The sequence below is a fragment of the Siphateles boraxobius genome, unplaced genomic scaffold, assembly GCF_051911475.1.
Source record: "Siphateles boraxobius isolate OS27281-9 unplaced genomic scaffold, OSU_SipBor_1 7, whole genome shotgun sequence".
NCBI lineage: Eukaryota > Metazoa > Chordata > Actinopteri > Cypriniformes > Leuciscidae > Siphateles > Siphateles boraxobius.
Window position 1 is genome coordinate 15094889 of NW_027509197.1, and position 288358 is coordinate 15383246.

At 39.0% G+C, this 288358-nt stretch overlaps 3 protein-coding genes across 3 annotated transcripts; 1 reads left to right on the plus strand and 2 right to left on the minus strand.

Annotated features, from left to right (window-relative positions):
- Positions 1-9100: 9100 nt before the first annotated feature.
- Positions 9101-28787, minus strand: ttf2 (transcription termination factor, RNA polymerase II). Its single transcript, XM_077216173.1, has 23 exons — positions 28511-28787; positions 28223-28334; positions 27955-28041; positions 27394-27463; positions 26315-27277; positions 26045-26165; positions 24058-24237; positions 23798-23955; positions 23275-23356; positions 20773-20871; positions 20403-20553; positions 19789-19894; positions 19475-19659; positions 17219-17372; positions 16792-16883; positions 16607-16686; positions 16119-16255; positions 15880-16050; positions 15729-15781; positions 14959-15112; positions 14736-14818; positions 11268-11342; positions 9101-9368 (listed from the first exon to the last, which is right to left on the minus strand). The coding sequence occupies exons 1-23, from the start codon at positions 28536-28538 to the stop codon at positions 9224-9226; spliced, it is 3486 nt and encodes a 1161-aa protein (XP_077072288.1). The 5' UTR covers positions 28539-28787; the 3' UTR covers positions 9101-9223.
- A 12994-nt stretch (positions 28788-41781) lies between these two features.
- On the minus strand, positions 41782-221310 carry igsf3 (immunoglobulin superfamily, member 3). Its single transcript, XM_077216175.1, has 9 exons — positions 220432-221310; positions 181364-181744; positions 117379-117798; positions 106181-106567; positions 94228-94635; positions 86706-87113; positions 53070-53480; positions 49240-49662; positions 41782-44834 (listed from the first exon to the last, which is right to left on the minus strand). The coding sequence occupies exons 1-9, from the start codon at positions 220520-220522 to the stop codon at positions 44584-44586; spliced, it is 3180 nt and encodes a 1059-aa protein (XP_077072290.1). The 5' UTR covers positions 220523-221310; the 3' UTR covers positions 41782-44583.
- Positions 221311-283799: 62489 nt separating this feature from the next.
- On the plus strand, positions 283800-284702 carry LOC143723571 (gamma-crystallin M2-like). Its single transcript, XM_077216188.1, has 3 exons — positions 283800-283879; positions 283985-284227; positions 284430-284702. Exons 1-3 carry the CDS (start codon positions 283874-283876, stop codon positions 284700-284702), a joined length of 522 nt encoding a protein of 173 aa, XP_077072303.1. The 5' UTR covers positions 283800-283873.
- Positions 284703-288358: the final 3656 nt, after the last annotated feature.

A 288358-nucleotide genomic window follows, 5' to 3' on the forward strand; every position in this document is an offset into this window, starting at 1 on the left:
GAAATCAAGGCTCCCCTGGCTTAACGTACAGTAGAACAGTATTGATGGGTGCTAATGTGTTTTGAAACGCACACACCAAACGCATGCAGCCTATCTGCTGTTATGATAGACATTAAGGGGAGGAGACCTATCTTTTAACTGTGATGAACCTTTAGGCTACTACTCCAAATGTGTCTGAGGGACAACATGGTACATCCAGAACATCCAGCGATTGAATCCACATTAATGAAGAATCTGCTCGCCCCTAGCAGTGCATTTGTAATTGCTTTTCTATTTCTTGTATTTCAGTACACTTTTAAAATGGACTTTCAATGCCCATGTAATACTTATAACAACCAGTGGTTCTGTATATTATATTTTTTGCTTCCATTTTTCGGACTTATAATAATACTGACATTACATTCTAAGTTGTTTACAATAATGTGGGCACTGTTTTGTAAAAAAAAAGGATCGAGCTCCAGTTACTCTCTGCTTGATGAACCTCTACGCCGCGTTCAGTCTCACTCCAGCTGTTGTAAATCCTGGGCTTGCCGTAGGGTTTTATGTAAAGATGTTTTTAGAAACATGTTTCTTTCTTTATTTTGGATCATAACGATTTTGATTGATGGAGACGCTTTGGTTTGCTGGAAACTAACAAATGAAAACATTACGGTGTCGTACGATCAAATTCCTTGTAAAAAGCCGGAAAAACTTAATGCTGAGGAGTTCAAGAGCCTTCAATATTGGCACTCTCTATCACAGGTAGGCTACATTAACCATGTGATTATACGAATGCTACATTAACTTTGTTCATTATAATTATGTTTTCCATAGAATAGAGGAAAATTATGTTTTATTTTATATAACAATATAACCTACGTCAGGGTCATGTTTTTAATATTTAACATTACGAACATGACGATTCTATCCACATAGAATAAATAAAAAAGAACAAAAAATAAATAAAGACGACTTTTTTGGAAGAATGTTTTGCCTATTTAAAATGTATTAGACTTCTAGTTTTCACATTTAACACCAGGGTTTATATAGGCTAGATATACCTTGGTAAAAATTAGCAAAACTGACTAAAAATTTGTTCTTGCTATTTCTCCTCTTGGTCTTTCATTTAAAATATTCACAAACATCTAACCTTTATTTAAAGTTACTTTACACAAAGTATAAATATGGAATAAATTTAAAAAAAAATCTCCAAAATATCTGTGCCAAAATTATTGGCACCCCGACAAATTCTAATGGGTAAAAATCTATTTTTATTATATCCCCATTCATGTGGTATGTTTTTAAGTTCACCTCCCCCCACACACTGAGGAAGATGGTTTGAGGTGCCAGACAAACTGTAAGGAAGGTAGATGCTAGTTTGGTCTTGGGGTCAGAAAGTCTCCAAAACTATGATCAGCTGTCACATATATAACCATGAACCTATATAACCGGTTGGGTAGTTTGCAATAAAAAAGCCTTCGGTGACATCAAACAGCATCTCATGATATACCTACAGTTTGCCAGGCATTACTGGAACTTTCAGTGGAAGTGGGTTTTATGGTCAGATGAGATCAAAATAAAGCTTTTCTGGAAAACCAGGGGGGTTTGGCATAGACAGAAACATGTAGAAAAGTACTTAATTCCCACTTGGATCCTTAATTCTTTGGGGCTACATTTCTTCCAAAGACCCTGGGCCGCGTAAGACATGGTATCCTAAACACCTGACTGACCCTGTCAGGAAGCTTAAACTGGGTCGTGGTTGGATCTTCCAGCACGATAATGATCCAAAGCAAAAATAAAAAACAGAGAATCTCAAAATAAATAACAGTTCCTTGACCACAGAATGAAGGTTTTGCCATGAACATAGCAGTCCCCTTATCCAAACCCATAAAAAAGCCTGTGGGATGAGCTGAAGAAATGAGTCCACAAGCTTGGACCTCTGAAGGATCTGGAAAAAGTGAAAAAAATGTGAAAGTGACACGTGATGGCCAAGTATGGTAACCCATACTTGGAATTTGACCTCTGCATTTAACCCATCCAAGTAAGTGCTCACACATTAGGAGCAGAGTAGTGAGTAGTGAACACACACTGCAAACGTGGATACACACACCCGGAGCAGCGGGCAGCCTTGAGTGGCGCCCGGGGAGCGATTGGGGGTTAGGTGCCTTGCTCAAGGACACCTCAGTCATATTCCTTTCGGTACTGGAATCGAACCAGCAACCTTTGGGTCACCAGTCCAACTCTGTTACCATTAGGCCATGACTGCTCCTTACAAAGATTCTGTACGGAGGAATGGTTTCAGATCTCTTGCTATATGTTCATCAATCTTATTACGCATTTTAGGAAAAGACCCAGAGCTGTTATCTTGGCAAAGAAAGGTTGCAGTTCCACAAATTATTAAATTGCCAATTGTAGTTGTGGAATACATATATCTATAATTTATATAATCTATAAATCTATAAATATCTATAAATTACTATAAGAATTTTGTTCTTTCAACTATTTGACTTAAAAACAAAGTTATATTTATGTGAATATTTAGTATGAAAGACAGGTGGTGGTGGATCCACAAATAAGGATTAGCTCATCTTAAATCTAGATTAAAGTTAATATCTGAGAAGTCTAATAATTCTGTTGCAACAAATTTTAAACCTTGTTTAAAATAAGCAGGTTTTTCAGGTTTTACATTTAAAACATAATTTTTATCCTGGATTTAATTTATATTTAAGATAGTTTCACTTTAATCCCATTGCTCAAACTCAGATTTAAATCGTAATTGGGGATTAATCTGAGGATATTTAAATAAAATAAAGTTCACCTACAATTAAAATATGTGGCTGATTGTATAAAGACAGAAACAGTGGGCGTGTCACCAGTTATCAGAGAGGTGTTTATTACGAATAAAAATGAAAAATGAGCCAGCAGATTGTCTCCGGCCGGGGAATGCCTCTGGCATGACCAGTGTTGTGAAAGTTACTTCCAAACTGTAATACATTATACATTACTTGTTACTGTAATTTAAAAGTAATTCATTACCTTACAATATAACTGTCTCAGAATTGTAATGCATTACATTACTCCTGTATTACTTTTGAGTTACTTTCACCAAAATAGCTATACAGTAGTAGAACTTAACATTTTAAGGCTGTAACGATATGCGATATGAAACCGAAATCGCGACACTCAGATCCACAAACCTGCAGAATCGCTACACACCCCTTCCAACTCCAAGAGTTATCCTTCCCGTCCAGATCCAATGCTACCACATCTTTAAATTACTATTAGTATTATTTGAATTTTGAAGTTAACATTATGAAATACGTAGACCTACACCACAAAACTAGTTGAGGATAAATTATTTAAAATTGGGGAATTCCAGCGTTTTGGACGTGATATTTGCAGTCAAAACTTGAAATATAAATTCTCAGAAAATGCATTTAATACCAATATATTGAAACGTCTGTTTATCCATAGGATACCCCCTTAAAAGAGTCCAGACATTAGAAAAATATCAGTCTACAAAAGCGTTTTATATTTAATTTGAGGGAAATACTCATGCATGACAAAAAAATAGTTTACTTTTAGGAGGCAAAATATTTTTTTTGAAATTCTGTGAATTACACTGCATGCACAAATCAAAAGTAATACTACCCACCGGATGAAGAATGGTTGGCTCTCCACAGAAAATAAAATATTCATTTTATTTTATTTTTCGTGTTCGCATTTATCTGGAAAAGCTAATGTAGGCTACATGACAGTTCTCCGTTACGCATGCGACCGCTATGAAGCGGCACTAAAATACTGTTTTAAATCTTGCAAACCTCAAACAGAAGACACAAATTTATTTAAAGTGAATTTCGATTTTTACTAATTGTATCTTAATTTTAATCAATGTTTCATCAACCAATTGCCTGGATTTAATAAATAAGAAGTAAATATTGCAGACAATCGATAATTACAACACGGAGGCGCCTGCGCGTGAACTGGATCACGTCTCATAAATTAACCCAAACTCAGGATAGGCTATAAGGTAGCCTAGCCTACTTCACAGACCTGAAAAATATATCTATATTGAAATGTCTACTTGTAAACAGAACAATTCAAAATGAAAGAAAACGGACTGCCTCTGCTTATCTGTATGAATGTGCATTTCTCTCTGGCGCATTCAGTACTGCGAAGATCGCGAGTCAGCAACGTCAACTTCATCTTTATTAATAAACAATTAAAATGTCTCCTTGCTATATTTGACATATTCATAATCATTGCTTTTGCCGGTTCTTTGTGACAGCTTTTAGTTGCTTTCCTTACATCATGTTACGTAACGCGTCACCACCGCATCAAAAATGATTGCGTGATGAAAACAAGAAAAATACTACCTAAACATGGCCTAAATGTTTAGAAAGAAAACACAGAACAATGGAGTAGCCTAATGGGCATACGTCCATCTCGCGAATGTACAGTCTTCTTCATGCCATCTTCACCCATTAGCCGCTTTTCCACTGGCCAGCGCGAGCACAGAGGCCGAAATCATGCCTCACGGCACTCCTGTAAAAAATAAATCGCTATAAAAAATATATCAGACGCTGCCATTTAGTCTTTATTTACAAACTTGTACACCACACGCGGCTATTGACTGACCACGAACAGGTAATTTAGCCTACTTGCATTTTTCATTCGTTAGTCTCGCGGTCTTGGTGTTTTTTGTTGTTGTTTTTTTACAATTAAAACTAAAAGTGTGTTGTAACGCAAGCGTAACTGAACATTTAATATAGTAAAATATTACTGAAAATTGATTAGTAATGCCTTACACTACTGCGTTACAGCAAAAAGTAATATGTTACTGTAATGCATTACTTTTGTAACGCGTTACTCCCAACACTGGGCATGACTAGTCTAAACACGACAATGAACTTGGCATAGGCAGGCGGCAGCCTATGATGTCACTACTGGTGTGACCGTGAGTATAAAAGGGCACATCCACTTCTTGGCCTCAAGAGAGGAAGCCTAACTACGTTCATATTCAGGCCAGCGTCCCAGGAGGCTAACAGAGAGCCTAACATTAAGAACTTCTGTTCAGAGATCCCTGAAGAGTGGAGACCTCAAACAAGAGGACTAACAACGCTTTAACCTAAGAGCAGTACCGAGAAAGCTCAGAAAGAGCTATAAACTCAGTCTAACTGAGTTTTAACAAATCGCATTCTACAACTGAATTAGCTCCTGGAAAATGCAGGTAGCCTAGTGATCTGCATTTACAAAAATTCTACGCAGTGTGTATGGAACCGAACAACTAGTTATTAATGATGTACGACGAGATTTATGGGAGATGACAGACAATACGTATATTTTAATGTGCGTCTCTCTACGTAGCAGTTTATAACGACAGCTGACATTTTAGAAGCTTATTTTCCTTATCGGCAAGAGCTACCTTTGTCAAAGAGACATACATCTGCGCTACATATATATATATATATATTTATATAGTCATATACTATATGACTCCACTATAAAGATCCTCCTACATGCAAATGAACTGGTCTTGCTGTCTCCAACAGAAGAGGGTCTACAGCAGACCAGACCAACTGATAAAACCTGGGCAGATATGACCAGATTTGTTTCAAAGTTAACATTCTGAAAGGCCTTCTAATCAGAGCTCAGTTCAGACATCTGAAATCGAGGATGGGCCTGAGGCCGCCATCCTTCTTGGGGAAGAGGAAGTAGCGGCTGTAAATGCGTGACTCGCTGTGGTCCATGGGGATTTTCTCCTCTGCTCCCTCTGCTAGCAGAGCTTGTACTTCGGCTTGGAGGACGTGAGCGTTGACGTTCAAGACCAAAGTGTAAGTCACAGCCCTGAAGCAGGGGGTCTGCGAGCGAATTGGAGCGAGTAACCCCATTTGATTATCTCTAAAACCAAATTGGAAATGGCTCCCAAGCCTGGCTCCAGGTGGCAAGGGCTTGGGGAGCCGCAGATGGCAGCCAGTCGCACTGTGGCGGGATAAATGTAATTGATAAATGTGGCTCCTCATTCCTGAGGAGGAATGCTCTTTTTGTAAAAGACATCAGGGCAGCTTGGGCAGCTTTGAGACTGCATTTCACTAGCGGCAAATTACATCAATTCCTGCCACAAAAAGAGGGAAGAGTCGACTAAACAGTGATGTGCCCATTTACTCAGAGAGAACGAAAGAGAAAGAAAGAAAGAGAAAGAAGAGAGAGTTTCTGGTGGTCAATAAAGAAGGAAATAGAATATTAACATGGTTGCTGTATAATTACAATGGCGGATCTATCATGGCAGAGAAAATGAATCGTAAATGGAGGTTTTAAATCACAAACTAGAATTCCAATCCCTGATTTGTTAATCTGAATTTAAAATTAAGTGGTGCAACAACTCGATTAAAAATAAAACCCAGATCTAAACTTTACTAATCCTAATTGGTGTAACCCACCCTCAGCCCACGTAACATAGATATACGAATAAGCACTTTCTTAAAATGTAAAATAATTATTCTTTAAATATTATATGCATATTTTATTACATTTCTTTATTGTTTTAGCTAAAAGAAATGAAAATTTATTAAATTGAAGCTTTTACAGTTCATCCTTTCAGTTACTTATAGTTCAACCTTGTTTCCATGTATCATGGTTTTATTGTGTCATTGCAGCCATAGAAAAAAACATATTGCAATATGTTGCAAAATGATATTGCAATTTTAGTTTGGAGGACAAATCGTGAGCTTAGAATTATATGGTTCTATCTCCACTTTTGGTCGAAATTGAGTTTTTGACATAATCTTATCCATTAGGTGTTTATTAATGCCTGTGTGGTGTTATTTTTGTAAAAAAATATATTTTGTTAGTAGTTATTAATAAAATAAAACTCACAAAACAGCAGGGATTTAAAAACTTTGATGCTCAATATCTCAGAACTACCCTAAACGGAGATAGAACGGTATATTTCTAAGCTCACGAAATCTAAGGTTTTGAGCCACAAAAAAATACATTTGCATAATTAAACTTGATTCAAAACCTTATTAAGATACAGACTTTTCTAACCCTGGTCTTTTCTATAATTATAAATTGTTCATTCTAAAACATGCTGATGTTTTTTCCCATAGATAATCGGCTTGTCATTTCTCTTTGGCTCACCAATAATTTGGATCCTGGTCTCCATGATTTTTCAGCTTTATAAAACACCTTACAAGTCTCTATTTGAAGATGTATATGAAGAGGAGACAATATCATCTTCAGAGGCGGAAATGCGAAACAGGGTAAAAAAAAGTGCTATGAAAAAATGTGAGAACATTTTTAATATGTGCGAAAATGGGAATAATTTTAATTGGACTGACTTGTCTAACGGACTGATTGACGTAATAACTGAAGAAGACCCTGCAGCACTGAACGCCACTCATTCTCCGCCAGACACACCAGAACCTTCCTCAGCCAAACAAGAACCCTAGAAACCATGTTTCTAGAACAACAGCCAGGAAATGCAAGCTTTCATGCAGTGCAGCTAACAAATAAAATTAACCAGTTTGCTTACTTAATAGCTTTGAGCCAAAATAAATGGCATGTATTAACCTACATACTCTCACTATGTGCTCATCTTCATTTTACTGTATGCAGTTGTTGATGAAGATGAAATATGCAATTACTCTGTCTTGTTTAACGTCCTTTTTGCTTAGTAGTACCTTTATGTAACCCAAGTAGTAATGCTGCATAAAAACGTATTGGAAAATTATATGCAAAAAATAATACCAATTACTATGATAATATGCATGTATACTTAACCATATAAAAGTAGTGATACAGATGTTTATATTAAGTAACTTAGAGTAGAGAGCATGTATGTATTAGATAAAAATGGCTTTTAAGAAAAATGTAATGCTGTAGATAAGGTATATTTTACAGACGAAAAAAAGGAGGACAAAGAGGAAACGGGCCAAGAAGAGAGCTTGCAGGCTGGGTCAGAAACACCTTAAAAGGGTCATGGAAGACTTGCCAGCTCTCCAGTTGATGACAGCAGAAGAGAGTCTGACTTCGGCAGTGAACTGTTTGAGTATAAAAGACTGATGAGGCAGATACTGATTGAGCGGTATCTCTCAACGCCAGAAACCCAGCTGATTATACCTTTAATTTAGACCTTGCTTTATATTGTAACTTTGCTATTAGTTTTTGGTTTCACTTTTATTTTTGGAATATTAATATTAATAAATAACTATTATACTAATCGCAAGCAATTGTCTACTAGTATTGTTGTTAATAAACTTTGAGCAACAACTGACCACAGAGAAGTCTTCTGAACAAGTTGTAAGTACTACTTGAATGCTTATGATTTAGGTCAGATTTGACTTACTATTCCTACCCTGAGGATAATAAATAATAAGGTTAAAGGTGTAAGGTTCAAAGCACACACCATAAAACACAGTGTTGTTTTACATCTTATAGTGTACTTTTTGCTGCTTGCAGTACATTTGCTGCCCCTGAGCTTCACTTCACTGTTTGAAGAATAAAAAATGATATTTGTTTACAAAGTAAACGTCTCCTGACACACCATCTCTCTGACAGTACAGAAAATTATGAAGACAGTTGCAGCCTTGTCACAAGCATTTCAATACCCAGGGAACCCTGCATAGGCTTTACAAATCAAACAACTTTGGTCAGGGACCGTTCCAATTCATGGTAACCTAAACATAAAAACATTACATGCCTACAAATGCGCACACACTAAGGATAACGGAACATAGATAAATTAGAGAATTTACTCTAGTAGTGACATCTAGTAATGCTTACTACTGTCTTAATGTTAAAACAACAAGCCAGTGCTGTAGCTTATACTTTTTTCCCACTGTTCCACAGCGATCCAGAAAATTAGACTTCCTGTCATTTAGAGAACATACACATACGTATATAGAATTATACACCTAAAATATAGATAAATAAAATTCACACACACAATTTATGGACATATAAAATAATATATAATAGAAACAAACAATTTAACACCAATAGGTGCCTTTAACCTTTTATGGGGAGTCACTATTTCTTAAATTAAACCTCATATTTCATATGCTTTAGACCTTTATATTAAAGCTGAGGAACAATTAAAAAAAGACAGACAATTACCTAGTGACATTCCTTAAATTTATTCAATTTAAACATGCAGCCTTTGAATATAAATTCTTTGCTTTCATTAACCAAAGTAGATAAAATGATGTTAGATTAATATTTCCTTTCTGAAATAAAACACACATCATACACCAAAGATGACCCTGAGATCTGCCAGAGACAGTTTAGTGAATGAGGATCCAGTTCCAGACAAGACTTTCTGAGCCAGCTCCTTCTTCTTCTCCTGTAGAGAAGAGATCTTGTCTTCCACTGTACCGTCACAGACAAACCTGTGGGTAGATGGAACCACATGGCACTATCCACTAACAGATAATATACGCTGTAAAGTACATTTTTAGAATTGTAGAATGACTGTAAATGCAAGACATAATATATTTTTTTTTAGTTAAGCCTCAGGGAGCACACTCATGGACCACCCACAAACTATTCACTGACCGATTATCGGAAAACTGGCAGTTCTGATCTGATTATCTGGCTTCTATGTAATATCTGCCTGTCAGGATGCAGCAGTCTGATTGGAAATGAATGCGTGTTCACAATGTGCCAGGTAGATACAATGAGTGACCTTCAAAGCAAGTCTCATTTTACAAGATTAGTGGAGTCAAATATTTGAAAAAGTGTTTCATTCAATCTAATAACTGCATAACTATGCATAACTTTTCAGTTAACTCAGTGATATAACCAGGCTCCTGACTTTTGGATGGAAATTAAATCTGTTAAAACTTTCCTTCATTTCTTATGTTTTCTGTACAGCCAAACAAAAGCAACACATTGGTCCATTTTTTTTTTTAAATGCTAGGCTATGCCTTATAAACCATTTTCTGCCCCTGACCTGTAGTGGATGGTGTTACATGTTGCTGAAAGATGAACTGTAAGTCAAAAAGTCGGGCTACATGTCACTGTTGTGCAGATTTCTATCAGCTGCTTGCATGACAGAAAACTACTAATTACAATATAACTAGGGTGACCAGATTTCTCGGAGTGGAGTACGGGACAGATACAGAACGCATGCGTATAGAGGGAATGCACGTGACGTCACCGTTGGCCGGAGTGACTGCAGTTACGCCCACAAGTGGCAAAAAGACTGAGCGGCAGCATTGGTTTTCAGTGTGAATGCTGCGGAAAAACACACAAAACGCGTCTAAAACGGGAAAGAGCTTTGAGACTGAATGTACAACTAGATTTGACAAGAAATATGAGGAATATTTTTACAGACTACCTAAAGCTACAGAACAGAGAAGCAAATAGATCGCTACAATTCATAGAAACAACTGGACTCCAGGCAGCGAAAGGTGGATTTGCAGTTATCCTTTTTGTGTCAATATGCTGAATTTAGTGATAAAATCATTATCTATATATTGTATTGTTATATATTGCAGTGACAACTCATCAATCAAATATTTACCACTGTATATTCTGTATAATTTGACATTTTTAAATAAACACTGACAAAAAACTATACAAGTTTTAAGTCTCTAGACGATATGATGATATATATAACATTGATAAGTGATCACCTGGATTTAGACCTGCCTATTTTGTATTTATATAAAGCATTCACAGGCAAATTTGCTGTATGTATTACCCTGGTGTCGAAATCAGGCACATATAAATGTAAGGAAACACTATTCCTGGCTGCATGTTAATATCCATGGATCACTGGATCTTTAGTAAGTTGTAAGGAACACTATATTGAGTCCAATCTTTAGTTTAAACTGATAATCGTTTGTTTTACTTGCGTTTTCGCAGTTTCCCCTATTAAATCCAGTCACGCAGCTGCTCTTCTGCCACTCAGTCCGGCTGAGGGGGCGTGTTCCGGCGGGAAAGTGACGTTAAAGCATTCCCTCTATTAATGCGTCTTACATGCGCTTCATTAGGCACACTAGCACACACACACAAGGTCTCTCCCTCTCTGTCATGCGCGCGCTACACGGTTTGAACGTAACATATATATTCACTTAGCCTTTCGGAAACGAAACCTATTATATATAAAAAAAAATATATATATTAACGATGAAATAAGGGACAAAACAAGATTTTTTCAGAATAAGTCGGGACACTAAAATTAGAGTGGAAATACGGGGCTGTCCCGGGAAAAACGGGACGTCTGGTCACCCTAAATATAACTGTATAATTTCAAATGAACAAAAGCTAAATCAACCCCTCACCTGTGAATTGTAACATCCCGGCATTGTCCCACCCTATAGATCCGATCACAGGCCTGGTCCTCTAGTGCTGGGTTCCTGTGAATGAAGGCCCAGTTTATTTACAAGTCCATCTAGTCTCTTCAGATTCATAAAGAAGTTATTCACCAGTGAGAAGAATGGCACTTTGAAAGCATCTAGGGTTGAGCTAGAGAGATATTTGGAGGAAACGCATAAAGATGCAAAAAGGCATGAGCCACCTATCAATCCACCAGAATACCAAATGGAGGTCTGTGCACCTAAGTGGAAAGAGATAGAGAAGGCTGTGAGAAAGACAAGGGCTTCATCATCTCCAGGGCCTAATTGAGTTCTGTACAGAGTGTACAAGAGTGCTTCAGGAGTTCTACGAATTCTGTGGAAATTGATAAAAGTGGCATAGGAAAAGCAGGTTGTACCTAGAGCATGGCGCCGAGCAGGTGGAGTCTTTATACCCAAAGAAAATGATGCTACAAGCATCAGTCAGTTTCGACCTATTTCACTATTAAACGTCAAAGGTAAGATTTTATCCAGCATTATTGCTCAGAGATTGTCAACCTACCTATTAAAGAATGGATTCATTGACACTTAAAAAAAAACATTCATTGACACTTAAAAAAACAGGCATTCCAGGGTTCTCAGGATGCTTAGAACACATCAATGTTATCTGGCAACGAATTCAATCAGCTAAAAAGGAGAGGAAGGAGCTCCATGTGACATTCCTGGATTTGGCTAATGCATATGGTTCAGTGCCACATGAGCTTCTTTGGGCAGCATTTGATTTTTTCAGGGTACAGATGTCGATATCAAATTTAGTGAAACCTTATTTTGGAGATTTGTAATTTAGTTTCTCAACTCCAGAATTCAGCACTACATGGCAATGCTTAGAGGTTGGAATAATGGCAGGATGCACCATTTCTCCACTGGCTTTTACCATGGCAATGGAAGTAATCATTAGTGCATCAAAATGGGTAGTGGGAGGAGAGCGCTTGGCTTCTGGGATGCGACTACCACCAATCAGAGCATACATGGATGACATGACAACCATTACTACAACAGTAGCCTGCACTAATCGGTTACTGGGTAAGTTAACCAATAACATTGAATGGACACGAATGCAATTTAAGCCCTCTAAATCAAGGAGCATCTCAATAATTAAAGGCAACGTAGTAGATAAATCATTCTTCACTAATGGTGAGGCAATACCAACAGTTTCTGAGAAGCCAGTGAAGAGTCTAGGGAGATGGTACGATGGGGATCTAAAGGACACAGTTCGAGTGGGAGCAGTTAGACGACAACCTGTGCACTACCAGGCAAACTAAAACTCTGGTGCTTTCAGTTTGGTCTACTGCCGAGGTTGCTGTGGCCACTGACTGTGTACGAGGTTTCTTTGATAACAGTGGATAAGCTGGAAGCGTTAATAAATTCATACATCAGGAAATGGTTGGGAGTTCCACGCTGCCTCAGCAGAGTGGGACTTTATAGTAAAGGAGTATTGCAGCTGCCAGTCTCTGCTTTAAACCGAGGAGATTAAGTGTGCCAAGGTCAGACTGGAAATGACCTTTAGTAGAGTCACGCAACAAATGTGTAAGGGAGGCAGCACCTGTGTTAAAAACTGGTAGAAAGTTGTCAGCAAAGAAATCTGTGGAAGAGGCAAAGGCTGCCTTTCAAATTGGTGATATCGTGGGACAGGTACAGCATGGAAGAGGGGGTTTTGGGCTCAGTTTAGCTCCTAAATGGCACAAGGCAGCCCCAGCTCAAAGGAGGAAGCTGGTAGTCAACAAGGTGCGAAAGCAGGAGGAATGGATGAGGTGTATAAAGGCCATTTCCCAGGCCAAGCAGGGAGAGTGGATGAGATGGGAGAGTGTGGAACAACGCAAGATGGGCTGGCAAGACCTTTGGTCAATGGAAGAGAGTAGGATCAGTTTCCTTATCAGGTCAACATATGATGTTCTCCCATCACTGCAGAACCTAAACCTCAGGGTAGGAGAGGATCTCTCTTGTCCTTTGTGTTCATCACCTGCCACATTAAGGTACATTTTGACAGGATGTAAGGTGGCTCTTAGCCAAGGTCGGTTTACTTGGCACCATGACCAAGTACTCCGATGTTTGGCTTTAGCATTGGAAGACAAGCGTAACATGACCAATAAGTTGCCACCTGTTCTAGCAAAACATTACACACAGAAGACAATATTCCTCCGCCCAGGCGAGCAACCACCAAGAAAAGGTATTAAAACCAATTCTCGCCCAGGACAACTGGAAGCTGCTAGGGACTGGAAAATGCTGGCTGATCTTGATCAAGGGATTATTTTTCCACCTGAGATTGCCACCACTAACCTCCAACCAGATATTGTTTTGTGGTCTGGATCAGCACGCATTGTTGAACTGATAGAGTTAACAGTGCCATGGGAGGATGCTGTAGATGAGGCATATGAGAGGAAGAAACTGCAATATGCTCAGCTCGCCACTGAAGCAGAACAGTGAGGATGGAGAGTCCGGGTTTATCCAGTGGAAGTGGGTTGTCGAGGATTTGTGGCACACTATACAACCCGGTTCCTCAGAGACGTCGGATTCAGTGGCCAAGAGTTGCATCGCACAGTAAAGAACTTATCTGAAGCAGCAGAAAGGAGCAGCAACTGGCTGAGGTTGAGACGGAAATATTTTGGCTGGCTGTGTATAGGCCGCTACCCTACGGTTTCAAAGAATTCTTGAAAAACTTGAAGAGTCTGTTGGTTTATTTGTATAGGTTTTATAGTATTTACAGTTATTACATTCCTGTGTATTTTGCGAGAATGAGGATTGGTGTTTGGACAGATATTGTGTTTTGCGGTAGTATGCCATACGGAACCGTTGCCACTGAACCTGCTTTAACGTCGGCAGTGGTGCTAGACAGCCTTAGTCAAACGGGTTGGCGCGTACGGTCGGGTTTGCGGAGAGATTGTGGTTAGGTCACATGTTAACTACGAGGGAGGAGCAACCTCAGCAGCAGGAAGGATGTAAAAGTCAGTAAGCAGGGCCGAGTTGAGTGGGGGACGGAGGGGGGTGACTCTGGGAGGCCAGAGTCACTGTCGAGCCCTCTTGAGGTGTCGTGGGCTAGTCGACGAAACACTGAGGACGGAAGGTGCCCACTTGAAGACCCTAGAGATGTCCCCTACTCCACTCAATCCAGACGGTTTGTCATAGGGGGAACGCACTGTGGTTGCAGCCGTTGTGTTTGCTGACGCGTGTTAACACTAGACAGAAGGAGATTCACATCACCATATGGAAAGAAGCGTAAATGGATGGAGAAGATTAGGTTACTGTAAAGCTACATCTTAGTTCGTGTTTATCTTGTTGGTGCTAATATTCAAGAATTCAAACAAGCAGTTGGAGGTATTCATGTGATCTATTTTTAATGTAAAAATTGACATCAAGCAGCATCGTTAAAAACTTTTGAGGACTTATGAGGCGGCTCACCAATGCATGTCGATGAGGAACAGATGATTCCCTCCAATCAGATTGATCCCCACACCTCCAGCACACAGAGACACCAGCATCACCTGCAATGAGCAGAAGGCTTGTTCATTTCAATGTACACAGCAACTGAGTATACCAGCAGTCATCAAATAAATGTATGTCTTATTAAACCCTCTCAGTATTAAACCCTCTCTTATTGATGCCTCTCAACGTGATCACATGCCTGTGGTCCTTTAGGGTTAGTGTTGAACTCCTCCACTAGGTCCATTCTGCGTTTGGGATTGACAGTGCCATCAATTACCGCAAACGTCAGACCCATTTTCTTCAAGTGAACAGCAACAATGCGCAGCATGCTGGTCCACTGAGACACAATCACACTGCCAATCCAAAATGAACAATCATCAAATGCCAAATGCAAGTAAAAGTCAAAAAGTCAAATTGTCTGACCCTCTAGATTGTAAAAATATTCAGTTCATTCTTTGATAAATTACCAAGACCTTTCCACTACTTCACTATTTTATAAATCATTTTTGGCAGATTTCAATTTGTATGTCAGATACCCATCATTTGAATAAATAAATGTCAATTTTATGTTTATTGTACAAAGGACTGTTATTATGCTGGCTTGCAGGTTTTACTATGCACAGCAGAATAAACTATATACACATTCATAAATTTTTAAGTGTCCAAATGTATATTTACTACATTATTTTAAGTCCCTAAATAAAAACCTAAGTGTTTCTCAAAGGAAGCCACCAAAATAAGAAAAAAAAATATAAGAAATACACAACGTGTCTTAATATTTTATGCAGTTTTATCAAGACATGGAGCCTAGTTTGAATTTGACACAATGATCTAGGTCACAAATATGCAAAGAAAAAAACAATAAATTAAATTGTCAAAAAAAAATTAAATATGTATAATAGATGGTAAGAAATATTTAGCCAGTTACCTACAGCACTGCCATCTAAACTGAAAGTGCAGTTGACATACCTTTTTTGATCTTTCTTTCTAATTTCTTTTAATTCTGTCAGAATGGCTGAAATCTGAAATTAAAAAATTAAAAATATTTTATAATAAAATATAATAGATGCTCATACTGCAGATTGCTGAGACACAGCAAGGTACGGCAAAGGATGTTCACCTTAGTGCTTTCACAAGTGTCCTGGAAGAGCTCAGAGGAGAATCGAGTGCCATTGAGAGAGACGGTGTCTTTAGGGTCAGAGTCTGAAGGCTCAGAGAGAGATAGAGCACACAGCTGCTCTTCTAGAGACAGAGCCACACCATCCCCCTGCAGCTCTGTCTGATCCAGAGTCTGGAAAAACACACATCAGTATGTGAACGAGAGTATTAAGTGTGTGTTAGACAGTGAGGGAACATCACCTTCTTGAGCAGAGACAGGTGGCAGCAGCACTGCCTGAGACGCAGCAGCAGTGACAGGATGTGGATGGTGCTGGAGGCCTGAGGCTGCTGAGAGGAAGACAGCGAGTCCTGCTGAGACATCCCAAACTCCCGTGCAACTGAGACACAGGCACAATCATTACAGGGAAACTATAATAATGGCAATACATCTACATAAAATATAGTTTCTATTGTCCATGTTACAAAAAAGGAAAAGAGAAGATAAATTAGACAAAGTGCCTAACTTTTTCCCCCATTGTATTAACTGTGTGCATACACGCCTCTCCATTATGTGTACAACCAAGCCATTAACAATTCAGCGAGTCAATGGTTAAACCTCATCGTATTCAAACTCCCAATTTTGGAAAATATAACTGAAGCTTAAGACTTCATTAAATTTGAACAACATAATAAACACTTGCTAATACTCAGTCCTTAGCTAAGAGCATGTTATGACAGAGACTGCTTGCCTTTCTCAAAAGGATTACTATTGTCTGCCCTTTTAGTGTTTCCTTCTTCATGTCTTTTGAGATAGTTTTGAAGTGTGGACCTGGGGTGGAAGACAAGCCAATGTCCATATGAGACATCGTGCACGCAAAACATCAAGAAATGTACTGAATATGCATAAAAACCGAGGTTCAGTGACACGGTATACCTGGATTGTGCAAACACAACATCATATACAGCCTGCTCATCTTCAGACAGCTTCAATCTGTGAACCTCGCAGGTCCGATCAGGCAGAGAAACCTAACAAACAAGAGCACAAACATTACAAGATTCCTTCAGGCAACCAATAAATCTGCATAATATTATTAAATCTGCATATATAATATGTTATCATTTGTGATAATGGATCACTTAAGATTTTATAGAAATTACACTCACAAAGAACAATTTCTAGTTGATTAAATAGTCTGAGCATAACTAAAACAAATATCACTACAGAAATTTTCAGGACATTTTAGGATTTTATTAATTTTCAGGTAAGGAAACCACAATTTAAAATGTCCCTAATAAAGCTTTTCAAAGCCTGAGGTTTATATTAATGTCAAGACTATGAAAACTAGACATTGTGTGTGTACCAGTGGTTTTCCAGTAGAGTCCAGCTGGTCTTTGGTCCTGCGAAGCAGCAGTGCTCTGGTGAGGATGTTCAGTCTCTCTCCTCCTCTCTTTGAGCCATTATCCACTTGAGACTTCCACAGCTTAAACTCATCAAAAGGAGAGCATCTCAGAAACCTGCACAGCATGTGCAAAAACAAAAAGAACATGAGAAATTAAATGTTTCAGTAAACAATGAACTCATTTAACATGCAAGTGATGACTTTCTTTTTCTGAAGGTAAGTGAGATCGGATTTCTCTCTGATCATACAAGAGATGGATAGTTATGAAGGTGTAACTGCTAAACTATATCCAGAAACATCTTACTAAATACAAAACACATGTTGATGTCAGGTTTAATTGAATGTTAAAAATGCTCATGCATATATTGTGTTTCATTGTCCAGCATGTTCTGACAGGCAGCAAAAATGTATAGGCATAAGTCCAAAATAAAATGTTTGCTATATATGATTCGTATCCATTTGTTTGTGTAGTCTGAGCAGAAAAAAACATGGCTTTTGGAATTCACCCCATATGTTGTTTGACATCTGATAAAAACTGATGATTTTTTGGAATGTGTTTGTTTTTTGGGAGACCGTTTTGTCCAAAGAGACTAAGCTATACATTTCATTGTGAGGGTCTTTCCCAGGCCCATGTCATCAACTTAAAGGGAAAGTTCGGCGTTTTACAAGTAAAGCCCTGTTTTAAGATAGTTTCTGATGAAATCGAACGGTTAAGATTAAAATTTGGACACATGCTGCTGTCCCGAGAATTTTAGGTTTTTGTGTTAGCACCCCCCCACCTATACAATGGTTTCATAGGTGCCTTGGAACAATCATTCATATAAACGCGTTAAATTTTAGTTTACAAAGACGTGAAACTCACCGAGTGGTCTTTGGTATTCACTGATATGCTCACGCAAAAATCGCTGCAAAAGATGCTTTCCAACAGGTGTTTTACCATTCGTTGTAAAACTGTGGACCTATTTTTCCAACGCCTCACAACCGGACATTCTTCCAAAAACTACGATAAAACCTGTTGTAAAGCATCTTTTGCAGCGATTTTTGCGTGAGCATATGTAGGATCATATTTAATCCTACCATCATTTTATAGCTTCATCTATTGATGCTAAAGCGTATTTATATTACCTTTATATATTTATTCATTTAAACTGCGTAATAATAATTGATGACTAAAATTGTACATGTGTGATTGATAAAGGGTATAATAATTACATAAATAATATCTAAATCATACAAATTTATTATTCTAAATAAGCATCACTAAAAACCAGACCATTTTGTCTTTAAAAATCATTTGCTATGTAGTGACCTTTAATTTGGAGTAGAAACAGGTGGAGTGACTTTATTGCATCAGACATGTGTCACTTTGCTCACAGCTTGCAACCTCTTACCTAGAACATAACCTGCCCCGGCCCAGGTTAGCCGTGGAGCGTAAGTTACTATGGCGATGAACACTGCTAAAAGCCAAACCACTTTCATGGTCCCTAAAACCCAGGGTTGACGCAAACTAAACTGAAACATAGCTGGCTAGCCACCTAAACCGGCTTCATGGTATAGGCCCCAGGCCAGGAGATAATTGTGTTTTTAGTTCACTCTTGTGTCCGGATAAGGTTAAGAGCTGGATGGCTCACAGTCTGGTTCTGACAGACAGAGATTATGAGTTAGGCACTTAGGCACATAAACTCATGCTCTGCCCAAAATCATTCACTAATTCTCCATTTACTACATAGTCAATGACTATCATTCAAATGCCTCATTTATTAATTCAATGTCAAATCCTCCATATGAGGAAAGATCAAAAATGTGAAAAATATGTGTATTCAGACACAGCTGTAAACACTGTTGAGCACGGTGTGTGGCCTTACATGCATGTTGTGTCCTGAACTATGGAAAAATCTACTTAAAATCAGATATGAAAGATCAGATTGAGGTGCACTATATTCCTCAGCACGAAAAATAGAGTAATGTATAGCTTTGTTTTTTGGGAGACAGTTTTATCCAAAGAGATTAACACATTTCCAAAGTTCTGATTTGATCAGATTTCAAAAAACATATGGGGTAAATATCAAAAGCATAGATTTCAAAATACATAGAATTCAGATATGCCAAACAAATGTTTTGTTGCCACCTTATGTCTACATATTTTTGATGCATGTCTGAACAAAGTCCTTGGATATGTCTTGAAATGTAGCAAGAAAGAGCCAAAACTGATCGTACTTGAGTAGTGAATACATATCCAGCAGATTGTTCTGAATAGGGGTTCCAGTGACAGCCCAGCGGGATCGGGCCCGCAGTTTACACACCGCCATGGACGTCTGGACCTTAGGGTTCTTAATGTTGTGAGCCTCATCGAGAATCACACGTGCCCAGGCAACACGTAAAAGAGGCGGCAGGTCTGAGGCCTACAATCAGAAGAAATAGCTACTTAAAGCAACTTTTGGTACTGGTAAAACAACAACTAACAAGTCCTGGCCCTCAAACATCTCAGCCAATCTAATGAATTATTCAAATGTTGTGGTCTCTATTCATACCACATGATCAGAGTCCCGAGAGGGTTTATCCGCATCCTCCTTCTGCACAGGGATCTCCTTAGAGACCAGACTGTACGTAGTGATCACCACATCATGCTCAGCAAGGCTGGTGGAGACACAGAATGTCAAAACAGGAAGAGAGATTAAGATGAAGAACGAGCAAAAGCAAAATGTGAGACTAAAAAAGACAACAGCAAATAGAACTTATGAGAGCGGATTGAGGCTGATTGCACAGTGACCAAAAAAGTATTTGGACACTTAAAAATGTATAAATGTTGTTTGAGACAAAAAGAAAATCAAATAACCAATACCAGTAACCCAGTGGGATTTATTTTTAAATAAATGTAGTAAAAACCGGAGGGGAGCAGACTTCAACAACTGTGCATTTTGTGGATCTATTGAGTAAATAATTGTCACATGGTTTGATATTTTGTATTTCATGTAATAGCAACTTACATGTTTGTGCAACTGAAGTGTCCAAGTCATTTCTGGCACTACTGAATGTGTATGCATGTGAGTTTTATCATGGAATATGTATGATTTGCTAAATGTTTCACAGATATATGTGTATATGATCCTTCTGCTGTTGGTGTGTATGTAAGTGCGTGGCCTACATGCTTGAACTCCTCTGTCGGTTGGGGCCATGGTACAAATACACACTGAGGCGACTACTCTTTACACGCTTGTCAATCTCGTTCTTCCAGTGATGCACCAGAGAAGCAGGGCAGATGATTAACGTCCCCTGAGAAGCCACTATAGTGGAATCTGAGGATGGCAATTATGATACATACAATTCTGCATCTGTTAGAGTACACAACCGCTTTGAGAATTGCAGGCATGGCAGAAAGCCCTAATCAAATTAAACACACACACACACACACACACACACACACACACACACACACACACACACACACACACACACACACACACACACACACACTAAACATCTAAGGGTTTGAGCTATTAATGATTGATGGATACCATTTTTAGAGATCCATTCCTCCAGTTTTTCATCCTTCTTCTTCTGAGACAGAATGAGGGAGATCATTGTGAGGGTCTTTCCCAGGCCCATGTCATCAGCTTAAAAAAATAAAACAATAATAATAATAACAGCAAAATTAACAAGTTTAATGAAACCTTTTCGCAGACTGTGTTGACATTTCCACAACTATTAACATCATAAATCTAGCTATGTTTTTTTTTTTAAATAATGTACACATTGGTAACACTATCATTTGTGTTATACATTACATTGGTGTTGAAATACAAAAAAGCTGAGGGAGTGACAGTAAATTCTCTCTTTTTTTCTGGCTGATATTATTCATATCTCTAAATTTATTTATTTTTTGCCACTTTGAGAAAGTTATTGAAACATTGTCATGGATATCTTGTGCTACTGGAGGAAATTGGAAAAGAAAAATCATATTTACTCCAACCTCTAAGAACCATGGAAATGTGAGAAGGGTCCATAGACTTAATTTCATGGTGAAAATATGCCTTTATGCCGACTGTAAACAGAACTGGCTGTAGTTTAATATTAGGCTTCAAGAGTTTTCCTGCACTATGATAGATTATTGCTCAGCTCTCCAGAATACTGGTTTGTTATTGGTCAATCGCATCACTCCATGGTCAAACACCACTAAAACTCAGGCAACCCTTTTGCTACATAGCTTCGGTTGTTATATTTCTTATATAAGCTGTTATTTTATTTTCACATAATTTTTTATGTTTTATGTTTAATTTTTTAACTAAAATCAATATTTAGTGACAATTTCTACTCATTTATTTGACATATAATATGTATATGATGCCTCTGGGCTTGATATATATATATATAAAAAAAACATCCTATCACTTTATATACAAATACACAATATATACACATATACAAATTTATCTCCCTCTGAAACCAGGAGATAATTGTGTTTTTAATGAACTCAGTGTGTTCAGATAAGGTTAAGAGCTGGATGGCTCACAGTTAAATCAGGGAAAAACAGAGATTGACTTATTTAGGTGTGTGGTCATCCTATCTTCACGATCAAGTAAGCAATCTGGGGGTTATGTTTGTATTGTAATATTCTTTATGTGGGGTCCTATCAGGCCTCTATTTCACGCTTGCAGTTAGTTATGAGTAATCATATGTCTGCTATTTTGGCCTCACTCGGGTGGCTGCTGGTGGAGCTCAGGATAAAATACAAGGTCCTGCTGTGTGTTTTTAAAGCAGTTCATGGAATGGCTCCTGCATTTGTTTCTGAGCTCACCACTCTTTGCCAAACATCTAGATCGCTGACATCAACAAACAAACTTATTATTTCACGGATGCATCTAAACCTTAAAGGGGATCATTTTTTCCATTGTGGTTCTGAGGCTCGCATCTGCCAATAGTTTTAAAGTTTTTGTAAAAATTCTCTTTTTTCTTTTTCTTTTAAGGAGTAGGGCAAGTGTGTGTGTGTGTGTGTTTTTAAAGGGATAGTTCACCCACAAATGAAAATTCTCTCTTCATTTACTCATCCTCATGCCATCCCTGACGTATGACTTTCTTTCTTCAGTCCATCTCGTGAACGCTCGTGTGACAGTACACTGGAAGCATTGATTTATAGTTCAAAAAGTTAAATTTTTTAATTTTCTTACACACACCTATCGATCGCCGGGAACAATCGCGCTCGACCTCGGACCGCAGCAAACGAGCCCAGTGTAAAAAGCATCACGAAAGCTGTCGCATTAACAGGTAGGCTATGCAAGACAGTGGTTGAATCTGCGAAATTATTCTTTTTTTTTTTATTAATGTCAGTAATGTTTTGCTCTTGCTCTTGGTCTTCTACTAGTGCTAACAACTTGTACAACATATCTACGTTCTTAGAATTAGCTGCTTGTCTAATCAAATTATTGTACTCTCGATCAGATCTAATACCAATAACTAAATGTTCTGTTGTTGGCACACTTTGTAGACAAAGTGGTATGAAAAACAACCCTGGTTAGAGTATTCTCCTGATAAAGTCTAAAATGTAATAACTTAATAATTTGTGTTAACAAGCAACCACCCCCTTAGTGCCCCCTTTTTTGGTTTAGGCCACTGCCCCTCAAAATGTCTGTGCACGGCCCTGTACATCGGGATAGCATGAGGGTGAGTAAATTATAAGAGAATTTTCATTTTTGGGTGAACTGTCCCTTTAACTGATACCATCGATGGTTCATCTTGTTGTTTTATTGTATTTTTTTTGTGTTTGTAGAATTTGGGTCTACATGTGCAGTTGTAAAATGCTTTATTCACTAATTTAATTTAATTTATTTATATTAATGTAATGTTAAAAAACTCTGACAGCGTGATGCAAGATCCTTTTGCATCACATTGGGATCCTGATCATCTTCTCAGGGCTTATTTTCCAATAATGACTGGCTGAATAAATAAAATAAAAATACACTAAAATACATGTTGAATTGAAACATCAATAATTATCATAATCAAAGAGCACTGAGTATTACCCAAAATTCCTCCGCAGGGTTTCTGTGTCTCTCTCCACAGCAGCCAGGCCAGAGCTCTCCTCTGATGGGGCAACAGCTCCACCTTGTGAAGATCAACAGGACAAAGTCATGGTTTAATCATGCTTTTATTTTAAAAAAATTGGATAGTACATACTTTACGAAGACACAAATACTCATAGTAACTGAGGTAATTAACCAAGTACAAGATCAAGATTTTGATTTGGTTTCCTCCAAAGCGAAAAACTTTACATTTTATAAGTGCATATCTGCTACAATTGAAAAAAGAAAAAGAATTGTGCCAATGTTTAAGAGTACAGTATTAATAGATTAAAAAAACACAAAACAATAAGTTTTATTTCATTAGGTCTTTAATATCTCTTTATGGAAATAGCTGTATAATTACATTTCTGTAAATTAGACTATGATGGTATTATGGTGCGTTAAGTCACCCTTTTTATACAGTTTAAAAATAAATAATGAATGGGATACAAAGAATACCGATTTATAGTCTGAACTGACTTGCCTTGATTCCTTTGGGATCCTGTACCTCCGTGTCTTCTGTAGGGCAGGACTCCAGTGAGTCGTGCAGATGGTCGATGACCTCAGTGGTGGCGTTGCGGACAGCCAGCAGTCTGTTCTCAGTCATCCTGCCACCATAGAAAGCCTGGCTCTGAGGATTTACTGAAGAGACAACCGGCCAAATCAGTACATCAATACACTTACTAATGAAATGGGCACAGAAAACACCAATTTACAAGAGAAGAATGAGATGAAACACTATACCTCCGTACATCTGGGTGTAGCCTTGGCTCAGGTTCAGGCCCAGCGAGACACCAGAGGATCCTTTCAGCATGGGAGCTGGAGCTGTTGGCAGGAGGATGGTGCCTCCAGGACGACTGAATGGATTGGACAGGCTGTGTGTGGGCTTATGTTCTGCCCCTGCTCTGTCTTTATCTTGAGACTCTACATTCAAATAATTAGATGAATTCATTTATATTTCAACAGTTTTTCCACGGTATGTGGGTATTAAGTTTATAAAGCTAAATTATTATTAATGCATATTAAACATCATTCCATTTTTGTCCACCAAATTATATTTTAAAACTTGAACTAACCTTTAGTTGTTATAAAAATAAAAAAATAAAAATAAATAAATAAAAGAGTCAAATTATCTGACCATTTAAGAGACCTTGACACATAGTCATGAGGGTCTAGGGGTCTTCTCTATGATATTTCCTGATTTCCCCCCTGTGTTACTTATAACACATGATTTTGCGAAGGCAAAAAAGTTTTTCAAATATTGACAAATGACGCCATAAATCAGTTTTGGTCAAATAGATCTTGTGTCTAAGAAATAAAAATAAAAGATAATGCCAAATCATTTTAATTTTTATGTAAATTTAATGTCATTCCTATATTGAGGCTTTTTCATGTATTATCATGTTCGGACAGTTGTATCACGCTCACATTTACACTTCCGTTTAAAGATTGAGGTCTGTACGATTTTTAAAATGTTTTTGAAAGAAGTCTCTCATGGTCACTAAGGCTACATTTATTTGATCTAAAACATAGTAAAAGCAGTAATTTTGTAAATATTATTATTATTTAAAATAACTGTTTTCTATTTTAATAGATTTTATGTAATGTATTCCTGTGAGGCAAAGCTGAATTTTCAGCATCATCACTCTAATCATTCTAATATGCTGATTTGGTTCTAAAAGCTACAATATGTAAGATTTTTGTAATAAAATATCCAAAAATCACTTGCACAGTGGGATATATTTCCTCCGGTTGTGTACTTTACAATAAAGTTACTGCTAGTCTCATACAGACAAACAAACACATCAACTTCCAACACACTCAAATGCAGTTTAGTTTGATAGTGCAGACCAAGTGAAACAGCGCTGTGTTACCTCACAAGTTTCATTCGTCTGATAAACTGACCTGTGTGAGAATTAATTCAGCACTTGCGGGGAGTTTGGTAGAGTGAAATGTCCTTATTGTTATGGTAAAAAAACATCAATGTATTCACTCATCCATAAACATTATTAGATCCATCAGCATGACGAAGTTCCATAATTCTGCTTATGTGTAATCAATATACACCTTTGTTATTGTAAGAGGTTAGCGACCCCTAGCAGCGAAAAAATTACATACTGTAGCTTTAAGAAACATTTATTATTATAATCAATGTTAAAAACAGTTGCAGCTTAATATTTTTGTGGAAACTGTAATATTTTTTTTTAGGTTTCTTGGTTGAATAGATTAAAGATTAAAAGGAACTTATTTTAAACAGAAAGGTTTTGTAACATTTAGGCCCGGTTTCACAGACAGGGTTAGGTTAGGGTTAGGATTAGGCCTTAGTTCAATTAGGGCATTTGAGTAATTTTTATAAACATGTCTTAGAAAAAAATATTACTGGTGTGCATCTTGAGATAAAACAATTGCACTGACATATTCTAAGATGTCTCAGTGCAAGTTTCTTTCAGTTAAAACAGCTCAAACATGCATTTTAGTCTGGGACTAGCTTACTGTAAGCCTTGTCTGTTTAACCGGGGAAAAATGTCTTTACTGTCACTTTTGATTATTTTGATAAATTCGTGCTGAACAAAAGTTTCTTTTTTTAAAAATATTATTCCTGATACCAAACTTTTGAACGGTAGTTCATTACACCCCTAAAAAATACCAAAATAAATTTAAATTTAAATTAAAAACATGCTCATTATAGCAGAGGCACATTCAATTCACATATGAATAGCATCAGTTTTACCAGACAGAGAAGCTGTGGTCAGGCTCAGAGACTCCAGGGCCTCTTCCAGCTCCTTCACCTGACTCTTCAAACGCTCTCCTTTATCTGGCAGAGCAGATACATTCACCACTGAAAGAGTGGCCTGAGAAAACATGAAGCACAAAGCATAATTTTTTTCCCTTTGTTGAAGCAACATAAGTTGAATCGATTTTTTATTATTTCACACTATTATTGTAACTATCACAGAACACTAACTGTATTTAAGAAAAAAAGCAACAAATAGTGAGTAACCTTCTTCTGCTTCAGCTGGACTGTGAGATGGTTGTGGAGGTCCTCAGACTGACCCTGGACTTTAGAGGCAGGCTGGAACCCAGGGTAAGAGGTGAGTGTTTTCTGAACAGGTGCAGCCGGAGTCGGAGCACTCTGCTGGGTGGGAGGCTGTACCGACACCAGCTGAACATCATCATCCTCATCACTCCACTCACCGAACCGCGCTATGCCCTTCTGGTCCTTCTCCTGACTCTGGTTTGGTACTGTCTTCTGAACATTGAGTGCTGAGGGCTCTTCAGAAACTGGCACATCCCGTAATGTGGATGGTGACTGGCTCTTGCTCTCCAGGCTTTGTATTTTATCTGTAACTGATTTTGAGTTAGAAGTGCTTTGCTTGTTTGAGCAGTCATCCTTTGTTTTATTCTCTACTGAAGGTTTCTTATCATGTCCAGATGAGCTTTTTGAAGGGCTTTGTGCAGAGCTGCCTGTTTTTTTTGTAGGCTTCTGCGGGACTTTGATGCCGGTCTCAGATTCACCCGGTCCTTGAACACTTTCCTTCACAGGGTTTGGACTCTCAGGGCACGTCTCGTCCTCAGCTGTGCTCCTCGGTCTCTCATCATCAGACACTCTCTTCTTTATCTTCATCCCAGCGGGAAGCTTCCTGTTCCTCCAGGACTCTGAACCTCCAGAGTCTTTCCCCTCTCTGTCCAAGACACTTTGACCAACCGGGCCATTCTTATTATTCCCTTCTATCTCTGTTGTCTTGAAACGGCCTTCTTTAGTTTTAGCACTGCCATGATCTTCACCGTTCACATGTTTATTTTCACCTTTAACCTCTCCTCTATCCTTTTCAGCATCTGGATCCCTCCTGTGTTCTGAAGATTTGTCTTGTTTTGTCTTGACTTTGAAAGGGTTCCTGACTGGAGTGAGGCTGGAGGATTGAAGATCTTTGTCAGACAAATCAGTCCGTCTCTCAGGGTCTTTCTGCAAGAAGGTTGTAAAACAACTGAATTGTGGCAAGAAATATATTCATAAACTCTTAAGACTGATTTACTTTTACAGTATATCGTGGACACAAAAATATGTTAAAAAAAATTCACCTCCCTCCACGGAACACACCCACACCACTTCTGTCCCTCAGTTTTTCCAAGCATACAGCGATAAAACAACCTGATTATGAAAGAAATAAAGTATTAATGGTATGGATTCATAATCCTTCCCTCTCTTCCTTTCACTGTTATATTACAAATATTGTTTGGAGATTTGAAAAACATGACCAAAACAAAAGAACGAGTCTCCATGTGTTCAGAGAAGAGTTGTCGTGGATTTATGACTAGACAAACCTATAACACTTGCATATGAATTAAGGAGATTGAGTCTCTTTTATCTCCAAGTAACCACATTCATGTAGTGGAACAGAACTCCTAGTATGAAACATTTATAGAATTATCAGAATTGTAGAAATAATACCAACTGAGTTTGCATATGATTTCAATAACTATTTTAATTTGTCATTGCTGTATCCTCTCAATTGACCAAACCAAGTTCTTCATTGTTCATATTTGTTTCTACTGGATCTGTCCCCCCCCCCCCCCCCAACACTTCATATTTTCAGTCTCACAGTAGGTATATAGTAGATAGGCATAAAGCATAACCCTTACTTGTATTTGTCCTGTTTTTCATTGTAAATGAGTGTTTGAAGTTCAACCATGGAGTCTTCATGCTGAAGGCAGTGAGATGGGGGGATCCTGAAGAACATACATGATATCATCAGAGCAGGGTAACACACTGACCCATACACATGAGAAATAAAACCACTTATTCCCATGTGAATGTGTCCATGGATAAAGGGGGGGGGGGGGGGGGGGGGGGGGAATAAAATGATGCTGACATTATTATAGGCTAATGCATATAAAGGTGTGTACACACTCTGTGGGCAGTGAAAAGTTGCAGGGCGTTGCATCACGCGCAGTGCAAACATAGAAACTTTTGCCTTTATTCGGTCCTTCCTTTACACCAGTCTTCAACAAACATGTACTGCCTGAATAACAAAAATAGAATTAGCATTTTTTTCAAAATACATTTTTTTTATTCGCATCCATGCATCCTTGTCTGTAGCTAAAGCTTGTGAACACATAACGTTACTGCTTGCTTACAGAGTAAAACTGTTCAACAAGAATCTTTACACTGATACACGGGCAAATTTACGTTACTCACCGTGTGTTTCACACAGAACTCTTTCCATCTTCTTATGACAGCGGCTTATTTCATTCACTCACCGGCTTCACTTGCACTAGTATGAACACAAACTGCCGCCGCTGTCGCGGTTTTGATGACGTAATCTGTAATGTAGCCAATACATGCATTACTGAAAAGACCAAAATAATGTAATTAAATTTGCACATCAGTAACAAAATTTGTAGTCGCTTTCGTATTTTTTGCAGAAGCTTTGTTTACTATGGTACATTTTGTAGGGCATATTGCCCTATCGACTAAACAAATAAATGCCAAATGTAATGTCTTCAGATATTCCAGCAGGTGGAGTCATGTGCACATGAATGGAAGTGTGATGGGTCGAGTTGGTGTTTTGAATATGATTATGTTTAGGATGAGCTATTGTCTGTCACTGTGCTGCTCACACATACTAGGTAGGCCTACTATAGTTCCCTACTAACAGCAGAAGAAAATCATAAATTTGATCTCCGTGAATATGCATTTGGATTTGATAACCTAATGATTTCCATATAAAGTCCTACGAATAGCCCTATAATCCATCCATGACACATACCTCATATTGAGATATACAGGTATGCCTCACATTTTAACATAGTCTGGGCTAATAAAGTACCATTAGTTCTGCGTCTTCACCAGAAACGTTTTGTTATGGGCAGTTTTCTCCTGTGAATTGAAATCACCTTCAGATACTGCTTCACAAGTTTTCACCACCCCAAAGAAATATCTTCAAATAATCTTCGTCCAGCTTTCTTCAGGACACCTTTACACATAGAGGTTCTTCTATTAACCTACACTTCTATACTTTTTATTCCTAATATTTTTTTTTTAAAAATTGCTCAAACTTCTTTTTATTTATTTCACTGTATGGAAAATCTTGAAAGAATTTGTTTTAATAATTGGAAAGTATTCCATACCAGCCACTATGAGCTTTTCATTTTCATTATTTTTCTTAAAATGTACAGCTTTATTGCTTGTGTAGCCTACTATATGCTAAATTAATGAATGCACCAAATTATTCCACTTCCATCTCTAGCTATTAAAAATGTAATAAATATAAAATAAAAATAAATAAAAATACACAAATGAAGAGGCTTTATTTGTGTTATGACAGACTATAAAACTTTTTAGGCAGTTCATTCTAGTTCATTAGAACATTAGTGCAGTTATCTTTGTGTCCTCCAAACAACATTTGTATTTTCCAAGCCAGCATTTTTCTTTATTATGTATAAACAATAAAGCTGAAGTCTCATTCTCAGGAGTGTGTAACCGCCTCAAAGGCACATGCTGACAATACAAATTTAAGCATCTGCTCAGCTTACACTTCGTCTGAAGTTTCTCCTATCCAGGCAGGTAGCTACCATCTCTGCCTGCTCTACGAAGAAAGAATTAATGAATTATTTGAAATGCCATCTGGAGCAGCAATATTTCTCATCGTCATGAAAAGGACAAAAGAGGACGAGTACTACTCATCTCAAGGATGAGTGAAAACCCATCAGTATGCAGTACTGCTAAAGCCAGAGAGAGAGAGAGAGAGAGAGAGAGTGGCATTTAGAATATTTTTAAGTGTGATTATATAAAATGTTTTGACTTTTTTCTGTGCTTTTATACCAGGTAGAAAACTGTCAGAGTACCACTGACAGCAACTAAATACTGACCTTAGTGACCGTATGTATCCATGGGTAACACAAACACAAACACAAACAGAGAACTCTCTCTGTGTACCGAAACTGGTGGTGATGACACAGTGACGAAATTGTTGTATTTAGGCAGACAGTCTGTTTGTGCTTCACTTTGGGAGTCATCTGCTCCTTGAAAGACCAGGAAAATGACAAGCTAGTTAGCTCACAGCTAGTGCTGGGCGACCATGAGTGCTAGCACAACAACAGCTGACTCCTTAAATCCAAACACATCCCCTAAAGTTTGAGCTGGTCACAGAGCGTTTGACTTAACTTAGCTGAGTGTAGCTATGTTATTCAGTGAATTATTGATTATGTGGGATTGCAGCTATACTGTAGCCCTACCCATAATGCTACGGGTGCTCAGAGAGAGTGAAACAAATTCAAGCTTCCATGTCTAACCGTGACAGTGAGAACCCCCTCACCACCACATCCACATAACATCACCTGCGGCCGCTCAGAGTGTGAGGTAACACGTTTATTAAGAATGTGATCTGCTCGTGAGTGGAGACAGCAGCGTCAGTGAGGGATAATCCTGTTAGGGAGAGTGGCAAGTGCTCTCAGCTTCTCTACGCTTAGCTTCTCACTCATTCCTTCCCCGAGGTGCTACAGCCCTGAAGGAGGACAGGGCTGAAGTGAATTGTTGGCTTTGACTCTGGGGAGCGTGTGAGAGACAGGAGAAAAAGAGTGTATAAATCAGAATATTAAAGCATTATATTTCCTTAAAACAGAAGCCACCCAAGCTCCAGGCATATTTCTCTATACGGTGTATTATTATGTTATCTAAACATTTCACACTTTTTACTGATTTTTACATGTTGTCCCACTTTGCTGCACTTTTCCTCATTTCCATATCTGATTTCACACCTCTCGGTTTTGCCGTTAAGTAGGCCTATTGCAATCGTCATTCTCTGTTATCACCTCATGAAAAGAAAATGTAATGATGTAAACTTGTTTTATGTGTGTTGGGTATTGCTGAATAACAAAAAAGATCTTTTGATATTGTTGCTGAACTTTCTACAAAGCATTTTGTATAATCATAGCCTTGCTTATGCCCTTGTGTTTGTTTTAACTCTTGTTAGTTAACTCTTTTTTAGCTAAACAGAATTAACTAGATTAATTTAACAAAATTGAAATAATTCTAATGATTTGCATCGACTGAAAATACTCGACAATATGACAAAAGACTACATTTTTAGAAAATATGAGTGATGTTCACATATGAAAAATGTATCTCCGAAGAGTCCATCTCTTTCTTATGCAACATAAGTCAATGGGATTTGATCTGTGTGGGAATTGTATCATCCACCAAATGAAAAAAAAAAAACTACAGTGTATAACTTAAAACAATATTACCACATCTCTCTTATGGAGACAAACAAAAGCGAAACTCCTAAGATATACACTGTTAAATGTTTCTGTTAATTTACACCCAAATTTCAACATGATTAACCTGTTATTTTTAATAACTGCGCCTTACTGTTAATTTTAGGAAATATATGTTAAATAACACCTCATTTTTGTTATTTAACACCTCATTGTTAAATAACACCTCATTTTTGTTATTTAACAGCAAAATCGAAAATTCAAGCAATGTCGGATATAAGGTTAGCCTACGATGGTCAACTTTCATGCTTATTATAAAAAAGTTATTATTTATAAGTGGCGAAGTTAGCAATTGCATTTCGTTTTTTTAGGTTGCTAAACAACGGCTGATTCAATCAGTAGCCTAGTCGACGGTGCAATCCAACAAAATATAGTACATGCATTTACTGAATGAATTAGACAAATTAAACACCTGCTTTCTCTACTGCAAATATTATCAAGAATAATCTTGCATAGCCTATTCCACAGACACAGAGAGAAATAAGAAAGTTCGCGGTGTTTTCTGTGCATGCGCAAATGTGTTTGTTATCGTGGGTATAATAGCCTTTTGTTACCCTATTAATACCCTACACCCGGATTTTACGCGAGACGGCCTATAGGCTACATTTATTAGTTGAGGAACTGCGCTCCCTGTGTCTGTCTGTCTGTGTGTGTGTGTTCTGAACACGGTGTAAATATCCGCTGCACGCCTGCACGCTGGCAGGCGGTACTTTATTATGTCTATTGGCGCCACTATTTGAAATGACAGGTTCATACAGTATTTTTTGAATTCTGGGAAGGAGCGTAGAAGAAGGCATTTGAACCTGCAACGAACACGAAGATCCATGTCGGAAGATCGCGGTGGCTGGTTACATCGAACAAAATCACAATAATCCGGTGAGATTAAAGAGTTTCTTGAAATTCATGCATAGTTTTAGCATCTATCAGTGATATTGATGTACTGTAACGTTATAGGCCTACTAAACGCCACGGACTTAGACCACATGAAGTAATTTAGCTAGCTGCTAATGAGCCACGGTGATTCAAGCTAGCAACATTTCAATAGTTTTCCCATTAATTTTAGAAACAATGCGCTTATTGTAATGTCCATTTATGTATACGATCTAAATCTATAACGTAAACAGTAGGACGCTAGGCCTATAGCATTCCCGTGGTCAAGTTGTGTGGCATTCTTGCCATGTGCACGTCTGGTTAAAGCAGATTAATCCTGAAAATCAAACGGTTAACATAAATCTATTTACTGATAGCTGTTTATTAGGGGTGGAACGGTTCATGTAACGTTATTCGTATTGAACAGCGAATCGTATGGGCGTCACGGTCCGGTGCATGAATTAACACGGAGAATACACGGTATAAAAATAAATAAAACTCGCGTGCAAATTAATGTAATGCGGAACCACTGTTAGCGGGTCCTTTAGGGACACCTAATCTGTTGCCCTGCTAGGTTTGTTTACTTTCCTCCGCAGCGCAAGCCTCCGTGACCGCGCGCGCGCCTTCCCAAATGGACGAGGCATTTATACTTCGCACTCGCCGGTGTACTATTCTTTGAAACGACAGTGTGCGACTCGGTGTAATTGTCCTCTAAACCATCAGGAATCAGCGGTGAGAAGTAAGGTACACTCGTGAATGTTTATTTTAGTACTTTAGTAACTTACTCTACTAACACTTTAGGATACCCAAACCACACTACTAAAGAATCGTGTAAAGCAGTAAACCAGATTATTCCTTGTGACATTAGAAAAAAAATGGATATGAGAACGTAACCTACAACTAAATTAACGTTATCTTACATATTTTCTAAACATTTTTGTTTAGTTTTGTGAACCTTTTTATAAAACATGGGCATTTATTTTTATTTAAAGGGCTTATGTCTGCTATTGTTGGCCCATTTTGTTAATGTAAGCAACTAATTTAGACGCAAGAACTGGATGTAAAAAATAATAAAATAAAAAAAATTGCCTTCTGCATTTTTGTTTTGCTTTTCCCTCCATTGTACCGAACTCCTACCGAACCGTGATGTCTGAACCGAGGTATGAACCGAACCATGACTTCTGTGTACCGTTCCAACCCAACTGTTTATGATACTAGATAACGTTAGTTGGTCTAAGACTGTATTTAGCTGCTCGTCTTTGATGGATTAAAGCTGTTTGGGCTACCAGACATGCTGGTGTGACTATTTATTTTATGTGCAGGTTTTAGGCTATCAATGAGGTAAATCCAGCAAAAACAGCTATAGGCCTACTGATCGGGCTAGTGCAGTATAGCTATGTGAAGTGAACAGCTATTCTCTTTTAATTGCATTTGTATAGTGCACCCTATTTTTTTTTTGTGTGTGTGTGCTGTTTTGATTATCATTGAGTTGTAAATCAATGTTTACATTTGTTTTCTTGTTTTTTTTTATTACAGATGCAGGGGGTACCATCCCTGATCACACTGCTGTTCAAGATGATATCCCAGGATTTACTCCTCTGACCATCTATCTCTCGCTCACTTTGCCTCTATCTCTATCTATTCCTCTATCTTTACCTATCTCTTTCACTATCTCTCTCTTTCTTTTTACCTACCCTGTATCTATCTCTGTTTTATCACTCTGCCTATCAATCTATCCCTATATCTTCCTCTATTTATACCTCTATCTCTCCCCCATTCCCTCTATCTCCCTCCATCTCTCTCTGTCTCTCCCTCTATATCTGTATCTATCTCACTTTATCTATCTATCCATCATTATCTCTCTCTGTATCTTTCTCTATCTCTCTATCTATATCCCCCCTCTCTCTTTATCTGTCTCTTCCTGTCTCTCCATCTATCTATCTATCTATCTATCTATCTATCTATCTATCTATCTATCTATCTATCTATCTATATATATATATATATATATATATATATATATATATATATATATATCTAACTCAGTGGTAGTCTTATGACATTAATATTGTGTTTAATTTGTTCTATGTCCTAGGGATATGCCACTGCAGCTGACCTTGAGAGTTCACTCTCTATACCTGCAACTCCTCATCTGATACTTCTTGGTAAGTTGGTTTTAGATAATACAGTTGGCTTTAGTGTTGTATGTAGTGAATTCAATGGTATCAAACTAAACTGTAATGAAAATTAAAACTAAAACAGAAATTTGACAGTTAAAACATTTCTGGGTTCAGTAGAAACGGGAAGCCGTTTCCAGCGCTGGATGCTCAGCCTTGAGGGCCAAATCATTTGCGAAGGGAAGGGATCACGTCCACCTTTGTGACAGGACTGGAATCCTTTTTTCACCCTGTTTTTACATCTTTGACTTACAGTATCAAGAGGAGGCAGCCTGCACGCTTCAATTCATCCAGAGGTAAGATATTGTCTGTTAACACCTGCATTTTTTTCTGGCCTAGCTGTGGCTCAAGCATGGTTTCAACAGGTCTGGTTGAAGGGATTTAGCAATTAACTTTGATTTAGAAAGTTTTAGTGCAACTAACAATATTCACAGAGGCAAGAAGATAGTGCATGTTGAGGATAGTTCATGTACATTTGTTGACTTTGTTGTTGCTGTTAGTCTGTGACTAGATTTTTAACCAGTGTGTAATTTTTCAGATGCTTTGTGGGTATAAACCCAGAAAAGGCGACACAGGCTGCAAAGAGGAAAAAAAGAAGAACTGTCAATTCACACGTCCCAGCCTCTTGCACAAGCTCATGGACTTTCAGTGGGATTTCATTTGAAAATGGTGAGTAAGATGTATACGTTACACATACCGATATGTTCAAACAGCAATGACTCAGGAAATTCATTCTAATGTTCATTCTTAACTCTTCAATTCTTTGCCATTCTTTTTTGTTCTTTCAATGAATTGTATTCATCACCCTTTCTATTATTTTATGTTATTCTGTCTGTTTTGTGCTCTGTTTCTAAAATTAGCTTTTTTTTGGTCAAGCCATGTGATATAATTTTGGATTAAAAATGTGAAATTATGGAACTCATCTCTCTCTCTCTTTCTCTCATATACAGACCCAAGACTTTGCAAAGGATCCTCGTGTGCTTTGGAAAATGGTTAGTGGTCTAAGCAGTGCAGTGTTTTTATTGTTTATGCTCTTTATTGATGAAGAGTTCCATTAAGTGTTAAGTATTGGTATGAATGTATTCATATGTTGAATTTTAGTGGTTTAGGTAACTAAGTGTTGATGTTCAGTATTTTGTTATAATGAACAATGTATTTGGGTTTAAGAATGTTTTTGAATATTTCTTTGATTGGTCTGATCCATGTGTGCCTACATTTGTAAGTATTTACATTTCAGTGTGTGTATTACAATAAAAAAAAGTTAATTTCAACACGGAACTATTCGTTTTTTTTCACTTAAGTGTTGTCTGATGGATTATGCCTATTCTTGTATTAACTCAAGCTAGAATATGTCTATAACAATCAGTGGTACACGTTATGCTAAAAATAATTATTAATATTTAATGGAAACAAAATAAACAGTGATTTAACAGGAAAATAATGGTAACACTGCTGCCAGTTGTTTCCTGTTTTTTCTGCGATTCACAGTAAATTCCTGTTGAAAAACATTACGGGGAGTGCACTGTAAAAAAACATTAACATGAATTAACTGTTAAAATAACAGGAAAATAATGGTAACCCTGCTGCCAGTAATTTCCAGTTATTTAACAGGGAAATAATTAACAGTGTACAGTGTAACATTTCATCAGTGTAATCGTACAAACAGTAGTTTTAATATTATCACATTATTTAATTCACAATCATTCAGAATTACTCAGCCCCAGAAGACCAAGTAAATGGAGCTCAGTTTATTAGCTTGCTGTTGTGACAACATTTAATGTAGAAATATTACTCCAGTTTGTGTAAAATTAACTAAACAACATTACAGAAGTGCTGATAAATATGTGCACTATGGTTGAACATCATTCGTCATGCGGAGTATGAAAAGTAACCCATCTGTTTCCAGGTATGCTAGCAACTACAAAGCCAACATCTTATCTCTTCATGCGTGTGTACATGAAGGATAAACATCTACATTTATGCATTTAGCAGACACTTTTATCCAGAGATTACAATATGTGGACAAAAGCAATAGTGTGAGAATACTAAGAAATAACACAATCTTCTTTTGATGTGCCATGGATTGATCAGTATCTAAAAATATTAGCATTTTTAGCCAGTAGACACACTCAGGTAAGCTATAGCAGGCGTAACTTACAAAATCTGTTGAATAAACAAATCCAGCCAAAGGTGGGTTTTAACTGGTTTAGCTGGTCTTCAGGGCTGGTGTTAAGCTGGTTTAACTGGTCTCCCAGCCTGACTAAGCTGGTGTTTAACTGGTTGGCCGGCTGGTTTCCCAGTTTGAAGAGTGGCATGAGTATAATGTGTGGGAAACCCACAATTAAAACAATCATCTGCAAATGATGCAAAACAACATATAACATAAACTGGAAAGTATTCCTTGAGTTCATTATTTACAGCAATATTCTGACATTAATTCAATCTCAAACTATTAATTAGCAGACAATTATTACTCTACCACCTGCGTGTTGAATCAACATGGTTTGAATGATATGCAACAAAGTTATGGTCTCAGTAGTTCATTTCTCCAACAACTTATTACAATTAGGTAGTTACATGAAAAAAAAAGCACGCCTGACCAGTTTAAAAGTATACATCTCTAAACGATCAATCAGCTAATCACAGAGGCTGGCTTAAGTCGCTTTTTATTTCAGCTGAGAGAGGCAAATTAAACTAACAAATGAAAGTGTTTTCAGTTTTTAGTCTTTAGTACATTTCTTCTGCTGCTCACTTTCCTCCTCTTTGACCTCCTCTGGAGAAAATCAAAGGGTTAGCGAGGGTAGCTGAAGTTGCATTTGCCTAATGACAGCAATTTTACTAAAGAAAGGCATTTATTTTTTGTGAACACCACTAATTGAGATGTATGAGCATTTAAATCAATTAAAATCCAGCATTTCAAGTGATTTTATTGAACTGTGTGAATAGAGGGTTCATGTGGATATACTTCATATGTTTATACTTGAAGCTCAGGTTAGTGAAGAACACTGTGGTGCACAGAAATCAATAGTATTAACCAGTCTAAATGACCTCGCTTTCCCTCTAATGAAACCCTTCATTTACATAACAACAATAACTAATAGGAGACTGGATTTAATGGGGATGCTAATAATGAAACCCTTCGGCACAATCTAAAACACATCAAGCAACAAAATGAGATGGTAGACATATTCCCTCTGTAAACAATAACACGTAAACTAAACACTTGCTCTGAGGCAAATGAATAAGACAGTAATACTCACCTGAAATGCTTTAGATTTCACATTGCGTGGAACTAGAGCTCATTAAAGCAGTGTTGAGGCCCCACAGAAAACCACACATTTTAAAGCTCATCTATTATGGATGGCTGTAGATTGTAGTGAAAGTCGGGTGTTCAACAACCAAGCAAAATCAGAGAACATAAATACAGCAGTTTCCGATGATATTTAGCAGTGATTATAGATGGTAACATGTGAGGCTTTATTTTATTTGAGATCGAATTTAAATGGTCAGGACATACTGCTATTAGCGCAAATTAAACAATGAACAAACATTTGGCTTAATTAAGATTGGTTTAATGTTTTTGAAAGAAGTCTCTTTTATTTGATCTGAATATGTGACCCTGGACCACAAAACCAGTCAGAAGGGTCATTTTTTTGAAATTGAAATGTATACATCATCTGAAAGCTGTAGAAATTACTGTATAGCTTTATTATGATAGGACAATATTTGACCGAGATACAACTATTTGAAAATCTGGAATCTGAGGGTGCAAAAAAATCGAAACAGAGAGAAAAATCACCTTTAAAGTTGTCCATTTATGTTCTGCATTCACTTACAAAAATATATATATTTTTTATATTTACTGTAGGAAATTTACAAAATATCTTCATGGAACATGATCTTTACTTAATATCCTAATGAAAGATGTTTCAAGGTCTCCACGGGTGTCTATTGCTTTATTAGACGAGGACACCTCTCCGGCTCAGCTGTGAGATATTAGAGACTTGTGCTTTGTTTTTCATCTGATAGGCCTGTCAGACAGCTCGACCTTGCTAAGAGGCTGGGATGCAGCTGAAGCAGACAAAATAACTTGCATTACGCTGCTGTAAACATGAACACACAATCTACACCTCTATTCTCCATCCCATCTTTTTCCCAAGGCAGCTGTCTGTATTCTTTTATCCATTTTTATTCACTCTTCTTTAATCCATCCATCTGATTTCTGCTGCGGTCTGTCAGAAACATGACCCCGGCTCTGGATGTTATTGAGCAGTGCCATCCCAATGCCCAGAACCGTGATTCATTGTAATCCTACAGAGGCGTGGTGTCTGCTCTCCTCTTGAATGCTTTTTTTGTTATATTACAAATGACACAAAGGCACACACCTGTGGCATAGGTTTGCTTTCATCAGAAAGTAATTCCCATTCCATTCAGCGCTTTCATAGGTCTTGTGACACAAAGCACAGGCAGTGGTGTCTGCAAATTGATTCGACACCGTTCAGACAGGTAATGTAATGAAGGATAGCGGGGAGACTGTATTTACAAATTCTCTGAGCAGTTTCTCCCGCAGGCCCAGAAATGAGAAACACAATCCCACATACACATCATGGCATGAGAGAAGTATTAATATTCATGAGCAGAATGGAGTTTTAGCTTGCGAGTCAGGATGAGTTATGATAGGTGTGATGTGATTTGGTCCTGGCCCCTGGTGGTCACGCCACGCTCGGTTTGCAGACAGGACAGCAACAGCGGACAGGACAATCTATCCCGTATGACAACCTCTCGCTATACCCACATCAGGCCATCATCACAAACACATTAATTACCGTTCATACACAGCACACCATTGCTTCACAAATAGAGCAAAATATATATTAAAAACACACACTGCAAACATTGCAAATTATAATAATGAGCCGAAGAGCACATGACTGCATGCCTGATTTAACTTAAAGACCCCGTGAAATTAAAATGAGAGGTTTGTGGCTTTCACTTCATTTGTATTTGCTTTGATGTCATGTAAATTCTAGTGTACTCGTATTACGTTTACGAAATATTACATTTAGCAGATATATTAAGGTTATGAACAATACAAGATATTTTGGTTGAACACAAATGAACAAATCTTTAAACAAGCACAAACGTTCTCCTTGTCATACTCAGATTCACAACTGTTCACTAAAAAAATATTTACATGATTTATCACAACATTTTTTCTAACTTGTCTAATTTATGTGGTTCATATAACATCATATTTTGAGTTTCTGTTGATTAAACCAATCTCCATTGTATCAACTAAATGTTTTAATTTCAATGAAATTTTAAGGTAAACCAACAATATTTTTTTACAGTGACTTATAACGATTTAAAATTTGTGCTGCCAGTTTGACATTTTTCTTTTGTAACATTATTTATTTTAAAAGACACAAAACAAAAGTGGTAGATATACCATTGAAAAGTTTGGGGTCAGTAAATATTTGTTTTAAAGAAATTGAACAAAAGTTACAGTAAAGACATTTATAATGTTACAAAAGATTTATATTTCAAATAAATTATGTTCTTTTGAACTTTCTATAAAAAACACATCACTGTTACTACAAAAATATTAAGTAGCACAACTGTTATCAACATTGATAATAATAAGTGTTTCTTGAGCAGCAAATCCACATATTAAAATGATTTCTGAAGGATCATGTGACACTGAATACTGGAGTAATGATGCTGAAAATTCAGCTTTGCCATAACAGGAATAAATTACAGTTGAAAAAAATAATAATCATCACCTCAAATCATCATATTCATCTACGCTGAATAGCTAAGCCGAAGCCCAACTCATGTAATTAGCTAAATAAATGTTCTTTCGGGAGTAACTCGCCTCATCCGCTAGAGTACCAAATCTTGCATCCCGCACCTTTAGGACTTATAGTCTTTCTCAAATATTTGTCCAATTCAAATGCTCTCTAGAATGAGAAAATCTCTCCCCTAAATAAAATCTGCAACTAACTAGCAAGTTACAACTTAATTATAGTTAACGACCATGACCTAACAAAAGCCATACATTAGCATTTGATATGCCCCATTCAAACTCGATTTCAATCGGTCTTTAAATTCAAAAGTGTTTTCTCATCATTTAAATGTGCTTCATTGGGGGTTTAAGAGACCTACTGAAGTAACAGAGTTTCTGACTAAATTGGCCAGTTATATTGTATATTCTTTCCTCTGCCAGTGAAAATGGCTACAAAAGAAGAGTCACCAAGCAGCACACAGACAAACAAGAATAGTTTTACAAAAGTGAAACATACCATTGTGTTTGGGTTAAATATCAGCAATGCCAGGATGCTAAATTTGAGGGCCTAGGAGCTAACTGCTATAATTTGCAATTACACATACAGAACAGAACATCACAAAACATTAGGTAAACAAAGCACAAAGGCTCGTCTTCATCCAGACATCATAATTCAGCCAGATGCTGAAACTGGCCACTGTCCATCATTAGACCAGGTTTGTGAGCAGCTGGAAGGGACAGCAACTCTCAATATGATTCCTCCACACTGCTCTGGAGGTTAACAAACACTGGCCTGTTATAATAACACACCAGCCTGCAGCCACCCAACTCATCCACCCCACAACCCAGATCATCTGACTCAAACAGACCTGATAAAACACTGGAAGATATGTCAGATCCCATTCTCACCTTTAAGATGGTGTCTTTAGAGTCAGGATTTTCCACTCTCTTCAAAGCCCTGGGGGTCAAGGAGAGAAGAGATTCACAAATGCATCTGTTATTTATTAAGAAAAGTACAGAAACCTTATTCTTTAGCTGAACGCAACTGTACTAAAAATTGTAATGGTAAATTTAAAAGCTTATTTTAAAGGGATAGTTCAACCTAAAATGCAAATTCTGTCATCATTTAGTCATGTTGTTCCAAACCTGTATGACTTTCGTTCTTCTGTGGAACAATGATGAAATGAAACAAAGATATTGAAATTTTTTTTAAAAATACAATCAAAGTTAAAGTAGGAATGTTCAGTCTTACAGGTTTGATATAATTTAGTAAACTACCCCTTTAACAGCTGCAACTTAACATTTGTATATTGGGCCCCATGTACAGTAATTGATACATTATATAAACACAATCTAAAATGCTGTGCACTGAACGTTTTATTGCAATTAACTGACAATAGCAAAGTGCCTTTTCATAATAGCAATTGCTACAATTGAATCAAATAAGTATCGATATAAAAAAAAACACAACAAAAATTAAATGGAGTACAACAAAAACACAGAAGCACAAAAAAACATGGCAACTTTTTTAAATATTCAGTGCACCATTTTGGTTATAAAAAAACCCCATAAAAATCACCACTTGAAAAAAGCAGCACTGGCTGAACTGAACACACATCAACACAATATTTTTTATCATTTGTTTTGTTTTTCTGCAGCTATACTGCCAGTACACAGCCATGACATGCAACCCTCGAAATGCATTTACAACATTATGATTCAGCTGGGCATGTTGAACTACAAAAACACTATTTAGAGTTCTGAATAATTCTGTACAGACGGAATGACAGCAGAACTGCAATATCACACTCAATGCCACATTACACATCTCCTGCTTGAGGAAGGCTGACATTATTGATCAAATAATTAACTGTTACCTTACATTTGAGGGTCGCTGTGTTAGAATGGCTAACATTCATTCAATTGAACAGTTGTGTTGAATCAGCGAGGCCTTCCACAAGGTGGAGATAGTGAGGATGCCATTGATCTGACATGATGTCACAACACACAGCTTTCAGACATTAATAAAATGTCCCCCTTACTCATCATGCACTGTACAGTTCAACAAAATTTAGTAGATAAAGAGAGCTAAACCACTGTATCATCTTTATGAAGATTCCCAGATTGGTTCAGAATCATGTCTCATAAGCTTCTAGACACGCTAATTAGCCATATTATACTGTAGTTGCCTAAAATGTTCACTGCTATTTCTGCCACATTCTTTATATGCAGATTTATGAAGTTCACATATTCTATCTAGGAGTTTTATGATTCAATAAATAAGACGACCACAAGCTTCAAGTGGATCTAAATTTCATTTACAGAAAAGCTGTGATGTTGACTATCGAGATCACATGAGGGCGGCAGTGACACTCTGAGCGACTGTGAGAACAGAGTGAAAGTTGCACTGTCAGAAGGTCACCAATGTTGTCTATAAGTGAGACCCATCCAGTTTGGTGTCAGAACGCATGTTGCTGTTACTAGACAACACATTATGTTTGGTAGTCCGTGTTTAAATTGAACAGGAAAGAAAATTTTACATAAAATTAATTCACGCTACAGCTAAGCTATTAATGCTTTCAGTATGGAGGTTGAATCCTCCTTGAATGAAACAGGACTAGTGTGGAATGCAGAGCAAATGCGATGATCAAGTATTGTTAAAGCATTTTCAGTGTTAAAATATGGCAGTGTTTTTGAAATGTTTATGGAGACCGACAATAATTTAGATGCTAAATTCCCTCTCAAGAGATATAATCACACTATTAGGTCTTCACAGGTTACAGGTTATGAGACGGCGCATTAAGATTTCACAATCTTTTCACTTTTTTTAGCGGTAACAAATCGGGCACCATATTTTAAACAAAAACCCATAAAGAGAAGAAAAACAACACTTGATGTGACGTAGAATATAGATAAAACAAAATGTCTAATGCCTTCATAACTCATATATTCAGAAGCCTGCCAATTTCTGCTTTCCTCCTGGATCATTACAGGGCACGTATGATGATAAAAAGGTCTTGGCACTGAGAATGTCCCTTGAGTAGGTAGTGTCCTGTCAGCCGTCTCCCTCAAGACACTGTTTTTACAAGAAATTCAAAAACTCTGGAGCCCTTCATGCCCCTTTTGTTTCCATTCAACCTTGCATTATGAAAATTGGAGGACACTGAGGCGAACGCTCACTAAATGTGGGGTCAGTTGTGTATACTGTATATACACAGTCAAACACATAGACACAAATACAAAAGGTTTTTTTCAGGAGATAAACTTATCTTCTTAACATTGGGAAGGTCAAGAATACCTAGAAATGAAATGTGAAATTTGAGGGCATGTGGAAACATCTGAGCTCCAGCGATGAGGAAACATGTCAGTGTCGAGACTGTCTTTTCCAACTGGATGACGTCAGATGGCTCTCATTACTTACGTCTAATCCTATTCGGAGTCTTTGATTTTGAATTTGTGGCTTTTGAAGTTGAACCTGTCTTTGGCAGTGAGGATGAGCAAGGGTTCATGTATATCCTCGAGTCGGTGGACAATGAGGGCTTTCTATGTCCTTTTAAACAAGCAGTTCTGTGGCACGTGTACACAAACAAAATCAATATACATCCTATTGTCAGCTTTCCAAGTTTTTTTTTCCGAGGAAATATTGTCCTTTTCTTCCTTCATCAATACACCATTGTCACTAGAAACGTTCATGGTTCAGCAATGACCTTCCAGTCTTTTGAAGCAAATATCAGCACAGACAAAATAACAAAAAATATGCAATGGTTTCCACCAGACTTCATTAGCGGGAATAAAAAAAGCAAACCAAAAATGAGGATGGCGTCAGTCAGGTAAAATACATCAAGGCTCACAGATACTGCCACCTCAAAGGAAAGATTCTCACAAAAGAGCATGTATGAAAAGTAAAATCATGTTTAAAAAAAAAAAAGATCAGGAAAAAGAAAGCAAAGCAAACGTCTAGGCATCACCACCAGTAGCCAACTTCAACTGAGGAAGGTCTTAGTCAGTCATAAGGACGGATTGACAGGCCAGGCTATAAGCCCAGATTACTTTCTGGTGGCCTCATCACAAACGAGGAGAGACGAAAAAGAGAGAGGGAGTCAGAGAGAGAGTGTAGATGAGCGAGTCTCAGAGCGAGACAGGGTCGTGTTTGCGTCACTGTTACTCCACAGAGCCAGGGTGAAGGCTGAGGGCTGGGGGGTCCAGACAGGTTGGGGAATAGCTGAGGTGGGGCTCTTTGATCCACAGGAGCGGCGCTCCGTTCTTGCCCTCCTGGTTTTTGCTGGAGCTGCGGCTCTTGTATCGCACCAACAGGACCGCGATGAGGAGGATGCCAAAGATAGGGAAGGGGTAGAAGAAAACAAAGTAGAAGAGGGAGTCGTTGGAACAAACAACTGACTGTAGGGTAGAGACTAGAGAGGAGGGAGACACATGACAGAGAGTTAGAATAATTTAACCTGTCAGTTAAATATTTATTAAAACAAAAAGAGAGCACTGTGAACACTGTGTCCAAACCAACAAGATAAAATAACAAGCGATAAATCCTGTCTTTCGTGTTAATGCAGCTCTGAATAGAACAAGCCTGTACTGTTACAATGCTGTGTACTATACATTGCATACTGCCAACTCTTTATTAAAAAAGTAAGGTGAAGCAGTAGGCATTGTGCTACAAAATGTCTTAAGTTCTATACTATACTGTTGTCCCATGACCTCATACTGTTACTTGTCAGAGGTATCAAGGGGCATTTTTTGAGATTACAATACTCTGTGCAGTTTGGAGGCTACATATCTGTTAGGGGTGGCACGGTACATGAAAAAACATCCGAACCGTTCGGTTCGCTTGTCTCGGTTTGGTGGGTGTGTGCGTTGCACGGTTCGACGCATGCGCAATGTAACCCCGTGCCCGTGACCTCAGATAGTGTGTTTACCTTTCGCGCGAAATAAGAGATGTGTGGGACAATGGTCATACATATGAGGCTTGTTCGACTTGAACCGGCGCTGCACAGACTGATCGATGAATAACATCAAAGTACCACGAGAGCAACGGCTCCGTATGCTTTTCAATTACTCTTGCGGTACTTTGATGTCATAAACCGATCGGTCTGTGCAGCGCCGGTTCAAGTCGAACAGGCCTACAGTAAAAGTGGAGTATGGAGTGCTGCAGGTCTCGTCATGTATAGAAATGTCAAGTGGGATATATAAGGAAGGCTAACCGGAGTTGTAGGATGCGCCAGCGTCGTATAAGTCCGGTGTGTGGGAACATTTTGGATTTCATGTTACCTATGATATTTAAATATATACAGTGACACCAAGTTTAAATAAGAACTCCAGTCATATGTACTGCACTTTAATTTCAAGTGAAAAAAAATGTATCCTCACTCTCAGGGAATAGAAGGATTGTTGATACTGTTTTTGTGTTGAGGTTGAACTTATGTTTCACTTTATGGTTATGCCTTTGCTATTGTTATAGCCTCATTATAGGCAATTATGTGTAACATATTTTGACTTATTTAAAAGATAGTGCTTTAAGAGTTTCTCTCTTTTTCTTTTAAAAGATAAACATTTTGTAAGACCTACACTGACGTTGACAGTTTGATAAATGCAAGTTAATTTTAATCTTTGTGTGCTAAAAATGCACATAAGTCCCTGTAGAGATAGCAATACACATTCTCCTTTTTTGCCAAATAAACAAAAGCATTTCATAAATGTTTTCTCTCTTGCTGTATCAAAATGTCACCTAGTTTTCCTCAGAGATGGTCTCAATAATGTGCTTAAAGTCAAGCCAAATTCAGTTTGTGCATGATTACATACATTTTTTTTAATACTGTATCCTGAATTGTGGATAATTAAGCTATAGCCTATATCATATGCTGAAGTACATTTCTGGAGTGTTAAAGATTAAAAGAAAAAAAACAACAAGAACCGTACAGAACCGAAAATCGTGACCCTAAAACCGTGATACGAACCGAACCGTGGGTTTTGTGAACCGTGCCACCCCTACTATCTATCTATCTATCTATCTATCTATCTATCTATCTATCTATCTATCTATCTATCTATCTTTCTTTCTTTCTTTCTTTCTTTCTTTCCAGGGCCTGAAGTTAACTTTTTTGACCACCAGCCAGTGTTACCAGCCAATTTTTTTGTTTTGCCTCATAAAGGTGAAAAATAGAAATCACACAAACATCGTTCTTTAACTTAACTTAAATACACATTTAAGTGCTGTCAAGTTATTAACGATGTCATTATAAGTAATAATAACTCGGGCCGCACACCGGATGCGACACGGCACCGCGTTGCGCAGAACCACGTCTTTAAAATTCGAACACATTATTTTCTATCAGTGTACACACACCAGCGGCGCCATTAGGCGTCTGTAAGCGGCGCCCACTAATGGCTCAGGACCTTGTTCAAAATCCTGCCGCGCCATTGAGCGCCGTTTACATAGTTTTACATTAAATGCACATTTATTTGTCTCAAATCGTCGTTAATGTATAGTGACTTCACCCTGTGCTGCAATATACATTTAGTTTTACATGCATTCACAGAAATCAGCTGCTTGAATGGAAATTGCTGATGTTATCAGACAGACACAAAAAAAACAAAAACTAATGAATCACTCAATTCTCATTGGCTACCTGCCAATGTGGCAGGTAGATTGACAGTTTTACCCGCCAATTGACCCTTCGCAAAGACCCGCCCCCCTTTAGTTACTGTCGCTATGTCCGACAAGCTACGCCGCTCTCACGCACACACCATGTTCTCACGCAGGGAAAAATACATCGCGGATCAGAGATGAGACTGACAGACAGGACAGACCAGGTTACTTTTCGGTCACTTTTGATATTAAACATATTAAACATCATCTCACCTTTCAAATTTGGTAATTTTTAAAAAGAAATTTAAACAATAAATACCGTTTTGTGGCTCTTTAATGTGTCGTGACAGATCGCTGTAGAGCCTCAGTTAAAGCTGCTCGTGAACCGATCATCTCTTCCTTCTAGTTCATTTATAGCACATCAAAACAAACATGAATGAACACAAGAAGGAATGTTGTTTTAACCGCGGAAAGGCGTCAGTATATTCAGTTTTTCAAGTTCAAATCGTCCCATGTTAATCTACTAACTCTCCTGACTGCTTTGTCGGACAAAATGGCGGATGCCGAAGTATGATTGGTCAGATCACCTGTCGATCAAGCTCCCTGCGAAGGGTCAATTGTAAAATTCACCGGCATTTGGCGCGTGGTCAGGTGTTAATTTCAGGCCCTCTATCTATCTACCTATCTATCTATCTATCTATCTATCTATCTATCTATCTATCTATCTATCTATCTATCTATCTATCTATCTATCTATCTATCTATCTATCTATCTATCTATCTATCTATCTATCTGTTGCAAATAGAGAGCCTAAGTCCCTCCCCTTCCGGTGGACCACCATAGGACCTTATTTCGAAAAAATGTTGTATGGTAGTCAATGGCGAGAGACAACAAATATTTTGATCTCGTTTGAATTGTGCCCTGAATTACACATATGATGTTTGTCAATTTAAAAGACACATTTTAAAGTCAAGAAAGTCACAGTTTGATGTAAAACTGTTGAGGTATAAGACTGTGAAAATACATAATTACAAAGACTACAAACCCAAAAGGCGCGCATGTGACGTCATACCTTTTCTCTCAATGAATGAAGCTAACTTTACTGAAGCTAACGTCTGTCGTTTTTTCTATAGTCTAACGTTATAATCGCAATGTACGCCGTCATGCCTGTGTGTTTTGTACCAGACTGCACACATACGAGCTTGATGACATACATAGTGTGAGACGAGAGATGTAGTTCATTGAGCGATTTTCACATACAACTAAATGTTACTCTTCTGTTTTATGACAAACTGCAACTTTCTTGACTTTCATAATTATCTTTTAAATTGACGAACATCATATGTGTAATTCAGGGCACAGTTCAGACGGAATAAAAAGATAAGTTGTCTCTCACCATTGACTACCATACACATTTTTTCCGAAATAAGGTTCCATGAGCCGGAAGCGAAGGGGAGGGACTTAGGCTCTCTAGTTGCATTGTGAAGCCCTATTTACACCTAGATTTAAGATGCGTTTTGGTTGATCAGATCAAAAGTAGATGAGGGTGACATTTCCATTTACACCTTGTGTTTTAATCCATTTATTTTATCCACGGTCATCCACTTCTGTCCTGATTTATTTGAGGGGAGAGTCTATGGGCAGGCAAATGTATGTTTATTTTTTTTATCTAATGGGGAAAATAAGCTCACGGAAAGTACATGAAACATACGGAGAGCAGCAGCTTTCGTTTCTGCTCTGATAGCCGGAGCCCGGAAGACCACGCAGAACGCTGTGAGTGCGTGTTAGAAATCAATGGTGAGAGAACATTGTGTTTGGTATGTTTTTTTTGTCTTCAAACCAAACTTGGGTCTTCAGCCGACAAAGTTTAAATCCCGTCTGGCTAGAGCAATTCCCATAATGTTTACACGTTAAGTCATTGGGCTGAGAGTAGACAGTCTTTTGTGGCTGTTTGAACGCATTGACCACAAACTGATCGCAATCCAATTAAATGAGTTTTGGACTACCTCTGGAAGTGGTCAAAAGTGGACAAGCTCAAAACCTTTTAGCCCCCGTTTACACCTGTATTTGTATTTAATTGTGACCCAACTGACCAAAACACATCTTAATACCAGGTCAAACCAGGGCCTGGTGGACAGTGTAAAAGCAAAAGAAAATATAAACAACCAGAAGTACTTTGTGTTGATGTGGTTAGTGCTTATAAAGTGCAAAACCTCACCCTGCTCCATAACATTAACAATGGTGACTCCCGAGTTGTTGGTGGTCAGGCGGTACCATGCATTGCGTGGGTTCAGCAACCACTCCTCCACGTGGCAGTAGTAATTGCCTGCATCTCTGGGCCGAGCTTTCTGGATGGTCAGACTGTACAGGTCAGAGCTGGTGCGTTCAAACTTCAGGCGAGAGTTTGGACCGGGTTCCTCTGTAGGGCTGCAGTTCCCATTACCGAACACTGCATCATGGCCGATGGAAAAGACACACTCTTGCTCATCCTCCTCTTCTTGTCCCAAACGGTACACGTACCAGGATACAGAGAAGCGGGAATCTTTCGAGGACTGAGACAGAATGCTGCAGCCCAGCCGGATTGATCCATCTTCAGGTACGGTGATATTAGATTCTGCCTCCTCCACCTGTAACTTCACCACTGCAATAAAAACCATTAAATGCATGACAACATTTCAGTTCCTCAGAGACTGGGGTAGCATCTGTTGCAAACTACTTGTTACATTTATTTAGAGCAGAATACAGAATCATTTCTGAAGGATCATGTAGCACTCAAGACGGGAGTAATGATGCTGAAAATCCAGCTTTGACATCACAGGAATAAATTACATTTTAAAATGTATTAAAATAAAATAAGTTACTCAAATTGTAATAATGTTTCACAATATCACTGTTTTTACTGTATTTTTGATACGATTTTGATACATTCAAATAGATGCTGCCTTGATAAGCAAAAGAAAAAGGTCTCACCGACCTAAAACTTTTGAACGGTAGTGTATAAATTGGGTTTTATGATGTTTTTATGGTGCTTTTTTGTCCTTTAAAGGGCCCATTCACACCAATAAAGGTATCTAAAAAGATAACTATCAAGAACTATATAAGCATCCACACCAGCAGACAATAACGTTCAGTTTATTCTAAGCGCACGCTGCAGTTCTGTCGTCTGCCGCTTTAAATGTTTGAGCTCTTAAAGCAGGATGGGTTCTGATTGGCTGTCAGTGTTTTTATCATTTATCAGCTGGAATGGATAATTCTAAAAGTGATTCCAACGATATAATTTCTCTGTGCCATTATTGTTACAGTTGTGGTGTGGACTATTCTTTTACATTTAAAACCATTTTTAGAACTATATCTTTACCACTGTAGTTATAGTCATTGGTGTGAATGGGCCTTAAGAGCGTGACAGTTCCTGGTTACCATTCACATGAATTTTTTTAAAGAAAGAAACATGAATTTGCCAAAACAAATGTTTTTTTTTGTGTTCAACAGATGAAAGAAAGTCATTTAGGTTTGAAATGACATGAGGGTGAGAAAATAATGAGAGAACCAACTCTAGAAAAGTTCTAAAAGTACATACACACCCTAAAATTAACTTTATTTTCTAGCAGGGCATAATGCATCCAGAAATGTGGAACTAGCTGTTCAATATGTCACTCTCAACTGAAGGTGAGAATCATCACATTATGCGCGAGAAGTCGTAAGATACTTCAGCGTCTGAGTTGAGTTCAGGCTGAAAATACCGCATTTTCCGGCAGAATTTAAGGGGCTCCTCTTATCTTTTGCTCATGTAAAAGCACTGCAATTTGACTTTGAAGATGGCAGATTAGGAGGTGGTGAACCTTTCATCAACTATCTATTTGTAAATACATTTATATGGATGCTATTTCAGGCAATCATGCAGCAGGGAAGTGATTTAACACTCGCACTCACATCCCCAGGGAAATAAGACTGGAATTTTCAAACACATATTTAGATATATTATAGAGATATATACTGTGAATATATGAGATGAGACAATAGAAAGAAATATAAAACACGATATTCATAAAAGACAGCTCGACTGAAGCAGTGCTGAGAAGAAGATTAGATGCTGTATGCTAAGGGAGACGCATTCATGCTGAAGAATGAAACTACTATGCAAAATAAGGGCTTCCATAATTATCAGCATATTCATGTGAATTTGAGATTTGCATTATTTATTTAGAATAATTTATTATATCTTGAAGTTATCTGACCAGTAAAAACCTACAGAAAGTGTGCCAAAACACTTTTCTTGACCTTGATGAGTTTCAGAGGAGCAGATGTCTTGGCCACCTGTGCTCCTAAAGCAACTTGCTTAACGGACCCGAGGACAAACTGCACAACAAAGCGCGTCTGTGTAACAGCGGTAAGCCAACGACCCATGTGTAAGGCAGTAATATTGAAGAGTGTGTTGTGTGGAGAGGAGATCTGTCTTCCCTGCTTCTCAAAGCTTTGATACAGTGCTGCCAAAGAGCCCAGGTGACCTCAGAGTAGTGCAAACCTTACAGACACAGTCCCCTGAACCATGCTAGTCCTGCATACAGAAGCTAGGTCATGATGTCACTGGAAAAAAGTGGACATTATCAGAAAAGAGGGGGGGGGGGGGGTGTAGATAAATAGCTGAGGCAGTTTGCATTAGGGGTCTTCATGTGCAGCTGCGCGGGGTGAATAGTGGAGCAGCAGCTGTGTGCCATTCAGATGGCCATCATAAGTAAAGCCTCTGGGCTCCGGCAGTCGTGATTGTGTCTGTTATGAGGTTCTGACTCCCCCTCGTGAGTGCTAAGGTCTGTGGCCCATGATGGGGGGGGGGGTTCCCTAAGGGGCTGATACCCTGTACGTTTGCATTCGAGGAGTCAAACGTACTAACCCTCAGTCTCTCTTTATGTCTACTTCTCATAAAATGCACACATGCTGATGAATGATTCAGCTCGGGAAGGCATGAGCTCAGGATGGCTGCGCTCCATGGCGGTCTCAGGGGGAGAATGTTTTCATGCTGCTCTTTCCGATCCTCTCATGCCAGATGGCCTGATAAGCCCATGGGACGGCAACACCTACAACTAAATCTCAAAGGCTCCTGAGTCTGCTGTAGGAATAAAGGCCAGCTCTGCTAGTTGGGTGACACTGTAAATACTGCCCGACACTTTCCATGAACAGGATACAAAAAAAAGATACAAAAAAACTAAATTCTTCAGAGAAATCTTTAGAAAATGTTGATCGTCAATCTCAGGAGAGCTGTTTGCTTTTGTTCATTTTAAGCAGTTATTGGAACCCTGTCACTAAATGGAAGTTTATTACCATTATTTGTGTAATTTTGTCATTTCCTTGCAAAAAACTAAGCTAAAAACTAAATGGAGGAATTTATAAATTAAATAAATGGAAAAAAAAGAAAGAAAACCACACCAAAATTGGAGAAACACTACCATTAAACATTTTTTTTAAAGAAGTCTCTTATGCTCAAGGTTACATTTATTTGATGATAATTACAGTATAAAAATGGTAATATTGCAAAATATTATTACAATTTTAAATATATTTTCAAATATATTTTATTCCTGTGATGGCAAAACCGAATTTTCAGCATCATTACACCAGTCTTCAGTGTCACATGATCCTTCAGAAATCATTTTAATATGATGATTTTCTGCTCAAGCCACATTTTTTAAATGATTATTATTAATGCTGAAAACAGTTGTGCTGCTTAATATGTTTGTGGATACAGTGATACATTTTCCAGATAAATTTCCCATAAATCGAAGGAAAACATTTATTTGATATTGTTTCTTTGGGGAACAGTGTTGAATAGATTAACTTGATTAATGCGTGCACACACACCAAAAAAAGTGGGTGATTTCCTAGGTGATGTCACGTTTTTAGTAATGGAAAATTAGGCAGTAAAAAGGTTGCAAACAAAACGTGGGACACAGAAAAATACATTTACATTTTTAGAAAGAAAATGTAATTATATTTTTTCACAGAAATTTTACATAGAAATATATACATCAATTTCATAAGCAACCACCTTCTTACCTGGCTGTCTCACCACCACATGTGTGAAGCCGGAGAAGTCTTGTGCCAGACGGTACCAGGCTCCATCAGGGTCCGTGAGCCACTCCTCCACAAGGCAGTAGTATGTTCCAGAGTCGCTGGTCTCGGAACGATGCAGTGTGAGGCCGTATAGCCGAGGAGAGAGTGTCTCTGACTGCACACGGCTGCGGAGACGTTCCTCCTCAGCGTACGCTCCGTACTCAAATGCTCCAGAGTGTTTGATCTTCAAAAGCAGCTCATCCGGCTCTCCGGCCTCAGCTTTCCGGGCGTACCACAGCACGGCATGCTGAGAATCCGGGCTGGTTTGAGACGTGACGGAGCAGTTGACACGCACCCGACTGTCCTCCAGAAAATGCAGACTCTGGTTAGACTTGTGTACCTTCAGTTTACTCACTAAAAGAGGAGAAATAAAAAAGGGGAAACGTTAGAACAGTGAATACTGAGATTTACGGCGTATTTAAAATGAATGCACATCAACAACAACAACAACAACAACAACAAAAAGACACTTCTGTCTGTTTTTCTTGTCTGATGGGAGTATCCTTGTTAAAAAGAAGTGTGTTTAATTTTGTTGAATATCCACTTGCATTTTTTTTCACAAGGGTAGGTGCATGGGAATCTATTGTTTCTATTCTGATGTGAATAGACCTTTTATCCGGATGGATATACGCATGTTGTTGCCGAGGGGATATCACTCGTGTTACATGTGGCAGAAATAAGATGTCAGAAACAAGAGAAAGGCTTACATAAGGGCATACATATTGGATTACTACAGGTGTGTCAGGTGTGACCGCCATCAGCTATTTCACAACATGAGTGGATTTATGAGCACCAGAAGAGCTCAGGAAGACACAATGAAGACGTGAGACACACTTTCACAACTGCAAATACTAGGCCTCACACACTTACAAATATGTGATATTAGATATGTGCAACAGAGAAGTGCTTAAAAGTAAAGAGAGCAGATGTCCTATGTGAATCCCTGCTATTTGGCATAGGAACATGCAAATGGCTCAGGCACACTTTCAAACACATTAAACATATGCCACTGAATCACTCCTTTCATTTTCCTCAACACACAGACGGCCCCTTTTATCAAGAAAATAATACATTTTTGGGACTTCATATGATTGTTTCTTTTACATTTATTAATACCACAAATTAATGAGCATCTGTGAAACTTCACATTCCATTTTTTTCATGTGTTAATGGCTCTTTGCTAAAAATCCAATTTTCCACTGACACTTTGGCTCCAGTAATCCCCATCACGCATTTCTCCACTTCCAGTAAAGTCCCTTGATTCATCCCTAAGCCTGGACCTTCTTCGGAATAACAGCGGCATGAACACACTCATGCTTCTAACCAGTAGGCCTAAACTCAATCCCTGCAGAAAAGCTCCTCAATTGTATAATGTCAAATCTCACCGATTTAGCCACCCCCACCCCTTTCAATTCCTAAGGTTTAAGACTTAAAAAAAACGAAACCGCAAACTAATAAGGAATTGCTCTTCAGTTTAGGCTTTTACATTTACTCATATGGGCTTTGTTCCATATTCTTGAAAAGCCAAGTATAAACACATACTCCAAAAATGCAGCGAAAACTACAAATAATCAATTATCATTATTGTATTTGACGTGACACATGTTGAGGAGTTTGCAGTATAATCGCTGTGTGCTGACATACTGTTGTCATCGCATCTGATACCAGACCAAGCTTCTTAAATTAAAATGTCACACAGCAAAATGAGTTGTGTTCACTCTTGCAGGGCTGTCATAGTTAATATCTCCCCATAGTTCAAGACTCCAACAATACTGACAAGAATGAAAGTGTCCTTCAGTTGTTTATGGTAGTCAGATTAGATCAGTTGCTTGCTTGGATGTAGAAAAATCACAGATTCAGTCACCTTTTAATAACGTAAAAAAATGTTTTACTCACCACATTCAAGAAAAACAGTTTCTTTTTCCTGACACGTACATTTAAGGCATGTGAATATACACTACTGTTCAAAAGTGTGGGATCAGTAAGATTTTTTTTAAATAAATACTTTTCAGTATGGATGCATTAAATTGATCAAAAGTGACAGTAGACATTTATAAAAGATTATACTTATAAAATATCTATTTCAAATAAATGCTAAACCTTTTGATATTTCTATTCAACAAGGAATTCTGAATCATATTATCCACAAAAATATATAGCAACACAACTGTTTTCAACATTGATAATAAGAAGACATGTTTCTTGAGCAGCAAATCAGCATAAAATAATGATTTCTGAAGGATCATGTGACACTGAAGACTAGAGTAATGATGCTGAAAATTCGGCTTCCTTTGACATTACAGGAATAAATTCCATTTTAAAACCTATATAGAGAAATGGATTACTATTATTATTACAATTTAAATTATAATAAAATTTCACAATATTACTGTTTTTGCTGAATTTTTTATTAAATAAATGCAGCTTTGGTTAGCATGTTTTTCAAAGGGACTCAAAAATATTCAAGAATTCAACTAACCCCACACTTTTATACACCAGTCTATTTTCATTGAACTGCAGTGTTTAGGGTACTTATAAAGAGTACGTTCAGAAACTGCATGGGGCTGGATTTAATTCATAAAAATGTCATCTTGTGTGGCATTACTGGTTGGTTGCACACTAAAGATGCTCTCAAAGAGCTGGCAGTCGTTCCATAGGGAATCTCAACAGAAGACTCCAGAGCGAGCAGTAAAATTGCAGGAGAATGACTCCTCAATCCTCTAAAGCAGAACCACCAATGGATGGGATTGCCACACAACACATTTCTTAGTTTTCTTTCTAATTTCTCCGGTTTCGACAGAAAACAAAGGCTGAAAAAGAGATGTCAGGGATTAAAGACCCCATGAAATCAAAATTAGAGCTATGTGGCTTTTTGTTCATGTAGGATAGATTTGAAGCTATGTGCTAGTGTACTCGTCAATGTTGATATTTCACTTTTAGCATATATATCCAATTCAAATTCATCTGTACAGAAGCCCTAGGTAGGAGGTCTTGCATTATTTCCTGTCCTTTTTCATGAACTCGGCGTTACATTTATTTACATTGTTATGTTGAGATCATAAAGCGACATCAAGCTCTTCAATACATTGCACGCAAGCTTCCGGTTTCCATAGGAAATAGGGGAGCACGGGGCACAACCTAACGCGGGGTTAAATGTAACGCGGACCTTTTACATAGTTAGTCAGGATCAAGCAGATTGTGTTTCCGCTCTTTTTCTCCTGCTGCCAGAAGACTCTCTCACGCGAATTTGTGGAAAGTTTTGATAAGATTTCGTGAAGATACTGGACAAAGAGTGTTTTGACACCATGCAAGTAAATTTTTTCATCATAGGTTTTTTTCGGTTTCTGAGTGTGGTGTGTACGTCACCAAATCTAACTTTATCTGACATTAATCACTGTCTTGTTGGCTAAAACATAGCACCATTTTGAAACATGTCAGCAACTCCTAGCAACTGTTAGCTAGGCTTAAAATATTTTTACACAGCGGGGTTAGTTGTAGCACAGTGTTACAACTAAGCCGCCAAGTGCACAATGATAATCAAATGAAAACGAGAGCCACACAACGTTTCAGGTTTGAGTATTTATTTATATATTTAACTTTGTTGGACTTTCACAAACAATGTTGGAATTTTTTTTTTTAGTTTACTATGCATTGATCATGCCTGATTGTTTGATTGTCATTGATTGTTTAGCCTGTTTTTAATGCAATAAACCATTAAAAAATTTATTTTAAGCTCGTTTTTATTATTATTACTGTTATTATTATTAATAATAATAATTTTACATGCAGCTGCCACACACAAATGTAATTAAATTGCAATTACAATATTTGATGATTTTATTGATTTATTTATTGCAAAACTGTGCAGCCCTTTCCTATATCTCTATCCATGATATTGATCCATAACAGAATGATGATTGGATGAGGGATGGATGTATGGATATCTATCTATACAGATGCACAAACAATATCAAACTATACAGATACAATAGTACAGAATGATGTGTGTTACAACTAACCCCTCTGTCTGTTACAATTAACCCCGCATATGGGGTAAGTTGTAACATTTAGACTTCTGTCACTTTCAGTGCAACTGTACGGAAATGGTAGGTCCTAGAAAAAAACTTTAAGTGTTCATTTGTAGCAGAGATGTGTATGTTGCTTGTGTAAAAAAAAGATGAATCTAACTTAATTATTTTTTTAATAATTAAGCCAAAACCAAAATGTGTTAGGTTGTGCCCCGCTCTCCCCTACGTCAGAAACGAAAATAGACTTATCAAGAGATTTTATAGGATCCTTAATGGCAGTTGTGTGGTGAGATTAATCTTTTACAAGTTCCCTTTCAAAGTGGATCTTCAAAGCTGTGTCTGATAATGATGGTATGGGGAATCCCCTCAGCATGACGGTGTCTAAAGCTTGTGTGTTAAACACAGCAATTCATTGGAAGACGATGCTCCATGATGTCACAAGAGGAGCGCCCATTAATATAATGATTCTGCTTCTCTGTTTGTGATCAGACCATTTTAATCCGGTAAATTCTGGGAATGTTTTCACTGATCCAGTAATCGAATTCATTCAAACAATCAGTCCAAAAAATCGTGAAAAATCATCACAATAGGCTACTAGTACAAATAACAAATAAAATGTCTAAAGCATGTTAATATACAAAAGCAATACAAAAGTAATATAGGAGTAGACCAAATTAGACGAGAAAAAGGTGAATCTCCTGTGCCAGTTTCCCTCTGGTGCCCCCCCTTCCCCGCCTCCCAGTGGTCTGTTCATGCCTCAATCAATGTCAAATTTGGCAGACACCGACCTCAGACATGGCCTCGAAACGGCACCAAGAGTCAGGGGCGGAAAAAGGAAAAAGAAGAGACAGGGGGATGATATTCGCACGTCGATTGCTGGTAAGACAATGTTTTAAATAAAAATGTTAGTTTTGTAGCGCGGGCGCCCTTGCGTCGTGTATGCATGTCCAGGGGGGGCGTCGCTAGTAGTGCAAATGATCCGGGGCAGGCTTTTTTTAGCCCTGCATGTTGAATCTTTTATTTTAACGGGGATCCGGGGGTTTCTCCCCCGGGAAATTTTGAAACTTGGGCTGTTTAAGATGCAGTTAGTTTGTTTGAGAAGAAAAGGAAGACCGCTTAGATACGTTTTTTCGTTGTTGTTCTATGCGGTTAATGCGGTGATTTTCAAGAGGTTCATAGGCCAAGGCCCAAGGGCGACATCTGTTGGTGAAACTGCAATTAGGAAAATAAACCCCACAATCTCAGTGTTTGTATATTTTCATATTCACAGAGTTGTCAAATTATTAGGGCTGGGAAAAGATTAATCGCATCCAAAATAAAAGTTTGTGTCTACATGATATATGTGTGTGTACTGTGTATAATTATTTTGTATAAATACACACATGCACATATGCACGTATATATTTAAAAAATATTTGCATGTATATACTGTATATATTTATATATAATTTATATTATATATACATTTAAATATTGGGGCACCACCAAGCATTTGTGCTTTGGGCATCCAAATGGCTAGCGCCGGCCCTGGGTCACGTAGAGTAAGCATGCGAGAGTCTTTTATATTGATGCTCAAACAACAAACCGTGTATGTGCGTTCTCGACCATTGATCGTACGCTGCATTTATGTACAGACATATTTCAGTATATTTGTGTTGTTTCCAGACACACTCAGGATAATGTTTGATCTGTCATGTGTACGTTGCAGTGTTTAGTAATTGTTGGTTTATGCAGTCAAGTCAAGGCGGAGTTTTTGGCGTCTTCATGTGGTCCTGTTCGGTATCGTAGCTCGTCTAAAATGTTGCTCTTTTACACATACTATACACTGTGAATTCTGTAAAGTATATTTTTTTCTGCACTGTTTTTTCATGGGTGCTTATTTGGTTATTTGGTGTCCTTCTCCAAGCTTCCTTGAAGCTTGCAGAAAATAAATTTTTGGTAAGAATAGGCCTTCAATCTGATTGTTTACTTTGCTGGATATAGTAAATGATGACAAAATGAACGCGATAATTTCACGATAAGTGTAACAAAACTGTGATTAATCCGATAAAAAATTTTAGTCGACTGACAGCACTAATTAGAACTGTAATAGTAACAATAATATGCTAATTCGTCTCTTCAGTTACGTCACACCAGTAGTAATGTTATATTCTTCTTCGCACCAATATCCAGATTCCAACTAGCAGCAGCACCCTTTTTATGTTATTACAAAAATGGCCAAACCGCTATCTATGACACATCTATGAAACGTGTCTAGACAAAGATGACAGGACACCGTAACGACTTGAAACTTTTTTCTTTTGAAATAGAACTAACCGATAACTATGATTACAACGATATTATCAACATTTTAATTTCAAAACCCAGCCAACACGATGAATTAAATTTTCAAGCAAAAGGAAATTTGAATGCGACCGATTTTTTTTCATTCATTGGCCAGAGGAGAACTGGCCCCCCAAGACCGATCCTGTTTTTCCTAAGGTTCTTATCTCCATTCTGTCACCTGATGGAGCGAGCCACCGCAGCCTCTGGCTTGCTTAGTTGGGGACACATTATTAATCTGCCTGTACTGATGCGGTTATATAAGAACTGAACTGAGCTGGATGACATCTTTTTTTTTTTTTTTGCAGAACTGCTTTATAGATGAAATAAACTAAGTTAATAATTGATGCTCTTTACAACGAAACTGACTTTAGATGAACAACAGCCGAAATGCATCGTTTTTCTGTTATCACTGTAAAGCTGCTTTGAAACAATCTGTATTGTAAGATGACTTGAATAATACTGTTGTTTGATGCAGGCACTGGGGCACAATTAAATACAATCGTACAATATTTCTCAGAATTACATTAGGTTATTTACCGAGGCTTTGAAATCTGAGAAAAGTTATGCAAGGCAGCTCGCATTTGAGCTGCAGTTTAGTCTCCTGGGCAACAGAAAAGCAATACAGCAAGCATGATTGGAAACATTTGCCTTCTCGGTTTCAAGCTCACTCCTGGTGATGCTTTTCTTTCAGCATAAGTGGACTGATGCTCTGTTTTCTCTCTTCCCCCATTCAATTTTCTAATAAAGAAAACGAGCAGAGAAGGGAGCCTTTGACAAGATCAAAATGAAGTCCATCGGTCTTTGTACTTTCTGTCCTACAGGAGCAGTTAAATCTTTCATTTTCTCCCAAGAGTTGCTGCAGATATGATTATCTCCCCACTCAAATTAGCCATAGTTATGAATAATCTTGCGTGGGTTTTCCATCATTCACTTGCTTTTAGGGTTACCCTTACTAGGTCTGAATCCTTCAGAGGGCCTTCTACATTTGTCCTATTGAATGAAAGCGCCCAATTAAATTCTGACAGGATCCTCTCCGACTCCATCAGGCGTGATTAAACAATTTAATTAAACAAGATATGTGTTCTAGACAAAAATGCAAGCCATTTCTTTTCTGTTGTAAATCGAATTAGGAAAATCAATAAATGTATGAAAATCAAGAGAGGGGGAAGAAAAGAAAGATGGGAGAGTAAGACTGCAACAATGAAGCAAATCAAGCAGCACATTTTAAAGAGCTCGGAGCTTGATTACAGGCCGTTTGTGACGCTCTCAGACGGAGAGCGAGGACATGCGGAGGGGGAGGTTGGCAGCAGAAAAAGCAAACAGAGAACATGTTTAGAGTGCATTTGTGATTTTCTAAGAAGACAGCGAGCTGCGCTCCCTCCTCCTGTGTGTGTCCAATTTGTTAGCCCCAGTTAATTACAAACACGCTGCGCTGCCGAGATAAAGATGCTTTTATTTGGTTTATTTATTGATGACACAATCTCCAAAGATAATGCAGCCTTCCTATCAAGAAAGACATATTTATTAATTACATTAAGAAAACATTTATTGTGGTGGCGTCCACTTTTGTAACGCACTGACTTTTTCTATCATGTAAAATAAAAATAAAAAAGTTGGTTGTACTATGACAACACTATAACTCTGAGCAATCAAAATGTCCATGCAGGTCCAAAAAAGCATTTATTGAAACTAAATCCTGTAGATTTTGATCCCAGTGAGATCTTGGGTAAAAGTCAGAATGTGCGTTCCATTGACAGCTCGTAGGAGCAGTCAGGCAGCACGAAAGTCACACTAAATGGCACTGCAAACTTTGTCGGAAGATGAAATTTATTGCAAAGGCAATTGTGGCGAACAGGACGGCCGAGGGACGTGAGAGAACGGCGCGAGGCTGGTGGTGCGATTGCTAATGAGCAGCACCTGTGAAGCACACCGGTCTCGCATCTCTCACGGAGGAGCGGAAGCATAAAGGAGGAGCGACGACGTTGATGATCGAGAAAGAAACAGACCTGTGTTTTAGTTGTGTTTTGTTTTTTATTTTAGCCAGCAGTCGTCCACGAGGGGCTGCTGTCAGTTCTTTGTTTATTTTCGGTAGCCAGCAGTCGTCCGCGAGGGGCTGCTGGCGGTATTTTGGTTTGTTTGTTTTATTTTAAATAAAGTATATTTTGATTGTTCGCCGGTTCCCGCCTCCTTCTTCCCTGAAGATTGCTACACTGGTGCCGAAACCCGGGAAGAGGGGGGAACGCGATGTCAGAGAGTCCTCGCCGCTGAGGGGAATCCGCGGTGCCATCGAGCATGGTGCGCGAGTCGCCGTCGCTCGCCGTGGGCCGGAGCCTGCTGTCATCCGCCGAACGAGGGGAGGAGCAGGGAGTGGGGGACTTGCGGCCATGGACGCTCGAGACGGTGCGCTGGAGTGAGTTGCCGGTGGAAAGATTGAGCTCGCTGCCGGCCGCCTGGGAGTTGGAGGGGCGGCTGGCGTCCGGGAGGGAGCGGGGGAGTCGCCGCCGCTCGCCGTGGGCCGGAGCCTGCTGCCGTTCACCAGGAAAAGGGGAGGAGCAGGGAGCGTCTGCCCTAGAGGCCAAGGAGCCGTCGCCGTTGTTTTAAATAAAGTTTATTTTGATTGTTCGCCGGTTCCCGCCTTCTTCTTCCCTGAACATTGCTACAGCAATAAATCAGGCCTACTCAGTCACAGTGAGGTAAAGAGGAATTAATGAGGACAAAATGGAAATGCTTACCAATTCTTATGCTGTGCAAAAAAAGCCTTCTTGAAAGAGCAGCTTAGATTTCAATCTGATCTAAGCACAGATTGTTCTGCGAATATGTCAAACGTAAAGCAGACTTTGCAAAAAGGCAGTTATTGAAGGATAGAGTAGGTAAAAACTCTATTAGACTGAACAGCAAACCACAGGTGTTATGCAAGTGCAGAAAATCACTTTTTAATGCTGCACAGTGGTGGTCTAAATAACTTACACAGGAATCATAATCAAGGGAAACAACAAATCACACAATTGAATGTTGATTACTGATGCACAGCGGACCAAATGCACACTGAGAATGCACACAAAGACGTAATGCACACTCTCCTTGATTTCTTGATTATTTAACAGTATGAAAAACACTAAAACTAACATTTATGTGACCTGTGAAGAGAAAAAGATCTATGCAACAAAGTCAGTCTAATTTCTTTATTAAAACAGCGATGTTTCAAGAGTTCTGTTGATGACACAAAATCATGAGCAGTCATTAGGGATGAACAGTTAATCGGTAGCTGCTAAGTTCAACCCCCACTGACAGATGAAGAGTTCTTACGACCGTCAATCACTTACAACATACTATTATCCCCGGTCATGCATATTTATGAGTTCCAAGCGCAAGTCTATTTGCCCGAGCAGGAGTGGAGACTCAGAAATGGTTGAGATGTACCTGTAACCATAAAAGTCTTTTTGGAGCACTCTCTTCTTTTAAAGGGAGGGAGAGGGGATCCATTTGCTGCCTGGCGGATGTAAAGTGGCTTTGAGTGGAGCAATGACAAGTGGAGGTGGATAATCATCAGAGATTAAAAGAGGAGACAGAGGAGTGCCTGAGAGGAAGAGAAGAACAGAGGAAAAAAGCACAACATACAAAAAAAATGAGGGGGGAGGGGGATCAGAGAATGAGTTAACGGCGCAGAAATATTAAGAGGTGATTGTTCAAATCGCAAAGAGGTGGAAGAGCTGCTCACTTTGAACAGAGATGAGGTGGATAACTGAACACAGAGTTGTGAGGGGGAAAGTGAAATTATGGATTGTGGAGTAGAGTGACTGCAAGTGAAAACGCATCAAAAAATAGATAGTGTTTCTTTTTTATGAAGCAGTAACTCAAGCACATTGAAGACCTGCTTAGAGTCACGTCCAAATTTGACTGCTCTTTCATTAACTGTTAATCCATGCAGCAGAGCCTGCAATGTGTCATATTAACGTTCTGATATGTGCTTAATACCAGGGAAACAGATTGTGTGTGTTTTTAAAGGGGTGGGACCGTGGGAGGTTGTCTTCCCTCATGAGAGCAGTTTAAGCAGATCTGCCTCGCACAGTGAAGAATGGGGCTTGAGCACTGCTGCCCTCCGTATGCTACACGCACATAATGGAAGCCTAATATCTATGCTAATGAGGCTGATACATCTCTGATTCCTTTGTGTTGCAGAAGGATTTCCAGCCGTCTTCTACAATGCAATTAGGGCTATATTGTAATTATGTGAATCTGTGCTCGGGCAGGGAGTCCACAGATGAGTCCTCAATGTTTCCTGGGCATATCCTCCCTCCATTAATCCTCCAACTTCTACTGAGAGGTGTACCCCCCTCCCTTAACATACTACATATGTATGGGTTCAGGTCTGTGACACAGCAAAAAACAGCCCACAAAGCCTAAGTTCAGGTCTACAAGAGAGGGCATATGGACATGTGTTTTTATGCACTGAGAGTGCATTCAACTAAATTAAATGTTTTCTTTTGGCTGGAGCGAGTGTCTGGCGAGTATTGAGGCTAAATAGCATCTGGTAAATGCTCCGGTCATGTTAGCCACAGGCCTTTCTGTCGTTTTACAGTCAGGGCCTCAGATGTACTGTATGATAATCAGCAAAAACAACTCATCCAAAAAGTAAAAAGGAATGGAAACCTTACAGACACTGAAGAGTGAAGAAGTCAAGTGACATTTTTGAAAAAGATGTGCGACATCCTCAGAGACTTAGATTAAAAATGCTATGAAGTGTTTATGGATATAGAAAGGGGAGAGTTGCTAAAGATGAGTTATTATTAGAGGCATATTTAAGAAGTGCTGGTGATGAATAAGGACATATTTTTGAGTGGTTCAAAAAAAGGTTTGAGCGAAAATAATTTTTTAAAATATGCAAAATGACAGTTGGAGCACCATCAGTTAAGATTTCTATACAAAGGCTGGAGAGATGCCTCGCCGTCTACTGCCTACATAGGCAGCGTTCTGAAATAGAGCCTAAAAAGTGACAAATTTGGAACACTCTACCTCAGTACAAACTTTATACTTCATACAAATAGCAAAAAAAAAAAAAAAAACAATTTCAACTTTTTTCTTTATTCGTCCACCATCTGGATGGATTTTTGTCATTGAAGTCACAGTGTATTGTGGGATCTTTGAAATTTATACCTGCAGTGCTGCTTTAGAATTATGCCAATTTGCCATATTAGCCAATGTAGGCACTTCACTAGGTTTTAAACCACAGTGCAGGTGTGTGTGTGTGTGTGTGTGTGTGTGTGTGTGTGTGTGTGTGTGTGTGTGTGTGTGTGTGTGTGTGTGTGTGTGTGTGTGTGTGTGTGTGTGTGTGTGTGTGTGTGTGTGTGTGTGTGTGTGTGTGTGTGTGTGTGTGTGTGTGTCTGAAGGGGCCCTGTGTGATTCTGGTGAGAGACAGTACCCTATATTTTGACCTTGAACATCATTTCAGAGCTAATTAATTACCAAACCCGTATGAAATGGTTTTGAATATGACTGTTTCAGAAACAAATGTGCTTCATCAATCTTCCACTGTGTCAGTGAATGTCATGGAGTAAGGTCTATTGCTTGGGCACTGGGATGGAAAATAAGGGAGCACACAAAGCTCTAGTGATTGAATTAGGAGCAAAGAGCTGGTGGACTCTGGCTCTGCTAGAAATATAAGGTGCTCTACATAAAGACTCCTGGAATACTGTCCGGAGAATACTGCAGATCAGTGCTTCTCGGGCCAAGTACCATCTTTGATCAAAGCAGAACATCCAAGTACTGCCAACTAACTCAATGAAACTGACATAACTCTAGAGGCAAGATTAAGGACTGTGAGCAGCATACTGCCATATTTTAATGAATATCAATATTCCTGTATATAAGGAAAAAATGGTACTGTATGACCCTAATCAGTCTCTTAACTGGCCCTTTTGCACAAATATTTGGACGGAACCAAGAGCAGCACCTAAATACACACAAACACGCATGTTTGGATTCCATTTTTTAAGGAGGCTTTCCATAGACAATGATTTTTATACTGTACAGAATGTACACTATATCCCCTAACCGTAACCTATCCCTAAACTTACTCATCACAGAATAATCTGTTATTACTATCCTTGGATGGACATTTTGTAGTCAATGAGATTTTTTACAGAAATTAATACTTTTATTCAGCAAATGATGCATTAAGTGGACCAAAAGTCATGTATAATGTTACAAACGATTTCTATTCCAAATAAATGCTGTTCTTTTTAACTTTTTACTCAAAGAATCCTGAAAAAAAAGCATCACGTTTTCAACACAAATATTAATCAGCACTGCTTTCAACATTGATAATAAATGTTTCTTGAGCAGCAATTAGCATATTAGAATGATTTCTGAAGGATCATGTGACACTGAAGTGAAGACTGGAGAAATGATGCAGAAAATTGAGCTTTGCAATCACAGGAATAAATTACATTTGAAAATATATTAAAATAGTTATTTTAAAGATAAGTTATTTTAAATTGAAATAATATTTCATAATATTACTGTTTTTACTGTTTTCAAATAAATGCAGCCTTGATGCATGAGCCTTTTTTTAAAAACAATAAAAAAATAGTATTGGCCACAAGCTTTTGAAACATATTGTAGTATATTTGTAAATAAAAAACATAAAAAACACCTACAACCTTTTGCATGTGTTAATATACATACTTTGTAGTTTAATTTAGATAATTAGTACTAAATGAAGAAATTTGATCTTAAAACCTCCCGTCTTGTTGTTTCTGAGGTCAGAAGCCACTTTTAAAGCTTCCCTTCAAGAAACTGAGCATCTAGATTCTACTTAAACAAAATCACCTTTTGCCTTCATTTACTTGCTGCTCTCCTTTTACCAATTTTTTATTTGAAATTTGAATACACTGATCAGGACGGCTACACAACATCCCACATTCCAGACGACTATGCATGCAGGCTAAGAAACTATATACCAGAATCAGAGAACCACCGCTGTGGGTCACACCATTTACAGTGACATTTGTCACAGAAAGTGTCGTCATGCAGCCAATGAGGCTCACAGATTTCTATGCTGGATCTCGGCAGTGGTTCTCCTCTCAGGTTTCTGGGAGATATGAAAACACCTGCTGTTCACACTTGCTCAGGTGCACTAGTTTGGTATGGTAGGGATGGTCAAGGAGGAGCAAAACAGACAGAGGGTGGAAAAGAGTGAGAGAGCGCGAAGCTACAGTGTGTCGTGAAAGAAGAAACAGAGAATGTGTGAGGGAAAGGAAAGAGAGAGGCTGATAAATCCTCTATGCCCTGGAGGGAGATTGTGGTGCATGTTGGAAGACTATGCTCCTAATGAAGATGGACAGCAGAGATCCATCCGTGGGACAAAGAGATAGAGGTTCTCCATGACAATTTAGATGCCATCAATTACAGGCATGGTGAGAGCCATCAGTGGGCAGGATGACTAGTGCCCACTGGGCACGACAGGTGTGGGAGAGCATTGATCCGTCAGTGCCAGGACCCATTAATGTAAAGACACTTGTAACTTTAACAGGGGCCGCTGGGACTGCACTGTATTAATGAGAAAGTTTCAACAGAACAGGGTACAAGAACGAATGAGAGAGAGAGAGAAGATTGAAACTAAAATGGATTGTTTGTTAATTATAACCCTATGATTTGTTTTCAAGCTAATAATACTTCACAGTGCTTCCTCGCATCTAAGACAAGAGGAAGCGGTTTAAAATCTGATGACTGAGCCATAAAGTCTTCTTACACATCACTGAAGGTATAAGGGCTTGACTGGAGGAAGCTTTGAGCTGACTACCACCTCAGGTCTGCTGACACATTCCTGTAAGACTGGATCCAGGAGTAATGGAGAGAAGCAAGTAACACATTGAGATATAGGCTAACAGAAAGTAATGTTCTGCAGATGAAGCACCACCTCGATCATCTAAAACAAAAGCAGGTTTGTCAATGACTACGTTTACATGCAGCCAATAACCTGTTCAAAACTAGGATATTAGCAATAACCCGGTCGTGCACGGCCATGTAAACACCGGCAAAAACCCGAATATGCTCATATCCCGGATTTTAAAAACCCGGATATGATACCTGGGGTACCCCTTTTCTAACCCGAATTTTTGGTCATGTAAACGCGTATCGGCATATACCCATAATGATTTATGTTCTGCGCATGTTCTGTTCGCAAGGAATCTTGGTCTTTTGAGTAGATGAACTTCTCGGCGCATACAAAAACCCGCATGCAGAATACCGGAAGTAAACATGGTGAGACGCAGCACAGCATACTTTTGGAGCGAGGTCAGTACCAGCACCAAAGCGCAAACAAAGGCGAACGCTATCTGCCCTGAACTATTCATTATCCGCGTGCTGCTGCTGCTGTCGTCTTTGGATACAGGAAGAAGAATCGGAAATGGTTCTTAAGATGGTTCGGAATCTTAAGGTTGTCCGTACGTCCAGACGCTAACTGTGCGTCGCCATTTACATCGAGATATTGCAATTCCATGTATACAGGAGAAACCCTCTCTGCTCACGCATGTAAACGGGTTATTCCTAATGTTTCAGAAACCCGAATAGTGACCTTAACCCGACCATAACCCGAAAATTGGCTGCATGTAAATGTAGTCAGTGTGTTCAAGTCAGAATGAGATGGAAGTTGCGTTTGTCTTTTCTTCCCCGCTGTGATGTATATCTGAGTGAAACGGCACAAGAAGAAATGTAGGGCATTACTTGATTTTGTCCATTGTGAATTGATTGGATGGTTAGAAGGGTTGTGGTTTGCTATCAATGTGATGTCAGAAAACACATTATCAGAGAAGAGTAGAGATGTCATTGCAAGAGGGAGGGGAAGGTATTTTGATTAGAGATTAGAGAATTGTCAATTTTGACTTTATGGTGACTTTAAAGACTGCTAGGGTAACTAAATGTGTACGTACGTTTGAATGCTTCATGATAAAACCCAGCTAAACATCATTAGTCATTTTCTTCAGTGTCACATTATCTTTCAGAAATCATTCTAATATGCTGATTTGCTGCTCAATGAACAGTTTGGAAGCACTTTATTTTACAGTCCTGTCCTTGATTATGTCCTTACTATAAATCTATAAATCTTACTATTAACCTGAACCTAATCTTAAACTTAACCGTAGGCCATATTAGTTACCTTAAAATACACAGCACTTACTTGTGCAAGTACACTGTAAGTGCATGTACTGTAAAATAAAGTGCATTTCTTATTACATTGAATGTTGAAAACAGTTGTGCTACCTAATATTTGTTATATTACTTTGTTTTCAGGATTTCTCAACGAGTAGAAAGTTCTAAAGAACAGCATTTATTTGAAATAGATATAATTTGATCAATTTAACTCTTTTAGTCAATTTAATGTCTGCTGAACAAAAGTATTCATTTTTACTTTATACTTACTAGTTGTAATGTTTGTTAGCACATTGCTACACTGACATGTGCTGATTAGTGCAAAAAAATACAAAACATGCACAAATATTTAATGAGATGGAGCTTTTTAATCAATATATTGCAGTACCGAATGAAAAACATGGATATTTGACTTCCGTGCAAAGCATTGCGGGATTCTCTTCTCACTCTGCAGGCGATGCTGCCTTAGAACACGGACAAAATACATCTTTGAAGGCGGAATAATAATGCTGTAACTGCATGATGCCTTAAAATGCTGTCTAGGTAGGCAGCTCAACGGGTTTGGATTTGAAACAGAGCTAATAGCATGCACACACCACCACAGCTCTGACTGTGGCAATCTGTCCGTTTTCTGTGATGAAAGCATTTGCAAACAGCATGTGCTTTTAATTCAGTTGTGCGTAGGTGAACTCTTTTGGTTCCGTATTCTATGTAGGACAACACAAAATCCTGTTTCGGTTTCATTTCACATCCCGTTTTCTGCTGAGAAACTAATGAAAAAAATGTTCATATTCCACATCTGACTGCTTCATTAATCTGGAGTGGCAATGGTCCCATTAGGACACATCCACTGGCATTACCACACACATATTAGATTGTGTCACAATGTTGAAAGGTTAGGCAGCGTCCCTCGAGAACGTCATAAATGAGAATGTGTTTTCTTATTGCATTTCACATTCACCATGAAAGCACAAACGCAATCATGGGAGGAAAAACAGCCCATCATATTCAGATTTAAATACCGAATCTAGTTTTAAAATGTAAAAAGATTTAGAAAGTTGAGCTCAAACAGGAGAAAATCACATTGCAGCCCCTGCTGAGATGCTGCACACTGAGTGTTTGTGTGTGGAGTCATTGTCGTCATTGTGGATTTCTGATGAAATCACAGCTAGAGGAGTTTCCCTCTATTGCACTTGAAGACAGGAATTCTAATTCAGGCAAAAGCGTGAGCACTAAGGGAAGATAAATTTCGATGCCACAAAGCTTTGGATCAACCTGCCGGTGCGGTTTCATTAAGTGGCAGAAGTGGAACAGAGGGACAGCTTAATGAACACAGAGCAACGCCTGAAACAACCTACACTCGGAAACTGCATACGTCCACCTTCATGCCGTTAGTGCTGGCATCATCCTGAGAAAATGAATCACATCAACTGCCTTCATAACCCACATCTAATGTACACGGATCTACAACAGGAATCCATGAGGAGAAATGTGGGGGTTTATGTGGATACATTAATATTTAAAGTATTTAAAATGAGTGTGCTATGCAGTTTTATCATTCTAGATAAAATGGAAGTTACTCTGGAGAGAAAGCATGAGAATTTTTTTTAATATATATACCTTGAAATGCAATGTAAGTCGCTTTGGATAAAAGCGTATCCCAAATTCATAAATGTAAATGTTTCATTATGAAACGGATATTGCAATACTGTTTTCTTCTTTATTATGGTATATATCCAAGTAAAGTGGCTTCCTCGCCATGAAGCATTTTTTTGATTTTAAAAAATATGCGCACGGATAAATCATATCATCATAATAAATACTATAATATTCCATTAAAAAAAAAGCCATAATAAACTATCTCAGAGAGAGAACAGCGATCAATGGCGGCTATCAGACCAGTGCCTGACAGCAGTGGCAAACACCTTTCCTCAGGCCATAGCCACACACACACACACACACACACACACACACACACACACACACACACACACACACACACACACACACACACACACACACAATATCGCCTACATGTTGTTGACATCTTCCTTGTCTATGGGAGAAACACAACTTAATACCTTCCTACATGAATTATTTAAATATTACTTCAAATCAAAGACTTTCAAAGTGTTAATTTTTTTAGTAAAATGAAATAAATCAGCATGATAAGCAATTATAGGATAACACATACCTGAGATCTTTAATTTTCGCACTGTTTAATGCGTGAAGGCAGCAAGAAAAGCAGTATCACTGGTCACTATGAATCATTGGAGTCTATGCGCCGGGAATATGCACTATCATTAGCATTCAGAGCCTGTTATATTAATCATACATCTCTTCCATACCTCAGCAAACAATCCCACTAGTTCTCTCTCTAACACCACAAATGAATAATACTGGAGAAAAACCTGAACTTACTCACCCTCATGTCATTCCAAACCCGTAAGACTTTTGTTCATCTTCGGAACATGAAGATTTCTTTTAAATGAAATCTGAGCTTTCTGTCCCTCCATTGACAGATCCACAACTGACACTTTGACGCTTCAAAAAGTTAATAAAGATTGAATGTATTGAACCGATTGAATGTAGGCTTTGATTCACATTTAAACATTGATCAGCGAACATAAACAGAAGCTCAACTGCACCTGCTTGACGTGTGAGAACACACGTCATTCGTTTTTGCTGAAGCTCAAACGTGCTGCGTAACATGAGAATGAACCTCATTGGCTCTCGCACATGTGGGGCCCTATTTTAACGATCTGAAACGCAAGTGTGACAGCGCAAAGCGCAAGTAACTTTGTGGGCGGATCCCGGCGCTGTTGCTATTTTCCCGCCGGGATAAATGCCTCTTGCGCCTGGCGCAAATCTAAAAGGGGTTGGTCTGAAGCAGAGATGTGGGACTCGAGTCACATGACTTTACTCGAGTCAGACTCGAGTCGCAAATTTAAGGACTTGAGACTTGCTTGACTAAATTAAGAAAATGACTCGACTTGACTTTGACTTGAGATCCAATGACTCGAGACTTGACTTGACTTGAACTGTAAGACTCGAGAATGACTTGATATACATTTATCATCGCAACATCAATTGACGAACAAAATGAAAGCGAACCATTGACGCCAGTCATCAGATTTTGATCCGCGCGATTGCGTGACACTGCATAAGCCCAGAAAAAACATACAAAGCGGTGAGCGCGCTAAATACAAAAACATCTCCCAGCATCGTTTCTTTTTGGATTTAAACACTAGAAATTGACTATATTCATACAAGAAGATTTGCTGTACGCATAATAACTGGCAAGGGATATCGGACACGACCATCACAACCTCGAACAGTCTAACTTCATTCACCACGTCTAAAAGTAAGCTATGGCTTGTTTAACCTGTTTGTTATAGTTAATTTGACTACCTTTAAATCGAGAATATTGGTCAAAACAGCATGCCTCTTTATACACTTATATTTTCAAATGTAGCTTAATGTTGTCAATATTCAAATGATAATTAATGATGTCATATGTTTTGTATAACATTTGCCACATTTCTTTTTAAATCATGCTTTAAAGCCAAATATGTCGTTCTTTCCAATGACAAAAAACAACATAGAAAACTGTTAATGTTTTGTCGTGTTTTATGTTTCTCTTAAAGCAGGGTTAGATGTTATCAGGGGGTTACATCTATTAGATAGATGCCAGCATCTATCTAATCAAAATGCCAGCAGAATTAATATAGAATTAATATCAAATTAATATCAAAATGCCAGCAGAATTAATATTGCAGCCAAAATTCAAAATGTGGTGGAAAAAATGCCCTAGTATGAATTATTTTCATAATTATAACATATGATATTAGAAAAATATTTCCAGAATATAAATGTGATAATGATTTTATAAAACATTTCAGTAAACAAAGAGTGAATATTGTCATGTGACATTTAGACATAGCCTAATATTCCAAATATTTTCTGTTTTTGCTCGATTTCTCCAATGACAATAGTTCCAAACAAGCCACAGAAAGAGTTATGCGTATTTGTGATTCAGTGATAGTTGCTTAGTTCCAGAACGAATCTGCCGTTTTGAACATAAGTTAAATGAATGCTTCTATGAGTCGTACATTAATACGGTAATTTGGCGCCTCCTATTGGCGGTTTTAACTTCATAATTAAAAATATATAACTTGTATTAAGGGGATGCCAGTTTGAAGAATGCCTTTGGTCGCATAGGAATTATACTTGAATTGTGAATTGTTTAATACCTTTTAATGGTCTTTGCAATGTTTGAGGCATATTTATTTTTTCATGCTTTAATGTTGGCCTAATTTCAGATACATTTAGATTTTTATTGTAGTAACCACTCAGCTATATGTGGAAATGCATATATTAAAAAAAATAAAGTTGCAAATAAAACCATAGTCCACAACTTCTGTAGTTTTAACTTATTTTAATATATAAATTCAGTGAAATCGTCAAACGTTTGTATGACTTGCCAGTGACTTGTGACCCAAGCTACGACTTGACTTGACTTGCTTGACTTAACCTCCGGAGACCCGAGAGTTTGCCTGGTGTGCATTTTATAATTTTTCTTGCTATTTGGTATAAGTAGGACCTAATAAGTATAATAACTAAAATTTGTTTTTGTACAGGAAGTAGTTTTTGCATAAAATGATGTCCTCATGCAAGGACAGTGGGTCTATCTTAACTTTATCCTCCTGAGACCTGAGTTTTGGTTTGGCGTACATTTTAGATTTATTCTACTTTTTGGGGTTTATTGCAAGCCGTTTTAACTTTTATTCATTTTCAGGATATGAATTCTTGATATTAACAATTCAATTTTCACTAGTTAAAATAATAGTTATTGATATCAGAAATTACATTTCCACTAGTAACAATGCTAATTCTTGATATCCACAATTAAATTTTCACTAGTTAAAATTATAATTCTTGATATCAGCAACTGAATTTCAACTAGTAAAAACTATAATAATATCTGTAATTGTATTTTCACTTGTGAAAAGTCTCCATAGGCTGCTATTCAAAAGCAATTGTTGATATCAAAAATTGATTTTTTACTGGTTGAAATTCCAATTTCACATATCAGAAATACAATTCTTATAGTAAAAACCTTTATTTTTGATATCAAGAATTCAATTGTCACTAGTTGAAATGTCTATTCCTGATATCAACAATTGAATTGGTACTAGTAACAATGTTCATTTATGATATCAATAATTCCATTTTCACTAGTGACAATGTTAATTTATGATATCATGAATGTAATTGTTACTAGTAAGAAAGCCATTTTAGATTTCTGAAATTATATTGATATCAGAAATACATTTTCAGATATCAAAAATTAACATTTTTACTAGTAGGATTTAATTGTTGATATCAAGAATAGACATTTCAACTAGTGACAATTGAATGATTGAAATCAAGAATTCTCATTTTTACTAGTAGCCTAACAATGTAATTATTGATATCAAAAATTATATTTCTACTAGTAAGAAATCAATTGTTGATATCAACAATTCAATTGTTGATATCAATAATTCAATTGTTGATATCAATAATTCAATTGTTGATATCAATAATTCAATTGTTGATATCAAGAATTCTATTGTTGATTTCAATAATTAAATTGCTGATATCAAAAATGTAATTGTTCATATCAACAATTGAATTGTTGATATCAACAATTCATATCCTGTGTGTGTGTGTGTGTGTGTGATCGCGATCGAGCAGAAGAGAGTGTGTGTGTGCCCGATCGTGAGTGAACCGAAGCCCCGTTGAGTGTGTGTGTGCGCGCTCGAGTGAGTGTGCCAGTGTGCGTCACGAAGCTCAATGCAACTACAATTTTTTTTTTTTTTTTTTTGCTAACATCTTATACAATTTCAACAAAGCTAAGTCTCATTGTCCTCATATGTGGACATCAACTTTAGCAGCATACTAAATCTTTATTGTTGCAAAAGTTTGTCAAATATGCATGCCATTTTAATCATACAACTCTTCTATGCATAACTTAACAAGAATCAACAATGAAATGTTTTTAGATTTTTTATCTTGTGGACGTTCGGTCTGGAGTGGCTGTGTGAAATGTGACCTGTGTTCTCCGCCATCTTTAAATTATTTATGTTACATTTTTTTCTCTTCTGACCCCACCAGATGGCAGTGTAAGTGTCCTCGTTTGTGAAAAACATGTTTCAGTTACACAGAATTAAGTATTATGCTGCACACAACCAAAAATGTGATGTCCTCATATGAGGTCGCAGGGTCTCAGGAGGATAAGGCAGTGACTTGACTTGACTTGCCTTTATAAAAAATTTACTTGGACTTGCTTGAGACTCGAAGGTTAAGACTTGAGACTTGCTTGTGACTTGCACATGTGTGACTTACTCCCACCTCTGGTCTGAAGTAGCTCAATTATTCATAGGTGTGGTTTGGGCGTAACGGGAAACAAACCAATAAGAGCTTTATATCACATTCCCTTTAAGAGCGTGATGAACGAGGTGCGCTTGTTCCATGGCGCAATACTATTATAACGGCGCATTTACCAGGCGCGCTTCAGAATCGTTCACAGCCGAGGAGATCGATGTTCTCGTCGGGGCCATAAAAGAAAGAGAAGTGACATTGGGGAATGGACAAACCCACCCAAATTAGCTTCGGTTAAACATGCATATAATACATTGGGTAAATGTGTAGCCTAAGCTTTATGCCTATTTTCCCCATCGTCATGGACACAACAATGATTTCCCTCGTGTTTTAATATTTTTCCTTATAATAATGTATCATTTGCAAAAAGTTAAATGCATCTGTGTAGATGAGAGAATCATCTACAGTGTACGCGCGTTGTTCACACTCTGTATTATGGCCAAGCATGCGCGCTTAAAATAGCATCTGAATGTTTGCGCAACGCGCCATTGACTTTAGACTAGGTTTTTTTTCTGGTCAGTGGCGCAATTGTTTTATTGAACAGCAAAATAGCATGAGGGAAAGTTTGCGCCGGAACACACCTCCTCTTTGCGCTGAACCGCCCCGGGGAGCGCAAGTGTATTTCTTAGTTAACCGACGTGTGTCTGTGGAGGGAGAAGTCCGCTTTGCGCGGGTGTAAAATAGGAATGATACATGCGTCAGTGTACAAAGTCATTTGCGCCGAGTGCAAGATAGGGCCCCTGATGTGTGAGTTGATAAATGTTTATATGTGAATAAAAGGCTAAATTCAATCTGTTTATCATATAAAGTGATCGAGTCTCTTCAGAAAATTTGACTAAACAGCTCAATTCATATGGATTAGTTTTACGATCTCTTTATGAACTTTCTGAATTGTCAAAGTGGTAGCTGTCAATGGAGGGACAGAAATCTCTCAGATTTCATCAAAAATATCCACATTTGTGTTTCGAAGATGAACAAAAGTCTTACAGGTTTGGAACGGCATGACGGAGTAGCCTAATGACATTGATTACGAATCACATTGATTACAGCCAAATTATTAAAATGTAAATAAATGTCTTATTCAGAATAGAACCAGAATATGGAATTTTTCAGAAAATAGCGTGCATGTAAACATGGTCACTGTCTACGGTGGTTGCAATAGACATATAGTGACAGAAAGTAGGAAAATAATGCATTTTCTTCAAAGATCTAAAGCAAAACAGCCACTTGGGGTCGACTTTTCCCTTGGACAGTAGTACACTTTTCATCAGTGTTAATGCCGTTTTCGTTTTGCTGGATTGAATATTCTGAATGTCTGGTGAAATGTGCATCGTGCCATTTTACAAACAATGTAAAGGAGTTGATTTAACGGTACCAAATCTGAAATATGATATGGTAGAGTTTAGGAGAAAGAGTCAAAAATACAAGGGGGTGAGGGGAAAAGCAAGAGACTGTGTGGTGTAGCTGTGGCACCAGTGTGTTCCCATGATGCTGTGAGGAACTCCAGATGTGGGTGCTGAGGTAAGAACACGAGCCGGCCTACATATTAAATATGAATTAAAAGGCTTTAAATCAGACACGACCTGTCCTATGAGACGAGATAAACATCTACCTGTTTACTGCCAGACGCAGACCGTCTCGAGTTCCCTGAGCAGATAGAGCAAGCATCCAACTTGTTTCAGGCCACGAGGAATGTGTAGTGTTTGTTTTCACCGTGTGAACGAAGCCATCCTTGCAAAAAATATTCAATTTATTGTATTTATACTGAGCCACTCTGTTCCTCATGTTCACGCGGTGAGAATGCGCTTTGCCTTATACATATTAAACAGGCACTTCTGGAGACATGATTGAATGTCTCTCAATAATGCATTCAGTCAGTTGCATGATGTTTTCACACATCATTACCCCACTCTAGTCACCATTTTTTTCAGTGAATTTTCTCCACGCAACCCGTTTCTCCAAATGTCAGCTCGCAACATTTAGCCAGAAGTATTTAACATTTAGAAAACTAGCACAAACAGATATGAAGATAAAGCAGAGAAAATTAATGTTCTACATTGTTCATGAAGCATATGGGCTGCATTGAAATACTTTAGGGAATTTTGGTGGCTTGACATGCTATACTCCATCTAAAATTATTTTAAACAGCATTGTTGCTCATTTTAATTTATTACATGGCATATTTGTACTTAAAAATGAACTCTGCATGACTATTTAAAATTAAGGTATTTTTAAATTAAGGTAAATTAAGAAATTTAAATTTTGAAGGTATTCTTTTAAAAGGTGATACATATTAAATGACAAGTTACAGGACCTAAAAATGTTAATCTGATATTGTGACTTTGATAAAAGAAGTTATATAAATAACACAACGCATATATGTTTTCATGCCTGGGAGGCATTTAAATAAGGTATTTAAAGAGATAAATATGAAAAATAAGCTCTTTAAAGGGATGGTTCAAGGTGAACATTCTGTCATCATTTACTAATGCCGTTCCAAACTTGTATGACTTTATTTTTTCTGTGAAACATAAAATAAGATTTTAAAGCATGTCATTGTACATACAATGAAAACAACACTGGACCCCAATGGCTTCCATTGTACGGACAAAAACAAAACAAAAACCAAAACACTGAGACATTTCTTAAAACATCATCTTTTTACTGTATACCACAGGTTTGGAGTTCATTTAAAATCTTTGGGTGAACTTTCTCTTTAAAGAGTATTTCATGTTTTTTTCTCCGACATAAAATTACACATTCATACTTTAAACATGAATTTTAAAACTAAAATTTTAAACCAAACTACAATGGTTGTTTTATTTGTCAAGCATATAAACTCACATCCTTATGGTAGTTGAAGTCCTGTTGTAGAAACTTTTGCTGAATGGATTTTTTTTTAAACACAATGACTTTAGAATTTATATTTAAGAACAAAATGTAAAAGTCTCAAGTAAATTTAACAGACCTTATTTTACTCATAATACTCTTAAAAATCTGTTAAAAGTTCACAAGAGAACACACAACTCAAAACTGCTAATTCTCTAAATTTTGGACTACAAACAGAGCAGATGTAAGTTAGTTTAGAGAGGAGCTCTCTCTCTCTCTCTCTCTATCTCTCTCTCTCTCTCTATCTCTCTCTCTCTCTCTCTCTCTCTCTCTCTCTCTCTCTCTCTCTCTCGCCCTTTTCAGTCTTTGTGTAAAACTTCTCTTCCGATCAAATGCTCCATTGCGTCCTAGATGAGAGAGACTGGAGAAGCTGTATTCAGAGACAGATGATGACAGACACACTCATTTCAGCGCTGTTCTGAAATGTCAATAACGAAGTAAACATCAACAGCAGGGCCATGTTTGATTATGTTTATGAAATGTTTTTTGGATACAACTCTATGATGTTAGAACGTCAAATATCCACCAGGACTGCGTTAACCAATCACACTTTTTTCGGTATAGCTGCGAAAATGCCTCTGCGTTGAAGTTCTTCATGAATCTGGAGGGTAGCTACAAAATTTCAAAAACTACACTTTTAAATTCAAATGGATTTAAAGAAAAATCTCTGTGGAAAGTCACGGGCCATTGCTCAAAGTCTCTGTTTTTGCTCTCTAATGGCCTACCATTCAGTGTAATAAACACAGTGAAGCATACATCAGGGAAACTAAACGAGTGCTCAGGATGATAAGTTGATTCCCAAATGCATGCTGATGGGTCGTGTGGCTTTCCCCTTGAGAGAGTAAGGTCACGGAGCCAGTGGAGCAAAGAGCTCTACCTCGCTCTGCATCTTAAACATATGTGCGTGATACTTGTGTAGACCAAACCGTTGGCACATAAGGACTGAAGAATCTTACTGGGAAAAAGTACTGCAACCGTAGAATGGGTTTACACAACAACAGTCCCTGATGTCACTAGTCACATGCCCCTGAGAAAACGCTGAGAACTGTATCTGTCCTGTGGGAGGGGCTACATTTTGCTAAAACATTGTAATAGATAGACTAGCAAACTAATATACATTTCCTGATTACCTAGGTACAGAACGTCCAATAATACAGTTTATACTGCACACTAGCTTTTAAAGTTATAAAACATAGTGTTCAGCATCGCATGCCCCCTATTATTATTAGTAATATTGATATACTATTATTATACTAGAATTAACTTTTATTTGTATTACATTTAAATAATATACATATATATCTTTAATCTATTTTCATTTTCAGTTTTAGTACTTTAACCTCAACTTATTTTTCAATTAGTTACCCAGACAGCAATTTAGTTTGTTTTTTAAGTTTAAGTTATGCATCTAATATTTATGTTTTATTATACTTTTAGTTTTAGTTAACAATAGCATCAAGAATTAAAATTATACTTAGTTTTGTAGTCAACTTACATTGAATTACTGACTATACTACTTAAAAACCAAAAGAAGGTCCTTCCCAATTCACATTTATGCTCTATTCTATGCAGTTTTGCAGTATACAAAGTGTGAAAAGTGCGTTCACACTGAAAATTATAAAAAGAAAAAGTGCACTTTAAATACCCGGGTGATGCAATACGTTAACCAAAAGAACGAAGTGGGGAATGTTGGACACTTCATGCACTCAACTGTTGCAGCTTCAGGCTCTGATGTTGAAAGACAAAATATCCATATAAAGTTCATACACTACACGGTTGAGTACATAGTGCATATGTACATAATGTATAATGCGTCATTTGAGACTAGAGACTAGATTGTTAAAAGCACTGCTTTGTGGGATCCAGTGTTCCTCTTAGTGATCAACTTATGATGAGTGTTAGTAGGATGAAAATAACCCAATGATAATAAATATAGAAAAAAATGCATCTTAAATGATTTTCCAAATGTAGTACAGTGTGTTTAGTATTGAAGTAAAACTCAATGAATTGCACAACGCGTTAACAGTCTACACAACCTTATGCATTCTGTTTTATTCTATCTGTTTTAATATTTCCTGTATGACCCTTGTTGGAACAAAACCTTAAGGCAATTTATCTCATCAATGTGTCAGACTGCCCAGCAGGAAGTCAAACATGGCAAACAAGCTCACAGGAATCTGGGCTCTCACCCTGCCTTTACATCCAAAACTCACACTTCACTTTAAAAGGACCTTCACATATATTATAAATTCAGCTTCAGATATCCTTTTACTGGAGCTCATAGGTAATGCCAACATAACTTTCAATAATACAGAAAATATTAATTGCTAAAAAAGGCTTGAATAATTCACCCAAAAATTTACATTTAGTCATTTACTCACCCTCATGTCGTTCCAAACATGTATGACTTCCTTTCCTCTGTGGAACATAAAAGGAGAAATTCTGAAGAACTCTACTGGCAAATCTTTAAAAGATTTAAAAAGGACAACTCATTCTTTTGAGTCAGACGTTTTTTTTATTTAATCACCCTGATTCTAGTCACTGACTAAATTATCCATATTTAGATGCTCAATAGAGGGCCAATATTCTCAGTAAAGAACGTAATAGTTCTTGTGAATCAAATAGGGGTGTGACGGTTATTATATAACAGTGAGACCGACGGTTATAGTTGAACACCGTCATTAGAACTCTATAACCGCCAAAACCGTGTTATTAAAATATTTTTTACAAACATTTTTAGAATGAGCGAAGGTGCGCGCGGCAAAAATGACGCGTTAGGTGCGCAAGACCGGCAAGACCTCATTTCGCTTTGCTGTGTGCAAGGCTTCTTTTGTAACAGCGCGCACGGCGCCGCATCCGAGGATGAACGACTTAAAGCCGAATCTGCCCGAGCATGTACGTCTCACCGCACCCGCACACAGCTTGCGCGTCTAAATTGCAGTTCATTGCAAAGTTTTTTTTGTTAAGATTTTGTTTACTGTGTGTGATTCATTTAATGGAAAGCACATTCACTTCTAGTCGTCTTGCTGTTAATTTTAAATAAACGTAGAGCAAGTAGCTAATCAGTGTCTGCTCCTTTATTCAAACTAAGTTGTCCTATTAATAACAGATGAAGGTCGCAACGCCCCAACCCATTCAATTATGTTACGAACCGTCACATTCGACTCACGTCATAATCGTCATCACCAATTCTGAAACCGGCACACCCCTAGTATCAAATAGTAGTTTTTGTCTATCACATAGATTAAAACATTACAAACATTGGCAACAGCAAGAATAGTAGGCTGCTGTCACTTTAAGAACTAATCCACAGACTATTGTTTATCACATATTTATAGTTTTTGTCTGTCACATGGATTCAGAAAACATTCAATACTTTTACAATGCTTTTCTGTTCTTAAAAAGCTTGAGAGTTTTTTTTCCAAGGAGACGTCCATGGCTTCTAATGGCATGGACAAGAACCAATTAAATTCTCCATTTATGTTCCATGGAAGAAATGAAGTCACACATGTTTGTTGTTTGATCCTCCCTAAAAGTTCCCCTGATAGACGTAAGTGATGCATCAGCAGCAATAAAAAAAATATATATTTCAGGAAGTTAAAGTATAATAAGGAGTAAATCGGCAATGATGCTGGTAATACTGTCAATGCTAATGGAACTCATAATGGTGATGTTAATAGAACCAATTTGAGGATATTTTGATGCATTCAATATATTCAAAATGCATGACATTTTATATTGCATTTGTTTTTCAGTCTGTATCATTTGAGCCATCTTACTTTCAAAAAGACATCACAAACACAAAAGCATAATCCTGTTTAGATAAGCTTTGTAACTAGGGAACCTCAGGCTGATATGAGCTAGTGTACCTACAAGCAAGTCTCCAGCGGGCTGCACTGATTTGAGTGTTGCCGGAGGGCAGGGAGCAGGCCTGCGGAGGAAAGCAGAGCATGTTTCTCCCCCAGGGTTGTCTTACAGCCATTAACTCCTGCCAAGTCCTCGCATTGATTGTACTAAGGGGCTCAAGCTCCACACCGGGTTAGACAACAGTTACAAACACAACTTGAAATGGAGAGATGGAAGGCAATGGTTTGAGGTCTCATGCATCCAAATATTAAAACAAACTTTATGGCACATAGGGTTAAGGATACAAATAATGTCAACAAAATATACATGTACACATACACCCACACTTACATGCAAAAAATAAATAGAAAAAAAAATGGTGTGGAATAAACACATCTGTTGCTGTACTGACTAGTCTGTAGAGACCACGGCTTGACAAAGGACAGACAGGATTATGTTTCCATGCCAGTGAGCTCTATGGAGATGATCTGGCTGAGAAATAATATAGAGGCAGGAATGAGGTACCTGTACACTACACCTCTTCATAATAAAAACCTGCTGGGCGCTCCAGCTAGCACAACATGTTTTTGTCATGTAAAATCATAATCAATTATTAGAATCTGTAAACAATCAAAAAAGGTATTCAAATCTTTTACATTTTTGTTTAATTTCTTTTTTGATCATTATGGTTTGTAGAGATAGTGCCATTAAAGTGCAATTACTTTGGTTGATAAGAATATACATACATAAAACACACAAACACACACACGCACACACGCACACGCACACACACACACACACACACACACACACACACACACACACACACACACACACACACACACACACACACACACACACACACACACACACACACACAAACCAAATATAAACTACTGTTCACAGGTTTGTGTTCAGTATGATTTTTTAGGATGCATTAAATTAACCAAAAGTGAGTTAAGTCATTCAAATGGTACAAAAGATTTCCATTTCAAATAAATGCTGTTCTTCTGTACTTTTATTCAAAAAAGATTCCTGAAAAAACAATTTCCACAATTCCCCTTTCAATGGTAGTGATGATGTAATGATGCTGTAAATTCAGCTTTGCTATCACAGGAACAAATTACAGTTTATTTTTGCTGTATTTCTGATCGAATAAAGGCAGCCTTGGGGAGCATGAGAGGCTTCTTTAAAAAAATGCACAAAAAAAATCGTACTGACCCCAAACTTTTGAATGGTAGTGTAAACAAATATTTAAATAAACAATACACTGAATACAATGCTAACAAATACCAATACCAGACTGAATTTGTGGGTAAAAAGATGGGGGGCAATATCATTTTTTTCGGACCAAATAGCCTCAGACAAAAAGGCATCGGACGAAACGGATTCAGAAGGAAGCACGAAAGTTTCGAAATGCCCAGTCTCAATGTGACGTCACATGCACACGGTTTTCTTACTGGTTAAATTGTGTAGAACATGTCCCACTGAGATTATTTTGTACTATTGTATTATTTGTTAGTTTTATTTGCACAGTTAGCTAAATAACACATTGCAACTAGCTAGCTCGTATGTTGGCAAACTTTCATGAAGTGAAAGAAATCTTTCAAGACTGTGTTCCTGCTTTGTGTACAGAGGTTACCAGGCAAACGGCTTTATTTCTCCTGACCAGTGTAACATTTAATTAAAACTAAGAATAAAATTTCAAGTACAGCTTCGGTCTCTTTCTCTCTCTGCTTATTTATTATTTTTGAATGCTTGAATAATTAGCCTACATAAAGAACATTGCCAAGGGATTACATGTATACATACAATGAATACCATCAATAGATAGATTGTACATAATTAACATACCGACAGACAGCTGTTTTTTCATGTTTAACTATAAAGCTGCTGCTTTAAAGTAATCTATTGTATAAAGTAGCCTACTATATAAATACGTGACGTGAATAGCCTGTAGTGCTGAATTGCAGAGCTGGTGTGAACACACACATCACTATGATCACTTGTTTTATTAACTGCTGTCATTTTTGTTGTGCGCACAAATTTGTAGAAACGCCGCTCTCAGCAGCGTGGATGGTCTTCAGGATGTTCACTAACAGTATATACTGGCAAAGGTATTTTCAACTTTATTTTACCCCTAAGCTAAGAAGAAAAAGAACTTCGCAGTGAATATACCGGGGCCTTGAGTCTGTTTCGTCCGATGCCTTTATGTCTGACGCCTTTTTGTCTGCGTCCGTTTCATCCGATGCCGTTTTGTCTGATGCCTTTTAGTCTGAGGCTATTTGGTCTGATGCCTAATTGTACGAGACCTGACATTGTTTTTCTCAGACCTGAAGTCTTTCAGTCGGCGGTGCAATGCCGTTTTGTCCAATGACTGAAGCCTTTTAGAGTGAGGCATGACGCCTTTTCTTCATATGAGTGAGGTCTGAGGATGTCATAAAATGTACACCGTATTTGTGTCATTAATTCTTATTTAAATTAGAAACCTCTTTATTTAGAATAAAATGTAAAAAAAAAAAAAAAAAAAAAAATAAAGGAATGTGTTCAATAACATATTGTATTAGCAATTTCTGTGCAATTTGTATCAAGGAAAAGTGAAATTTCACTGGTATTGGTATTAACCAGGGATGTTCAGAGACTTCCTTTTATACCTATATATATATATATAGTATAAAAGTATTATAAGTATAATAGTATATGGCCCTATCGGCCAAAAGTTTGGACACTACTATTTTTAATGTTTTTGAAAGAAGCCTTTTATGTTCATCAAGGCTGTATTTATTTGATCTAAAATACAGAAAAAAACAGTAATATTGTGAAATATTACTACAATTTGAAATAATTGTTTTCTATTATAATATACCTATAACCTTGATACTTTTTTCAGGATTCTTAGTAAAAAAAAATAAGAACAACATCTTAAAATATAAATATTTTGTACCAATATACACTACCGTTCAAAAGTTTGGGGTCAGTAATTTTTGTTCTTTTTTTTTTTAAAGAAATGCATTCTTTTATTCAGCAAGGATGTGCTAAATTGATTAAAATCATAATTTATATTTTAATTTAATGTTTTAACTATTTATTCATCAATGAATCCTTAAAAAAGTATCACAGGTTCAATAAAAAAATTTTTTTTCCAACATAAGCATAAATAAATAAGCATAGAATGATTTCTGAAGAATCATGTGACACTAAAGACTGGAGTTATGGCTGTTAAAAATCCAGCTTTGCATCAGAGAAATAAATTATATATATATTTTAAAGTATATTAAAATAGAAAACTATTGTTTTAAATTGTAATAATTTTGTCTGCATTTTTGATCAAATAAATGCAGGCTTGATGTGCATAAGAGACTTCTTTAAAAAAAAAAAAAACATTAAAATAGTAGTGTCCACATTTTTTACCAGTAGTACTGTACTATTATAGGTACTATTGCTGCATAATTATCTATGCTAGCATAATTATGTTTACTGTATAGTAAACGGTGTATCAATATACATAGACAAAATACAAGTGACTTGAACACTACTTACCATTAATGCTACTTTTGGTGCTGGTTTTGTGCAGTGCTTTGTAGTCAATTAACATCCATTGTTTCAACAACGTAGATTCAGATCGCTTCATAAATGTAAATTCGTCTGTCCATGTAATTTTCAAACAATTTATGAATGACCAGAAAATTACCACTCCACTTCACATTGTCCAATCAAATTTGAACTTGTTGTGGCAGACGACGATTGGTCGGTGTGTTATATATGACAAACAGGCTTCAATGAATTATGTAATATTTTAAAATATGTGAAATGTTGATTTTTAAATTGAATCGACTACCTTTTATTATTGAAAAAAAAAGTTTAAAAATTGCCGTCGAGCCATATAGGCCTACTCACTGAAAGAACCATATTTGGCTCGAGAGCATCGGTTCCCGAGCAGACTTTGGAATAATACCTATACGTTTACACCAGTGTATTTTCGCATAACCTTCGCTATGGTTGCGCCTGCCGTCCACACACACTACTCGGGAGTTTTCGACCCTCGAAAACGGAGACTGACCCCTTTAGTCAAGTCCGAAGCAAGACAGTCACACGCAAATGACGCAACCCATAGCAACGCGTTATGGCAACGACACCTCAGACTGACAGAAACGTAAAAAAAAACATGTGAATTTAGGCTACTTTAGTTTTGTGCATTGTCATGTTAATTATAATCAAATAATCAGAAATCAATGGAAAGTTCCACCATGATAGAAAAACAAACGTGTGTGTGAGATCAGTGAGGAGGTCTTCCTTTTGTGAGTGACATTGTTCTGTCCGGGGATTGAAGTCCAGAGGGACTAAATTTAATGAGCTCCAATTTTTGTTCTAATAACCCCCCTACCCCCACCGCATTCATACTCTTCCGTTCTAATCGCTTTCTCTGGTGTGGAGGATATTAACAACCTCTTCTTTGCGCACTCCAGGCCATTAGGAAGGCCTGCCTCAGCTGCACACACACGCCAGTCATCTCAATTACTCTTATGAGCACACAGAGGCCAATATCTCGGGAAACACACACATGCAGACATGACAAAAGAGGGTGGAAGACTAGTGAGGGTGGAAGTTGTGAAACTAGGCCAGACTACAACATGGTGCATTATCAGTGAAATCTTTATTTCTGTAGTGACAGTAAAGTGCGAGTTGTCATCTGTGCTTCTTTATAATGCTTATGCAAATTTTTAAGGCAGGGGAGTGACTCCAGCAGTCTGCCATGAACATACAAAGTTACAAACCCAACCCCTAAAGGGTGTCAGTGGAACTTATCTGTAATTTAGTGGCTTCGGAACAGTCATGGTCGTTTCTTGCCTTCCGTCAAACAGTCAGGTAGCCTAACATGCACCTTTCCTGCGACAGAAGCGTTTTTTAGACTCACCAGGCTGCAGTACACTGATGCCCAGCGGGTTGGAGGTGCGGTTGGCCACCGTGCTCCAGGTGCCATCGTAATTCCTCCGATAAAGTAAGGCAGCACATTGGTACGTCCCGGCCTCCTTGCGTCCGGCTCGGGTGATGCTGAGACGGAAGTTGGTGTTAGTGGGTGTACGATCCACAGTGGTACGCGTGCCAAGGCCCAGACGTTGGTCGCCCCACTGCAGAGTGCCATCCCGCGTGAAGGTCACCAAATCTCGGAACTCTCCATCGCCCTCTGCTGGCTGGAAGCGCCATGTGACCGCAGCAGGAACGTTGGGATAGTGCCGTGGCTTCACGATGCACTGTAGGTCAAACGAATCACCAAACGTCACGCTGGGCGTACGAGAGGACGCCGATACAAAGAAGAAAGATTCTGGAACAAGAACAACAAAAGAGAATTCATATAGCAATTACACATATTTACCACAATCCATTTATTTTTTCTAATAAGAACTAAGAGTCAGAACTATGCTTTTATGATATTCGTTTCCTTTTGTATTTGTTTTTGATTCTTTTGAAAGTGTGATACAATTCAAAACTGGTACTGCACTAATGCCAGGCTAAGTTATTTGTTATTTTATTTATCTATTTCAAAGATGCCCAAACCTGGGCCCATGGGCCAAAGTTGTTCAGTCACATGAAATACAAATCTACTTCGCACATTTCTATTTTATAAATCATAATTTATATGCGAATTAATTCAAACGTTTATTTAGTTTCTTAAATGTTCAAGATTCTTTTCTTTTTTTTATTTCATTTTATTACGTCAGATGGTGTTTAAAAAGTATACACCAAAAATGGACAATGTACATTACTCAACCTTAGAGTTAGCCGAAAGGCTAATTTTCCCATCGGCATTCACTTTGTTTGATGTTATTCAGCAGAAAACAAAAGGGAACAATACAACAAGACAGATAAAATGCGTATTAAGCTCAGATAAATAAAATTAAGTAGCACATATATAATACACTATAAATGATATAATATCTTGTGTTTTGTGTTCTTCAAGATCTTATAATAATAATAATAATTATTATTATTATCAGCATTATATATTTTTAATTACATTTACAGACCATTTTTAACTGAATTGCCAATATATAAATTAAACAAATTAATAAATTGATTAATTTACTATGATGTAGGATTTTGGACATAGCACCATTCCCAAACTCAATGCTTTCTTAAAAAAACAACAACAACAAAATAAATATTAGATAATAATAAAGATAAAAGTGTGTGCTTTGCTACAATGCTTGTATTTTTTAAATATATTCCACTGCAATATGATTGCCATTCTGTTTAAGCACTTATTCTCTCTCCTATTTTTGCGTGACAGTAAAAACTGAGGTCTGAACACGCTGCGCCCCAGACCCAAGCCTGTCACACAAGTAAACATGAAGAGAGAACTGCGGGGTGACTTAATTGTGAACTCACCGCTGATACTGATGAGTCTCTGAATCTGCTAATGGGCATAAAGACAACAAGACTATTTCCTGGCTATTCCCATAAATTTCCATTTGCAGGGGCATAATTATATTCTGCATGAGATTTCTGGAACTCGAATAGTTTTCCCTGTGGAAGGGTAAAGCATCATTTGGCCCCTTCTGAGTGTTTGCGCTTGATATGGATGACAGCAGCTGGAGGCCATACGGACTCGGAGACGGCCAGATCCATTCCTAGCCTACCCGGCAGTGCCCTAATGATGCCACGCTGCTGGGCTGTAACAGAGGGCAGGTTAACGCAAAACCTGCTTGGCACAAGCTTTGCCCAGATCTTAGCAGTACCACAGGGCTCTGGCAAAGTTACAGAAGTAAATTTCATTTGGTGAGCCTCTATGTCCTTCAATTACGCAAACTATTAAAGGAACGGGGCAGTAAAGTTAGATGTCTACATATCAGACTACTCTGCCTGCATGCTAATAAGCCTCAAAGACTTCCTGGGAGAAATCCCAAAGTTTAGACGTTCACTGGGCTGAGAAAGACTAGCAGGAGTTAGTTCTGTTTGGGAGGAAAGCTTGAGATCAGTAGAGTTAATCTACTCTGCGTTATTTTGATAAAATTTGGACAAGGTGACCTGTAGCACGCCAACTCAATCCTGCGGGCAGCAACCGAGGAAAGCAGCCAAAAGGAGATTACACAAACATCCCCTGTTTATTGAGCACATGCAAACTAATCCTGCAAAAAAAAAAAAAAAAAAAAAAAAAAACCTAGTAGACTGCTGGATTCCATTTTTTTAAATTTTTTTTTACATTTAATGAGCTCAGTTTTGCTCAGATACTGAAAGAAATGTCTCAAACGAGGATTATTGGTGGATTTATAACAGTGTTTTCCGCAAAGCCATTCAGCAGCTAAAACTACTGTGCTATAGCAAATGCAATCATATTTTCCCCGAGTTGTGAGACTTAAGTCAGAATTGAATGTGATTAGATAAAAAGATTGTGTACTATAAAATAATGCCAAGAAAACACATCTTTCCATCGTGTTGTCTTAGCTGCACTAAAAAACAAACATTAAGCAAGACTTGCGTGATCCAATTCAGGAAACGCACAAACTCAAACGCTTGAATCAATCTAAGGGGCGATACCACTTATATTCTTTCAGATCTGATGCCAAGTGTCATTAATGGCGTTATTGATCCTAACGCCCAAACTTCTATCAAATGGAGATTTTTTGTGATTTTTGGCAATACAATGGGTAATGATTGTTATATCAAACAATACAAAAATTCATTAACCTTTGATACATGTCACGTTTACCTAGATTGTTATTTAATGGACTGAAATAACTCCAGATGAAGCTAGTTTTCTCTGTCATTACCTCAGGTAAGCACCTACTTGTTTCAGCGTACCCCTTTGAGCATAAGGATAAATAGCTCCTATCCTAAACTAACATTTGCAAACATTTACACTATTATATTTAAAAAGAAAGTTCACCAATCTTTTTTTTCTCACCCTCATGTCGTTCCAAACCGGTATGACTTTATTTCTTCTGTGGAACGTAAAAGGAGAAAATCTGAAGAACATAAAGATGATATTTTGAGAGTGTTTATGTCCATACAATGGAAATAAATGGTCAACAACACTTTGGTTACATTCTTCAAAATATTATTTTATGTTCTGCAGAACAAAGAAAGTCATACATGTTTGGAACAACATGAGGCCGAGTCAAAGTCGACAGACATCCCTTTAAAACGTTGACAATTATTACTAAAATAGCACAAACAAAGTTTATTGGATGATCAGACGTGGAGAGAAGAGAGAGAAATGAACAGAGGATATTCTGAAAAATATAGGACAGGCTTGAGCATGTGTGACACACAGATCTCCAAAGAATGATAGGATGTTTACAAGGATTGATAAGACCGAGAAATAAAGAGGAGGAGGCATTTTAAAGGCATACGTTTCATGTTTTGATGGATTCCAGTGCTTTAGTCTCTTGTAAACACATGATCAGAAACGGCTTCCTATCCATCCTGTGTTTGACTGCAGACAGCAGGGAACCATGATCAATGCCATCTTCTCTAGAGTGCAGGGCTATTGGACACATGCTGAGAGTGATTCTTTATGGAAACACTAACACGACAGCTTTCACATACACAACCTTTCTCAAATGCCAACATTTTTCCCACTGTTACTTTGTGTGATCCACTGCACACAGTTTTAATAACCAATCTATGATCACAGGAACAATCACGACACCTGAAGAAGTGGGGAAAAGGCCAGGCAGACAGAGCTGTATTGTGTTTGATTATTCCAGACACACAGACATGCTCAGAAAAACATGTGGCGTACACCCACCCTAACGCACAGTGAGAATTGAGATTTCAAATCTAGTAGCTTGGCACAAGGAGAGGCTTCAGTCGGCCTCTGGATGCCTTTTCGTGTCAAGAATCGCCCCTCTACAACTGGCTGTTACTTTGGTCACTGCAGTATCTTCTCTTTACTGCTTATAACAGATATCTAATCCAAATTCTTCCTTTCTGTAAACAAGTATTATTATTACAATTGTATGGTTCACAATAACTTATAGGGTCCGGGTACATTTTTTAAAAGTTGTTTAAAGAAGTCTCTTATGCTCATCAAGGTTTGCATTTACAGTAAAAAATAGTAATATTCTGAGGAAATTATTACAATTCTAAATAACAGTTTTCTATTTTAATTCATTTTAAAATGTGTATTATTCCGATGACAGCAAAGCTGTATTTTCAGTCTTCAGTGACAGATTCCTTCAGAAATAATAATATGCTAATGAGGTTCTTCAGAAAAAATGATCAGTGTTGAAAACAGTTGCACTAATCAATATTGTTACTCATTTTTTCAGGATTCTTTGATGAATAGGAATTTCAAAAGAACAGTATGTATTTAAAATAGAAAACTTTTGTAAAATTCTAAATGTCTTAACTGTTACTTTAGATCAATTTAACTCATCATTCTTGAATAATAGTATTAATTTCTTAAATAAAAAAAAGAACTTATAAAAACAGTGCTTTGAAGACATGGAATTTGAACAGAGATTGCAACGGTCGTAATATGACACACACTCTTTTAAAATAACTCATTTAATACAGCTAAGAGGTCACGCCAACGCCATAACGAATTATTCTTCTATTGGTCACATGTATTCACGTGACATGAACTCGCAGGTCAGAGTTCACCTTTGGTTCACCGGTCTCTTACATTTGCAAGTGTACAAATGGAAATCAATGGAATTAAGATTGTAGTGTGATCGTCTCTTAACCCCAAACTGTTGAATGGTAGTGGACATGAAAATAGACATCTGCAGTTTATATTTTAGGAAGACAATAGAGGTAGACCACATTCTCAGACACAGCTATACATTCAGGGACTTAAAGCGGGCAGAGTTTGTTTGTTGGTTATTCAAATCACCAAAAGTTTGTAAACTAAAGAAAAAGTTTCTCACAAATATGTCACCCTGATCATCTAAAATAGTGTGTTCACGGACAGATGTAACATTAAGCCTAAAAATGAAAATTGATCCGTCATCCAATTAGCATGCTGGGAGCTCTAACTGCTTTCATAGCAATAATAAAAAAAGTAAATTGTGGCAGAATGCGTGTCTGGGCTCACCTCTGGGTGTCATGTGTAACCCAGCCAAACGATTCCACCACTATATGGTGGCATGCAGCCAGTCAGCACCCATACCACTGCCAGACACTAATGAGCATGTTAAGACACTCTCAGCAGAATAACTCCATAAACTGGGCCCTGCTTCACACCCCATCCTGATCCTTCATCCATACAGTCACCCAGAGTCAATGCTGGAAAACACAACACTGCTATTTTTACTCACAACCACCAACACACCTGTCAAAGGGCAAGTGCAAAGGACAAAAACACTGCCTAAGCAACACGGACTATTAAGAGTGACCATCACATGATCACGTGCAGATCATACTCGAACAAAGTGACTCCTGCTGCATCACACCTGGAGAAGTCTGTACTTTACTCTGTAAAGGCAAAGCAGCTGACATGAAGAGCATCACGCTGCTACTCTTTGAGCTTCAAATCAAAAGCAGAGCTGATGAAACACTTCAACAAAGCTGATCCAAACAGCAGAGGAAGTAAAAATTATCAATGTCAACAGGAGAGGAGGAGCATAGATATTAATAATTAAGAGGAATAAATAAAATAAAAAAAAGTCTTTGTAATCTCATCCAAGCTTCGATATGCAGGAAAAATTAAGACTAGATGCTGGATAACATTCCCAACCTTAAAGCTTCGACAAATGACTTTCCCTATCCTTTGTGATTACCACATACATGGAACCACATCAAAAAAATTAAAAAATCCAGCATTTTATATGAAAGCATATTTTTTGTATCTCAAAGTAAAAAAAAAGTATCACAATGATAAAGTCACACTTACCTTTTTTATTGTTTTTACTTTGAGTCGGAAACTTGCTTTGACTTACAAAGAGCAAATTATAAATTATAGATTTTTATTTAATATAGAAATTTCCCTGACTTAATATTTGATTAATGTCCTTTAATAAACTTTTCTAAACGTAATTAATAAAAAACATTTTAAAACTGAAATTATACAAACATTCTCTTTTACAACGTCTGTGAAAAAGTCAGAGATGTATATTATCTTTATGACACTAAATGGCAATGCAAAACTAAGAATTATCTGAAATTATTCGCAATGGTTTAGACTCTGTAGTTGTCTATAGAAATAGTCTCAGGATATATCTAGGGCAGGATGGAGGATGACTTAAAAGTAATTTTATATATATATATATATATATATATATATATATATATATATATATATATAAATAAAACAAAGAAACGCCATTAGAAATTGCTATGCTAAAAAAGAGCTACATTTTACTGCTTTCTAGAGAAAGACTGTCTATAAATGACTGACTTACAAACTAAGTTGGAATAGAAGAAAGTATTTGAAGTATAAAAAAGTTACACACTTCACCTTCAAAGCAGAAGACATACTGTATGTTATCAAGAACTGATCAAATATCTTTTCTAAAAAACCACTCATTGTCACGCAACACACGCTGTCACAAGATGTGTTTATTTAGAGCATCTGCCAGCTTGCTATTCAGTCATGTTTTTCTTTTCTGATATGTGCAAGCATGTGCGTGTGTATGTGTTCTCATTACACACACAGTTAAAGTGCAGACAGGGAAGTCACGGCTATTGATTGTGATGGAAAGCTGACAGACAGCGTGTCCCACTGCGCAACATGAACATGATGCTATGCAAGCACGATCATGACTGAGCGATTGACTTCATATAGAGGATCCAGCTTTACAGCGCACATGCCACTTCAACATTCACTTGACTCCACTGGAGTGAGTACATTTTCCTGTCACTGTGTGTGCTCAAGTGTGAGCTTGCATATGCTTGTGTGTATGAAGCAGAAAACAAGACTATTTATGATGTCATAAATATGACGTGTTGCTGACAGTCAAAATACACTGCGAGAGCACAAATATACTATATATGCAAATACAGTGTCAGAAATTTACTTTTATGAAAGATTTGTCCCCTGCCTGGTGTGTATTGTGGAAACTGTGATATATTTTTTTTCAGGGTTCTTTGGTGAATGAAAGTTTCAGCATTTATTTGAAATAGAAATCTTTTGCAACATTATATGGGCCAGATTTACTAACAGCTTACATCAGCGCAAACCCTCTTTTGGCCTTAAAAAAGAACGGTCAAGATTGACTAAAGACACGCAGTGAAAAATTAGCACTGAAAAGATGTGGACAGGGTTATTTTTGCGGCTGACCTTATTGCATATGCATTTGTAGGAGTTTCACTTTCGGACACAACATTTATGGGAGGAGAATATTTAAATGATTTATGCAAGGTAATTTACTAATGCGTAATTTAGGTTTGCTCTCATCTATATATCTATTTATATATATATATATATATATATATATATATATATATATATATTCTCTTCTTTCTTTCCCCTCAAACCGTGTATGTGGTCTTACCAACTGATTTTACTGTAGTGGTCTTGATGGCGGATTCGTCTCCAATCTGCTGCCAAACCCAGTCAGGTGCAGTTCCACTCTGGGACCACTCGGTGGCGCTGCATCTGTACTGGCCCTCATCTGTGGGGAAGGCATTATACAGGAATAGGGTGAATGTGTCGGGCCGAACCCGCTCCGCCCGAACCTCTCCAAAGCTGCTGCGCTCCCTAAAAGTGGGCCCAGGAGTGACTGTGCCCTCACGATCCACAGAAGCCACGTTCATGGCAGGACCCACGTCCTCCTTATCCGTCCACTGCCACATAACTGACAGGGGACCCAGAGTGTTGCTAACAACGCAGGTCAGCTGAATGGTCTCCCCCTCCATAATCTCTGAAGAGTTACTGGATAATGACACAGTGATGTTACTTCCTATGAGAGACAGACAAACAAGAGTGGAAATTAGACATTGTTCTTTGGAAACATGACACTAGCGCTAGTTTATCATGATAATTGTAGAGTAAATTTACATTATGTATCAGTAAATTACTCATGACAAGCTGAACAAGAAACTCCTCAAATTCTCATCAATTTAAAGTACTTTTAAAGTCCTCCTGCACTGCACTCAATAATTTTACTTCACAAATCAAAATGACATATTTAAACGCATTTTATGTATCGCTCTCTAGAACATCGGATAATGGTAATTCATTTGATAACCCTTTGGGTTGACTATGTTATCAAACAGCTTATATTGCTAATGTTACACAATCCATGTTCCCGTTCACCATCAGCCAGACAATTGCCTTCTAAAAATCAGCATCCTTAGAAATGCTACAAACATCATAAAACAAAATCAGTGGAGAAAGACATATACTTCATCATAACATCATATACATTATATTGCTATATGTACCCAAATTTTCCTGTCCCTTTTTAAAGGTTTCTTGTGCTCAGTGTTAAAATTCCCACAGAGCATGATAGGAAAAACCCACCCCCGCACGTTGATAGGATTGGTTGCATGTTTGTGACAGTAGGAAACGGGCGCTTTCAAACCGCATTTTTGAGACTCTCTTTGGTACACTGGAGTTGTATTTTAAGGAAAAAATACTTGGCAATGTCGTTGACTGATGTATTTAAAACTGGTTTGTCTTAAAGTATATTAAAACACCACATAGAGCACATATAAGCAACATTAAAACTTGATTTTCACCACAGGGAAAGTACACAATAACACAATTTTCTGTGTATACATTAGGCGAGCAACCCCTACTTGAATGAAGAAAGCAGGTTACCAATACATTTAATTAACACATCAAATTAGCAATTCATTTGTATCGTCCACTTAGTTTCTTTCGCCCAATTTCAGGCTCGTCATGCTAATGCTCATTCTAGAGGAATATGATGAGGTGATTACTAATGAGGCAACAGGTTCATTTTAACAGAAAGGTCAGCACTTCAGTTTCTCATCTTATACGGTCTCTATAGTTGCGAGAGTCAGTTGGAAAAACCACTGCAAATGGATGATGATAATACCTGAAGCAAAAACAAACACTTCCAGTTCTCCAACAGGTTCCTTTGAGTTCTACTGGACAGTATATTTTTTCATTTATTTTCTTCACATTCTTCATTAAAGAGTTGTAAGACATGAACTAGCCACCCAGATGAATCACACCACAACCAGACTAGATTCAAAGCAATAAAACATTTAAGAGTCAGAAAAAAGTACTGTAAACTGTTTTCCATTTATATTTTGAAATGTTAATTTTCTTTTTTTTTATGTTTAATATTTTGAAGTTGATTAAGAGTACAGTAAGAAGAAATTTGCAGTGGTTTATGGGAGTGTGCGAGTATTAAGCAGTGCATCTATTTAATTTAAAGAATTATTTTTGATTGAAGTTGAAAGTTGCTTCTACAGAACGTAACACCATTTGACAACCTTTGAGCTCATGTTAGGTATGAAAGGTTTATTCTGTATCTCTCTGTCGCACTCTACAGCAGGCAAGGCCTCAGACTAGCAGGACTTTTAGGGTAGTTTTCTCATCAAGAGGTCTAGAGCCTGAGAGATCTTGTAAGTATGAGTGTAGATCAAAGCCTTCATAGACATCTCCAGAGTTCTCGACAGGGATTTCACACCACCACATCCCTATAAAAGCAGTGTGTGATAAAATAAAAAATAGGATTTTAAAGAGAGAAAGTTTGCACCCTTCCCATGGGTCACCCGAGCCTCCCTTCAGAAAGAGGCTGTAACAGAACTTCTTGAGAAGAAAACCAGAGAAGAAAAAATGACCAGTCGGGCAAGGAACACAAGAGGCTTTGAATTTATGCATAACAAAAGCGAAACATCTGGGGATGAAACCTCTTCAATTGCTAATTTGCTCCTTTTCTCAGAGGACATGAAATAGAAGTTTACACAATGATCAGCTGGAGTACAGTATATGTACCATCGCCCAACCTAGTCTCTTAGTCTCATATATTGTCTGAAAGACCTACTTCGATAGTTGGTGTGGCCTTGGTCATATGAGAGAGAGAGAGAGAGAGAGAGAGAGAGAGAGAGAGAGAGAGAGAGAGAGAGAGAGAGAGAGAGAGAGAGAGAGAGAGAGAGAGAGAGAGAGAGAGTGTGTGTGGGTGAAGAAAGGGCTGAACACTCTGTTGTCTTGATTCCATGCTGTAGCTATCAATCTACTGCTCTAATAACCCTGCAAATATTGCACATAGTCTTCTGCAAGGGCAAAGCAAAAAAAGAAGAAAAAAAGAAAAGAGAAATAGAAAAAAGAAAGCTGTTATAATTTCAACCCTTCCAAGGGTCTGTTCCCTTTTTCTACAGGCCAATTCACACCAAAGACAATAACTATAGTGATAAATATATTAGCATCCACAACAACAGATGATAACTTTGTTTATTAAAAGCGCGAGATGCAGTTGTCATCTGTCACTTTAAATGCTCAAGGTCTTTAAAGTAGTGGATTTTGATCGTTTGTCAACGTTTTTGTTGTTCATTAGCTGAAAAAAAAAAACAGCTTGTGGTGTGGACACTGCTTTTTTAAAAACTTTTGTTATAGTCATCATCCTAGATGTGAACAGGCCTGATCGTCCAAAAATTACAATTGTGTCAATTTACCTTTATGTCGCTGCAAACCTGTATGATTTTGTTTTCTGTGAAAGATAAAAGAAGATTTTTTTTTGTCCATAAAAAAGTTTTTGTCCATATACGATGAAAGTCCATGAGGTCTAAAACAACAATATTGGACCCCACTGAATTTCATTGTATAGACAAAAAACACCAAGACATTTTTCTATTATGTTCCACAGGAAAAAATAAGTTGTACATGTTAGGAACAATGCTAAAGTTAATGAATGACAGAATTTAAATTTTTTTTTTGGGTGAACTTTTGATTTGAAGTCCCCCTATGGTGAAAATTAAGCTTTTAATATTGTTTATGTGTCTATGTGGTGTTTTTAATATGCTTTAATACAAACCATGTGCAAATTCATAAGTCAGCACCATTGCTGAGTATTTTCTCTTTAAAACTGCAGTAAAATCGTCGTTTGAAATTGCAGGTGTTTCTGACGTCACAAGCTACCTTGTAACAAATCACGTGAACATGTGATCGTAGACCTCTGAGCTGGTGTGAGTGAGTGGAGGTGGGGCTAATTTGCATATTTATAGACCCGCATATACTGAATGAGGCAAGGGTGTAGAGTTACATTCAAGCTATTTTAAGGCAAGGAAAAACTTTTAAATATGTAATTTCGGTGATCAAAGATGAGTAAAGGGATACAATTATTGACTACAGGGGGACTTTCAGAAAGAAATTGCCACTATCATATGAGAGGACCAATTATGGTTTCTTGATGTAGCCTTTAATAAGGTTCTTGTAGAAACTTGTAGGTCCTTTAAACCCTCTAAAAGCAGATCCCCTGGGGAGAAGGAAGGATTTCCCTCAACCTATAGAGTCTGATAGGACCGTTGCTGACAGGGGCTGATTTGGGTGGCCAAGGTCCAAGAAGAACAGATGTATTCCTACTAACCTTTGATTAACCTCCTCTCCCCCATCTAGCTCTCATCAACTCCCTGAGCCCAGTTGTGGTTTCTTCGCCTGGGCAGAGTCACATCCACCTAGGGGATCTATCAAGGCTGTGCTGATGGCGACGATATTCCCACCATAATTTCATGCTTGTTAGACTTGGCTTTTCGAGTAGCTCTCACTTGAAATGCAATGCTATTTCAAGGGCTTACAGGACCCCACAAAACGAGTTGTGAAAAAATGCAGTGCATTAAACAATTTTACACAGCCCTGTATTATCCACTCACGCGCACACCACCAGTGTCAGGGCTACTCTGAAAGTGCAGCTATAAACAACAGTAAAGCTAACAGGACAGGAAGGCATTTAATTGGGCATAATCTTATTCAATAAATAGCATGATCATCAGATTATAATTTTTTTTTAAAGGGTAACTAAACCCTAAAACAACTTTTTTTAGTTAATGATCTGTAAGACTGGGGCTTTATTAGTACTGTTCATTGATTCGAGTAAATGTTTTGACATTTGGGTATAAAGTGTTTTAATTCTACAATATGGTGTAACAACATCTGAGTGCTGCCCTCTTTGAGTTGAACAGTGGCTACTGCAGTTGAATTTTCATATTGGAAGTTGTTTCCCCGCGTGCCGTATAACGGCTCACTACTCACGCCCCTGGCATGAGCTCACCACGCCCTTCGCTAGAATCGTCGGGTCGGCTTCGGGAGTTAAGAACCCAGTTTGAGCTAGCGGCTCGAATTGATAAGAGATGCTAATACAATGGTAAATCAAAAATCCAATGTATGTACAATACCATTTATGATGTCCAGCAATCGATTTAAATAGTACATTGTGTTTAATTTGTCGTTTAATGAGATCTAATATATGTTGTTTGTGCAGAGAATTTTCACGTGAATAAATACATCGATCTGACTTCGATCTATAGTATGTACTATAATGGTCCAGTGGCAGAACTTTTGCCAAGTGTGTCAGATGTTCTGGGTTCTAATCCGCACTAAATAGTATAGGTTTTTATTTCCTCAGCGGCAACGAGCACTTTGATCACTTTTGAGTGCTAGATCGCCTCTTATTTAACAATGAACGAAATGAATGCTCTGCAAGAGCTAGAGTTAACTGGAGATGTTTTTATTTTATTTGTATTGGTACATCCGTGCCACGAGATGTTTCAAAAATGGTGGGGACACAATCGACCCTGGCAAAAAGTGGTGGGGACATGTCCCACCCGCAAATTACGCCTATGTGTCAATCAATCCGCCACTGTGGGTCTTAGGTGCATGCCCCCCGCTCAGCCCCGCTCTCGGTTCGTCCCCACTTTTCCAGCATTTTTCAAATATTGCCAGTGGGTGGAGTTAGGCTCTGACCAGGGGTTGAGTTACACTTTAACAATCGGAGTAGCATTTACACTACTGTTCACATTTTTGGGGTCAAAAAGTCTCTTATGCTCACAAATGTTGCATTTTGTGTTTGGAATATTGTGAAATATTATTACAATTTAAAATAGCAATTTTCCATTTGATTATTCCTGTGATGGCAAAGCTGAATGTTATATACATACATATTAGTGCTGCACGATTAATCATATTGCAATCGCAATCGCGATATCAAGCCAAAGCGATTATATGACGCAAAATACTGCAATTTTATATGAAATAGCCTAAACAAATTAGGGCTATTAACACAATTAACGCAGCATCTGTTAATTTTTGACATCATTTGGCCAGTGTTACATGATCACGCTCTTATTCATGCAAATTCTTTTAAACCATTCATGCACGACAAGACAAAAAAGAGTGCGCTGCCTGTGAATGTCTTGACTGTGACTTACAGAAAGATGCGCGTCAGTATCATGCGTGTGCACAAGACAGCACGCCGGAATACAGTTCACTTTCACGCTTGAACGAACAATAACACACACAACTATGCCAAAATGTCTTTTTGTCGAGTATCTTCATAACTTAAGAGCAGTCTTATGATGAACTTAAAGAGTTGTGACTTGTGACTCCTGAGAGAATGAGGCGCGTGTGAGATCCACAGTAGCCACTAAATATCTCTGTCGTTAAAGTTAATCAAAGAACAAAGGGAACAGAGAAAACACTCACTGCTCTTGACTAAAGAACTTTTGTAACTTTAATAAGGATTAGTCTATATATAATTTAAAATGTATGCAGCACAGACTGTTTGATAACTTCATTCAATTTCTGTATATGTCCTACCTGTTAGACAGGAAGTTATATTTTAAGCCTAATAAATGTTTTAAAAAAATGGATAGCTTTAAATTGTAATGACGGAATCACTGTTAAGTTGGATGGCTATAATTCATGTTCAAAATTGTGGGGGGTGGGGCATTTTTATCCAGACATCAATGGCTTATTGATCATTATAGGTGTTATCAATCATTTAGTTGTTGTTAGTTTGATTTGAGAAACACACATTTCAGCATTATCACTAATCTGTGCATTTTCCTTGAGAACCAAGAAAATCATAAATTAAATTATTATCATATCCTAAATTATTATATCGCAAATCACAATATTGACCTCAATAAACGCAATATGACATTTTCCCCAAATCGTGCACCCCTAATACATACATTACACATATACATACATACTCTCCTGTCCCATTGTTGAGAAAAGTGCAGTCAATAAATGGGAAAACAAAGTAACTTGCATTACTTATTTGTAGCTGAGATATTTTGTTGTAAATTTTACAAGTTACTTGAAAAAGAAATCTGATTACATAAATCAAGTTATTTGTGTGTGTGTGTGTGTGTGTGTGTATATATATATATATATATATATATATATATATATACACACACACACACACACATATATAAACACACACACACACACACACACGTAAATAGGTAATCTAGATTTTTACCCATTACTCCAATATTACTAGCCATGTAAACCTCTATAAAAACATTACGTCAGATTATTTGATGTAGATTAACAAGCTCAAGTACTGTAAAAAGTTAAAAACTGTAAGTTTAAAAAACTCAAAATCTAAATCCCATGCCAATATGTTTTTCATGTTTTGTTAGGCTTTTATAATGAGCTGAATTTTGAAAGTTATCAGGATTTTTGATTTGTTGATCAAGTAAACGCACACACGTGACAAAAATGTCTCTGGTTACGTATGTAACCCTAGTTCCCTAAAGCGAACGAGACGCTGCGTGACAACGCTTTGGAAACGCCCCTGCGTGAGTGCGTCATGAAGCACGTATGAAATCAGTCCAATGGCGAGACGGAACGTCATAGGCGGGTGACGTCATCGACCAGGAAACTATATAAGCACCCCAAAACACAAGTGCGTCAGCTTCTGATAAGACTGAAGCAAGTGCTCACGGGCATGGTGGGAGTATGGCATAGACACGCAGCGTCTCGTTCCCTTCAAGGAACTAGGGTTACATACGTAACCAGAGATGTTCCCTATCGGGGAACTCGAGCTGCGGAACAGCGCTTTCGGAACGCTAATACCAACGTCGCCATACGAGCAAGTGTCCGTCGTGTGAAGTCAGAGCGCACATTCGGACGAAAGCACCTGCGCCCCTGGAGTGGAGCTGAAGTCGAGATGATAAAACTTCACGAATGTGTGCGGTGAGGACCAGCCTGCTGCATCACAAACATTGATATTGATGCTGGATTGATACTCCTGACCGGATAGCCTTAGAGGCAGCCATACTCCTGGTTGAATGAGCCCGGACAGCCAAAGGAGAAGGCTGACCGGCAGACTCATAGGCAGATACTGGACAGCCCTTCTTAGGGGGTCCAAAGCAAACGAATAGCTGTTCACTCTTTCTCCACAGGGCAGCTCTGTGGACGTACACATCTAGGGCCCTAACAGGGCAGAGCAGATTTAGTTTCTCTTGGTCCGACGTCAGAAATGGAGGAGGACAGAAAGCCTGCAGTACAATAGGCCTGACCACATTGGTTGGTACCTTGGGAACATATCCCGGCCTAGGGAGGAGGAAAGTTTCCCCTGGGACCATAGAAGGATCTGGCGAGCCAGCTTGTAGAACGGGCGCGAACGCAGACCCCCCTGATGGTTTATATAAGAGACCACCGATGTGTTGTCTGACCGGACAAGAACATGGTGACCTCTCAGGTCTGGGAGGAAGTGTTTCAGTGCCTGAAACACCGCCATCATTTCTAGACAATTTATGTGCCAATGATGATGATGGTCCTGCCACAGACCCTGGGCCGAGCGACCACTCATGATTGCCCCCCAGCCTGTGAGAGAGGCGTCCATCGTTAGTGTTACACGACGACACGGAGCCCCCAACACAGGACCTAGGGATAGGAACCAAGGTTCTTTCCACATAGCCAGAGCACGGAGACACCGTCGCGTGACCCTGATCTTGCGGAGCGGGTTTCCCCTCGGGGAGAACCCCTTGGTCCTGAGCCACCACTGCAGTGGTCTCATGTACAGCAGGCCGCAAGGTATAACGTTGGACGCTGCTGCCATCAGACCCAGAATCCTCTGATATTCTTTTACAGTGAGTGACTGGCCTAGCTTTGCCTGTTTGACGGCTAAGAGAATCGAAGCTATACAAGCAGGAGACAAGTGCCTGCATCGTCGTCGAATCCCAAACTACGCCCAGAAAAGTGGTCCTCTGTACTGGAGAAAGCACTCTCTTCTTGGCATTGAGCCTCAACCCCAACTTTTTGATATGGGCGAGAACGACATCTCGATGCCGAATCGCCTGATGCTCCGATTGAGCCAGAATCCACCAATCGTCGATATAGTTTAAAATGCGGATGCCCTGGAGTCGCAGCGGAGCCAGAGCTGCATCCATACATTTTGTGAAAGTTCGAGGAGACAGTGCTAGGCCGAACGGAAGAACCCGATACTGGTACGCTTCGCCCCCGAAAGCGAACCTCAGGAACTTCCTGTGTTGTGGAAGGATGGAAATGTGGAAGTACGCGTCCTTTAGATCTATTGTGACAAACCAGTCCTCGGATCTGATCTGTGACACGATCTGCTTGAGAGTAAGCATTTTGAATTTTAGCTTCCCTACTGAGCGATTTAACAGGCGCAGATCTAAAATTGGACGCAACCCCCCATCCTTCTTTGGAACGATGAAATATCGTCTGTAATAACCCAACTCTCTGCTGTGAGGAAGAACTCGTTCTATAGCCTCCTTCAGCAGGAGAGTTTTCACTTCCTGTTCCATAACCAGAGCCTGCTCGGGGCCCACCACTGTGGGCAGAACCCCTCTGAAGCGAGGCGGGCGTGATCTGAACTGAATCGCGTACCCCTTCTCGATAGTCTGCAGGACCCAATGAGATACATTTGGAAGGCTTTTCCACTCTGCCAAAAATTCTACTAAGGGTACCAGTCTCTCGAGACTGGCCTCTGGAATATTTTGAGTGGCAGACACAGTGCCCTGTAACGGCGCACCGGCAGGGAACAACTGGTCTGACCACTCTAAACCGCTCCTCAGAGCGGGCGAGCGTCCCTCGGGAAAGCGCTCGCTGGGACAGTCTACGCCCTGGCACGCAGGCGGGGTTGGCAGAACGGGCCCCTGAGGGCACCGAGAGAGAACAGGCGCTGTGTACTGCAGCGAACACCTTTCTCTCTTGGTAGGGACCACCCCCAGTACCCTGACGTTTCTGGCGTCAGGGCTTCTTCTTCGACAAAGCCTTCCTGGCGACAATAACCGTCCTCAGATCGGCCTTGCCCCTGGAAGACCTCGTCTGAGCGCGCCGCGCCTCGGCCCAGTCTTGCTGGGGAGGAGCATGAGACGCGACACTCCTTTTCTGTTGCGCCCGGTGTGAGGAGCTACTCGACAGCCGGGGCTGCTCCCGCCAAGCAGCCCCAGAGACATGAACACGGAGGGGAGAAATTTCTGGAGCACCGTCGCCTGCTTTTTCTCTTCCTGAAATCTCTCGATGACCGAATTCACTGAGTCACCGAAGAGGCCAGCAGTTGAAAGCGGGGCGTCCAGGAGAAAAGATTTTTCCTTTTCCTTCATGTTGGATAAATTCAACCATAAGTGTCTCTCCGTTGCCACCATGGCTGCCATAGAACGGCCCACTGATTTGGCCGTCTCCTTAGTTGCACGGAGAGAATGATCTGCTGCCTGACGTAATTCTCGAATTACGTCAGCACTAATTTCGTCCCCCTCACTCATATCTTTTAAAAGGTCTGCTTGATATGCTTGTAATATCGACATAGTATGCATGCTGCCGCTTGACATGCCGCCGAGTAAGCTTTGCCCACCAAAGCCGAGGTATTTCTTAATGGCTTTGTGGGCAATGCCGGTGTCTTAAATGACGATGCCGTATCTGGAGATAGATGGCTCGCTAGCGTTTCTTCAGCCTTAGGCATCGCCCCATAATTCTTAGCCCCAGAAATATTTGAATAAAAAGATGTTTGCTGGCTAAATATTCTGGAAGACACTGGTCTTTTCCATGACCTCGACACCTCGGTGTGGAGGTCAGGAAAGAATGGAAGACACCGGCGTGGAGGTGCAGCAAGAGACGGCAGAAATCTTTCATCTAGTTTACTTTTTGAACGAGATTCCTGTCTATCAGCTGGCCACTCGATGCTTAATTTTTCTACAGCACGAGTGAGCACCTCCATAAGCTCCTCACTAGCAGGAGACTGAAGTGACGAGTCCCCAGTCACTGCTGTATCAATACTTTCAACATCCAGATCCTCAGAACTGGATAATTGAAGTGATGGTGCCTCAGCCTGGGGGGAAGAAACCGCAGCGCGTGCTTCCACACCCGGATCGGAGGCACTGAATCTACCAGGTAAAGGCTGAGATAAGGCAGAGCCCGTCTCAATCCCCGCTGATAGATCCATTTGCGATCCCCACGATTGAAGCCTCCGAACCGCGGGCAGCGCCCACCGAACCACTTTCCTCGAAGAGGGCTCGGCGGGAGCGGAGCGTTTTCATTGACATACGCTCGCAATGCTCGCAACCAGCTCCCTCGAGAGCTGACTGGGCATGCTGCACTCCCATACAAACAACACACAGATCGTGAGTGTCCCCACCCGTGATATAACGTGGGCAGGGATGAACACACTTTCTGAACTGCTGTTCGCTCGCCATATTATATATATATATATATATATATATATCGTCTCTTTATAGTTTTATTATATCTGAAAAACTCCTGCCTAGCAATTTCTAAGGACAGACAAAAACACTTTGAGACAGAGACTGATATATTCACGCACAGAGCGCTTGCTGAAGACTCAGAAGCTGACGCGCTTGTGTTTTGGGGTGCTTATATAGTTTCCTGGTCGATGAAGTCACCCGCCTATGACGTTCCATCTCGCCATTGGACTGATTTCATACGTGCTTCATGAAGCACTCACGCAGGGGCGTTCCCAAAGCGTTGTCACGCAGCTCGAGTTCCCTGATAGGGAACTGATGTAGCATTCAGTCACACACACTCCTTTACAGTAAAAGCTTTGCTATTTTGAAAACACCACTGTTATTTTTTCCTCTCTTCTGCTGTTTTTCAGTTCTTGTGCCAGGTGCTCTCTCATAGTACTTCCAACAGTGGGAGTCTGTGCACTAAGTAAATAGGGCACAGACTCCCACTGTTGGAAGTACTATGAGAGAGCACCTGGCACAAGAACTAAAAAACAGCAGACAAAATATTGGGTGATACTGGGTGATACAGTACAGTATAGTTTAGAAAGCATCAGCAAGAATAAGTAGAACTTTAATGGCAGTTTGCCTACACGATATTTTTTCCAAATCAATTTCTGAACTCTCTACTTCTTTTAAACTGCTAGCTTATACGCTAAACTAGATCAGAATAATCCACTTAAGGTGATGAACATCAGAAGTGAAGTGGGGCAGAAATTGACTATTCAATTAATAAGTGAGCTGTTGAGAGGTATCAGCCTACTACTCTAGGGGCCAGTCAGAAACAGAGGGCCGATAAAGAACTGTGATACTCACTCAGAGGTGTTACAGTGATCTGAACGTTACGGGACCGCTTGCTGCGGTCGATGAAATCTCCAGTGGGGGTCTTTTCCCGCTCCGTCACTCTGCAGATGTATTTCCCAGAATCCTCCGGCAGTAGCCGCTGCAACTTGAGCAGGTGGACGGAGGAGCTCTCTTTGCGCACGGTCAGGAGGCCGGACGCTTCTCGCTCCACATAGTTGGGTCCCAGTACGGGCACGGCGCTGGGCCCGATCACGGCTACGGGTGAGCTGCTGAAGACCCACGACACCGAGAAGAAGCGCTCTGGAACATTCTGAGCGTCAATGGTGCAGCGGAGCTCCAGCGGCTCACCAGCCGTGTAGGCCCGGCGCTCGGTGTTCACCTGGATACTAAAGTCCCGATCTGCGAGAGAAAGAGAAAGAAAAGATGATTTAGCCATGGCAAAACAGTCCACATTAGACTAACTTCAAACCGACACACACATCAAACGCAAACGAATCCTCATTTATAGGACTCATTTTCTTATGATATGCAGTTTGCGCGGCTCATCAGTAAAGCACTTTCTTCACTTCATTTGGCTTCTTCGGAGGTGATTGCCCCTGGGCTCTAATTACTACAACAAACTTCCTGAGAAACACTAACTACATAGACACAGAGACAGGACTCAGGAAATGTACAAGGGGGGATGATGATGTGCGTTTTTACATGCAGTCATTATTTGCGTTTCATGCTGTGCACTGCTCTCCAAAATAACAGCACAGTAAACAGGCCTGTGCTAAAAGAGGAATTCACAGATCACAGGGAAACAAAGGCTATTGGCTGTTTTTCCTTTTCTCCTGTGGTACTCAAGCAGCGTGATGCTCCATTAGGACATTACTGCCCGCCTGAGTGGAGCCGGTCTGCGTATTAGGACTAAATCAGCACGCTTCAGACAGATTAATTAGCAGTGGAGATGAAGAGCTGCACATGGAAACGAATGGAAAATCAACAGGATACATTAGGCAAATGCATATACCCCTCTATACTAAATCAGTCTGTTGTAGAAGGGAGGTCATCCAAATCTAAATTATGTCTGTGTTTGATTTTTTTTTCATGGCCATATCAGTCTTTAATAGTAAGCATCAATGGCTAATCAGCACATTCCATATCAATAAATATTCTAAACTCCTACTTTTTACATCTATTATCAGTCCTAGTACATTTTGGATTAAAAGGGTGGCGATTCAATGGGCATAAATTAGCGTTGGGTGATACACTGAATATTCACATTAAATTGTGAATGAAACAACATTTGCAAGGATTTTAATGTAAAGTTAAATTATTAAATAACAACTTAAAAGCTACATGACATTTCTCACTAGCAATGAAATATAACATCTGAAAAATGTTTTGAGGTGTGGTAACTAATGTGGCCCGTTGAATTATTAGAAAAATAATGCATACCCGAGGTGTAAGGGCATTACTATTTCTCTAATAATTCAAAGGCCTGTAATCAATTATTCATTACTTCAGGTTTGTTTCAAAGAATGTATATATATAACTCTCAGATTTAACAATTTGTTTGTGTCATGACTCAAAAAATACTCTACCATTTATGGCCAGTATAAATTTAAATATTAATATGATTAATTTTATTCAGCAATGCATTAATATTATCAAAAGTAACAGTAAAGACATTTAAATGTTTGCAAATTTATATTTCAAATAAATACTATTCTTTTAAACTTTCTAAAATAAGTATTAGTTTAAAAAAAAAAGCTGCACAATCATTTTTAACATTGATGATAATATGTATTCAACACCAAATCAGAATGTAAGAATGCTTTGCCATACAGGAAAAAAATATATTTTAAAATATATTAAAGTAGAAAAAACTGATTTTACTGTATTTTTTAATCAAATAAATGCACTAAATGCACTATTTTTTTAAATTAAAAAATCTCACTTCAATTCAGCATGTAATTGTACAAATAATCCCATAGTTTGCAGTGATATTGCAAATAGCTTGAGACAGCAAGAGTACACTAGTTACACTCCATTATTTCTCCTCCGTGTGACCTGAAAGAGATGATTGACAGACGGGAGTACAACAGTGCTTTGTACTAAAGTCACACAAAGAAACTATGTTCCCAGAACCCAAGACTTCAGGGGTTGGCAACTTATTATAATCTAATTATGAAGACGTTCTACCTCCTTTTACAGCTTTGTTATAGTCAAGTACAGTACAATAAGATGACTGTGGGCAAATGTGGCATTCATAAAGAGAGGGATACTCTCAAAGTCACATGAATAAAGAATTTAGTATGGGAAGGAAATGTCAGGATTGAGGGTTCACAGCATGAATGACGCCATTAGATTTAAATTTAGTATGCACAATAGATTTGTATGACAGCTAACTGGGGAGAGAGAGAGAGAGAGAGAGAGAGAGAGAGAGAGAGAGAGAGAGAGAGAGAGAGAGAGAGAGAGAGAGAGAGAGAGAGAGAGAGAGAGAGAGAGAGAGAGAGAGAGAGAGAGAGTTTTGCGACGAAGAATTGTGTTGCGACGGAGCGGTAATAACTATACGTGCTGCTGTATGGGATTCACTGCCACAAGCTCCGTCACAAAACAAGTCCATCGATCTGCTGTAGTATGTGCTTCAATGAGCCGTCTGATGTCCTATTAATGCTTACCGCACAACTTCTGTTTTTTCCCCCAACAGTTCACCAGAGCAATAAACACATTAACAGACAGAAGAGGAAAAACACACAAACGTTTACTCATGTTATGAACATGACATATGGTGTGCATTGAGCTAATGTCAACATAAATATGTAAAATAGAGTAATCACACATGACCGAGCGCATAATCGCGTGGCTCTCTTCACCAGCATTGAGGTCCCCAGCTGGAAAATCCAGTTTAATGTGTTTTTTTTTGGAACATGGTTATTGGCTTCTAGCTGGACCAAGTTGGTTATTGGCTGGTTGATCAGTCACTGTGCTCCAAAAACCAGCTTGAGCATCATGACCAGTTGGTAACTGGTTTGTTGTTGGTCTAAGCTGGTATACAAGCTAATGACCAGCTAGAAAGCACAGCTACTAGCTGTAACCAGACTTTTCCAGCCAATCCAGCCCAGTCAATTCAGTCAACTAAAAATGAAAATACATAAACTGGCTCAAATCCCACAAAAAAAGACCCACCCAATCACTCCTGCACAGACAAGTGCACTTTCAATTGTGCCTAACAGGACAGAACACAGTGAGCATCTTGTCTAGCTAGAAGGGGACTTGGACACAGCCAGCTAGAAAAGGGGATTACAGACAAATCTGTCTTTTCTCGTCTGAGTGTTGCTCTTGAAATGCTCTCTGGAATTTCTAATGGGAATCTCAGTCAGGTGAAGCCTGGCTTGCATATTGAAGGATCAGGTCGTAATGACTTCACCTTGAAAATCCATTAAAAATTTCTTTAAAAACAACATTCTAATATAGTTTCCAGGGTTTTTAATGAACCATTCCTGTATGAAATTGCCAGCATCTTTTAAAGAAAATGTGAGCTGTAACAAACTCACAAAATCATTATGTGTCTTTAGTTAGTGTTGTTTGTTAGAAACTGGGACACTTGACCGGAAGGTGCTTAAGTTACAGTAAAACAGATGACTATCTCTAAAGGCTTTCAAAAACCATTTACTGTAAATGGCTCCACATTCTGAAACTTTGAAAAAGACACTTAGCAATAAACATGATAAATGAGTTTATTATACGCAACTGATTCAGTTCACTGTTTCAAATCCACTCTAAGCTCTGTTAAAAGTCTTTTCTGATGTCCACTCAGAGTCAAGGATTCTTGCACCAAAACATTGGATATTTAGTGTTTCATGACCATTTTGCATTTTGGTCCTTTAAAGCTTAATCATTACAATTGGCTAGACTACAGATGTAGGTAACATTGTTAAGGTGGAGTCACATTTACCATTGCTTGGTGAAATTTCACGGACAAAATATAGTCGTTTCAAAAGAAATCCATTTGAATGGAAGAAGGGTGGAAATGTAGAAGCAGATTTTGTTCAAGTTGGTCATGCAAATTCACTGTTGACAAACAGAAAGCCGGTTGATTTTAAAGTGACTTCTGTAGTAGTGGTGCTTCATTTAGTACATTGCTACACTATTTACAATTGATCTTTTTTGCCCAAATTGCAGCAAAATGTGTCCATAACTTTAATAATTGGATCGGCCAAAGTGTTGAATATTGAATAAGCAATAATTAATTAATCTGGTGGTTGAATGTTAAAAAGCCCATGATTGTGACAACATAACCAGGACGGTTTCTGAATAACCTTTAGAGCTTAGTTTCAGTAAATGGTCTGAGCAGACCAGGAAGAGAGCTATACATTGTATTTCAGACTTTTATTCCAAAAGAGCTAGGAACACTCCGTTTTCCACAATAACCTTAAAGGGAGAGTTTAGCCTAAAAATATGACATTTTGAGATTTTGTTTTTTTGGTCCAATTGAAGTAAGTGGTTGGGTTTTGTAACCAAAATTCTTAAAAATATCTTATTTTATGTTCCTCAAAAAGTCATAAGGGTTTGGAGCAACATGACAGTGAGTAAAATATTTACTTTAAGATTTTAGATTAAAAGGATTTAAAAAATGTTTTTGGTGATATACCCAAACTCCACTTGCAGTCAAGGTATTTAGTGTTACATAACCATTTAACAAGAATAACTGATCAGGTGAGCTGAAGGGAAGTGGATGAGTCTCCAATCTGTCTCTATGAGGAGCTTGTCTGGTCTGCATTCATCGCACCCTGATCCTACACACAAATCACATGCATTAGACTCTGTCCCCATCTGCAGCCTGGCTCTGTGGAGGTGCCCTTGGGAGACAGCCATCCAACATCCACATCCTAAAATCACAACCTGTCTTCTCCTCGTCCAATCCCCCCACCCCTGGGACTCTTGACCAAAAACAGGGCTGAATTAACATGCCACTCGCAGCTCCCGTCCCGCAGCGTGTTTGATGAGGAGGTGCGCTGTCACCTCCCATTCTCATCAAACCGCCGGGCCAGCGTGCTTTGAGATTGAGTTACTGCCCTGTGTTCAGTCAGTCAGAGAGAGACAGCGCTCATATCTGCTGTACATGCTGTCTTTTGCTCAGGATGGAGCTACGGCTCTGTAATAAATCGGAAAGTAATGGACTAAAGCCAGAGATGAGGGGGGCATTTTTCAGCTCCAGCCTCTGTCCCATGAAATATAGCTATTCTGGAGAAGGGGAGAGAGAAAAAGTTCAGATCTATGACACCCCTTACATTGTGTTAAAGAATATCTCACATAATATGACAGCTGTGAGACACACAGTGCAGAATTTAGTCATTATTGATTGAAAATCAAACATGGTGCTATTAGACGTGCCACAAGAGGTTTGACCAGTGATATCAAACATCATCGGTTCTAATGGGCAAAAGCCTGGCACAGTGTCTAAAGGTGCCAAATTTGATTTGACAACAACTGAAAGGGATAGGTAAAGGTGCAGTATGCGGTCTCAAAATCGTTGTTGAACACTGCTAATATTCTAAATCAACCCAAACAAACACATCCCTCCCTTCCATGCTCCACCCCCAAAATGCACGGGGGTCTGCAAAATCATTGCAGAAGCAAAGCAAAAACATTCGTGAAAAATAAAGCTAATATGGTGAACAAATGACATAGAAGCACAAAAAAATAACATACAGCAGAGTACAAGCAAGAGTACATACATGTACAAGAGTACATACAAGCAAGAGTTCGTTAGAAGCCAGCCACACACCGCCTCTAGACATGACAATCAAAACCAACGTTACTCACGTATGGAGCAAAAACAATGCAACCTCAGCGTCTGTTTTCAGGCCTTCCTGCTAAGGTCACTCCAGCACTGGAAAGCTTTTCTAATATTAACACGGGTCCTAGAGCTCTTTTTTTCAACTAGAAAATAGCTCTTTCAACTAGCTCTTTTTTTATCATAGCCATTTTTTTCTAGTGATATTCCTCTGAGCTTTCTCTTTTGTAATGTCTCTCAGCCATATCTCTTTCTAAAGTCTTTCTTCAAATCTCTCTCCTCTCCCATCATGACTGGACACGCCCCCTAATGCTGATTGGCTACAAGTTTGTGGTGGCGTTTTACAAAAATTCATACATTTCATCCAGAAATGAAAGTTCTGTCATCATTTAATCATTTAATCACCCTTATGACATTTCTTTCTTCTGTGGAACACAATATATATAGATATATATTTTGATTGAATATGTTTTAATATTAAATAGTTCATCCAAAAATTTAAATTCTGTCATCATTTACTCTCCCTCATGTTGTTCCAAACCTGTATGACTTTGTTTTGTGGAACATAAAAAACATTTTTAAAGAATGTTGGCAACTATATATATATATATATATATATATATATATATATACATAGACATATATGAAACAATATAGCAAAAATGGCTGTTTTCATGTAAGTGCCATATATTTCCCCTATATGCACATAAATGTTAAATATATGTAGCCTAAGACGCATATGTATATATGCATAATAATAATATATATATATATATATATATATATATTGTCCAACAATTCCAATTATCTGATATAGCATGTCCTTTACTTGCTTTTATATTGGTATTAGTTCAGTGTTTGTAATGCTAATACTAAAGGTTTTGTGGGAAAAAAGTAGAAAACTTGTCTAAGTCTGTGAAATAAACGGTTAAAAGGGATTTGATGATCACTAGTCTAGTGATTGTACGTTATTCTGTGTTGTCATCATTCAGTTTGGATTTGATTTTTAATGTAGGCTACTTTAAAAAAAAATTACAAAGCAGGTGATATTGCCATAGCGACAGCAAAAAGCTAGTGGATAGTGATGGGAAGTCCGGCTCTTTTCAAAGAATCGACTTTTAGAGCGGCTCGTTCGCGAACGACACAACACTAGTGGACTGCCGAGGCGCTTTCACCCCAAAATGGCGGAAGCGTAGCGCTGCTGCTGGGCGCGTTTGTTGCAATGGAGTGTTCTATTGAGTTTCGCTTCTTGTTCTTCTTTACTCTTTGATAAGGGTGAGTAAATGACGACAGATTTAAATTTTTTTCCAATTAAAAATATTGGTCATTAAGCAGATGTCAGCCATTGGTGGTTACTCAACTGACGGGTTGGTTTCATATGAGTCAATGCGACTGGCTCATTACCAGATACTAAGAGACCACTGAGACTGCACTACGCAGTGCTTTATTGGCGCTTTTCCACTACACAGTACCAGCTCAACTCGACTCGCCTTTGTTTGGTTTTTCACTATGTAAAAGTTGTACCTGTACCTGCTTTCGGGTACTTTTTTTCGTATCACCTCCGGTGAGGTTCTGAGCAAGCTGAGGCGATACTAAAATGTGACTTGAAAACACTGCAGACTGCTGATTGGTCAGAGAGAATCGTCACTATTCACTGTGTCATCATTGCACGCGCCAGATGGAGCTGTTTTTTTCAGCAGTGTTTAACATTTATGTGCATATACGGGAAATATATGGCACTTACATGAAAACAGCCATTTTTGCTATATTGTTTCATATATGTCTATGTGTTTTATATGAATTTTGCATATATTCTCATATGGGCAGCAGACATACATGGGCACTGACATTAGGCTATATATGTGATTTACTTATATTGACATACATTACATTTCTGTATGGGTGATTACCCATTGAATCCCTGGATCATGCTAAAAACATGATGGACAGTGGCAATGTTCCCTCTAAGCTGCGCGCGGGCAGCTTCTTTGGGCATCATTTGATTTTTTCAGGGTACCGATGTCGATAACAAATTTAGTGAAAGCCTTTTTTGGAGAATTCCCATTTAGTTTCTCAACTCCAGAATTCAGCACTACATGGCAATGCTTAGAGGTTGGAATAATGGCAGGATGCACCATTTCTCCACTGGCTTTTACCATGGCAATGGAAGTAATCATTAGGGCATCAAAATGGGTAGTAGGAGAGTGCTTGGCTTCTGGGATGCGACTACCACCAATCAGAGCATACATGGATGACATGACAACCATGACTACAACGGTAGCCTGCACTAATCGGTTATTGGGGAAGTTAACAGATAATATTGAATGGGCACGAATGCAATTGAAGCCCTCTAAATCAAGGAGCATCTCAATAATTAAAGGCAAGGTAGTAGATAAAACATTCTTCATTAATGGTGAGGCAAATCAGGCAATACCAACAGTTTCTCAGAAGCCAGTGAAGAATCTAGGGAGATGGTACGATGGGGATCTAAAGGACACAGTTCGAGTGGGAGAAGTTAGACGACAAGCAGTGGAAGGGTTGAAGAGCATAAACAGCTGTGCTCTACCAGGCAAGCTAAAACTCTGGTGCTTTCAGTTTGGTCTACTGCCAAGGTTGCTGTGGCCAGTGACTGTGTACGAGGTTTCTTTGACAACAGTGGATAAGCTGGAAGCGTTTATAAGTTCATACATCAGGAAATGGTTGGGAGTTCCACGCTGCCTCAGCAGTAGATGCGGTAGATGAGGCATATGAGAGGAAGAAACTGCGGTGTGCTCATCTGGCCACTGCAGCAAAACAGCGAGGATGGAGAGTCCAGGTTTATCCAGTGGAAGTGGGTTGTCGAGGTTTTGTGGCACACTCTACAACCCGGTTCCTCAGAAACGTCGGATTCAGTGGCCAGGAGTTGCGTCGCACAGTAAAAAACGTATCTGAAGCAGCAGAAAGGAGCAGCAACTGGTTGTGGTTGAGACGGAAAGATACTAGCTGGCTGTGTACAGGCCGCCATGCTACGGTTTCTTGAAAACGTGAAGAGTCTGTTGGTTTATTTGTATAGGTTGTATAGTATTTACAGTCATTACGTTCCTGTGTATATTGCGTGAATGACGGGTGGTTGGGCAGATATTGTGTTTTGCGGTAGGTGGTATGCCATACGGAACCGTTGCCACTGAAACTGCATATTAACGCACCAGTGGGGCTCGACAGCCTTAGTCAAACGGGTTGGCGCGTATGGTTGGGTTGCGGAGAGATTGTGAGATTGTGGTTAGGTCTCAGCAGCAACTGTTGGTTTATTTGTATAGGTTGTATAGTATTTACAGTCATTACGTTCCTGTGTATATTGCGTGAATGACGGGTGGTTGGGCAGATATTGGGTTTTGCGGTAGGTGGAATGCCATACGGAACCGTTGCCACTGAAACTGCATACTTATGCACCAGTGGGGCTCGACAGCCTTAGTCAAAACGGGTTGGCGCGTATGGTTGGGTTGCGGAGAGATTGTGAGATTGTGGTTAGGTCTCAGCAGCAAGAGGGAAGTAGAGGTCAGTAAGCTGGGCTGAGTTGAGTGGGGGACTGAGGGGGGTGACTCTGGGACGCCAGAGTCACTGTCGAGCCCTCTTGAGGTGTCGTGGGCTAGTCGACGTAACACTGAGGACGGAAGGTGCCCACTTGAAGACCCTAGAGATGTTCCCTACTCCGCTCAATCCAGAGGGTTGTTAAGGGGGGACCGCACTGTGGTTGCAGCCGTTGTGTGTGCTGACGCGCAATACACTGCAGCTATTAACACCAGACAGAAGGAGATTCACGTCACCAGATGGAAAGAAGCGTAAATGGATGGAGAAGCATAGGTTACTGTAAAGCTACATCTTAGTTGGTGATTATCTTGGCGAAAGCCAAGTACAAATCAGCATGAAGTTTTAACACCTACTCTCGTGTAATGGAAATCATTTTTGCTGCCCTCAGCCTCCCCTGAAACAACGTTTGTCTTCTTGCTGTGAGAAAAAGCCACATCCAGAAGATCAAAAACAGCATACACTTGATTTCCTCCATTGTCCTGTGAGTGTGTGGGTAGCGGGTGTGTGTCGCGTAGAAGATTACATCACGGCAGTTTCCTATGGCATCGCTATGACGACCAGGTACTTTTGTGGAGGTACTATCTGTAATGGAAAACGGAGCAAAAAGCGAGCCAAGTCAAGTAGAGCTGGTCCCATTTACAGGTAATGGAAAAGCGCCATAAGATAACCCTCAAGACACTCACAATATCAATGAGTGGAGTGGACATGTGAGAGCCAATGCCTGCTCTGTCCTCTATGACAGGGAGTTCAATGTTAAGAGGATCAGCAACCATGGGTCAGGGACTCTGGTAATGTGCTTAATTTTAGATAGTGATCAGCTCACAGGGCATATTGAAGCATTTCTGCAGGGAAGCAGAGTCATGCATACCCTGTTTTACAGAGCATGACATGCTTTGTTTAGTGGGGGTGAATTATAATATAGACATCTGTGGAGGAAATTTTTTGAAGAAATTATCACCTTAGTTAGAGCAGACATTATATTTACTTTAAAACACTGTATCATTTTTTATTTATTATAATCTAAAACAAGTATGTGAAGGATAGTACAGTTTGTTGAATATGGAGCACTGTCTTAAAGGGATTACTCCAAACCTGTAAGACTTTGTTTTGTGGAACATAAAAAACATTTTTGAAGAATGTTGGCAACCAACCCGTTTTAGTGACCATAGACTTCCATTGTTTAGACAAAAAACACAGAAACATTTCTCAGAATATACTCTGTGTGAAAGAAAGAAAATCATTCAGGTTTGGAACAACATAATGGTGAGTAAATGATGTCAAAATATATTATCCATTCTTAGATCATTGTTAATGGTCAAAAGTTGTTTGTCCACTGGAAATGTTTTGGAAAGATATGTTTCTATGTTTCATCAGCTGAACAAATAACACCCAGATACACAATACATATCCTTCAAGAATCACAAATGGAAGACATGTTTTTTTTGTAAATTGTTCATTAACCATTCTTATGTTAGTTTACATAAGATTGAATTTATGCAAAGTATATGCAAATTATTTTACATTTCATGAATAAGGCCAATTGAAAGCATCATACAGTACATTCCATCCCTCAAAGACTCATTTTTGTTCATATCACATTAAATATGTCTACTTTGACTAATTTCCAAAGTCTTTTTAAAAAAAAATCTTTTCAGCTATGTTCCCTCAGCAACTGAATGTGGCTAAAATCTGTGCTTTTCCACCTCTGAGAAGAAAACAATGCTTTCCTTTACCAACACCTCTTCTATTCTGTGTTATAAATTAATCAATCTCAGTGTAAAACTAGCAATTAGGCTCTGAAAGAGCAATTTCTCACTGAAAGATGCCGTGTTGGACCCCCCAAACAATTCACACTCACCTGTGGGCTGAACTTTGACAGACGTCTTCTCTGACTCCGTCCGGGTCATGGCGTACCAGGAGCGATCCGGGTCCTGGATCCATTCAGAGGCCTCGCAGTAGAACTCTCCCTGGTCTGTGGGCTGCAGTTTGTAGATGGTGAGACGGTAGGATGTGGCGCTGGTCTTGTCTAGCCGCAGGTCTCCTGAAGATAGACGTTGGCGGTACTGTCCCCCAGGCCGTAGAACGAAGTCCCGTGACAGAGTGACCAGATCACGTGGACCAGAATTGGGGTCATCAGCAGGACGTAGGTACCAGCCCACAGACACGTGAGTATGCTGGGATGTCTGACGTGTGACCTCACAGCTCAGCTGTAGAGTGTCCCCCTCCACTTTCGAGAGAGTTTGAGCAGTGGCCGTCACTGTCAAAGAGTCTGGGATCACTGTGGACGAAACCAAGGGATGAGGTTAGTTTGAGAGTAGAGTTCATGAACAACAAAACACACCCTTAAAGCCATTCAGTCCGTGTCCTATTAACATTTAAACAGGATTCTCTCCTGCAGGGTAGTGCAATCTCAACCCTTTTATTAACTTGTAGCCTCCAGAAAAAACAAGCCTCTTTTTGTCCTCAACAACCCCTTACTCTTTTTCTTCCTCGGTCAGCCTCAGACAGAATAAAAAAAACAAAAAAAAAACACAGAGAATGAATAGAGCACAAAATGAAATATGTACATGCTTTCTCAGGTCAGAATGTACTCTGCACATATATTGTACTCTACGATATATATTACAATTCTGGCTGAAACCCGATAAGCCAATAATTATGTTTATGTTATAACCGACAACCAATTAATGACCAATATCAAAAATATATACTGTTTTGTCAAAAAAATAAAATAATAATGTAATAATAATAATGAATTTATATGAAAAATGAATATTTAAGATTACATTTAAGTTTTTTTTTTAATTATTAGTGTTTTTCAATATTAACTTTAGGTAATAATTAGATTACAAAGGGAATCTAAATACAACAATATGGCAAATGAGCATGCACAAAATAGTTTTATTTGCATTATTACAATTATAAAAACTATTTAGAATAGTTTGTTTTACAATACAGCTACAGGTATAATAGTAGATAGTTACAGTCAATATGCTTACAGTAACTTAAATCAGTTTTAAGGCACATGCATTTAAATGTAAATTCATCACCTGCCAGAACAATAGGATTTGTAAGAGCACAAATTAAGTATGCGCTCGTGTACCTTCCTAAAGTATGTTTCTGGTCTTACCCTTATGGGTTTAGCCTACACACTTTCTCTCTTTCTCTTGTGTACAGTGCCATAGGCTCACATATGTAAACAACTTGCTGCAGATGCACATGTCATGAACACGTTTGCATGAAGCTGGGGAAGCATGAAAGAACAGACCCGTGGTCTCGGATAAACCAATATACAAACTTAGATTTCGTTTTCATGGACAGCTCGAACCCACGCTTGCACACTCCAGCTCAGCAGCAGGGCATTCCAGCACATTTCTGACACCGCGGTTCCATCCTGTAGCGCCGAGCAGACACAACATGATACTCTGCATCCCATTACCGCTAGATGTCTTTGTGTGGTGCTAGCATTGATTAGCACCAGTCAGATCTTCAGCCCGGGAACGGCGGCTCACAGGCTGTGAAAAAAACAGCTCTGACATCACTGTGCGAGAAATGGATTTTCGTGACAAACCAAAATCCTGGAAATAAATCTGTGTGACATCTTGCAAATCGCAGCCGTAATATTTGTCTGAATGAGGTGCTGACAGCTGTCAGTGACTCCAATACATCAAGTTTCTTTTTCCAAAAATAAAAAAATAAATGAAAACCATTACAAAATCCTGATATAGCAGGCTTTTAGCAAAATAAAAATGAACTTTTGAGTTAATTAAGCATGACTATTTGTAGACAACTAGACCTTTTTCTAAACTGTAGCAGAGATAAAAAAAAATATTTAAATGACTTTCCAATAATAATTGTGGCCATAATAGGTATAACACAAAAAAGTGCTTTTGAAATTTCAGTTGAAGTATATTATGGATGGATCTTAAATCGCTGGGCCAGTTCCGGGCTGATCATAGGCCAAGAGGAGATGCATGGAAATGTAATATTGCTGGCAATGAGTGATGAGGTGCATCTGGTCCTTCCTGCACCTTGTCACCCATTCCGTGAATCAAGCATTGCATGTCTCCAGCACTGAAGCGGGTCCAATGTCAATGCATCCAGCCACTACTTGGAGTAGCACGTAATGAAATGTTCCTGGTGCACCTTGCCACCTTGGTAAAAGGTTTTTTTGAAGAGCCTGAGGTAAACTTAAGTGCATGTACCTGGCTTATGACAGCTAGACAACATTTCAGTTGAAGAATATCTAATTAACAACAAACTATTCAAGGGATGAATTGACATAAGCTTCTACCTGAGATTGAAACACATTCCTATAGTTTAACTCACTAGGGAAGGGAATGCATTAATTGCTCAAACACAATATGTAAGTTGCTTTGGTGAAAAGTTGGGATGCACTGATTATAAAATTGTGGCTGATACTAATTTGACAACAGTTATTTTCATATTATAGCCTGGCAATATCTGATAAATGGTTAAAATTATATAATATTATGCTGAAAAAAATAAAATACATTAAAATGAACCAGTCAGGCCCCTTGTCACTCCTACTGTCTCGTCATTGTGAGTGTGTGCCGTGGTCCTGAATTCGCTCGGGCCATACGCTCTTCTGTCCAGGCGAGTCGTTTTGTGTGCGGAGTGTGGTGTACAGATCCAGGCACTTCGGGCTAGTTTGGTTTCGGTTCGGTATAGGGGTCCGGAAATTCATGCTCTGTGTGATTGTCTTCTGTTGTGAGTGCACGGGATGAGCATATACCCATTCTCAGTGCAGTCTGTCCGCCTGTGTTTTTTTCAGTGTAGCGCACAGTTTGTATTTCGGACACGTGCTTTCATGTTATGTTATGTGTGGACATGCAGTCGGTGAGAGCTCTCATTGGCGGCCTTGTTTGTGTCATGGCCCATGCTTCAGATCTTAAAGTGACAGCAGCCTAATAAACCTGCTTCTGTGATGTCTGTTATTAATGTAAATCAAAGAACAAATGACTGACTGCTCTTGACGGAATAACTTTTGTAGCTTTAATAAGGATTAATCTACATTTAATTTATAATTTATAAAGTGAAGACTGTGAAGTGTTTGATAACTTTATTCAGTTTCTGTATATTTCCTACACTGTAAAGAAATGCTGTAAAAAAAATCTGCCAAATTCTGATAGTAACATACTGCTTTCCATTAGAACAGTAATGTACTGTAGAAAACGATGGATTCAGGCCAATATCTGTTAGATAAAACATTTACAATATACTGTCTTTATGTTGTTTATATATCAATGTGGAGATTAAATGTGAAATTATGACAATATAAAAATATGTTGAAAACATTAATGTTATGTGCGATTAATTACAGAAAAATGTGTTTAATTAGTTGATTTAAAAAAAATCATTTTTTCAATAAAAATTATATTAATTAAAAATAAAAATTAGATATATCTATATCAATATATCTATGAGTATGAATAATATACCTAATATAACATATACTAAATATCCTTACAATATTGGTTAATGGCCATTATTATATTAGTTGCCTTTAATCAGTATTGTAAGGATGTACTGTATTAGTGTATGCCTAAACAAAAAATTCCTGTTAAATGCATAAATGCAAGTCCTAATATGATAACAAATTTGATTATGCTTTCAGCTAAAGTAGCAATAAGAGTCCTCTCCGCTCCACTTAACACATTATATTACAAATTCTTCCTGAAAATCAGCAAAGAAGTCTGCAGATTTAGTCTGGGAGTCGGGGACTAAGAACTGTAGAATGTGCACCTGGGCTCAGCTGAGCCACTTGACATTACAATCTTAAATAGAGGACTTCAAACTCACTCTAAAAATTAGGTTTTTTTTCCAGAGAGCTGCATGAAAGCCTTTCTGAATCAATCAGCCTGTCTCTTTCTTTGCAACTGGCCCTGAATAAATAAAAACCCATTAAGATGTAAGCTTCGAGCGAACAGACTCATACATGCGCTGCTTCGGCATTACTGCACATGTGAAAATGAATCCACTAGATTTCAGCAAGTTGGTTTACCTGCATGCACATTAGGAGCTTCTGCACATAAGAACTCAATTATTCAACTTCATGTTTGCTCACACATTATCACTGCTGAGCTAGAGCGCACAAGCCACACAAAAGGTACGCAACACTAATGAAACAACAGCGAGCGGGTGGGGAGAGAAAACGGAGACTGCGTGAGAGAGAGATGATTGACAGAGGAGGAACAGCAGACGGCAGCCATGCAAATGAAACGAGGGGAAAGAAATGAAAGGAACAGAGGAAAGATGGCACTGTTTAACAGCAGGTTACTTCGGCAGTGCTTTGAAGAATCACAGATGTTAGACACAAAGACAGAAAGTGAGAATAAAAGAGCAAAACAGTCAAATGAGGCTGAGAGGGAGGGCTGAGAGACTGAGGTGGTGGCACTCAGCTGGGTTTTTTAATAGGAAAGCTAACGGTGTCTCTCACACCCTGACGAACAAGCCTCAGGGACCTACGACTTTACCAATCACAACGGTGGGGAGACACAAGGAAAGGACGGGGCGGGGATAAAAATAGAGGGACTTTTACCATTCGGGCATCTCTGATTATTCTTGCACTCTTCAGTTGTGTGTCTAGAAAAGTAGATAATGGTGTAGGAGTGAGATAGAAAGAACCCGCTAACACGGATTCCTTTGTGGAGGAGTGTGAGTGTGTGTTCCTATGTAGGCGAAGACCTGAGGGACAATCTTCACTACAGTAGTACCACGTACGCCCACACACTCATCGCTGACTCCATATAATCATCATGCTTTATGATGCAACTTGCAAGTAATGGGAAAACTCAATAAGGGTCCTTCATCTTAGCATAAACGCATCCTAAACAAACAATAAACCCACAGTCTCCAGAAGAAACATGATCGACACTTAAATATTAGATATCATATTCTACAGAAACGAGTTTGTTACCATAACAACTACTCAATAAGGTCCCATGGAAACAGCTAGCTGTTTCCATGCCAACATTACATCCTCAAGTTGTAAAAGCATAAAGATATTGATGGCATCAAACTACAAGCTCTCCAAGTTAAGTCACCAAATCAAGCCTTAATCTCATGATATTAGCATTCAGTTCACCAGCGGACCAGGGCTGAGAGAGAAAGAGATAGAGGGATCTCATCTCAGTCATCGACGATTGTCTAACACTACCATCATTTGACCGAGCTCAGTCATATCCCTGCTCCTGGATTTCCTCCTGGGAAAATGACTAAAAATACAGGCATACGAGTCATTTTATTAAGTACCAGAATATACAATTTCTTTCAGATAGTTCAGCTAGGTAAATATTTTACAAATGAAAGGTACTTTGCTCCAGCTTGATGGAAGAAAACCAAAAGAAAGATAAGTCATAAATCAGGCATCAGTGCAAAAACAGCTAACACATTACATAACACTTGAGTTAAAAATAAAAGACTTGAAACATTATACATTATAAATACCACTGGATGAGTCGCGCTCAAAGCTGTAAAACAGTCGATATATGGACTCCTGCAATTCTAATGTGCAAAGTTGCACAGATGCTTGGCGATATAATATAAAATATACAGTACCTATCAAAAGTTTGGGGTTAGTACGATTATTTTTCTTTGAAAGAAAAAAAAATACTTAAATTTGGCAAGGATGCATTAAATTGATCAAAGGTGACAACACTTTTACAAAAGGTCAAATAAATGATGTTGTTTTGAACTTCCTATTCATCAAAGAATCTTGAAAATAAGGTATAATGGTTTCCACAAAAATATTCGGTTTTCAATATTGATAACAATAATAAGAAATCTTTTTTAGAGCACCAAATCATCATATTAGAATGATTTCTGAAGGATCAGGTGACACTGAAGACTGGAGAAATGAAGTAGTAATGAAGTAATGATGCTAAAAATTCAGCTTTGCCATCACAGAAATAAATTATATTTTAAAATATTTCACAATATTCCTGTTTTTACAGTATTTTTAAACAAATAAATGCAGTATTGGTGAGCTTCTTTTTCTAAAAATCATACGACCCAAAACTTTTGAAAGGTACTATAATTAATCATAAGAATCTAAAAATGTTTGGTAGCTGATGCATTCAGTTCAGTTCATAAAGAACAACATGTGCTGCTCCAGATGATGGGCTACTTCAGCATTACTGATGAGGTTGTGGGGGAATCAGGACTAAAAAAAAAAATATTTAAACAAAAAATTCAGGAAATACTGTTCCATGGTGTTCTGTTTGGAGTCAGATTTTTTAAATCCCACTATGGAAATAATAAAATGACGATTTAACAAATAACAATTGACATTTCTACTGTCACGTTACAGCACTGAACCCTGATGTCAGGCATCTATGAATCTATTTTCAGATTCTTTAACCCCAATCTGGACTGGTTGAGGGCAAACATCCAGGCGTGATGCCAGGGGCACAATCTCAGAGATGAGATGCAGCCTGCAGGGCAAGAAGATGATTCTAGATAAGGCTTGCTCTTGGTTTGAGATTTCTGTTCAGGCCATTCTTATCCCACTGCTCTTCACCATCTATTCACTTAAAAACGATCAAAGGAGAAAAATTCACTACAGTGTGCAGCTGAACCTTGTTAAATTTTATGTCAATTCCCTGACCTGAGCAAATGGTATAACTCGGGTGCTCCAAAGACTCCCTCTTGAGCCAGCTGCCCATTTAGCAACTTTTGAAGAAGAACAATTCATTTGTGTTCTTTGGTTAGGGGTAAAAAGAAGCTTTAAATACCCTTTTCAGCAGTATACCGTTAGCAAACCTCCTAACCCACGCTATTGCTCTTAGATGAATATGCAAGTTTGTGCTGCACTCTTTCCTCTCAATAAAAAAATAACTGCAACAACAAAAATGACAGCAGTGAGACAATAGCAGTTAAGAAAGCATCAGATCACAGCGATGTGGATATGTTTGCATGAGCTCTGCAATACGGTTCTTGAGTCATGCCACGTTAATTTATATAGCAATATACAATATGGTCTGCAGGTTTACAGCATGAAACATGAAAAAAAAAGTGTGAGTGAAGCTTTCAATTAGAATTACAACTTTAGTAGACTACAACTATAAAGCAGCTCTCAATGTTCATGTTTTTACTCGCGTCTTTTAGGGACAGAACAGAAGAAATCAACCAAAGAAGATTACCACATTAAAGAAGGTGGACCCCCAGAGCCACACCCACCTATGACATAATCAGAAATGACCAATGGTAGTTTGAAGGAGTTTACCAAGCAGAGCAAACATTTCCAGAAAGTTCAAGCTCCTGAAATAAACTCCAAACAAACTTAGTTTTAGCCTGATTTTGTTTGAAATTATGTCACACTAGTTCGTCTTTGATTTTGCTTGAAGTATCAGGTCCTTTACACAGTGTCCTGGCCAGACGCGATGCGATAAGATTCCAGCGACAAATAATTTGTCTGTCCACACAAGACGTGACGCGACTAAGAGATGAGTCGAAATCAATCAAAACCCACAGCCAATCAGGACAGCGTGTGGGCGGAGTCTCTCGCCAGCACAGCACCAGAGAGTCACATTCGCAAGAAAATGGATAAGTAGGCTACATAATCAAATTCACAAATTACACCATTAAAACATTATTAAAAATACATAGACTACTGAGTTACTAAAACAATCTTTGTACACTTGTTTGTTCACAGATTGAACGTTCTAGTTTCCATTTGTTTAATTTCAAGACCTGAGGTGAATTATCCATTGTTGCTTTTACAGCTACAAAGTTGGGAGCACTAAAATGATGTTCAAAAGTCACATTGCATGCTTTTAACATTAAATAAAGCACATAAACAGTACCTGAGATTATCATTGCCACACTTTGTGTTTGTTGTTCCAGCCACGACGTCACAGAAAAATAGAAACCGTTTCTAAAATAGAATAGCCGTGTGTCGCCGTCGTGGGTGGTTAGGACAAAAAATCTGATTAACATGGAAAAGATACCTTTTACCACTTTGCAGAGTCGCGTCGCGTGTATAGGACACGGTGTTACCCTCACAGCTTAAACATGCAACAGGGTTGCAAAAATTACTTTTTACATGCTCACTTTTTACCATTTCACATATTTCCTCACCAAAATAAAATCAGACCACCATGCAAACACACAAGCACCATTTGGCATCTATTTGTGGAATTTGCATTTGCATGGTTTGTCGGTTGAACTGGAGATGCAAAAGAGATAACTGGTAACTTTTGGAAAGATTATGAGCAGAAAGGTCAGTTAGTGAGGAGAAGGCTTTTTACCTAGGAAAAGTGTCCGCGTGCATAGAGCTAATAAAACCCATAATTCCCTGAGAAACCTGGCTTTACTATGTGTGAATGAGCTGGCAGTGATGAGGGAGCTCTTAGATGAGGTGCTAACCCACAAAACCCTTCCAGCGCTTGACAAGCAAGCAACCTGCCTGGGTATCAGAGGTTAACATGATGGACAACTTGCATCCTCTTATCGGCAACTGTGAATTCAATTGGTCGTGCATATGAACAAAGACAAATGCTAAAGAGTATGTGCTGATCCCTCCTAGTACTCCAGCAAATGCACCACTCTCTGCTAACCTCATCTCCATTATAATATCAAACAACCGCTCTGCCAAGTGAAGCCAGGCAATTAACATAATCTAGCAGTTAATGCAAATGCAAACAAGTTAAGGATTCATTTAACAATTAGAGAAGTGGAGGAAGGTTAAGCGGGGAACACCTTGCACTTCTCAATAACACAGCAGCATCCTCAAAACATGAGATAAAGGAGAACGACACTTAATAGCAAAGAGAAGCTAATGAAATTGAGTCTATAACATACAAGAGGGAAGTTCTGTAGTTACAGTCGGGTTCCTGAGGTAAAAATCCCATTATTTTCTCCATATGGGGAAACAACTTTTGAAAGATAACTTACAAACCATTAAAGACAGACCTACTGTGAGCTGCGAGGTTGTGAATTGATGGAATATGCTTTTGTTGAAGCCATCAGTGCACATTATTTCAACTTATTTTTTTAATAACCATGTTTAACACAATTTCTGGTGGAAAAACTACATCAGGATTTTGAAGAGAAATCTCCACCAATCAAAGAATTACAAGCAAATCGTGACGAAAAGCAAACCGCCCGCCCACTCCTATGCAGCACTGCGAATAACACTATCAAACTACTTCAATATTTGTATGCATGATATGCATTTTTTTTCGACAAACTTAAAATATATATTTCTAAATATATTTTTTCCATCATCTTTTAATTTATGTCATTCACAGTGCTTCATGGGATTGCAGTTATTTCCTTCATTAAAGCCATTAAGTACACGGTCTTATACTTTTGTCTGATTTTCAAATAGTTTTTTTGCTTCAAATCAAAGTTTGTCATGTTGATTTTCACCTTATAGCTGGTTAATTTGGTTCATGGCTTACACTTAAATGAAAATTTGTCTGTATGGTAAAATGAGTAGGAAATCATCTAGGAGTCCCAAAATCCAGAAATGAGTTATTCAAAAAACAACTTTGATGCAACTGAAATTGAGGTATTGGTTAAATGCCTAAAAAACATCTGTGGTTAACAAAAGCCTAAGATATTTTCACATCTTGTTCTGCAACATAAAAATACATCAGTAATAATCAGTTTTTTTTAAAGCTTTTGTGTGTTTTGAAAAGAGAGGTTGATGACAAATGACTACCGATGAGACTACCGAGGTTGTCAGGGATATTAAATGCAATCACTCCCAATCAGGACAACTCGATTGTATTTAGGATGTAAAATTAATAAAAGTGTTCAATTTTGAAGATCATCTAGATGTAAAAACATGTCAGAATCATGAACTTTTGCTGGTCACAGAGCTTATTTTCTAAATCTAAAATCCAATGGAAAAATCCTATAGGCTTTTTGTCAATGGAACCAGGGTGATACTAACTTCCAGGTTGGTCTAAAAAAATATACCGCCCCTCCAGCACTCTGTACACACTGTAGTTTGAAAACAATGCATCTTGGTCAATAAATCTTATAGGGGTTCAAGATATGATACATGTGTCACGGTACGATATACTGTATTGTTACTACTATATATATATAGTATGTTGTAAATAAAAAATTAAGTGCATTAAATAAACTTTCATAAAACTGAAATAGTCTGTATGCTTAATATTCAATAATATAATTGATCTGCCTGCATTGACACCATTGTATGAGAACTGAACTGATCGATGACATCACTGTTTTCTACAGAGCTCCTGTATAAACTAAATTAATAACTAATGATTTTTACAACCTAAATGAATCAAGTACTGAACAAACTTAATTTGGACAATGAGCAGCTGTAAAAGCTTTAACAAACATTGTTGCATTAATTTCCTGTTATCACTGTAAAGCTGCTTTAAAACCATCTCTGTTTTGCAAAGAGCGCAATGTAAATAAAGGTGACTTGACTATGCTCTACTATGCTGCAAAAATGTTTTTGGTATTTGATATTTTGATGATAACTCATCTGCAAGTTGCGATCACAGCGCGCGCATCCATAGTGTTCATCATATGCCTTAAGCAGGGGTTTTCAGCCACACTATACGGCCGCAAATACTTACAAATGAAATGCCCCACTGACTCCGTTATCTCCTTTGCACAAGCTGAGGTAGACGGAAGCTTGTTGGTGTTATTATCCAGGGTAGGTTGCCTTGAATCAACAGATTTCTGCGGAGGTTGCAGTGCCATCAGCGTGGTGTCTTAAGTAATAACGCAAGTTGGTTGTTTCCTGAATATTTTTGTGTAGCCTGGCAAAGCTTACAAACGACATTTGTTTCATCTTGTTCATTACTCCCTGACTTATTTTAAAAACAAAGTGCACCCCCACGTTGGCTCTGCAAGCTAGAGGCGCTATTAAAGGGCACCTATTATGCCCCTTTTTACAAGATGTAATATTGGTCTCGGGTGTCCCCAGAATGTATTTGTGAAGTTTCAGCACATTTTTGGGGCCTGTTTTAAAAAGAGCTGTTTTGGTGTGTACCACCTTAAATGTAAATGAGTTGCATATCCCCGCTCTGCCTTTGGATGAAGGCGCAACTTGCATACCTATGGCAATAAACAGTCGGTAGAAGCAGAATGGCTGAGAATGACAGACGAGACCCGCTGTTTTGTATGGCATTCAGCCGTACATGTTTGAACCGGAATCAGACCCAGATGATGAAGAGACTCCGGCAAAAGAAACACAAATGAGAATGGACCAAGACTTCTCGGAATGGTTATTTGGTGTGTACTTATAGAGTTGTAATCGCGCCCCCTTTGCAATTATGGATGTGCAACGCACACACAGACACACACAAACTGTGATAACGTTGGCGCAATTTTTTGAAACTACAAACACAAATACTGTGATAACGTTTGCTACGTACAAACTAAATTGCATATATGTGATGTTTCTGTCTGCACGCCAATATCCCTCTTTCTACAGCTTCGTGTCGATGTGCTGGCCTTTGTAGAAACATAGCAATTTTGATGTCTTGTCTTTACAGAAAACATGCAGTTTTTAATACAATATCTTTAAAAAATATATTTATAAACGTGTGGTTACACACTATACAAACAAGGTTTGAATTATATACACAGACATCCTACGACGACAACAACTTTAGACGCATTTGTTGTTGAATTGGCTGACATCGACTGAAATGACTATTTGCTCAAAAATCATAAAATACACTTACTTCTACTGGAGGTGACGTTGGATCGCGAACAGTAGGCAACAATCCACACTTGAGGATTAACTTTGAAGCAAGACCTACTTTGAATTGACCCTCGTTCACAAAACAGTCTGTCAGAAAATGATTTGCGCAAACAAACGTATTTTTGAAGTTTAAGTGGCGCCTTTCCTTCGTAAATAAAATCCATCCACTGCGTTTTCAGTGGCTCTGATGTCGGAAGTAAGTGAAAACTACTATGTACATTGTTACATCCCACAACAGAACACTTATGTTTCTGAACACCGGCTGTCGTTGAAACAATGGAGGATGGTGAACAGATCACCGAGGGCAGGGTCTATGCCAAAACCACAGTGTCAATCAAACCACGTCTGTGGGGCTTGCTCAATTCTACGTCACATTGAGCCGAATCTTAGAACAGCTCGTTCTGAGACAGTGCTTATGATTTATTGAGATCGTAAAAAAAACACTGGGTGGATTTTTATCATTCTAGGGTGGTTTTTCTCACATACTGTCAACACACATTTATGTTCAAACACCATGTAAAAGTGAATTTTGCATAATAGGTGCCCTTTAAATTTTCCGCCATACTCGCTCCCAATTACTTTTGAGACATTGGCCGAGTGAATGTACGACGGGCAACATAAGACAGCGAGTCAGCGATCTACAGGAACTGAGGAGGTCGTCTGACACTGGGTATGCTAAAAATCCGCTTAACACATGATTTTTTTTTAAGTATCGATAACTAGAGGTTGGAATATCGATACACTATCGTGAAAAAAAATATCGCTATTTTTGCACAGCCACAGTATCTTACAAGGCATGACAAACAAACAACTGCATGTTCACAATGACCCAGCCTGGACTGGTTTATAAGGGTTTTGGACACTTGTCAGCTGGTCTGGCTACCTGTGAGACCAGTTAAATACCTGTGAGACCAGTCTGAAGTGATGTGTGTGTAGGCCGCAGCCGCAGCACACTAGGGTTTGCAGCTTGTGTCAACAAAACGCCTCTCCACCCTCCAGTTTTTCACCTGCCCTGACTTATTCAATCCCATTATCTACAAAATGTCCTTCTTTTTTTCTTCATTCTGCCCTCTTTCAAAAGGTGAGCAGTCCTCCCTCTGGCCAGCGTTTTAAGTGCAATCACACAGCCGCTGAGAGCAAAATAATTGGCAATGCGTGACTGAAAGAGAGAGAGGTGAGTCGATAGACAGGGACAGAAGAGATTTAAAGAGGTCGTCAGAACAACAACTTTACACCCCACACTCGGTGGGAGAGCTGCAATTGCCTGTCACATCAAAAGCACGGTGGAAAGAGAGAGAGGAAGAAAATGGTACATCTATTCACTCCCAGTCTCTCGTTCCCTGTTACAGACGTAAAGCCACCACATCAGACTGTCTGTCAGCACAGTACACAGACTTTTATTTATATAGCCTCTTCCAATACAACATTGTCTTCTCGTCCCTTCCCTTCTGCCCAACAATTCTGCTCTCTCTCGTTAGCCATTTGAACACTCACTTTGTGTTTAATGCACAGTTCAATTAAAATGCTTTAGGATGTCAAGTACTGAGATGTGACTGACATCACACAAACAGAAAGAGCATTATGTTTTGTTACACGTTGATAAGTGCATCTTATTGCACAACCACATGCATACAGCTAAATGAAAAGAGGGTTGGATTGGAAGATGAAGGTCAGGAAGTTGTGATAAATGTAATGCAATGGGATGTCATGTTCATTACTAGGGATGTGAAAGAGTACTCGGAAATTACAGCAACGATCGATCATAAAAATAATGATTGCCATGCCCGTGACTATTTCTTTTTTCTGAATGGTTATTGCGGCATTTTGAGCGGTACCTGAGGTCTGATTGGTTATCGTAAGGACATGCCGTCCAGACCAAGCGAAATCATTTTTTTAGAGATCAGAGATTTGAAAGTCCGCAATGGAATCACTTTGACCATGAAAATACAGTAAAGTGCAAGATGTGCAGAGCCAATCTGCCATATAAATAATATTATAATGAGAACACTTTTGTAATCTAATGTGTAAATGTTTCAGCATTGTTGAAGAGCGCATCCACAATGGGAGTTGTGCGAGCATGTTCAAGTTCACGTGCACATTTGCCTTCTTTTGTGCAGATGTAAATTGCAGTATTTGTATTGCCTAAATTGGATTAATCTCATATAGGATGTGTTGGTGGAGTTCATTAACCCGCTAGCAGCAAAGCGCTTCAGTTTAGAGATGTTCATTCACTCTTCAGCATCAGCTCAAACGGCAATGCGCAACATTATTGACTATGATTGGGTTATTTAAGACAGTCATGTTCCTTTTAGATCCTTCTTTTTCAAACACATTGATGAATAATTATCCAGCAGGGTTATTTTTCTCGTCATGGTTTAGAAAACGCGCAGGCTGTCTGGAAGCACTTGATAAAGTAGATGAAAATAAAGTTATGTGCAAGATGTGCAGCGCCAATTTAACATTATAATGAGAACACTATAGAATGTTGTGAATTCTTTGTTTTAGAAGCCCATGTTTCTGCGCGTTGTTACTGGAAGAGCGTACCCACAACAGGAGTTACAGATTTTTGGTAAGCACATAACAAGTTCACTTGCATTTGTGTCCTTTTGTCCAGAAACAAGTTGTAATATTACGTTTATGTTGTGTATCTAGAATATCTGATTAATATATTAATTTAGGATGTTTCATATGCTTCAGTTTACTGGTGTTCATTCACTCTTTAGCTTCACCAATTCACCTATCAGCTTTTCCTTTTACAAGTTTATTTTTCAAAAACAGCAATGTATTATTAATAATCTAGTTTATGTAATATTAATTTTTCTAATCATATTTTTAAAGGCTTATCAGTAATCAAAATGAAACAAAAAGGAAAAAGCCCATCCCAATTCATTACCCCCCGCCGAAAAGCGCACTGTTTGAATTACAGCAGAGGCTAACTGGACCATGCTAACCAGCAAAACCTTGACCCCTCGGTTTCCACAACAGAGAACAGCTTCAGGATGAATCAGATAATGATCAAACCAGCACCAGTCATTAACGAACACACAAACACACACACAAAAGAGAAGATTGTGATCGAGAGCACATAGCACCACACAATCTTCAAATTAAAGCCGTGGAGAATCGGTCTTGATAGGGAAAGGAGACCCACATGAATCAGATTCAAGAGCTCTCAATTCACTCCAAACCACTGGAGTCATTAGTCACTATCCCGTGATCTATGCGCAATCACACAAGGCTTTCCGGAAGCCTGTTCTGAGTACTGAGTGCTGGGAACATCTGAAAGTGCTTCCATGCTGTCATTAAACCTTCCCTGCCCAGGGGAAGACATCAGTATGCCAGACTCAAATGAGATCTGCTCTCAAAACCAGCCGTCGGTTTCCCCCCCACTCCTTCTGAAAGGTTCAAAACACCATCTTAAAGAGCTAAACATTCAGCTGTATTCCCTAGAGAGGAAAGCCACGGTTCCTGTCTTCAACTCGGACATTAGGGAGCATTCTGTTTGGGTTCTGCCGAGAGCAGTGTGACAGCACACCCTCAGTGGAAACACAGACAAAAAGATTGATACACACCAGCTCAAGTACCACGGCAGAAACGCAAACCGACTCGAGACGAAACTTACTGCTTATTCAGGAGTTCAAACACTCAATCATGAACATTTCAAGAATACCTAATGAATCTTCACAGAGCTGTGAGGAGGGCAGATTAACTAGCTTTACATTTTTAGGCTCTATCAGCTTGATCGCTGTCTCTTTTCCTGAGATACTCCACATACTCCACTGTGTTTAGACAGTAAATGTCATTTCCGTTGGCTTGCTGAAGAAATAAATCTCTAGGTTGAGTTGCCCTCTTCAATCGTACTGTTTGCACTGCCTAAATTAAGTCTCACTCTCTAAAGCCCGATTTGCGTATTACCTGGTGACCTCTAGTCATTTGTAATAATTGCAGAGGTTGTCTGTGACCTTAATCCCGCGCGATTCGGCCATGTCTGTAATTTGTAAAGTAAAAATTCCCCCGCAAATGACCTACCATATTTCGCCGAAAACCGAGGTCATGTGATAATATTAGTCCGGTGCGAATCAACATCTCTGTGATTTGGTGGGGTCGTATATAATTTTTTTCAAGGTTTTTGTTTCCTGTGCGCTTTTTTATCCATCTTTCGCGAAGAATGGAGGCTTGAGTGTTTTGATAGTATTGTGGGTGCTGGGTCATATAGCTATATACACCATACAACTATACACTTTGCAGAAAGAAAAAGCTGAAAACCATCAGAAGAGCAAAAACAAAAATAATGATTAGATGGATGACATGTATAGCAGCATGCGGTAAGGAACATTCTTCGGTTTACAGTATGATATATCATACAGCTAGACCTATAACGAGAAGACATTTCCAAGCACTAGCCTAGACATCATATCCGGGAGATAATTCAGTAAATTTGAGTAAAATCACAGGCTTCGCTTATCACGTGCGAATGCGCCACACGAAATTCAGATGTGGTGGGGTAATTTCTAAATCACACGAGGTTCCCAGATAATACTAATCCAGTGTGAGTAGGGCTTAAGTCTGTAAAGATGAAGAATATGATTCGGAGAGGTATATCTGGGTGTTGGTTTGTGTTACTCTATAACTGAAATGTGTTTTTGTTTTTTTATTGATTGATGGCCATATGTAGAGAGGGAGGCCAAAATAAAGTTGATGTATACATTATAAAAAACTTTATATTATTTAATTTTCTTGTGATCACTCCTTGGAAAGCAATAAATAAATAAATAAAAAAAATAAAAATCAACAAATAATAATAACTTAATTATTATTATCATCATCATTTCACAATATTTTCTGAAGTGAAATGAATACTTATTTTAGACAAAAACAGATAATTAATATAACATAATATATAATATCAGAATATAATATAATATTAAATAAAGAATTTAATTTTTTTGTGAATTATTATATTATTTCACAAAAATATTTATCAATTAATATGAGACAATTTCTGATTATTAATAATAATATCCTAATATAATATATAAAAAAAATTTTGGGGTGGAATGTTATATATTTATTAATTCTTCACTCCTTTGTGTCAATGAATTAATAAGCTTGTCCTGTGCCGATAATATCAAAATGATCTTCCTGGCTAAAGTCTTGTCATGGTTAGTAACCTTTTTTTGTTCACAACTGAACGGTATGTGAACAGGCAGTAACCAACCGTATCATGCTGCTGTGTGAACAGGGTCTGAAACTAACACCCGCTAAGCGCTAAATGTGGGTAGATTTTCTGTTTGGCGAGTAAATGTCAAAAGGCTATCGCCACAGTGGCGGGTGAATGGTCCAGACATCCCAAGTCTCCGGAAGTTCCGTGAGTCTCCCGCATATTGATAGCGGCACCCTGATGCCCGTAAATTGATCTCCCGGAATCTAGAGCAAGCGAGAAAGATCTCGCACATACTGTGCTCCAAACCGTGTAGCGCGCGCACGGCAGAGAGTGAGAGAGCGAGAGACCTTGCGTGTTTGTGCGCGTGTGCCTCAAGAAGCGTGTGTGAACCTTCTTCAGACCTAAAATGGACCTACACTAAATATATTTTTTAACTTAATTAAATTAAGATGACAAAAGAAACGCTTTTTTTCATCAAACTACGTTTTTTTGTCAAATAAAAACAGCAGGCCTACCTCAATCCACAGCTTGTCTAGTTTTTACTTAAAAAAAGTAACATGTCTACATGATGTGGGGTTAGTCTGGGTCTCCGATGGCACAGATGTCCCGGGAATACAGAGATAACGTCTCGCTAGAGTGACCAACTTCGGAAAGCGCCTTTCATTTGTTTGTGGATGTTTGCTTCGCAAGTGATATTGCATTGTACTTGCACTAGGCCTACTGCTTTATTTTAATTCGCTGTAGCATATTTTGCAAGTAACTTCGTCGCCCTTTCTGTCGAAATGGTCCCACACAGTAGCTACTTCTTTTCGCTTGCTTCATTTTGCTTGCTCAGTGAAATATGTCTTTAGGCGCGTGTGGTTGCGCGTGTCGACGCACCCAGTTATTTAACAAATATAGGCTATACTGGTTTTTTTAAACCATGCAGCAAACAAACAAAAATGCTAAATATAAATATATATATATATATATATATATATATATATATATATATATATATTTATTTATTTATTTATTTTTATTTATTTTTTTACTTTTAAACCGTTTAACTGATAGTATTAATCGGTAAAAATGTACATTCCGTAGAGTATCTGATTGTTTTACAAAACCTTCAAATGTTCTGTTATGAGCACTAGTTCCATGCTCACATCTTCCATGTCTTACTATTTGTTGCTCTGTTTTGACTTCTATGTACTCTTATTCATTCAACATAATACCTTATCTCAATTAATTGTACTGAAATAAATGGCCGGTAAAAAAAATATGCTTGGCTGGTGGACTTTTTCATTTACCAGTCCACATGGCAGGAGAGCCAAAAAGTTAATTTCGGACCCTGTGTGTGAAAAAAGGCTCATAATAAACCCTTCCAACACCAGTATTTTATGTTTGACGATCAAGGCCAGAGACAAATGTGGGTTAAATGAAAGATTGGGGGAGCATTGCATCAAAAGGCCTAAAGTAACAAACAGAGAGTAAACAAAAGGATGGAGACAACATAAAAGGAAAGTCAAAACTACAAGCTCATTGTTTGCATGGGCAGGGCTTTTATTTGAGCTTTGTTTACAGCCAGTGTTTGTTGAGCCTGACACAGTCTTTGATCCTGACTTCTTGCACTCAGAGATGACAGTAACCACCAGCACACTGCGCTTGTGTATACCTGATGACGAGGACAAGAAAGCAAGTGACAAGGAACGACATAACAGGGGCTGACATGCAAAAAACAAACACCAAAGAACGAACAATGTTACGATACGCCTGAGCGAACATACTTCACCCATGTCTGAAATAGAAGAATTAAGGCTTTCTCTGCTGTTTTTGAAATGTATGTGGGAACTCTATTGGGGGTTTTTCGCCACTCCAAATCTAATTAGAGACTATCAGAGCCGCAGCCATTGTAAAGGCTGCTAAGGTAATTAGCTCCTCTAATTGCATTCTGAAATATTGAATATAGGGATATGAGAATGAACACTGCTAGTTTCTCCTCCAGGAACATGCAGTGTCTCTCCTCGTCTCTGATTTGCTCTCATTCTCTCTCTCTGATAAAGGTCAAACAATATGAACTCAATGAGGGTGGAGTAATTGGTTTGGCGAGTGGAAACACAGAGTAAATAAGGCTATTTTTTCTATCCTGCCCCCAAGAAACAAACAGCTTTTTCATAAATGTGTGTTGGGGCAAACTAAGTAAACAATGTATACAAGGCACACGAAAAGGTCAATCACAAAACACGTACACACGCAATACAAGTGGAAAAGTAATATGTTTGATGTCTGGTAGAGATGGATCGAGGGCCATTCTAGATGAATATTACTGAGGTTAATTGAAAAGTGCAATTACCGCTGCTGGAGTGAATTCTCAGATTGCAACGTGCATGAAAATTAAAATAGTGGAAAGTAATCTCACATTAATATTCAGTGCCCAGGATGTCAAAATGCTTAGCAGCAGGTGCCTGGTACAAAAGCATAATTATTTAAAATGACACTTTTTGTAATTAACAGTTTTGTTTTGATGTCTTTTCAAAGAAAATCCAAGTATATGAGCTGGGTTCTACCATATGAATGGATTAAATACAAAACACATACATTACCGTTCAAAAGTTTGGTGTTTCGTTTTTTTTACCCCAAAGAAATGAACACTTTCCCTCAGCAAGGACAACATTATACTGATCAAAAGTGACAGTAAAAGGTTTTACATTGTTCTGTTGTTTGGAACTTCCAATTCAAAGAAAATCTATCAGTTTCCAGAAAAATACTAAGCATCACAACTGCTTTCAAAATTGATAATAATAAGTGTTTCTTGAGCAACCAATCAGCATATTATAATGATTTCTGAAGGATCATGTGACAAGGATCATGAAGACTGGAGTAATGATGCTGAAAATTCAGCTTTACCATCACAGGAATAAATTATAAAATATGGGGGGGCACATAGAACGCATAGAAACACGCATAGAAACGCATTGAAATAGAACAACCTAGCAAGTACAACCACATAAAAACATGTTCAAAATCACTCGGAACACCAAAGCAATGCTCTGGCAACAGCCCAGAATCCTCTAACATCATCACAGCAGTGAATTTTACGTGAGCCAATTTCTTGCCAAGAAAAAGTCAGAATCTGGTAATTATTGTTATCTTCTTTCGAATAACTATGAAGCCTTAGATCTCAAAGAATCAATATACATGGCATATTGAACACACAAACCACTGCATTCACACACACACACACACATCCCCACTAATGCTTTTGCACACACAATCTCAAATGACAGGAATAGAAAGGCTATGGCCATTGAAAGGATGGTGAATCAGAAATGGAGGGTGGATAATAGAGGAAAGAAAAAGGCCAAAGAGAGAAGAACGGTGGAGGCGGAGAAGGGAAAGAATAGATGATGCATGGTGTGTTCATGTGTGTGGTAGGGGTGGAGGTCATGGGAGGCATGCAGGAGGAAGTGTAAATCATAGAGGAAATGTATTTCAGTATACACAGTGTCACAGTCATAAGCTGCTCAGCTGTGCGCTGCTAAAATATGCCTTTCAGACAGCGCCTTTACTGAATTCAAAAATAATACACACAGATATTTCTCCTTTCACCAGAAACTTTTCAAACCTAAAAACAGAATTGTTTTGAAAAAAAAAATATGCACAAATACAACAGTAACACTATGCAGTTTTTCAACCTTCATAATATATTTCGAAGACCCTTGTGATGGTACATCGACTTACAATAGGTTAAATGACACGTCTGCCATAGCCTGACGTGGTCTGTATCACTTTTACTGGCACTAACTTCGGGTTTCGGGTAGTAACCGGAGCACAAAAAGAACTACAAAATTCGACTGCTTTACGGCATACATAGTTTTTCTTTGTTTGTGATGTCTTTCATAAAATCATGCATCATACTCTACCTCAGGGGTTCCCAAACTTTTCCATTCCAGGACCCACCTAGACAAGAATAATCTATCTCAAGACCCACCAAAATGATTTTTAAAAAGGATGAATGTGGGGTGGGGTGGAAGGCGTTAGATCTCTTCAGAGCAGTTTTCTCCTTGTCATAGTATGAAAGACATACAAGTTTAATTGCAATACAAACTTATGGTACATTATCAAAATAATGTAGAATTAAAATAGCAGCCTAATTGCTGTTGAAATAAAGTGAAGAATACCGAGTAGTTCTTGTCTGCTGCCTCAACTAATTTACCCAGACACGAAGAAATTAAAGATTAAGTAATTTTAATCTTAACCAAAGTTTTGATATAACAACAAATAATTTTATTTTCTAAATTATTTTATTTGACAGTAGGCCCATGACCTAGAATTTCAATACTAATATTTCTGCTACAAGTGTTGTTAAACTCATCGCGTTGTTCAGCGCAGAAAACACTTTCGTCCCCGTGTGTGTACATGTGAAATACGTTTTACATAAAAATTTTCCTTGTGTTGGTAGGTAGCAAAATGCATGCGAGGGAATGCAAACAACGCACTCTTACGAAGACCATATCTGAAAGACAACAGCACTGTGTTGAACAGACGACAGATTAAGGGCCTGTTCACATATCGCGTATTCAAATGTAGGCGCGCGGTATGCGCGCTCATAATGGAAGCTCGCGGTGCGACGCGCTCGTTTTTTTCCAAGCGCGTCCGCGCCGCATCGAGATAAAAACATCTCAACTTTTCAGAATGCCGAAAGCGTTTTCCTTGCTGTAACGGAGAGCGCAGCTGATGGTTGCGCTTAGCAACGACAGACGCCTCCGGAGCGCAACCGCCCTAGCGCTTTGGAAAAAGGAGAACGCCGCGCGTAAATTTCGCTGCAGCCAATAGTGACTGCGCGACCCACCTCTTCCCAATCTGCGACCACACAAATGGGTCTCGACCCACAGTTTGAAAACCCCTGCTCTACCTTGTCTGTGGCCATTGTTGACTCCAAAGCCGGTGCTGGATAAACAGCGAGCGTGAGCGTGAGCGTGCGCGTGCGACAGTAGGCTGCGGTAGGCTAAATTATTTACGACAGCGGTAATGGACAATTCCGCTTCCAACCTGTAGGGCGACCGCAGAGGAAAAGTTCCTTGGTGTTGCTTTAAAATGCATGTATGCAATTTAAGTTGGTCTAAAGTGTTAAAAAATTTAAATCATGTTAGACCAAATTAAATAAAATCTGTGTGTAAACAAACACTACCATTCAAAAGTTGTAAAAAAATTAATACTTCTATTCAGCAGGAAAGTTTAATTGATTCAAATTTTCAATGGAGACAGTAAAGACATTAATAATGTTGCAAAAAATTATATTTTATATTAATACTGTTCTTTTGAAATTCTATTAATCAAATAATCTTGTATCATGGTTTACAACAAAATATTAAGCACTTAATGAAAGCACTTAATAGAGGCACTTAACTGTTTGTAAAATTGGTTTCTTGAGCAGCAAATCAGCATATTAGAATGATTTCTGAAGAATCATGTGACAGCTGCGCTTACAAGGTCCCTAATAGTCCAATTGTAATCGGACTACTAGCACAGTCAGAGATAAAAAAGTCACATGTAACCACGTCAATCAGAATGAATTGGTGAAATCCGATTAAAATTTCATTCGGATTGTAAGGGGTGGTTTAAACCTTTTGTAATCCGATCGAGAGGACATGTAAACAGCTGTTTGGATTGAAAACCAAAACTGGAAAGTACTGCGCATGTGCAATGACGTAGAAATGACATAATAACGTATGATGCAAAGAACAAATTGTTGTTGTTGTTGAATGAAGTGTCAGAAATGACCTTCGAGTCATTCTAAAATTCTCCTTCTGTGAAGTGGAGCAGGACAACATCCCACCAGTCCTTGTTTTGGACTCTCATCCACAGACGATTTATTTTAGGAGCGGCATTGTCGTTTTTACTGTTTGATTAATATAAGCAGCATGGCATGTCATAAAAATATATTCCGATTTGAAGCTTGTGACATAAACACATCAACCCGATCACTTTGTTTAGCGATCATGTAAACACTACATTTGGATTTATCAATTCAACATTCAACAAAAGCTGTCCATGTAAACATAGCTACTGAGGAGTAATAGGCCTAGTAGTGTCCTTGCAAACTGAAATATAGTCTGTGTTTTCCACATAAGCAGAAGCACTATGTAGCACAACGCAAATCTATGAGATCAAGAGGTCTAAAGACAAAACTAAAACTGACAACAGTATTTGACTACCAAGTCTCAGCCTTCTGTTCAATGAGCATCTGATGCATTCTGCACACAAAAATGCTAAAAGCTGTATCAAACTGCCATTTCCTAATCTGATGAGCTACCATTACACAAATAACATGAGTAAAAGCACACAGTTTTTATTAGTCCACCTGGGAACAATGTTTTACCAAGTTAATACAACCACTTTACTTACTAATTAACCACTATACAAGGATTAATACATTTTCAACTAAACGAGCTGCGATTGGTTGCTTTACATGTCAGATATATGGCGACCTCCTTTCTAAGTGTACATTTCTTGACCAGAATAAGCTGCAATGTGGACCAGACCTTTTGCCATCTGGCTACACAAGACTATCGACTACCCAACAGCTGAAGTTCAGGTTTACTCAGACTGCTGCTCTCAACTGATTACTCAATTTTGAAAGTTCAAACAGCTTTTCATAGGCAAACTGAAAGCTGATTCAGTCACAAATCAAACACTGAATCTAAATGCTGAACTTTCCTTTTATATGTCCATACTGATTCCTGTCTTCTTTCAGGACAGTCTTGACAAAAGCAGAATAGGGTTTGCAAACTCACAGTAACACTCACAGTTAATCTCTCAAGACTATGCTGAATAGCATGCAAATAAGGAATCCAATGCTTTGATCGTGTCACGCCGAGAGCTGTGTCTGAGTGTTTTTCAAAACTTTGTGTATAAAAGTTTCAGAGAGACTTGTTGCGCATTTAATCCATTTCCTTCCAGAGGGACTGTGGGAATACCTTCACAAGCAGGTAAAAACTCTTGAGAAGTTCCAGATTTGCACCTTTAGTCAGGGGTTTATCAAAAGTGATAGACAAGCAGGAACTGTCTCTCGGTGGACAGGTAACGGGTGTTTTTAACTTCGTTTCTCCATCACTCTTGTTTTTGTTGAATTCTGTGCTGTCGGTTTTCTATAGGATATCTAAAGAAATGTATTTTTAACTGTCCCTTGCGCCTTCATGAACAAATCCAAAAATGTTACTGTGATGTTTGTTTGAGTCAAGTCATACTGTGATTTCAAGATTCTATTGAGGATATGAGATACAAAGAAAATAATTGCGCAAAAACATGCATGTCTCCTATAGAAAGGTACTTAATAGAGTGTTACATAAACAAAACATGAGCAAAGGATCTACAAATGAGTAATGAAATGAGAGGAGTATAGAGATAACAAGAGAGAGACAGAATGCTCTCATGTTGTTTGCAGTGGTGAGCTGGCTCGGCTTTTAACCCATGGAGTTGGGATGAGAGCGGTCGTCACAGCAGGGAATCCATCCATAATATAACACTCCGCGGCTGGACTTATGAGTAGGACAGGCTTGCAGAGAATCGGCACCAACAGAATCATGAAGAAAGCTCGACAGATTTCAGCACAATCTGAATGCATGTTCTTAAAGGTGCATTGTGTAATATTTAGGAGGATCTGTTGAAAGAAATGCAATATCATATACATAAATATGTTTTCACTTTAGTGGTTTATAAAGACCTTACATAATGAACCGGTATGTTTTTAATACCTTAGAACAAGCCATTTCTATCTACAAACACCGCGATTGCAATGGTCCTGTTACATTGAAATAGCCATTTTGCGACACCATGTTTTAACAGTAGCCCTATATGGACAAACGTGTTTCGTCGCTATGTTGTTCTTCGTGCAAAGAAGCTAGCTAAAGTCAGCGAATAAAACACTGACATGATGAACAAGTAACAATAATAATACGCAATAACATATCGTTTTACTGAATAATTAAGTAACCTAATTCCTTCATTTATCTTTGTCAAGAAATCTTGTTGCTTAACTGGCTATTCTCTGCTGTCTCACATATATCGACGACATATATTCCTGTCGGCCACCGTAACTTCTGTTGGTTGCAATTTGCAACCTCACCGCTAGCTGCTGCTAAAAATTATGGAGTGCACCTTTTCTACACATCTTTCGTCCCTTTAATGTACATTAAAAAAGCCATAGTACATAATTTCCGTACCACTAGCAGAACAAAAAAACTAGAGCTGCACAATTCTGGATAAATTGAAAAATCGAGATTTTTTTGTTTATTTGTTTGTTTCAAACACAGATCACACATTCTAGAAAAAAAAACAACAACATGTAATTTACTAGAGGTTCTGACAAAATGTTAATTGTTGTGGTCTATTTAATGTTTAATTAATCTAAATGAATTGTTTAAAAAACTCAGTTTGAATGAATGATTCAATGACTCACTCAGAAATACTTCCCTTGTTTTATTACTGTATGAATCAGCATTTTTGTGCGAATCTCTTGAATAAATGATTCAATGACAAATACATTTTGTAACAGCCACCTGTTGGTGTAACGATGTAATCACTACAATTGTTATTTAGAGAGCCATGTTATTACTTTAAAAAAGGGTGATTTACTCTATTTTGATTTCTTCCGTAAACATCAGTGTTTGTATCTGAATATCAGTGTTTATATAAACTTTTATCCTAGTACTTCTGTGATAATATGAATATTTGTAACAGAGAAATAACGATACTGCGTGGCTGAAAAGACTGTGAAGCTGACTCTATATTTGACAACTGCTCTTTTTTGGTCAGTGGATGCAGCATCAACGCAGATTTGAGTGTTCCTGTGTGATTCCAGGCAAAGGTTTAATAAACACAGGCGAAACAGCTGAAGTTCAGGTTCAATCCGACTGCTGCTCAATAGGGCGCCACTGTTTACTCAATTTTAAAGTTCACACAGCTTTTCATGGGCAAATGGAAAGCTGATTCAGTCATAAATCAAACACTAAAAGTAAATGCTGAACTTTCCTTTTGTATGTCCACGGACTGATTCCTGTGTTCTTTCAGGACTGTCTTGACAAAAGCAGATAAGTCTGCAAACTCACAGTAGCACTCACAGTTAATCTCTCAAGACTATGCTGAGTAAATGCAACGTGCAAATAGGGAATCCAATCTTTTGATCGCGTCACTCAGTGACATTGTCATTTGGAATACGATTCTGTGGGTGTTTGAATCGAGATCACAATCTTTTAACGATTAATCGTGCAGCTAATCAAGCAAAAACAGGTTCTTGAACGGAGTCTGGAAACATTGAGAATTACTGTACTTCTGTACAGTAATGTATACTGTATAAGTAGAGATATCAAAAAGAGTGCTCATATATATTGATGCTTTACTAATCACACTGGACCTGTTCCTGAAAGTATTTGTCACAGTTTTAGAGAGGCCTGAGGTAATTCCCTTCATCTGACAAAGCATATCTAGATTGAAGATGGAATATTTGACACAGGTTCCACAGCACATTAATTTGCCAGGGTCTTAATTGTGCTGGCGCTTGCCGCTGCAGTGGGGATCGATAGTCGTGTAGTTAAGGGCAGGCAGGCTTCGCAGGCTCCATCTATAATTCATAGCAGCCTATATAATGACAGACTATTAGCCATCCCTCTAAAGAGAGCATCTCCAGTGCTGTCAGAGCGGCTGTCAATCCTCGTTCACATCTACAGTCCTATTGGCCCCTGTACTTTATTATTTTCCTTTTAACATGAAGCACTACAAGCAGCTCTTTTAAACAATGCATGCAATCTAAAGAGTACAAGAGTATAAGAAGCCACACTGTAGCATCTTCACAATGTGTGTGTGGGTGTGCTTGTGCATTTCCCACAGCGCAAAACCAACAGCTCCTTAAATCTCACTTTGCTGTTCACACTTCATTAGATCCAGTCCTGTAAAAAGGTCACTGTGGTTCTGTTAGCATCTGCGCCATTCACACCGTCGCAATTCTTTCTTGCACATACATCTACATGCAAAGACCCAGAAACACTCACTCTAAAATTACACCATGTCCAATCGCCTTTAATCTCAACAGCATGGGGTCTGCTCGTCTTTCTGAGAGGGAGAGAAAAGGAGATAGCAAAGTACCTTCCTCTTTGGACAGAGGAAGTTATGCATATTTGAGAAATAGTGTGGAGAAAAACAGCCTATTCGCCAACACAGTCTCATAAAGTATGCCTGGATGTGACATCTTTACATTTTCTAAAAAATAAATAAATAAATAAAAATTGAGCAGTGATTGCCTGTGCAACAATCGCCACCATGATGATAGTGTGCTATGAGTGATTTTCAGTGGGTTGCTATTTGGTTGTTAGGTTTTTCTGGGTTGTTGCTAGGATGGCTTCTGTTTCGTTTTTTTTCTTTTCGTTTTTGTTCTGGCAATTACAGCCACTCTCAAGACTCATATTCCAAGAATCTTGGGACCAAAATATGATATTATAATTCTAGCCGATACCAATAAAGTCATAATTATTTCGGTTTATTGCTAATTACGGGTAAATGGCTCATATTAAAATTCTGTACAACTTGGTGGAAAAACAATTACATTACAAATTAGTATACATTAAATAAACTAAAATTCTAAATAATTTACATTGTAAGTCAATTATAAATAAAAAAGTTAAAAGCACTAAAATCAATTGTTTTAAATGCTACAAATGAATTTAAGCATCACAACATTATGGGCAACACAAAAAATGGATCAGCATTTAGAAAGGCATTAAGATTTGCTAAAGATTACATTTAACAGTATTATTAAATTATCAATGTTTTTAAAGATTAAGTAAGCGTTAGATGGTGTTGCAAAGGCAATCTAAATGTAAAAAAAAAAACAGGCAGAAGTAAGAATGCAGAGTTAAATCAACAATATCAGCAGATACTGATAAAAAATTGTGTGAATAGAAAATATCTAATATTCCATTACATTCAAACAAGGAGGAAACCTTATTTATTTTGGTTAAACAAAAATGTAGTTCCTTAAATCAATAATAACAATAATCAAGTTACTCACTTTAGCAATCACCTCTCATACAAACACTATATAAACAGATACTGATGGATTATATTGTTTCAGCCTGTGTGAAAGATGTGGGAACTCAATTGAGGAAAAAAAAAAAGATATTTGTCATATAGCTTCAATCTGATAAACAGAGACATGACACAGGTTAAAAGGCTTTCCACCGCCAAGAGACTCATAATGACAGGGAACTCGACAAGACTGTGCCCTGCTGTCGGCAGAAGCCCCAATTGTGAGGCACTTATAGTGCTGCACTCTGTGGGGCAGAGATGTGGAGACGGTCCTTCAAGCAGCCATTGCATCCACCTGTAACCCCCATCGGACGTACAGCTCATAGACAGAGTAATCTGCCCTCTGTCTGCAACTCTCTCAGCTGTCTATTCATTGCAGTCGACAATCAGGAGGAAGCGCACCTGGGAATTCAGCTGGCACAATGGGCCGTTGCTCAATGTCAGGGCCACAGAATATTTTTTTGCTGTGCTTGTTTATGGGGCTCCACAATTTGACCCAAAATTTTAAACAAACAAGAACAAACACACAACAATTGTATTGTTATTATTGTTGTTATTATGATTAATAAATAAAATTAAACAATAAGTAATATTCCTATGTAATTTCACAGTAAAATATAATAAGAATAATAATAAGAATAAGAATAATAATGTTAAATATAAAATTACAATACTAATATTATAATACTGATATTAATACAAAATAATACTAAAATGACTGTCTTAATTTCTTATTTCAAAAGTTAAACCATCAAGCTTTTATTTGAAACAATCCAGTCCATAAACACTGAAAACACTGAATTATAGGGTGCTTGCATTTAAAAGAACACCGTCTCTGAAGCACACTGCATATATTTACAAAATTAAAATCACAGCCTTTGCAATTTGATAATCACACAAAGCTATATTGCCATTTCGGGTTTTATTCCGATTAATCGTGCAGCACTGGAAGCATAAAAGAGGTTCTAGTTTGTAATGTTGATGTTTGAGCATAAAAGAAGATCTGCAAGGTTACGAAGCACAAAGTCCACTCCAAAGAGAGATATTTTATCTAACAGAATCCACTTTTCAAGAAGTACAACTAACGGCTCGTTTGGACTACAACGCTTATGAACGTCTTATGAAGTCATGATGTTTCTAATTTAAATAATCCCCGCCCACAGAATAACCCAAAAAGTTAACCTGCGCTAGATAAGATTAAAAGTGTTACACACGCTAATCTGTGCCAATCATTCATGCTAAATATTTCATGCTCATTTCCCCTATTATTAGATTACCTTTTACATCTAACGTTTACTTAAAGTCAGGGCTGTACAGTGCGACATATGCCACACCTGCTAAGGGAAAACCAGACTGTGCTATGAATAAATTCTCCACAGTAGCAAGGGTGCGATACAGTTTTGCATGTGTATGAGACAGTGTGTGAGGTGAGAGTTTGTTGTGTGCTTGTTTGTGTGTGATCTATGGCTGCACAATCAACCTTAATTCTTCAAGGCTCAATTCTTGTGCCACTCCTGTTTAACTTGGATATGCTCCAACTGAGCCAAATAATGAAAAATAACCAAATTGCTTCCCACATCTATGAAGATGAGACCAAGATCTAATTCGCCCTATTGCCTAACGACTACAGCCCCGTTGACTCCATGTGCCAATGCACTGATGTAGTTAACAGTTGGATGTGCCAAAGATTTCTTCAGTTAAAGACAAAACTAAAGTCATTGCATTTGGAAAGAAAGATCTCAAGGTGAATGCATACCTTGATGCTAGGTGTCAAAAAAATAAATAAATCAAGTCAGCAATCTAGGTGTGATTTTGGCGGTGGTGTACGTCCGACTAAATGTACTTTATCCTATGTATCTTTTTTTAGACTTTTAATTCTTTTTATAACTTTTATTTAATAATTTTTACTCTCTGCTTTTATTGTTATTTTAATTCTTTTTCAGTATTAAGCATTTTGAATTACCATTGTGTATGGAATATGCTATATAAATAAACTAATTTTAGTTTTAAAGGTGACATATTATGCCCCTTTTCACAAGATGTAATATAAATCTTTGGTGTCCACAGAATGTGTCTGTGAAATTTCAGCTCAAAATACCACCCAGATCATTTATTATAGCTTGTCAAAGTTGCCCCTTTTCAGGTGTCAGCAAAATCAAGCCTTTTTGTGTGTGTCCCTTTAAATGCAAATGAGCTGCAAATGAACGCCTCCGTTCAGAAGACAGTCGATACTTTTACACGAGCTTCAGATACCCAGCAATAACAAACGCGAATTACACTCATCAAAAATCTCAGAAGTAACCACCAATAGCGGAGTGCAGCCTCACAGAGACTCAGGAAGAGGTTGCAACTTTTAAACAGCACCTGGACGTTTCTGAATGGTTAGTGGATACATGTATGTAGTTGTTGTGGAGTTACATTGATTCATCTCATCGACTTGCATACTGTCATGTTTAACTTGTTACACAAGTTGACACAGTTCCCTGAGGTCTTGATAAGACAGCTGTGACATTTTTTTTGGGTGAAAACATTGTGTGTTCATCTATGCAGCCAACGACAGAACAGTTTGCATGCTTTGCTCGAAGTTGTGCCATTGCGTTAGAACAGGTTACACTGTTGTTGCATGCGAAAACCAAATGCTGACGCGTGGGTGGAAACGTGCAGATTAAGGGGCGGTAATATTATAATAAGATCCCCTTCCTACGTTAGAAGGGGAGTGAAATCTGGTCGGCTTATTTTTTGACATCCTTGCAGAGAAAGGCTTACCAAAACAAAGTTACTGGGTTGACACATTTCATATTTTCTGGGTTGGTAGATGCACCGGGGACCCGATTATAGCACTTAAACACGGAAAAATCTGGTTTTCATGATATGTCCCCTTTAAGTGTTTTCATTTTATTTAAATAATAATATTTAATATTAAAAATATGAAAATAATTATTGAATCATCACATAACGATCCGCCAAAATGTAAAAATTGGTGCATCCCTAGACATCATAGTCATCTTGAGTCTTGTGAAACTTGGTTAGTTTATTATTCTTTCAGGGCTCATCAACCTGAAATTGCTATATTGGCAGGAAGTCGGGCTCCCTCCTTCTCTAGGGCATCGTTACCCTTTCACTCTGCATCTACCTCATTCTTCTCTCTCCTGTCATAATATCAGTCTTCAAGCTGAACTATCTTCCAATCCTCATCATTACTTTTTCCATCTTCGTTCTTTAACATCCAATTATTCCTATTCCTTCTCTATCGCTCTCGGTTGTGAGGCGCACAAGTGCAGAAGCAAACTCTTTCCAGTAGTGAAGTCATTGAAAGTAACAGGATGCGCTCTTACCCATAGTGCATCCATCGATGTCAGCACTTACCTTAAATCAGTCTAAGTAATCAATAGCCACAAAGTCTAGCTCTCAAGTTCTGTAAAAAAAATTGTGCCAGCCAGTTGCATGCATATCACTTTAAAGGTTCTGGCCTTCCCTTCTGAGAAAGAAACCTTGGTCTGTGTAGAGTTATGTCTATAGTGGCTGTGCGAAGGCTAAGGAAATGCTTTTCTTGAGTAGCTATAAAGCAGTGGTTGCGAAACTAAACATCAGGCCATGATCTATCTATCATGAAGCTGTGCTGACACATCAGTGATGAGATGCGTGCAATGTCTTTCAACAAGAGCAATACTTGCATCACTAAAGTCAAACACATTATTTTATAAATCGACATTGAGAGTGGGATAACCTCCATTCCCACAAATCCATCAAGCAGTCAGTCAGAGGCTCCAAAAGTATGTCTCGCTCCAGCGTTACAGGCGATTTATAGCTATATTTCAGCTATGTCTCCCTTTCTTTGGTGGTCATCCATCAGGAATGACATAAAGCACCCTCCAGGCACAATGGAAGACCTTCTGGGGAAACCATTATGAATTACAAAACCTAATGAGTTGCCTGTCGGTAGTAGTCTACGGCAAAACCTATTCCAAAAGTTTCTACTTCTAACATACCCATTTTATTTATTTATCTATTTTAATTAAGTTGATAGAGATGCATTAAACAAATATTTTCCGGTTCAGAACAAAAAAAAAATGATGCCTGTCTGAACAAGACCAGTTTTGAGCTCCAACTTCAGTTAAGATCCTGTCTCAGAAGGTAGCTGCCTATAGGCTGTAGGCAGACAGCAAAGCAGCTCACTAGAGTTCAGGACAGAGCTAGACCATCTGTAGAAGGAGAGCGGTTTAGTCCAACAATGACCCCAGAGCTGCCAACATCAGGATTTATTGGAAATAAGACAGAGCATGACTTCTAAAGCCTTGTTTATACTTTACCACGTCCGCAAAATCCCGAAGGTCCGCTCGGCAAAAATGACGTCATTGCGATGTGGGCGGTCGTGCGCGTTGGGTGCGCAAGACCCCATTTCACCTGGCGGTGTGCACAACACTTTTTGTAACATCGTGCGCGGCGCCGCATCCGAAGATGAACGACTTTGAGCCGAATCTGGCCGAACTGGTACGTCTGTACCAGCATGTGTATGATCCTTCTATACACAGAGACATTTGCATTGATGGGCGACCATAAAAGCCTCTCATTTTGTGAATAGGAACACATTTGCATTAAGCACCCAGTTTGCACTTGTCTAAAGTAACTGCTTACATTTACAAAATAAGCCTACAATAGCAGAAGTAAGCCCTGCTGATGAAATTAAGGTTTAAACACTCTTCAATAAGGCTTCAGTTGTTTAACTAGTTTACATGCAGTGAAAGTACAAAAAACCTACTGCATTTATTACTCTTTTTATATGAATCAGAAATTAATAAACTACTAATAAACAAATAAACGGCAAACTACTTCTTCACTGCTGATTCCTGGTGGTTTAGAGGAGAATTACTCCGAGTCGCCCCCTGTCGTTTCACAGAATATCAAAACGGCGAGCGCGTCAAGTATAAACGCCTCGTCCGTTTGGAGAGGTGCGCGCGCAGTCAGCAAAGATTCGCGCTCGTGCGGACGCGTCGAGTATAAACAAGGCTTAATAAACACCAGAAGATGCATTTTAAGACACCTACACCCATGATAGTTGTGCATGCATTCACAGTCTGCAGAACTCCTAAGAATGGCATTTTCTTAAACCTTATCTGTCGGTGGAAGAGTGATGCCCATTTTGCACTTTAAAAAGAACACAGCATCTGCAAAGTCACGACACTCTAACTTCCATTACATTTATCTACACATCCATCAGACCAGCCTGAAGATTTAGAGCCCACTCTCTCTTTTCTTACTTCCAATCTATGCACAGACTCCTGCTTTCAAAATGACCAATTAGCCGTTACCCAACTTCCCAGTTTGTGATTGTTTCTGGTTTTATGTGTATGTATGTACACGCATCTGCAATTCACCACGGTGATGCAAAAACTGAGATGCATGCACCACCGTGGATATTCATGCTCATTATACCTGTGTGCAGATGGAGACAGGCTTCAGACACCAGGCTGAGACGGGCCTGCGTGTCCCCAGAGACAGAGCTGCCCTGCAGGGGTCCAGACAGCCTGTGCATCAAACACGGCAGCACACAGCCATCTGTCCCCAGTTGCTGCACAACTGCAAATGGCTGCGTCCCGTCTTGGAGACGCCGCACATCTTAATGCTGATCTGTGTACTGAGGCATTACAGGAAGACAAATAGACTACATAGTGTGCCGCAGATGACAGATTCACTACTGATACTCAAGAACTAGTTTGGTTTAACCCATTATAGATCAGTGTTTGCGGTGTAAACGAGTTTAACTAAACTCACTAGAATGAAGCGCCTCTCATTAAAAGTTTGGGAAGATGGTTGGTGTATGTTGTGTTTCCAAATGCACATTACAAGCAGTGGTGAAATGGCCAACATTAGTAAGGACCCAAACTCACAGGACACAGCATGACAAAAGCAAATAGAACTCAGTATAATTATTGATGCTGTCTACACTGGATCCAACGAGACAACAAATTTCCGAAAGTGAACAGATGCCAAGTTCTGACTTACTCAAAAGTGCTCGCACTACTTCTGACAAGAAGAACAAATGGATTTGCAACGGTTGCTTTGTCGTGTCAGTGTAGACAGCCTAAAGCATGTAGGCATGTTCAAACCATATCACAATTTCTGTTTCAATTCGATTAAACCTGCAGACCTACAGTGAGTAAAATTCAAATATTCTCACTGTGTATGCGCATGACGATTCTGATTGTATACACACATAGCATTGAATTCAGAATTACCATGGATGTGTAACTAAAGCCAAAGGTAAAACAATAAAACATCACGCTACCTACACATGAAGCTTCACATTGTGACTTAAGCATCAACTTGACACTCAATTGAACCATCTTGAAATAAACGTACATGGTATACATTTGTCAAGCATATGACATCTATTACCACCCTAGTCACAAAAATGATACTCAGAGTGACGGTATGAGTCAGTCACACACGCTGCAAACAAAAACCCACACATTCTCACAGATGAGATGCATCTGTGGAGTGAATCAAAGACAACAGAATACATTAAATCACCTTTTCCCTACTCTGACTAATCAGCGGATGAAACTGCAGTAAAGCTGATGTAGAAAACATGACCTCAGAGAAACTCTGATACCATCTTTTATGCAAAAGGCATCCTTTGAAGAAAGATGAACGATTAATAACTCCCCTTAAATTATCAGCATGCAGCGTGGTGATGACTTCTACAAAGTCAAAAAAATGGCATAGATGGACTGGAATACTAAATAAAAATACAATCAAACATTTATCTCAGATAGGATTCTGGTTCCTTAACGGTTCTATTAACAATTATTTTAGTACTTTTGAGGAAGAAAGATAAAAAAGTACAAATCCACTGTAAAATAATGAAATTATTTTGATAATACATTAGATCTTTATTAATTTGACTAAAATGGTCATGCTGTATGTTTGATTCATTTATAAGAACTGACTCATAAGGAATCATTCATTTGGGAATTGAACCACACTGGTCATGCTTTATGTGATTCACTAAAAAGAATCGGCGCATAAGATTCATTCATTGTCGGCTGTAGGTAGCAGTAGGTACAGAAGTTACTAGAGTAACATCCCTGCGTGGCTGCGTCTGATGGAAGTATTGACGAGCTGAGCTACCCTGTGTGGTGCAAGGTGAAAGGTGTCTGGAAAGTGAGTTAGCTCAATCCTCCGCAACCCGTTTTTATCCAGAATACTTTTCTCAGCTTATGTCATGCTAATTATACTGAAATCCCATGGACACACCATCACTGACATAAACACTGTTGGTAGAGGGTGTCCATAGCGACTCTCTGTCTGTTAATGTTTTCATATTCATACCTGTTGCTTTCTGAATGTGGATGTCCCAACTCTTGTGCTCAGCATGGATTGCACACTGATACACTTAAAAAAAGGGGGAACAGAAAAATGCTATGGGGAATTCAGAAACATCTCAATATCTTTACCTGCACAGTGAAGTATAATCTGAACATGTAAATCATTGTACTAGAACAAATATTTACATTTGTAAAACTATTTGTACTATAAAAAGTATAAGTATCTTCTTGTATTGTAGCAATGCAGAACAAAACTGTGAAATTCTTCTAACAAATCTTTCAATTTAACCGGAGAATGCATAGTAAGATGTCAATAATCTTGCATTACTTTCAAAGACATGGTTCTGAAAATATCAAGACCAGTTGTTCTCAACAAGTGGACCAGTGCCCACTAGGAGGCCTCAGCAAACTCCCAAGGGGACATAAAAATCTAGATATTACTTATTTTAATTCATACCCAGGGTTGCCTCATTTTAAAACGGTGATTTCTAGACCTGGAAAAAGTGCAAATGAACAAATACTTTTTAAAAATGGCAATGGAGTTTTAATGAATATACATTCTTCTGGTTATGCCAAATCTAAAGTATTTTATCGGGTATTTATCGGTAAATTGTTAGCAAAAATATAGGCTATATTTTTAAATCCTTATCCAGTAAATCACAGTGGCTGGAAGAGTCATGCAAATTCATTGGTTAAAAAAGAGTGGGAAGAACATTCAGCTCTTGGAATCATTAATTATTCCTTTTAATTATTTTGAATTTAATTGACAGAAACTAGGAGTACATAGATTTTTTTTAAGATTGAACACTAAATTAGGGTTGGGGGGCCTTTAAATGCTGTGAGAACAATGGGGGGTCTTGAAGTCAAAAAAGGTTGCAAACCACTGATTTAGATATAAGTTTGCAGTCAAGCAGCAGTGGCTGGTATCAACATCCTTCTGGAGTGATCTGATCACATGTGGTCAGTACTGTGGTAAATGTAGCTGTCAACGGGATTTGAAATGCTTTAAGATCCAATCAGAAACACGCCTGAACACATTAAATTTGTAGTGCAAATGCTAATCAGTCCTGATGAGTCCCAGCAAAAAGTTAAGTTTAAACCCGAAAAATTGAGGTAATCAATTACCTTTTTTTAAGTTAAGAAATTCATACTTTAAGTAAGCAGAACTAGCAGATTTTTTTTTGTATTGAACATGTTAATTAATTCTATAAATAAAAATTGTATAAAAAAACTTGAAGTATTTGAGTAATCAAACATTTAACTTAAAAGGATCATGTAATCTCAACTTAAATATTTTTAGTAGTTGAAACATAACTATCTTATTCAGCAAACGCTACCATGCTAATTGGTAACACAATGTTTAGATTAGCATAGCAATTGCTGAATGAGTAAGACAATATAGAACATTTAACGTATAATAAAATAAAATAAAGTGTATCCCCTCAATCGGATCACAAGTGGTAACGGGACTCAATCGAAACAGGTGTAAATATATCTCCCTTAACCACTCGTGATCGGATAATCGAGGCTGATGTTAAAGGCAAGGGTAAAAAGGGCTATACTCATTCTGTAGTGAAAAAAGAGCTGTCACACTCATCAACTGACAGCCACACCCTGATATGCCCATCCTTGACCCCAGGGGGCACAGCTGCTCGTTTTTAATACTACAATGGATAACAACAAAAGAAAGGAGATAAAATGTCCCATTAGAAACGGTCTCATCAATCCTAGCCTTGGGCACACATCCTGTATTTGTGTACATACACGTGTGTCTATATGGGTGCAGTGAGCAACCTGACACAGCAGTGCGGTCAGCATGCCGGCTTTGTTGCCGCCACACAAAGAGGGAAACAAATCTGAGGGGGTGTTTGGAGGCTTTCCCCCAGCCTCAGCTTGTGAACAACTGTGTGTCTTCTGTTTTTACAAATCCTCTCATGGAAAAATGATGCTTATAGACCTGAAACAGGACAACTGGTCCGCCTCAACGGAAGATTGCTGATGCCAGAGAGACAACTGGAGCTGTAACACAGTTAACCAGAGTGCTGAGTCAGTGAGGGAAGTCGGGGGTTTTTGAACAACAGCCACGCGGCGCCTGACACAGTGAAGAGCGCTGGCAGAAATTTGGACTTCATTAGCGCTTGTCCAGCACCTCAAACTAAATATTAAAATCTGTTTATGAAGCGGATAATGTGACAGAGTCATATTACCATATAGCTACACTCTCGAGGCAAAACAGGAGAGAGGATGGGAAGGACAGAAATGGGGAGAGAAAGAGAAAGAGAAAGTAGGTTACAGTATGTTGTTGTGGGTGGCAGTTGATGAAGCACTGAACTTGACCAAGTTGGCTGAAATTAAAATAGGTATATGTATAGGGGCTTTCCTAGTTATAGGAACTCAATTGTAGGAAGGAGCCAACTAAAGTTTCCAATGGCAGTTTTGGGCAGGACTATCAAATTGTTGACCAATGTCAGACAAAAAAATAAAGACACGTTTGGAAACAATGATTATTTTAGCATCACACACGTCACAATTAAATAAAGCTATCACTAATCAAAGAAGAAGAAAAAAAGAAGACAGAGTAGATTTATTTCCCTAATAAGGCTAAGATTAAGAATGACAGTTCATTCAATTATATTTCATGGCCATAGCTAGAAAATGAGCTTTGTTGACATGTGATGACTGCTAGAGTCTTACACTCTGCTAAAATGTGTCAAGGCTAAACTAAGCTAGCAATAAACTTTTCAGAAATCAAAAGAAGAAAATGTAAAGAAGAAAATGTAAAGAACAATTCACCAGGAGGAGTTTTTTCAGCAGGGGGAACAAACCGTACAAACAAACAACAGTCACAGGAGGTTCTCCAATTAAAAACCTTGGTATGTGATAATTTCATCATAAATAACCATTCCAAACATCATCGAAATGTAGATAAACATGGAGCGGTCTGTCAGGAGAGTCTGCATGTCTGGACCCAGTTTGCTCTCAGAGCTGGGATTAGTGCTGCATTACCAGCTCTTTATCATCGGGATAATCAGCCCATCATTAAGGGGGAAATCTAATGGGATGTTAGGGGTACAAGAGCCCTGTAATCCGATTACAGCAATGAGCTCATTAGCCATACCTCTATTCCCCAAAACATCAAGCAAAGTTCTGCAATTTGATTTCCAGAACAGGGAAACAATAAGGACCGCAACAAATCAATAGGCAAGTGGTAATCTGTAAATCTCATCAAACGAATCAAGAATTTTTAGTGCTGTAATTGAAAGTATGAAAATAATTACTGATAATACATCTGTGACATCTAGTCACCGTTTCAATACCATAATGTGTGTTGTTGAGGCTACCAAGGCCCTTTCAGAAGTGAATCAGACAATTGATATTCCCACTTGAAGCAAGGCCCAGACACACCAAAGAAAGGCGTAGATAAAGAAACGGCGAGAACGGGGAGTAAGGAGGATAACGCACAAGAACAACTTGACAAAAGCAGGAAGGGAAGCTAGATAGAAAGGCAGAAAGATGAGAGGGCACAAAACATTGATGTAGAACAATGGGACAATGGATCCAAGAGGAAGAAAAAAAGAGATGTAAACCGCAGAGGACATACAGTAAGTGATTACTTCTCTCTTTGCTCTCAATATTTTTCAATAACTTCCAACCTCTTCCAGGAATCGGTCTCTCTTCACGAGCTCTAACTCCGCTGTCCTGGTGGAGTTTATCAGCGAATCGGGCTGATCGCACAGTCATACGATTGCTTGGATCAGCAGAAACGCACAATAGGCCAAACTATTTTTTATTTATTTTGTTAATTCCATGTGTTAATGTGGTTTTCCATCCACCAAATTTAATTTGCTTAAAAATAGTGGTAAATCTGCCATTGTTGCCATGTTAGACAATTACCTATAGCTGATAGTTGTCTAGGCATATTAAATCGGGATATGAGAAAGTAACAGAAAAAAAAAAAAACTTCACCTATAAAACTAAATCAGACCATCTTTTTAGAACAACAATTACACAGAGTAGAAAAAACTGACAGGGAATTTCATATAAATAAATGTAATGGATTTTTTTTTATAGTTTTTTGGCATGGAGCAGGATTTTGCTCCTATTTTCACACCCCCTCCACAGTCAGAATTAGCATTCCTGCCTCAAAAAAAACTAAACATGATTAATAAATAAAATTAATTCATGATTAGCTTATTCAAGGCTTCATTATGGCATGGTGACATGGATTATACAGAAAAAAGGGTATAAAATGCAAAGATTTTGTCCCATGTGCTCCAGGGTTTTTGGCACCCACTACCTCCCCTATCAGCGTACCCCTTCACAGTCCTTCTGTCACTTGCTCTCCATCCTCCTCAGCTCCTCTTTTTCTATCCCATCTCTCAGTTGCACCCTCAGCAGCTCCCTCCCCTGCTCATGTCTCTCCTAACTTTTCCATTTGTCTTTTCAAAAGCACCGCCTACCACAGATGGGCAACCCTGGTGACCAATTAAACAACTCCTCAGGATGGCCACAGTCACAGGCTTTACCATCTGATCGGTCTGTTGAGGTGCGTTTATCATGCGCAAGTGCACGAAATGTTAGATTGTGAGAATAAACGAGTTTATGATTTATTACATGTGCCATGATGTGTGACTAACAGTTAGTTTTGCCAAAGTGTGTCAGCATTATGTGTGGGTGAGGAATTGCTCTCGTAAACCATGCGTGGGGAGAACCGAGGCTTCGCCGAAGGATTAAGGCGACAAAGGCTACAAAGGCTGCATGGCACTAATGCGGCGGCTGGTTGTAAACCACAATGGAATTGTGTGATATCCTTCATGGCGAGCCAATAAAAAAATCCCTCTGATTAAACAACCACAAATACTATAGAGAGACTGAGCCAGTCTGGACATTAGAGGTACAAAAGAGTCATCAGGAGAGGTCAAATCCATTTATTTGGAAGACTGAGCAACCACTGTGGACTCACGGTGAGAAATCAGCCATACGAAGAGCCACGCTAATATAATAACTGGCTGCGTAGCATGAACAGAAACAGAAGGAAGCCATCCAAACAGGGCAAGCCTTGGACTGTGAGGGCAAAATAAACAGGACATCACACAATTAAAGGAACAGTCATTACAAACCTGTATGAGTTTTCTTCTGCGGAACATAAAATATGAGGTTTAATAGAATGTCCAAATTGTCATTCTCCCAACCCAGGCTCATTGCAAAAATGTGCCTGTAGTGACACTTGTGCAAAATGATATTACACTGCTTCGTGCACGTTTCTTGAAACTTTCTAAGTGAAATGTCCAGTGAGTGGCTCTACAGTAAAAGTAAGTTCAGTTTTAACATTTTATTAACTTGGTTGCTGTACAGTTGAAAAATCAAATGTCTGGTGAGTGGAGCTAAAAGTTTAATGCTTTATCGTGTACGAAAATAGAGATACCACCTACACTAAACCCTATCCTAAGCCTAATGGAGAGTGTTAACAAAAGCAAATGTGAAATAAAAGCATTTGCTGAACCAACCACTCCATATTGGCTTGCTTCTATAAGTCTTTGAGGGTATTTATAGTGATTCTTGTTTCCCAAGACTCGTACCCAGGTGCTCTATATTGCAAGTGAAATGCTGTACCAGGTAAGCTACCAAACAAGTTTACTACATCAGAAATACAGATGTAGAGCTACATATAGAGCTGGTTATGTGATGCAAATATCAAAATGTATTAGTTCTAAAATCATGCACTATGGTAAAAGTGTTTTGAGCTCATTACATAGTATTTTACAAGGAACCGAATGAAAATAAGTATTTATTAATCTTCCCGTGTAATAATTTGTGTGAAAAAGAAGAAAAGTTGGTATTTTACAGCCAAAATAGTTGAAAGTAGTAGTATGCGCACATCCAGAAAACTTTAGGCAGGTGTGCGATGAAATCAAGCACTTCACTAGAGAGTAAACAAAAATTGGCACACTACCACTGCTGCTTCAAAATAATTTATTTATTGAACAACATTTTGACCCGAAGGTCTTCGTCAAACATGCCTGACGAAGACCTTCGGGTCAAAACGTTTTTCAAAAAAATTAATTATTTGGAAGCAGCAGTGGCAGTGTGCCGATTTTTGTTTACTCTTTACTGCCACTATAGTTCATTTCAATTGGAAACTGCAGTGATAGATATGTTTTTGGAGTTCTGCAAAAATGTAGGTTGAGGGACTTTTTTTCTTTGTCTTTTGCATGTAGTAAAATTAAATGGTGATGAACTGGTGTCAAGTAAAACATTATATACATATTATATACAAAATATATGGAGAAATCTGTAAAGAGAGCAGATTGGGGTTTCTGCTAATTATCTTCTTTTGTGTTCCACAGATTTCAAAAGACATAAGGGTGAGTAAACAGTGACAGAACTTTCATATGTGGGTGACCTATTACTTTAATGCCCGGACAGACTGCAGGATCATGGGTGGTACTGAGGGCAGCAGCAGAGTATCTGAACGGCAGGGTCTGCGAGTAAGAGGATGCCCACGGGTCTGGCTGAGAGGCAAGAAAACGAGAGGGGTGTAATAGAGGCACACATACAGGTGGGCAGCAGATGCAACCAACGAACACCCGTTACATCTCAACCATGAGAAGGGTGGGATGTACAGATGGGGTGAATGAATTTTCCTACAGAATAGCAGGCTGGGTGGAGGAGTCTCTGAGCGGGCACAGGTGGCAGCATATGTGCACTGTCCTGGTCTATTGAATATGGCTGACATAAACTTGAGGGGATTAGCATCCACAACCTCCTTTATATGCCTAGCAGAGGGGAGCAGGAGAGACATGTACATTATTGAAGGTCCCACAACTTCTGACATTGACTAGATTCAACAAAAACTGTCCTGTCATGTTTTTAAATTAATTAAATCTTTAAATGTAGAATACTACGGATGTCACATTTAATCGGCTGGCTGTAGAAAATAAAGTCAAAGATTGACTGATTTTGGCTAATGGGTCAAGGTTTTGCAAGGTTAGCATGGCTTGGTTAGCATAGCATGGCATGGTCTCAAAGACCATTTTCTACATCATTCAAGCTATTTATAAATCGCAAAAATTTCGTAATGTAGATGTCGGTCCAGTGCCCAATTTTTTGAAGGACTCAAAAAAGCAGAAAATGGACTTATATTTGTCCCTGTCTGCTGTCAGGCCACTAATATTCATGTTGAAAAGCTGAAATTGGAAAGCAGTCCTGGCAGGAGTTTAGGGTAAATCATGAGCGTGACATTGCTTTAATGGGTTGGATTTTAAAGACAACAGATTGTCAACTTTGCCCTGTGTTGGCACTGCAACGCGACCTGTAATATACGGAAGGAAAAAAAATACTTAAGCCTGAGTGGCTGAATAAGCTTAATGGGTAGGCATTTGGTTAATTAATTCGTTAAATTCCCTCTCTAATTTTAATTAGATTCTTTCCAGCTGAATGTATATTGTGCCTTTTAGAATTTCTGGTCTTGGGTTGAGTGGTTTAAAACGTGCTTCAGATTAGAACTGAAATAAGATAAAAATCTCTAGACAGGTTTTAAGGATATGAATATAGTTGGTTTGGATCTGGACATGGTTGATTTGGATTTCAAATGCACACTCACCCAGCTCTTTACCTCAAGAAAATGAGAGATGCTGGAGATTTTTAGTAAGTGTGCATAAATGCTTGGTATGATGCAAGCAGAGAGGACACATCTGCATTGAGTAAATGATGCACTTATCTTCAGGGCATTGAAGAACTGGCTGGCTGGACTGCTGATAAAGAGGGGTATTAAGGGTGTGTTGTCCCGGTTATAAAGTTAAATACAGGCTGACTGCTAAAAATGGGAATCAGTAATAGCATATTATATCGACATCTGGGTCACAATCCAGCAATATTGAATATTGCAAATTTTATTTTTAGTGTGCATTCAAATCTGGTGATATATTGTTTTTACTTGTTTCTCTTTCATCTGCATTGGATATGCATGCATACATGCATACATACATACACATAGACAGATGCTTTATTAGGTACACCCGTTCAAATGCTTATGAATGCAAATAATTGAGACAGAAATTGTTCAAATTAAGAATCAGAATTGGGAAGAAAGGTGATTTAACACCTGTCTGACTGACGCGGCATGCTTGTTAGTGCCAAATGAGGTACTGAGTATTTCAGAAACTGCTGATACTCAGATTTTCACACACAACCATCTCTAGGGTTTACAGAGAATGGTCTGAAAAAGAGAAAATATCCAGTGTAAAGCAGTTCTGTGGGTGAAAATGCCTTGTCGCCAGAGGTCAGTAGAGAATGACCAGACTGGTTTGTGCTGATAGAAAGGCAACAGTAACTCAAATAACCACTAAGGCACTTCTAAAGGCAAAAGGGGTCCAACACAGTACTAGCAAGGTACCTAATACTACCTAATAAAGTGGACGGTGAGTGTACAGGCTATATATATATATATATATATATATATATAGATATATATATATAGATATATATATATATATAGATAGGATATGAATATAGTTGGTTTGGACGTGGACATGGTTGATTTGGATTTCAAATGTCTATATATATATATATATATATATATATATATATATATAGATTATATATAGATTATATTTATATAGATAAAAATCTCTAGACAGGTTTTAAGGATATGAATATAGTTGGTTTGGACGTGGACATGGTTGATTTGGATTTCAAATGTCTATATATATATATATATAAATAAAAACTCCTTGCGGAGTTATTCATCATAACTGAAAGGGGACAAAGAAACCACTGTGGCCTTTTAACTCAAATTTAAACTAATTATGTAAGACATTTTAAGTAAATCAAAAATTTCAATTCCAAATAATGAGAAAAGTGATTAACATTTTAATGAGCTGGGTGAAATGGTAATATCTTTTACTAACTCAAGGGAAGGTTGATTATTGATTCAGGGCTACATTGCTGTTATCCATGCACCAGTGCACCTCGACAGCCTCCTTTTTATGGCTTATGCAATTATGCATAGGTGTGCATTTGAACGCACACACACAAAGCAAAGGTGAGAGTGCGATTGTGTACAAGACAATACACGGGGATTGCTTGCAACAATAGGATGTGAATTTATAGAGACATTACCATTTCAATGTCGCAAATAACCTGACGAGCAAAATGTCTGCGACAGCAAGGTCACCCCAACGGAAGACGTAGCGCTCATTCAAAGGACATGATCATGGCATGACAGGCTTTAATTGGCTGCTGCAGACACTAGGAGTCAGAAATGCCCAGAATGATTTATCCGATTTATAGGTATCTTATTCATCCGTTCTTCAGCTTCATTTATTGCTTCATAACTCTGCACTGACCTGAAGGAGCAGCAGTCAGATAGGTGAACCGTCTGGGAATAATTATAAGCTTTGGTGAGCATCATAAAAGCATGTGCGGTGATGAGCAGATCGGGAAAAGACGTACTGATGGGCTGTATGCAAATAAGTTCACAGTGAGAAGAGAAGGGCACCTTGAGCGTCACGTTTGCCTATGCGTACAGGAAGAAATATACAAATATATTTATTTGCCTTCAACCAAGGGCGTTACATTTTTCACATGGAGATCTACAGTCCTGCAGAGTTAAATTCCAACCCTTGATTAGCTGGTTGAGTATCGTTTGATTAGACTTGGAAGTAAACTCTGCGGGAACGCAGATCACGTGCGAGGCGTTGTCAATAGGATGCCTGAATGCGGTGTATGGTAAAGGAGCTACTGAAGTCATTTACAAACCATATTCATAATCTTTTTTTTTTTTTTTTTCAAAGGATTTGTTGCATTCATTAGACACTGCTGAGGAAAGAATGCCTGGGGTTTAGTGATTTAAGCAAAGCAAATCAAACCGAAAGCGACGCAGCAGAGGAATGCTTTGGCCCATTTTTCCAATGTAAAGACAACCCGGTTGACACCATCGTAATATAAACCCATTAACCCTTTCACACGTAAGTTTAAAATATTCTAACTGACCCCCCAGCGTGAGTTTTTCAAGGCGACCGTTATTTAGAACTTGTCACTTTAATGTTTCCATGGTGACGCGTCATTGCTTGTCACGTGACACAGCGCAACCACAACACAGCGCTGAATGAATGATGATCTGCTTTTATGTAATTTTTCCTTTTTTATTAAAAATCTACACAAATGTATTAGCTATAGCATGAAACACTGATATTCCGATTATCAAATATGTGCAAGTGGATGTGTTTTGTTGTTTAAACACCTTTATAACGATCGCGTTAATTTAGCTGTATGCCTGATGGGCGGCGCCATGTTAGTTTGTTTCACAGTTCAGAGAAACGGATCTGTTGGATTGACAACACGTCAATTCCTCCACTTCTCACGAAATACATGAAAGTAAGTGGCCAGTGAACTGGGAGATGAATAGGGTAAAATGTAAAGCTACTTACACAATGTGTATCTGATATGAACAAAAGTGTCATCTTATTATAATGGAAAGGATTATTATTGCCGCTTCCATAGACATCAGTGTGTATTTTACAAACTCAAAATCAGTGTTTTGCTAGTACTTATGTATATTTAAATGTCTGAAACCTAAAAGAAACATTATGTGGTTGAAAACACTCAATAGTTGTGATATATGACAGCACTGAGTGCGTGCGTCTCTGGGTCAGCGCCAGCCAACGCGCGAAAGCACGTTTGAATTTAGCAGTTGATCACGTGATGCACTGACCGTTCTAATCACACCGATGTGATCGTACGCTCCAGGGACCAGCCAAGACTGATCACACCGGTGTGATCGTACATGCGAAAGGGTTAAGCCATTCTTTTTAGCAGAGAGCTTGTTATTGTTCATGTTCAGGCCTACTTTGGTTCCAAGTGCATTGATTCCATCAGTAAGAGAGAAGATAGCAGAAGGTTGATTCACGGCATTCTTGCTCTTTCTCCATCATGCTGTTAAACTTTCTTCTCTCCTTATGCATTTTTTTCTTAATAGGTCTCTCAGCCACTTACCGTTCAGTCCACTTCAATCTACTGATAGCCTTCTGGCAGCTCCTGGTTGGTAACGGTGGAGATTGTTCAGAGCAAATTACAGCTTTAATATCTTTCAATTACTGCTAAAGCCAATCTGTCCGTGCCGGAGGAGGCATCTCAGTACACTTTATACCATTATGTCATTACTTCACGAGCCCCTCCGATGGCCGAAGGGACTGTCAGTGAAATTGAAAGAAAGAAATCTCTCCAACAGAGCAAACAGTGCAAAATTGTACGTGCCAAATGAAAGAATGTGAAAAAAGTAGCAGAGACGCAACTGAAAAGTGTTAAGGACTACTCAACACCTATGTACACGACCATATTTTCAGCACGACAGAATTTTAAATCCAAACGACTGATCTCTGGGATCTATTTCTTGGAACATCACATTTAAAATGGTTCTACTACCTGAAATATTTCACTTTAATAAATGTCCTGAGAAATTACACCTTTCTCTGTGACAACCTAAGCCTCTGTAACAAGGAACAAGTTGAGGGAGCTGTTTTTTTAAACAAATACGAAGTTTCTCTCTGCCTGTCAAGTTGTGATAGGGGATGTAATTCAATGGCTCAGTGTGGCAGTTGTTAGCAAAACATCTGGATCACCTTAAATGGAACAATACACCCAAAAATGATATTAAATGCTTATTTACTCACCCTCGTGTCATTACAAACCCTGTCATGTCATTAGTTTTCTCTGTTGAACACTATACTTTACATACAGTACAATGGTAGTTCAGAGTGGCCACTAGTTGTCAAGCATCAAAAATATGATTGTTTTTATTTTTTATAAAAAGACACTAATAAAAGTGAGAGCTAAACAAGTCCTTTGAAGTCAGGACGGTTTGAAGAATTATAATAATTAAATTACATTCATATAGAAATATTTTCTTCCATCCAATATACAATTTGAGATTTGACATCCTGACATTTGGTAAGAATTTTATAAATGGAGAACCAATTACCAAGTAACCGTAAAGCTTCAGAAGAGTCACTTGAATATGAAATTAAATATGAATTTCGTTGTATACAAAAGATTTTTTGTGTGTGTTTGACAGTAAAACAGCATACAGGTTTGGAACGCTTGAGTAAATAATATACCAGCTTTAGTATTTATGGCTGAACTAATCCTTTTCACTAAACTACATCCAGATGCTTCTGATAAAATTCAACCGAAAAACACTAAATGTTCATACGACATCTGCAGGCACCAAAGGGAAGACATGTACTTGGTTTAGACACTGACCAGCTCTCTGACAGTCTGATAACTGGCTGATAACAGCCAGAAAATAACCTCTAACACTCCTCCACTCTCCCAGTCTGCCTGTCTCATTCCTTCTCAGCAGCCTCCCTTTTCAGTTCTCCTCTGTTGTCATCTAGAAGGTCTCTTTCTTGTACTCTTCTCCTCTGGTCTCCATAACTTCTTTCTCCTGTCTGGCTGGTTTTAGGGCCTTTTCATGACTCTGAGAGAGCCTGTACAAGCAGTCTTTTAATATAAAGACTGTCTTTTCTAAGAAAAGGGGTGCAATTCAAGTTCTCCGACTTCAGTCTGGCCACAAGTTCTGAACTCACAGCATAGGCTTGGAAATATCAGAGCAAACAAGATGTGGCACACACATAGATAAAAAAGAAAGGAATAGAGACAGAGTAAGAAAAATGTTCTCACTGTGACACTCCTCACCCCTCTCCTCACACACACACACACACACACACACACACACAAAAAAGACCAAACGTCTACCTAACTATGGCAGGCAAGACAATTTAGTACTTCACAACCACTCAAATCAATTTCCCTCATAGAAGTAAATGTACTGAAGTCACAGAATAATGGGAAAGGACATTTTAGTTGGCTAAAAAGAGCTTTAAAGAAAGATAACATATAAAGGAGAAACTGATTGCTTTCTTCTACGCTGATTCCTTAAAAGAGATGAGAGGAACAGCTATCTCCAGCCTTAGCTCTCCCGCTGATCTCAGCAGAACTACATTTAAAACTCGCTTCCATGACGCTACATTACCCCCGCTACAGGACTCCAAGTGAACTCTTCACCTCTTTTCCTTAGCACAATCATTCCAGTACCATGTCCTCTTTGTGAGGAGGAATACAGCTGACTCTGTCCTATGGTTTCATTCTTAAACCACATCATGTTTGAATGATTCATTCTGTTTGGCTAACCAACATTCCGAGGCTTGGATTTCCAGAAATTGCACAAAAATTAAGTACACTACCATTTAAAGGTTTGCGGTCAATATGATTTATCATCATCATCATCATCATCATCATCATCATCATCATCATCATTATTATTATAAGTATCAATTATTATAAGAAATTAATATTTGTATTAAGGAAGGATGCCTTAAACTAATCAAATGTGACAATAAAGACTGTTACATTGTTTAAAAAAGATCTAATTTCAAAATAAATGCTGTTTTTGATCAAATTAAAGCAGCCTTGGTGAGCATAAAAAACACTTTCTGAGATACATATACACACACACACACACACACACACATATATATATATATGGTCCAGTCCACATACATAAATATATACATATGTGTGGGTCCCAAAAACCCGGTGTAGTGACGGGGACACTATACTATCAAAAAGTATATGGCGCCATGGGGTGGTGATGGCGCAATGGATAAGACACATGCCTTTGGTGTGAGAGACCCGGGTTCGAATCCACTGTGAGACACCAATGTGTCCCTGAGCAAGACACTTAACCCCTAGTTGCTCCAGAGGCGTGCGACCTCTGAAATATAGCAATTGTAAGTCACTTTGGATAAAAGCGTCAGCTAAATGAATAAATGTAAATGTCCCAACTGTCTGTCTGTGGTCATTAAAAAATCCCAGGATGTCCTTTGAAAAAGAGTAGGGGTGTAACCCCCGCATCCTGGCTCAGATGATCAAAAAATACTGGTTCAGAAAACTTGGATAAAACTGACAAACAATTTATATAAACATGGAAAGAACAACAAATGTAACAGCTGGGAAATTTGAAAGGGGCAAACATCTGGCCATAAATACAGTAATTACTTTTTTTCCACTAAAACCAATCATAAGAGATCCTTTACATGGACACTGTTGCCCAACATATAAAATGTGGGGGGAAAAACACAATCCCACAAAAATAAAAAACACTTTGGAAACACTCAAAGAAAAAAAAAAGAAAAAAAAAAAGAAAAAACTAGTAGTCTTCTCTGTAGTCAGGAAAAAGCACTGTACAAAATACTTATTTGAGGCAACATGCCTTTCTTATTCAAATTAGAATCGGGCTCGAAGTAACGTGACAACTACGCCTCCAGACAATATTATTCATTGTGAGAATCATGCAGGATGTTGCTGGAGTAAACATAGACCTCACTGTATCAAACATTGCTCACACAATGTACCAAATTCTCATAAAAACTAATTTCCTTCCTAGCAGGTTCATAACTCGATCCCTCAACATAAAAAAAAAAACATTTAAAGTCATATTTTCTGAGAATACAGAACGTCTCTAGAAGCTTCTTCTAAAAATTTGAAAACCAGTCACAACAAATGTTGTGCATCCGTAGCGACAATGATGCCATTTTGGTGGCTCTGAAATTACACACATCAGCTTTACACCACAGCAGGTCCAGATATTTGAACTTCATTAAACTGAAGAAGTTCTCAAGACTATGTGATACTTCACTCTGAGATTTAGGCTGCTGTCCAGAGTTCTTTGAAAGCCAGACCAGGCCGCGCTGCTCTTCACACTCTAATGAGGTATCGAGCCAAACACCAGCCTGCAACCTCTGACACACGCTAACACACTTCTCAGCGCAGAAGCTCAGCTCCTAAATTACTAACGCCCCTCTGGACTCCCCTTGCTGTCGGAATAGGCTCGCTGACAGCTTTGAAGAAGGGCAAGCGGAGTAGCCCTTTATGAATCAGGTGCTGCTGCCCAACTTCATGTGTTTTGCCATGATTAAGAGAGGGGAGGTCTCTCATCGGCGGCTCATGCACATGCTGATAGTCTTGTTCAGCGTTTAATATCACTGTCGGCCTAATGTGAAGTAGCAAGCATGTGATTATAGGGGGTGGAGGGCTCCCAGCGACATGCTGTAAAGTGCAGGCTGTCGTTTTTCTGTGTTTCTTGCGAGGGATGGCGCGTAGGTTGTAAAGCTCGGCTCCAGATCTTCTCCCACTCTGCTGGATCAATGCTGGGAGAATCTGGGAAAGTGATGTTCCAAAACCTCTCAAATGCTAGTATTGAACATGCTGACGACACGTATTGCTACCAGCATTGGGGAACGTTACCTGTAACATTAGATTATTACTCCCAATAAAACAAATATTGTTACAGTTTAAGGAAATTAATGTTTCTTCACACTATCCAACACAGCAACACAGAAACAACCAATGGCATTATTTTGGCACGTTTATCAAACTAATTGAAGACGGTGGGAGCTGGGGGAGCTACTGGTTTGAAAACAATCATATTGAAATTCAGTTTGGTAACGCTATTGCCTTTTTTCACAACTGTATACTAAAATTAGTTGAGACATTTTCAAATAAGAAAATGCCACATTGTGAGGCAGTATTAACTCTTTCCCCAGCATTGAACGAGATTTTTTGTTATTTATGACAACGCTTCACTGCCATTGACGAGTTTCTGGCAATCCATGTTGTCCCTGTTATACGGTAGAGAGCGATATTACGCATCTTCTGAAAGAGTACAGAATCTCTGGATCCAAAAATAAACAAGGAAGCAGCAAAAACAAGCGATAGAAGATTGCTTACACACAATCGCACATGTAACGTGATCATCAAACAGTAAACAGTATAAACTGCCTAATGTTACTGAACAAAATGTTGACCCGGGAAGAGGCAACTTCGACTCGATCTACTCCATCTATGTTTTTATCATCATTCTGAATCTAATCTTGGTGAAGTCCCTGTTCAGATAATATCAGATAATATAAAAATGTCATGGTCCCCATTTTGTTGTATGAATATTATTCATACAACAAAATGGGGACCATGAAATTTTTGTGAGAATGATTGAAAATGTTGGTGCTGACTGGCAACTTTTTTTTTCTTTCAAAAGGCAGGGAAAGTTAAAAAATAATTATTCACAATTACAGGATATACAGCTGTAAGTAGGAGATATAGTTACAATTGAGAGACATCAAATTAAATTATGAAAAATACAGTAAAGTTGCAACAGTTAGCGTAAATTAAAAGTTGCAAAACGTTAAATAAAGTTGCAACTGTGAGGTATAAAGTTGCCATCAGGATAAAAATGACGAGAAATAAAGTAGCAATTGTCAGAAATTAAATCTATTTTTTTTTTATTCTGATGTGGAAACTGGCTTTAGTTGAAATAACTTCACACTTTACATAAACAAAAAAGTAAAAAATTATACAATACCATTGAAAAGTTTTTAAAAAAGAAGTCTCTTCTGCTCACAAAGGCTGCATTTATTTAACCAAAAATACAGTAAAAAACGTAATATTGTAAAATATTATTACAATTTAAAGTAACAGTTTTCTAATTTAATATGAAATGTCAAAGCTGAATTTTCAGCATCATTACATTACAGTTTTCGGTGTCACATCCTTCAGAAATAATTATAATATGCTGATGCACAATGCATTGATGATGTCACTTTCTCCAGGACCATCACCATACGAGCCAACCAGAAGCCGTAGATGACTGTGGAGGTGCGCACGCTGCTGAAGACCCGAGACTCCGCCTTCAGAGCAGGTGACAAAGCTGCCCTAAGAACAGCGAAGGCCAAACTGTCCCGGGCCATCAGAGAGGCTAAGCGTGCACACGCCCAGAGAATCCACAGCCACTTCAAAGATAGCGGTGACACGCGGCGCATGTGGCAGGGCATCCAGGCCATCACAAATTAGAGGCCAACACCCATTGCCTGTGACAATGATGCCTCTCCTCCAGATGCACTGAACGACTTCTACGCTCGGTTTGAAGCACAGAACGACGTGATGGCAAGGAAGTCCACTCCTCCTCCCAACGACCAGGTGCTGTGTCTCAGCATAGCTGATGTGAGGAAAACTCTACGCAGAGTAATCCCACGGAAGGCCGCTGGACCAGATAACATACCTGGCAGTGTGCTCAGAGGATGTGCAGACCAGCTGGCAGATGTTCTTACAGACATCTTCAACATCTCTCTGAGCAGCGCCGTTGTTCCAGCGTGCTTCAAGGCCACCATCATTGTCCCCATGCCAAAGAAGTCCTCAGTGTCCTGCCTCAATGACTACCGTCCCGTCACACTCACATCCATTATCATGAAGTGCTTCGAGAGGCTCGTCATGAAGCACATCAAGACCCAGTTACCCCACTCACTAGACCCACTACAGTTCGCGTATCGTCCAAACCGCTCAACGGGGACGACGCCATCGCCACCACCCTCCATCTGGCCCTCACCCACCTGGACAAAAAGGACTCATATGTTCGAATGCTATTCATAGATTTCAGCTCAGCATTCAACACAATCATACCCCAGCACCTGATTGAAAAGCTGGACCTGCTGGGCCTGGACACCTCCCTCTGTAACTGGATTCTGGACTTTCTGACTGGGAGACCTCAGTCAGTCCGGATGGGGAACAGCATTTCCACCACCACCACACTGAGCACTGGGGCCCCCCAGGGCTGTGTGCTCAGTCCACTGCTGTTCACTCTGCTGATTCACGACTGTGCAGCTATGCACAGTTCGAGCCACATCATCAAGTTCGCCGACGACACGACCGTGGTGGGTTCCATCACCAAGAACGACGAGTCAGCATACAGAGAGGAGGTGCAGCGGCTAACGGCCTGGTGCAGAGTCAACAACCTGTCTCTGAATGTTGACAAAACAAAAGAGATGGTTGTTGACTTTAGGAGAGCACTAGGCGAACACACTCCGCTGAACATCGACGGCTCATCTGTGGAGATCGTTAAGAGCACCAAATTCCTTGGTGTTCACCTGGCGGAGAACCTCACCTGGTCCCTTAACACCAAGTCCATTACCAAAAATGCCCAGCAGCGCCTATACTTCCTTCGAAGGATGAGGAAAGCACATCTTCCATCCCCCATCCTCACTTTGTTCTATAGAGGGACTATTGAGAGCATCCTGAACAGCTGTATCACTGCCTGGTTTGGGTCTTGCACCGGTTCGGACCACAAAGCCCTACATAGGATAGTGAGAACAGCTGAGAAGATCATTGGGGTCTCTCTTCCCTCTATCAAAGACATTTATGTAAAACATTGTATTCGCAAAGCAATCAGCATTGCGGATGACCCCACCCACCCCTCACATAAACTTTTTATCCTCCTGCCGTCTGGAAAGAGGTACCGAAGCATTCGGGCACACACAACCGGACTGCGTAACAGCTTCTTTCCCCAAGCCAGTAGACTCCTAAATACTCAAAAACTGGTATGACACATACACGTGTTCCGAGTTGCACTCTACAAAACTGTAAGCTGTCTGCTACCTCAGTAGCTGCTATGTGCATAGAACACTATCCCATAGTATGTTGTTTACATTTGTAATATTTGTTTGCACTACTCTGTATTGGCCGGCACTGCATTGTCTCAGTGTCACTTCTGTAGTGTCAACTGTTTAAAAATGTTTTGTACTGTCCCATACTCTGCACACATCACTTTATATAGGAATTTTTATTTTATATATATATATTTTTTTTTTTAACTAGTCCTATGTGTTCTTATGTAGCACCATGGTTTCAGGATTGTTTGATGAATAGACATTTCAGAAGAACATGATTTATTTGAAATAGAAATCTTTTATCATTTACAAGTCTTTACTGTCACTTTTGATCAATTTAATGAGTAACTGCAGAACAAAGTATTTATTTCTTTAAAAAAAAAATCTGACTGACCCCAAACTTTTGAATTGTAGATTACGTTTAATATAAAATAAAAATCAACTATTTTTGGTATCATGGTGTACATTTAAAGAGTAACATTACTCGTAGCGTCACAAAAGTATTCAGAATATATAATGTTCAATGTTTGTAATGCGCTACAGTACCACAAAACACCCATTGAAACAAACTATTGACACGGCAGCAGTAACTCTTTTGGGAAAAACTCTATACAAACTGTTCTCAAGGTCAGCAAAACACTGATTACAGTGAAAGCGCCAGTGTTTACAGCGATGGGAATGAGGGTCCAAAACACTGCCAAATTGGACATACAGATAAAGACAGAAAAGTGAAGAAAGATCGTCTTGTTCTTGTGAGATTCAGTGTGACACCCCACATGAAGACTGCCACTAATGACAATGTTCACAGATTATTTTCAACACTTTCAACACTGCAGGCACAAACCTGCGGGGTAAAGTGAGTGTGGTTTATAGGTATATCATGTTGCAGCATGTCCAGGTGTGCTGAGGGTACAGATGTACTCGGGTTTACATTTTCATTCTGCTGCAATCACCCTTTTCATGAAGATGACACACTTCTGACGGTATGAAACTGACTGCAGCTCGCATCCTGATTTCAGCCTGACTCACCACTGAGTCTATTCTCTCTGGCTTTCTCTTCTCAAATTCCAGGTTGTTTGAGGTAGTCTGGTGCCAGGGGCCTGAATCACGTCAGGTTATAGAGGAGAAGACCTTCTTTGTCCCTGCAATTGCTCACGTAGCACTTTTGAACAACAACAGCACATGAAAGAGTATAAAACTGACCCTTCTCTAAGTCCTGACCTTAAAATGTTACTGAGCAATTCTACCTTAGCAACTGTGTCCCATATATTCAGACCAGATTTTGCTCCTTTTCTTATGTAAGTCTAAGGAGCCAGGGCCATCCCAAGCAGGTGGCGGCTCCCAGTACGAATTAGCAAGTTAGTTAATTTATTTAAGAATTAATTCAGGTCACAGTACTAAAGGTGATGGTAACTAAAAAGGTCTAATTGCTAAAAAGCTGCAAATTCTTTCAAATGAGATTTCTTTCAGCATTTACCATAAAACTTCAAATAATAGACCGGGCTTTTATTTTCCCAAATCGTCGAACTGCACCGGCTTGTATTTGAGACAGGCGTCTATATGAGACAGGCCTTTATAATTTAGTGTTGAGATGTTGTTCATTGAGGTGTTGTTCCTAGAGTCTCTAATCTCTAAAAATCTCCAAATGCTCCACGTGAAACTGCAGTCTTCCGACCTTTACTATCGTGACAATTGATCTTGATTAATATGCGCGAGGGAGAGAGAGCAATACAGCGCTCGTGCTTGAAGACGTGAGAGTGTGCGCTTGGGCCGGGGCGCTCTCTCTCTGCTAGTTTGCGCCCTGTCAAGCGCAGCAGTTATTCTATTCTACACCACTCACCGATCAAAAAAGGCGATTGACAAGACACAAATTTGCTTTGGCGGACGATCTGACGGGTTTTAGAAGATTAAATACAATCCGAAAAAATAGACCCGGCCTTTTTTAGGCTACCCAAACCTGTCGCCACACCAGGCGTGTAAAAGAGACATCCGTCTATTTGGGACTCGGCTATTATTTGAAGTTTTATGGTACCTTCTGGTTGGAAGTCTTAATGGTTTTTAAATCACGTTACTGTGCTACTGTATAAATTTTTTTAACTTTTTTATAGAAAAATGCAGATAAAAATGTTTTACAAGTAATCCGTTTAACCCCCCATAAGATAATACAGAATACATCTGACTTATAAACATTCTCTACACATTCTCATAAATTGAAGTGTGTCAAATGTTTCCCTATTAAATTTCAGACACTAGTATAAATCCAGACATAGTTTTGACAAACTTCAGGACTGGGCCCGTCTTGAAGGCCAGCTGATCTGGGCTTTAGAGGAGAGCAGATAAGGAGGGATATGTTGGCATGCACATCCAGTGGAAACTTCAGAGGAATGTATAACACCCTACATGCATATCAGCTCAGCTATCTAGCAAATGAGCCTCAGATACAGTCCAGCAACAGCTGTCTGAAGCAGGAGTCTGCCTGTTTCAAAACACGTGGGGATGAAACAGCTGAAAATATCCACAGAAGTTAGTAAAAACCTCTCGAGGACATTCTAGAATAGGAAAAAAACCATTTCAATAAGATAATAATGTCTTTATCCATATCTTAAAATTGGCATGAAATGGAAGTTGTGATCATCTTTTATTACCTATAGTGACGTACAGCCGAGTGAAACGGCTTCTCGAACAAGAAAAAATCTAGGGCGGGACTTGATTTTGTTCATTGGGAATTGGATGGTTGTGTTTTGCTATTGCTGTGATGTCATGTGAGTGTCAGGTAGATCCCGCCCTCGTGCCAGTAAACACGTCATCAGGAAAGAGAAGAGATGCTGCTGCAATAGGGAGGTGAAGTTATTTTGATTAAAGATTCAGAGAAGAGCTCATGAATTAAAAATATTTAATGATGTGCATGGATCAAATTTTTATAATGATACTGCTATATTCCATAAAAAAAACAAGAACTGTCCATTTTGATTTCGTGGTGACTTTAAAAAAAATGTATTAGGTGTAGGGAGTATGTAAGGCTATTAAGCTATACTATAATGATGTTTTACATTGTATCACTGTGCATTTCTCTAATTTATAATGATATTTAAATGATAATATATTATGCACCCCTGTGGAGTCCAATACAAATTTCCCTTAAGGCACAATAAAGCATATTTCAATTCAGTTATAATTGGTTTAAGTGAGAACAACAGATTACAGTGTGAACTCCTGATTAAGCTACATAATGTAAAGCTACGTGTGTGTGTGTGTGTGTGTGTGTGTGTGTGTGTGTGTGTGTGTGTGTGTGTGTGTGTGTGTGTGTGTGTGTGTGTGTGTGTGTGTGTGTGTGTGTGTGTGTGTGTGTGTGTGTGTGTGTGTGTGTGTGTGAGCTCAATGACACTGAATGTCACAGTGAACCCTGATCCTGCAAAGCAGAACTAAGCACCCCCACATGATGATGAAAACACACGCGCACACACACACACACATACACACGAGATCTATAGGAGCCTAAGATCAAAGACCGCACCACAAAAGAGACAAGAATTAAAGGTTAAAATTAAAAGTTCAGGTCAGTACATCCACACACACAAACAAACCTTTGGTGTTTGGTCAATATGGCTGCGTTTATCCTCCAAAGCCATGTTAACACTTGACCCACCGCACTCCTGTATACAGTTATTCAGAATGAACTCAGACACGATCATTCTTCACCCACTATTCTCTTTTGAAAATACTGGAGATGTTCACTCATGCCATCCATTACTCTGTTAAAATATGTGCACACAACTAGTCTTAAGTGTATTGTAAAACTGGAAAAGAGTGACTTATAGTGCTTTCACACATTTAATTGGTTTACACTAATTTATTTTCATTTTAAAAAAATATAATTACTCGCTGCAAAATATGTGCTTGACATCTCAGAGACTCAAAAATACTTTGTTTGGACATGCAGAGATATTAAAATCCATTACAGTGAATATTAATTACAGAAAATTGTGAAATGTGTATCGAATAAGACAAGAGTGTTTATACTGGATATGCATGGCCCACCAAAAAAAAAAAAAATAGATTTTACTAAACTGTTAGAGGAACAGAATTTCAGCCTGAAAGCTCAAATAAGAAATACATAAATAAATTGAACCCAAAACAAAAACAACACAGTGCCACACACCCAGTAGTGATTGTCTCGCTCATGTTTGAACAGAGTTGCATCACTGGAGACCGGGCTGAAAAAAAGCACCAAGCTAGAGAAGAGAAGCAACCATTTGAAATGTACAACTACAAAACTCAAAATGTTCTTCAGAAGGAAACTGTTAAATAAATCATTGCAGCTGAGTGAAGTAGATTAAAAGAGGATGTTATGCACGTTTGCTTGAACCATTTTTCTTTGGCAGGAGTGAGGGGAGCTTTCATTTCTGCCCACTGATGTCAGAAGCAGCAAGAAGCCAAGGGAACGCGCATAGATAGCCGTTTATTCAGGAGAAATGAACTATCATCTTATTTCATCATTCCATCGTGCAAAGAGACCAGATTGGCACAATAAACACCAGAGATACAGGGACACAGCTTTAAAAAGACAGAGTACAAACGGAGGAGAGGTAATAAGACTGCTCATTTCACAGAGATGCAGTTGACAACAGAAGTGTGAATCTCAGAAAAACATGCTTGAGTTGCATTTCACCCCAGAACCAATTGGGGGGGGGGGGGGGGGGGGGGGGGGGGATTCTGGAAAAGGCCTATTTTCATTTCATTAAAACATTTTGTTTGCAATGTTATTTTTGATAAATAACCACAATTATCAACCAAGTTTAAATTAATTTAACTTAGTACAAGAAATAATATTTTGTCTAAATACTTATACAAATAGTATTACATAGTATTTTATTTCCTGTATTAAAGTAATAATTGGTTGGTTGGGTGGGTGAGAGAGAGAGAGAGAGAGAGAGAGAGAGAGAGAGAGAGAGAGAGAGAGAGAGAGAGAGAGAGAGAGAGAGAGAGAGAGAGAGAGAGAGAGAAAATCCCCATTACTCTTATACAAAGACATTTATTTATTTATTTATTTACATATATATATATATATATATATATATATATATATATATATATATATATATAAATAAGTAATTATTTTTTTTGCATTATACCTACTAATAACAATTGGGTGGGTACGCTTCATTTCAAAAAATATAGTTTCTTAATTTTTTTTAACTGCCTGCGAAGCGTAGCATAATTATTTTGTTATTTTGATTTTGGGGTGAAATATGATCTGAAACATTCTTGACCGGTTCACTGATTTACCCAGAATTGTCTGTGGCTATGTATGAGTTTCACTGTGATTAGATAACGAATCAAAGGGAAAAAATAAACATAACTGAGAAAGAGTTGAGAAAAGAGAGAGCCGAGTGATTTTCGATGACAGCACGAGTACAGATGCAAGGCGGTGAGGAATTGAAAAGCATGCGAGGGGAGGTGGTGGGGTAGTCCTGTTATGCGAGCAAGGCATGGGTTAAGAGGTTAGAGACACACAGGCTCCAGTGAGTATTTGTGCTTCCTCCCTTCACCTCATGTACACTGCCTAAAAATACAACGTACAATGAGCACAGCCATTTATCCTGTCAGCAGCTGGGAGCAGCCCAGTCATGGCCTACATTCAGCTCGCACATTCCTAACCCAGTTATGAAGCATACTGATCATTCATTAATCTATGAAAACACGCATACTAATTATTACACAGGGCAAGGATGTATATATGGCATCACATTTGCCCTTGCCAGCTTCCACAGCTTCAATCAAACATGCTTCAGCTGTTAGCTTAGCTCAAACGCACACACAAACAACATCACTAGGCTACAGACTGTGTAAACCTACACACACTAACACTTGTGTATGGCTGACAATTTTGATTAGTTGAGTTATTCCTGTCAATGACTAGAAAATCCCTGAAGGTCAAACATATGCTGCGTCGTTTCAGTGGGTTTGTCCTAAATGCTGGTGAGCTTGCTAACAGTATTTTTAGGCACTCCTGATCTAAGGCTTTTCTAAGCAGTGGGTGTCAAAATTATTTTGCCTTAGATGCCTCAGTTTGGCTAAAACAAATAAAAGGACAATCACATGTATCCTTTGGCAATTCCAGTCGCACTACATTGAAAGTAGCACACAAATATTGGGTGAAATAGTCACTATTAAAAGTCCAATATTTAAGTGTTGTAAATTGTGTTGTTAGCTTAGCAGCATGCTAATATTAAACTTATCTGTTATTATTAATCAAGTCTCTCTTTTCATGTAGGTAGCTTCCTGTGTGGACAGCAGCTCGCTATGTTTTGAAGCAGAGCCGATGTTATCTGTTTTTACCAGGGCATGTGAACTTAGCCACAGGTTTTATTCTGACCTTAGCTTTTCTTTCAAGCATAATCCTGTCTGATAGAAACACAAAGGGTTGAAGGAGGTTTTAGAGCAGATCCTGGTGCACTGTGGGAATTTAAGGATGTGAGGAAAGATCAGGTTGAAGAGCAGATGCAAAGGTCACTGCTGCCAGACATATAAACACTGTTTTTGTCTCTAAAAACATGCTAATAGTTTCATTTCACACTGTTTTAAGAGAACGGATTAGATATAGATCAACACCTGCTTTTCATTTTCATATGAAACCCTGCAGTATTAGTGGTAGTAACTGACACAGAACAGTACAAATGCTTTACTATTAACATTAGAATATCTCTGCGATTTGAATTATGCCATCTATTTTAATGGACACTCAATTTAGTATACAGGTTTATGTTGTTTTTTTTTTTTTTTTGGTTTCTTTGGGATTTTTGTTTTTGTGTTTTGTCTGTTTGTTTTTAACCAATCACCTGGTTCATGCAATATTCTTAAGAATTACATTTTTCTTGACTGCTATTTTCTTCTTATTTTTAACTAAAGAATAAAGATAACAAAAAAGTTTGTATCCCCAAAAACATTCTTATTTTTTTTAAAGAGTATTTTAAAAACAAAAATTAAAGATCTACTATGTAACTTTTTTTTGGTTCAAAATTCAAATTTCAAGAGTCAATACATCATCAATCCTTATTCCTAAATGCGTTTTTGTTCTACCCTGATTCAACATGGTAAGCCTAATACAAGTACTTCGATTTTTGACCTGACGGGATGGTTTTTGCCTGTGCGTGTCTCATCATATCCGTAAATAGAGAAAAGTTGCTCCGCCTACTTTAAAGTATCTTCTTCCAAAACATATTTTTATCTTGTTCGTATTTATCTTCACAGTCGTTTTTTAACAGCTAGAGGGCCAAAACGTGCACCTTTAAAAAATAATTAGAACACTGAGCTGTAAATGTCATGTGACTGTACATCCTCAACCCTTTGTTTAGCATAGGTTTGATGTAACCAGTGACAATGACAGACAACCCTGGTTATTTTTCAACCCACAACAATGGTTATTGTGATGATGGGAATAGGACTCTAGTTAGAAAAGGAGCACTTCCATGAGGAGGTCAGTTAGCACATAGAGGCAACAGAAAGGATGATGGTGTGTTAAAAGAAGCACAGAGATCTCGGAATGGGGTATAGAGCAAGGACATGCCTGTCCTTAAACAGGTGGCTCTCAGTGTGATGCTCTCCAGCCCACACCAAACACGACTCATGACTCACTGATCCCATAATAAAACTGTTCCTGCTGGTCCACATGTCCATTTGTGCAGCCTCTCAAGACATGCGGTGCATGTGAGCCTATGCAGCAACGCCTGGCATTGACAACTCAGCCCACACAGTTAGTCACAATCAACAGCCGAACTGTTAACAATGAGAATTTTGTAATAAGTTATGGTCACTCACAAGCCCATGTGACTACGCTAACAAATGGATGAGACATCAGCGGTATGTGTGTGAGCATAGCTGGAAGGATAAAGTTTAATTACAATTATAATTAAGAGGACTATTGATACTGATATCATGGTGGCAGGTGGCAAGGCAGCATTACAAGCCTATGCCCTACTTAATAATAGGGTGGGCTGGCACACAGATGGACTGGCATTCTGTCAGGTAGCTTCTCTATTACACCACCAGAACAGTGACTGATTTGTGCAGCATAAATCCACTCAGGCATTAAAAGTCCACCAATTAGCGCAGATCCATTAACATGAGCAATGACGAGTTGGAGAGGATTCAGGCTGACGACTCAAAAAAAAAAAAAGCTGCATTTCAAATGTCACTTTAAAAAAAGATCCCAAACGTGACTTTCCAAGCATATCCAAGACTGCATTGCCAGAATTGCCTGGAGATAAACTCTAAAATACGTTTCAAAGATCCAATTATAAGTAGTACTATTCAGATGAGATTTGTTTAATAAACAATGTTTTAGTCATAGTTTTTAATTAGGACGCACCAATATTAAAATTCTGGCTGACATCGATAAGCTGATAATGTTTATCTAAATCTTGTCTAAATTGTCACAATTCTGTCTAAATAAGTTCAAAATAAAAACTAAAATGAATCATTTGTAAATGCTACAAATGAATGTTGCATCACAACAGTACAAAGTGCCATGCGAAAAATTAATATTTCTTTTGAGATTTGCTAAAGATTTAACAGCGTTATTAAATCGTGTTTTTAAACATTAAAGGTATAGCGGAGGATTTTCTTTTTCTGGGTGGGTAGCCTATACTGTTGGTCCACCTAAGTGTCAATCATTCTGGTGCTATGTTTACGTAAGGCCGTCGTAAGTGCTCGTTCCTTCTGCGCATGCGCACTTTCAGGTGTATTATGTGTGATGAGTTACGGTTTCAGCCATTCCTTTGAAAATGGCCGAGGGTCGAAAGAGAAAAAATGTATACGAAGTGTATGATAAGAAGAGAAAAGCCGCAGAATATAGAAACAAGACCAGAGTGATTTTGGGTGAATATTTCACACGCTGGCATGCGCTAAAAGCGCAGGTTGGGCTTCCCACTGATGCCGCAGTCGCGAAGATTCTACTAGACACAATTATTCTAAAATCACAGCTAGTAAAAGTTAAATGTAAGCTATGATTAGCGATGCTAGCCCTGGCACAAGTCATGCACCGCGTAGACACGTTATACATCTCAATTTGTCTAAGGTAGCCTTGTGACCAAATGGTAAATGGTATCACGCTGAAATATTCTAAAACCGTGTGTGTTTATTTTCGATAATTACAATGTGTTCACCATAGTATTTATTACATAAATGCAACAAGCTACTTCTCCATTGCATATCATGTCTTGAGTCCTCGGTCACTCAACACATTTAATAGGCGTTTCCTCTCGGGAGAAAATAGTGTTGCGCATGTGCATTTTTAAAAAAATTGGAGAGGGCGGGTCTTCTCTAAAATTCGGAGAGATCCTCCGCTATACCTTTAACATCAAGTAAGCTAAAAACTCATCTAAATGTAAAAATATGGGATGTGAGCAATAAAATACACAATCAATCAATCATTTAAAAAAAAAATCTTAGTCAATAACCGATATTGTACCCATAACAGTGTATCATTTCATGTACAAATTCAGATGGGACTAAAACCTGGTCACCGATTGATTTAATTCTCTTTTTAATCTTTTATGGATTTAATTCTCTTTTTAAACTGGATGGGGTGTTTGAATTATCAACCATTTTACGCAGAAAGTGAGTAAAAAAAGGTTCTAAACCTAATGACAATACCGTGACTATATCCATTTCGCTGAGCTGACTGACAGCTTTAGTTATGGTTTATAATGAAAGGTCAAAATAAATGAGAAGTGGTGTGGAGAAAAAATTATATAACAATATCTCACAAATCCCAGACATTGCTATACGGATGGAATTTGATTTCTCAGAGGACCCCGGAGTTATCTTAAAAACAGTAGGTAATTTCCTCTGTAATTTGTAACAAGGTTGTTAAAGAAAAATCACAGATGTGTTTGATTCAGACGAGACTAAAATCACAAAGTACATCTGTGAAACACGCATTTACCTAATCTCCTGCGGGAAAACCTGTCCTGTCTGAGTAAGGCTCATGACTGCAAAAACAGTGCTGTTGGAAGCTTACTATATTAAAAAAATGAGTGTTAAGTAAGAGTTTGGAGGAGGCTCACCGGTGAGGTTGGTACGGGCGCTGTAGGAGCCCAGGTAGCGGCTGTCTGTGTTTGGGGTGTAGCACTCGTACGTGCCCTGGTCGGCGGTCTGCAGCTTGGTGATGTGCAGCACGACAGAGTCTCCGCTCAGCCTCTCGATGTAGATCTCCTTGCTGTTGACACGCTGGGCGTACAAGGCGTAGGCGTAGCTGTGCTGGGACGTGCTCACGATACGGATCTCTCGATCGGGAGCGGTGTAAAGGTACATGGACCACTCAAAGTCTTGCTCCACTCCTTCCTTGTAGCCGGTCACATTACACCAGATGGTGATGTGAGATCCTTCCGTTCGAATCAAGGGCCCTTGCTGAACTGTGACCTGCCGCTGGGCTGAGCAAGAGCCCACTGTAAGACAGACAGGAGGAGGGGTCAGTAGTGGTCAAATATGACTATATTCAATATAAACATCTTCTCAATATTTTTATATTTGATCTGAAATGTCTTAAAGGTGTTTCTACCATCAGGTAAACCATAATTTTAACCAAACAGCTGTTTATGAAGATAGATTCAGAATGTTTAAAGAAAGAACTAAACCAGTCAAAATCTATTTCAGAATAATTTTGTTACAATCTCGATAAGAAGTCCCACTTTTGAGTGCTTGTTGTGTGTGTGTGTGTGTGTGTGTGTGTGTGTGTGTGTGTGTGTGTGTGTGTGTGTGTGTGTGTGTGTGTGTGTGTGTGTGTGTGTGTGTGTGTGTGTGTGTGTGTGTGTGTGTGTGTGTGTGTCCGTCCATCGGCTCTTCAAGAAATCAAGTGGCCTTCAGCCAAGAGACCTATTACACACAGCCACTCAAAAGAATTACACTGAACTACAGATCCTTCAAGAAACACACACTGTATGTCTGCTGCAATTACGACACAAATAAAGGGCAAAGCACGAGCATCTCAATGACTTTATATAAACAGAAAACACAAGCGATCAAAGCAATACTAAGCAAAAGATGTGCCCAAACAGACCTGAGATTGTTCCATTGACAGCCCTGACCTGTGTTTAATGCAGAAGATAGGCCTACCGAATAACACTTCTGCTAAAAATTTACTGTTTAGTAGGTTTGTGTGGATAGGGAAACATAAAAAATATGTTGTCAAGTTGGACAGACTTTGAAACGCAAGATATTTTCTCCTTGTGAGCAGATAAAGAAATAAGTAAACTTAATACTGAAACTAAAGATTATCATCTTATTTATGACAAAATAACGATCCTCCTTTGGAAACAAGCAATACACAGGACCAAAGACAAATTACATAAAAAGAAAGTTCATGAAAAACAGCATTTTGGTGCAGATGAGTGAACGGTAGCGAGACGTGAATAGCAAATGGGGAATACATTCTAGAAAAGGTAATCTGGCAATTTTAATGCAATTTAATAGGTTTCATGTGTGAAAGTGGCAATTATTCGTCTTTGTGTGCATCTAAAGTTGTTATTTTCCTGCTAAATTATGTTTAAATATAATATTAAATATTTGGAGAATGTACTTGGAATATATTTTGCACATTTACTCCTGATGATTTTTTGCAGTTCAATGACAATAACTATGTCTATAATTATTATTAACCATATTAATTATTATTAATTAACACCAGACAGTTTAAACTTTTATTTTTGTAATGCTTTAGCACTATTAGGGAATCATTAAGGAACTATTTTCTTGATCAATTTTAATCTACATTGTAGAAAAAGTTACCTACTGTATGTAAATATTCTTTCAGAAAACAGTAACAATACTACAATACAAACATGTTAATTGGTAACTGTAAATTGCACTACTACATTTATGATATTAATTGGTTAACCAAGTTACCTAAACTTTGGATAATATGTAATTTTACAGTACATTTTTATTTTATTTAAATAATTGTGTTTCTTCTTTGAGTCTTCATTCTATTTAGTTAATGATCATTTTATTATGTTAGTGTTGTGTGTGTTACCCTGATGGGTTTTTTTCCACGGGACACAAAAGTGGCATTACTTCCTTTGCTTTTCAGAAGTTTTACAGCATCTGCATCTCTGAGAAAATGACAACACCTCTCTGAGAATAATGAATATTCTGTAGAGTGAAAGATGGCGACTGATATGTTAACGTCATCAAAGTTTGACAAAAACATAGGATAAAGGAAGACAAGTGTGAACAGTTGGAGGGAACAGTGAGAAAGTCATTCCTCGGATGTCATTGTCCAATCTGTAACAGAAAAAAAGACACAGCCCATCTGCTAGCTATCCCGTCTGGTATGGGTCTGTGACAATGAGTGAGCATGTGTGGGTGAACGCTACCCATGCCTCAAAAGAGATGTCAGTGATTTAATTACTTCAAAATATGCAAATGCATCTGCATCTCTAGGCCATCCCGTAGTGAAGTGACCTCAAAGTGGCTTTTAGCACTTTCTTTATCTGTTTCCTTCCCTCCCGTAAGCCTTGTACGCCCACACACACCTTTGCTTTACTAATACACTCCACAAAAAAAAAAAAACGCCAATGAAACTGCATCCTAGTGCTCTGTCAGTACGAACAGGTCTATAGAATAGCTCCAGACAGGAGTGTTAGCTTGACTGTGTGTTGCAATATTGCACAACCATGCACATGGGAAATTACACTTCCCAAGGTGATCTGATGTTTGTCATGCCCTGCGTTTCTCTCACTCCATGACATCTGACTCTTTGTGAGTACAATGTTATGCTCTGCCAACCTGGCTCCCCGTGAACACCTTCATGTGCAATAGATTTTTCTCTATTCCGTCTGAGATATAGCTCAACTATAGAGTCAAACTATAGTCTCACAGAGACATGTATGAGTTCTGGACCACAGTGTGGCATATTGCAAGTCAAGAACCACCTACATATATGGGTAGGAGACATCTGATGACATGTAAAGCAACTAATTATAACTTATGTACAAATGGGGGAGACAAGAAAACCCCTCCAATATTTAAATTAGCAACATTATGTATATTATGTACATGTTATGTTATGTGTGTACATGTTATGCATGTATGTACATGTTAAGTTATGTATGTATTTATGTAGCATGTACACGTTATGTATGCATGTACATGTTATGTATGCATATGTACTTATGTTATGTATACACTAGCGTTATAAGCTCATCCTTGGTAAAACTAAAATTAAAGATAAAACAGGGTACATTCGATTATCATGAAAACACATCCCAGAGAATGGTCGACTCGGTACCCATGTGTTATTTACCCCCTAGGTTCATTTTTGGCCGGAATTGTCCTTTAAATGGATAAAAGTAATAGTAAATATATTTAATTTGTTACAAAAGATTTAGATTTCAAATAAATGCTGTTATTTTGAATTTTCTACTAAAAAATCATGGTTTTCACAAAAAACATTAAGCAGCACAACTGTTTTCAACATCCATAATAATCAGAAATATTTCTTGACAGCAAATCAGAATGAATTCTGAAGGATCATGTGACATGGAAGACAGGAGTAATGATGCCGAAAATTCCGCTCTGCATCACAAGAATAAATTACATATTAAAATATATTCAAATAAAAAAATTTTTGATGCAAAATTTCAAAAGATCACTGTTTTTACTCTATTTGTATACTGTATATCAAAATTAAAATATCTTAGAAGACTTTTAATATACAGCAGAAATGTATATTATCCTGGTACTTTTGTTTACATTGTTGGACTTGCAATTCAGCCTTCATAAACTACATAGCAACCAATAAACCACTGGCAAGATTACACTTTCTTTGCGTATATAGTGAAGAATGAGATATTCAGTGAATTCAGTCTGTATTCTGTAACTTTAGGTCTGATCCCAGGGCCAAACTGACTCTCTTTCCCATCTCTGTCTTGTTTACATTCACACAGATCATTAAAGATTCACCCTTTTTGGCACTCCATATCTTTGTCACTCTCACTTTTAGTATTCTCGTTTCAACCATCTGCCTTATTGAGGATGTGGCCGCTGGTCTGCCTGCTAAAGTTTCGCTTCGCTGTGCCAAAGTCCTTAGAGCTACTGCTCATGCTACTCAATAAGTCTGAGACTCAAAGACTGGCTAGGAGACAGTTCCCCTGAAACAAGACTTTACCTGTCAGCACAGTGCATTGCACGAGTTCTGGTTGTTACACAGTTCACCATGCACTCAGAGCTTGTGTTTGCTTGTACATCTATCAGAGTGATTTGGGGAGTCTCAAACTCCACACAGAATCATTTATGTACACTAATAAACAATGCAGTCACATCGTTTAAAGAAAAAAAACTTTAAATGCCTGTTCACACCAAGAACGATAACTAGCCTATATTAGCATCCACACCAACGCAAAATATCGTTCTGTTTGTTATAAACGAACGCTGCAGTCCTCTCGTCTGCCACTTTAGGTACTCGAGTTTGAAGCATGATGGATTCAGATTGACTGTCAATGTTTTTATCGTGTTTCAGCTGGAACAAATTTGTTCTGAAAGTGATTCCAATTATATGGACTGTAAGTAGACTGCGCTATTCTTTTATACATTTAGAATGATTTTTAGATCTATATCTTTATAGTTATCGTCCTTGGTGTGAACAGACCTTTACATTATGTCGTAACGAAATGTAACCATGTAAAACAGGGTTTAGATTTGTTAGAGCACCAGGGTCCACTCCTGGAGTGACAGGCCAGCATTTTAATCCTGTCATTCAACGGATGGAAGCGACAGCCTGCTAGACCATGAACCATCAGTCTGATTTCTGCAGAATGAAGATTTCACATGACATATTAAAACCAGAGACATTTAGGAGATATTTAACCGGAACATTCACATCAGGCTCATTCGCCTTTGTGAGCTCAACTGATGAAAGCAGGGTTTTCATGTGGGTTAAAGAAGACTTTCCCAGAATAACCAGCTCTGGCCTGCCATCAGCTCTGCAGCATTAAATATGGATCACACATAAAATGCTTCTAACAACACGTGCTCTCCTCTCTCCTGTGGAGGAAGAGAGGGGCATAAATGAGTTCTGTAACCGTTTCAAATACAGTACATTTTAATACCAGTTTACAGAACTTTATTGCAGTACATAACAGAACAGTTCCTTCTCTGAATGCCAAGAAAAGCATTTCATAAAAGTTTAATTTCACAATCTAGCTTCTGCTCTTATGATTTTGAGCAACCTTTTACTTTTGACAGCAATAAACCTCATAAAGAGTTTAAACTCATCCAGCGTTACTACAACCCTGCTAATTAGATATGCATTACTCATATACAGGCAATTATTATCCTTTTTTTTTTTTTTTAAAGATTGGATCGGTTTCTTAACCATTTTTTTTTTAGTAGCAAACTTCTTTTTTGGTAAAATAATTAGTCCTAACTATATATTTTTAAAAAATGATTAAAAGCAATATTACTTTTCAGTCAAATATAAAAGACGAGAAATGGAGATATTTAACTTTCAAAAAAAGACCAAAAAACACAATAAAAGCAACTTAAAACCAGACCATACATTGAACTGGACCAAGCAATTCACTTAAAATATTGTACACAAAAAAATGTATCAGTCACAAATAAGATAAAGTAAACGTAACCTTTGCTATGTTTCACCCGTTTCAATTGAAACGGGCCTCGCAACAGAAGGGGCATTTGCTTGCGCTCGAAAAAGTTAACTAAAATTTAACTTTCATTAACTAAACTGAATGTCAAATCATTTAGATCCAGTATTTTTGACAAATGAAAACACTGAAAAAGAATCAGTTCTCGGTTCCCAATCATTACCTTTAGTGGTCGACCGATATGGGTTTTTTGATGGCCGATGCCGATATCTTAGAGAGCAGGGTGGCCGATGGCCACCTATATATATATATATATATATATATACATACATACACACACACACACACACTTTATATTTATATAAATCAATATTTAATAAATTTGATAAATTTAATACATATTTAAAAATCATTAAAATAAACATGCTTAGGCCCTATACTTTAGATGGCAACTTCTTGAATCTGCAATCCTATTACAGAATTTTTCACAAATAGGGCCTAAAGTAATTGTTTAAAAATATATGAATATGTGAATAAAAAGGAAGTAAAAACTGTAACAGGGCACTCAGTAATCTGGTAATTAATCAGTAATCACTGATAATCATATTTTTTCAAATAAAGACTTTTCTTTTACTTTGACTTTTGAGAAGGTAACGCTAATTTTACATACAGCACACAGTGAAAACGACATGAATATGACACAGTGGGCCACTAGATATAGCACAGCATATTTTAAAATGAAGGATTTAAAGTGTTTCGATCGCGTCTCCTGTAAAGCTGATCTTCTGTTCACATTTACTCACTTCGCACGGACCGTCACTCGCAGGAACACGTTTATGCAGGCTACAAACGCACACGTCAAAAGATATCACAGCTGGATTCGATTAAATCTGCAAGGTTTGTGAAATTAAATGTTAATAAGATATTCAGAGATTTGTTTAAATTATGTAAATTCGCATTTGCTGAATGTTGAAGGTAAATGAGAAAGTATTTTAGGCTGATTGTTTGCCTTTTTGGTTACAAATAATATAAAAGCAAACGTATTACTTTTTCGCATTCCATTTACTTTCTTTGACCAGTTCTGTAGCCACCGGTTCTGTCTAACAAAGTATTAGATCTGACTGACAGAGATTGTAAACTAATGAAGACAGACATTGTGAGTGAGCGCTGTGTGATCAGGCGCTGCCGTTCTCTTCTCAGGTGCTGGTGTTCTCAGCGCCGCCCATCAAAATAAAAGTCCGCAGCGCCGTCAAAATAAAAGTCCCGCTTCCAACACATCGGCCAATCAGAAAAACTTATCGGCCGATGCCGATATTTTAAAAAAGCCAAATATCGGCCGTTATATCCGCCGTGGCGATATATCGGTCGACCACTAATTACCTTACAAATGTAAAAAGTCCCAAGGGAACAAATGAAGAGAACACAAAAACATACAACAACTTCAAAACCACAACAACAATTAAAGAAAAAAAGACAACGTGCGTAGATATTAGACAAAGAATAAGAGAGTAAAACAGATCGTCCTGGATCAAATGTGGTCAAAACTGCAAAGATCAAAAGAAAATATGCCTGAAAACTAAGTCTACAGTCAGCGTCTATGGTCAGCATAAAAGTCTCTGATAAATACTGGTACATGAGAGACAACCACTTTCCCAAGCCTGCTGTTTGTCTTGCTTTAATTGCCTCTCACACATCGAGACCTAAAGCACTTTAATGGTGCCGCTGTGTATACGGACAGAAGACATGATGCCGCGCCTCCCGGCCCAAGAGAGTAACTCAATATCCCTCAAAAGACATTATCATATACACACAGCTCTGGTGTTTTAACAGGACTCACAAATGGTACAAACTGGCCGAAACCATTACCACCATCACCACACCTCACAAACTCCAAACCCAGCGGAGCAATTACAAAAATGTCTTCTGCTCATTTGATGCAGGCCGGAGTGCAAGCACTACTTCACAAGGAGAGCAAAAAGGCTTGGTGGGAAACGGTAGCCAATTAGAGGAGGCTGCAGCGAGTCAAATGGCCAGAAGAGGGGATCATATTGAGAAGGAATACAAGTCCGTGGCACTTGGCAACCCAAAATCCAATTTCTTTTGTCTATGTGTGACATAGATCTCATTTTTCTGAGCAGTGTGAACACAATTTTTTTTTTATATTTTCAATCCGATTTGGGCAGCTTTGATAAATGGTCCTTGATCTGATTATGTGTCCAGTCCATGGCAATTTGACCTGAGCATGTCCCATCAAATGGGAATTGAATAGTTTCTTTAACCCCTTTTTTTCTTTTATGTACATATAAACGAAATGTGGGTCGTTTCATGGTGGCTGCTGTTCAAGTCTGTTGTAAGTGTGATGTGAACAATTTCAAAGCAACGGGATCACATTTGAGCAAAAGCAAAAATTAAATATGATTGAATTGAGCTTACAAGGGCGCAAAACAAATGGAAATTGTCATATACTTCAATTTTCCCACTGTCATTTCAAACTTTAAAAAAATAAAATTGTAAGCCCGTTTTGTGATTGTAGTCACTTAACTTCAAAATACAGTAATGCTTTAAGCTGCTGGCTTTCTGTCTGATGTCTTAGAGCTGAATCAGAAAGCAAAAGGAGCAATTTGATATGATTAAGATTTAACAGAGTTTGGCTGTTTAAAGAAACACAGATTTAAGAAGCCTGTCTTAGCAAGAGATAAGAATATACCAGGGACTAATGAGGTTTCAGAGGAAAGGTGCAAGATTAGTGTCAGTGACCATGCTTCTATTTACTGTGCCAAAGTACATACACAGAAAAATGCAAGCCAGCAGACATATTGGCTATTGAGATATTAGCTATTATCCACATGTCATACCTTTCTTGACACAGGTGAGACCTCATGTTCAACTTCACATCATTAAACAAATAACAGGACAGGGAGGAAGGGAAGGGAAGGGAAGGGAGGGAAGGAAGGAAGGAAGGAAGGAAGGAAGGAAGGAAGGAAGGAAGGAAGGAAGGAAGGAAGGAAGGAAGGAAGGAAGGAAGGAAGGAAGGAAGGAAGGAAGGAAGGAAGGAAGGAAGGAAGGAAGGAAGGAAGGAAGGAAGGAAGGAAGGAAGGAAGGAAGGAAGGAAGGAAGGAAGGAAGGAAGGAAGGAAGGAAGGAAGGAAGGAAGGAAGGAAGGGAAGGAAGGGAAGGAAGGGAGGAAGGAAGGAAGGAAGGAAGGAAGGAATTGCTCAATTAAAATTCTACAATATTTTGAATTATTTAGAAGTTAGATAAAATGATTATTAGGAACGGTCCACATTTGTAAAATAAATGAAATAAAAAAATCAAAGAAAATGCTGCTTTTTAAAGTTTTTTTTATTATTATCACAAAGAAAAAAAAAACAATCCCAGTATATGGAATGTCTCCATTTAGACTAGCTAAGTAAACGTGTCTGTGAAGTAAACGTGTGTGTGTGTGTGTGTGTGTGTGTGTGTGTGTGTGTGTGTGTGTGTGTGTGTGTGTGTGTGTGTGTGTGTGTGTGTGTGTGTGTGTGTGTGTGTGTGTGTGTGTGTGTGTGTGTGTGTGTGTGTGTGTGTGTGTGTGTTTGTGTGTGTGTTGGAAGAGAACGCATATGCGCTGCCTCTTCCAGGCCAGGACAGGGACTCTAGTCAGCACCTCAGCTGTGCTGCATTAAAAACAACACAGGTCTTTTAGTATAGGCAGACGGGGGGGCACACTGCTTCCTGTGTGTGTGCGAGTGAGCAGCTGGCAGCACAGCTGTACTTGTGTGTGTGGCGATGAATGAGTGTTGAAAATTATTAACAAAATTTAAGAATGTTTTTTTTTTTTTTTTTTTTTACAGTTCAATGGCAGACAGATAGGAAAAAAATGGTATGTGGGCTAGACCCCCATTGGGAGGACAGGAAATGAGGAGTATGACAGCATGCTCGGAGTTTGATTCGATCAATACAAAAGCATTCTGTGAACAAGACAAGACCACAGCAGTCCTGATATCTGCTCTGTAGGGATGTAAGAAGAGGTGAATCCGGGTCACGTTGCTCTGTTGAGTGGCTCTGTTCCAAAATGATTCAAAGGCATCACAGGAGTTTTCCAACAGTGAAAGCGGTTTCATAGTAGGTAACATAATTATGAGATGCCTTCATAGATACTTTCTTTTGGACAGAAGCATGTTTGTATTCTATGTAGAGAAAAAAAGAAACAATACCAGAATGCATGCTGATGCTCAAGATGGCAGATAATGAGAAATGTTGATTATTATACCTAAAAGTGTCCATAATGCACTATAGATACAGTATACTGTTCAATGGTTTGGGCCCAGTAATAATTTTTGTTTTTAATTCATACTTGTATTCAATAAGGATGCATTAAATTGATCAGAAGTGATACATTGTAAATAATAATAATAATGATGATTACTTTTATATTGTAATAATATTTCACAATATTACAGTTTTTACTCTGTTTACAGTACTATCAAAAAAGCCTGAAATCTGACAGACCCCAACATTTTTAACAGTTAGGGTTAAAAGAAATTATGCAGGAGGTCAGATTATGCAGGAAGTGAGTCTGTATTCAAGGAAGTAATCTATGGACTGTGTGTGTGTGTGTGTGTGTGTGTGTGTGTGTGTGTGTGTGTGTGTGTGTGTGTGTGTGTGTGTGTGTGTGTGTGTGTGTGTGTGTGTGTGTGTGTGCACATTATGTGAAAGAGGGTCAAATGCAGATGTACTGTCTGAAGAAATACATGTAGCATGTAATATATTCTGAGAGGGAGACGGGCTGCATGGTTTCTACGATAGAGAACAGAACAGGACAGCAGGAAATAAAGAGAGGTACACAGAGCATCATGATAAACCAAAGGAGGCAAAATAGCTGTGCATTAGGAGACTGTAGGACCACAGAGTAGTCGAGAAAAACATCGCCAGCAGACTGTGGATGTAATTTGTGCAACCGCTGGTCGCAGCACTGGGTCGGGGCAAATTGCATTCTAGCAAAAAAATAAAGTTCAAGTGAGACATTAGGATAAACGGCATGTCTTTAGGCACAATTCACTTTGTCAATAAAAATATCATAGTATAACATTTTTAAGTTAATGCATGCTGGACTTTTTCTTTCAGTCTACCATTCACTTCCATCACACTGGCAGTCAATGGACTTGCGCCTCCGAGCAGGAGGGTACATGACCGAAAAGGCCATTTAGATGAAAAATGAACGGCCTCATACACCGAGCTGCACCCAGCCAGATGAAAAAACTATATAAAATGGAACACATTTATTTCTGGTTGTGTGGAGCCATATTTACAATATATGCAAAGCTACTCCATCTTTATTCCCCACCCCTCTAGCACTTCCATTGTGGTGTTTTGTCAGGCCCTCAATCTCTGCATACTTTTTTATTCCTTGAGCTCATGAATCCATCTTGAATTATTTCTGTTTTTTTACTCCATTTTTTGCAAAAGCGCAGTTTAATGGGATTTGCATTCTGAGTGTGACATAATTTCAGAAACATCACTGCTCAAGGCCCTTAAGATGAGACAAAATCTTCCCATAAACTCAAACAGCCCTGTTGATATTATTTAAATGAATTAAATGCAATAAGCATGACTTTAAAAAGGAGGCCCAAAGGAATGCAAACGGTTTTAGACCTCATTTGAATCAAGTCCTGGTGCATTGTGGGATGGCTTTCACAATTTAATACATTTCTGGAGAGCTGTCTGCCAAGGCAAGTAAGAGTCTCTTTCTCCAGAAGGGCATTTAAGAACCACTGCAGGACAGAAAACATGGCGTTGTCTGACCAATGCTAAAAGGAATGACCACAGTGACAAAGCATTGCAGGCACTGTAGATGGTCCATAATTGAGCCTTCGAGACCAGAGGAAAATATATGACTGAGTGAGACGGTGAGAAGTCTCAGTATAGTATTTCAGTAACAATGAGCACTATAAAGGGATAGTTCATTTAAAGGGATAGTTCACCCAAAAATAATATTCTGTCATCATTACTCATCCTCATGTCATTCCAAACATGCTTTCTTCCCTGAAACACAAAAGTATTTTAGCAAAATGTACAAGCTGTTATATTCATACTATGAATTTGGATAAGGGATTAGGTGCTGTCAAACTCCAAAAAGTAACATCAAATACATCATAAATGTAGTCCATCCATACTACTTAATACTTACAGTACAGTATGCACAACAAGTTGTTTAAATACAATGGCTGTGTGAGGAACAGACATGTTTTGTTTTGTTTTGTTTTGTTTTTAAAGAAAGAAATGAATACTTCGTTCAGCCAAGATGCATTAAATTAATTAAAAGTTACAAAAAAAATTTAACTGATTCATTGCTTACTAAAATTTTAAAAACTCAGTTGGTGCAACCAACTACATTAATATGGTCCAAGCCCATCATCCAACATGCAGAAAACAAGCAAAACAATGATCCTGCAGATCCTCATGACTGTTTGTGCCAAGGTCAGTAAGTGTTTTAAAATACAAAAAGTACATTTCTCAGAACTAGTGTGTTAGATTTTTAAGAGACTTTTTATTTTATTTTTTTAATGGTGGACACTCTCACAAATGGCCCACAAACTCATTTAATGTTCAAATGAAGAAGAAGAAACTCATTTTGGTTTCAAAAGACAAGAGGTTGAGTACAGACTTAGGCTATCATTTTGACATAAATTTTCCCTTAAAGTACATAATGCCCATATACTCCTTCAAAGAGTATTCTGTTAGTGCTTGCAGAGTTCTGCTTCAGTCAGTAAGACGATTGCGGCAAATTGAGGTCCACACATGACTGCTCATAAAAGTGTCATCACTTAGTGCTAAACATATGTTCAGTGGAGCTGATGCAACCTAAAACGAAGTCAACCACCATATTTTATCATTTCAGACAGAGCAACATCACTTGTATTCTTCTCCCAGAATCAGGTTCTCTTGTTTTTCCTCCTCACTAACCCTCCCCCTCCTTGTTCGTTGTTCTGCCCGTGACCACATGTGAGAATCCCTGCTGCTTGTGTCTGTCTCAGAGATCTTTGAACCCTTTCAGCTAGGTTTAACAGGCTCAGAGAGACTTCAAAGTGAAACGACGGCTCACGTAGACAGAAAATGAGGTCCTAAATCCCTCATCAGAGGCTTTCTACCTACGTTCTGACCACAGCTGCCCGTCCTAACAAGGCATTAACCCACATCTAATATCTAGTTTCACCTGCTCTGATTCTGCTGCCAATATAAATCTATTCAACCCACCGAGCCGACAAACTGTTTGTTTCTATCTAGCTTGTGATTGCTGGACACTGAATGCCAGTGTCCCATTGAGAGTGGGAACCAGGACAAACGTTCGCATGGGATGTGTGTGTGAGGATTATGCACACGGCAAAGATAAGGGGAATAAAGAACTAAGCCAGTGAGAAGCACGCCACGTCTCCTCCACAGAGGCACAATCTCACTGCTTCATTATAAAGTGACACCATGTTCTTAAACCGGCTGTGGATAATCCCACTTCTCGTGCACCTTGGAGTGTCTGGGACTCACTTTAACTCAGGCGAGTTACCAAGAAAGCCCCGTTTCTGTGTAAACCATTCTCCCTCAGGTGCACAAAGAAGTTACTTCAAACTCTCTCATAAAACAAAAAAACAAGGTCCCAAATTTGGAGATCCACAGAGCAAACATTGTTTACCATCTTTCAATTGCATTTTATCCACACATAAGAGAAAAGAGCAAATGCGCAAACATGCTCAAACAAAGTGGTGCGTTGTGCTTGAATAAACACCTGTGCCGCCAGATACGGCTGGCCGAGAGGGATAACAAGCACAGGGCAGAAAATCCACTGGACGTGCTCCACTTAAATCAAACAGAGGCGAGGACAGACACACACAGGCACCCTCCAGGAGACAGGGAAGTCTAATTACCATAAAATCACACTCGCTCTGCTACAATAAAGTCATAATAACACCTGAGCGCTTTATCTTTCAACCCAGCAGACCTAGATACTGTAAATGTCATAGAAGGTGATAAACCATGCAAAGGCCCCTTCACAAGACTCTCATTGCAAGTGGCTTTGACCTCAACATGACAAGCATTGCAAATAGCAACATGGAAGAGATATTTTACGAGGTTGCCTTTGTAGCACCACACACTGTAAAATATCAATAAGTTATGACAACATATGTTTTAAGATTGCTTTAACTCATCAAAATAAGTTAAAGCTGCAACTTTTTGGGGTTAAAAATTATACGAAATAAATTTGAGCAAGTACATAACCAGCCAGTGTTCAAAACTATCTGCTTGCCTTAGCTCGATTCAAAACGGTAAACTCGTAATAATGTTTTTAATTCCAGTGGAAATTCAAGCATGTCTTTCCGTCATAACGTCACATCTGAACACATAAAGAAGGTGTCTCGGCTATTAGGCTATTTTGCGTGTGAGGATGTTGGAGGTGGAGATTTACAGCCTTTTCTCACAGCACTTGATATAAAAATAAACTTATCAATTTGATGGCAGATCCAGAAAGGTTCAAACGACAATCACCAGTGACAACTGGAGATTGACCCGTTGTAAAATGCAAAAGACTTCGGACTTCGGAGTGGCTACAGAAAAAAAGAGACTGCAACAGGACCCATGCGAAAACAAGAATAATATCGGAAGGTGCATGTAGTCACTCAATGCTGATGTTGTTAACATTAACAATTTGACAACAAAGTATAATTTGCACGGTTTGACGTGATATGCAATCTTTAGATTTAATCAGCGTGATTTACTGCAATGCTTTTTTCCCCTTGGTTGGTCAGAACAAAAGTGGATGTTACTTATTCAGATGACATTTTCCAGTGAAAATTCTTATGTTGGTCATGCTTCCAAAAAGTAGAATCTGTGATTCTGAATGACAGTATCTACAACGGAGCGGTGACTGAAAGCCGCACATTCTCCTCAAAACAGTGGATTCATCCGCGCTGTGCCGTGCCGAGGCACAACCCACGCAAAGTTGATAATTCCGCGATTAACTGCAATTGCAGATTTCGAACAGAGATGGCGACAAAGAGGAAAAACTACAGACTGCAGCTTTAAGCAATTTTCTACTTTTTTGTAAGTTAAACCATAATCCACTCAAATTTTTAAGTCAATTTAATGCAATTTAAGTTATTAATTATTATAAGTTTTTAATTAATTTAAATTAATTAAACATCCACAGCCTTCTCGGAGAAATTCCACTCCTATAAATCAACGCAGTTAAGTTACTAAAGTGCCTCAATGGAAACAAATTAGCAGACATTAACTAATTATAATAATGTGACACTGAAGACTGGAGAAATTATGCTGAAAATTCAGCTTTATCATCACATGAATACATTGAGATATTTTAAAATTCATAAAGATTTTTTTTTATGTCATATTTCACAGTATTACCATCAAATAGCCTAAATGTAACCTTGGAGAGCATAAGAAACTTTCAAAAACATAAAAAAAAATCAGAACCCAAACCTTTGAACAGTAGTGTATTTGACATTCAAAATTAAATGTTAAAGGGATAGTTCAGCCTAAAATGAAAACATTTTCTCAAAACATGGATGACTCTCTTTCTTCTGCGTAACACAAAAGAAGAAATTTTGAAGAATGTTTCAAATGTTTTTCTCTATACAAACAGCACTAGACGGCACTGATTTTCAATGGATAGACAAAAACAGAAAGAGTTTTTTCATAACATGTTCTGCAGAAGAAAGTAGCCTATTTATTTGGAACAACATGAGGGTGTACTAGCAATAAATCTGAAAGTACACAGTTCGTGGCATGCATACTGCATTGTATACAGCGACATCTCATGTAATAATACATCATGTATACTGTAATCATTGGTTGCACATGAAAAGGTCAGCAGCAAACAGGGTAAAAGCTTGTAAATTGGTTGACTACTGCCTTCAGACTGATGTGTGTGACAGAGAATACAGCTCTTAAATCAAACGTGTCATAAATGAGCGTGCCTGGCGACTCCCCATTTATGTGAATAAAGAGGAATAAACCAGCCATGGGAGTGCAGGTAATGTTGAGAAAATGAGGAGGAGAAGGGGCATCCAGTCAGCAGTGCTGTGCTGGGCTCTCTCAGCTGCTGACCTCCTGTTAAAGAGGCTCACATACTACCAAATTAATTTATTTCCACTCAATTTCCCAAAAGGCAATTTCCTCCAAGCCTCAGCTGCCGGGGACCCAGATGAATGAAAAACCAAGCGGATGGAAATCTTCAGGTGCCTTTCATACAGCTTCTGGATTCATCATAGGGCTGCACAATTAATCGCAATGAAACCGCATGAGATTTGGCAAAGGCTGCGATTATTTTTTGCGCAGCTTGTCAGTGCAGTGCGGCTGATCAGTAATAAATGCTGTTCCATCTTAACACCAGAGGGCGCTCTCACGCAGACACTCCAAATATGCCCCGCCGCAGAAGTATGATAACACACATCATTCCAGCGCTGAATCCGAAATCGCCCCCTATATCCTCAAATGGGGCGTTATTTGAGGGGACAGCCATTTGTAGTGGCGTCCGAAACCATAGTGTATGTTATTGAGTGCACTTATTCAATCCCACATTGCACTGAAATAACGAGTGTACAACCGATGTACACTCAACGGCTGTCCGAATTCACGCACTCGTTTTCATTCACTCCTTTAAGTGAACCGTATTAGTGGACTAACGTAGGGAATAGTGAATTTTGGATTCAGCCCAGGAAATCCCTATGGGCATCATACTATTACTGTAGCTGAATAAACAGAAGATTGAAATGCTTTTATTGATTAAAGCTGACCAATAAACACACCACTACCTTATTCTGTGTAAGAAGCCACATTATCTCACAGAAGAATGCTCAACTGTGAGTTTGGAGTAAAAGCATGTTATTAAATGTTGTCTTTTGTTGGACAAGAGGTTCATAAATGCTTATGTTTTGAAAGATGTTTGACGCGTATTGATTTTTCAAATGCACGATATAAGTGACTCAAACTCACAGTGCTTTCAGATGGAGCAGCGTTTACAGAGCCGTACATCAATGACAAGCTGCGCATAAAAAATTAATTGCAGCCTTTGCGATTTCATATTCACGATAAGCCAAATTGGTTTAATTTCATGTAAATTGCGATTAATTGTGCAGCCCTAATTCATCATCAATGAGAACATGAACCAACACACCACCATTACCCTAAAAAAAGGACAGATTGCACAGAACAGGCATTATATATATATATATATATATATATATATATATATATATATATATATATATATATATATATATACACCTGTATATATAATTAAAACACCTTGTAAAACTATTTGTTCAATAACTAAATAGTCAGTAGTGAGCTTGACTAGTATATCAAGATATTTTGTAAAACAATTAATAAATAAAAAACATTTTTAAAAATTGAAGCATTGTGGCTTTAATGTTGACAGCATGCCATGTTTTAGCTATTTTACAATTTGCATGTTAAAAAATTAAAACATTAAATTTTTAGGCTATACGATTTTTTCTAAACAATAAATAGTTGCATGTGAATTTAGACAGTATAATGTACAGTGAAATATAAATGTTAATTTTGCAAAAGATTAGTAGTGCTATTAAATTGTCAGTGTTTTTAAAGAATAAAGCTGCAGTCCATAGTTTTTTCCTCTTTGTCGCCATCTCTGTTCGAAATCTGCAATTGCAGTTATTCGCGTAATTATCAACTTTGCGTGGGTTGTGCCTCGGCACGGCACAGCGCGGATTAGGGATGGGACGGTATGAAAATCTCATATCACGATTATAGTGACCGAAATTATCATGATTATCAATATTATCACGGTTTTGTTAAAACAAGATGAAAGTGTTAAAAAAGAACTGATGCTCACACTGAAAACATTTCAACAAGTTTTATATTTGAGAATCAACAAACAACAAAATAAAACGAGCAGCTCTATGCACTTTTTAAAGTAAGATTCTATTCTGTGGCATTTCCTTCCTTATAATGACCGTCGTCAATAGCAACGCATTATAACTCCGCGCACATCCATGTATCACAACGGACGCGCGCTCCCATTTCATTCAGATACAACTTGTCATCTTGCGTCTCCGTTTTTGATTGTATTGGTAATGAAATCAGAGTTGATTTATTGTTTACAGAATTTGATAATATTGTTGTGATCATCTTGTCTGGACGAGTTTTGTACACTGTACAAAATGGATTTAACAGGTAAGAATAGAGACATTCATCTCTATTCAATAGCCTATGTCCCCGTAATTATGTGGTAAAAAAATCGGTGTTATAAGTGTACAATGAATATACATTATTATCTCTTAATAGTCTTGTTTGAACTTGTTCGTTCGTCTTTGGCTAAAAACCACTTGCTGCAAACTTTTCTTCGCGGATGCTTCAAGTTTATGTCAAGTGAGTGAGATTAAATATTTCAACTCAAAACAACATTTTGTGCCCAATTATTTCCCAGACGTAGTTTTAGTATTGAGATCAAAGTTAACTTGCCTTGCGTTCGCTACAACAGTGTGTGAAGGTCACACAGGACGGCTCGGCAGATTTGAAGTGTTTACCACTATCACAGCGACTTTTTTTGTGCATGTTCTGCAGACAGGGTAACCATTCTCGATTAAGTTTCCCTCAGGATTTTTGTAAATGCCAAAATACGACCACACCTCAGATTTGGTCCTCTTAAAAGGCTGAAAAATCTCCCGAACACGGTCACTGCCTTCCGCCATTCCTTCTCGAAAAACAAACAAACAAAAAAAACAACATTGCGCGCTGCGTCAGACTGTTGCTGGCTGGACAGGATTTATAGTGAGTTATTAAAAAAATCGCGATGATCAAATACGGTTTTAATGATAATTTAATTTTAAACGATATTACTAACCGTCAGTACATTTTATCATGGTTTATAGTGAAACCGGTAATCGTCCCATCCCTAGCGCGGATGAATCCAATGTTTTGAGGAGAATGTGCGGCTTTCAGTCACCGCTCCGTTGTAGATACTGTCATTCAGAATCACAGATTCTACTTTTGGGAAGCATGACTAACATAAGAATTTTCACTGGAAAATGTCATCTGAATAAGTAACATCCACTTTTGTTCTGACCAACCAAGGGGAAAGAAGCATTGCAGTATATTGTGCTGAATCTAAAGATTGCATATCATATCGAGTCAAACCGTGCAAATTATACTTTGTTGTCAAATTGTTAATGTTAACAACATCAGCATTGAGTGACTACATGCACCTTCCGATATTATTCTTGTTTTCGCATGGGCCCTGTTGCAGTCTCTTTTTTTCTGTAGCCACTCCGAAGTCTTTTGCATTTTACAACGGGTCAATCTCCAGTTGTCACTGGTGATTGTCGTTTGAACCTTTTTGGACCCGCCATCAAATTGATAAGTTTAATTATATCAAGTGCTGTGAGAAAAGGCTATAAATCTTCACCTCCAAAATCTTCACACGCAAAATAGCCACTTAAATTAAATAAAAATGTAAAAACATGCAAAAAATGAGCAAGCCAGACCAATTATCAAATATGGACTGATTCGTGTAAACAATCAGTCCATTATGTAAACAAATAGTCACAACAAAATTTAACATTAAAAAGGAAAAGATGTGTTTTATCATGTCACGCTGGTGTTGGGTTAACTATACAGGTTTTATTCCGTCGACTAGTCTATTTTGAAAATATGTTGTTTTGCTCATTCCCACTATGTGCATATGTAAGTGCTTGGCACTAGTGAAGACAGCATCCCGCATTAGGCGCTGAAGTCTACATTAGCATGTGCCTTTTAAAAAGCTGATGCATTAACCAATGTGAAGCAAAAAAGCACTTATAAAGCCAACACAGGCAACCCAGTCATTAGGATTGAGCATTCTGCCCCTTCCTCCTTAATGGATGTATCACACAAACAGAAGAGTAAAGGCTATTCTGTGGCCCGTCCCTGTAATTGGCAACAATTTAGCCCTCAACAGACACTCCATCTTTCGTTTCAAAAGGAAGCCTGCTGCTGCACACAATAGGTGAGAGAGCTGGCCTCTGTTTAACACAGATTAATTTCTTTCAAAAGATGAGCATGCTGTGAATTTATAGTTACCCATTCAGAGTATTTTCAAAACTGAAGCAAAAACATAGACCCTGAAGATATGACTGTACATGGATTTTGCAGCTGGTTTATTGAAGCTCTTTTTCCTTTGTTGGACTGGGGTGGTTCTCTTCTGGACTCTGGGTCAGGGTCTTATACGAATCGAAGTGCTTGTGTTAAGCTGCCTCGTACACAAACTCTATAAACTGAACAACATCCTCGGGACACATAAACAGGAGTTGTTGGCTACTACGGTCCACTACACGCTGCATGTGTACAAAAACAGGACACCTGATGCTCAACATGAGTCCGACTCAAAATGACAAGGGTCCTAAATATAATTAAAAGGTCTCGGCCTGATACAAAACATATGTGTGACTTCAATGGAACGTGCAAGTTCTTTCACACAGATGCAAACTGTTACATTTAATGGATACTTAAAACACATAAGAAGCTGGAGTCGGGGCAAAGGTCAAAACAAACACATCTGCAATCCTGTATATCAGTCAAATCCTAATTTATGTTACACTGACTGCATAGAAAAATGTCCTGAGAGAGCAAACTGTATATTAGGGCTGCACAAATAGCCTAATAAAAATAAAAAAAGATTTTAATTAAATAAATATATGTGCTGCATGTTTTTGAGTGAAGCACGGCACTCTGTTATTACATAAGTGTTTGCAAGGGCTCTGTTTGCAGTAAATGCTGCTCCACACAAATTACATCTCTGATATATTGATATAGGATAGTAAAAAAAAAAATTGATCAAATTGTGCAGCCATCCAAACTAGGCCTGTCACTATAACAAATTTTGCTGGACGATAAATTGTCCAAGAATTTATTGCGATTTTAATCTAAAATAATGATAATGGCTTAATAATGCAGGTACACCTTTTTTTAAAAATCAATAAACTTTTATTTCTAAAGACTATTTAACACTGAAAACGGAAAACATTTTAAATATCCGCAATAAATGAACAAAACAACCAAAAACAATAAAAAGCAATGGACTCTCATTCTCTGTTAACAAAAAATGCACTTACCAATGTGTGACTTACGTTCACACTGAGAATCATGCATCATGCACTGTGTGAGCATGCGTCTCATATGAGTAGGCCTATGTGCGCTAGTTTGTGTGTGCTGGCGTCTCATATGAGTATGTGCGCGGAGAATTTGTGTGTGTGTGCGCATGACTCATATGAGTATGTGCGCGAATCTCGTGTGTGTAGAGTTTGAGTGTATGTGCGTGAGCGACTTTAGGTGTGTCTTTGTGCATTTCATATGTATTTGTTTGAGCATTCAGCATTATACATGTATGTTTGACTACTTAGTATATGTGTATGCAAGTGTTTCATATGTGCGTGAATGAAGTATGATTTAAGCCCTAGATGGCGCCTCATATGAGGGAGAGAGAGCGCGCGCGAGAGAGAGGGACGATCGAGAGGAAGTGCTGCGCGAATGCGCTACGCCGCTCTGCAATTAAATACAATCAAAAACAATAATAATAAAAAAAATAAACATTCGAAAATCAATGTGTGGCGGTCAGCGTTGATATTGTGGCGGGCCGCCACAAATAAATGAACGTATGGGAAACCCTGCCATGTGACTGACAAGCGCTGCGGCACACAAAAGACCATGCAACTGACAAGAGGGTTCGACACCGAGAGTTGTCATCCAGTCTCTTTGGGAGAGAGAGAGAGCGAGCGAGAGAGAGAGACGGGGGAAAACAAACAAGCATGCAAATGGAAATTATCGCGGCCGGAAAAATTATCGAGCTAATTTTTTTTATCGTGATTTATTTTTATTTTTTTTTAATTTTATACTGTTTAATTTATTCTATTACTGACTGTTTACTTGTCTTTTTTTGTTGTTGAAAATGTAGTGCAAAGATTCAAACAAAGCCTCCCTGTTCTGTGTGTAGACTATATCAACAAAAATACCCAGGTCATCAAAAAACAAAAACAAATTAGCTTTATGCCGGTATTTATGGCAGTTTTCTCCATGGTATCAAAAATCTATATTTTTCAACGTATCGTATAGAAGTTGAAATTGCAGTATCGTGACAACACTAATGCGAACACAGCCAATCAGAGATCTTTCTTCCCTCCCCGACAGGAATATACAGGCAACAGAACCATCTGCTGCTCTGCTGGGCACTGTTTTCTCCATCAATAATCCATGTAGCCATCTAACACTTAGCTCCTCACAGTGTAACACAAAGGTGAGACAGAAAGGTTGACGTCTACACATCTGGATACACACATTTTAAGTATGCATTGAGTACAAAAACAACAAAGATACTCCAAGACACTCGAATTGTGTTAACAAAAGTTAAAAAGCCTTTTCTTTGTTTTTTTTCTTTATCTTTGTTGTTTTTGAGCTGAATTATCCTGCACAACCAAAGATCACCGAGATTTTCCTTTGTTGAAAACATTCATTGTTTTGAATGCATTGAGTACATTTGTTACAACGACTTTAGTGAGGATGACACAGATAGATGCACATGTGTAACACTACATTTACATTACATTGACGTACATGCATTTGGCAGACACTTTTATCCAAAGCGGTACACATTTACATTCTTATCAGTTCTTGTTTTCCTTGGGAATCGAACTCATGAACTTGGCGTTGCAAGCACCAACCCGCTACTGTTTGAGCTAGAGGAAAGCTATATGCTACTAATACTACATGCTGGTTACGCGCACCAATATGTCGTTTCCACATCTTTGTCTGTAATGGTACTTACTAAAATACTTTAACAATTAGTAATGGATATTTAAATAAATGCTAGCTGCTTGGCCTCACTCTTAGTCTAACCCATAATATGCAAACCCCCTCACATCTAGCCTGTTTTCAAACAGAGACACAGGGATTATAATTCTAATTAATAATAATTATTATAATCCAATTTTTAAATCATTATTATTAGTATTATTATTATTATTATAAAATTGGATCTTAATTCATATAAATATAAAGCTGGCCGCTTGTACATTTTAGAACGGAGGTCCTATCATATTTGGTTTGTGGTAACAAAATCTTTTTTTTTTATTAGCCTAGACATTCAAACATACAGACCAAGAGCTAGCATATACAATCTAAGTTATTAAACACTAAACAAGAAGGTAATATGAGAAGAAAGAAAATCTTCCCACAGACTAATACAATTCTCCAAAAAATCTTCTGATGTATCTATCTCATATCAAAATTGAGTCATGGGCATCCCAATGTTGTATACTCTTCCATTAAGTAGACCATTCTCATTACCAAAACAAGAAACATAGCACAAAGGCCTTTCCAAAAGCTGTTTCTTGCATCATAGTATAACAGGGTACAGAAGATAAAAGGGGGAGGCTAAAGCACAAACTGTATTTCGTAATCCACAGATACTTATTTCAGCTTTCACTTAATCCTGAGGCATAGGAAGCAGTAATGTCATTAGAGCTACAGGCAGAGGAAGAGGCCAACAGATTCAAATTGTCAGCAGTGATTCAAACTGTATGCATGCTTTAAATGTAGCTGTAACATTTATTGATCTGGCTAGTTCATTTACTAGTTAATTTCAGTCTAGATCAATTTTAATCATACTGTAGCTTCCACTTGCTAATTTTACTGTATCATCAGGAAGGGAGAAGAGACAACAGAAAAACTCCATTTCTCTGCATCTTAAAGTAACTCTGTACATTTACAATGTATTTTTAAGGCTATACATTTAATCAGTACATATGTTCCCTGAGAATCAAACCCATGACCATGACGCTGCTAGAGTCATGGTCTTCAAATTGAGCTACAGGAACTATACTTTAGCAGATTCAGTTGCCTTTTATTAGCAAGTCAGATCATGTATCATTTTCCAGCAGGTGAGCACATAGGGGTCTCCCCCAAAGAGCCTTAAATTACACATGTGCAACAAACAGGTTAATGACCTCAAATTTATGACTGAAGCTGCACTACTTCAGAAGTACCTCACCTGGAGCCATTTTTAGATGTAGCACAATGAAGAAAAGTAAGGGGGGGTAAATGCTAATCCATCTAGCATTAACGCTTTTCCCGTCATTGACAGAAATTTCCGGCTTTCCATGTTTTCAATGTTATTTAGTAGGATGCGCTATGACATCTTCTGAAAGAGTACTGAATCTCCTGATCAAAACACAGGGGAAGAAGCAGAAACAAGCAATAGTATAAGCAGTCAAAATAACACACATCAACATTGAACCGCATATAAATTAAAACTGCCTAACATTACAGAACGTAATGTCGATCCAGGATGAGGTACAGGACTGTGCAAGCTTTGGGAGAGTGTTGATGGATTCGATCTACTCCTTCAATGTTTTGATCATCGTTCTGAATCCGATCTGGACATAGTCTTTGACAAAAATGAGAAAACAAAAATGTTTTCTCAGCTTTTGTTTTTCTGAAACTTACAAACATTGATAAAAAAGAATGCATGAAGCTAGAATAAAACAGATTTTTTGTGAAAATTATCAAAAATTCTGGCACTGGCTTGCAACTTTCTTTTTTTAAACACTAGCGGGAAAACGGTTAAGATGCGAGTGGTCAGCGCTAAATGGGCTCTAAAAGATTTTGTGATCTGATGACTGAAACCAAATGTGAATAGTCCAAAATACAAATGACCAAATTCCATACTGTGTAAACGCAATCCATCCTGAATGTGTCTCAGACCACTGTGATGTGAGAAGTGTTTCAGTCATAAGGCCAAATATTCTTGTTTAACGTAACCCGACCGACCCTGTCAATTTAGGACCGACCCAATTATTTATTTATTTTCCCTTTTAGTCCGACCGACTTGCCGGTTGTAACTTGCGTTAAGACCGACCGATTTTTTTTACTCTTCAAACAACTAATACAAATAAAATAAAATAATATTAATTATATTTTAGTTAGTATGGTGAAAGTTGCTTATGCCTACATACAAACGCAGGCTACGTTCTTTCTTTTAAATAAAAACCCGTGCGCCGTCATCGTCATCTATGATTGTTTACACCATTGGTCTAGGCATGTCACACTATGTTTAAGTACCTGCAGCATCATACACTCAGGTGTAAATGTGTTTTCATGAGGTTTCCAAAAAATAAAGCTCTCTTGAGGAAAGTGTACCCCTGTGAAAATATATTCATAATTTATAATATTTATATTCAAGTTCATAAATTTGATATTTATATTGTAGTTGAAAACAACCCTATGAGAAATTCATAGTAAAGTTCATAAAAAGGAAAAAGTTCATAGAATTAAAATTGATGGAGAAGGTTAGACTATTTCCTTCAGAAAGATCGTTGGTTAGCTAGCTCATTTAAAATATCCTAAACTTTTTTGACCCTGCCTCTTAAAAGAATCGGGATCGAGAATCGTTAGGAACCGGAATCGAAATCGAAATCGGAATCGTTCAAATTCAAACGATACCCAACCCTAGAGGTCACAGAAGATGCATTTGAAACGGTAATTTCTCGACTGACATAACAAGGCCGTGAAGTAAACTCAACTGAAGATTTGATTATGCAAGTACGACATTTCTGGTTCTTTGTGTACCGATTAAGCAATTACATACTGAACCCCTAAAATATCAGAGAAATTATGGATAATGGAGTGTGTTACTAGCGTAGTTAAAGCACCTAACCCCAACCCCTACTTGACAGGAATGCGTCCTACTTACGGTCAATCACTAAGAACAAGAACAATCTGTCTCTTCACTGCACCCCATCTTATGACTCCATCTATTCAATCAAACCCCACCCAAAGACTTACCGGCTTTCTCACTGTTCCTCAGGCCCCTTTGAATTATTCATGACCAGGTTGCAGACACTGCACTCCACAGTTCCATCACTCAGTTCCGTGGACATGCTAAAATATTTAGTGTTTGTGACCAGTCGAAACGACCATGCTTTAACAGCACCCCCACATCCCACCGGGATCACCAATCCACCCCCGTCTGTTAAGTGTCTAGTCTAGCCACCCACAGACCCCCCAGACCCTCTCCCCACTTGCTACAGGAGCACTTCTTCCCTACCCCCTTTCCATTGCCCCACTTTGTTTACATGGCGGAACAGATGGGCGAGTAGACACATTTTAAAGCACTTAATCATTATCAACTAATGATTGATTCCTTTCAATAAAGAGACCTGGAATCCCATGCAAAACCAAACTTAAGTATCTTGTGTGAATGACAGCTTTTAACTCAACTCAAAATCTCTTCTGACTGACTTCTTTAGGAATTGTCAGTCACATTCTGTCTTTGAATGGCAGTGTGGCCTAAAGTAGAAGCCTTTATCCTCTAATCTCTCTTTCCAACCCTACCATTTTTGCCGTCCACTCACTCGTTTGTTCTAAAAGAAAACCAATCAGACACCAGAGTTACTGACCAGAGTTAATGAAGCCCCCAACACACAGCTCCTGATTGACTGCTTTATTCTGTCCTTTTAAGTGCCAGGGCCTGAATTTCGTTTTGGAAAATAGGGGGGAAATCCCCCTTTAGGTCATTCTTATGGGGGGGATTTTTTAATTTGAGGCGGGAGTTTTTTTTAGACAATTTTTTAAAAATACTTTAGCTAAATGTTTGCTCACTCATTGTATTTGTGTTTTTACAATGAGGTCATTTTTTTTAGTTTACACAACAAAAGGAAGCTTGATTACAATCTTTGAATTAAATTTAAAAAAGTAGCACAAATAAATACATGAAATAAAGAGAAAAGTTTAGGTCTAACACTAGTATTCAGAAATGCTAGAAGCGGAAAAAAAGTAATCAAATGTAAAATAACACGGTAGTCTTTTAGTCCTGTATAATTTGAATACATAGGCTATTAATCCTGATTCCTTACAATTAATGCTATCTTTTGTTGTTTTATATACAATAATGACAGACACATTTTAGGCTACTCTCACTTGAAGAGCTAGTGCACGGATCCACGTTCACATGTTGCGTGTAAAGCGCAGTCCGCGCCACTTTCTCCTCTTTTAAAAAGGGCTCCCTGTTGCTAAGCAATCATGAGCCACGTTCTCCATGAAGACGAAGATGTTTCAGCAAAGGATGAACGCGCAAAAGACGTAACGTGAACGGCCCATACTGTTTTCATTATAGTGTCACATGCAGTTTCTTTTTTTATTATTTTTTTAAGACATAACCGATTGTGTTTGAGAGGATACTCCCCAAGACTGGAATTTAGACAATGTTGTGTGCTTTTGACCGTTAAAGCGCTATAATTCGCAAAAAATAACTCCGTTTTGTTACTCACGAGCTGTTTGTTATGCGGGTTAAAATCGCTTGAATGTTTAAATAGGTAATACTTAAAAAGACGCACAAAGTATAAACAATAGTGACGATGCAATGGCCTGATTGTGCAAGTGACATTTACATCATATGTCCCGACTCCTGAAACACGAGTCTAGAATCACCGCCTGCAGCTGCAGCACGATTGGCTTGCCTTGTGTAACCTATTTTAAGAGACAGAGAAGACGCGGCATTGGCAGAATCACTCACGCTGTTTATGAAATTGCGTCTCGCAGAAAGTTTTAAAAGGACTGATTTGATCTTATAATCTGTTAGGTTAAATTTACTCATAGGCCTACATGCTAGATTGAATGAATGTTTGCGGGAATTTCCCGCATTACAAACGCAAGACCTGCGGGAATGATTAAAATGATGCGCAATACCTGCAATCCCGCACCGAAATTCGAGCCCTGAGTGCGATCACTCAGATGCTTTGGGTTTGCTAAAGCAGTAATGGCAGTGTCTCTCAAGAGAGTCAGGCATTCGTCTACTTCCAAAGGCAGTTTCAGGAGATGCTAATTATTAGGGTTGGCTCTGTGACTGGTATTCAGGACCTTACACAGAGGGAAGTCAGTGTCTGGTATAGGAACTCTTACCACAACAGTCAAATGATTTGGCCTAGGTTTCTTTCAATATCCCTAATTCAAGAACAAAACTTTAATTCTCACCTTTCAACCTAGCCTACATTCACCAAAATTGGCAGAGTAGGCCTACTACAAACTGTCCTGAATCAGACTGCTACATCTAATGCCGGGCGTACACCAAAGGATTTTCACAGTCCCAGACTAAAGACCGGCAGTCTTTAGGAATCTTACTGGAGTCTTGGCGCGCTCCCGTCGTCTCGATCGTTAAATGTGAGGTGATAATCTGCAGTCGGCGACCCGATTTATGCCAGTCTTTCTCTAGTCTTTCATATCAAACATGTTTGATATTATCGCAAGTCTTAAGTCTGAGACTAAAAACTGTGAACCCAAGTCTTTAGATGTGAAATGATAATCTTATAAAGTCTTTTCTAAATCTTTTCAAAGTCTTTAGGTGTACAGAAAGCATTATTTGACTGATTGCACCTCAAACAGGAGCAAAATCTCATGGGTTTCCATTGAAAACTTCAGACAATAATTTTACCTAGAGATTCCAAGTTATGTCCACCAAACTCAGTCTGTTCTGGCTAAAATTGCTACATCTTTTGGAATCGTAGAGAGCTCACAAACAAGAACAAAATCCATAGGCTTCCACTTACTGTAGTGCTGGGCGGTATGACCAAATATCTATATCACGGTATTTTTCTAAATTATACCGGTTTCACGGTATATGATGGTATTTTTTTTTCCAAGCATAGAAACTTTTCTAAAGACCGTCAGTTCACTTCAGATGCATATAAAAACACCCTCGCCGCGTTTTGACTTTGAAACGTGTAGTGCTCAGGTTTATTCAACGATGTCAATGCCAACCACAAACAGATTTTCCAAAAGGCTGTGTTGCTATATTATTATTATTAAGTTTATTTTATATATCGCTTTACAATAAAGTACAAATAAACATGACATAGAAACGATACAAATAAACTGAGATGGATAACATAATAGAGGTACATAAAAATCAGATCATAGAGTCAGGGGTCAAACAAGTAAACAAGTAGCAATGATAAAAGGTTGTGGATGAGTCGGGGAATAGAATTCCAAAGATCTGAGGCAGCGGTACAAAAAGCCCTTCCACCAAACTGTGTTGCGCCACGTTACGATCGTTGTTAAAGCGACATTACGCTTTATTGTATTGTGGTATATTAAAAATTCATATCATAACAAAAATAAACATTGGTATTCGGTATAACCTTGTATACCGCCCGGCACTACTTCCACTGCAAACTTCTGACTGAATGCTCTGAGAGGAATAACAAGTTACTTCAAGCTCTCCTCTCAAACAGAAGAAAAAGCCAAAGTTTCCATTGAAAACTATTGTATCTAAACCTTTCTAGAAATCTCATGCCATGTTCACTAAACTCTGCACAGTCCTTCAGCCTGTTTTGACTCAGATTGCTATGCCTTTACAAACTTATCCAAGTCTAATAGAGCTGCAATGACGAATATGTAATGTTAATTGACATATTTGAAATTATTGACAGTAATAGGTTAAGTTCATATGCATTCCTATTAAGATTCGTCATTGCAGCTCTATTCATCAAAAGTATTGTTACTTTCAAAAAATGTAAAGGGGAACCATTATGCAAAATTAACTTACATGGTGTTTGAACATAAATGTGTGTTGGCAGTGTGTACACAACCATCCTATAATGATAAAAAAAACACTCATTCCTTTTTTTAATCCTAATAGGCTAAATCAAAAGCAGCGTCTCAGAACAAGCCGTTCGCAGATTCTGGGTAAAGTGACGTCACTTTGCACAGGCCATGCCCACAACTGCTGACAGACTCTGCTGTATTAGCATAGACAACGCCCTGAGCTAGTTCTACACTGTCCACCATTTTCTTCAGGCCAAAGCAGCTGTATAGCGACAAGAATGTCTCCTAAGCAATACAGGTGTTTTGTTGTTGGATGTAAGAGTGAACATAAGAGTCTTAATTTTCTCCCGAAGCTGCTGAAGCTTTGGATTCATTTTATTTTTGAAGAGAATTTGCCCTCATTTACTTAAATTAATTTATGTCTGTGCACATTTTTTTACACAAGACTGCTTTGTGAACGAGGGTCAATACAAAGGGACAATAGAGAAAACAGATTCTTCTAAAAAGTTGTTACTAGAGGATGGATCAGTTCAAACTGTTCATGATCCAGCTTATAGTCTCCAGATGGTTACGGCAGTAATGAAAGGGAGAGCACACACTTTATTACAGTTCATCTTAGTTGTTTTACGCATACAAAGTTTACCAGTTTATGAGGTACCCCTTGAAAATGCATAAGAGGTTTGTATGTGTGTTTAATATTAGTTGTAATGAGTGTTTTTGTGTAATTCGCTGTGTATGTTGATGATAATTGCAAGATAGAGAGAAAGAGAGAGTTTATTGAAAAGAATTGAATGCGTACTATTTTATTTAGCTCTGTGATTTTCTGGAGATACTTCATCTTTTGTGTGATCATGTACAATAAACTTCACAAACATATGGCTGAACACCGCTGACAGTTTCTGACATTTTCAGTACGCAAGATTGTCCTGTTTTGTTGTTGCCGGTTTCTCTTGAAGCTCCGCTCTCTTCTTGAAAAGGGCCTGAGAGCACCAGCTCATTTGCAGTTAAAGGGACACACACAAAAATTGTGGGTTTTTGCTCACCTCCCAAAAAGTGGCAATTTTAACATACAATAAAAAAAATTATCTGTGGGATATTTTAAGCTAAAACTTCACATACATTCTCTGGGGACATCAGAAACTTTTTTCCATCTTATAAAAAGGGGTATAATAGGTCCCCTTTAAAATATTTCAGGCTTTGAGAAGAGCTACTACCGAAAATGTGTTGTTAAATATAGCATACAGGTGTAGGCGATGTACTGGTTGACACGATTAACCGGTAAAGATTTTGGACTATTGTCTCTATTGCAATAACGTCGTCCATGTGACATTGCTGTCCTGAGCAGTCCCGAAAGCTTATCATTTGCATGTGTTTCAAGCATTGTGGTTTAAAAATAATTTTAAAACTGTTGAAGCGCAATAAGCAGTGAAAGAGAACTCATTTCACTATATGTGCACACTGTCTGAAATCAATTTTGTCACAGTTTACTTGTCTCCAGTAAGCTTGAGTTGTTTTTTTTACTTAGCACTAGTATTACTTTTTTGTGATATTGAAAATGGTGAAAAAAATTCTGAAATTTCAATTGGATCAAAATTTTTAAATAGCCTTATTTAAAGCAAAAATGATTATATTGTGATATTATTGTGAAATAAATTCTCATTTCGTGATACAAGATTTTGGTCATATCACCCACCCCTGAGCACTAGTAAATTGTTTAAATGTCTTGTGTGGGTGGGTGGAAGGGTTTATGCAGGGGTGCGGGTGTTTGGGGGTCATGCAATTGTGTGTGTTCTCAGCTGTTTGGAGGTCGGGGGAGGAGGAAGATATTTCTTAAAGAGAAATTCAAAGAAGTCACTGCAACACATAAAGCAACTTGAATGAGGTCCAACATGCAGGAAATACTTTTTATGCCTCAATTTCTTGGTCAGATCTTGAGAGGTGGTCTGGTCTTCCATGCTTTCCTGTAAATGTGGAAGAGCCAGAGGCAGGTGCCAGGCAAGGATCAGAGCCAACAACGAAGATCATGTATAATAGCTAAGGGGGGCAGAAAAGAGCTTACCAACTCCAACCCCCTGCTGCATGTTTCCATTTTGTTTAGATCTAATCTGAGCCACTTCAGGCAAGCGCACACCTACCAGCACACACAAATGCACAGGGAAGGAACTAAAAATAAACTAAAAAGAACCTGAGAGAACACGATAAACACTAGTGATTCAAAGAACAACACAATTTAAGCTGATTATGTCTCACAGTAGTAGACCTGATAAAGACGAACAATTGGAAAGTGACACACCCACACAAAACTTCTTGACTTTTCACTCTTGATAGCACAACCTTCTTGCATACTATTCAAGGGATGAAAAGTAAACTATAGTGGTTAGCCCAAATGCTCCAATACGTTGAGAAGTGTCACACTTATACAAGCAGCGCAAGTTTGAGTATACATTTCTGCTCCAGTACCCCCCTCTTCTCCCCATAATTTTTATGTTAGCACTGTACTATACTCCTATCAACAAAAATGGCAGTAAATGGACAGTTTACTATATTTGACAATATAAAGCACACTAAAAATTCAGTCTATTATCATAAGTTTTTAAACCAGAACTTTGAGTTGAACATTGAAATATTCCTAGTGAGTTCATCCAGGACATGTTGTCTTTCTACACATTTTAAGAGAATTTTATGTGTATCAAGATAACTTGAAAAAAAAAGCATTGCATGTTTAAATGTATATTTGAATACTGTTAATTCTAAATTATATGCAGGTTACATGAGTTAGATGAAGTTATATAGATGATATAGAACACTAGGCCAATAATCAAAATGTCTGTATTAGAATGGAAGTGTAAAAACAGTGACAATTTCAAACACCAAACAACTGAACCCTATTAATTTAAGATTGAAGACCAATTTCTTTTTTCACAATTTATACAATCTCACCTAGGCTATATAGCAGAAAATGGCAGGTGCAAATTATACTTAACATCTGAAATTACATTAATGTCAGAAAAAGAAAATACAAAGACAATGCTAGAGAAACAGGTTCTCTTTAAAAAAAATAACCCTTTTGTTCATGTATTGATCATAATTATAGGGTTAGTTCACCCATTTTGATGAAATCCGAGAGATTTCTGTCCCTCACATTGCAGAGACTGCAACGTTATTTCCACTTTCAAGGCCCAGAAAGGTAGTAAAGACATCTTTAAAATAGCCCATGTGTCAACAGTGGTTCAACCTTAATGTTATGAAGCAACGAGAATACTTTTTGTGCGCAAGAAAACAAAACAAAAATAACGACTTTATTCAACAGTCTCTTCTCTTCCATGTCAGTCTCCTATGAGAGAAAAACTTGTAAACATGTCTGATCCCATCTGAAACCAGAACCAACGTTCTCAACAGTATTTTTGTATAAATGATACTAGGCCTATGTCCAATAGTTTCCACCAATCAACAAACATCATGTAAAAAGATAAGTCCTTAACATCACCACATACACACACTGCATGCCCGGATATATTCTAAACCTTTAGAAAAATCTCCAATATTGTTCAACATGCTATTTGTTCAGACAACTCTGTTAGACTAGTTGGTACAAGATTTAAGAATATTGGTTATGTTGATTCAAAGTAGGCTAATTCACATTTTTATTATGTATAACTCTTATAACATTGTGAAAAGTAATTGCTTTTTTAAGTGTATACAGATCTTCACCATGGTAATAATCTCCTGAAGCGTGGAAAATGAACAGTATGCCATGAATGTAAACACGTGTAGCGCTGGCCTCATCTCAAGGCAGTCCTGAACGTACACAGGATGTATCAGAGACAGATGACAAATAGGGCCCTGGGACCCTGGCTAGACACTCATAGCTAAACATTCATGGATCAGCATTCTGGAGCAACGGGTCATTCGGGAGTCAGGCAGCTGAGAGTTCCTTCAACTGCCATGACATTCTCAGGTTTTCGAAAGGACGACAATGTCCTGCAACAACTGAGTAGGCCTAACACTAGAGTGACTGAAGAGCCATGGCAAGATAGCAGAGTGTTGTGTGGGAGGTGTAAATAGCCTCTTTAGAAAGAGTGCAATGACCATGTCCCTATGAACACAGTGTGTGTCTGTGCAATGTGTGTTCTACGAGAATCTTACACACCACTGGGACTCCATTAACTCCATTGTGTTGAAGTTGTACACTGGGTGTAAACAGCACTGACGGGTTTGTAGAGCGCTAAAATGGCAGGGTTATAGAATAAGCATTACGGTTTCAGCAGTCAACCAGTCTGTCCTCCCCACTCTGACCAAATCCAACTATAAATCTATACATTTTAAACTTTATATAAAAAAATATTTATAAAATGACAACTTCACAGTTTACTTAAGAAATGCAGGACCACAACAGTGCTGGGTTTGATTGCCTACATTTTTTGGAATCTTGTACCTGATTCACATCACTGTGTATCCTGAGTAATGACAACCTGTCTCTGTGACAGCCCTAGGCTATGTAACCAATCACAAACCCTGTCTGAGATTCATTTTGCTGACAGGTCTTTGGAGGATGGAAGTTTTGGAGAAAGCCTGGGTTTTCGATCTATGCCACCAGAGCTGAATCTACAGTACTGTGGAAAAGTTTTTTTTTTTGTTTTTTTTTTAAGGGGTCCCATTATGACCTTTTACGAAGTCTTAATTTTGTTTTTGGGGTGTACTATAATAGGTTTTCATGCTTGACTGTTCAAAAAACATTATCGTGTCACATATTTTACATTATCGCAGCACCTCTCTTTCCAGTCTGTCTCAAACACTCAGCTTCGTTTCAGTTTCATTGAAGCCTCTCCTTCCAAAATACAAAATGTTCTATCACTTTAAATGTTCTAAAATTTAAATCACACTTTTCTAAGTTTGTCCACCTTAGAAAGACCAAACAAAGGGGTTTTGGACCCGTGCTGGAAAAAACATCTCTTTGAATGGCAAAAAGACGCTACTAAAGAAGGTCTTTTTTTGTTCTCTCTAGTGCAGCTCAACCAGGCCCTCGCCCCCTTTTATAAAGACAATGCCCCTTTTTGCATATGATGTGGGCAGGGATTATTTAAATGAGTGACATTGTGACTTAGTCCCAACGAGCCGTTTGTTGTAATAAGTGTTTTCTGTAAAATAAAATAGGCCTATCTCTATTTGGAGTGGACTTTGAGCTTTGTAACCTTGCAGATCTTTTTATGCTCAAACAGCAAAGTTACATTAGCTAAAGTTGAAAAAGTGATAAATCATGGACCCCTAATGAAAAAGTACAAAAGGATACACAGTTTGAATCTCTCTAGGGCAGTGGTTCTTAAATAGCGGCCCTCAGCAAATATCCAAAGGGGGCCGCAGGATGACGTAACAGTATTTAAATTGATGTATTATTATTAATGCTAAAAATACATATTAATGTATATTAATGCAATATTACTATTGATACTTAAATTAAAATCATCACAAAATGAATGGTTAATTTTATATATCAATATTCCCAGGTCCTGTTAATAAATTAGTTTGAAAACAAGCAGCTTTACCATAAATATAGAAGAAATACTGGAAATAATTTAGCCTATCAGGGGGCGGAATCATTGACTGAACGAACTCACTGAATCGGTCTAAATCAGCTGAAACAAAACTCACTTTCTAAACGAAGTTATCATTACATTATCTACTTTTTATGGATGCACTATGTGATTCTGAATTAGAAATAGGAGAAAATCAATTGATGGTGTATTTATTCTTAATTATGGAAATGTGATTACGAATTATATAAGCAAAGCTAATTACATATTTTACCATTTTGCCTTTGGTTAGAAAGCCATAGTTTGTCATACAAAGTACAGCTTCCTGGTTAAGTAAAGCTGTTTTTTGATGAGCTAGAAAAAAAAAATATCACAATAACGTGCAATGTTTTAACAGTCATTGCAGAAGGCGGATGAGATGCTTCAGGGGGGTATGATCTTGTATGATAAGTACATGTAGCGTAGTTGAAGTTAGCAAAACAGTAAAACGGCTGAAATTGCTTACAGCACCTTTAATTTCCTCTATATTTCTAATAAAACCAAAATCCACTCAGTGAGGCTTTAATAAGGCCAGCCTAGTGAGTGTCGGGAAATGAGAGCATTGTTTTTTTTATACTTCATGCAGGGAAGCTAAACTCGGCTAATGCGCCGGAGTCAGTGGGAGTCTAATAAAGACTTCAGACAAACACCTTGAATAATCTCGCTCTCTAGCACACACTTTTTTCCTTTCTATCATTCTCTGTGACAGCCTCCTCTATGTTCAAACAGCTGAATTAAAATGAATGAAAAGTAGTTAAAATTAGCATACTGTATGGGCCTAGTGTAGTAGTGTGTTTTTCAAAAGGTATAACATTTCTTCTGGGTACCACTTTTTAGCATTTACACTGTGATCAGATAAACACAGTTCAAGACTATCTAGCACACACAAACTGGACCTAGTCGCAGACCACAATACCACAAGTGTAATATCTTGATGTAAGCATTCATGTCACATGATGGTCCTAAAAAAAACTTTTCCCATGAGTGAGGAAAGGTAATTATAAATACAGCAGTGACAATATTTAAAAAAAGCTTTTTACAGTTGTGTTTACCAGTTTGTGGGCCTATTAACTTTGCGTGAACGAGGAAAGTCTTTATGGCCTCTCCTGCTGTTTTGCGAGCAGTTTTAGAGAATATCACAGGAACAGGGGGTGGTGGGAAGCATTTCACTCCGAATGAGAACCTGAATATTTTCTCCTCCATCCGTGAAATGTTTGCTGCTCTTGCTCACATACTGTACACCTATCCTGCTATTGTGCATATGGAATTAAGCTGTTAATGCACATGTACATTTCCTCAAAAACGCTTGAGCTCCCCTGCTTCCAAACTCAGTGTTTTGAAGATGTTCTCTACTGAAATACGATCATTTGCATATAATTTAATATAAACTCAAAGCTAAAGCACCAGTTTGAATCAAAAATTATCTAGGGAATTGGTTTTCTACAATATTGCAATACCAAAAAGTACTTATGTTTGTTTGATCAAATCCTCCTGCTGAGAGCAAACGCAAAATCACGCACCTCCACAGATTTTCAGATAAAATTATATGAGAGCCAACAGTAACCAATGTTCCATTTTCACCCAGTCCCCTCCCTGCAGAACTAGCTAACATGCCTCTTGTCCAGGAGGGTACAGCCATCTGTTGTTTGTTAGGAGGTAGAGAGTTTGTGTGAATGAGTATGACGGTATTTGCGTGTGTGATGAGGGAGAGAAAAGGGACAAAAACTAATGGGGGAGGGAGGTACGAGTAGAATATGTAAATGCAGACATTAATGGTTTTTGTCTGTGACTGGCACTTGGGGAAAGACTGCGAGTGAGCGCTGACAGCAACTTGAAAAGTGTTTTGCATGTGGAAGACTCATGATTTATGAAATAACAGCCTGTTTAATCCTGACTCCACTTATCTGCATGGATATGGGGGAGACAATCTCTGGGGGGTTAGGTTAATCCAAAGAAAAAGTCTGAGTGCAATGTCATATTAACCTAGTTCAAGGGCAAAATATGCTTTCTCAAAACACAAGCACAGAGCTCCAGCTGTCCACCAGAGTATAACCTGGACAATAGATTCATCATCAATAGACAGACAGACAGAAAGATCATAAACTGTCATATTGGAATCACACACATCTGTTTTGACTAAACCACAAACTTCTGTGTGACTACTATTCTGTGTTACTCAACCCAATGACACACTAGAACCTCTGACGTCACATAGGTGAGTTTGAATTCAGGTGTGTGTGTGTGTGTGTGTGTGTGTGTGTGTGTGTGTGTGTGTGTAATGTCTGGCTTTCAGGGACAAGGTGTGTTTCTGTATCATAAACTTAGACACCCTCAAGCCGTAGGTCCAAATTTAAAACATGAAGTTATACTGGCGAAAGTTGTTGGGTGGATTAAAGGGCGCAGGTGTGTTTTGCGTTTTTCACGAGTTGACACTTACATATAATTAGATGGCGTGCTGTCCAGGGGGAGGGGTCCGAGCTCGGAATTTGGCCCGAACCCAGAGTATTCCCCTCATAGAAGTGATTAGCTAGAACTAGAAGGGTGGAGAAGGGGTGGTGGAGGGATGCTGATAAACTGTCAATGAATGGAGGTAGGTCTGCTATACCTCTTACCGTTGGTTAACTGAATGCTCTCCACCCGTGTTAATTATGTTAATTATCTGAACGTGCTCCTCCCGAACTTTGTAAATAAAACATCATTTGTTTTTATTACATTTATGGAGATGCTGTAAACTGAATCGTTACGTATGTATTTTCTATCATAATTGTGCAATACTATCTTTCTTTACTATTTAATCATGGAACTTAGCTAGTTTTATTGTAAATTAAATAATTTCATACATTTCAATAAATTTAGCATCAACTACAGATGCTCCATCCACTTTGTTTTCTAACTAATACGCTTCCAGCTTGGTAATTCAAGGCTCAAAGATAATACACTCGTAATTATGACATTTCTGTGACTCAAAAATGCAATCTGTCTGAGAATACTTGAACGCACCATAACTACATTCATTTCATAACAGTTATATGATGTCAAAATGCCGTCATCCATGCCGTGAGAGGGCAACCCACTCCATGTAAATAAAATCAGCTTTTTCTAGAGAACTGACATGCCTGAAATGATCATATCATGCGAGTGAACATTTTTTAATGCTATTTCTCAAAAGGTCTGTTAATTTCTCTTTATTCAAAAAATTTCTAATTAGCTAAAAATACTGAGTTCACCTTTAAGAGTGGAATGATCTATAATGCCCTCAAATCAATCAATGGGCTCCAGTGATTACTTGATTTAATGTCCCCCCATAAAGGAACATTAATCTCCTGCTGGGCTCTCTAAACCAACGTTAACCCCAAAACAAACCTCACTCATCTGACCAGAGCTGTTGAGACCCAGCTGCCTCCTGTTTGTCAAAAATAAAGAAAGAAAAACAATTCAGAGCATGCTGCTGGGTCACAATCAACTTAACCACTGTTAAGTATGGATTCACAAACAGTTAATTCACATTTAAATCCATGCTGCTCATAGCCCATACAGAGATGTACAAACCCCATATTTTCCTGTGTGTGTGTGTGTGTGTGTGTGTGTGTGTGTGTGTGTGTGTGTGTGTGTGTGTGTGTGTGTGTGTGTGTTGGTAAATCCGTCAATATCCGAAATCCTTGTCAATATCCAAAATTTCCTTGAGAGGAAATTTTGGTCCCCATGAGGAAAACAACTTAAATCATACTAAGTGATGTTTTTTGAAAATGTAAAAATGCAGTTTTTTTCTGTAATGGCTAGGTTTATGGGTAGGGCTAGTGGAAGGGGATAGAATAATACAGTTTGTACAGTATTTATAAGTCATTACGTCTATGAAAAGTCTCCATAAAACATGAAAACTGTGTGTGTGTGTGTGTGTGTGTGTGTGTGTGTGTGTGTGTGTGTGTGTGTGTGTGTGTGTGTGTGTGTGTGTGTGTGTGTGTGTGTGTGTGTGTGTGTGTGAGAGAGAGAGAGAGAGAGAGAGAACCTGAAATATCCTTGGTCAGTTTACTATCATTGACAATGTTCAAGCGGGTGCATTTTTAAGCAGGACCGCATCAAAGACTAGGCTACTTAATATGCCAGTATGTATACTTCCATAGCTTTATAACTTGGGTTTTTACATTAATCCACAGCCAGCGAAAAACGTCTCGGTGTAGTTGAGAAATTAACGTGTAGCCTACGCATCATATCATCTCAAATACCAGTAGCCTACCATTAATCAAAAATGACACGAAAACTACAACAAGTACATGTAATGAAATAAAAGGGCACCTTATTAATCATTTCTATGGGTCATTAAACAATGAGGTCACGGAATGATGAAATATGTAGTAAAAACATAACTTACCCAAAACCGCAAAGGCTATAAGAAGCCAATTGATATCCATAGTTCTCCTGTTTTCTGCACTGGCGATTAAGTCCAGATATTGCAGAGACATTCAAAATGTGGTTATAAATTCCTAATCGTCACTCAGATCTTCCGAAATCAGCCCGGATGGAGTTATGAACACATACACCTGTTCGGACCGCGTGGAAGTGCGTAACGTTATACCGACTCCACAACGGTTCAATTTCTCCCGAGGCAGAGGACCTTCGCGCGATGGTAAGACGGTTATCCAGCCTCGAACAACAGCCGTATTTTTTTAAGAGACGCTTTTGTGATTGAATAAAGCTTTGATTTTATCCCAATAAATTACATCAGTCGTGCAGGGATGAATCCGAAATTAGGAGTTGAACGCTGGGGTCTCAGCTCTCTTGTGCCGCTTTCCAATTCCCAGCGGGAGCAGCCTAGTGAGCCCACGCGTGGAGTAAGAAGAGTGAGACCAGTTTGTCCAGTTCGCGTCAAATAACCGGTTTACTTTAGTCGAGGATAAACTTGTATCTTTGTCAGACGGATATGAGCAGATGTGATGCCCGCGTCCGCTCTCCGTGAAGAGCGATACGGTGATGCTGCCGCTCCCGCGATCACCTTCAGCTCTTCTATTGTCACACAGACACTAGGCGGCCCAGCCCATCTCCTACTTTCAATCATGGGCTGGTGTCTGAGGATATTAGAAGGGGGGAATCCTAAAGACCACTATAGTTGTGTCCCGGTCAAATAAATCTTCTTCAGTCAAGTCGTGGGGTGGATAAATCACTTTTGTTATCAGTATCACGTTGCCTAGATTCAGTTGTCCTAGCGACGGCGCAATTTAGCCTACTCTCTGTTTTAGACGCGCGCGCATTCAGCTCAGTTCACTTTGGTGTCAGAATCCAAAACGCTGCTTACATCTTGCGTAACTGCGATTTAAGTGTCCGTTTTCATTTTAACAATACACATTTTATTTTACAGTCTGTTTGACAACATCCTCGCTTCGCATGTGTTATGTTAGTGTTGAAGGAAATTGCACGCTTCATTTGTCGCCACTGAGAGAGCAGCGAGCTCTGTAAACAGTTATTATAGTGACGGGTGTTGTTGATATTATTAGCTTACGCGACCGCAGGTGAAAGGTTCAATTAAGAGAATTTTCAATTTTATTTCCTGCTTTTACACTTTCAAAACTATCACTCCTCCCATCTACCGGTAAATAACCCCGCCCTGTTGACGTAGCGCCAATCTAAACCACTCCTTTTACCAGGTAACAGCTGCCCCCTAGTTTTGAATCTAGTCCTTGAAGAAATGAATATATTATTTTAGATAGAAAGGTAAAAACAAATTGTATAACAAATCTCCCCATAATTCCTTCTGACTAACTAATATAATTCATTTTAAGAAATGTTGATATAGGCCTAATATTCCCATCTCTTTGTGGCTGCTTTTATTCAGCAGGGATTGCATTAATTGATCAATAGTGACAGTAAAGACATTTATAATGTTACCAAAAAAACAATCAATTTATTTGCAGTTGTACTTTTGTACTTTACATTTATCAAAGAATCCTTAAATTATATATATATATATATATATATATGTGTGTGTGTGTGTGTGTGTGTGTGTGTGTGTGTGTGTGTGTGTGTGTGTGTGTGTGTGTGTGTGTGTGTGTGTGTGTGTGTGTGTGTTTTTAACTGATACTAGTAATAATAATAAATTTTTTTGAGCAGCAAATCAGTATATTAGAATGATTTCTGAAGGATCATGTGACACTAAAGACTGGCATAATGATGCTGGAAATTCAACTTCAGAAATGAATGATATTTTAAAATATAAAAAATAAATTATTTTAAAATGTGATATGGTATTTTTGATCAAATAAATGCAGCCATGGTGTTCATAAGCAACTTTCAAAAATATTAACGTTTTCTAACACCAAACTTTTAAACAATAATGTATCTGCAACAAATTAGTTTAGAAATCTATATTACCACAATACTGTGTGAATTTATGTAAAGTATACAGAAATACTGACATTAAATATAATATGTATAAAAAAATACAGATAAAAAGTTGTGTGGAAATTTTACCCTGCTTGTCCTGTAATTGTTTTATATTTTTTAAATATACACTTATGTCAAATCCTCCTGTAAAATATAAACTGTAAAATATGCTCGTAATTTCATACGTTGCTCATTTCTAATTGATTAAATTGATGGTGTTAAACAACTCACAACTCACCCTGCAGCAGGTCTCTCTATTAAATGTTATTTCAGTATTTTCTTGATTTGAGAAAATAGTCAAGATTGATCTCATGAGGACAATTACTCTATTGTTTTTGCTGCATATACAGTACTGCCCTGTTTTTAATTGGGAGTTAGCATGGGGAACAAAACATATTTGAGTCAATCTAAAGAAGATCTAATGAGAGTACAAGCCATGTGCATTATCATTATATTGTTCACTATAATGAACAACTACTTCATTCCTTGCCATTTTTGTTAGTGAAAACTGTGGGCATAATATATTAGCTCTGACATTAATATATGCCCCCCCCCCCCCCCCCCCGTCATTAACATAGCTTTAATCTCACATTATTATTTTTACCTCTATTAGGTGTAGAATACGTGTGCAAAAGCACAAATAATTAGGAAGCTTGAAGATCTTAATTCCAGCAGTATTGGAAAGCTGAGTGAAGCAGTTCCTAGAGGATTTCAGTTGTCCTGCTCCAGGCGCCACCATTGTGCCCCAAAGCAAGGCACTTAAGGTCTACATCCGCAGTGAGGCTTTACAAAATCAATTCAAATCCAATCATACTTAAAGGTCAAAGATAAGATTGCTGTCAGTCATTTGTTAAAGAAAGATGGCTAAGTGTTTTATAATAGAGTAAGCGATAAAAATGATAAACTTGCCAATTTCTCATTACAATTATCTGGCAGTTTCATTATGAACAGCTTGTCTAGGAAACATGCAAGAACCCTTTAAAATGTTTACATGTTGTTAATTTTGCACTGGTCAGTATGGCAGTGCAGCTCTGATTGAATGGAGAAAGACTGAAATCAACTACCATTACAATTGAAATCCCTCTATTTAAAAGGTGATTGATGCTTTCATAATTACAAATCATATATCCAATCCATATACAACAAGTCCATCTCCTCCTCTATTATATGGTAGTATTTGGCTAGTCATGTGATTGCCGACTTTTATAAGGCAACCCACTCTACGTAGAATAAAACCGCTTTTATTTGGCTACTGACTGGAGTTTTGATAATATTTAGCAAAATTTATATTCCTTTCTAAATCGCCTTTAAATGTCATTGATATATTTTTTGGCAGTTACCTGAATGTTTAACAGCTGTGTAGATATTTGTCAAATTCTGCTTCTATATAAGTTACACACAGTATCAACAGTGCTTAAATCAGGAACCTACACAATCTTTGCAATGACAGATTGCACCTTAAGGCACCTTCAGATACACCTTCATTATGAAAGCAGATCATCTACTTAAATTAATTCCCAAACCTCATATGTAAAATGCACAAGTGAGGCATTTGCTTAATAGTTTTGAGTCCCACAATGAGAAAAGGAAAAATGGTTTCATGGTCAGTTTTAAAGCTTTATGCCGACTTCAAGAAGCAACTAACACAGTGTTGTTGCCTCAGGGAGATAGATTTGCTTAGGCTTTTCATCTGACGTTTGCATATTTTGCAGTGCATTCAAAAAGTAAATAAACCATTCATTTTCTCCATTTGCCGTGTCTCTGGAGCTCTTTTTGGGGCTCATAAGGGATACTGAGCTAAAATATGAGAGCAGTGTTTATCTCTTCCCCTTCATCTCTTCCAGTGTGTACAATCACGTGCATACACACACGCCCGCGCACGTGTGCAAGGACATGCCCATTAGCACAGGTAAATGGCTTACTAGTCACTACAACCATTTACAATAATTTCTAAAAGATTTAAATTTTATATTGGACATCAACTACCAAAATGTCCTGTAAATCAATCTTTGGCATTATTATAACCATGAGCTTGCAATTCATGGTTATACATGGCACAACAATATTATACATGACATGTTTGCTGAATAGGAAAATGTACTTTTTCCATATAATCAATCAATAACAATAACCAGTGTTGGGGAAAGTTACTTTTAAAAGTAATGGAAAGCTCCCCATAATTCCTTCTGACTCTGAATGCAGAGACTCCCCAAAAAAGAAACAAATTGAGTTACTTCTTATGCAAATTATTTGCTTTTGCGTTACTTTTTCTCACCTGGGCTGGGCTTGCTTGTTTGCTCTAGAGAGGGAACGAGTATTGCGTAAGTTTAGCTTACGCTACGGGAAAGATTCATCTTCTCGAGATACTGAAGCCAAAAAATTATCCTTAATTTTGTATAACTTGTCAACGCAGTGCAGCAGCTAGCAGACCTAGAGCAGGCCATCTCGCGTGCTCATTGGCTGCCCTGCGGGCAACTGCTGCAGCCTACCAGTGCGCCCGGCGTGACGTCACGCCCAATGAAGGGCGCCCGCGCCTTTATAGCGTCACAGCCCACCAGATAGGCGTGGCTTAGCGTATAAAATAGGGGCTGTAGGCTGAATTCTCTGGTTTTTTGACGACTGAAGCGAAGTCGCTCGTGGCGTGAGCTCGGCCGGTTACGCAATACTCGTTCCCTCTCTAGAGAGAACCGAGGTTACGTTAGTAACCGAGTATCGTTCTCTTACGAGAGGTTCTCTCGTATTGCGTAAGTTTAGCTTACGCTACGGGAACACTTTGTCAACGCCGTGCGCGCCAAGCATCCACATGAGACCCCGAGCTTAAGGGGAACCCCATAAGTGGAAAAAATAAGGTGGCCAGCCACGCGGGCCATCACTTGTACATAAGCACACATAGGGAATACAGAGCAGCGCGCCGGTCTGTATAGTCATATGGCACATACCCTACTTAGTGCAGCTCAACCAGGAGAGCTGAGTCATGAACGTGATCTGAGCAGGAGATCTGGGCAGAATACACCTCTTTTCAGACTGACAACAGTTTAGCCTGCAAGGCAGGAACTTCTAGGTTATAAAACCTGACAAAGGTAGACGGGGAGCTCCAGCCCGCCGCTACACATATGTCATGGATAGAAATTCCACTGGACCATGCCCACGACGAGGCCACACCTCTCGTGGAATGAGCCCTGATGCCCAGAGGGCATTGCAGGCCTTTTGACGCGTAAGCTGCCGCTATAGCGTCCACTATCCATCTGGACAGGCTCTGTTTCGAGGAGGCAAGCCCCTTGGCGCGCCCACCAAACGAAACGAAAAGCTGTTCCGAACGCCTGAAGGAGGCGGAGCGCGTAATGTAAAACCTCAGCGCTCTGACAGGGCAGAGGAGATTCACATCACTTTCGCTGTCAGATGCTGGCAGAGCTGACAGCGAAATAACTTGCGCTCTGAATGGAGTGCCCATCACTTTAGGGACATAACAATGTCTAGGTCTGAGGATGACTTTAGAGTCATTTGGTCCGAACTCAAGACACTACGCGCTGACAGACAGCGCGTGCAGATCCCCTACACGTTTTACTGACGACAGTGCAGTCAGAAAAACGGCTTTTAGTGATAGATATTTCAACTCCAGGGAGTCTAGTGGTTCAAATGGAAAAGCTTTCAGGGCCTCGAGGACCAGTGAAAGATCCCACATGGGAACCGACGGGGGGCGCGGCGGATTCATCCTTCTAGCTCCTCTAAGGAAGCGGATGACCAACTCATGTCTTCCCAGTGACTGGCCGTGCGTCGATTCCGCGAATGCTGCTACGGCCGCCACGTAAACTTTGAGCGTGGATGGGGATCTTCCCTTATCCAACAGCTCTTGTAGGAAAGTGAGCAGATGCGCCACCCCGCATGTCCGCGGGTCCAGACCTCTGTCGGTGCACCATCCAGAGAACACCGACCATTTAGACGCGTAGAGCCTTCTCGTGGAAGGGGCTCTAGACTGCGTGATCGTGTTCATCACTCCTTCTGGCAGGGCAACGAGTACCCGTTGATCAACCATGCATGCAGAGACCAGCGCTCTGGATGGGGATGCCAGATCGTGCCGCGAGCTTGAGAGAGGAGATCTGCCCTCACCGGAATCGGCCACGGAGCTGTATGTGACAGCCGTGCCAGTTCCGGGAACCAAGTCTGATTCTCCCAACGCGGGGCTATGAGGAGCACCGAGTGGCGCGTTTCCCTGATCCTCTTGATCACCTGTGGCAACAGAGAGACCGGAGGGAAAGCATATAGCAGGAGGCTGGGCCAAACCTGGGCCAGCGCGTCCTCGTCCTTCGAGAAGAACATCGGGCATTGAGCGTTGTCTTTTGACGCAAACAGGTCGACTTCCGCTCTGCCGAATAGGCGCCACAGTTTCTGGACCGTTTGGGGGTGCAGGGACCATTCCCCTGGGGGAACATTGTCCCTGGACAGTCTGTCTGGGCCGTCGTTCAAATGGCCAGGCCCATGCGCCGCCCTCAGCGAGCGCAGGTTCGTCTGTGACCAAATAAGGAGGCGTTCCGTCAGATTGCAGAGATTTCTGGATCTGACACCGCCCTGACGGTTTACATAGGATACCACAGATGTGTTGTCCGAGCGGACAAGAACATGCTGGTCCTGTATAAACGGGAGGAAGCACTTCAGCGCGTTCTCGACCGCTATCATTTCCAGACAGTTTATGTGAAAACCCTTCTCCTGGTCTGACCACTGGCCAAAGGCCGGTCTGCCCTCGAACAGCGCGCCCCAACCCGAGTTGGACGCGTCTGTCGAGATGACCTTCCGATAAGAGATGGTTCCCATCCTTACTCCATGCTGGTACCAATCGGCCACTAACCAGGGCTGCAGAGCTGTTATGCAGGTCTGAGTCACTCTGATTTTCTGGCCGCCAGACACCCAGGCTCGGCGAGGCGCGCGAGCGTTCAACCAGCGTTGGAGCGGGCGCATGCGCAGTAGGCCCAGGTGGAGCACCGCTGCAGCTGATGCCATACAGCCCAACATCCTTTGAAATGTTTTCAAAGGGAGAAAGCTGCCCTTCTGGAAAGATGCGGCTAGGTGGCGAACACGGCGCGCGCGCTGTGTCGATAAACGAGCCGTCATGGTCACCGAGTCCAGTTCTATTCCTAAAAAGGAAATTGACTGGCTGGGCAGTAATGAGCTCTTGGTCCAGTTGACCGTGAGACCCAAGCTTTCCAGATGACTGAGAAGCACTGTTCTGTGAGATAGTAGTTCTGTCTCTGACTGTGCCAATATCAGCCAATCGTCCAGATAGTTCATTATGCGCAGCCCCTGACTTCTCAGGGGGGCGAGCGCGCGTCCATGCACTTTGTAAATGTACGGGGTGCTAGGGACAGGCCGAACGGCAGGACGGTGTATTGATATGCCTGACCGTCGAAGGCGAATCTCAAAAATTGCCTGTGACGGGGTACTATCTGAATCTGAAAATAGGCATCCTTCAGATCTAGAGAAATAAACCAGTCCCTCGGGCGAACGTGCGCGAGGATTTTTCTGGTCGTAAGCATTTTGAACGGTCTTTTTACAAGCACTTTGTTCAAATATCTCAGATCTAGGATAGGTCTGAAGGCTCCGTCCTTCTTGGGTACGAGAAAATATCGGCTGTAAAAGCCTGACTCGCTCAGAGAAGGCGGCACCTTTTCTATAGCCCCTTTGCACAGCAGCTTTGCTATTTCTGCGTGAAGTAGGTGTGCTACTTCCGCATTCACTATCGTCGCGGTCCGGGCTTGAAAGCGCGGAGGACGGCGAACGAATTGAAGTGCATAGCCCTGCTTTATTGTGCTCAACACCCATTCTGAAATCCCTGGGATAGTTTCCCACGCAGCTATGTGAGCCGCCAGGGGGCGAATGGCCTCCGGGTTCAGACCGCCGCCATTTGTGGGCTTGTGAAACTGAACCAGAGCCGAGAGCGCGGCGCGCGCGCTCTCGGTTCTGGGCAATGGCCGCTCGCTGACAGCCGAGACCGGCTGACTTATGTGAGATGTCCCGATCATAAGGGATGGGGAACATACTTTTGCCACACTTTGACGCGCGAGCAGCGCTCTGGGCGGGAGAGCTCTCTGTAAGCGTGAGCGCGCGCACGCGGGCACGAGACTTACAACTGTATCTGACGCCCCGATCATAGTAGATGGGGAGCGTTTTATTAACGCCCTGTGTTTCGTGATAACACTTAAACGCACAGGCGGGACCCGGGGAAGGTTTGTGTTAGCAAGCGTGAGCGCTCTCTGGCGGGCACGAGACTTACGTTCATAAGCTTCTTTGATCGTGTAACAGAGCGGGCAGATAGTGGGTACAGACCTGTGGACACATCTCTTACATTCAACACTCGAGCGGCTTTTCTGCGCTTTATGAGAGTGTGCTCTGTGAGTGACACGGGATTTTGAGTGCTTATGTGTAGGGGTGAGCACTGGGGCGTGGGCACATTCACTACACTTAAAACACTGACGGCGTGAGCCGGACCAGACATTATACTCTTTTTGAGATTTCTCTGGGTCGCCGTGAAAACGGCGTTTGTGTGCAGGCGAGAGGGTGAATAAACCGGCTCGTTGGCTGCTAGTTGAACCACTGCAGTAGCCTGTTCGAAGGGGACTGACAGGGAAATGAACTTTGACGGCGGTCCGGCCGCAGCGGGACACGCGCGTCTTTTCTCTCCCGCTGTTAGGAGGGCTTCGCGTGCTCAGACTTCAGCGTGAGCCTTTGCCGAGGCCCTCTGGGGGGCGGCGGTCTGCGACGGCTGTCTGAGCGCGATCTAGGGCGGCCGCCCTGACGTCGTTGCGAAGGCTGATGCTGAGGCTGTGCTGGACGCTGGGTGCTGGTTCGCACAGGAGGCTGGCTTCGTCTCTCGCGAGAGCGGCCTGTGGCGGAACTCGAGCGTCGCGGCAGGAAGAGGTTCATGGCCTGCGTGGTCTTTTGCACCATAGAGAAGCGGTCAACAATCCCGTTCACCGCTGGGCCGAAGAGACCAGTGGGGGAAAGCGGCGCGTTCAGAAAGGTGGCTCGCTCAGTTTCCCTCATATCCGCGAGCGTTAACCAGAGGTGCCTCTCCGTCACGGTTAACGCGGCCATGGCTCGTCCGATGGCCTGGGCTGCAGCTTTGGTGGCGCGGAGAGAAATATCCGTCGCGCTTCTCAAATCCGTAACCGCAGCTGGGTCCCGGCCCTTCTCATCCCATTCACGGAGGAGGTCGGCTTGCAGGATCTGAAGCACAGCCATCGAGTGTAGAGCAGACGCGGCCTGGCCGGAGGCGGCATAAGCGCGGCCGACCAAGGCGGAAGTGGCTCTGCAGGCTTTAGACGGGAGGGCTGACCGTGACCGCCATCTCGCGGAGGGCGGGCAAAGGTGCGCTGCGACCGCCTCTTCCACAGGGGGAATCGCTGTGTACCCTTTCTCGGCGGCGCCGTCCACTCGGGAGAGCGACGCGGAGGCCTGTGACTGAAGTCTAGCAGAAAAAGGTGAATTCCACGACTTCGTCAGCTCCGCATGAAGTTCCGGCAGGAATGGAGCGGGCCTTGTTTCTGAAACTGCGCGGCGGCGACTTTGAAGGAAGCAGCCGTCGAGCCTGTTCGGCGCGGGTTCCTTCGGCAGCGACCACTCGAGCCCGAGACGGTCGACAGCTTGCGTCAGCAGGCGCATAAGTTCCGCGTCAGCTCCAGCGCGGGTACGGGCGGATTCCTGGATTGACGAGGAGGCGGAGTGAAGCGACCATTCCTCGCTGTCTGATGCCAGGATAGAGCAGCAGTCTTTTGTGGCGTGTCCCACGGACTCATCCTCCGAAGTGACGGCAGTGAGGCTTGCAAACGGCAGCTGCGCGTCAGTGAGGAGAGGTGGGGAAGGCGAGAGCGAGGCTCGAGGGAGGTTCTACGGCGAACGCGTCGCTGTGGCCACAGGTTCCGGCTGTCTCAGGGAACGGCGCTTCTTTCTGCGCGGTCCCACAGGAGGCGGAGTGACTGCTGTGGTGTTGAACGCTTCGAGTCGAGCCCGTAGGGTCGACAGCGGAAGCTCCTCACAGAGCTCGCAGCCCCCGGACGCGAGGGCGAGCTCTGCGTGTTCCAGGCCCAGGCAGAGAGCGCAGATCAGGTGGCGGTCTCCGGCGCTGAGCGGGGCTTTACACGAGCCGCAGGAAGTGCGAGGCATCTTTAAAAAGACGCTCGCTGCTCTTTTAGAATGATTTGCAAAAAAGGATACGTCGCCGGATAGCGTAGCTCGCACGGATGGCTGAAGGTGGCGAAGACGGCCGGCTTCCTCAGCGCTGTCCTAAGCTGGCTGTTCGCTGTTCGACGGCGGCGGTGGCTTCTCTCAAATCCAGCGATGCGAAGAGCTCGCTGAAGAGTCGAAAAATCAGAGAATTCAGCCTACAGCCCCTATTTTATACGCTAAGCCACGCCTATCTGGTGGGCTGTGACGCTATAAAGGCGCGGGCGCCCTTCATTGGGCGTGACGTCACGCCGGGCGCACTGGTAGGCTGCAGCAGTTGACCGCAGGGCAGCCAATGAGCACGCGAGATGGCCTGCTCTAGGTCTGCTAGCTGCTGCACTGCGTTGAGAAGTTATGGATAATTAAGGATAATTTTTTGGCTTCAGTATCTCGAGAAGATGAATCTTTCCCGTAGCGTAAGCTAAACTTACGCAATACGAGAGAACCTCTCGTAAGAGAACACAAAAGTTCTATTTTTGGCAAATGTAACTGGCCTTTCAACTCACATTACGTGTAATGCGTTACCCATAACACATTTTTCAGATTATGAATAAAATCTGATAAAAAATTGCATTAAAAACCATGCTACTTTGGCTTGAATTTTACAAGAAAAATTGACTTTTACCATATAATCATGACATAATTATAATCATAATAGTGTTATACATGACATACTGTATGCTGAATGGGAAAATTAGTCTTTATAATTTGAGTTTAGCTTGTAAATGTCTGGTTTCATGTTTTCTCCAGCCAATAACTCAGAAAATATCAGTACAAACCATGTTGATATTTGTTGCAAAGTTATTTTTATATAGTTAATGTAGGAGGGCAAGTAATGCAATATGTTAAGTGTCTGCATAATTTGGCTAGCTATTTACAAAAAGAAGCTCATTTAATGCTTAAAACCTATTTACTTGTACAGTATTTGTATGTATTACTTTATTTATGTTTTTACATTTATATTATATTTTACTATTATATTGCATTTTATTATTTCCATTTAGTATTATTGTTTTGGTGTCTGTGAATCAACCAGTTGAAAACCACTGGTCTAAGAACACGAAACTAGTGTAACAAAGTAAACTGAACTGAGCAATTAATGAGTAAAAGTAAATGCATTCCATGAACATTGTGCAAATTCAACAAATTTTTTTTTTGAGCTTATGTTCAGCAGAGGCTCCTCTTGCAAATAGAAACGCTTGCATTTTGAAGCATCAGTAATGTAGTGTGTGATGCATACCCAAATAACACTGGGGAGTTGTGTTGAGAGCTGAACTGCAAAAGTAAACCATCATCTTCATCACAATAATTAAAGTGCAAGGGGATGTAATGGTGCATTGGTTGGATGCTCTCTTTATAGCAGATTCTATCAAAAACAAATTGGCAACAATAATTAAGTCTGAAACAATCTTGTTTTCACAGTTGAGGCTCATAAATACCCTAAGTCATCCAAAGTACTGTTGATTTATTATTGCTGCTGATGACAATGGGTATTTTGATATTTCAGATAAGAGAAAATCAAATCTTTTCATATTTTTGTATACCAATAACAGTGGGCCGTTTTCGCTCTCTCTATATTTATATGCGTTATATGACCAATATGAGCAGCACAAACATGATTTGACTGAAAGTACCAATTCCAGAGCAACTGAGAAATGCTGAGGAACAAGCACGTGAAGGCTCGGAGAGAGGAAGAGATGGAATACAAAAGAATGATTGAATATTTCATTATTTTGTGTTAACTTTACTCGTGTCTAATGCAGAGACTGTTTGAATAAAACATGACATCCATTGCAAAAAGGCTTTGGTGAGGAAATAGCTCTTCAAAGATGAAAAGCTTGTATTAATGAGCTGAAAGAATAAGAAAATGTGCTTTTTGTTATTTTTCACCTCTTTCCCTGCCTCCCTTTCTAATATGAGCAGTGCCGACAACAGAATGGCAAGGTCAATATGACCTGACTATGTAATATCTCTCATAACTAAAATTAGAGTTTAATGAAACAGGATATAAGTACATTCTGACATGTATATGTGATTGTCATTGGAGAAGCAATTCTTCCTTGTCTCCAGCATGGACATAAGCTTTCACACAGGCTGTCCAGGCTATATGAAGGGTGAAGATACAACCTGGAGAGCAAGATATCACTCTTTATTACAAATCCTGAAGGAGCTGATGTGTAAATGAATGTAACAAAGCGATGTATGACAGCTTGCGAGAACCCAGGGAGATTCTGACAGGATAAACCAGACGCACCAGATGTCCAACAAAATTGTCTTCATTTTGATGATGTTCAGAACCTTGGTGAAATTATCAGATTATAGGAACCAAAGAGAGGTAAATGAGAACAAAACTAGATATTTTTTTAGAGAGACCTTGACTTTAGTCACCAACACACTTATGACAAATAATATATTTCTGTCAGTTTTGCAATGAAGTAGGCTACATTTCCGCAAACATGAGTACAGGTTTTCCCTGCAGACTTGTATTCATCTACCCTGACTTATGCTTTCTGTACACCTAAAGACTTTATAAGATTATCAGCTCCCATCTAAAGACTTGGGTCCACAGTTTTTAGTCTCAGACTAAAGACTTGCGATAATATCAAACATGTTTGATATGAAGGCTAGAGAAAGACTGGCATAAATCGGGTCGCCAACTGCAGATTATCACCTCACATTTAACGATCGAGACGACGGGAGCGCGCTGAGACTCCAGTAAGATTCCTAAAGACTGCCGGTCTTTAGTCTGGGACTGTGAAAATCCTTTGGTGTACGCCCGGCATTAAGGATAGAACAAGAGCAAGCTGATATGCCATTTCATTAGTACACAGAGATGTCAAATCGCTACATTTTCCTCTCTATATCATTTATTCATCAGAGAGACTTTTAATGTGAAGTATTAATATAAAAGGTAAACTCTTTCCTCTGCTCTTTCCTCTACTGCTGTTTTTAAGATAACTCTTTCTCTGAGACGCTCACACAAATGACAAAATTTATAGTAAATTTACTTTACATTTGTTTTGTTTACTATTTATTACTTCCCATCTGTTACAAACTGAATTATGGTCTGTCAGGACATCGAGTCCACATGAAAAAGAATGTGCTATCTTCCGTGCCTGGGTGCATTTTGTGCAGGGTAAAAGACGGGACTTCACTTCTGCATCGAAGCAAGAATGTTATGTTCTATAATTCATTTTCAATCTGTAGAAAACCACTTTAATTTCATTGTCACCAAAATGGGGCCATTCAAAGCCTTTATAAAGTCCCTCTTCGGCCCTGTCCTAAATGGCGCACTTCATGTGGTCTTTCGATCTCGTGGACTTAAATTGCGCACACTAGCTGTGTCTACGAGTCCCTAGGCCGTCCTATTCATCATTTTAACGCTCTGAAGTGTGCTCGGCAGCGTCCCCTTTGTACCCTTCATCAACTCCATAGCGGATTCCAAGCGATCAAGGGCTTAAGACGTTCCAGTTCAGCCCATTGCAGTTTCCGCCAGTAGTGGGCACTCGTGCAACGCAAGTAATGACGCACATCCGAGTGAACGAGACAGAGGGAAGTTAGCGAGTGAAGGTCATGTCAATTTTGGACTGGAACGCAGCCATAGTAAGTACCTGTTGGCTATAGCATGCAATATGCCCTTTAAATAGGCAGGCGTTAACAAGATAATGAGACACAGGTGTAAGTAATCAAACATATTGAATCCAGGTAATGGATTATGGGAATTGAAGTTCATGATGGGAAAGCAAGGTAGTTGGGTTGAGTGCTCTCTGGTGGAAATCATGGGCACTCCGCTGGTGGATGTAACACAACCCAATCTTATGAAAACATGATTATACATAACTAATGATAAGGACGCATGAAGGTCCAACTCTAATCCTGTCAGTGGGGTGTAGGTGAAGTGAACCAAAATATATGAATGAGATTGTACGAATTCAACTGTATAAAAAAATGTAAATGTGACGTGACTGTTGACAGCATAATGTGTTTGTTCCTCTGGGGTTGTTATACTTACAGTATTTATAAGAAGCTAAAAGAGCCGGATACAAAGAAGAAAATAAAGAAAAAGTTCTTTGAATTCTGCCTGAAATTGTGTGAAAGGTGAATGTTAATTGGTTCAGGGTTAGTGCAATCCAGGAAGAATCATTTCCTTTTAATGCACTCTTTTCTTCTCATGACAGCAGGTCATCAGACACGTTCTTTATTTCTTCCATTTATTACACCCTTCCCAGTCTGTTGATAATCTGTGAGTAGCTCTATAATAAAGGTGATCATTGTGATGAGCTTCTCTACAACTCCATAATCATTACATTAACAGTGAAGGTTGGCTGATGTGTGGGTGTGCTTTAACAGACACACATATGCTTATATCTCATCCAGGTGGATCGTATGTGCTGGAGGGATTCAGGCTGTATACAAAACCAGAGGTCAGTGACTTAAAACAGGGCCTTCTAAATGACTAATCAGCATAAATTATTTTCATTTTGTCATGACTTTGCATTGATAAATGACAACCAAAACAATGGAAACATGTTTCATTTAAATAAAAATTAGCCTTATATTGAGTAATCAGTCAGAAAACTGTCAGAAGTTAGAAGATGTGCTGATCCAGTAATCTTCAAAAAAAAAGGGGTAAAAATGAAAGAAAGAAACCTGAGCATGATTAATTTAGTCATCAGACATCCCAGATGCCAAAGGGGAATGTCTGACTGATATATATATATATACATATATATATATATATATATATATATATATATATATATATATATATATCCTAAAGGATTATTAGGAACACAATACTAATACTGTGTTTGACCCCCTTTCGCCTTCAGAACTGCCTTAATTCTAAGTGGCATTGATTCAACAAGGTGCTGACAGCATTCTTTAGAAATGTTGGCCCATATTGATAGGATAGCATCTTGCAGTTGATGGAGATTTGTGGGATGCACATCCAGGGCACGAAGCTCCCGTCCCACCACATCCCAAAGATGCTTGAGTTGGATCCGCCATCGGATCCAACTCACCACCAGGTGGTGATCAGTTGACACCTCCGCCCCTCTCTTCACCCGAGTGTCCAAGACATACGGCCGCAGGTCAGATGAAACGACCACAAAGTCGATCATCGACCTGCGACCTAGGGTGTCCTGGTGCCACGTGCACTGGTGGACACCCTTATGCTTGAACATGGTGTTCGTTATGGACAAACTGTAACTAGCACAGAAGTCCAATAACTGAACACCGCTCGGGTTAACACCGGGAACACCGGGGTAAACTCCAACACATGGCGGCTGAGCTGGGGGGCTATAAGCAAACCCACACCAGCCCGTCGCCTCTCATCTTGGGCAACTCCAGAGTGGTGAGGAGTCCATCCTCTCTCAAGGAGTGTGGTTCTAGAGCCCAAGCCATGCGTAGAGGTGATCCCGACTATCTCTAGTCGGAACCTCTCAACCTCACGCACCATCTCAGGCTCCTTCCCCGCCAGCGAGGTGATGTTCCACGTCCCTAAGGCTAGTTTCCGTGTCCAGGGATCGGGTCGTCGAGGTCCCCGCCTTCGACTGCCGCCCGATCCTCTCTGCACCGGCCCCTTACGGCTCTTCCTACAGGTGGTGACCCCACGGGAAGGCGGTCCCACGTCGCTCCTTCGGGCCGAGCCCGGCCGGACCCCGTGGGGACAGGCCCGGCCATCAGGCACTCGCATACGAGCCCCAACCCCGGGCCTGGCTCCAGGGTGAGGCCCCGGCTGCGCCATACCGGGCGACGTCACGGTCCTTGAATTTTTGTCCATCATAAGGGATTTTTAACCACTCTTAAGGCCCGTTCACACCAAGCACGATAACTATAAAGATAACGATAAAGATATAATTCTAAAAATCGTTCTCCAGATTAAAGAATAGCAGAGTTCACACCAGAACTATAACGATAAAGATATGAGGAACGATATCGTTGGGATCACTTTCAGAACGATTTGTTCCTGCTGTCGAACGATAAAACACTGACAGCCAATCAGAAATCCATTCTAATTTAAAGCTCTCGCGCATTTAAAATGGCAGATGACATTGCAGAGAAGTTAATCGTCGAGGTACAAAAAAATCCTCCACTGTTTCAACCCCCCTTTTCAAGGATACGTTAAAAAAGATGGATATATGGAAAGCAATCGGTCGTATCCTGGGAAAAAATGGTGAGAACTATTAACGATGAGCTATTATGCAGTCTCGCATAGTGTAACAAAATTACCTCAAGTAGGCTATCCAGCGCTAGTTTTGACAACATTGCTGAAGTTGCAGTGAAAAAGGCGTTGTATACATAAAGGTGTTGTTGACTAGGCGATGTTTTTATTCCATCATTGACTTTGTCAGCTAAATTCACAGTTAGATTAGATCGATTACACTAGACTTGTTAGATTCACTTTTTAGATCATAGACTGTAAAAAATGGTTTAGATGCGCTCGGAACATAGCATGCTGGCTGAGGACATCTGCTGGCAAAGACGTGTAAAGGTAATAAGAACAGAAAAAACATATTCAATGACATTGTTGTAGACAACAATTAAAATAAAATGTAATCTATAACATCAGTCAATATCATTAAAGCTATTGTAGTACGTTTTTATGAATGAAACGGTTGCTGATTCATTCGAAAATATATATAAGTTACAATTTCTCTTCAAAAGACGACAACTCTCTAATCAGAGTGACGGATTCTCCCAACTCCTCTCGTCTTTTAAAGGTGCATTGCGCAACAATTCATGTTAAAAATACACGTTTTCTAACCCATACATGCATAAACAATGAGCGGTTCCAAACCCCAACGCAAACTCCACGTAAAGTAAAGAAAAGAAAATTTTTGTCTAGTGCCACCAAAAGGTCCAAATTGGAGTCAGACAGGCGTCGGAGTAAGACGAGAGTCAACCTCGGGAAGGCATTCAACAAATGGAGAGATCTCCGGTCTGCTCTTGGTCTCAAACGGGATCGTCAGTTGGCTTTTTTCTTGATAAAACGGTAAGATGTAGCCCAGTATCTAATGTTTGATACGGCCAATCTATGTATGACAACAAATGACGATGCGTAAAATGTGTAATGCTTTAGCGTAAGCCAGATACATGTACTATCAGAATTGGTTTTACTACCATTGTTAGTGAACAGTTTCATAAACTAGGAATTGTGTTCGGAAGAATAGTACAACATGAAACATAAAACATATCCAATAAAAGATGCTAACTATGTTTTTGTGTATGGCCTACCGGTAACGTTAGCCTTGTGTCCATTACTAACATGCTAAGGTGTTCATGTCATTGACCAACAAGGAAGAACCCCGTTGCATTGGCTATATTGTATTTTTCGGTAAAAATAGTTAATTGTTCCCGTGAATGTAGTACATTTTGTATGTAGTATATATGAGGTATGTGGGAGCTCGTATTCTATCAAAACGAGGAAAACGTAAAATATTTTGGTATTGTGATAAAATACATGTTTTATTTTGAACATTGCAGGAAGGGAAATACAATATTAAATGGGTAAATATTTTTACTTTACTCATACTGTTTAGCAGACTAACTATTTACTAAATAAAGTATTGACACATTTCATATTAATGTTTGTCAGTGTGTATTGTCCCTGTCAAAATATCTACTAAATAAATCAGCGCTACATGTAGTTTAGTGATTAGCAAAACAGTTCAAGATTCTTGAGTGTGATATAACATGCTGAAAAAATGACCGATAATTAGACAGAAATTTTGAGGAAATTATAACAAAAAGGATGTATTGTTATTGGAATATTCTACGTAGCAGATCAATAACAGGCTGAACCCCGCAAGTCTTCGGCGGATTAGCCTGTTTGGCTTTTATGAAAACGTCATGGTGACATTTGATTGTTTATTACCTTGAGACATTTGAGTGAACGTTGTTGACCAACCGTGTATGGTATGATTATTATTTTGAGCTTTTGCGAAGTAATCAATTATATTGTTCATGAACGTGTTTTCATAACAATACAATCATAGGTGGATACAGTAAAAACATAAACAAAGTTTTCTACTACCCCTGTTTTTCCCCCCACACATAAGAGTAATTTACTCAAATGTCTTTCCTTCCATATATTTGAAATGACTTGCAGATTTATAACTTTATTACCACTGAAGACATTTTGGCTGTACACCAAAGATCTGTGCTGCAGACGCTCCTTTAGTTATGAACAGCTCGTGCTCGTGCATGCGTGCGTGTGCGTGTGGTCCATGAGCGTGCACAACTCTGGTTGCAGTTTCGCTTGTCGCCAGAGGGGGCGTAGTTCTGCAAAAACTCAGAGACTTGCGTTTTGCACCTTTAAGGATATAGTGTACCCAAAAGCGCCTGTTTTTCTTTTGATATTTTTTTGTAACGTAAAGCAGCAGCAGGTCATCCATTTTCGCTATTTTGAAACCGCAGCGCGGGCGCGCGCGTGCTTAGAATAAAAAGATCGTTATCGGTTGTTGGTGTGGACGCATATATAGTTATCTTTATCGTTATCTTTATAGTTATCGTGCTTGGTGTGAACGGGCCTTTAGTCTGACCCGTCGCCTAGGACCTGTTTGCCTTGGGAGACCCTACCAGGGGCATATAGCCCCAGACAACATAGCTCCTAGGGTCATTCGGGTACTCAAACCCCTCCACCACGTTAAGGTGGCAGTTCAAGGATATATATATATATATTTTTTTTTTTCATTATTTTTTTTTTTTTATGTTGCCGCGTAAACTTTAATCAAAACAAATTCTCGCCCTCTTAAATCAACATTTCTTCTCTGATGGCGTGAGGGCTGGACAACCTGTCACTCACATGAGATCACAGGTATAGCAAACCACAACAATCCAATCAATTCCCGGTGGACACAATCAAGTATTGCCCACATTTTTTTGTTAAAGAAGCCATTTTTATCGGATAAATGTCACAATCGGGAAGATATGACTATCGTCTAGACTATCTGACTAGAAACTTCCATTTCAAGCCAACTTTAAATTAATTTGAAACATTACGGGGTTTTTTCCACATCCCAGCTGTAGTATAAGTAGCCACATTTTCAACATTGCCATTATCATCATCATCATCATTATCAATTCAGCTGTTAAACATCTTTTTTTCCTGTTGGGGTCACAGTGTCCTCCAGAGGTCGCCGCTATGAATTGTTTGCTCTCATCAAGAGAGGTTTATGATGAGGAGTCCAGCTGCACACCGAGCCCACCTGTTCTGAGCACAATGCCAATCACTCCTCGCCCGACGATCCCGGGCAGCTGCCAGAGCCGGGCACAGCCTGGCACAGTCACAGCATCTGCGCTGATGAACACGCTGAAGTTTAATCACTTCAGCAGCATGCCCGATGCTGTACGTTTCACAGCAGTGGCAAGCTCTGTTGAGCAACAGTCAGTTATGTAATTGTTTTTTCAAGCTTGAGAGGGTGTGAAAACAGTGGGCTGGTTTGGGACACGCAGTGGAGGTGAAGTGGTGGTGGAGGAGGGGGAAGAGAAGGATGAAAAGCAGAGAGCTGAGCTGTGAAAAAGGAAGGGTTGAGTGCTGATGTTTAGTAGTGAGCATTATTCACTTAAAGGAATAATTCACCATTTTGACCTTCTGTACCCTGTGTTGTTTCTAACCTGTATGTGGTTTTTTTTTTTCATTGGAACCCAAAATAAGTAATCTTTTTTTCATAAAGTGACGGTTCATAGTGACCAATGGCTGTCCAGCTCCAAAAAAAAAAAGCTCTATAAAAGTATATGTTTTAAAAAATATTTTATTAGTGGAATAAGTTCTCCCATAAATGAAAATCCTGTCATCATTTACTCACCCTCATGTCGTTCCAAAACCCAATGAAACTCTGAAGAAAGTCATACAGGTTTAGAACGATATAAGGGCAAGTAATTGTAAAATATGCCATAGTTTTTAATACATTTTAATGCACATGCATTATTAACTATATTAACTTGTGTAAATTTCATTTTGTTGTACAGAATATCAAGCCAAGTGGCATCTACAAACATATAATACAAAAACAAAAAAGGTGTATATTAAATATACATGATCCACAAACATTTTGCATTGATTAAAAAAAAAATCTATATACTGTTTCATCATTTTACATTGAAAAAAAATGAACACAAAGAAATCAATTCCATTTAAAGTGTGGCTGAAGTATGCAACAAATACTTGGGACCACTGCATGTGAATCTGTTCTTGTTAAGATGTTTATCATTTGTTTGTAGACACTAATTAGAGCGTTATGCTCCCCAGATAATGCGCTCTAATTCATTGTCTTCAATATGTATGTGTACTGGGTATTGAATACTAAAGTCCTACAAAAGCAAACACAGACAGCATGTTGTAATCGAAGACTTACTTGTTTTACATCAACCTGTTTTACTGGGGATTTAGAAAGAACCATAATTTCAAAGAAAAGCACGCTGGAAAACATACTGAATTTTAGAAAGAGAAATGCCTTGTGTCTTTTGCCACTGAATCAATGAGTTGCATTAGCACATATGCTACATGATGCACGTGACTATACGTAGGCCTACAGAGCACAGAAAAGCAGACACGGTGGGACACAGACTGTGTTCTAGCCAGGTGGACCAGTAATGACTTTCATTGACTTTCTGAGGTGGTTGGCAATTTCACAGGCAGGATTTATTTGGTAGAGATTTCAGTTCACTCTGAGCTACTGTCCTCCCAGCGTTTGTGTGCATGTGTGTGTGCTTGTCACATAGACTGACACAGTGTGCCTCTCTCTCTCTCTCTCTCTCTCTCTCTCTCTCTCTCTCTCTCTCTCTCTCTCTCTCTCTCTCTCTCTCTCTCTCTTAAAAGTTCTGTCTCTCTCCCACTCACTCAGAGTCACATTCCCATCTTCTTTCTGTTCCCTTCACTCTCTCCAATTGCATAATGCACTTAGCAACACACAGAGGGAAGAGAAGGAGGGGAACGAAAGACAGACAGGAGAAGGTGGACAAGGAGGTGGAGGAGGAGGAGGAGGAGGTCGCTCAGGGAGAAATAAGTGGCTGTAGCTCATCCATAATGCAGTGTCCTGGTCAACAATCATGTAACTTCTGGTAGAACGGTACAAAATTCATGCCATATGGCCAAATGCAAAACTCCAAAAGCATTTCAGACAAACAATGTGATGATACACAAAGCAAAACAGTTGTTGAAGATGAAACAGATAATAAACTAATAATCTTGCCTAATGCAGAATGCACATGCTGCTCTGTGTCGTCTAATACATATTACATTAAAAACATTCACACCAGCCACTAGAGTCTGGCTTTCATTTTTTTCAGTCGTTGATAGTAAAATAGATGTCATTCAAAATCAAATCCACATTACCTGTACAGTTCTCAGGTGGTATATCAAAGTGGAAGATAAATTGAGTCACATACGTGTGTGTGTGTGTGTGTGTGTGTGTGTGTGTGTGTGTGTGTGTGTGTGTGTGTGTGTGTGTGTGTGTGTGTGTGTGTGTGTGTGTGTGTGTGTGTGTGTGTGTGTGTGTGTGTGTGTGTGTGTTTGTGGTCTTGGTAAATCCTACATTATGGGGACAAAATGTCCCCACAAAGACGGCATTATCCAAAATCCTTGACCTTGTGGGTAATTTTTTTTTTTGGTCCCCATGAGGAAAACAGCTTATAAATCATACTAAGTAGGCTAATGTTTTTGGAAAATCTACAAATGCAGAAAGTTTTGTGATCAGTAGGTTTAGGGTTATGAGATAGAATATACAGTACAGTTTGTAGCATTTTTCAATAATGTGTGGACATACAGTATTCTTACACTGTTACACTGTACACACACATTGTAGAGTACATAGAAGATCTGAGTCAGGTGAAAAGCATCCTCAGAACATTAACTATCCTCTTACGCACAACCTGTCCAATGTTTGCATATGCGTAATTTGGCTGATTTTACAAAGTGGCATAAGAATTTGTGCCAAAATACTGTAGAATTTGAACCTTTAAAAATCTCATGTGTACTTATTTTGCTAAATACCTTCAAATGTATTTTTGTTTATGCATATCATGCAAATAAAGTCAAGCAGTGTATTTTAAATGCAGATAGCAAAATTTATATGTTCAGTGGTAATTAGCAAGTGACAGTTATAACGGCATAGGCATATACGACACTCAGAAATGAAAGTGAGTGCCAATGTCAATCACCTCTGAGCATTAATACACACAGCAAACATCTCTTCAGTCATGGGGCTGTAGCAGTAATAGCTGACTGAGTTTGTCTCTCTCTTCTCAATGCTTAAGCTGTCTCAGGTGTAGAGCCCCCAGAGGAGTCAGTCACCATGACAGCAGCTCAGCCTGAAAGAGGCATCGGGGAGGAGAGCTGCCACTCATTCCTTCAACAACACTACCAACACACTCCAGCCTTGAACGTTCACAACCATTCATCCACAATAATCACATACAATGTATCCCCTGCTAAAACATCTTTGGTGGTAGACATTGTCTTGGTCATTTGCATACCCTGTAAAAATGAAAGGTTCTGAAAGGTATTTTTATTTATTTATTTTGTTGCATAGAAGCCATAGAAGAACCATCTTTAGTTATTGAGTTATTAAAAGAGCAATCTCTTAATGCGAAGAACATCTTAATAATGTAAAGAACCTTTTTCCACTGTAAAGAAAATTTTGGTCAATAGAAAGATTCCATGGATGATAAAAGTTCTTCGTGGAACCATAGATGCCAATAAAGAACCTTTATTTTTAATAGTGTATGTTATTTTTTACAATAAATAATTCAAGAAATAATTTAAAACATTTATTTAAGTCTTACTTTTTCTAGGATTTGTTTGCGTATTCGTGATTTGTTTTATATGTAAATAAAATAAAATTAAACAATAAAATAAAAAACATACACAATATGGATTTAAAGATAAAAAGTTCAGCTAAATGTTTCATTATCTCTTCCACATTAAAACACATTACATAAAATACATGAATGTAAATACGCATATTGCAAAACAATAACAAAGGGCTTGATGAGGCTATGAAGGGAGATGTCGTTTTCACCATCCAGAGATACATTGTATAATTCGTATAATTTACGAATCATGTTCACGGATGAGGAAATAAATTAGTTTTTGTATTACCTGTACGTTTGATCACACTATTTTATGTTATCGTAATGAATTAGTTACAAGGAACGTGAAATGTAATGCTATATTAGCCTGTTACTAATATGTGACTATTTTGTCAAATGATTTGGTGGGTTAATATTGCGCAGTTTTACATGTTTAAAACAAACGTACTAAAAGTAAATATGAACGAAACCACAGTATTTGCAAGTAATGGCTAAATATTGTTGTTCAACACATACTGTATTTAATTTTACTGCGATAGACTTGGTCATCAGACTTAATAAAAAGTGTTACTGAAATACAAACAAAGTGCAATATAACTGTATGTGTACAGTACAATATATATTTGCATTAAATCACATGCGAGAGCAGAGTATCTGTCAAGTCCAAGTTTGTCGCAAAGCTCTCTCCATCCTGAAAATGCCACGCTGATTTTGATATTTAATATCTTATGTCAGTGCCATTGTTTTATGCACACCAGTATTTTTTCTAACGTTTATAAAAGATACTTAAATGTCCTAATTGAACTAAGGTCTAATCCTGGCTTAATCTAAGCCCTTTCTGTGAAACCAGGCCATGGTGTTATAGGCCGTTAAAATGCAACACACATGTAACCGGTTCTCTGCGCTTTTTTTTTTCTTTTTCTTTTTTATCCACCAGGGATCCTGTTGTTGAACAAGTTTAAAAGACCCCTGGTGTATAATAATTTGCTTTTATAATAAATTTGATTTAGCTCTCTTCCAAATCTAGTAGACATAGTCAATAGAACTATGCATGATCCACAGAGCATTAGAATAAACAGATGATTCACTCCACAGGAAATGTTTAGAGATGTGGGAAGAGGGAGGCAGGGCAGTGTATTGTGCTCCGCAGGTCCAATGGAGCTCTTGAAGGGTGAGGTGTGCAGATCACAGTGTAGGGAGAAAGACAAGGGCAGGCATGTTGGTGTACTCAAATGGCAGTGATGGAGGACTGAATTGTGACTCAGTCATGACTCAGACTTTGGCAAACACTGTTTTAGATCCACAGCGGAGCTCTCCCAGTGGCCGCCAGTTAAAGCTCTTCGAGCTCAATGCTAACAGTTACCATGGAGATCTCCACAGGGGCACATACTAAAATCTATCAGTTTTTACTTACTGTAAAAAAAAACTGCTTTTATACCCTGTAGTGTTTAGTCTGTGTCTGGTGGTTGCTACACCAGAGAGATTTCAAAGATTTGCCCACTAGGACTTTTGTCTCTTTGTCCCACAGCCACTGATTCTTGTCAAGGGTTGCTGTGTCTCTAAAAAGCATAACTGTTTTCAAACAGGTTTTATGGACACTCCCCATAACAGATAGTCTCATGCCAAAACGCAGTGGTTGGCTCAGACGTCATTGGTTGAGCTAATGTTGCTGTTTCATAATGGAAGGGTCATGGTTCAAATAATTAGAATGTATCATTTGCTCCTGATAAAAAAAAAAACTATTGCCAACTTAAAAAAATAATTAGCTGTGTAATCTGTATTATATAGATATTTGATATGCAGGGACCAGGAGTCATTGTTGAAAAGGGACACTGTGGTGGAGCTGACGGTGGGAGGAGCCAGGGTGGAGCTTTGGCTGAAGGGCTGGGCAGAACCTGGGGACTGACAGACCGAGACAGAACCAGGGTGCTTGGAGAATCCAGCGGAGCAGAGAGACCGACGGACGGGGGCCCGAGGCAGAGTGGGGAACTCAGCTGACCTGGGCGACGATGGAGTGAGCGAGGACGACGGGGAAACTGGAAGAAGGGAGTAGCCTGGTGGAACCGAAGGGATGGAGGGTCGAGGCAGTGGGACTGAGCGACGATCAACTGAGGTTGATCTGGAGGGAGGAAGGAGCCCAGAGGAGTCCCTGGGCTGACAGGCCGAGGTGGAGACATGGGCCTCGAGGCCCGAGGTGCCGCCAGGGACTGGTGGATGGGAAGCCCGAGGCGGAGCACAGAGCTGTGGGGGTAAAGCCAAGGAACTGAGCGACACCAGTGGAGCCGATGGATCCAGGGAACTGGATTGAACCAGCGAAGGGGATGGGACCAGGAAGTAGGGCGGGAACATTGGAGGAGGAAAATTTCGAATGGGACCAGAGCATCCAGATGGCCGGACGGGACCGGCGGATACTCTAGGGTGGGGACTTGGGAGGGAACTGGATCCGCAGACCACAGATCGATTAGGCACAAGTCCGTTCCTTGCTCTGAGATGGACTGAGCAGCTTGTGTAGACTCCGGGGTATCATGGAAGGCAAATTGGGGCAAGTCTGGGGCAGATAATAAAGGACAAAAGAAAACTGGGGGTTACAAATAAGGATCGGAGACTAAAATTAAAAAAAATTCCAGGTATCTCTGTCTTTCTCTCTCATTCATATGGGCAGTTTTGGGTCGTCAATATGGCGGCGTTCTATTTCTAGTGACGTAGGCGGCATCTATGAATACACAGGTAACAGAGGGAACTAAACAGGTGAACCAAATAAAAACTAATGTGTAGCCATTGAAACTACAAAGAACTAATGCAGACACGACAGGAACTAAACTAAACAGAACATGACTTTTTTTTTTACTTTGAAGCAGAAACAGGGATCCATAACAGTGTAAAAGGGCTGTATTTTAACATCAAACTACATTAAATTACACTTGCCATTCAGCACACTTTATGTGTACATGTGTAAATGTACAAAAAAGGGGAAGTGGAAAACACTGCAACAGATACCTTCACAAAGTTTCAGAAAAGCTTCTGCAAAGAGAGCACACTGTAACACAGAAACACAAGCCTAACATCTCCCCCAGGAAGCATTTTTTCCCCCAATACGCAGTGTTGCAAACTGGAATCTTTCACCTGAGCATTGACAGATCATGCGTAAACTCTCACTGTAGGTCACAGAGAGAATCAATAAACAGCTTTGCAGATGACAGTTCAATTGCTGGCAATAAGACAATACTGCAGCTCTCAGTTTTATTCCCATGAGTGATAAAGTCAGTCTTGTGTAAATAATGCAGCAAAGTAAAAAAAAAAAAAAACACTTTCGTGTTCTCATAAATATACATCACACCAACTCATTTCTCATAGAGTCCCTCTAATGGCCCAGCCTGTTGTGATTGGTCTACCGCTTACAACGAAATGTCCATTATCATAACTGAACTTCAGCTCTGAAGGCTTCCTAAAGCTCAGCGACTGTACACACCAGACCCGAGCTGACCTTGCCGAGATTTGAAAAGCAGTCGTCAAAAGGTTAAACTGTTATATCGCTGTGGTAATTTTTACCGCTGACTCTTCACATCCTCATTATTTTGGAAGTGTATACAAAGAGAATTTGGTTTTGAAAAGCAGAAAACAGCCAACTTAAACTGGTTTCTTAAACATGCCAATAGCCGCATTTCCATTACCCTTCAAATTGCGCGAATTGAAATTGCAAATTGAAAATACGCTTAATGAAAACACGTCAAATTCGCAAAAACTCCCATTTATTGCAAAAAAGTTTCCTATTTCCTACGTTATGGGGAAAAAATTCCCCAAAAGGACGGCAATACCAGAAATCTTTTGTGGGGAAATTTTTTTGTCCCCTTGAGGAAAAAAAGCTATGTTTTTTGAAAATGTAAAAATTTAGAAAGTTTTCCGTGAAGAGTAGGTTTAGGGTTAAGGGACAGAATCCACTGTATGTACAATGAGACATTTCTCAAAATATCTTCCTTTATATTCAGGAAAAAGTTCACACAGGTTTGGATCATCATGAGATTCAGATGAGATTGGGAGTTTGTTAAAAAGGTTGATGTTGTTTGTGAAAAACAAAGATGTGTTCTGTGAAACAAAAATGAACCCAAACTTCCTCAGAGAAAATGAGTGCCATCCAAACAGGGCTAAAGACAGAGGGCTGTGACTGAGGAGAACAGGCATCTGTGGTGATTACTGCAAGGAAATGTATCAAATCTACAACAAGAGACTGGCCAGCATACATTTAGAGTGACTAAACCCACCCATTGGTCTGTGACTAAGTCCATTATACAAAATGAAACGCATAAAAACGGAACATGCTGTAATGAGGTGAATGACAAATCACTGAAGCATTCTTGAGTTTTCCCATTTGCTTCTATTTTCTTCTTTTCCATTTGCATACACAGATTTGTCACAACTATGAGTGGATTAGCAGTCTTGCAGTTCAGCCTGCAAAGAGTCAGGAGAAAAACAAAACTGTCAGAGGTCGCCAATTACTAATATAGCAAAAAAGCATTTTTGAATGACTTAAAATAATATTTCATGAAATTCTACACAATTGCAGAACTACAATCAAAAGCCAGCTTTGCATTTGAGTGTCTTATCCCTGTGAAGTGATCCAGAGTCACCGATGCACCAGATCTCTGAAACACCAGCAGCCGTCTCAGGAAGACTGTAACTGGGAATAATGAACCACACCGTTGTTGTCATCCTCAATAATTCTCAACATTCATTCTAACTTAATAAACCTAACTGTGTTTGACTGGCCAAACAAGCTGCCTTCAAAGCTTCCGATGTACATTGGAAAACTCAGGGCTGAATTAAGCTCTCATCTCCAAACAGGGTCATCTGCAGAGTGAATCCACTGAGGTGTAGGTTTGAGGACTGACTATTCAGATAGTGAACAGTAATATGTTTTGCATGCCAAGACAATATTGCTCATGCTTAAGAGGGGTTAGAAACTCAAACAAACTCCTCTTCCTACAGTAACTTTGGTTCTAAAGCAGTTCCCTGATGACTCTAGCAAAAACCAAACAACCCCTTATGGCGCTTTTCCACTGCATGGTACGGTACGGTTCGGTACGGCACGCTTTGTCGCTTTTCCACTACATGGTACGGTACGGCTCGGCTCGGCACGGCTCACTTGTGGTGCTTTTCCACTGCATGGTACGGCTCGCTTCGGCTCGCTTTAAATGGTACCACCTCTGTTGAGGTTCCAAGTGTACCGTACCGATACTAAAATGTGACGTGGAAGCACTGTAGATCACTGATTGGCCAGACAGACAGAATCGTCACTACCAGCGTCATTGTATTTGCGAGACATCAAACCCGCTAGATTTAAATAGCCAGTAACAGCCTCCAATGATTTAAAACTACTTGCCGAGCCGAACCGTACTGAGCCGTACCGAGCCGTACCATGCAGTGGAAAAGCGCCATTAGCAACTACCCGGAACACTCTAGCAACCACCAAGATTTCCATATCAATTATCCAGAACAGTAGTAACACATAGAACACCCTGGCAACCACCCAGAATACTACAACCATTCAAAAAGCCCAATAAACCATCCAGAATACTCCAGAATACTCCACCTATTAACAACAATCTTTAACACCCTAGCAACCACCCCAAAACACTCTGGTAACCACCAAGAACACCTTAACAACTACCCAAAACACTATAATAACCACCAACAACCTAGCAACCACCCAGAATACTCAACGACCCAGAATTTACAAGCAACCACTAGAAACTAACCAAAACACTCTTGTAACCAACTAGAACACTCTAGCAACAGTGGCGGCCTTATGCATTCAGGGGCCCGTTTCAATAACTAATATGGGGCCCTACTCATATAAAACATAAACATAATAGAGCAGAAAAAGCAAGGATTCCTGTTGGTTTGCTTCAGTGGTATATTATTTTATTACGTGCACTTTCAGCTTCAAGAACAGGCAGCTCAACATAGAAGTTATCCAAACTTATTTGATTAAAACTATATACAATTATACAGCGTTTTACGTTGGAATAAGCCTCGCCCTTTCACGGACAACTAATTTGATTAGCGCAGTATATTTTCAGCTGTCTGACAGCTGACATAAAATAAACAGCTCAAACATCCCCTCAACTTAAATTATTAACAAAAGCAAAGAAGAAAACGTGTCTGGCTCAGACTGACACTGAACCGAACATAAATAACGTTACAATGATGGGCTCCGCGTCCGTGGACAACTGAGCTCACTGGGCGGCAGGCGTAGATTTCACCTGAGCCCTTTTTAGAAATCCACCCTTCTGTGTTTGAGTGCTGAGAATGCCCTGATAAGATCATCTTTGTCCAGCGATTTTGTCATCTCGCCTTGACCAAAGAAAGAGGTCACTTTTGGTAGACTGAATAAAGGGTTTCTTTTGTTGTCCAATATCTTTTTCGTTTTTCAGCACCACTGGCATATGTAGGCTACGTTTCATTTTCCTCTTAAAATTATTTTCCTGCTCAAAATAACATTTTAAATTAACGGCAAAAAAGGCCAATTTATAAACAAATAAACTACCGGTATTATGCTTCAGATCACTTAAGCCGTTCGCGGGGGAGGTAAACGTCGCCATGGTAACCGCGAGTTCGACCAATCAGAGACCTCAGTGTTATGCTTAGGATTGTGGGTAGTGTAGTATTTCCATAGACAGTAAAAGAGTATTTCTCCAGAACATTCGCAAATAAAACACGTTTTTCTTAAAACAGTGTTGATTTCATACTGACTTGTGGTTTTTATAGGATTCTTTGAAACTTTCGTTTCACAATCTCGTAGCTTGTGGTCAGTCTACCTTGGATGGTTTAGATATTATGGCTGAAAATCAATATTCTATGGAGAAAATGAATGGGATTTTTGCCTGTGTTTTGGGGGCCCCCTTGGAGGGCAAGGCCCGTTTCAATTGAAACGGGTGAAACATATGTAAGGCCGCCTATGCCTAGCAACTACCCAAAACACTATAGTAACCACCAAAAACAACCTAATAACTACCCAACACACTATAGTAACCATAGACATAATAAATATATAGACGCCCTATTGGCCGCTGGATTATACGTCAACGGCGCCGCCATATTGCGGAGGGCAACTTTCCCATAACTCTCATATTTTGAAAAATGAGAAAATTAAGAAAAACGCCTGCTTCGTGTGCTGCTTGGGGCTGTACAAATAGTCGCACAATCTAAAACAAGTCTTGGGGAATTACCTTTCACAAGCAAGACTGAAAATTTGTTTCTGGTTGTATTTGGTCATTATAAAATTAGTAATAGTTGGCCACCGGAGTCAGTCAGACTAAAATAGCTAGCGATGTCGCTAGTTAACTTGCTCTGTGAAAGTTGAGACATGAGTTGACATGATTTATATTATAGTTTTAGCTTATATTATATTTTATATTATAAAGTAAATTTCCTGAAATCTAAATATTCATCTATATTTTGTTAAAACCGACTTTTATGACAAGTACTCAGTTCGGGTACTAGTCACTATTTAACTTATTATTTTTATTATTGTCTATATTATTCTTGATATTACATTGTATTTGCTATTGTTATTATTATTATTATAATATTATACCACTTGCGATTATCAATCTATTATAGTTATGCTGTTAAATTATTGTACTAGTCACTTATTATTTTTATTGTCTATATTCTGTAATTGATATTTTATATTATATTGCTATTATTATAGTATTATACATAAACTATATGCTATTATCAGTAAATTATTATAATATTATTGTACTTATGATATTATATAATTATACTATTCATTACTCTTTTATTTTCTGTATACAGTTTGTTTTATTTGTTTGTATATTGACTATACACTAAACTATTTACTATTACTTTTCACTTTATCTTATATTTACTATTTGCATTGCACTGTAGTTCTACCATATCATATGTATTACCATAAAGGATCCATCAGTTATCTTTGTTATTGTATATTTAGAGTATCTATCTGTAAATATCTATCATTTTAGTGCTATAAAAAATACATAAAGCAACCTCCCAGTGTGATTTGTGTTTGCCGATTTGTTTAATTTGTTCAATGACGGTCAATTCTAAGCACAAGAAAAGCTAAAATCAGGTTAAAGACCGAAAATGCTTTTTCCACAATAAGAAAACTTTATTTTTGAAATTATATCTCAGTATGGGGATCTTCACAATTCTTATCAAAGAATAAAAAGCCAAATACATGACAAGCCTAAGCTTTGACAATTCCTTATTAAAAAAATATTTTATAGCCTAACTATCGAGATTTTAAATAACTAGAGATGGAACTTTTTGTACTCTACGTACAAACCACTGAAATCGGTTGATAAATGTAAACGTTATTTTTGTTTTTATCAAGAAAAACCACAGTTTACTTGCATTTGTTTACAGCGCAGCCTTGCCCTCAGCAATATGGCGGATGCTATAACCACCAAGAACAACCTAGCAACTACCCAAAACACCATAGCAACCATCAAGATCAACCTAGCAGCCACCCAGAATACTCAATGACCCAGAATACCGTAACAACCACCCAGAACACCCTAGCAACAAGCTATAGCACCTGAAAAATAATGTCATCATAACTGCAATATTGGCATGATCAGGCAGCATTAACATTTTCTTCAGAATTGTAAAAATGAATTCTCTTGAAGCAGAGTGCAATCAAAAGATATTGTTATGTGTTGCACTAAAGTCTGGTTGGTGATGGCCATATAGCACAATATAACACAAAATGTAATCGAACCACCCATACTGCTTTATTAATTGAGTATCATGATGGCTGGATGTTGAGGTGTGCATGTGGGAGGGGACTATTGAATTTGGTCCCCTGAGGCAGGTTCCCTAGAAACCTGGCATATAAAACAATTTCAGACTGTATTCTGAAATAAACTTTGAGAACAAGCCCCAACGCTGATCCTGAGAACTCTGTTACTCTCTCGTAAATACGAATCACTGAGCATGTACAGTATGAACCACTTGTCTTTGTTCTTGCATGTCACACACTGTCACTGTCCACGGGCCTTTGATGGTGAGTGACAGCAAGCTGTGCTGGTATGAATGTCAGCCAGATGTGGGTGAGAGGATGAGCATGAGGAGCAGATGTCCCCTCTCATCACTCATCAGCCACTGCTTGATGATAGCCACCTCAGGTCACATCAGCCGTGACCACACAACTGCGCTTTCAGCAGGCTGTCAGCAAAGCTCTGGGATTATGCTAGATATTCAGACTCCCCATCAGCCAGACAAGTCGCACACTGCAAAAAAATAAAAAAATAATAATAATAAATAAATACAATAATTATAATTTACTTTGGGATAAGATACTGCTTTAATGCTGTCATAATACTTGTTTTCTAAAAATATATCTTGAATTATATTTTTATTGAAAATATAAATTTCTATATAATAGAAAAGATATATTCTTCTGGTAACACTTTATTTTGATGGTCCCTTTTGAACATTCTGTTAACTATAAGTAACTTTGCAACTACATGTCAACTAACTCTCATTAGAGTATTAGTGTACAGTCTGCTTCATATCTGCAAACTCTTTATCGTGATGGTCCTCCAACAGACACTCTACTGACTATAAGTAACTTTGCAACTACATGTCAACTTATTCTAACCCTAACCCTGCTAGTCTACTAATACTCTACTAATACTCTAATGAGAGTTAGTAGACATGAAGGAGCAATGTTACTTATAGACAACAGAATGTGTTAAAGGGACCAGTTGTTAAAGGTGTTTTTCTTTTTTTTAAAGAAATCTGAAATTAAATTTTATAGTTGGGTTTATCAAAACTACTGTTTTTTTAATCAAAACTACTACTTATTTACTACTGTACTCAAGTAAAAGTACAAGTACTTTTTATTTACTAAATAATAAATATTTACTCAAAGTAAAAGTAAAAGTAAAAGTAATCATCTTAATAGTTACTTGAGTAGGAGTAAAAAGTATCCAATGATAAATCTACTCAAGTAGTTAGTTACTAGTTACTTCGGATCATATATATTATATATAACATGATATTATTTAGATATTTTTAATTTAAATGACTGTTATTATCATAATTAGGCTATCTTTGCAACAAAAACAGAAGAGACAAGAATAATTTCTGTCATCTGTAGTCCAAAATTCATTGTCTGTCCTTTGGTTTGTATATTAGTAACTTATAGGCTACAACTACATATGGATTATTAGATAATGTAGGGTATGGACCAATCAGACACATACTATTTATTCATTATATACAAAGGTTTATGAAACTCCTCACAAAGCCCAAATGAACAAACACAAGTGAAAGAAACAGTGTCATGTTACAGGGCATGATAAGGAGATTTTACGACCTCCGAAGGATGGCCACATACTCAAGAGAGAGAAACAGAAACCCTCTTTAAAACAGACTTTGCTGCGTTAATCATAGACTAACTGATCTATAAATGAACATGCATAAAACTGTGAAAGAAACAGTGTAAATGGTTTACTGTCTCGTGTACTATTAGGTATATATTATGGTATGTATCCTGGTATACAACCAACTAACGATCAATGTAACCTCACCTGTATAATGCCTCCTACCTAAATAATCCTCATTTAATGACTCACACTTTGATGTACATCACCTTCTTCTAGAATGCAGTGTGGATGTGTTATAGCTATTTTAGCATTAATGAAGGTATAATCATATTATGGGACAAAGATCCGTAAATCAACTAAGAGCCACTTTCCCTCTCAGACATGTCCCCTTTCTGATTGGTCGAGTTCAACCCTTAGGGGAGGATCTTCTCCAGGCCTTATTAGAGACAGTCCACATGTGACCTCCCTCTCTTAGTTCTTTCATCCAGCCGGAACACTGTTCTGGTGTTACTGGGGAACCCCCTTGCCCCTCCACGGGGGCCCCAGGGCCCAGCAGGCCTCGATTCCAACCAGATATGGGCTCAGGCAGGAGAGAGATGACTCTCTCACAAAGAACCAAGGACAATCTCAAGAGTTTAGGAACAAAGACTCCAACCAACAACGACTCCAATCACCCATCCTTCCGACTTCCTCACTTCTCCTGGGTGCTCGGCGTGGCCTCAACAGAGTCCCAGGCCTTAACCAAACCAGTCATGCGTTCCTGGAGAAAGAGAACGCTCAACCAACTTCCACTTGACACTGCCGTAACCATCAACGACTCCAATTTTCAACAACTTCAAGAATTGTTCCCATTACAAATGCAAGTATTCAATTCAATGAAATGTGAAAATGAAATTCTGATGGTTCTTCTCATAGACCCTCTTCCGGTTTCCAATTTCATCCTATCACTAACCTATTTATGTATTCATGTGTGTATGTTGTTTAGTTTATTTATATTCATATAAATATCTATATTTAGTTAATAAAACTTGTACATAATATGTATTTGGTTCTGTTTTGTTTGCAATACAAGTCACTTTACGATCACGGTTTTTGCTACTGGCTCAAAGTACTGTACAGGCGAAGAAATAATTATTCTTCGGTGGCCATGGAAGATACCCTTTATTAGAATAAATTAATAATCAAAAGAGTTCGTTGGAAGAACTGATTAATTGATTGTAATATTAATTCAGCCACATCAAGTTAATCCAATTAACTGACCCAAATATTTATAATTAATAATAACAAGATATTATTGATTATTAATATTTCCAAAAAGCTGAGTTCCTTACATATATGGTGGAGAATTTTAAGGCATCCTATTAAACATTGTATGCAAGCAGACAGTAATCAATCATATGTTGTCCCATAAGTTTTATTAACATCTCATACATGCACGTACAAGTTTCTGAGTAAATCAGCAAAACTATAGCTTGAATATGCATTCCTACGAATGGCAGAAAGTTCACAAATGCTATAATGCATATTTAAATCGTACGATAAGAAACTCCAGATATTAGCGAAGAAAGACTAATTTCAGATATAAATCGAGCATAAGCCTTCTCTGACGAAGAAATCTCAGATTAGCCGCGCGCATAAATGGTACCAGAACTAATTAACCTGATATGGACGAAGAAATCTCCATTTTCAGCATTTTTGAATGTGATCTGAGCGATGTTCCTCAATCACCGATTAAGGCCTTATTATGCGTTACGTCATTGTATTCATATTAAACCGCTGAAGCGCTCATATGAAACAATCGCGTCGAATTAGTGGTATAAATTCTAGCTTAGCTAATTAGTAATTTGCCATTGTCTGTGAAAGAATGGTGCTGTTTTGATTTGTTAAAAAGAGTCACTCACACGCAACGTCGTGTCTAAGCGAGAGACTCAGTGCAAACTGTCAGCACAGCTCGTACGCTGCTCCGAACGATCTATGTTGTTGGTTGGCATTGCGTCCGGAACGCGAGCAGGCGTTCCTATCTAGTTTTTCTGACAACAGCACCAATCTCACAGACCCTCGTGTAAACAAGCGACGGTTGTAGCCAATAGCTCCCTCAATCCTAACTTACACGCATGACTTACAAGTAAAACCCTCTACCTCGAGTGATAGTTTTAGCACCGCCTAAAAACTTAGACACGTTAGAGCGTAAAGTGTAACCTTAAACCAAAGACTATAGATTTTGCATGATTTGAACTGAGTGATTTGAACACGAGTAATGAGAGTCAAAGCTCTTCGAGGCTTTGAATCAAAGGAGTCAACTGCGTCACAAATGATTCTTTGTTTGAAGCGCCCTCGCTGGCGACCCCTGCTGGTCAAAACAGTGGAAGCGTAGCGGAAACTTTTACAAACCAATCGCAAAGGTTTTATCAAAAGGTGTAATCAGGTAATGGCAATCCGCGAGCTACCTAATATCGTTTAATATGAGGTGTCTTTCAAGGCACAATATCTTAGTAAACTGTAGGGCTCGTTTTATGAAAGCTTGACTTGAAAGTCAATCAGACCCTTTATCAAATGCGTCATTAAATGTGTACGAATGTATAAAGTGATACGAGATCACATAGAGACCAGATACACACTGGTTCACGAACCGTTGAAATTTAAAACAATTTCGAAACAGCTATGACGCGTAACGAAGCCCAGTTTAATAAAATCACGTGACCTTAGCAGTGATAGGCCTACACCCCGAATGATTTGAGACGAATGATTCACCCTGGTGTCAGAGCTTCACAAAGCACGTCTCATAAGAGGGAACCAACCTCTTCTCTCTCTCTTTCTCTCTCTCGACCCCTTCCTCTTGGTTTCACTTTCAGATTGAAACCCAGATACTTTGGGTTTTTATTTGTGTTTCTTTTATTTTTACTTAAATCTACCCCTATTTTATTTTGTGTATTTACACCTGTTGAGCCTGAATAGTCCTATTCAGTTAAATTGAATTTAATTAAATTGGGAATTTAATTAAATCAATTTGCTTAGTCAAGTTCCCCTCTAGTTACCAGAGCTATGAGAACACACAATGTTTACATACATTTTTTTATTTTATTTTATTTTATTTCAATTTAGTTATTTACGTTTGTTTCAGCCTGAATTCTTATATTCAGCTAAAGAAAAAAAGAAGGGCTTAACTAAATTTGAAATTTAATGAAATTACTTGATACGCTTCCCTTTCCTTTTAGTTTTCTTAGAGCTATAAGGACGTTCTAACTTTACCTTTACCTTATTTTAGATCACTAGTCACTATCCTCATCTTCTCTATCTCTATAGGATTACAATATCTAGCGACTGTTGTTTCCATAGCGAGTTACACAGGTCATTAATATCCTACTTCCTGTCTGTGTTTTACCCATCCTCACTCCTTAGCACCAAGCTAAGTACATGAAGTACGGCTAAACACAAACGCACAGTAGGCCCCAGACAGAACTGGAAACACTTCCCATTGTTTCTTCTTCTTCTTTTGGACCTTGAGATGTCTGATGTGTCCCTGGTAGCTTAGTCTAACAGCAGCATAACCCATAAGTGACTCCTGTTTACCTATGTCTCCTAGCTAAACCTAAATAGGTAAAACACTCCTTTCTTCCTCTTCTTTTCTGGTTTCATCCCATTGTTTTATTTTGGTTTTGCTCTATCTGTTACTCTCGTAGCACAACATGTGAGAAGAACCATCAGCATTTTTGAGTAATAGGTTATGACATGTAAGAGCCCAGTCATCAGTCGATGCTGCTTAAAGCACGTCAACTAAGATACTCAAAACTTTTTTTTTTTTTGTGTGTGCTCACCAACACTAAATTTTAGCTGCTCCACATAGCCATTCTCCCACACAGATAGCTCACCACCTCTGTAGAAACTTGCATTTGCCTTTGACATTTCTCTCTCGTGTTCCCACAAGTGTTCCAGTAGGCCTCAGACACCCAGCCCTGCCACCAGGACCACCTGAAGACCCGGCAGAGCAGTGTCATGGACATCCTTCAGCCTGAAGCAGGCAACGACCTGCCACGGCAGAGGAAGGAAAAGTTAGGCAACAATGAAAGCAGACGTCTGACACCCAGCCTGAGCCACCAAGAGCTGACCAGCATTATCTTCTCCTTGGCCATGCTCCCGCAGGCCTCAAACAGGAGGTAAATGAACTAACGCTGCCAGCCACAGGACTCCACAGAGAACGAACCCTGCTCAACGGGAGAAGGCACAGGACAGATGCAAGGACCCTGACAGAGCAGAGCAACTGAAAGAGATCATCAGTTTTAAGGCGGACGACAGCTCTGAGCACCTGCAAACCGACGGGTAAAGAACTGTTTCACTCAAAGAACTTAAAGAAATGGTTGAACTCAAAGAGAGCTAAAGCCATCAATGTGCAGCGGAAGTCCGAACACTGACTTAGCGATGCTGTAACATTATTGACGCACTCCATGTGGTCCAAAGAGAGCTGCAACAGTCCAACCCACTGCAAATGGACCACACAAGAAAGATGGACCCTGCTGACCTTCACATTAGCAGCGTAAGCTTCCCCAGCCCTGCACAAAGGGGGGGAGGAGCCAAAGCCCTCGGCTTAACACTTCACCAGACAGTGTCCTGAGAGCCCCTGCAGCTGCAGGAGGAAAAGGTAACTCAGACAATCCCTGAAATGGCACATGAAGTGACACTCAACAATCTCAAGTGAAAGGTCAGAGACATCCCTGCCAATTCACGAGACATTGATTTTCACCTGCAGTCTGCACCTGCAGCCGGTGTTGCACACCGAGACAGACTCCATCTGATCTAGACACATCCAGCCCAGCTGGGCCCTGCCCAAACACCAAGCAGGACAGACCTAGAAGGGCCTGTGCTACCACCACCGACTCCGAACGAGTTTTCTGTGGAACTTACAACGAACCTGTGACGGAGGAGGACACCAGCTTCAAGAAACTTTTCCTCCAAAACCAGTTAGTCACCATATTTTCACCTGCCCCCACGCAATGCCCACTCAACGATGCGTGACCTGATGCAGAAGGCCTCTAACACAGAAGGCCTCCCCAGAAAAGGTTCCTAAGACCCCATTGATTCTGAACTGCAAAGCCAGAAGGCACACAGCATGAAAACAATGCAAGACTCTGCTAAAAAGTCCCTGGTCAACATAGGACATACAACTTTTAAAGTAGATGAAAATGTGTGCTCAAAGAGCAGCAAGACTCTGCATTAGTAAAAGTAGAATTTTACTGATATAAAGAAAATCTTGAATGGACGTGTAAGCCTCACCTGCCAACAGACTATGCACGACTCTTTTGAAACAAACATTTGCTACATGCTGGTTGAATTGGCACTGCTACACATTAGTTTCCATGACAATGAAGGGTTACAGGAAACACTAGCTCCAAATAGGGCATACCTTGACGCCATAGTGTAGGAAAACCACCTGAGTTTTAAACTACTGTTAACCTACAGGCGTGCATTTGACCATTGCGGTCCAACTGGAACACAACATGCGATACGCATTTTGATCACTGGTTGCTGGCTTGTCTAAATGCAGATAAAACGATAGCGGGAATTGACATCTCTACTGTAAGTGAAAGAGTCTTAGATTTCCAACTGGTATCAGTAAGTTCAGCATTAAAGCGTAAGTCTGTTTGACAAAGGAATCTCATCTCAGCAGCTTGTAAACTGTACCGATATTTATCCTGCTTTGGTTAAAGAAATCCAAATTGCAGTATTGCTAAACCTGTTTCTGACAAAGAAAGCTCAGGACAGTGTTATATATACGTAGACCTGGGTGATGCTCCCCTTTCTACAATGTAAAGGCCTTAAAAATTATTGTTAGATTGATGTAATTCACCTAAATTTTTAGCTGCATCCACAAGCAGAGAGCTACCTAGTGATCAAAACTGTTCACTCGCTGAAAAGTCAGCATTTATGCATGAGAGGGACGTAACTATATAGGCTTAGACAAGCTTTGACTTACAGCAAATCTATTTCCTTACTCTGTAAACAAATAGAATAAGTTGTGTAAAGTAAAGAGAAGAGTTCCATGAGTAAAATTAGCAAATGCCAAAACACATTAGCATTTTACTGAATGTAACATCAAGTTCTTGAAAGACTTAAAGTATAGGCGCCCCCTTTTAAACCGTTTAAACATTCATAACTCAGTAAAATGTGTAGACATTCTTCAGGTACTGTTGAATTGTTCTGACATGCACTGGTTCCCATGACAACGGCTTGTCACAGGAAGTGCTAACTCGTGACGTCATTTTGTAAACAAACCAGCCTAGGTGGCTAAGCTAACTTAACCTAGCGTCCATCCAGCTTAGGCTAAGCTAGGCTAACCTAGCATCAATCCAGCTTAGGCTAAGCTACATATTAACTTCTACAGTTAGCGGTTAGCATCATTTACTTGAAGCCTTAATTACAGCTTTTATGTATACAGCGCAAAGTATTCTAAAATACTTTCTTTAACCCCATTTAGGGTTTCTAATTTTTCTCTTTCCTTACTTTCAATTCTTCTCAGCTGAATTTCACCTTCACTAGTTTAGGCATAGTCCTTGCTGAGCGCTGTAGGCTAAATTTGCAGATGCCCTGTCAATTAAACCCAAGTTTAATTACATGTAAGCTGTGTAGCTAGAGAAGAATTCTTATAGTTATGATAATTTTCATCAGCATGTTGACTAAACCTTTGGAGGGACACACACGGTGTGGTCTTAAACACGCAACAGCTGTGACCCACTATGGAGTGTTGGTCCAGGCAAATCTAAAGGTTAGTCACTAGTGCTATTGATTACTCTCAATTTCAGATCATTCCGGCTGTTTTGATCACTTACTTAAGTCCTTTTTATTTTTATTTTACTTCGATAATAATAGCAGTCAGCTATTCACTTGTCTATACTGTCATGTATATGATTTATTTCCATTTCTTCTCTTGTTCAAATGTGGTTCCATTTCCCATAGGGCCCAGAAAGGAACCAGAGACACCTTTATTTGTGATTTTGTTTATTTTCAACAAGTGCACTAATTTTTATGACCCTGCAACACAAGTAACTTCAACGATTACTAGGGCATAACTATAGTCCTGAGGATTGATAATAAGCATAATTTGAATAGGAAAGCTGTCCTTTTTCCTCCTATTCTTCACTTCGTCAAGCCGTAGTGAACCACCAGTTAAGTCCAGAGAAATATTTTAGTCATAAGAACCATCTTAAGTCATTTATTTCATCTCGGCTATGCCCTTTCCAGGAAATACTCTCGGAACCACACAAGTCTTAGCCTCCTAACATTCACAGCTAAGATGATAAGGATACAATACACACTTCACTAGCTAGCTACACATGAAATACCTAGCTTTATGCTACATATCTAGCGAACCCATTAAACCGTGGCTCTGAACTTTCTAGGGTCATGCATTAGTCTCTCACCACAGGTGTGCCAAAATGTTGCAGATCCTCTGCTTAACCTGACCTTAACCGGTTAGGAGAACGAAAAGACTGACAAGCCATCGCGAGGAACACTGTTCCACCCATGGCTGCTGACATCCGACGGCACCGGAGCCAACGGAACTGCACCATGAGAGAAGAGGACAAACGACCCATGACCCAAGCCAGAGTTACAGCCACACCGGGGTGATCAAGATTCTCATCTCCTTACCCCACCTTATGGGTATAAAACAGAAGGTAAACAACCTCACATAATAGATCACAGCGTCCCACAAGGAGCGGACCTGTGCCCAAAGCCTTACAGACCAGCTAGACACTGAGGTTCGAACCAGATTCAATGCAGCTGGACTGAGCATGCCCAGGACCAGCACAGAACTGTCACCATGGCAACAACCCAGGTACCAGCCAAGCCCCTTGGAGAAGCCATGGAGGACAGCACCCTCAACCTGCAAACACCACAGGAAGACCACGGCTGTCAACGACAGCATCCTCTTCCATACCCTTCACACAGGTGTCAATCTGAGGCTCCGCAAGGACAGCTGGACGCACCTGCCTCAGAGTTACTGGAGCCGCTGACACACGCAAAATAGCTCCCTGCACAGGACTCACCCGAGGAGTCCTGTAAGTGAATCTGCAGAGTTTTGCATTCAAAGGCATTTAAAGGCAGGGAACCATTGACACAGAGAAGAAAGAGTTAAAACTCTTCACATGTGCTTGCGCTCATGACCGCTACTGAACATCTGAACACAAACAACGATCAAATGCACATCGACGGATCTTCTTCCGTCTGTTCCCCAAAATATAATCAAATGTATATTTCTGCAAGCATGTTTAAACTGGTTAACTGTGTTTAAGGCCGACAAATGCATTCGTTTTCAAGACGAGTTCGCAAGCAACTGCACAATACACACAACTTACCGCGGGATGGCGGGTGTTCATTTCATGAACTGTGAACAATGATAGCTTATTTAAAGGTGCTCTAAGCGATGTCGGGTGACATCACTTCTTGTTGACGTTTAAAGTATTGCCAAACAAAACGGAGGCTAGCTAGACCCTCCCTCCTCCTCATCCGCACAATAACCCCCCCACATCCTTCTTGTCGGTTTTTGGCTGGAACAGTTTGTTATGTTTCGTGGTGCGGTTTGGCCCAGTTTATTTTTGTTGCCGTTTGTGGAGTCTGGGGTGTCTGCAGAGACCACGTTTTTTTACAGTGTGTTCAGGGGACAGGCAGCTAGTGGATAGTGAGGAGATTTTTACTGTAAAACGCATGACATTGCTTAGAGCAACTTTAATGTATAAATTAACATCAACTCTTTTGATGTTCTTAAACCTTGCTGTTACGACTCTGAGTGTGAAACCGCTAAAGACAATTAAGTGCGTGCAGGAAACTGAACAAATCATTCAAACTGTTTTGCGAACCAATTAAGACAGATCTGCCTACTTGTTTGATGAAGTCTTTGAACAGAAGAGTGATTAATTTGTGAATTGAGCATCGCTCATGCCCCAGAAAAAAAAAAGATAGCTTACAGCGCGCTTGGAGTAAACTTAAAATAAAGTAACGAGAGGAACGTCGCCCAACGTAAGGAAGTAAAAGTACAGTTTTTTTCATTAGAAATGTAATCGGGTTAAAGTAAAAGTATACCCACATTTAAATCTACTCTTAAAAGTAAAAACTTTCCAAATACTCTTTGTGAATGTACTTCGTTACTACCCACCTCTTCAGCCTTGTCATAAATTGAGCTTGTTTTAATGTTGTTTGGATGTTTTTACTGGAAAAATGAGACAAAAAAATATATAGTGGGTAAGAAAGTATTATTTGCTATGACACAAAGAATCATATTAACTTTTTATTTGAATTAAGATCACATGTAGCTTGTAACAGACTTGATAACTATCATTCATCAAACAGTTGACAAAGGTTCAGTTTCTGGCAAATGCAAGGAAATGTTAGAGTATAGTCTAGTTTGGCCTGGAGACCCAAAGGGTAGTGATCCAAACCTTAGAAGGTGTAATCCATTAAATGCTTGTGTTTATGAACAAACCCCTTCAGCCAGCCCAGGTGATTATATAGACAGTATATTTCAGTTATGATAATTGAATAATTTGTTGTAATCCCAGATTGCAGCAAGTCTAATACCCACACAAATCTCTCACTGAGACACAAACTAAGATATTGATGCTGTCTGGGAACTACAAGATCCTATTTGTTTGGTCTCTAATTGTGGAGCAGCATTGGTAAATGGGAGACGCATACTCAAAAACACAAAGAAGTAGAAACTAATTGGTGCAGTGAGCGTGTGGATGGCAATGAAGTGAGCCAGTGATGGGTTTAATTGATTTAATGAAGTAATCAGCTCAGTGGATCCGTTGCTAGCACCTGTCACTGTCGAAACATGCCGCTGCGCTAACAACGGACGGAGGCATGGGAGGAATTAAAGAAGCTGTTTTCAGGAGATAGGAAAAAAAGCTGAGACAATCTTTTGCCTCTAGAAATGTTTGTGTTGTAATGTCATTAAGAAAAAAGACTTAAGGAAACACTCTGAGGGGAAAATGCCATGTTGACAGAGATAAACACAAAACCACATTTTACCACACAGGTCCAAATGTTTTGTCACTAGCTGTGTGATAAGAGCAGACGACTTGTCTTCTGCTAGTTTCTCCTCTCGCACAGGATCTTCTGCAAGGGGCATTATGGGGAAATGTCATATTGACTGTGGCATTTCTTCCCTTCGATACCATTATTAATACTGAGCGACACAGGTGAGTGTGTGAGCTGTCGTCAGATAAGAGTATTGGGTTTTAAGAGTTTTTAGATTGAATGGAGGGTATATTTATCTTGCCTATGACTGACGCAATGTGTTGTTTAAAAAAAGATTAACTTTCTTGGGAACAAGGATGCAATATTGCTTAAACTACCCTAATGCTTTTTCAGTAATACCAAAAGATTGCTCTTGTCCTGTGTGAAATGACATTTTCACTTTTGTGTCCTTGGTACACACTAAACATTTCCACTACAATATGACACTTTTATTGTAATATGAGTAAGTTTTGTGGAAACTTAAATCTATTAGGTTATGTAGCCTATAGTATTTTGTAGCTAAAAGTACAAATGTCAACGAGGAGAACAAAAGTGAGTTTTATCCTTCCTCCGAGTCACTTTCCCCGTAAAATTGCTAGTGATACTGTTGCCTCAACAATATTTGTGCCAGCCATCTCAAGCGTCTGCCGTCAAAGCAGCTCCCCTTGCTGTGTGCCGCATAAAATTATATGCTTGAAAATCCCAGTGCATTTGTACCGTATGTCTCCTCATTACTAATTCATCTGCTCTCTGTGTAGCTGTCACTGTTATTTGTCTGACAGGGATGCAAAATAATTTATTGAAGACATATTTGAGTAATTCCACAATGAAGAATTGCAATAATGATACTAAAAACAAAACAACACAACTTGGGAAAAGCCAAGTGTCCCCATTGTCAGAGATTGTTGGATATACAAGGCAACAATTTTTTTGATAAAAAGGATATGTCTCCATTTACATGCCAGTTGCCACAGTGTTTTGAATTAGGGTTGCTAAGCAATGCTACTTGCTACTGTCCTGTTTTGTGTTGTACTCCATCATAAACCATCTACAAGCTGCTAATTAACTGCTGTTCGTGCAGGACGATTGTGCTGTCTCATAAGCCCACAAGGCTCACATTATGAGGTACACCTGTCTGTAGGAGAAACAGATTTGAACAGTTTATTGCCAAACTTTGGAGCTGCATGGAGAAGTTTTCGCTTCATATACACTGACAGTCAAAAGTTCAAGTAATGATATCGCTGTTGAGCAGAGCGGACACATCCTACTTTATATGTTCAACTGATATGATTGCAGTATTGCATATTATTACAGCAAATATTACAGAATGCGCATACAAAAGATATAGGTTGTAGCCGACAGTATTTTTTTAAAAATTATCCCCTATAAAACCGGTTCAAACGGAACCACAAACATGATTAAAAATGCTGTGTTAAGCATGCCAGGCCAGTAGTTGACGATGTCACTTTAAAAGAAACATATACAACATAGACTGAACATGTACGCATGACGCATGATAACGGTATGGTTTTCAAAAACTTGCACTTTGAAACCCATTTTCAAAGTTTGTGTTTTCAGGCCCCCAAAACGCTGTTGTCATGTAAATGAATGGCCAAACACATAAACATTTTCCGTTTTAGTTGTAAACGGTATCCGTAAACAAACCCTTAGGTTAGTTTTAATGAAGTAATTGCTTAGAAAAGCAGCATTCAGAATTCCAAAGAACTTTGCTGCATTTAGAAAGCAAAAAGTTTTAACTCATTTAATACATTTTGAATTCACATACAATTTTAAATGTGATTAATATTTTGTAACTCTTCATTAATTAACATTTTAATTAAAAAAAAATAATAACTAATTAAAAAATTTAAATTAAATTAAAAAAAGCCTTGCAATCCCCTCAGTGAGCAAGCTAAATGCAACTGTGGCAAGGGAAAAAATATTCATTAGATATTAAAGTAGATGAGGATGAAACCTTGGGAAGGACAGAGACAATAGCAGGTGTTGAGCAAGGTAGTTAACGCATTAATTGTTCACAGAATCATCAGTAGGACAAAACTGATGCTTCGTTCACACAAACAACAGTGAAGTTGACAATGATTCATGATGGCCTTATAATAGTCTGTCCTTGCAGCATTTGAAAAAGGTTTTGTCAGCAGAGAAATAAAACTGGTTTGGTCTGTGCTCAAATTAAACCATCTAGTCTGTGCTTAAAAACACAAATAAAAATCAAACATAATTACATTCACACCCATTCATCAATATCTCCATTATGTAGCTGTCAAGAAGGACAAGTGCTGAAGTTGGAATTTTTCATAAAAATCTATAGTTTATTTTTCACAGGCAAACACTGTTCAAAAACAAGTACATACACTAATGCCACTGGCAGTGGAAAGCATAACAATATCTTTCTGTCAGAACTAAATTGCAAATGGCTCTTGCAAGTCGGACCGAGACTTATTAAAATGTCCGTCACAAATTAATATGTTGCACTATGGCCTCAAAATAGCATTCATTTTACTCCTACAAATTTATTATACAGCGACTACCATGAGTGTGACAAAGAGTGACCAAAGATAAAGAGATAGGAACTCCCATTCATTAGCACAAGCACAGTACTGTGCTCGTGTTAAGTGGCTGAGAGAAGCCTTGTTCAATGACAGCGCATGTTCTGGGATTTCAACCAGCGAATCAGCATTATTCAGTGTTAAGAGCCAGTTGGAAATAAATAGGCCAAATTTGCAAGTGTAAGTTATTAGTTAAACGCACTGTTCCCCCACCTAACACATCGGTCGGACTGTGATTAACAATTACACTAGTTAATTTCGAATGATTATATAAAACTCTTAGCATTTCTTGCAGGCGAGGGTGATTTAGCTAATGTTCAGTATGTTAGAGACACTCGGGTAGCATGGCTATACAATATAGACTATGTTTCCGGATAGTTTGAAAGCCGTGCAAATCAGCTGCTATAAAAAGGTTTACCAGACTAGTGATTCACTCGCAGTCATTTACACATAGAGAGAGGAAAAAGAAGAGCGCATTTATAGGAAAAGAAGGAGAGAAAGAAGAAGAGGATTAAAAAAGAAAGAGGAAGAATCAGAGTTTACATGTGCACAGATATGAGATATCTCCTTGAAGTAGGTTGTCACGTAACGCCCCTGGATGTTCCTGGACCTTTGTGGCCGATTAGTATCTTATCCTCCCCATCATCCCCTGAGAGAAGCAAACATCCCTAAAAGCTTCCATTCTTCTGGGAAGACTTACCACTGGGTGTTGTGGGAAAAATATATGATTCTTTGTCTGAACTTAATTCAATTGTGGTTCCATGGTAAATGTAATTTTCTTCTGACACGCAGTAAGAAATAAAGGTAGCATTGTTATGGTGTTGACAGGAAGTGCAAGGAAGACGAGACCAATCCTCAATCCTTTCAGCCCTATGTACACAAGATCTACAATGGTAACTCAAACATGACAGAACTCCTCTACATTTCCATATACCAGATTATTAAACACTAACAAACCCACTTTGTCATATTACTCGGAAACATTTAACATTCACTTTCACTCTCATTCTGACCCATGCAAAGCATGTTAAGATATGTAAACCCGCTGCTCAGTTTAGTAATGCTACAGTACATTAGCATACATTTTAAATTACTACTGTACAGTAAATAACAATTAAATTGATTTTAAGATGATTAGATGTTAAGAAAACAGAGCAGAAAGAAAGATGCATTCCTAACAGTGTCAAAAAAGTGCCTGCGAATTTAATTGAGAGAGTTTTGTTGCCAAGCATTGAAATATTTCTCCCTCACTCCCTCACATTTTTGCAATTTAGATCTAGATAGATAGATAGAACAAGGGCATGTCGACGCACTAACACTGTATATATACTCCACTGAAACTTAAAAACTGCTTTCCACTGTTGCTCCATATACAGAGTTTTTGTTTTGTGTGATTTTTTTCCCACTTTACCAGCAAGCTTTTTCTCAGGGGATGCTGTAAAAGATTTAAGAAATACACCCATTTGTACAAGGGGTTGGTGAGCAAAACGAGTACATGAGTGTTTGGTGGCAAAATGAAGGAAATGGTTTCAGAATGTAGCTGGAGATGGAAAGTGATATTTTACTGGCAGAGATGAGAATGCAAAAGGAAAGAGAGAAGAAAGATAAGTGATAATGACCTGTGGTAATGTGAAGATGCAGGTGTGAAGAGGAGTGTGTGAAAGAGAGAAAGAAAGCTTTTTTTAGACTTTCTGTAAATATGCTGTGGAGACAGCAGAACATTATGCAATAGACCATATTTTGCAAAGGCTTTTGCATATATTACTGCTTTATGCTCTTGAAATTTCAGTTAGAAAGCAAAGATTCCTGTATGTCAACCAGCATTAAGTCACAAGCGCTTTGGCTGTTTTTTATCAAAACAAATAATATATTAATGCATCAAATTTTGTGCTAAACTGCGACCGGTATTGCAAATTATGCCTGGAGGAAATCAAGCAAGTATGACGGAAAGGAATGTGGAGTGAAAAAAAAATGGGTATGAAATAAATGTATTTGTGAAATCATAGGAAAAGAGAGGAAAAACGAAGGATGCAATGCAGTATGTGAGTTAAAAACTGAAAAGGGATCAAGGCCTTGAGAAAAGATGAGAGAGAATGAGCTTTGATTTCACGCTTGCATGCATGTGCTGTGTTTGGAGATAGAGTTGAACAGAGTACAGTGCCAGGAGAGATAGGTGACTTTCTCTGAATACCTCCCTACATCTCTATATATCTGAATTGCTGCGTGCATTAAAATATGTGAATTTGCTTTGATTAAAGTAGAAGATAGAACGTTTGTTGTTTATAAACTGATTGAGGACTTGACTGGGTTAAACTCGAGAAGGTCTATCACACCTGAGGAGATATATCCATTAGCAATGTCTCAATGGCAATTGCTCCACTGTTTCATGACCGCCCAAAAGAAAGTAAGAACTGTAAATGATACATGGCAAATTTGAAAGGCCATCATGGAGAAAGCATCCTAGGTATCTATTATCAAGCTGGGCTATGATAGCCAGTATTTATGGAAGCCTGTTTCCACCACAGCGTCAAAAGGAAGAAGATTAAGATAAAAAAATAGTCACACTGATATCAAGTCACAAATATGTCACACATTTGTGACCTGACATATCAAGTCACCACATAAAGTCACATTGCAAGATATAAAGTCATATTTAAAGTAGAATTTGAGAAATATAAAGTTACATTGCAATATAGTCACATTGTGAGATATAAACCTATATGAGAAATAAAGTGTCAGTTGGGAGATATAAAGTCACAAATCAAGAAACAGTCACAATTGTGATACGTAAATTACAAGAAATAAAGTTTTTTTTGTGAGCAATACTCACATTGCAATATATAAAGTAACAATGTAAGATATACAGTCGCAAAATGAAAAACAGTCGCAGCTTCAAAGTATAAAGTCACATTGTAAGATATAAAGTCCTACTTAAATTTATTTGCAATATAAAGTTACATTGTTGCATTGATATAGTTGCATTGTGAGATTTAAAGCCACAATTAGGAGAAATAAAGTTACAATTGGGAGATAAAAAGTCAAAAAACAAGAAACATTCGCAATTGTGATGCATAAATCGCAATAAGGAGAAATTAAATTGAGTTTTTGAGCAATACTAACAATCGGAAGTCATGTTGTGAGGTATACAGTTGCAAAATGAGAAATAGTAGCAGTAGCAAAATATAAAGTCATTGCAAGATATAAATTAGCAATTATACTTTTTTTTTTTTTACTCTGAGTCTTCTTTAACCATTAAACTGGTTTATGTAAACACTCCCAATAAAACCACAGTAATGAAGAAGTTCCAGTTAAAAATCACACCCAGACCTCATTTGAGAAGAAAACACTGGGTCTAACGGCCATCATGGCACTTTGTCAAGAAAATAAGTCATTCTAATTGTCTGATGAGCGCATAATACCGGTATGGTAAATATGGCATCTTGTTCCCCAGAAGAGAAACAAGAAGAAAGCCCTAGAGGATAGTGTGACTGATGTGTGACTGAGGCTGTCTTGCAGTGTGAGTTAAGGATGCGAAATCCTGTTCGTCGCCCAGCCACAGTAGTCCTGCTATGATGGGCACTGGTTTGGGTGGTCTCAAGAGCGCCTTTTTGATCATTCTAACTGAGCCTATGAAATCGGATAGAGTGAAAGGTAGGAAGTCTGATAAAGAAAAAATATTTTGCATTCATGCACTGGTTAGAAAATAGAAAAACATTCAAATGGCTGGCTGAAGTTTGCTTACAATTCAGTAACAACAATTACCAAACCAAGCCATTGTTAGTCTGTGTGTAAACACTTTAGCATTATTGATGTAAATCAGGGACACAGATAAATTCTCTAAAGATTCTCTAAATTGCTAGCACCATTGGAGGCAAAGCTCTTACACTGAAGGATGCTCTTTGCAGAAATCCGCTTATGTATAGGCTACTAAGTGGAGGTGGAATCTATCCACATTGTGAAATCAACACATACCTACTCTCTAGCTTCAAGGTAACATGTTTTTGCAGCCATAAAGCTTTATTCAAGCTTATAACCATATGGTGAGATCTTTTCAGCCCTATTCACAATGTTCCATTAACCCGATACAGGTCATTACACATTCCGGTGCTTTAAAAGACAGCTGACTGGAGATTATATTAGAATGATAAATCCTAATTGGACAAAAGATGGGTAGTTAATAAGGCTTAGCAGTCTAGTCTAAGAAGTGAAATGACTGTAAAGACATAACATGAACATTCCAGTTGCAAGCAGTGGTTCTCACTTTTTTTTTTACTCTAAAGCCTCCCTTGTCGATGACAATACTTACAGGCCTTCCTATTTAAACAGATATGCTCCTCTCTTACTTCTTATGTAATAAAATAAAATAAAAAAATTGATGTTAGTTTAATGTTGTCCATCTTTATTTTTTGTGGGATTTTTAACATTTTAAGATAGTTAATACAAGTAAATTTAAAAACTTTTAAGACTTAAGGTGCCCCCCGGAAGTTTGCTGAGGCCCTTAAACACCAATCGGACGTCGGCCAACATCAGGCTATCGTTGAGCATCAGCCGACCCAGTTATTTAGCACTAGTTGAGACATCGTCAGGGGGATTTTTAGCCAATTGAGAATGTTGAATCAGCTTCCATCGGCATTGGCGCCGTCAGTGAGAGAGAACTCTGATTCAATGTTCAGCTTAGTGAAAGAGTCAGTGCATGAGAATAAAAGCAAAAGTGATGAACGCGGGTCAAGACGGCACAGACAGAAGACTGCATTCATTTTACACCGTCTTACCTGAGCATTCTAATGCATGAATATTTTCATAGCATGAGCCACCTGGAAGGAAGAAATTGATCAGCATGATTGATATTTAAAATCGTAAGCAACTGCTGCTTTGTTTACGGTTTGTATATTTGCAGTCCTAATTTCAGTTTCTCTTTTGAATGATGAATGATGAGCTGTGTGAATGGGCATACCTAATTTGTTAACTTATAGAGAATAAATGTGTTTTTTTCCGTCTTATATTTCACTCTAACAAGTTTTGGTGGCCCTACCACCAGTATAACGACATGCCCTAAAGTAACAGTTATCATGCACTGGCCTTTTACAGTATGCCTAATGCACAGAAGCTCTTTATAATAGCACAGAGCCATATAGTGAGAGTTGCGACAACTCCATCAGCTTCAATGGAACGTTTTTTGTACCGCAATGGCGGCTCGCGGAGCCTCTCAATAGTTCCCGGAAGTAGCAGCAGCGCGGTAGTTACAGCAGAACAGACGGTTTGTGATGCACTTTTAAAAGGTAAGACGTTTAAAGAATAAGATTGTATATTATCAGTACATCTGAATCAAATTAACTTATGTATTAAAACAGTTGATTATTGGTCTCTAAATTAGTAGTTTTAGGGGACGTTATCAGGTAAAATAAAGGTCATTGGATAAACCGCATAACAAACCACGAACAGCCTATTAATGGTTAAACCCGTTCTATTGCATGTTTATCCGTTGTTGTGTAATTAGAGGGCAAGACTTCTAAACAGGGGTTAAATATAACATTGGGGAGTGTGATAGTTGTAATTGATAAAATGAGAATATCGGTTTCATTCCATATTAAATGTGCAATAACGGGGAAAAAATCCTTATTTCAGATTTCATATTTGAATAAGCAAAAACGTATGGTTGTAGTTTTTTATTCATTGTGTTTCTGTTGACTATTACCTGTCTATTATGTTTCAGCTCAGCTGATTTGTATTGATGGGAAAGGGAGATGGAAGTTTATAAGTAAGATTAAAAGCCATGCTTGAAACGTAAGCAAGCCCTTTTCTAGATCAAATAACACTAGACTAAATGGGGTATTATAAATACCATAACTGTATTATATACTGACTACTATATACAATTTATCCCGTTTTTGTTTCCTTTATCTCTTTCAACACAAGAAGCACACAGGGGATTCAGTGGATCCTGAAGACTCCTGCACTGACGCTGAACACTCACCTTCAGTCTCAGATCTTTGGATTTTGCAAGACTTTACTTGCTCCTTATTTTTAATAAACATTGAACGTCCCAGTGTTGGTCTTTGTGAAAAAGTGCAGATACACCCAAGTATGATTAGCACAAAATGTTTAGTTCTATTTAGATTGCTCCTGACTTGATCATATTTCTGCTCTCTTTTTCGGACAGTACAAGAACAACATAGAGGAAAGGACAGACAACGTGCTTGACGTGCAGTTTATTAGACATTTATAAATCCCTTTGTGCTAAATCACAAATAAATGTTTCTTAAATCTTTTCAAAACTGATGTAATGTATTTTTGTGTCATGAACAATGTATTTAAACAAGTTTCAGTTGTGAACATTTCTAAGTGTTTAAATTCACTTGAAAATGTACCAATCTACTCATACTTGAAAGCAGTTTTTACCAGTATTTGATAGAGATCTACAAGGATCATTAAGGCTCCTCTTGACAATGCATTATCATGCATACTGTAATTACCATAATAAGAGACCCATGTTTACAGTTGTGCCATTCTGACATGCAAATTGCTTGACAAAAGGTTTTCAATTATCTCAACAGCTATAAATCTACTGAAATGTGTAAAATTTGTTATATATATGAACGGTTAAAATGATGCCATAGAATTTCATTTTTATTTTTGTATTCTTAAAAGACCATTTAAATAAGTATTTTAGTCTGTTCATTTGTGCGGACAGTTGCACAACCTGACATTTTGGGGGGTTTAAGATATAACAGGACTATAAAATATATTATGTATTAATTTATATAATAATAAGTCCATAAGCATTGTAAACATTAAGATGAATGCAATTTTACATTTTACTTGTTTGCAATGGCTTTTTAAGACAATCACCTGTTTCCTGCAGGTCTCCTGTCCTTGTGAAACCATAGTGAACATTACGTGATAACCCTTAATTAACATATACGTTTAAGAACACAAAAATACTTCAAAAGCACTGCAAAACGGTCTTTAACCAAGGTAAAGTTAGCCAGAAAATATGTTAACAAAGGCAGGCAACGCTGGTTGACCACAATAAACATTAAATATTAGCAGATTTTTATCTTTTAAAAACAATATTGCTGTAACTACATACACATACTACATCCAAATGTCAATGTATTATATACATATTGTAAACCAACGCATTTATTGACTACAAACTACCAAAAATCACAGTTCTGCTCTATAACTCCATTGATTTGAATTGGCGCCGAAGCACTTCCTGGAACTATCTGAGGTCTACGCGAATCACGTGACATTTAGAACTTCCGTTGTCGCAACTCTCTCTCTATATGGCTCTGTAATAGCGTAGAGTCCTTCCTCTTGACTCTGTTTTCCCCTCCAATATACAGGCAAATTCTACAGCCTTTAACCTCGCAAATTATTCACAAGCATGCACTCTTCTATTCAAAGGCCTCAAAGAAAGACATAGAGTTTACATAAGTCTACTACTTAGAGACTCTGTAAAGAAGCTATTATTAATTCCAGAGTTCTGACCCCCTTAAAATGGCAGTGCAGAACAAAAATAGTCATTATTCCTCATAATGGGTCATATTGCCATATTTTACAATTCAAGTATTTTTGGAAGCAACAGTATGCCAATGTGTGACGCATCGAATGGCGTATCATGAAATTAGAGACACATCTCTCGACAAAACTTGATTGCAGGTGGTCACATGGATGCATTTAACAGATGCAGATGTCTCTGACATGAAACTGACTGCAACTATGAAAGACAAGCAAACTAACACTGACAGGCAATCCCACATGCCATAAAGTTATAATGCTTTCTTTAAACAATAGTTTTTAAAGCAAGTGCTTTCTAAATCATACATTTTTTTAGGTTATTCATCTTGACAAAACACGGGGCCCAGTTATTGAGGTTCACCCCTTAGAACATTCCAATTCAGTCTCACTGCTTTATTTGTTGGTAGTTGTGACTTCTCCTCACCTTTTCTGGCCTTTAATATCTCTGGCCATAATGGCCTGTGACTGGAGGGTTAGGAATTCTGATGTTATAGTTCTGAATTCTCTCAGATGGTGAAGTGGTGATTCTTTGTTCTCTCAGAGCATAGTGAATATCTGATGCTGGTGTAAATAGCAAGATATAAACTCGCAAATATGACTTTATAATTACATTTACGGGTTTATTTTGCAATTCTGACATTATAGTATATTATATCTCATTTCTGACCTCAGATGTGCTCATACCAGTAATCTTAATTTTTTTATTCAAAACACAGTACAATACAATACAATACAATATTTATTTATAAAGTACATTTAAAAACAACCAAAGCTGACCAAAGTGCTTTACAGAACAGAATAAAATAAAAATAAAACAACCAATAAAGGAACACACAACAATAGATAAACAGTAATCATACCTAAATCAAGGAGTATTAAAAGCCAAAGAGAATAAATAAGTCTTTAAAGAAGATTTGAAGGTGGAAACAGAGGGAGCTAATCTAATGTAGAGAGGTAGACTGTTTCAAAGTTTTGGGCCTGCAGTCGCAAAAGCGCGATCGCCTCGTGTTTTAATCTAGATCTAGGCACAATGAGTAGACAGTGATCATAGATCTCAGACTTCTAGAGGGAGTGTTCAGATAGAGCAGATCGGTCAGGTACTGAGGGGCCAATTTGTTGAGGGCTTTATAAACAAATAATACAATTTTAAAATCAATTCTAAATTTGACATGTAGCCAGTGCAGTGTGGATAAAATAGGGGTGATCGATTCATACTTGCGGGTCACAGTGTAGCAGCTGTGTTTTGCACTAGCTGTAGACGAGAGAGGGAAGACTGAGAGACACCAATATAAAGTGAATTACAATAGTCTAGACGAGTTCGGAAGTTACTCTGGGGTTAAAAAAGGTTTCACTTTAGAGAGTTGGCGAAGATGAAAAAAGCGTGATTTTACAACAGTGCTGATCTGTTTATCAAATTTTAGGTTGTGATCAAACAGAAAACCCAGTTTCGGGGCAAGAGAAACACGGTCAACATCAAGCACACAGTTTTCCTTGGGCCCAAATATAATTATTTCAGTTTTATTTTATTTTAAATTTAGAAAATTACTTGAAAGCAAAAAAGCAAAGCTTAATTTCATTTAAACAGGCTAACAGGTGGTGTAAACCATTTTTATCGTTATGTTTTAAGGGAAAATAGATTTGAGTCTTTAAATTGGTTATTCACACACAGGATCGTACCAGTAGTCTAATTTGTAGAGTCAGTCTCCTTATATAAATAGGCTTAATATACAGTATAATATATAAATAAAATATAGTACAAATAATATAGTATGAATAATATATAAAATATATTGTGTTTATTTCAAAATGTGCATATATGAACATTTACCATTTACCAAACAAATACCTTAGTCTTTTTTTCTTTTCTTTACACTCTTTAAAACTTGGCATGCAGTGCAGTGGAATGGGAAAACTCTTGAGGCACAATTTTAAAAGTTGAACTCGCCACTCATGCCCAAGACACTTAATAAGCAGTGAAATGCAGCGTAATAGTCAGACACGTCTGTATCACACATAAAAACTGTTTAAAAGCAGCAAATGAAAGCCAAAAAACAAAAAACAAACCAAAAAAAAAAATGATGTGGCTGGCATAGCCTGCTGTTGAACAGTAACTGCTCTTGCCAGTATGTAGGAATTTCATTCAACAGGTTCAACAAACCATCACTGATTCAAAGGCCTGATGAGGTAATTAAACTATTCTGTGAAATATCAAGTTTAATTAAGATGACAAAATGTAAACAAATAGCTGCTGTGACGCAGTCACCTTTGATAAGGCTACATTTTTCGTTTGCGTACCACTGAGGAAAATCCTAAGGGTACCCCTGCCCTGTACATGACTACTTTTGAATTCTCGGTAACACTTTATTTTGATGGTCCCTTTTGAACAATCTGTTAACTTTAAGTAACTTTGCAACTACATGTCAACTAACTCTCATTAGAGTATTAGTGTACAGTCTGCTTCATATCTGCAAACTCTTTATTGTGATGGTCCTCCAACAGACACTCTACTGACTATAAGTAACTTTGCAACTACATATCAACTTATTCTAACCCTAACCCTGCTAGTCTACTGATACTCTACTAATACTCTAATGAGAGTTAGTAGACATGAAGGTGCAATGTTACTTATAGGCAACAGAATGTGTTAAAGGGACAATCAAAATAAAGTGAAACTGAATTCTCAACCCAGAAAGATGACTTTTGCAATCCATTCAGCTACAACTTTGAGGCTTTGTGTCATTTCAATTCTGTTTGATGATATTGATCTCCAATTGTTTAATAAACTGTGATTTAAATTCGACACTCAAGCGTCTGATTAAGAACAAACGGTAGAAAAAACAGATTATGGTAAAAGTTCTGCCTTTTAAAACTATTACAAAATCATTGGCATCAGAAAATACCCTAATGGATCTAAGGTTTATTCATTTTAAACTGTTTTTCTATTGCCAGAAGTGGAAAGTCGAGGTTCAGAAAGTAAAAGTCCTCCTCAGTAGTTGGTTCCAATCACCTGGATTTGCTAATTAGCAGTTTTTCAGCCAGTAGGTAGAACTAATTAGTGAGATCAGCTGGCTGAGTTCATGGGTGGAATAAACTTATGGCAGGACTTTTACTTTCTGACCCCTGGACTTTCCACCTCTGTCTATTGCAAATACTGAGAACTTAACAATGTCTTTAATAACTTTTCGGGGCTGGCAAGTTTCAATCCCTTAGAAGCCTATGGAGGAGTGATCCAGCTCTCAGATTTCATCAAAAATATCTTAATTCGTGTTCCGAAGATGAACGAAGGTCTCACGAGGTTGGAACAACATGAGGGTGAGTAATTACTGACAGAATTTTCATTTTGGATGAACTATCCCTTTAAGTGGACTTGACTTATACTGATAGAAAAGTCCAAGTATATTTGGCCTGTACTTGTACTCAAGTATACTTTTAAGTATATCTCGATCAAAAGATTATGTATTCAAAGTATACTTGGCTTGTAGTTGTGTTAACTCTTTTGATCGAGTAGCCTATTAAATATACTTTTTTACATAGCTTTTCATATACAGTCTTATGAAACTTACATTGTTTGAAAATATTGATTAGAATATTCATATAAAACAGATATGTTCCTAATTCTGCATATCTGAATTTTTCTGTAAGCTGTAGTGCACATAGGAATTTACTTTAATTCTACTTTACTCTTTCCCCACCATTGACTGAATTTTCCAGCTATCCATGTTTTCACTGTTACACTGTAGGGGGCGCTATGACACATCTTCTAGTACAGAATCTCCGGATCAAAACACAGGAGAGGAAGATGATGGAACAAGTGATCGAAGACTGCTCATGCAAATAAAATAACGTGATCATCAAACATTAAACAGCATGTAAATCAAAACTGCTTAATGTTACCAAATGAAATGAAGCGTAACCCATGAAGAGAAAACGACTGTGAAGCTTTAGGGGTGTTGGACTTGATCTACTCCACCTGTGTTTTGATCATCGTTCTGAGTCTGATCAAGGCGTAGTCTTTGACAAAAATGTGATTTTCACAACATTTTTGTTTAAAATGTTGCCTTTCTTTATGAAACTTACCAACATTCAAGTGTTGATAAAAAAGGATGCATGAAGCTAATAAAATGTATTTAAAATTAAATTACAGTTAAAGGTATTTTTCAAGTATACAAAATAATATCTACATTTGAACATAGTATACTGCAAGTGCAAAAATAATATATAAATAGTAAACTATAAGTATAATGTTGTGTTCATTTAAAGAAAACTTAAAAAATATACTTGCAGTATAAACGTACTCGGTTACTAATGTAACCTCGGTTCCCTGAGAGGAGGGAAACTCCATTTCCTCAAAATATTGAAGCAATAATTTAAAAAGCAGTGCAGCTTGTACAGCAAACTCAGCAGAGCGTCTAGCTTGCTCATCGGCTGTGTTGTGGCAAATCCAAATCCAATGGTCGAGCGCCTCAGACGCACGAACCAATCAACTGACTTGGCGCCGAGTACGTCAGAGCGCGCCTAAATTGGCGTGGGCTCAGCCTATAAATATCGCTCATTTCGGCATATATATCATGTTTAAATTGACTGAAGCGACACACCTGACCGTGCAATAGTGTGGCAGGCTGTGCAATACTCGCTTCCTACTCTCTACGTTCCCTTTCTAGAACGGTCACTTCATATTGCGTAGCAAATACGCAGTGGGGACGCAATGTAAAATGCCGCACATTAGCTACTGGCTGAATAACTGGAGCCTAGGGAACCCCGAGGCTCAACAGAACAAGCCAATAAGCTTTCTCCTCAGTATAGAACACTAACCAGACAGAGTCAGGCGTATAAATAAACTGGGCTCATAACAGTCCTAGAACTACTTGTGCTTATGGACAGTAACATACTAGACAGATAAAAACCAGACACCGTTGGGTCAAATATCACAGAGAGGACCCTGGCCTGCAGGCACGGTACCTCTAGATTATAAAATCTGACAAACGTGGACGTCGAAGACCAGCCGGCCGCCGCACCAATGTCTTGAATTTGAACACCAGGGCCATGCCCCTCGTGGAATGGGCTTTGGCGCCTATGGGACAATCCTGGCAAAAAGAGGCGTATGCCAACGAGATGACGTCCACTATCCATCTGGATATCCTCTGCTGCGTGACCGGAACCCCTTTGGTGCAGCCACCGAAGCAAACAAAAAGCTGTTCTAACTGCATAAACGGTGCAGAACGCTCTAAGTATATTTTTACATGGAGGGCCCATAAGTCGGGGCGAGGGTGCCAGATCGTCCCGTTCGCCTGTGAGAGGAGATCCCTCCTCAATAGCTGTCATCTGTGCCATCTTGGAAACCACACTTTTGGGTTTTTGTGTTTTCCAGAGGGGGGTCACTAGGAGGACTGAGCATCCGCTCTCCCTGATCCGTCTGATGACCTGAGGGATCATAGAGACCGGGGGAAATGCATACAGTGGGCGTCTGGGCCATGGGTGGGCCAGAGCGTCCCTGTCCTTCGAAAAGAACGTTGCACAGTGAGCGTTGTTCTCTGAGGCGAAGAGATCGACCTCTGCCCTGCCGAACACACTCCATATCAGACGAATCGTCTGTGAGTTGAGAGACCACTCACCTAGGGGAGTGTTGTCTCAAGCCAGCATGTCCGCGCCCACATTTAGGAATCCCAGAACCCGGAGGTAGGCCTGCCCTCGTACAATGCTCCCCAACCCTGGTTGGAAGCGTCTGTGAAAATCAATTTCCTCCTGGGGGCCACACCCATAATCACACCCAACTGGTACCAGTTCTGGGCTTTCCAAGGGACCAGGGCTTTCACACAGTGCTGGTTCACCATGATGTGCATACGGCCCGACCGCAATGCATGGGCTGGCACAGGGCGCTTTAGCCAGTGCTGAAGGGGGCGCATATGCAGTAACCCCAGTTGGAGTACTGACGATGCGGCGGCCATGAGACCGAGGAGCCTCTGAAACTTCCTGAGGGGCATGCGCACACCTACCCTGAAGGAGGCTACCAGCTGTTGTATAGAGAGAGCGCGCTCATGGTGTAAGCCGCGCTCTCATTGTAACAGAGTCGATAACTGTGCCCAAAAAGATTACATTCTGGCTGGGTGACAGTTTGCTCATGGAAAAATTGGTCTTGAGACCCAGATTTTCCAAATGGTTGAGTATCACAGATCTGTGTGCCAGTAATTCGGTCTTCGACTGAGACATGACGAGCCAATCTTCGAGATAATTCAGCACGCGCACTCCCCTTTGCCTCAGGGGAGAAAGCGCGGCGTCCATGCACTTTGTGAATGTACGAGGTGCTAGGGACAGACCAAATAGCAGGACCGTGTATTGATAAGCCTGCCCCTCGAAGGCGAATCTCAAGAATGGCCTGTGACTGGGCGTTATCTGAATGTGAAATTAAGTAGGTCTACAGGTTTCAGGTCTACCGTGAAGAACCAATCCCCCGGGCGAACCTGCGCAAGGATTTGTTTGGTAGTTACCTGGGTGTTGTGTGTGTGAAACCTACTCTTTATGTGCTTTATTTGGGTCGCTGTAAAAACAGTGTTTGTTTGTATGGGCGCGTGCAGCGCAATGGGCCTTTTTACTACAGTGCGGAAAACTCCAGCCGCCTGAGCTGAACAGGGAGCTGCGAGTTTTTGACGAGCTCTTTTAGAGGGCGGTCCGGCTAGTGGGAGACTCAGACCCTCTCTCTTCTCCCCTGAGGCTAGGACGGCTTCGGCGGCCCGGCGTCCAATGCAACACGGGGTCGCGGGCCTTGGCGCCAGGGCGGCGGTTTGCGTTTAGCAGACCTAGAGCGGCTTCGGTTATCAGCCACAGGGCGGGGCTGAGTTAACCAGGACGCTGGTTTCGCTGACTGCGGGGGCGGAGTGCTCTTCTGACGGCTTGAGGGAGAGCTGGAGCGTTTCGGCAACAAGTGCTTCATAGCTTGCGAAGACTTCTGTGCCTCCATGAACCTCTCAGAAAGCGCGGCGTCCATGCACTTTGTGAATGTACGAGGTGCTAGGGACAGACCAAATAGCAGGACCGTGTATTGATAAGCCTGCCCCTCGAAGGCGAATCTCAAGAATGGCCTGTGACTGGGCGTTATCTGAATGTGAAATTAAGTAGGTCTACAGGTTTCAGGTCTACCGTGAAGAACCAATCCCCCGGGCGAACCTGCGCAAGGATTTGTTTGGTAGTTACCTGGGTGTTGTGTGTGTGAAACCTACTCTTTATGTGCTTTATTTGGGTCGCTGTAAAAACAGTGTTGGTTTGTATGGGCGCGTGCAGCGCAATGGGCCTTTTTACTACAGTGCGGAAAACTCCAGCCGCCTGAGCTGAACAGGGAGCTGCGAGTTTTTGACGAGCTCTTTTAGAGGGCGGTCCGGCTAGTGCGAGACTCAGACCCTCTCAGACCAACACGGGGTCGCGGGCCTTGGCGCCAGGGCGACGGTTTGCGTTTAGCAGACCTAGAGCGGCTTCGGTTATCAGCCACAGGGCGGGGCTGAGTTAACCAGGGCGCTGGTTTCGCTGACTGCGGGGGCGGAGTGCTCTTCTGACGGCTTGAGGGAGAGCTGGAGCGTTTCGGCAAGAAGTGCTTCATAGCTTGCGAAGACTTCTGTGCCTCCATGAACCTCTCAGAAAACCCCTTCACCACCGGGCCAAAGAGGCCGGTGCTGGAGATGGGGGAGTCGAGGAACGCCGTTATGTCTGCCTCCTTGATGTCCGTGTGGTTCAACCAGAGGTGGCGCTCGAGCACGACGAGGTTAGCCACACCTCTGCCGATGGCCTGGGCGGTAGCCTTCATAGCGCGCAGCGCTAAGTCTGTGGCACTGCGCAGGTCACGGAATATCTCAGGGTTTGGGCCAGACTCGTCCACTGTTTGGAGAAGCTTGGCCTGAAGCGCTTGAAGCACCGCCATGTTGTGCAAAGCCGATGTGGCCTGACCGGAAGCGCCGAAAGCGTGTCCAGCTAGGGCTGAGGTACTTCGGCAGGGCTTAGAAGGGTGTACGCCCTGGATCTCCAGCCAGCAGTTGTGGGTGGACACAGATGGGCGGCGACAACTTCTCATATCCTTTTTCTGCCGCGCTGTCAACAGAGGACGAGCTCGTGTGGGCTGAATATGGAACGTCACCTTCTTGAGTTCGTCATGAACCTCAGGGAAGAAAGGCGCTGGTCTGTGTCGGGGGGCCTGCTGGCGCCCTGGCAGAAACCATCCATGCAAACGACTCCTCGGCGGATCCTCGGGCGAAGTCAAGTCGAGACAGAGCTCTGCAACGGCCGCAGTGAGGATGCGCAGCATCTCGGCATCCGAATTCGTCCTGGGAGCGGTAGCCGTCACACTAGCTTAACAGGACTGCGAGAGGGACTGCAGATCGATTCTGCACGAGGTGCATGAAGACAAAGGCATTTGAAACAACGCCATAAAATTGCTCTTTTACAAAAGCTGAGTGCGAGCACAACAGCAGCAGTAAAGGATATAGCGATGTCTCGCCGGATGGCCACAGGAGAGCAGCAACAGAAGAGGAGCGCTTCCGGGTAAGTTGAAACGCTGTCTGCTGTTTCCACGGCTTACTCTAGCTGAATTGGCTTTTCGACGGCGAATAGCTTCGTGAGGAATCAGGGACGTGTGTAGTGTCGCTGAAGATGAGTAAATCTGATATATTGGCCGAAATGAGCGATATTTATAGGTGGAGGCCACGCACATTTAGGTACGCTCTGACGTACTCGGTGCCAAGTCAGTTGATTGATTCGTGCGTCTGAGGTGCTCGGCCATTGGATGTGCAGTTGCCGCAGCACAGCCAATGAGCGAGCTAGACACTCTGCTGTGTTTGCTGTACAAGCTGCACTGCGTTTTAGATTTTTGCTTCAATATTTCGAGGAAAAGGAGTTTCCCCACTGCGTATTTGCTACGCAATACGAAGTGACCGTTCTCGAAAGGGAACTACTAAACTAATAGTTTACTGAGAGTACACTTCAGTGTGTATTTTCATAAACTAAACATGTACTTGTATTAAAATAGTAAACTACTAGTACACTTATTAAGTTCACTTGTAGTACAGATGCATTACAAATGAGAAACCTTGCAGTGTACTTAAAGTTTATTACTGTTACACTTATAGTACACTTAAACGTAGATTTTTATGTACTAAAAGTGGGCCAATTTAGTCCCAAGCAGTATTGAAATAGTACACTTACAAGTTTACTACAAGTATACATTGATATTAGTATACTAACAACATAAAGTATACTTAAAATATACTTGAACATTACTTAATTATACTTCATAAAATTACCTTGAAGTATACTTCTTTTACGTAAGGGAAACCATTAGCCGAATGATGCAGGTAGACCGAACAATAATACATAAAGACAAAAGAGACATGAGGACTACACACAACAGATAATAACTTTTAAAAAACAAACAAAGAAAAAACAACAACATCTAAACCATTAGGTTGTGAACCTAGAACAGACAGAAGAAGAATATAACACAAGAACTTCAAATGGAATCAAGAAGGAACATAATAAAATTACACATGTTCTCAAATGAATTTCTCTCTAATTACAATTGGACTAAAAATGGATCCATCATGGTCCAAGTCTTGTGTATTAGAATGAAAAAAAAATGAAAGAAGAATGTGAAACAAGACAAAACAATGGAACCTCCCTGTTTAAATCTTTGCTTAGTGTTCCGCATTTAAATTTTTTTCATTTTAGCAAATTCGCAAATTCCTGAAACTAAAAGGACTGAGATCTACATACCATGCTTTAGTTAGAATGGCCTCTATTCCAACTTGCACAGTCAGGAATTGACTAACAATAGGTGCTGTGTAGTCTTTAGTCTTGGTCTAGTATAAAGGTACGGCTGACAGCGGTCAGTCAACAACCAGAATCAGCTTCAGCTTCTCCTTTGTGGAACTACTGAGGATCAGACAGCGCAACCATGAAGGTAAACTTTATTAAGGCTCCCAATCCATACAATTTCACTCAAATTACTTTAATGTGGCATTTTCCTCCCTTAAAAACACTAAGAGATTAACTATATAAATTTCAGGTCACCTTTTATGAGGAAAGAAATTTCCAGGGTCGCTCTTACGAGTGTACCGGCGACAGTGGTGACTTCTCCTCCTACATGAGCCACTGCCACTCTTGTAGAGTGCACAGCGGATGCTGGATGATGTATGATCATCCCAACTACATGGGAAATCAGTATTTCTTTAGAAGGGGCGAGTACGCTGATTGCATGTCCATGTTTGGAATGAGCAACTGCATCAGGTCCTGCCGTATGATCTCTATGGTGAGCTCCATTAACTGCTTGACGTATTTGTTAAATTACATTAGACAAAAGTCCTAAATTTATTCTAACCATTTATTTTGAAATCAGAATAGTAAACTGTGTGAGATAGACCTATATTGTTGTTGAAGTTAGACTTATGACTACATGTGATAATTGTTCTTCCTAATTAATTTATACATAACTGACTTCTCTTCCACAACAGCACAGAGGATCCTACAGAATGAGGATCTACGAGAAGGAGAACTTCATGGGTCAGATGTACGAGATGATGGATGACTGTGACAACATCATGGACCGTTACCGCATGTCTCACTGCCAGTCCTGTCATGTGATGGACGGCCACTGGCTCATGTATGAGCAGCCCCACTACAGAGGCAAGATGTACTACTTCGGGCCTGGAGAGTACAGGAACTTCAGCAATATGGATGGGATGAGATTCATGAGCATGAGGCGTATCATGGACTCCTGGTACTAGAGTTCAAATGTTTCAATAAAATGATAACTCTAGAACATAAAACTGTCTGAATAATCATCATTGCCAATATTTACATGTGCAAAGGCTGATTTATACTTCTGCGTCGGACCTACGCCGGAGCCTCTACGCTATACACTACGCGTTGGTTTTCATTTATACTTCTGCGTCGTTGACGCGCTATTACACATGCAGAGGGAGCATATGAAACCCGAGGGAGGGGTTCTAGCAGACCAATCACAGCGCTTGCGTCAAAATAGAATTGACGCGTTGTTACATTTTTGGAGAGGTGCACGTCAGGGTACGCCGAAGGGTACCCTGAAGGGTACGCTACGCACAGCCTACGACGTAGCTACGGCGTAGGTTCGACCCAGAAGTATAAATTGGGCATAATCCACCAAAAAACACACACACACCTCATGAGTTAGAAAGGCTCACGAGTCAGAGCCATAGCCTTGAGTGCAGTTCTCTAACACCGACAGTGACTTGTCCTGGCTTGTTGTCTTTACCTTCTCCTTTTCCCTTTCTCCTCCATCAATCATATTAGATATACATATAAATATACAAATCAAAATTTGAAATGTTGGGATTCACCTCGTAACTGGTTGGTTTGGTCCATGGCTTATAACATTCTAAAATGAAAACTATTTAAATATACATATGAGAAAAATGAATGGTAAAAAATACTATTGCAATCAAGACATAAAAAGTCGGCGGGTACTGTTGCACTATTTCTGTGCCACCAGAAGTGCAAATAAAGTGATTGTTTTCAAACATTTTTCTGAACACTTTTCCTCTTTGCCATTGGTCAAACGAACAGATGGTCCTGCCTCAATCTAACACCATTGGTTCAGTCGGTGTTGCTGTGTTGAGGTGGTTGGGTCTCGAAATGCTCAAACAAAAAGTGCCACAGAAGGGAATCAAACTGTGAATTACTTGTGAACTTGTTTCTGAATTTTAAGTTGGATAGTAAAAGTATTCAAACATCAACAAAATTACACACTTCCCCTTTAAATAAGCATAATTCAGTCTTCATGGGTCCTGTATTGTGAATTCAAATAATATCTAGATATGTTAGATTATATGGATTTGTCAATATGAGAATCAAACAGAATCAGGTATTTTTCCTTTCAGCATGTGTTGCACCCAGACCCAGATGAGCTTTCATTTATTTATGCCAGAGTCTGTTTCAATTTTATTCTTCTCAGTCCCTTCTGTCTTCAACAAAGGTGGATTAAAAGAGTTGTTCCCTGTGGTTAACGACAGACACAAAAGAAAAGCAACATTTCCCTGGGCATGCACATTTCATTCCCTCTTAAGCTTGCCAAGAAAATAATAGATATTTCACAAGGACAAAGAAAAAACATTAAACCAAATACCTCACTTAAATGGCACACAAAACAGTGTTTTCATTCACTGCACAAACACAAGCATTGTGATATTGTTACTCAAACACTAAAGCTAATTTGCTTGCGCTAAATGTAATGTGATGTGTGTAAACTGCTGTGCAGGCCCTTAGGCCAACCTCTGGGTAAAGGTGATGCTAATGAATCTCGCAAAGAGGATGCGTTTAACGTAAGGTGCTAAGGGGTCACCTGGCACTTCACCAACACTCCATCAGGATCTTCAATGATCAAACACACAATAACATGTTCCTAAACTTTGCACTGCTCACCCACAAACAGTGTGGGATTCTGTATAGTGGAAAAAAACTTGATATATAGGGGTTGGTTTAACATACAGATAAACACAGACATCTAGCTATTCTTTCTAATTAACAGCTTTTGAACCACATGTTGTGTATTGATCTGTGTTCAATTAAATTCACACTTCACATATGTGTGACTTGTTATTTCTACTGCACACTGAAGGAATTTGAGGGGCCTCATAGCTTGAACCTTACTGTGCTTTTTTTATATACTTTTATATACTTTTTTTGCCATGTGAATACATTTAAATAGGACCTATTATGCTTTTTTACATGTTCAATCTTCTTTAGTGTGTAATGTTGCTGTTTGGCCATGAAAAAGGTCTACAAAGTTACAAAGTACAAAGTCCACTCCAAAGTGAAGCATTGTTTCTGAACTCTCTGAAAGGCCTCAATTGTATCTTGAGTTATGTCACAATATTCCTTATTTAAATAATTCCCACCCAAGGCATGTGCAAAAAAAAAAAAAAAAGGAGCGAGGCCTGGTTGAGTTGTCTTAGTAGAGAGTTGAAACTCATTTCTATGGTAAGGGGCGTAAAATTTTCAATGGAAGCTGTAAGGCCGTCTAACTCGATCCAATGGCGGTATTCGAATTAGCGGTGAAGGTCTTTGCGTATTACTGTCTTTTCTCGCGGCAAAGTATTTTTGGTTAAATTCAATACATTTTTTCATATGTATATACTCGTTATTTCATCTGACTCCATAAATGAAAAGGCTTTAATGATATCTGTGCATCATTAAATGTGAGCGAATGTTTTGAATGAAAACAATGTCAAAGTCAATTAGAATAATCAAATGTCACAATTTAATATGTCAGGTAAATGTATCATTACAATTTCATAATCAATTCAAAGATAATCAATGCAAAACATCAAATGCTCTAGAACAAAGAGGAAAAAGTTTACCCGACAAGAAATGCGTGAGGCTGAGAGTCTCGCAACTCTCAGCCTCACGGGCCGATCTCAAATATAGAAAAGGCCCCGAGCTCTCGCTGTGTTTCATTATATACCCAGACCTCATTTCAAATCTAAACATCATCCACAGTGGAAATTTACCTGTAAGTCACCATTTGCTAGCAGTGGAAAATTAGCATTCAGTCAAATGGTCAGAAGGTGTTAACTCAAAGACACACCCTCCCGTGTGGAAGATGTTTCTAAACTTCCTAAGAACTTTATTACCTTTTGGTTTACTTCTTTGGGAATGAGACATTTGTACCAGTCGCACCGAGACATTTCAAATAATACCAAACATGTCTAAAACTCGATGATAATCATTCACATTAAACCATTTAGATTCTTGTGTGAGTTTGGGAGATCTCTGCCAGGATGAAGAATGGGGAGAGAAATGTATATAAGGATGAGGGAGGTGAGACCTTCGTCTCAATAGTGCATGAGGGGGAGTTCAAATGTTAATTTCCTTTGTTTTCTTAGAGAGTGGCCCTCTCTTAAAGTCCTTCCAGTTTTTCCAGTCTTACAGAGCGGTGGACCTATCATAACACACTGGTCCAGTTGACCAATCAGAGAAAATTGCGCTTTTTTAGAAGGGGGGGGGGGGGGGGGGGGCTTTATAGAGACAGGAACTAAACAAAGTGTTACTGACAGACAGGGAAAAGAGGTGATGCAATAATGTAAAATAGGTGAAAAATAATGGGTTTTTAACCTAATCTAGTAGACCACAAAAAAATCAATACTTTGTGATAGGGCATAATATCGCAAAAAAGTCAGTCCCACTTTATATTAAGTGGCTTTAAATATTATGTACTTACAGTAAAAAAAAAAGTACAATGTACTTATTGTGTTCATGTTGTATTGTAAAACACTTTTGCTGCTATTGAGGTGTGGGGTAAGGTTAGGGGCTGGTGTGGTGGCATGGGTTGGTTTAAGGGTGGGTTAAGATGTAAGGGAAGGGTCAGTAGTGTAATTACAATTTTAATTATTAATTACAGCTGTAA

Excerpts from the sequence above, each read along its gene's own strand:
- ttf2 (XM_077216173.1), bottom strand. The coding sequence starts at position 28,538 with ATGGAAAGAGTTCTGTGTGAAACACACG. Across the intron at positions 26,166-26,314 it reads TCCAGCTGAAGCAGAAGAAG|GCCACTCTTTCAGTGGTGAA; the intron begins GTTACTCACTAT and ends ATGTTTTCTCAG. Across the intron at positions 23,956-24,057 it reads CTACACCCAGATGTACGGAG|TAAATCCTCAGAGCCAGGCT; the intron begins GTATAGTGTTTC and ends TTGTCTCTTCAG.
- LOC143723571 (XM_077216188.1), top strand. Across the intron at positions 284,228-284,429 it reads CCTGCCGTATGATCTCTATG|CACAGAGGATCCTACAGAAT; the intron begins GTGAGCTCCATT and ends CTTCCACAACAG.
- igsf3 (XM_077216175.1), bottom strand. The coding sequence starts at position 220,522 with ATGTCTCTGCAATATCTGGACTTAATCGCCAGTGCAGAAAACAGGAGA. Across the intron at positions 106,568-117,378 it reads TGTCAAAGTTCAGCCCACAG|ATCGGGACTTTAGTATCCAG; the intron begins GTGAGTGTGAAT and ends TTTCTCTCGCAG. Across the intron at positions 44,835-49,239 it reads TGTTAATGTTATGGAGCAGG|TCTCTACCCTACAGTCAGTT; the intron begins GTGAGGTTTTGC and ends CCTCCTCTCTAG.